Consider the following 284,900-nt stretch of genomic DNA (forward strand, 5'->3'; position numbering starts at 1 on the left):
ATTTTCTTTTGGGTATATACCCAGTAATCCAATTGCTGGGTCAAATGGTAGTTCTGTTTTAAGTCCTTTGACAGATCTGCAAACTGCTTTCCAGAGTGGCTGAACTAATGTACATATTCACATTCCCATTAATAGTGTATAAGTAAACGTTCCCTTTTCTCCACAGCCTTGCCACCATCTGTTGTTCTTTGACTTTTTAATAATAGCCATTCTGGCTAGTATGAGATGGTATCTCATTGTAGGTTATTTTATTTTTAGAAAGGGTCTTGCTGTCACCCAGGCTGGAGTGGAGTGGTGTGATCTTGGCTCACCGCAACTTCTGCCTCCTGGACTCCAGTGACCCTTTTGCCTCAGCCTCCTGAGTAACTAGGACTACAGAAGTGACATTGTGGTTTTGATTTGCATTTCTCTGATGATTAGTGATGACAAGCATTTTTCATGTGTTTGTGGGCTGCTTATATGTCTTTTTTTTTTTTTTTTTGTGACAGAGTCTCGCTCTGTCGCCCAGGCTGGAGTGCAGTGGCCGGATCTCAGCTCACTGCAAGCTCCGCCTCCCGGGTTCACGCCATACTCCTGCCTCAGCCTCCCGAGTCGCTGGGACTACAGGCGCCCGCCACCTCACCCGGCTAGTTTTTTTTTTGGTATTTTTTAGTAGAGACGGGATTTCACCATGTTAGCCAGGATGGTCTCGATCTCCTGACCTCGTGATCCGCCCATCTCGGCCTCCCAAAGTGCTGGGATTACAGGTGTGAGCCACCGCGCCCGGCCAATGTCTTCTTCTGAGAAGTGTTTGTTCATGTATTTTGCCCATTTTTCAATGGAATTTTTTTTTTCTTGTTAAGTTCCTGATAGATTCTGGATATTAGACCTTTGTTGGATGCCTAGTTTGCAAATATGTTCTCCCATTCTGTAGGCTGTCTGTTCATTCTGTTGATAGTTTCTTTGTTGTGCAGAAGCTCTTTCATTTAATTAGGTCCCACTTATCATTTTTGTGTTGGTTGCAATTGCTTTTGAGGACTTAGCCATAAATTATTTGCCCTGGCTGGTGTTGAGGAGGGTATTTCTTAGAGTTTCTCTAGGATTTTTGTAGTTGAGGGCTTACAGTTAAATCTTTAGTCTGTTCTAATTTTTGTATGTGGTGAAAGGCAAGGGTCCAGTTTCATTCTTCTGCATATGCCTAGCCAGTTATCCAAGCACCATTTATTGAATAGGAGCTTCTTTCCTCTCCTTGCTTGTTTTTGTTGATTTTGTTGAAGATTGGATGGTTATAAATGTATAGCTTTATTTCTGGTTCACTATCCTCTTTGAACCTGTGGGTGTAGCTACACGGGAGATGGGTCTCTTGAAGATAGCAAACAGCTGGGTCTTCTCTTTTTATCCAGTTTGCCATTCTATGCCTTTTTTTTTTTTTTTTTTTTTTTTTCTTAGAGTCTTGCTTTGTCATCCAGGCTGGAGTGCAGTGGTGCCCTCTTGGCTCACTGCAAGCTCCGCCTCCCGGGTTCATGCCATTCTCCTGCCTCAGCCTCCCAAGTAGCTGGGACTACAGATGCCCGCCACCATGCCCAGCTAATTTTTTGTATTTTTAGTAGAGATGGGGTTTCACCATGTTAGCCAGGATGGTCTCGATCTCCTGACCTCGTGATCCGCCCGCCTTGGCCTCCCAACAGGATTATAGGTGTGAGGCACCACGTCTGCCCCACTCTATGCCTTTTAAGTGGGGGTATGTAGCCTGTTTAAGGGAGGAGACCACCCCTCATATTGTCTTATGCCCAATTTCTGCCTCCAAAGAAAGAAAAAGTAAAAACTAAAAGGCAGAAATGAAATCCACAAGCAGACAGCCTGGCGCCACACCCTGCTGGTAGTTAAAGATCGACCCGACCTAATCGGTTCTGTTATCTATAGATTACAGACATTGTATAGAAAAGCACTGTGAAGGCCGGGCGCGGTGGCTCAAGCCTGTAATCCCAGCACTTTGGGAGGCCGAGACGGGCGGATCACGAGGTCAGGAGATCGAAACCATCCTGGCTAACACGGTGAAACCCTGTTTCTATTAAGAAATACAAAAAAACTAGCTGGGCGAGGTGGCTGGCGCCTGTAGTCCCAGCTACTCGGGAGGCTGAGGCCGGAGAATGGCGTGAACCCGGGAGGCGGAGCTTGCAGTGAGCTGAGATCCGGCCACTGCACTCCAGCCTGGGCGACAGAGTGAGACTCCGTCTCAAAAAAAAAAAAAAAAAAAAAAAAAAAAAAAAAAGCACTGTGAAAATCCCTATCCTGTTTTATTCTGATCTAATTACCAGATCAGAACGTAGCCCCCAGTCAGGTACCCCCTGCTTGCTCAATCAATCACGACCCTCTCACACACACCCCCTTAGAGTTGTGAGCCCTTAAAAGGGACAGGAATTGCTCACACGGGGAGTTCGGCTCTTGAGACAGCAGTCTTGTCGATGCCCCCGGCCGAATAAACCCCTTCCTTCTTTAACTTGGTGTCTGAGGAGTTTTGTCTGCGGTTCGTCCTGCTACATTTCTTGGTTCCCTGACTAGGAAGTAAGGTGATTGGCGGATGGTTGAGGCAGCTCCTTAGGCAGCTTAAGCCTGCCCTGTGGAACATCCCTGCAGGAGACTCCCACCAGCCAGAGCGATGCGGATCCTGAGAGAGCTCCTGGGTAGGCATTTGCCGCGGTAGGACACCTCGCAAGAGCAGTGTGTGGCAGGCCCCCGTGGAGGATCAACGCAGTGGCTGAACACCAGGAAGGAACAGGCACTTGGAGTCTGGACATCTAAAAGTTGGTAAGACTAGTCTTGGAAACTTACCCACTCCATTTGAGTGGAAGCGTGGCCTGATCACCCACAGTGTGCCTTTATTGGCACTTTGGTTTTGGCTTTGACTTGGTTTGAATTGCTTGACAGGACTGGTCTTAAGAACTTGCCCACTCCATTTGAGTGGAAGTGTGGCCTGATCACCCACGGTGTGCTTGTACCAGCACTTTGGTCTTTGTTTTTGACTTGACTTGGATTGCTTGATACTTTGGTTTTGGTTTTGGCCCGGCTTGGATTTCTGGATACTCTGATTTTGGTTTGGTGAAAACTGCATAAGTGTGTGTGTGCCCTTTTTATCCATTCTTTGTTTTGTGGTGTGCATGTGGTGTGAGCATCGTGTTTTGTCTTGAAGAAGCATAGGTCAGGCACAAATAAGCCCGCCCTACTAGGAACTACGTTGAAAATTTTCAAAAAAGAATTTAAGGGAGACTATGGAGTACTATGACACCAGGAAAACTTAAAACTTTGTGTAAGATAGACTGGCCAGCATTAGAGGTAGGCTGGCCATTAGAAAGAAGCCTGGACAGGTCCCTTGTTTCAAAGGTATGGCACAAGGTAACATGTAAGCCAGGGAACCCAGACCAATTCCTGTACATAGACACTTGGTTACAACCGGTTTTAGACCCCCCGCCCCCAACACACAGTGGTTGAGAGAACAGCAGCATAAGAGGCTGGCAGAGGCAAGGAAAGACCAGCAGAGAAAGAGAAAGGAAAGAGACAGAGAGGAAAAGAGGCAGAGAGAGAGAGAGAGGAGACAGAGGCAAAAGGAAAGTCAGAGAAAGACAAAGTTAAAGAGAGAAAGAAAGAGACATATAAGTAGTTATGAAAAAAAAAGTATACCCCATTTCTTTAAAAGCCAAGGTAAATTTAAAACTTATAATTGATAACTGAAGGTATTCTCCATAACCCGATAACACTCCAATACCACTTTGTTGTCAGTGTAAACGAGGGTGTATCCCAAAAGCACTGAGGCCTTCCTATAAAAAATCCTTAACCCAGTAACCCGCGGATGGCCCAAATGCATTCAATCTGTAGCGGCAATTGCTTTGCTAACAACAACAACAACAAAGTAAAAAAAAATAAGTTTTAGAGGAAACCTCATTGTGAGCACACCTCACCAGTTCAGAAGTATCCTAAGGAAAAAAAAAAAGGAAAAAAAAAAAAAGGAAAAAAAAAAGAGGGGGCGGAATTTATATAAAAAGAGTATTGCATGGTAAATTCTTGTCCTGAAATAAATTAACCGGTTGTTTAAAGAAAGAAATATTTGTAATAACTCAGAAACTTGAGGCATGTCGAAGAATTGTCTGCGAAAATCATGAAAAAGAAAAATGAAAAAAGAATTTATGCCAAAAATGTTGTATAATTTAAAAGTAACTAGGCCTCCTGAATGTAAAACTATAGAAAAAAAAAAAAACTTTATGTGCAAGGTGTATAAGAAAAGTAAAATATACCTTTGGTAAAGGATTATAAGGAGGCATAAGAATGTACATTTTTACCTACATTAGAAAGTTAAAAAATATATATTGTTTTGAAGGTTTAAGCAAGTTATTATTATTATTTTTTTTGAGACGGAGTCTTGCTCTGTCGCCCAGGCTGGGGTGCAGTGGCCGGATCTCAGCTCACTGCAAGCTCCGCCTCCTGGGTTCATGCCATTCTCCTGCCTCAGCCTCCCGAGTAGCTGGGACTACAGGCGCCCGCCACCTCGCCCGGCTAGTTTTTTGTATTTTTTAGTAGAGACGGGGTTTCACCATATTAGCCAGGATGGTCTGGATCTCCTGACCTCGTGATCCGCCCGTCTCAGCCTCCCAAAGTGCTGGGATTACAGGCTTGAGCCACGACGCCCGGCCTTAAGCAAGTTTTAAAACGTTAATTGTAAAGAAAATTCTGTGTGTAAACATATTAGCTAAAGTTAAAGAAGTATCATCCAGTTTTTCTGTGAACTGGACATTGAAGTAAAAGCATAACAGGTTTTTCTTAAAGCACCAACCTGTTCTTCAGCAAAATTACAGAAGGAGCTCACTGGGCCTGGTCAGACCGAAGGGCACCGGGGCAGGGGTATGTGGATCAAGGGCGGGGAGCAGAGGCTCAGGGCACAGGGGCATATGATGCATGGGTGACAGACCAAGGGGCATACCTGGCTCCCCTGAGAAGACGCCTGCTTGTCCTGCTCGTGCCCACTGCAGGGCAAGTGCTTTCCCAGCCCGGCTGACTTCCCAGCCCAACCAAAAGTGAAAGCTGAACGGGAATCCAGGAATCTGAAACCCTGGGGCGGAGGCATCTTTTGTTTTCCTGCTTGCAAGGAACTCAGAGAGCCCCTGAGAGACACTAGTGGGACTTTGATCGCTGCTGTTTACTTATTAATTCACTCAGCAAACACAGAATAAGCTTTCACTCAGAAGCCGCTGGAAAGTGCTGGAAGCGGCCCTCAGGGAGCCATGCTGGGCGGAGCAGGACCCGGACATGGGTGCGGGGTGCAGGGGTCCCACTGTGAGAGTAGGTGCATGGGCAAGGCTGCATCAGAACGTCTTCTGAGCTGGGGGGGCTTGGGGTGGAGAGTGAGGAAGGCTGCAGGGAGAGGAGACAGCCGGGGCAAGGGCTGTGGGGGAGGGTGGGAGGGGGGTGAGGTGAGAGCCTTGCTGTGGAGGGAACGTGGCACCGGGCTGGGCTCTGTACAGTCGTGTACCCCGTCCCATGCATGATGACGCGTGGATTAAGATTTCATCCTGAGGGGCATGGGGACTCTGTAGCTGGGCTTCTCCAGTCAGAAACCGATTTGGCAGGAGTAAAACATTGTCCCAGACTCCTAGTGATGACCAGGTTTTCGTTTCAATAATGAAACATCAATAGGCACAAATGTATAGCCAGATGTGGAATATAATATAAGCCGATGTGTCTAGCCCTTGGAAACTATAAATCGCCAATAAAATTGCAAATTAGGGAGAGAGAAGCCTAAAAAACTCGAATTTAGATTAATCACATATTTAACGTCAGGTATGATTATTATTTTTTCCTTTCTTTTCTTTTGTTTGCTTTTGAGACAGGGTCTTGCTCTGCTGCCCAGGCTTGTACAGCGGCGCAATGATGGCTCACTGTAGCCTCGAACTCCTGGGCTCAAGTGATCCTCCTGCCTCAGCCTCCCAGGTAGCTGGAACTACAGGAATATACCACTATGGCCAGCTAATTTATTTTATTTTATTATTTTTTATTTTATTTTGAGAAAGAGTTTTGTTCTGTTGCCCAGGCTGGAGTGCAGTGGCGTGATCTTGGCTCAGTGCAACCTCCCCCTGCCAGGTTCAAGCAGTTCTTCTGCCCCAACCTCCCAATTAGCTGGGTCTACGGCCATGTACCACCACACCCAGCTAGTTTTGTATTTTTAGTAGAGATGAGATTTCACCATGTTGGCCAGGCTGGTCTTGAACTAGTGACCTCACATGATCTGCATGCCTCGGCCTCCCAAAGTGCTCAGATTACAGGTATGAGCCACCACACCCGGCCTAATTTATTTATTATTATTATTTTTTAGATGTGGAGTCTTGCTTTGCAGCCCAGGCTTTTGAACTCTTGGCTTCAAGAGATCTCCCACCTCTGCCTCCCAAAGTGCTGGGATTCTAGGCGTGAACGACTGTGCCGGGCTCAGCATTTTTAATTCATTCCAAACAGAAGTGCATTCTGTTGAATTAAACAGGACGTATGATGCTGTTTTGCTGAAACAAAATTGTAGCTTCACGTCTACAGACTCATCAAGGAGGCGTGGGAGTTTGGAAGGCCTTGTGCTTGCCATGTGCCTGGGGTGACTCAAATGGCCTACGATATTCTTTTTCTATTTGAGCCACACCTTAAAAACTTAAATCATACGTCATTTGGCTTTCCATGAGGACCCCATTCATGCATTGAATTGGCCTCTGTTCCTTGGTGACCATTACTGGGGTTGGCATCCATGATTCTTGCCACGGGGTCTCAACTTAGTAAATGATTCAAGAAACTAAGGGCTTCTTTGATGGAAGTGTCTTTCAATTGCAAATTTCCCTGTAAAAGAGAAGTCTTGCCTTTATCTCAGCAGACACTGGGGGACGGGTCACTCTGGCATGAGCACATGGTACCCCACGTCGTTTGCCTGTCTGATTCCAAATGCAATTCACACAGGATTTGTGTGGCTCGCAAGCAGTCAGCAAGATGACTCAGATTAATTATCACAGAAAAAATTGTAAAATGAAAAAATGTGGCAGAGCTCACGGCTTCTAAGAAGAGTCAGGGGACTGTCATGACTCAGTTTATTTCTGGCTGCTGACGGGACACAGGCTGGATGAGTGGAGGGGGCGGGGGCAGCGGTAGAGGCGGGAGATGAATTGGGAGGTCACTCACTGTAGTTGTCCAGTGGAAAGCGCGGAGGCCCCACTAGGAGTGGGGGTGGCAGCACGGAGCAGAAGAGGTGGACAGCAGAGACACTTGTGAGTTACAAAGTGTAGGACCTGGTGCTCAGTTTTGTTTTTACTTTTTTTGAGAGAGGGTCTTGCTCTGTTACCCAGGCTGGATTGCAGTAGTGTGATCACGGCTCACTGCAGCCTCATCCTCCTGGGCTCAAGCAATCCTCCTGCCTCAGTCTCCCGAGTAGCTGGGAGCACAGGTGCACACGACCACATCCAGCTACATTTATTTTTACTTTTTTTTTTTTTTTAGAGATGAGGTTTCCCTATGTTGGCCAGGCTGGCCTTAAAACTCCTGGGTTCAAGTGATCCTCCCCCCTCAGTCTCCCAAAGGGCGGGGATTACAGATGAAAGCCACTGCACCTGGCCCAGGGCTCAGTTTTAATTGACGGAAGAGAGTGACAGTGGGGAGAGGAAGGAGGGTTTGTGGCTTGGGCAACTGACTAGACGGTGGTGTCAGGCATGGAACGCGGCTCAGACTGCAGGGAGGCTGAATGTGAGGTGTGGCTTGCACGCCTGGCAGTACCCATGTCCTAATCCCTGGGATCTGTGAATATGTTCCCTTACATGGCAAAGAAATTCTGCAGATGTGTTTAAATTAAGGATGCTGAGATGGCAAGAGGATCCTGGGTTATCCAGGTGGCCCAATGCAGTCACAAGAGTTTTTGTAAGAGAGAAGCAGGAGAATCAGTCAGAGAGATGGGAAGATGCTCGTCTGTGGACCTGAAGATGGAGGGAGGGGCCATGAGTTAAAGATTGCAGGCGGCCTCTAGAAGATGCAAAAGGCAAGACATGGATTCTCATCTAGGTCTTCCAGGAGGAGCCTGCTGACACCTGATCTGTAGACTAGGGAGAGCCACTTTGGACCTCTGGCCTCCAGAACCGTAAGAGAAATTTGTGCTGCTTAAGGCGGTAACTATGTGGTAGATTGCTGTAGCAGCCACTGTGAGGCTGCCCCTAGGCAGCTGGGGTCTGGGGCAAGAGAAAGATCTGGGCTACAGAGATACCTGGCAGGTACCAGGGACCCAGGATGGGTGAGGCTAAGAAACGGCTGTGCTCTCTCGAGGAGGGGTGAGGCTGGGGCTGGGGGAGAGCATGAGGAAGCCTGAGAGGAGTACAGCGGGGAGCGGAGAGAAGAGCTCCTGGAGAGAATGGTCACGGAAGGTGTCAGATGCCCTAGAGATTCTGACACAACAACAAAGCTGCAGCAGCCTGTGACTTGAGCAAGTACAGTTTGTGAGGGGTGTGGTCTCAGGAGCACCAGGGAGTGAGGCCTGGAGAGGGGCGGCCGTGAGAATCTGGCAGCGAGTGTGAGTGCGGCGTGGAGGGGGCGCTGTGTAACAGAAGGCAGAAGGGCAGGAAGCGGGGAGGCTGCTGGAACCTGAAGACCAGAGGGTCGACCCTTTGTTTTAGGAAACGCTTGATCAAATTCCCTTGAAGTCCCCCACAAAGCACAGACATTTGGACTTGTCTTCTCTCTTCTTTCTCAGGGGAAAAAGGAGTCAGAGAGCAAGAGGTGGCTGTTACCTCCAGCTTTCAAGTAAGCCCAAGATCTGTGTGTACCTTTTCCAGAAACACAAATTCTACCTGATAGTAAATGAAAAAAACAAACAAACAAAAAACCATGGAATTTGTTTTTCTTTTTTTTTTTTTTTTTGAGACGGAGTCTCGCTCTGTCACCCAGGCTGGAGTGCAGTGGCCGGATCTCAGCTCACTGCAAGCTCTGCCTCCCGGGTTCACGCCATTCTCCTGCCTCGGCCTCCCGAGTAGCTGGGACTACAGGCGCCCGCCACCTCGCCCGGCTAAGTTTTTGTATTTTTTAGTAGAGACGGGGTTTCACCGTGTTAGCCAGGATGGTCTCGATCTCCTGACCTCGTGATCCGCCCGCCTCGGCCTCCCAAAGTGCTGGGATTACAGGCTTGAGCCACCGCACCCGGCCCGGAATTTGTTTTTCAAGTTGCTTTAAGAAATCCATGTCCGAAAACTGCAGCAGCCTCCACTTAGGGTCGGGGGGTGGCGCTGTCCTGCCCCAGAGAGGTTCTGAAGATCCAGAACGCCTTCCCCTTGGAGCAGCCCTTCATGTCAGTGGCAGGCAAACGCTCTGCCTCTGCCTCTCCCATCTCAGCTGCAGAGACAGGGGGTGAGAGGCGACATCTCAGGACCAGAGGCAGAAGCTGGGCCCAAGGGCTCTGTGGGCCAGTGAGGCAACAGAATGACCTGGGGCCTGGCCTCTGGGGTTCTGGGCGAAATCTCACTGCTTATTTTTATTTTTTGAAATGGAGTCTTGCTCTGTCACCCAGGCTGGAGTGCAGACGTGCGATCGATCTCTGCTCACTGCAGCTTTTGCCTCCTGGGTGCAGGTGATTCTCCTGCCTCAGCCTCCCAGGTAGCTGGGATTACAGGCACGTGCCACCACGACCGGCTAATTTTTGTAGTAGAGACAGGGTTTCACCATGTTGGCCAGGCTGGTCTCAAACTCCTGACCTCAAGTGATCCACCCACCTTGGCCACCCAAAGTGTTGGGATTACAGTTGAGCCACTGCATCCAGCCTCACTGCTTATTTTTGAAGGCTGAGAAGCAAGTTGCCCCAGATTTTGGCAAGCAATTAAAATTTATCTAGTGGCCCCTTTCAGAGGGATGGCGGCCGAAGGGAGTGAGCCAGGACTGACACCCATGTTCTCCCCCGCTCTCCGGAAACACGCCCCATTAAATGGTTCAGGTTACACCTACTACTGTATCTGGCAGACAATTTTTTAAAAATGAAAAACACAGCGGGGCGTGGTGGCTCGTGCCTGCAATCCCAGCACTTTGGGAGGCAGAGGCGGGTGGATCATGAGGTCAGGAGATCGAGACCATCCTGGCTAACACAGTGAAACCCCGTCTCTACTAAAAATACAAAAAAATTAGCCGAGCATAATGGTGGGTGCCTGTAGTCCCAGTTACTCGGGAGGCTGAGGCAGGAGAATGGCGTGAACCCGGGAGGTGGAGCTTGCTGTGAGCCGAGATCACACCACTGCACTCCAGCCTGGGCGACAGACAGACTCCATCCCAAAAAAAAAAGAAAAAGAAAAAAAAAAAAAAAATCATAGAAAATGTGGAAAGTGGCCAGGCATGGTGGCTCACACCTGTAATCTCAGCACTTTGGGAGGCTGAGGCGGGTGGATCACCTGAGAGCAGGAGTTCGAGACCAGCCTGGCCAACATGGCGAAACTCTGTGTCTACTAAAAGTACAACAATTTGCCAGGCATAGTGGCAGCTGCCTATAATTCCAGCTACTCCAGGAGGCTGAGACAGGAGAAGCTTGAACCCGGGAGGCGGAGGTTGCACTGAGCCGAGATCGCGCCGTTGCACTCCAGCCTGGGCGACAAGAGCAAAACTCCATCTCATTAAACAAAAAAAGAAAGAAAAGGAAAAGAACATGTGGGAAGTACAAAAAGTATACACAGCTTATCATCCAGAAAATAACTGCCATGATCAAATACATGCCACCATCACCTGTCCTTCTGTAGTGCCCAGAGAAGTATTTGCGTTTTCTGTACCCTCAGATGTGTGTTCTACACTGCTCCCTTTTGTTTTACGAAGAACATTCTGTGTCCTGAGGACAGCTGCCCGTCTTGCTCTGCGGTAGCCTCAGTGCAGCGCCCAGCGCCGTTATGGCAGCCGCTTGGTGAATGGATTGATGGGTTGGCTGAACAAATGGGTGTTTCTACCTGGCTTTGAATCACGTCTTCTGGAGGCAGTTTCTTGACCATGCTGAGTTCTCCCCAGGGAGCAAGTCTGCTGCATGTCACCATGCTCTGTGGCTTTGCTGCCAGGGGCTGGTCCACCTCCCCTGTCCTAGACATGGACAGCGGTGGCCCAGAAGAGAGGACAGGCAGGACTACTAAGAATGGAAACCCAGGCCGGGTGCGATGGCTCACACCTGTAATCCCAGCACTTTGGGAGGCCGAGATGGGTGGATCGCCTAATGTCAGGGGATCGAGACTAGCCGGGCCAAGATGGTAAAACCTTGTCTCTACTAAAACTACAAAAAATTAGCCAGGCATGGTAGTGCATATCTATAATCCCAGCTACTCGGGAGGCTGAGGCAGGAGAATCCTTTGAATCTGGGAGGTGGAGGTTGCAGCGACCCATGATTGTGCCACCGTACTCCAGCCTGGGCAACAGAGTGAGACTCCATCTCAAAAAAAAAAAAAAAAAAAAAAGATTACTTTCCCACTCATCGCATGAAAATCTCTTCCCCAAAGCCAAGGTGCTCACACTTAGGGACAGTGAGGCGCGATGTGTCTGTTCTCTACAGAACTAGCCCTGACCTGCGCCTTGAGAGCGGGTGTGCGCCGGGTCGGGGGTGCACAGTGTGTAGGAGGTCAGGCCATGCCGTTTTCGGATGGCAACCGGCTCAGCTCCACGGCGGCACCCAAGCTAGTGATGAACGGGGTAAAGCTTGTTTCTGCTAGGTTTCCGAGGCAAACGGGGCGGGCCTCCACTTCTGTCCCATTCACTGCTGTGGCCTTTGCTCCTAGCAAGGTGTCTGGCATCTGGAAGTGTCAGGCGACGGTGTGGAGGGGCTCAAAGGCCGGGGTCCACAGCTTAGTGTGGACAGTGTCCTGAGGCCTTGGCTGAGATCCCACCTACAGCACGGCACACTGGACTTACCCACGTCACAGCTGGTGAGCTGGGACAGAGAACAGCCACTTGGCTTTGATTCTGATTCTCTTGGTGGGGCAGGGAAATTCTAAGAGTGGCAAAAGCTACCCTAGCAGATCACCGTTCGCTAAGGGCAGACCCTGCTCATGAGCAGCTAGCGAGCTGTCAGGAAATCCAGCCGCCCCATCCCAGGCTGGAGGCCTTGACAGGGATCCTGAAACCGGCGGTACTGGGACTAACCAGCATATCCGAAATGAAAGAATCACCAACAGGAATGGAAAATTCTTTGTAATATGGAAGTTGTAAAGTCAAGTGTTTTAACGGGATTACCTTAGAAACAAGAGGACTGCTTTTTAAAGACACAAGATCCCGCTGCCTTGACAATTCTGTTATCAGAAAGATAGTGGTTTTGATACAAAATAGTAAGAAACTGTAGAACTGCAGGACCCATAATCCTTACAAGGAAGATTTAGAGTGCTGTGTGTCCGTCACTCATGAGCACCAAACAGATATTATCTCAATTCGTCCTGGCAACCATCACTGTCCCTACTTAGCAGTCTCAGAGAGGAGACTCAACTCACGCAGGGGCCAAGAGCTGGACCACGGCCAACCAGGTCTCCCCACCCCGACCCCAGCAACGCCTCTCCCCGCCACGCCACCCCGCCTGACCCTAGTGTCCAGGTCTGCCGCGGTGGCCTCCAAGGAAACAGGACAAAACAGCCTCGCTGCCAACTGCGGGGGCAGCAGAACGACATAGTGGTTGAGCACGGGCTCTGGTGCCGGATGGCGGGGGTTCATATCCCAGTTCTCCCACACCTCCCTGCTTTGCTCCGGGTTCCTGGGCCTCTGAGCTGGTCTCCTCCGCTGTGGAGTAACAGTGAGACTGCTCATCTGCACAGATTCCTTCTGTGCTGGACACGGTTCCAACTTTCCAGCTACTCCCGTAGGAGTTCGTTTAGTGGAAACAACAGGATCTTGCTCAGACTGATAGTGAGGAAGAAATGGAAATACCTGTGCAGGGCCCAAGCCCGGCCTGGTGCGGGAGAGGTATCAATAAATGCAGCTTGAGTTCAGAAGCAGCTGGTCTGTGGCTCACTCAGCCTGGCTTCCTGCTGGGTCTTCACAGTGCTGGGCTACCTTCCCGGAGAGAACCGAACTCCAGGCTGCGCCGATGCCTGTGGTCCACCAGGGCAGAGCAGCGGCCCATCAGGATGCTTCGGAGGTGGATGCGTCCGAGTTCCATGACATCGGGGACATGGCCCCACTCCTGTTCTGGAGGTCCCGGGCCTGCTGCACCTCTTGTACCAGGTCGGCCACCAGGTTCATCTGGCAGGCCCTGAGAGCCGCCACCAGGCAGGCCACCGTGGCGTTCTCCTTCTCTGCGTTCTTCCAGGTTCTCAGTGACTCCCGCACGCGCTCTGTCAGGTTGCGGGGGTATCTGTCCTCGATGCTGTCGATCTTGGCGTCTGAGACTTTGAGCTGACGAGCCAGCCTTCTCCAGTCTTTCCCCACATTATCACATATGACGTTAAATGCTGCACACAGGTCTGAGAAGGAAAGAACAGAGCGGTTTACCGGGGGTTTGGAGACAAGCAACCCCACAACCCTCCCCAGGGCTTTTCAGCACTGACGCCGAGTGCTCAGGGGACAGAGGTACCTACACGAGCTCCTCCGTAGAGGCTAGAGTCACCTGGCAGCAGAGGGGCTGTCACCAAATGCCCAAGAGTGGCCTGATTCCACCTCAGGCAAACCCCCTGCTCTCCAATACTATCCTAGGAGGTGTGGCCCACTGAAGACTCAAGTGCCAAAGGAAGTTGCAGTAGAGCTACCTACTGAGGGCAGGAGACACTGAGGGACGGGCTGGGGAGTTGTCGGAGGGAAGAAAATAGGGTTGATCCCACATCCTGCCCTACAGCAGGTTGAATGATGTCACCTCAAGGGATGTTCATGTGAAACTGCTGAAACCATGAAGGTTAACTTCTTTGGAAAAAGGGTCTTTGCAAAGGAAAGCTGAGGGTCTTGAGAGATCATCCTGGATGACCTGGATGCACCAGTGACAGGCATCCTTGTAGGAGACACACAGGGAAGGCTGTGTGAGCCTGGAGTGAAGCGGCCACAAGTCAAAGAATGCCTGGAGCCACCACAAAGCGGAAGAGACGTGGAAGGACCCTCCCCAACAACATTTAGAGGGTGTGCGGGTCTGTGGCACCCTGCTTGTTCAGCTTTCTGGCCTCCAGACTGAGGGGATAGACTTCTATTGCTTTAGGCCACCAGATTTGTGATCATTTGTTATGGCAATCACAGGAAACTAGCAGGCACTCCAATTGTTATTTTGAAAGCTGCCCCGGCCGGGCGCGGTGGCTCAAGCCTGTAATCCCAGCACTTAGGGAGGCCGAGACAGGCGGATCATGAGGTCAGGAGATCGAGACCGTCCTGGCTAACACGGTGAAACCCCGTCTCTACTAAAAAATACAAAAAACTAGCCGGGCGAGGTGGCGGGCACCTGTAGTTCCAGCTACTCGGGAGGCTGAGGCAGGAGAATGGCGTAAACCCGGGAGGCAGAGCTTGCAGTGAGCTGAGATCCGGCCACTGCACTCCAGCCTGGGCGACAGAGCGAGACTCCGTCTCAAAAAAAAAAAAAAAAAAAAAAAAAAAAAAAAAAAGAAAGCTGCCCCGACTGACCACCAGTCTTCAGTCCCTGGCTACCATACTCCTCATCTGCTGACATCACCACTGAGATCAGGGAGCTGGTCACAAGACCATAAAAGGCCATTTCTGGAACATGAAGAGAGGAAAGGAGAGGCAGGACAGGGTGCTGCTTGGACCGCTCCTGGCAATTCTGAGACACCATTAGCAGGTGTACCAGCTCCTGCAGCTCTGACAGCCGTGTGGGCTGGGCACTGTGTTATGACTGTACAGATGAGGAAACTCAGGCACAGGGAAGCTGATGGACATTCCTGAGATTGTGTAGCTAACCCATGGCAGAGCCACGTTCTGAAACCCTGACAGTGCGGTGCCAAAGTCCACCCTTAACCACTATGCTGAACTTCTGGGAAGGAGGGAGGCAGATCACCTACTACCAACCTGCCTACACCCACTGTTCACGTTCTGGTGTACTTCTTCCAGCACACAGTTAACTACGTGACGACATAAACCAAGCACACATACATCTCAAATGTCAGCTATGTTTCGCGGACTGCCTGTAAAATGCAATTTATCAGTGTTTTTCCAGACATTAAATATCCATGAATCCCGTCCTGTTGTGCTTGTTCAGCACTTTTGTTTTTTTAAAATCTGGACTTGACTGTTTTCAGGCAGAGCTGTTCTGTCCATCCCGCCCTGAACAGGCACTAGTCCTTATAGAGTGAAACCCATGGTGTCACACTGATGCCCTGATTCGTGACTGAATGGTGGATTCCAGGCCACAGTTTGAAAGCCTCTGAGAGGCGTCCCCAGTGCACTCCCAAGCCTCTCCCGCCTCTGAGAACAAGGGGGTAGGGCTGAGAAACTGCTGTACTCAGGGTTTCTCATTTTTATCCTGGAAGCTGCCGCAAGCCACAGGCGAGGGTGGAGGGGGAGTGACCGAGAGCAGGACAGGAAGCCATTCCACAATGAACTTGACCAGAGTGGCAGTGCAGGGGCTACCACCACCCATCCGGATGCCGGACTGCTCGGTTCAAGCCTAGCTCTGTTAGTTATCGGCTGCGCATTTCCGCAAGCCACTTGACCTGTGAGCCACAGTCCTGTCCTCTGTAAAATGCGAACAGTGATAGGTAACAGTATCTCAGCCACAGGGCTACTGCGAAAATTATATTTGGCTGTTAGAGGGGTAAGCGGCACACTGTAAGCCCCTGGGTAAGAGTTACTGAATGACAGTATTACTCTCAGACAGCCGAGAAGGGCAGTCCCTGGATATATTCCGAGACAGAAGGGAAATGATGCGAGCAGGCTCACGCAACCTCTGCCCCTCCCCCGCACCTTCTCTGACTCCTCCTCACCTTTTCTTCAGTGAGTTTTCTAATTTACCCGGGCAGAATGGGGTGGAAGAAAAAGAACTGCGCGTGTCCAGGCCCTGCAACCTTGAGTAAGTGAACTTTTCTGCGTTTTTGGCTCTCCCATCTGCAAAGCCAGGGTGGTACGGAGAAAACCCACGCAAATCAAACCCGGCAAAGGGGAAGCGCCTGGAGGCCAACGGGAGGAGCCTCGCAGCACCTACATCCGGACGACCAGGCCCTGGATCCCTCGGCCCGACCCGGAGCCCACCTTCTTCCCCAGGCGCGGCCCCGGCCGCCACCCCCGCCTCGAAGTCGTCGAGGCGCCGCAGCAGGTCGTGGCGCCGCAGGGAGACGAGCAGCTCGCGCAGGAGGTCGGTGTGCCCGGGCTCCAGGTCGTTCTGCTCCAGCAGTACGGAGAAGAGGTCCAGGCCGCTCTGCACGCGCTCCAGCTTGCGCTTGCCCACGCGCCCGAGGCATAGGAACTTGAGCTCGGTCAGCTCGCTGCTCGACAGGCTGGACGACACCGAGTGCAGCAGCACCAGGAACGGGTCCATGGCGGGGCCTGCAGGCGGCCGGGGCTGTGGCCTGGCCGGTGGCGCGCCCGCTGTCTTCGGCTGTCTGGCCCTGGCCACGTATCGCCGCTTGCCCAGCAGCCCAAAGTTCCACCCTCAGCCGTGCACTTCGGTGCCGGATCCCCTACCGGAAGTCGACCAAGGCGCCTTTTGGACTGTTATCTCGCGAAAACTCCGGGAACCGCGCATGCGCCCCGAGCGAAGCCGTAGCCGTTTCCGCCCTGGCTGGCGGCGCAGCGGCCGGGAGTGGCGTCTGCGCCTGCGCCCGGCGGATCGTCTCTTTTCCGGGTGGGAGGTGGGGTCTTGGGTGTCCAGAGACTGTGCAGGCGGCTCAGCTCTCTGCGGTGAGGGCGGTCGCGCCTCTGCAGAGTCCACCTGATTGCAAAGCGCAGTGCGGCCCTACTGTGTGCAGGGCAGGGTCGGGCCGGGGAGGGCGCAGCCCGAACGTCACGTGACCTCACACCTGTTAGTGACAAGCGTTACTTATGCGTTAACGTTTAGGGACAAACGTGGAAAATGCGTTCTTTGGTGCCCCTGGGGACCTCTTGTGTGTGCAGAAAACACTACTCAGAAGTTTATTTGTGTTTAAAAATGTGATTTAAATAATACATGATTTCCAAAGTAACAATCTTTTATTAAATCAACATTATTGAGCGCCTACTGTGTCAGGTAGTAGGGGCTGGGGACAAATTAGCGAAGTTCGAGGGTCCCTGCGTGCCCGGAGTTTACATCATAAGTACAAAAGCAACACGCTCCAGAAGATAAGGTCGTGGTGGGCATGGTGGCTTAGCCTGCAATGCCTGCACTTTGGGAGGCTGAGGCAGGATTGATTGAGCCCAGGAGTTCGAGACCAGCCTGGGTAACATAGCAAGACCCCATCTCTATTAAAAAAATAAAAATAAGGAAATCATACAGTATGCCAGAAATTCAGAAGAGCCAGGGGAAAGGGAGTCTGTTCACGGGGTGGGCGTATGGAGGGTGGGGGGCCGGGTGGTCTGATGGGGTCTCTGTAAAGGTGCAGGTGAAGGCTGGGAGGAGCCAGGTACCTAGGTGTGGGGGGAAGAGTTGGGCACACGGAGAACAGAAGAGCAGAGCACAGGGGAGGGCTGGGGTTCCAGGAGCAGCGAGGCCGTGGGTCTGGAGGTGAGGAGGGGGTGCAGATTAGGACAGCCCTCACCAGCCAACAAGGACCCAGCTTTACTACAGGGTGGGGCAGGGGGTGATGCCAGTTGAGTTTGTTTTTTTAATTGAGATATAATTCACATACCATACAATTCACCCTTTTAAAGTTACACTTCAGTGGTTTTCAATGTGGTCACAAGGTTGTGCAACCCTTACTGCTGTCTAACTTTAGGACATTTTCATCACACCAAGAAGAAACCTGTTAGCATTTACTCCTCCCCTCCCCCACCAACCACGAATCTCCCTTTTTTTTTTTTTTTTTTAGACAGAGTCTCCATCTATGGCTCAGGCTGGAGTGCAGTGGCACCATCTGGGCCCACTGCAACCTCTACCTTCCGAGTTCAAACAATTCTCCTGCTTCAGCCTCCTGAGTAGCTGGGACTATAGGCGTGCACCACCACACCCAGCTAATTTTTGTATTTTTAGTAGAGACGGGGCTTCACCCTGTTGGCCAGGCAAGCTTTGAACTCCTAACCTCGTAATCTGCCTGCCTGAGCCTCCCAAAGTGCTGGGATTACAGGCTTGAGCCACCGTGCCTGGCCTTCCTTTTTCCTTATTGTGATAAAATGTACATAGAATAGCATTGACCATCTTAACCATTTTTAAGTGAACAAGTCAGTGGCGTTAAGTCCATTCACATGGTCGAAATCACCACTACCACCCATCTCCAGAGCCCTCTTCATCTTGCAAAGCGGAAACTGTACTCGTTAAGTAATGCCCTATTCCCCTCCCGTAGCCCCTGGACCCCCGTTCTACTTTTTGTCTCTATGAATTCGATGACTCTAGGGGCCTCATGTAAGTGGAATCCTGCAGTATTCTGTCTGTTTGTGACTGGCTTGTTATTATTTTATCTTTAAACATTTTTTTTTTTTTTTTTTGAGACGGAGTCTCCCTCTGTCGCCCAGGCTGGAGTGCAGCAGCACGATCTTGGCTCATTGCAACCCCTGGTCTCCCAGGTTTAAGCCATTCTTCTGCCTCAGCTTCCCCAGTAGCTGAGATTAAAAGCACTCACCACCATGCCTGGCTAATTTTTGTATTTTTAGTAGAGACAGAGTTTCACCATATTGGCCAGGCTGGTCTCGAACTCCTGACCTCAAGTGATCCACCCACCTTGGTCTCCCAAAGTGCTGGGATTACAGGCCTGAGCCACCATGCCCAGCCTATGTTATATTTTTTAGAGACAGGGTCTTGCTCTGTTGCCCAGGCTGGAGTGCAGTGGTGCAATCATCACTTACTGCAGCCTCAAACTCCTGGGCTCAAGTGAGCCTCCTGCTTCAGCCTCCTGAGTAGCTGGGACTACAAGTGTATGCTGGCTTATTTTACTGAGCATAAGGTCTTCAGAGGCTCATCCATACAGTAGCATGTGTCAGCATTTCCTGCCTTTTTAAGGCTGAATTATATTCCATTATATGGATAGAACACATTTTGTTGATCTGTTCATCCATGGAGAGACACTTGGATTGCTTCTGTGTTTTAGTTGTTTGAATGATGCAGCTATGAGCATGGGTGTGCAAATATCTGTTCTAGTCCCTGCTTTCACTTCTTCTGGGGATACATCCAGATGTGGAATTGCTGGATTATGTGCTAATTCCATGTTTAATATTTGTTTAGAAATCACCAAACTCTTTTCACAGTGGCTGTACCACTAGACATCTCTACCAGCAAGGATCCCAGTCAATTCTTTCAATTATTTCCCTTTCAATTCTTACTACTTTCTGTTTTTTTTTTTTTTTTTTTTTTTTTTTCTCCTCTTTGAGACAGGCTCTCACTGTTACCCAGGCTGGAGTGCAGTGGCATAATCATGGCTCACCACAGCCTCAACCTTCTGGGCTCAAGTGATCCTCGTGTATCAGCCTCTCAAGTAGCTGGGACTACAGGTGTGCACCACCACACCCAGATATTTCTTTTTTTTCTTTTTGAAAAAAGCCTTGCTCTGTCACCCAGGCTGGAGTACAGTGGCATGATCTCAGCTCACTGCAACCTCCGCCTCCCGGACTCAAGTGATTCTTGTGCCTCAGCCTCCTGAATAGCCGGGATTACACGCATGCGCCACCATACCTGGCTAATATCTGTATTTTTAGTAGAGATGGGGTTTCACCATGTTGCCTAGGCTGGTCTCGAACTCCTGACCTCATGTGATTCACCCACCTTGGCCTCCCAACATGCATGAGCTACCGCGTGAGCCACCATGCTTGGCCCACACCCAGCTCATTTTTACATTTTTTGTAGAGATGGGGAGGTGGTCTCACTATGTTGCCCAGGCTGGTCTCAAACTCCTGGGCTCAAGTGAACCGCCTACCTCAGCCTCCCAAAGTGCTGGCTCACAGGTACGAGCCACTGTGCCTGGCCCCGTTTTTTTTTGTGACGGTAGCCATCCTAACAGGTGTAAGATGGTGTCTCGCGGTTCTGATTTGCATTTACTGAAAGACTCATGATGTTGAGCATCTTTTCATGGGTCTATCAGCCATTTATATATTTTCTTTGGAGAAATGTCTTTCTAAGTCCTCTGTCCATTTTTAATCGGATTGTTTGTTTTTTTGGTTGTTGTTGAGTTATATGAGTTTTTATGTATTCCGGATATTAGTCCCTTATCACATATGTGATTTGTAAATATTTTCTCCCATTTTGAGAGCTGCCTTTTCAGTCCATTGATAGTAATCTGTGATGTGCAAAAATGCTTAGTTTAAAAAAATCCAGCTGAATTTGAATCGCAAAAATGCTTATTTTATTTTATTTTATTTTTTGGAGACAGTCGCTCTCTCACACAGATTGGAGTGCATGCAGTGGCGTGATCTTAGCTCACTGCAACCTGCACCTCCAAGCTTCAATTCTTGCGCCTCAGCCTCCCAAGTAGCTGGGAGTACAGGCGGGCACCACCATGCCTGGCTAATTTTTATATTTTTAGTAGAGACAGGATTTCATCATGTCGGCCAGGCTGGTCTTGAGCTTCTGACCTCAAGTGATCTTCCTGTCTTGGCCTCCCAAAGTGCTGGGATTAAAGTCGTCAGCCACCTTCCCTGGCCAAAAAAAAAAAAGTGCTTAATTTTGATGAAGTCCAGTTTATGTATTTTTTCTTTCACTAAGCGTTGTGCCTTAATACAATAAAGAAAGAGGCCGGGCGAGGTGGCTCATGCCTGTAATCCCAGCACTTTGGGAGGCCGAGGCGGGTGGATCATGAGGTCAGCAGTTCGAGACCAGCCTGGCCAACATGGTGAAACCCTGTCTCTACTAAAAATACAAAAATTAGCTGGGTGCAGTGGTGCATGTCTGTAGTTCCAGCTACTAGGGAGGCTAAGGCAGGAGAATCGTTTGAACTTGGGAGGCAGAGGTTGCAGTGAGCCGAGATCATGCCACTGCACTCCAGCCTGGGTGACAGAGTGAGACTCCATATCGGAAAAAAAAAAAAAAAAAATGGAAAGAAAGAGAAAGGAAGGAAGAAAGAGAGAAAGAGAGAAAGAAAGAAAGAAGAAAGAAAACAGTATCTTGTACTTGCTTTGTGGAAGCAAATTCATCTTTTATTTTTGAGGATGATGGTCAGAATCCTTTTGCTTTCTTTTTTTTTTTTTTTTTTTTTTTAAGTCTGGTCTTACTGTGTTTCCCAGGCTGGAATGCAGTGGCACGATCATGGCTCACTGCAGCCTTGACCTCCCAGGCTCAAGCAATCCTCCCACCTCAGTCTCCTGAATAGCTGGGACCACAGGCACAAAACACCATGCCCAGCTATTTTGTTGTTGTTGTTGTTTTTGTTTTTGAGGCAGAGTTTCGCTCTCTTCATCCAGGCTGAAGTGCAATGGCGTGATCTTGGCTCACTGCAACCTCCACCTCTGGAGTTCAGGTGATTCTCCTGCCTCAGCCTCCCGGGTAGCTGGGATTATAGGCACCCCCCACCACGCCTGGTTAATTTTTGTATTTTTAGTAAAGATGGGGTTTCACCATGTTAGCCAGGCTGGTCTCGAGCTCCTGACCTCAGGCAATCTGCCCACCTCGGCCTCCCAAAGTGCTGGGATTACAGGCATGAGTCACCGCACCTGGGGCTAATTTTAAAATTATTTGTAGAGATGAGGTCTCACTATGTCGCCCAGGCTGGTCTCAAACACCTGGGCTGAAGTGATATTCTCATCTCGGCCTCCCGAAGTGCTGGGGTTAGAGGAATGAGGCACCTCATCTAGCTAATTTATGTTTTACATCGTTTGTCGAGGCGGGTCTCCCAGTGTGGCCAGGCTGGTTTCGCACTCCTGGCCTTGAGATTTGCCCACCTTGGCCTTTCAAAGTGTTGGGATTACAGGCGTGAGCCCCCATGCAGGGTCCTGCTTCCTTTTCCTTTATGTTGTCTCAGTGTCTTTGGGTTTTTTCTGTCTTTCTTTTCCCGTTCATTTTGGTCTTTTTATTTTTTTTTTGAGATGGAGTCTTGTTCTGTCACCCAGGCTGGAGTGCAGTGGCTCTATGTCAGCTCACTGCAAGCTCCGCCTCCTGGGTTCATGCCATTCTCCTGCCTCAGCCTCCCAAGTAGCTGGGACCACAGGTGCCTGCCATCACGCCTGGCTTTTTTTTTTGTATTTTTTAGTAGAGACGGGGTCTCACCGTGTTAGCCAGAATGGTCTCGATCTTCTGACCTTGTGATCCGCCTGCTTCGGCCTCCCAAAGTGCTGAGATTACAGGCGTGAGCCAGCACACCCGGCCCATTTTGGTCTTTGTCATTAACACCCAAGGCTATTCTAAATATGTGGGCATCCTTGACTCTCCTTGGGGGTAGTATTTTTTTCCGAAAAAAGAGACTGTTTCCTGAGGGGGAGGGCTATGTGGTAGACAGAATACCCCCAGATGTCCACAGAATACCCCCAGATGTCCATATCCCCACTGGCCCTCACCGTGATCCCCAGATCTGCAGCTGTGTTCGTCTGCATGGCAAAAGAGACTTTAAGATGCCATGAAGAGATCGGGTGCAGTGGTTCACGCCTATAATCTCAGTAATTTGGAGGGCCGAGGTGGGCGAATGACCTGAGGTCAGGAGTTCAAGATCAGCCTGGTCAATGTGATGAAACCCCGTCTCTACTAAAATACAAAAATTAGCTGGACGTGGTGGCCCACGCCTATAATCCCAGCTACTTGGGAGGCTGAGGCAGGAGAATCCCTTGAACCTGAGAGGTAGGTAGAAGTTGCAGTGAGCCGAGACTGCTCCATTGTACTCCAGCCTGGGTGATGAGACTGAAACTCCATCTCAAAAAAACAAAAAACAAAACAAAACAAAAAAACCAAAAGCAAAAAAACCAAAACCAAAACAAAACAAAAAAACCACGCCATGAAGATTAAGAACTTTGAGATGGGGAGATTGTCTTGGTTTATCCCCGCAGACCCAGTCTACTCATGAATCCTCATAAAAGAAGAACCAGAGAAGAGGCAGCACGGAGACGTGGCCAGGAAGGGGTCACAGACAGGAAGACAACGGTTTCTGGACGCTGCAGAAGGCACAATGGCTTCTCCCCCGGAGCTTCCAGAGGGAGCCGGCCCTGTAGACACGTCGATTTTAGCCTGGTGAGGCCTGTGCCAGAAACCTGACCTACAGTAAGAGAATACGTTCATGTTGTTTTGGGCCGCAGAGTTGGTGGTGATTTGCCACCACAGCAAATATTTTAGGTTGGTGCAAACTCATTGTGGTTTTGCACCAACCTAATGGAAAACTAAGGTCGGGCACGGTGGCTCACACCTGTAATCCCAGCACTTTGGGAGGCCGAGGCGGGCTGATCACAAGGTCAGAAGTTCCAGATTGGCCGGGCGCGGTGGCTCAAGCCTGTAATCTCAGCACTTTGGGAGGCCGAGACGGGCGGATCACAAGGTCAGGAGATCGAGACCATCCTGGCTGACACGGTGAAACCCCGTCTCTACTAAAAAATACAAAAAACTAGCCGGGCGAGGTGGCGGGCGCCTGTAATCCCAGCTACTCGGGAGGCTGAGGCAGGAGAATGGCGTGAACCCGGGAGGCGGAGCTTGCAGTGAGCTGAGATCAGGCCACTGCACTCCAGCCTGGGCGGCAGAGCGAGACTCCGTCTCAAAAAAAAAAAAAAAAAAAAAAAAAAAAGAAGTTCCAGATCAGCCTGGCCAATATGGTGAAACCCTGTCTCTACTAAAAATACAAAAATTAGCCGGGTGTGGTGGCGGGCGCTTGTAGTCACAGCTACTCAGGAGGCTGAGGCAGGAGAATCACTGGAACCAGGGAGGCGGAGGTTGCAGTGAGCTGAGGTCACACCACTGCACTCCAGCCTGGGTGACAGAGCGAGACTCCATCTCAAAAAAGCACAACACAATACAACAAACACAACACAACACAATACAACAAACACAACACAACACAGCACAGCACAGCACAGCACAACACAACACAACAACGCCGGGTGCGGGGCCTTTCCCTTCCCTGAGTGCAGCTCCTGCAGGCAGCCAGCAGAGGGCGGCAGCCATCAACAAGCAAAAGCAGGAGAAAGAATTTCTGCTGCAGAAGTTGGAACTGGGTCCGGGTAGTGGCTACAGCCACTGGGAGAAAAGAGTTTGAGGGGATACTTAGGACATGCGTTGACATTCAGTGTCTGAGTCCTGGCTACAGAAGTGGGTTTTTGTTTTTGGAGACAAATTCTTTCTCTGTTGCCCAGGTTGGGGTACAGTGACATAATCACAGCTCACTGCAGCCTCGATCTCTCAGGCTCAAACCATCCTCCCACCTCAGCCTCCCAAGTAGCTGGGACTACAGGTGCAAGCCACCACACCTGACTAATATTTAGCTTTTTTTTAAAATTTATTTTTTGTAGAGACGGGGTCTTGCCATGTTGCCCAGGTTGGTCTCAAACTCTTGAACTCAAGGGATCCTCTCACCTCAGCCTCCCAAAGTGTGAGCCACTGTGCCCAGCCCCAAAAGTGTGTATTTTTTTGTGGAAGTTGATTGACTGTACACTTTGTGCAATTTTCTCTATGTTTTACTTCAATGAAAATTGTGTGGGGGAGACGGGGAGAAGGGAAGGGAAATAGACAGTAGTAAATACATGACTTGGCAGGGCTGAGGAAATCAGTGTCTGCTGAGCCTTTGCCCCATGGCTGCATTCTGGGCAGGCTCCGGCAGGGGCAGCAGACACCATCTCATCTGAGGAAGCCAGATGAAAATGCCTGGGCTGGTCCTATGTCTCCAGGCATAAGCTGTTTCTTTGCCATTTGCTCTTCTGCCAAGGCTGTGTGAGTGAGTGGGGGTGAACTGCTTGCTGTGAGCATGTCTTCAGGTCAGAAGGCATCAGGTTTACCTTCTACTACCCCCTTACCTCCTCCACCAACACCCCTGCTAACTTGATCCTGAGGCCCATTCAGCTCGAAGGCAAAAAGACTCAGTTGTCAGTCTATTTTCCATCCATCCACCCGTCCACCCATCTATTCATCCATCCACCTATCCATCCATCCATCTACTCACCCATCTACCCATCCATTCATCCATCCACTCGTCCATCCACACATCTATCCAACCATCCACCTATACATCCATCCACACATCCATCCATCCACCATCCATCCTTTCACCCATTCATCCATCCACACATCCGTCTGCCCATCCGCCATCCATTCATCCATTCATCCAGCATCCATCCCTCTGTCCATCCATCCACACATCCATCCATCCTTCTATCCATTCATCTATACATCCACCATCCATCTACCATCTATCCATCCATCCACCATCCATCCACACATCCATCCATCCATCCACCCAATCAATGCATTCACCCAATCCATCCATCCATTCACACATCCATCCACCCAGTCCATCTATCCACACATCCATCCACCCATCCACCATCCATCCATCCATCCAATCAATGCATCCATTCACCCACACATCCACTCACTCATCCACCATCCATCCATCCATTCACCCAATCCATCCATCCGTCCACCCAATCCATCCATCTATTTACACATCCATCCCGCCCAATCCATCCATACGTCCATCCACCCATCCACCATCCTTCCATCCATCCATCCAGACATCCATTCATTCACCCAATCCATCCATCCATCCATCCACTCATCCATCCATCCACCATCCAGCCATCTACATATTCATCTATCCATCCACACATTTATCCATTCGCCCATCCGCCATCCATCCATCCATCCACCCACCCACACATCCATCCATCAATTTATCCATCCATCCATCCTTCCATCCACCCATCCATCTATCCACCATCCAAACGTTCATCTATCTATCCCCCATCCATCCATCCATCCATCTATTCCTCACTTGCTTCTTCATTAATTCAGCACTTTCTGGTGCCTCCTCTGTGCCTGCCACTGTGCCAGTACTTTCTTCTGGCCAGTTTTCTGGCAAGTGTTAACATTTATCTTCTTTGCTGTGGCTCTTTCAAAACACGGGCAGGTACATGTTGCCTGACGTGTGAGGACACGTATCACCTGGGGGCAGGGGCACACAAATAACTACTGGGGGCCTGAAGATGAGTGTGTGTGTGGGACTTGGTGATGTGAGTGCTTTGGGCAGGGCTCTGAGTCCAGCTTTGGGGTGGAGACAGCCCTGCTTCAAGCACATACTTTGGCCAAGCTCTGAATCCCACTGCTGGTTCCAGATCCACAGATAGGGACCTTGGTCTGAGGCTTGTCTAGAAGGGTCCCAGCCTCAGCTGCCCCCATAGCCAGTGGGCAGGCATGTTTGGGAGGGTGGGGAGACTCGGGAAGGGCAGGCCCCGCCGGCTGCAGTCGAATGTGAGCATGAGACCTGGCGAACGTGGGACTGTGCAGTAGAGGTGTGATTTCTCAGGAGAACATGCAGACGTGGACTTTAAATGCCTGGTCTTTATGTATTAAATTAACTTCAAAAGTTAACATGCGCTGAGCCTACAAAACAGAGGATGTCTTGGGCTGGATGCTATTCATGGTCAGCCTCCACCCTCAGAGCGGAGCAGCAGAACCCGCATGGCTGGCAACCAGTGTGTCATTGCCAGGCTTGGTGGTGCAGCTGGTGCCCTCAGACCTCAGAGCCCACTGGTCTCGCCCCCAGCCCTGCCCCCAGCCACAGTACTCCAGGGACCAGTAGTAGAAGACTTTTCGTGCCAGGCTCCTGGGTCCAAGGATTGTGTGCTGCCAGCTTGCGGATGGCTGCAGTGGAGCCCTGGGCCTCTCCGAGCCTCCTGTGCCCATCTGCATGGTAGCGGCACTGGCTGCAGTTTCCACCCTACAGCGGCCATGACCTCAAACATAAGTCACATCCCATCACTGCCCTCATAGGCACCGCCCAGCCTTGCCCATGGCACCTATCACCAAGTTCAAAGTCTCCACTCAGCCGGAGCCCTGCATGAGTCAGCTCTAGCCACCTCTCCTGCGTCTCCTGTCACCTCCCCACCCCTCTGCTCCTGGAGCCCGTCCAGCAGCTGCTGCCTCGGCCTCTGCACCTGCTGGCCCCTCTGGTGTGTGTTTCTGGCTCCGCATTGCTCAGGTCCCAAGGGGCCTCCCTGCACAGCGTAGTCACCCTCAGTCAGTCACACTCCCTGCTGGATTTTCATCAGCAATCCCTTTTCTGAAGTTGTCTGGTTCCATGGTTGATTTTCGGGTTCAGCATTGGACTTCCTTCGTGAGGATGTCATGTGGGAGGGAAGGCGCTGTGTCCTTGTTCTTCACCTTTCTCGTCCTAAGGCCTGACACACACTGGGAGTTCATTTTTTATTTTTTTGTATATATGTATATTTTTAGTAGAGACTGGGTTTCACTCTGTTGGCCAGGCTGATCTTGAACTTCTGGCCTCAAGTGATCCACCCACCTCGGCCTCCCAAAGTGCTAGAATTACAGGTGTGAGCCACTGCAACTGGTCTAATTTTTATCTATTTTTTTGAGACAGGGTTTTTCTCTCTTGCCCAGGCTGGAGTGAGTGATGCAATCATAGCTCACTGCAGCCTCGACCTCCTGGGCTCAAGCAATGCTCCTACCTCAGTCTCTCGAGTAGCTGGGGCCACAGGTGCTTGCCACCATGCCCAGGTGGCATTTTTTTTTTTTTAATTTCTTGTAGAGACAGAGTCTTGCTATGTTGCCCAGGCTGGTCTCAAACTCCTGGGCTCAAGCAGTCCTCCTGCCTGGGTGTCTCAAAGTGCTGGGATTACAGGCATGAGCCATTGCACTCGGCCTACACTAGGAGTTCAATAAATGTTTCTTGAATGTTCCATACATGCTTATGAGGTCTGGCCTTCAGACTTGGCATTAAAGCACCCTGAGATCTTGGTCAAGAGCCTGTTTCCTCATCTATCAGGTGTGGCTGAAGGTCCCCACCTGTGCCCTCCCAGGCTCTGGGAGGACCCATGGAGACAATAGGGCAGAGGGAAGGGGCTCCCGCGGTGCCGATCCTGGGTACCATTCTCGCTGGGCCCTCCCTACAGGATCGAGAATGTGGGGCCCAAGCTTTAGGAGGATGCCCCTGACCAAGGTGGCAAGGCGCTGTGCTGAGGAGAGCCAGCACAAGGGGGCGCCCGAGCCCTGCTGCAGGTCAGAAGAGGCTCTGCCTTGTCCTGGCGGTGAAGGGAAGGTGGGCCACGCCGAGGGCCGCACAAGGACAATGTCCCCAGTCCCAAGCGCCGACTGCTTTGCTGATATTTTGGTGTTAAATACGTTCTTTTGTGAAGTGATAGTGATTATAGGTGGTGGTTCTAAAGACATGTCCCCACTTGCCCAGATGAAAACATTGGCAACCCAAGGTCAGTCTCAAAAGGTTTTGGAGAAATTTGGGGTCCATGAAATCCTAAATACTAGTCTGTTGGGTTGTGGGATCAGAGGTCGAGATATGGGGTTCTTGGAAGAGCCTGCTGAGAAAATGTGACCACAATCCCTCATCCCAACACACACACACACACACAGGAATATGTGGCACATGTGTGCATATACACAAGCACACGAAAACACGCCAGCACATATGCATACACACACCAGCAAATATGCACATACACACACCAGCACATATGCACACATGCCAGCACATATGCGCATACCAGCACATATGCACATACACACACCAGCACATATGCACACATGCCAGCACATATGCACATACCAGCACATATGCACATACACACACTAGCACATATGCACACACACCAACACATATGCACATACACACACCAGCACATATGCACACACACACCCCAGCACATATGCACACACACACACCAGTACATATGCACACACACCAGCATATGTGCACAAACACGAGCACATATGCACACACATCAGCACATATGCACACACACACCAGCACATATGCACACACACCAGCACATATGCACACACACCCCAGCACATATGCACACACACACACCAGCACATATGCACACACACCCCAGCACATATGCACACACACACACCAGCACATATGCACACACACCCCAGCACATATGCACACACACACACCAGCACATATGCACACACACCCCAGCACATATGCACACACACACCCCAGCACATACGCATATGCACACACACACACCAGCACATATGCACACACACCCCAGCACATATGCACACACACACACCAGCACATATGCACACACACCCCAGCACATATGCACACACACCAGCACATATGCACACACACCCCAGCACATATGCACACACACCAGCACATATGCACACACACCCCAGCACATATGCACACACACACACCAGCACATATGCACATACACACACCAGCACATATGCACACACACCCCAGCACATATGCACACACACACACCAGCACATATGCACACATACACCAGCACATATACATATACAGACACAGGCAAACAGGCGTGTGAACCCTGGGGTGATGCACACTGACATGGTTTGGCTCTGTGTCCCCACCCACATCTCATGTCAAATTGTAATCCCCATGTGTTGTGGGTGGGACCTGGTGGGAGGTGGTTGAATCATGGGGCGCATTTCCCCCATGCTATTCTCGTGATAGTGGGTGAGTTCTCAGGACATCTGATGGTTGGAAAGTGTGGCATGTGCCCCCTTTGCTCGCTCTCTCCTGCTCCAGCATTGTGAAGACGTGCTTGCGTCCCCTTTGCTCTCTGCTATGATCATTAAGTTTCCTGAGACCTCTCAGTCATGCCTCCTGTCAAGCATGCAAAAGTGTGAGTCAATTAAACCTCTTTTCTTCGTAAATTATTCAGTCTCAGGTAGTTCTCTTTATTTATATTTTTTTGAGGTGGAGTCTCACTCTGTCACCCAGATTGGAGTGTGATGGCACGATCTCGGTTCACTGCAGCCTTTGCCTCCCAGGTTCAAGTGATTCTCTGCCTCAGCCTCTCCAGTAGCTGAGATGACAGGTGTGCACCACCATGCCCAACTAATTTTTGTCTAACTTTTTTTTCAGTAGAGACGGGATTTCGCCATGTTGGCCAGGCTGGTCTTGAACTCCTCCAGAAATCCACCCCCCTTGTCCTCCCAAAGTGCTGGGATTATAGGTGTGAGCCACCACACCCGGCCTCAGGTAGTTCTTTATAGCAGTGTGAGAATGGATAATACATACACAAACCATGCAAACACATAAACACAAGCATTCACAAGCACGCACACACTGCATACACACGTGCATGCACACATAGACATACACACACATGCATATATGCACACGTGTCCACATGCACACACACCCGCACCCATATGCACATACAAGCAAATACAAATGCATACACACGTGATGCACACAAACATGTAAACACACAGGCACATGCACACAAGCAAATGTGAACAGGAGTGCACATGATACATGCAAAACAAATGCAAATGAATAGGCACACACGTGTGCATGCACAAATGCACACACGCACAGAGAGACAAAGTCCCAAGAACATTTAGAGCCATGCACAGGCGGGCACCAAAGGAAAGAGACGCCTGGCAGTCAGTGCTGAGTTTGCAGGGTCCACTGGACTTTGGGGACGGCCTGTGAGTTTCCCAGGCGGACTCAGGCAGACAGCATTCAAGTGGGAAAAGTGTCGTATATTCAAATTTATTTAGATGAATGTCCAGCCACAGTCTTCTGTGGATTTGTGTACATTCACTTTTTTAAAAAACGGTTTCCATAAAAGGATTTTTGGTAATCGCCTAATTTTTAATACAGTATTTATATACAAAACTCATTTCAAACTACTTACTGTACAAGAGAAAAGAGAAGCATCAGATTGCATGATTTTAGCAAATAATGGAAATCTATGACACCTATGAACTTTGATCACAGTTGGCAGATTAAAGGGAATGTCAACATCACATCAATGATGTGTTCGAGACAAATATATTTCTGTTTTTCCTCTTGGCCTTTGCTAAAATGATGTTTCTCTCGGTGCTCGAGAAATTTCAGAGAGTTGTTTAGTATCATTGCTGCAAATTTAGATCACTCATATCATTTATGAGACTTGGTTTATACACTTTTAAAATAATTGTCCAACAGTGACATTCCTATGAGTAAAAATATAGAGAAGTGTTACCAAAATAGAAGGCTTTATTAATAAAATTCTTTGGTAGTAACAGTATTTTAAATTCCTCTCAACGCTATTCGGTTAACTAATAAACTCCCTCCACCTTTGAGCTGCAGAAAAAAATATCCTCAATCTACCATATAATTGACACTTGAAAAAAAAAACCCATAAATATTCTAAAGCTTCCAGGGGATCCCTGGAAGCCCTAAGACTTCTTGAAACCCTGACACCATCTGTTTTAATGCTTCCGAGGTCCTCTCTCTCTGCCCATTTTCTGGTCAACTGGTTTTGTCCCATAAGGAAGACGACCAACTCTGAGGTCAGCTTGGTGTGAGGGGGCAGGTGTGTGGCTGACGGCGGGGAGCCTGCCAGGGATGCCAAGGGTGCTGGTTCCTGCTTAATCAGGGACACCTGTGCCCCCTTCTCGCTTTCCAGGAATAAATGGGATGCTCCCACGCCCCCTGTGTGGTTCAGGGATGGGGCACTTCTCTCTCAGCCGCTGAACTGACGGGAGGAAAAGGCAACGGAAAGTCTAACTTTTCTGAAACAGGCAGGTGACACCTTTTGGAACCAGAATCAATCGTTATTTTTGGTTGGGGTTTCCATTTTCCCTGAAGCATCGCACCAGCTTTGGCCCGATGCCTCGGCTTACCATTTTGCATCTATCTTAAGGAATTAGGAGGATTCAGAGGAGGGTTTCTAGGGGCCTCTGCTCACTTTTCACTGCTAGGGAGACTCAAGATTCCAAGCATTCTTTCTGCAAAGCATCTGCCTTTGTTACCTTATTGCCCTATTACCAGCCATCATTTTGATTCATCTTGAATACTACAGATTAAAAACAATCCCCTGCATAATGGCTTTGTGCAAAAACAAGGGAAAGAAAACAGAAAGAAGAAAGGAAAATGTCCTATCAGAAAGTGGTCCTCCATGTTTGCAGAAAACCCAGGACCCACCGGGCCCTGGCGGGAGCGGGAAGCCACCTGCCCCTGGGAGAGGGTGCCCGTCAGTCGGGATGCCCGGCTGGCCTGCCCAGCCCCGCTGGCATAGCTACAGGACGCCCCCGTGGTAGGCATGGCTGGGGGCTGGGCTGCTGAGGCTGTCTGGGCAGGCTTTGGGGTTGTGGTGGTTGCACGGCGGCTCGTCCTTCTGCCGCTCCTTCTCCATCCAGGTTTCCAGCAGCTGCTGCTTGTCTTGCTCCTCCCGCATGAACAGCTCCACCATGAGCACCTTCTCCTTGTGGATCTGCTGGCTGATGTCCTTGGGGATGTCTGGGATGACCCAGTCCACGAAGTCGCTCATGAACATGACCAGGTTCTGGAAGGAGGAGAGGCAGCGCGTGGCAGCGGGGAGGATGGTGCCTGGGGAAGTGCTCCCGACCTCTCTGCCTGGCCCCCACCTGGTGGAGCGCCGCCCCATGACCTCCTCGCCTATTGACCTCCCTGGGCCTCAGTTCCCAGAAGGTATAAAGGAGGCACAGAACCACCCGGCAGGTCTTTGGGAAATGTTGGCCGACTTTCTCGAACACATCTGAACTCAGTAATTGGGAAAATCACCTGAGTCATTCTGAATTCCTCGACCAGGAGACTCAGGAAGTGACCTGATGGGTCACGCATCGCCAAATCTAACAAGCATCGAGGCTTTGGGGAAAAGCATGAAACTGGAAATAGCCACAAATGGATCAAACTTTTAGTTTGCAAAGCCTCCCAGGGCCCCCCTGAACATCTACCACCTCCGTGGAGACATTTCTGGTGGATAGAAGGCAACACAAGTCAGTTTTTATGGAAAAACGGAATCTTGTCGTTTGCTGAACATCTGTCCAGCAAGCATGTGTGAGCATCCCGGGCTGAGCAGGTTCCCGCCGTGGGCGGTGCTGGTGCCCCCTGGATTGGTGTCTTCTCCTGGTTGGCGGTCCCAGTCCCCAGCTGTGGCTGGGACCGGCTGCTCATGCTCGCAGCTGCAGAACGTATGCCCCCTCCCATCTCCCTCTTCCCAGCCTGGTCAGCCCAAAGCAGTGGCCGGCCCATCTAGGGGTGGCCTTGCCTCCGGGTAAGGCCAGGTCTGGGGTGCCATGCATGCTCCGGGGCTCCCTTGGGGTAAGGCTGGGCTGTCTCTGGCCGAGACCCCTCTTGCTGGGCTCTCAGGCTCTGGCCTGCGGAACCCAGCCCCACACACCTTTTACACCGCTTGCTGTGAAAAGCTGATGGATGAGGCCGCTGAGCTTAGAGGAGTGGAAGGGCCTGCCCTGTGACAGAGCTGGGACTTGAACCCAGTCCTGGGGATTCCAGAATCAGAGCCCTCGGCCCACTGCCTTCCTAGCATCGACTTAATCAAGGCTAGAGGGACACCGGTGAGCAGAACCTTGGCAGTGCCCACAGCCCAGGGGCCCCCTCTCTGGGACCTCAGCTGCTGGTGCATAGCTGGCACCCTAGCAGGGGGTCCCGTTCCACTGGGAGTCCCTCTGGCATCAGAGAGTTGGCCCAGACCCCACCCCAGAGGCTGGGCCAGCTGGACCTGGGTCCCCTGGCTGTTGGCTGTGGCTGGGGTCATCTGAGAACCCACTGCCCTTCTGTCTGTCCTGGTTCTGGCTGCTACCACAGACACAGTATGAGAACAAGAGGGACAGAGGTAGAGTCCCCCTTCTCCATGTCTCTCTCTCTTTCTCTCTTTTTTCTTTCTCTTACTCTTTCTTTCTTTCTTTCTTCTTTCTTTCTTTCTTTCTTTTTTCTTTTTCTTTCTTTCTTTTCTTTTCTTTCTTTCTCTCTCTTTCTTTCTCTTTCTTTCTCTCTTTCTTTCTCTTTCTCTCTCTCTTTCTCTTGCTTGCTTTCTTGCTTTCTTTCCTCTTTCTCTCTCTCTCTTCCTTCCTTTCTTCTCTCTCTCTCTCTCTCTCTCTCTCCCCCCTTTCTTTTGAGACGGAGTTTCAGTCTCATTGCTCAGGCTGGAGTGCAATGGTATAATCTCAGCTCACGGCAACCTCTGCCTCCTGGGTTCAAGTGATTCTCCTGCCTCAGCCTCCCAAGTAGCTGAGATTACAGGCACCCACCATCATGCCTGGCTAATTTTTGTATTTTTAGTAGACACAGGGTTTTACCATGTTGGCCAGGCAGGTCTCAAACTCCTGACCTCAGGTGATCTGCCCAGCTCGGCCTCCCGAAATGTTGAGATTACAGGTGTGAGCCACAGTGCCTGGCCCCTGTCTCTTTCAGTAAAGACACTTCTACTGGATTAAACCCACCAGCCAGTCAGAACCCTTCTGCAGGCACTTATCCGGCCCCTCTCTTTGCCTTCCTCTCTCATGAGGTTGTCGTGGGCCCTGTTGGTGCAGGGGGTCTGGGGTCGGCCAGGTCCCCTCCTCGGGTGTCCCAGAGCAAGTTCTCCAGGCCTCTGGAAGAGTCTCTGAACCCCCGGCTTTAGCAGCTCGTGCCTTCCAGACTGTGGGCACGGGGTGGTCCCTTAGTGCCCCCATCCTCAAACCGGAAACAAAGAGGGACGCACCGTACCTGGAAGACGATGACGAACGCCAGCCGGGCTGCCAGGACGGCCCAGAAGTCCTTGGAGATGTCGTACTTGTTTTCCGACCACGGTGGCTCTCGGTAGTCTTTGTACCTACAAAAGATGGTGGTGGAGTCGAGGGTGGGACTTTGGCGGGGCTCAGGCTCTGGCTGGAGCCAGGCAGCTCGAGGGACGCCTGGGAGAGGCTCAGCTTGGTGTGCGGCTGCCTCCGGGAGGACAGCCCTCTCTTGGGTGAGCAGCCTGCGGCCCCGCACCCAGGGAGTGTCTCTCCACGGTGGAGGGGGGTGGTCAGGACCCCCCACGGGCCAGGCAGGACCTGAGGGGCTTCGTGTAAAACATATGTGGCAGGAAGTATCCCCCGGGCCCAGCCGTGGGCTCACAGAATCAAGGGCAGGGACCATGTGGTCCAGGAGATTCCAAACTTTTAAAAGCAGTGGAGCCTTTGTTCCCAAAAGAAATCTCACTGGATACTCCAATAGGGTCCCAAGAGTGCAGAGCCTACTTGGTTGAAGTCGGGCGGGGGCAGGGGGTTCCCAAAGCTTGAACTCCCTGAACCTCACCCCAACCCTCACGCTCCACAGAGCTCCAGGATGGGTTCCGTGAAACACAGCTTGAAAACCACCTCTGCAGTCTATCCCCTCTTTGAGGGAAACTACTGAAGAAAAGCCCTGAGCACCTTATCAGCCAGGAGGGGTGGCTCGTGCCTGTAACCTCAGCACTGTAATCTCAGGCTGAGGAGTCAGAGATCAGTCTGGGCAACACAGTAAAACCCTGTCTCTGCAAAAAAAATACAAAAATTAGCCGGGCATGGCAGCGCACACCGGCATTCCCAGCTACTCGGGAGGCTGAGGTGGGAGGATCACCTGAGCCCGGGAGGTTGTAGTGAGTTTTTGATCACGCCACTGCTCTTCAGCCTGGCCGCAAAGTGAGACCCTGTCTCTAAAAAAAGCCAACCAAACAACCACCAAAACACCCAGCAAACCAATACCCTGAACATTTTATCAAAGTCACTTAAACAGCTTCTCAAACATTTGCGAAAGAATGAAGCTAAGCATTCCATTGGTGCAGGCAGAGGCCTGTGAGGCAGCCGGCCCGGCCCGCCCTGCCCTGCCCGGGTCTGGGGCTGCTTTCCCTCCTCCAGGGTTGCTGCTTGGTCCTCACCGCCTTATCTCGAGAGAACGCGAGCTGCCCCCGGTTCTCGTTACCAGCTTTAGATGTAGCTGACTGATCTCCTGCTTGGAGAGTCAAGCTCACTCATACCCCCTTCCCCGCCAAGGTCCTGCCACTGACCATGGATATGCTTGGAGCCTTAGGAAGGAGACTCGCCCCATTCATGACCACTGCCCATGCTCCAGTTCTCCCCAGCCCCTTCCTCTTTCAGAGACCCCGAGACGCCCAGGGTCTGTGGGCTCAGGGTGAGGTCTCTGCCTAGGGCCTCCCTCCCTCCACGGCTCCCTGAATCTGGGGGGTGCCACACATCAGCTGGAACTTGGCTTGAATGGAGCTGACGTCCCCACCCTTCATTGGAAAAGCTTCCCAAAGCTGGACAGAAAACGCCCCCACGAGGGGCAGGGCTTCCAGGGGCTCAGCTGCAGTTTGTGCCCCTGCTGGTCACTAAAAGCTGAGGTCAGTCGGGGAGACCAGGAGAAGGTCCACCTGGATTTGCAGGCACAGCCCTGGCCTGGACCCACATCCCTGGTGCTCACCCACTCCAACTGCCACCTTGCTGTGTGTCCCCTAGGCAATCACTTGACCTCTCTGGGCCTCAGTCTGGGTATTCCCTCACTTACTTATGTCACAAGCATTTATTGACCAACTACTATGTGCCAGACCCCACTCCAGGGATGGAGAATTCAGGGGGGTGCACAACAGATAGGGCCCTTGCCCATGGAGCTTGATTTCTGGAGGGAGCTGGATGGGAGTCTCCGAGGGCCTATTTAGCACTGAGCTGCCAATCCCTGAGATAGGATTGGGCTGGGCCACGGCTGTGGTGCCAGCTGCTGGGCCAGGCAGAAGTTGCACAACCTGCTTTCCCATGGGAACGAGCAGCCCTGTCCTCCCAGTGTCAGAAGCCACACGCACCAGCTCGTTCCTCTTTATTCTGTGCTCAAGGCTTTGCCTGCTAGCATCTGTCTCCTCTTCTTCAAGTCATAGCACCCCAGTTTTCCTTAGGACCCCCCAATTCTCTGTGACCTCTCACCCTGGCACATGACCCAGGCCAAGCCAAGGAGAGCCCTCCTTCTCGTGGCAATAGTGGTTGGTTCGGGAATGGACATTTGACTCAAGATGGGGCAGTAAGACTCAGTCTCTGGATTTTCACTGACTATTGAGAAACAGAAGGTCTTCCCACAGGGACTGCAGAGCAGAGAGGATTTAAGCCAGGAGCTGCTGGGGATCCTTTCCACCAGCAAGAGAACAATGCTACACAGAGGAAATCAAAGTGGAGCCTGATGGCAAACTGTAGCTCCTGGATCCAGCCATGCCTGAAGCTATCCTGGGCTTCTTAGTTATAGGAACTGGTAAATCACCTCTAATTTCCTCCCCTCAAGCATTAATTAATTAATTAATTTAATTAATTAACTAATTATAGATAGGATCTCACTCTGTTGCCCAGGCTGGAGTGCAATGGTGCAATCATAGCTCACTGCAGCCTCAAATTCCTAGGCTCAATTGATCTCCCACCTCAGCCTCCCAAGTAGCTAGAACTACAGGTGCGTGCCACAAGGCCCAGCTATTTAATTTTTTTTTTTTTTTTTTTGTAGGGATGGGGTCTCACTATGTGGCTCAGGCTGGTCTCTGACTCCTCAGCTCAAGTGATCCTCCTGCCTGGCCCTCCCAAAGTGCTGGGATTACGGGTGTGAGCCACTGCACCAGCCTTTTTCTTTTTTCTTCTTTTTAAGCGAGTTTGCGTTGTTTCTTGACTTGCCCCTGATTTGAGCCCCGTCCAAACCCAGGCTCTCCCAGAAACCCCATAAACATGGCTTTTCAAAGAGGGGAGCAGAGAGCAGTACCTGCAGATCTGCACCTCGTAGCCCAGTTCCAGGGGGTCATTGGGGGCTGTGCCGTTCTGGAAGTCGCTGACGTTGAAGGAGGAGAGGGTATGGTTGACGAAGCCATGCATGGTCCCGTTCTTACTGTACATGTAGAGGTACACCAGGCGCGGGATGAAGTCAGACGTGAAGGAGATCACGAAGGCCTGCACAGGGGACGTGACAGTGAGGAGGACCCCCAGCCTGGGCGTGGAAGGGCTGGCCACAACTGGGGTGACCTGTCCACGGCCACACTGGGCCCTGGCCATGTGCCACTGCCCCTGGCGGGGACCATAGCCGCACAGCCTTGGCACGCTGAGTGAACGGATGCGGGGTCATGGGTGCTACTCTCAGCCCCCTGGCAGCTGAAGGAGAGTGCCTGGGGGCCAGAACAACGCACTCCTAGGAGAGAAGGCGCCAGGTAGACACTGGCTGACTCTTGCTGACTGTGTGGCCTTGGGCAAATCACCCAACCTCTCTGTGCCTCCATTTTCTTCTTGTCAAAACAGGGCCTGCTGATACCCACACCATGTATGCACTGTGCCTTTGGGCTTGTTGGAGAAGGGAATGAGGCAGGAAGGGAAAGTGCTTTGCAAGCTCTCAAGTCCTCACCCAGCTCATTCTATTATAGCACCAGCTCTGGCTGGTGCCCTTACAAGAGAGGAACCCAAGGCCCAACGGCTGCCTCTCACGTGGCTGTGTGGCCTTGGGCAAATCACCTAACCTGTCTATGCCTCTGGTGTCTTCCCTGTCAGATGGGGCCATGACAGTCCCCGCCTCCAAGGGCTGTGTGCAGACTAGTGGGCTTGTGTGTGGAAAGAGCTTAGAAGGGTCTAGAACATTCTAGGTGCCTGGTGAATGTACCTGCTACTATCTTTTTTTTTTTTAGAGAGAGATATGGTCTCACTATGTTTCATTATGCTGGCCAGGCTGGTCTTGAATTCCTGGCCTCAAGCGATCCTCCCGCCTCGGCCTCCCAAAGTGCTGGGATTACAGGTGTGAGCCACCGCACTCAGCCTGCTGTTATTGTTGTTGCTGCTGTTCTCCTCAGGAGATGCGCACCGTGCTCTGCAGCTGCTCACAGCGCCCACTCGTTGCAGACAGGACGTACCTCTGTTCCCAGCTCCCCCAGCTCCAGCACAGCGTGGGCTCTGTCTCGGGACCCTGTGTTCCCTTGTCTGGGAGGGATAAGGAGCCATCCCGGTGTGCACACTCTGCCCTCAGTCTCCCTGTAGTCTGGAGGGAGCGTGTGCCTGGCAGAAGGGGTTGCCCGCCGGGAAAGGGCTCTGTCAGAGGGCTCTGAGGGGCCCTTCTCCGGGGCTGAGTGTCACCCCCTGCCCTCTGTGGGGACTGAGCTCCAGGGCCTGCTGAGACCCTGACTTGGCATCACGGCCCTGCAGGGGCATTGATCGTCAGCTCTGGGGAGCCACCCCGTGTCCCCCGTGGGCACGGTGTCAGCTTTTGGTGGGGAGGATTTGGCTCAGCCAGAGGGTGGAAGGGACGAGAGCCATGGGGCCCTGGCACAGTGGACTCCCCGTGGCTGCCTGGGGTTCTCATGTCTGGGATGCAGCCTTGGGCTTGAAGTATATGCTGGAGACAGCTGGGCACAGCTAAACCCAGGGGGCATCCAGGCCATGGGCAGAGTCAGACAGATCCTGACGGGAAAGGCTGAGGGCCGGGCCATCCTAGCCTGTGGGTCTGGGGATGGGAGAGGCTAGAAGGGGCTGCCATGCTGGGGAGGAGGCTGAGGGGCCTGGAGCCCTGATTCTTAGCAGAGCCATGTGTGAGGCTGATGAGAGCGTCCTTCTCGCCCCGTTTCAGCATCTCCCAAACCTTCTCTATAGAGCAGCCATACGTTTCAGATTAAGGAGAAAAACCAACTTTTTTCCTTAAATAAGAGAACAGAAAGATTGTCAGCAAGGAATCTCTGTGTCTCTCCCTCTGTCTCTGTCTTCCCTCCTGTCTCTGTCTTCCCTCCTATCTCTGTCTCTGTCTTCCCTCCTGTCTCTGTCTCTGTCTTCCCTCCTATCTCTGTCTCTGTCTTCCCTCCTATCTCTGTCTCTGTCTTCCCTCCTGTCTCTGTCTTCCCTCCTGTCTCTGTCTCCGTCTTCCCTCCTGTCTCTGTCTCTGTCTTCCCTCCTGTCTCTGTCTCTGTCTTCCCTCCTGTCTCTGTCTCCGTCTTCCCTCCTGTCTCTGTCTCCGTCTTCCCTCCTGTCTCTGTCTCTGTCTTCCCTCCTATCTCTGTCTCTGTCTTCCCTCCTGTCTCTGTCTCCGTCTTCCCTCCTGTCTCTGTCTCCGTCTTCCCTCCTGTCTCTGTCTCCGTCTTCTTCCCTCCTGTCTCTGTCTCTGTCTTCCCTCCTGTCTCTGTCTCTGTCTTCCCTCCTGTCTCTGTCTCCGTCTTCCCTCCTGTCTCTGTCTTCCTCCTATCTCTGTCTCTGTCTTCCCTCCTGTCTCCGTCTTCCCTCCTGTCTCTGTCTTCCCTCCTGTCTCTGTCTTCCCTCCTGTCTCTGTCTCTGTCTTCCCTCCTGTCTCTGTCTTCCCTCCTGTCTCTGTCTCTGTCTTCCCTCCTGTCTCTGTCTTCCCTCCTGTCTCTGTCTCTGTCTTCCCTCCTGTCTCTGTCTTCCCTCCTGTCTCTGTCTCTGTCTTCCCTCCTGTCTCTGTCTTCCCTCCTGTCTCTGTCTCTGTCTTCCCTCCTGTCTCTGTCTTCCCTCCTGTCTCTGTCTCTGTCTTCCCTCCTGTCTCTGTCTTCCCTCCTGTCTCTGTCTCTGTCTTCCCTCCTGTCTCTGTCTCTGTCTTCCCTCCTGTCTCTGTCTTCCCTCCTGTCTCTGTCTCTGTCTTCCCTCCTGTCTCTGTCTTCCCTCCTGTCTCTGTCTCCGTCTTCCCTCCTGTCTCTGTCTCTGTCTTCCCTCCTGTCTCTGTCTCTGTCTTCCCTCCTGTCTCTGTCTCTGTCTTCCCTCCTGTCTCTGTCTCTGTCTTCCCTCCTGTCTCTGTCTCTGTCTTCCCTCCTGTCTCTGTCTTCCCTCCTGTCTCTGTCTCTGTCTTCCCTCCTGTCTCTGTCTTCCCTCCTGTCTCTGTCTCTGTCTTCCCTCCTGTCTCTGTCTCCGTCTTCCCTCCTGTCTCTGTCTCCGTCTTCCCTCCTGTCTCTGTCTTCCCTCCTGTCTCTGTCTCCGTCTTCCCTCCTGTCTCTGTCTCTGTCTTCCCTCCTGTCTCTGTCTTCCCTCCTATCTCTGTCTCTGTCTTCCCTCCTGTCTCCGTCTTCCCTCCTGTCTCTGTCTTCCCTCCTGTCTCTGTCTCTGTCTTCCCTCCTGTCTCTGTCTCTGTCTTCCCTCCTGTCTCTGTCTCTGTCTTCCCTCCTGTCTCTGTCTCTGTCTTCCCTCCTGTCTCTGTCTTCCCTCCTGTCTCTGTCTCTGTCTTCCCTCCTGTCTCTGTCTCCGTCTTCCCTCCTGTCTCCGTCTTCCCTCCTGTCTCTGTCTTCCCTCCTGTCTCTGTCTCTGTCTTCCCTCCTGTCTCTGTCTCTGTCTTCCCTCCTGTCTCTGTCTTCCCTCCTGTCTCTGTCTCCGTCTTCCCTCCTGTCTCTGTCTCCGTCTTCCCTCCTGTCTCTGTCTCCGTCTTCCCTCCTGTCTCTGTCTCCGTCTTCCCTCCTGTCTCCGTCTTCCCTCCTGTCTCTGTCTCCGTCTTCCCTCCTGTCTCTGTCTCCGTCTTCCCTCCTGTCTCTGTCTCTGTCTTCCCTCCTGTCTCTGTCTCTGTCTTCCCTCCTATCTCTGTCTCTGTCTTCCCTCCTGTCTCTGTCTCCGTCTTCCCTCCTGTCTCTGTCTCCGTCTTCCCTCCTGTCTCTGTCTCCGTCTTCCCTCCTGTCTCTGTCTCCGTCTTCCCTCCTGTCTCTGTCTCTGTCTTCCCTCCTGTCTCTGTCTTCCCTCCTATCTCTGTCTCTGTCTTCCCTCCTGTCTCCGTCTTCCCTCCTGTCTCTGTCTTCCCTCCTGTCTCTGTCTCTGTCTTCCCTCCTGTCTCTGTCTTCCCTCCTGTCTCTGTCTCTGTCTTCCCTCCTGTCTCTGTCTTCCCTCCTGTCTCTGTCTCTGTCTTCCCTCCTGTCTCTGTCTCTGTCTTCCCTCCTGTCTCTGTCTCTGTCTTCCCTCCTGTCTCCGTCTTCCCTCCTGTCTCTGTCTTCCCTCCTGTCTCTGTCTCTGTCTTCCCTCCTGTCTCTGTCTTCCCTCCTGTCTCTGTCTCTGTCTTCCCTCCTGTCTCTGTCTCTGTCTTCCCTCCTGTCTCTGTCTCCGTCTTCCCTCCTGTCTCTGTCTCCGTCTTCCCTCCTGTCTCTGTCTCCGTCTTCCCTCCTGTCTCTGTCTCCGTCTTCCCTCCTGTCTCTGTCTCCGTCTTCCCTCCTGTCTCTGTCTTCCCTCCTGTCTCTGTCTCCGTCTTCCCTCCTGTCTCTGTCTTCCCTCCTGTCTCTGTCTTCCCTCCTGTCTCTGTCTCTGTCTTCCCTCCTGTCTCTGTCTTCCCTCCTGTCTCTGTCTCCGTCTTCCCTCCTGTCTCTGTCTCTGTCTTCCCTCCTGTCTCTGTCTCCGTCTTCCCTCCTGTCTCTGTCTCTGTCTTCCCTCCTGTCTCTGTCTCTGTCTTCCCTCCTGTCTCTGTCTCTGTCTTCCCTCCTGTCTCTGTCTTCCCTCCTGTCTCTGTCTCTGTCTTCCCTCCTGTCTCTGTCTTCCCTCCTGTCTCTGTCTCCGTCTTCCCTCCTGTCTCTGTCTCCGTCTTCCCTCCTGTCTCTGTCTCCGTCTTCCCTCCTGTCTCTGTCTCTGTCTTCCCTCCTGTCTCTGTCTCTGTCTTCCCTCCTGTCTCTGTCTTCCCTCCTGTCTCTGTCTCTGTCTTCCCTCCTGTCTCTGTCTCCGTCTTCCCTCCTGTCTCTGTCTCCGTCTTCCCTCCTGTCTCTGTCTTCCCTCCTGTCTCTGTCTCCGTCTTCCCTCCTGTCTCTGTCTCTGTCTTCCCTCCTGTCTCTGTCTTCCCTCCTGTCTCTGTCTCTGTCTTCCCTCCTGTCTCTGTCTCTGTCTTCCCTCCTGTCTCTGTCTCTGTCTTCCCTCCTGTCTCTGTCTTCCCTCCTGTCTCTGTCTTCCCTCCTGTCTCTGTCTTCCCTCCTGTCTCCGTCTTCCCTCCTGTCTCTGTCTCTGTCTTCCCTCCTGTCTCTGTCTCTGTCTTCCCTCCTGTCTCTGTCTCTGTCTTCCCTCCTGTCTCTGTCTCTGTCTTCCCTCCTGTCTCTGTCTTCCCTCCTGTCTCTGTCTTCCCTCCTGTCTCTGTCTCTGTCTTCCCTCCTGTCTCTGTCTTCCCTCCTGTCTCTGTCTCCGTCTTCCCTCCTGTCTCTGTCTCTGTCTTCCCTCCTGTCTCTGTCTCCGTCTTCCCTCCTGTCTCTGTCTCCGTCTTCCCTCCTGTCTCTGTCTCTGTCTTCCCTCCTGTCTCTGTCTCTGTCTTCCCTCCTGTCTCTGTCTTCCCTCCTGTCTCTGTCTTCCCTCCTGTCTCTGTCTCTGTCTTCCCTCCTGTCTCTGTCTCTGTCTTCCCTCCTGTCTCTGTCTCTGTCTTCCCTCCTGTCTCTGTCTTCCCTCCTGTCTCTGTCTTCCCTCCTGTCTCTGTCTCTGTCTTCCCTCCTGTCTCTGTCTTCCCTCCTGTCTCTGTCTCCGTCTTCCCTCCTGTCTCTGTCTCCGTCTTCCCTCCTGTCTCTGTCTCCGTCTTCCCTCCTGTCTCTGTCTCCGTCTTCCCTCCTGTCTCTGTCTCCGTCTTCCCTCCTGTCTCTGTCTCTGTCTTCCCTCCTGTCTCTGTCTCTGTCTTCCCTCCTGTCTCTGTCTCTGTCTTCCCTCCTGTCTCTGTCTTCCCTCCTGTCTCTGTCTCTGTCTTCCCTCCTGTCTCTGTCTTCCCTCCTGTCTCTGTCTCCGTCTTCCCTCCTGTCTCTGTCTCCGTCTTCCCTCCTGTCTCTGTCTCCGTCTTCCCTCCTGTCTCTGTCTCCGTCTTCCCTCCTGTCTCTGTCTCTGTCTTCCCTCCTGTCTCTGTCTTCCCTCCTGTCTCTGTCTCTGTCTTCCCTCCTGTCTCTGTCTTCCCTCCTGTCTCTGTCTCTGTCTTCCCTCCTGTCTCTGTCTTCCCTCCTGTCTCTGTCTCCGTCTTCCCTCCTGTCTCTGTCTCCGTCTTCCCTCCTGTCTCTGTCTCCGTCTTCCCTCCTGTCTCTGTCTCCGTCTTCCCTCCTGTCTCTGTCTCCGTCTTCCCTCCTGTCTCTGTCTCTGTCTTCCCTCCTGTCTCTGTCTCTGTCTTCCCTCCTGTCTCTGTCTTCCCTCCTGTCTCTGTCTCTGTCTTCCCTCCTGTCTCTGTCTTCCCTCCTGTCTCTGTCTCTGTCTTCCCTCCTGTCTCTGTCTCTGTCTTCCCTCCTGTCTCTGTCTCTGTCTTCCCTCCTGTCTCTGTCTCTGTCTTCCCTCCTGTCTCTGTCTTCCCTCCTGTCTCTGTCTTCCCTCCTGTCTCTGTCTCCGTCTTCCCTCCTGTCTCTGTCTCCGTCTTCCCTCCTGTCTCTGTCTCCGTCTTCCCTCCTGTCTCTGTCTTCCCTCCTGTCTCTGTCTCTGTCTTCCCTCCTGTCTCTGTCTTCCCTCCTGTCTCTGTCTTCCCTCCTGTCTCTGTCTCCGTCTTCCCTCCTGTCTCTGTCTCCGTCTTCCCTCCTGTCTCTGTCTCCGTCTTCCCTCCTGTCTCTGTCTCCGTCTTCCCTCCTGTCTCTGTCTCTGTCTTCCCTCCTGTCTCTGTCTCCGTCTTCCCTCCTGTCTCTGTCTCCGTCTTCCCTCCTGTCTCTGTCTCTGTCTTCCCTCCTGTCTCTGTCTCTGTCTTCCCTCCTGTCTCTGTCTTCCCTCCTGTCTCTGTCTCCGTCTTCCCTCCTGTCTCTGTCTCTGTCTTCCCTCCTGTCTCTGTCTTCCCTCCTGTCTCTGTCTCTGTCTTCCCTCCTGTCTCTGTCTTCCCTCCTGTCTCTGTCTCCGTCTTCCCTCCTGTCTCTGTCTCCGTCTTCCCTCCTGTCTCTGTCTCCGTCTTCCCTCCTGTCTCTGTCTCCGTCTTCCCTCCTGTCTCTGTCTCCGTCTTCCCTCCTGTCTCTGTCTCCGTCTTCCCTCCTGTCTCTGTCTCCGTCTTCCCTCCTGTCTCTGTCTCTGTCTTCCCTCCTGTCTCTGTCTCCGTCTTCCCTCCTGTCTCCGTCTTCCCTCCTGTCTCTGTCTCTGTCTTCCCTCCTGTCTCTGTCTTCCCTCCTGTCTCTGTCTCTGTCTTCCCTCCTGTCTCTGTCTTCCCTCCTGTCTCTGTCTCTGTCTTCCCTCCTGTCTCTGTCTCTGTCTTCCCTCCTGTCTCTGTCTCTGTCTTCCCTCCTGTCTCTGTCTCTGTCTTCCCTCCTGTCTCTGTCTTCCCTCCTGTCTCTGTCTTCCCTCCTGTCTCTGTCTCTGTCTTCCCTCCTGTCTCTGTCTCTGTCTTCCCTCCTGTCTCCGTCTTCCCTCCTGTCTCTGTCTTCCCTCCTATCTCTGTCTCTGTCTTCCCTCCTGTCTCCGTCTTCCCTCCTGTCTCTGTCTCTGTCTTCCCTCCTGTCTCTGTCTCTGTCTTCCCTCCTGTCTCTGTCTCTGTCTTCCCTCCTGTCTCTGTCTTCCCTCCTGTCTCTGTCTCTGTCTTCCCTCCTGTCTCTGTCTCCGTCTTCCCTCCTGTCTCCGTCTTCCCTCCTGTCTCTGTCTCCGTCTTCCCTCCTGTCTCTGTCTCCGTCTTCCCTCCTGTCTCTGTCTCTGTCTTCCCTCCTGTCTCTGTCTCTGTCTTCCCTCCTGTCTCTGTCTTCCCTCCTGTCTCTGTCTCTGTCTTCCCTCCTGTCTCTGTCTTCCCTCCTGTCTCTGTCTTCCCTCCTGTCTCTGTCTCTGTCTTCCCTCCTGTCTCCGTCTTCCCTCCTGTCTCTGTCTCTGTCTTCCCTCCTGTCTCTGTCTCTGTCTTCCCTCCTGTCTCCGTCTTCCCTCCTGTCTCTGTCTTCCCTCCTATCTCTGTCTCTGTCTTCCCTCCTGTCTCCGTCTTCCCTCCTGTCTCTGTCTTCCCTCCTATCTCTGTCTCTGTCTTCCCTCCTGTCTCCGTCTTCCCTCCTGTCTCTGTCTTCCCTCCTGTCTCTGTCTCTGTCTTCCCTCCTGTCTCTGTCTCTGTCTTCCCTCCTGTCTCTGTCTTCCCTCCTGTCTCTGTCTCTGTCTTCCCTCCTGTCTCTGTCTCCGTCTTCCCTCCTGTCTCCGTCTTCCCTCCTGTCTCTGTCTTCCCTCCTGTCTCTGTCTCTGTCTTCCCTCCTGTCTCTGTCTTCCCTCCTGTCTCTGTCTCCGTCTTCCCTCCTGTCTCTGTCTCCGTCTTCCCTCCTGTCTCTGTCTCCGTCTTCCCTCCTGTCTCTGTCTCCGTCTTCCCTCCTGTCTCTGTCTCCGTCTTCCCTCCTGTCTCTGTCTCCGTCTTCCCTCCTGTCTCTGTCTCCGTCTTCCCTCCTGTCTCTGTCTCTGTCTTCCCTCCTGTCTCTGTCTTCCCTCCTATCTCTGTCTCTGTCTTCCCTCCTGTCTCCGTCTTCCCTCCTGTCTCTGTCTTCCCTCCTGTCTCTGTCTCTGTCTTCCCTCCTATCTCTGTCTCTGTCTTCCCTCCTGTCTCTGTCTTCCCTCCTGTCTCTGTCTCCGTCTTCCCTCCTGTCTCTGTCTCCGTCTTCCCTCCTGTCTCTGTCTCCGTCTTCCCTCCTGTCTCTGTCTCCGTCTTCCCTCCTGTCTCTGTCTTCCCTCCTGTCTCTGTCTCCGTCTTCCCTCCTGTCTCTGTCTCCGTCTTCCCTCCTGTCTCTGTCTCCGTCTTCCCTCCTGTCTCTGTCTCCGTCTTCCCTCCTGTCTCTGTCTCCGTCTTCCCTCCTGTCTCTGTCTCCGTCTTCCCTCCTGTCTCTGTCTCCGTCTTCCCTCCTGTCTCTGTCTTCCCTCCTGTCTCTGTCTCTGTCTTCCCTCCTGTCTCTGTCTCCGTCTTCCCTCCTGTCTCTGTCTCTGTCTTCCCTCCTGTCTCTGTCTTCCCTCCTATCTCTGTCTCTGTCTTCCCTCCTGTCTCCGTCTTCCCTCCTGTCTCTGTCTTCCCTCCTGTCTCTGTCTCTGTCTTCCCTCCTGTCTCTGTCTCTGTCTTCCCTCCTGTCTCTGTCTCTGTCTTCCCTCCTGTCTCTGTCTTCCCTCCTGTCTCTGTCTTCCCTCCTGTCTCTGTCTCCGTCTTCCCTCCTGTCTCTGTCTTCCCTCCTGTCTCTGTCTCTGTCTTCCCTCCTGTCTCTGTCTCTGTCTTCCCTCCTGTCTCTGTCTCCGTCTTCCCTCCTGTCTCCGTCTTCCCTCCTGTCTCCGTCTTCCCTCCTGTCTCTGTCTCTGTCTTCCCTCCTGTCTCTGTCTCTGTCTTCCCTCCTGTCTCTGTCTTCCCTCCTGTCTCTGTCTTCCCTCCTGTCTCTGTCTCTGTCTTCCCTCCTGTCTCTGTCTCTGTCTTCCCTCCTGTCTCTGTCTCTGTCTTCCCTCCTGTCTCTGTCTCTGTCTTCCCTCCTATCTCTGTCTCTGGCTTCCCTCCTGTCTCTGTCTCTGTCTTCCCTCCTGTCTCTGTCTCTGTCTTCCCTCCTATCTCTGTCTCTGTCTTCCCTCCTGTCTCTGTCTCCGTCTTCCCTCCTGTCTCTGTCTCCGTCTTCCCTCCTGTCTCTGTCTCTGTCTTCCCTCCTGTCTCTGTCTTCCCTCCTGTCTCTGTCTTCCCTCCTGTCTCTGTCTCTGTCTTCCCTCCTGTCTCTGTCTCTGTCTTCCCTCCTGTCTCTGTCTCTGTCTTCCCTCCTGTCTCTGTCTCTGTCTTCCCTCCTATCTCTGTCTCTGGCTTCCCTCCTGTCTCTGTCTCCGTCTTCCCTCCTGTCTCTGTCTCCGTCTTCCCTCCTGTCTCTGTCTCCGTCTTCCCTCCTGTCTCTGTCTCTGTCTTCCCTCCTGTCTCTGTCTTCCCTCCTGTCTCTGTCTCTGTCTTCCCTCTTATATCTGTCTGTTGTTTATTCTCAGTGGACTTAGGGGCCAAGGTGGGCATGGTGGAGAATTTTGCTCAAAGCTTGCAGAAAGGCTGGGCACAGTGGCTCATGAATGTAATCCCAGCACTTTGGGAGGCCAAGGAGGGCGGATCACCTGAGGTCAGGAGTTTGAGACCAGCCTGGTCAACATGTCAAAACCCTGTCTCTACTAAAAATACAAAAGTTAGTCGGGCGTGGTGGTGGGCGCCTGTAATCCCAGCTACTTGGGAGACCGAGGCACGAGAATTGCTTGCACCTGGGAGGCAGAGGTTGTAGTGAGCTGAGATAGTGCCACTGCACTGCAGCCTGGACCACAGAGTGAGACTCTGACTCAAAAAAAATTAAACAAAAAACTTGCAGGAAAAGTTTGAAGAGGATTTTTTATGCCTCCCCAGAATGCACCCTCCCCACCCCATGCGGTCAAGGGACATTTATAACTAGAGAATCCCGGCAGCCTGGGGCTGCACCGTGGCTGGGGTAGAAGACCCATGCCCAGCTCCTTCTCCAAGGGGCCCCCGGCCGCCTGGCAGTTCAGCCAGGACTTCCTTCCACCGAGGTCCCTGATGTCACTTACATTGATGATGACAGCAAGCTTCCCAATGCCTCTGAGGATATTGTACCAGATTCCTGGGGGAAGAAGAAGTCACGGTTTTAAAGAACCCTACACTCTCAGTCATTGCAGCCACCAGGCAACAGCCTGAGCGGGTACCATCCTTGCAGGGGCCAGGCTCTCTCACAGCAGTCAGAGGCTTACGGCAACCAAGAGTCATTTGCTCAGGTCCTGAGGAAGCCAGGTCAGTGCCAGGGCCTGGTGTGCACCAGCCCTTTCTGACAAGCTCACCAGCTTCTAAAAGAGGGGCTTAAAGACAGCTGCTCCCTCAGTGGTTCTGCACGATCTCCCCGTGCACCTGTGTAAATACTAGTTGGCTCAGATGAAACTTTTTTTATTCCTAAAGTGACTAAGATTCAATTGGGGTGCAGCTCCCAAAGCTCTGGCGGAGGATACCTGTATTCAGGGCTAGGCCAGACACAGGAGTGCAGGTCGAACCGTTCCCCATCTGCACACCCCCTTGCTCCCTTTACTCCAAGACCCAGGGTTGCACCAAATCACAGATGAACAAGAAGATCACAACACAACGCCCGGGGCCATGCTGGCCTCTCCATTGTCTTCCCAGCGGCCACGAGATCTAGCAGGGCCCAGGAAGGAGTCCCTCAATGGCCCAGGAAGCAGGGCCTCAGTGTTGCAATTCCTGGAAATGGTCCAGTGTCCCGGACTGACCCCTGGCTCACCCTAATTGCACCCTATCATGCCCAGCAGTGTCGTATGCAGCGGTTTGGCTGGGAGCCCAATCCTGAGGCCTGCTCTCCATGCCCTGAGCCGGCTCTGAGATGGGTGATAACCAGCACTCGTCAGAAAGGACCAAGACGGAGCAGATGGACTTCCTGCCTGTGCAGGAGGCTGCAGGGAGAGCTGTACATAGCGCTTCTGCCCTGGTAGCCAAGGGGAGCCTCTCAGTCCCCATTTCTGGGGTGCATGCTGGTGGTCTGCAAAGGCAGCAAGAGTTCAGGCCCCCTGTGTGGCCCAGAGCTAGAAACCACAGGCTCAGATGAAACCTCCGAGACCAGGATCTCTTGCTCCCTGCCCCCAGCCAGCTCCAATTCAATGACAGACCACAGTCACAATCATCATCAATCAAAAATGCCACTGTAGGCTGGGTGTGGAGGCTCACGACTATAATCCTAGCATTTTGGGAGGCTGAGGTGGACAGATGACTTGAAGCCAGGAGTTTGAGACCAGCCTTGCCAATATGGCAAAACACCATCTCTACTAAAAATACAAAAATTAGCTGGGCACGGTGGCACATGCCTGTAATCCCAGCTACTCGGAAGGCTGAGGCACAAGAATAGTTTGGGCCAGGGAGGCTGAGGTTATGGTGAGCCGAGTTCACGCCACTGCATTCCAGCATGGGCAACAGAGAAAGGTTCTGTCTCAAAAAAAGAGAGAAATACCCACTGCAACCCATTGCTGGTGGGCAGTTTGAGAAGTGACGATCACTATTCCCTGACCCCTCTCTCCAGTCCTCGGGCCACGGGAGCCATCACCTAATTGTAGCTCCATTGATCTTTTGCACGGGCGCAGCGATCCTCAGTTTATTTTTCTGCTGGAGCAGGTGGTGGGGCAGTCACATGGGCTCTGCACACTAGCAGCCCCAGGGCCACCCCATCCTGAATAAAGCACCTGGGAACGCAGGTGCGTGAGGGCTGGATGGCACAGCCCTACAAAGTCAGCACTGAAGTGCTCCCTCAGGAGTGGGAACACTTCCCGCTCTGCTTCTCCTGGCTGGGTGTCAGGGCTGAGGGCCCTCCGTGGACTCCAAGCTCCTGGGGCAGGCTGCTAATTGCACGTCCCTGTAGCTTCTGGGTCTAGCTTGGTGTCTGGCACATGAGGTGGGTGCTGCTGGATAAATGCCTGCTGAGTGACTGCACGAGCGTAGAAAGCCCTTTCCAACCGGATGCTGGCGCCGGAGCAGAGGCTGCAAAGCAGTGGCAGGCAGGCCGCATCCACGCTACATGGCCATTTTGTTACGCTTGCCTACTGCTTAAAAATGCAGACTGATGCTTAAAAACCGGGAAAATGTATTTAAAAAAATCAAGGCCGGGCGCATTGGCTCACGCCTGTAATTCTAGCACTTTGGGAGGCTGAGGCGGGTGGATCACCTGAGGTCGGGAGTTCGAGTCCAGTCTGGCCAACATGGCGAAGCCCCGCTCTATTAAAAATACAAAAATTAGCTGGGTGTGGTGGCAGGCGCCTGTAATCCCAGCTACTCAGGAGGCTGAGGCAGGAGAATTGCTAGAACCTGGGGGATAGAGGTTGCAGTGAGCCGATATTGTGCCACTTCACTCCAGCCCTGGCGAATGAGTGAGACTCCGTCTCAAAAAACAAAAAAAAAACAAACAAACCAAAAAAAAAATCGAGACTCCTCGGCTCTGGTCCTGGCTGGCTGCTGCGTCTCCTTGGCAACAGCTGGCTGTGATGCTGTGATGCCCGGGGCGCCCCCTGCAGGTCGGGCTGTGCACCACAGCTCTGCTGTCTGTGCCGGGGCCTCCAGGCGACCTCTGACCTCAGACTTCCATTATGGCCGCCTTAGCATCCAAACCCAGACCCGGACTAGAGAGTTGAATGTTTCAAGCAATGTGGGAACGGGCACACTGCTCTGTGGCCATGAAGAACACTCCTAGGACTTAGTCTCACTTGTGCGTGTGGCCCACCTGGCCCTTGGGGCTCTGAGTTTGAGACCTCTGAGGTGGGGTGGGCCTGGGGTGGGGGTTGAAGTCTTTGGCTGTGGGGCTCCCGAGGGACGCGGCTCCTGAGCTCAGGGCCTTGGAAGGGCAAGATTCAGGCAGGCGAGGGGGTCTGTCCAGGTGATTGCCCAGCGGGCCCAGAGAGACAACGGGAAGTGGGAGGGATGAGGAGGGGATGAGATGGAGCCGGGAGCGGGGTCTTCCTCGTTTCCAGGCCCGGATGGAGCCTGTCCTGACAGGTCTGCAGGATTTCTATGTCCAGGAGGATGACTCTCCGTGTGGCCCTGCACATCCGTGGGGTGTGTTAGAGAAATGCAGAACCGACAGCCCAGCCCCAGCCCCAGCCTACAGAATCCGCCTCTCCTGGGGTGGGGCTGGGAACCCCGAGTTATTCTGAGGCACACTCCAGGGAGACACTCACTGCTCTGAGGATCTCTGTAAACTAAAAATAAAATTCTAATCCCCTCCTCAACCATTTAAATGGGGTCCATTATCTCGGCTAGGGAACCCTCAAGTTAACCTGAAAAACTGGTTCAGGCCATGACAGGAAGCAGGGGGCATGGGGAGGGTCAGACAGGCCTCCTCATGCCCTCCTCCCTTTTGGAATTCAGCAAAAGCCGACCAGTGTGACCATCAACACAGACCTTAAGTCTGATAAACATTTACAGTCTATTCTCTCTGACCCTCTTTCCTGGAGGTTTCATCTGCATGATAAAACCTTGGTTTCCACAACCCCTTATCATAACCCAGACTTTTCTTTCTATTGATAATAACTCAACCAATTGACAATCAGAAATTTTAAAAATAGGCTGGGTGCGGTGGCTCACTGCTGGGGCACTTTGGGAGGCAGAGGTGGGCAGATCACCTGAGGTCACAAGTTGGAGAAACATGGTGAAGTCTTGTATCTACTAAAAATACAAAATTAGCCAAATCTGGTGGCACACACCTGCAATCCCAGCTACTCAGGAGGCTAAGGCAGGAGAATCGCTTGAACCCAGGAGGCGGAGGTTGCATCATGCCATTGCACTCCAGCCTGGGTGACAAGAGTGAAACTCTCTCTCTCAAACACACACACACACACACACACATATATATATATATACCTATAACCTGGAAGTCGTCCCACCCTGTCCCGCCTTTCTGGACCAAATCAATGTATATCTTAGATATATCTGATTGATGTTTCGTGTCTCCCTAAAATGTACAAAACCAAGCTGTACCGCGACCACCTTGGGCCCATGTTCTCAGCACCTCCTGAGGGCTGTGTCATGGGCCGTGGTCACTCATATTTGGCTCAGAATAAATGTCTTCAAATATTTGACAGAGTTTGACTCTTTTCATTGACATCTCTAAGTAAAAGGGGATGCTGTGCTTTTGGAATACTCTTTGGGTGGGCTTCTTTGATGACAGTCCTGTTGGGGAAAACTGCCTCATTTTTACTTCCCCAAGTAAATTCCTTGGTTTCTTTCCCAAGGAATTTTTCCCACTCTAGGGGATGCTAAGCCCCATTTCCCAGAACAGTACAGGGAGGTATTTGGACAAAGCCAGGTGCTTGGCGAGGCCACCACTGCTGCCCACAGGCAGTGCCTGGGAGCCGAATGGAGGCTGCGCTTTCCCACCAGCAGGCTGTGAAGCACCAGGAAGAGAACAGGAAGTCGAAGCCAGGGCTGGGGAGCTGGAGCAGATTCCCACGCATGGCTGGGTCCCTGCTGTGACCCGCTGGATGGCAGGGTGATCTAGGCACCTGTGCTTTGTGGCACAGCTTCCCCCAGCCACCCAGGGCCTCAGAGGTGCAGGTCACAGGGGCCACAGGGGCCCTCTGTCCCCTCGAGGAGCTCGCCTGGGGGCCCTGCACGGATCATAGAAGGAATACAAAAGCCTCTTCAAGGAAAGGCTATGGTTAAGGAATCCACAAACAAACGAGTGAAAGGAGGGCAGATTATGCCTTCAGCCAACCGGACAGGAACCAGGAAGTGAGTAGCTGATCCGTAAGAACTGAGCAAAAACAAGCCAGGTGCAAAGAGTCCAAAGAGGCATGCGGAAGGCCTGCTGCTGGTGGGGACGCCAATGCCTGCAGAGGGACTGCAGGAAGCCAAGGCCATTGAGCTGCTGCTCTCTTTCACCCTGGTGGGTTTGCAAGCTTCATTCAGCCACCGTCTGGGGACAGCCAGAGCTTCTCGAAGCAGAGGGCACCAGAGCAAACACATGCACACTGTGATGCGGCAGGTGGCGGGCAGGGGTAGGGCACTGTCAGGTGCCTGATCATCGGGCCTTTGTGAGGACTTAGCGTGGGCTGCATTCTTCTCTTTGTTTTCAGCTGTACCTGCTGGAATGGGATGGCACTCTTTTCTTTACTGCCGTGGGGCAGGGAGCTCCAGAATTTCCGAGGACTGCAGGGAGCACCTGGTGAGCGGGCCCGGAGCTCCCCCTTTGGGGTCTTTGGTACACAGGGTGAGGTTTGCAGAGGCAAACCCTCTATGCATGCAGGAGGCCTAGGGCTTGAGCTCTCTGCTTCCCGCTCAGCTGTTACCGTCTGGGCCTCGGTTTCCCATCTGGAAAGTGGCACCGAGGGAAGATTCACTCAGGCTTCCCCCCCGGGGTTCCCTGGAGGACACGACAGGCTGAGGTTCTGAGGAAAGTTCATGTTGGAGGCAGCTCTGTGGCGCGATCTTCAAAGCAGCGCTATGCGGAGGCACAGCCTGGGATGCAATCTCGCCTTGCTCCTGAGAGCGGGTGTGCAAAGATGGCCATGGTGGCCTGTTTTTCGATAGCCTCTTTTTCACTTGTCCCGCCAGCTAAAAATGACCTTTTTTTTTTTTTTTGAAACGGAGTCTTGCTGTTGCCCAAGCTGGAGTGCGGTGGCACGATCTCGGCTCACTGCAAGCTCCACCTCCCAAGTTCACGCCATTCTCCTGCCTCAGCCTCCCAAGTAGCTGGGATTACAGGCGCCTGCCACCATTAAAAATTAAAATGCCACCACAAAAATTAGCGCTCCCAGCTAATTTTTGTATTTTTAGTAGAGATGGGGTTTCACCATATTGGCCAGGCTGGTCTCAAACTCCTGACCTCAGGTGATCCACCTGCCTCGGCCTCCCAGAGTGCTGCGATTACAGGCATGAGCCACCACGCTAGGCCCTGACCTTTTCCACTTTTAAGTATGAAATGAAAAATGTATGAAAAATGTAGCCTTTGGGTGAGAACCACTGCCTAAGACTTGAGGACGTCGTTTCTGGGTCCAGGAAGCCTAAAACATTCACTCTGGCTCTTTACTGAAGACAAGTGCTGACCTCTGACCTAGAGCACCAGCAAATCAGCGCTTCAGCCTTGCGCCACCTCTGGCCATGTAGGGCTGTGGTATGAGGGGTGAGGGGCGAGGAGCTCACCCATGGCCTCAGCAGAGGCAGAACAGGGATGCTGGTGGTTAGCGGGGTCTTCGGAGGGTTAGTTAGCTCATGGCTTTTAAAGCCTTTGAAATTTGTAAACAAAATCTCACAGGGCAGTCTAATATAGAGTGTCTGTGTTCTGAGTCTTCATTACCTGGGTCACCCAGAGAAGAGATGACGTAGGGAAGCAAAAGTATCCAAACACAGTGCCATGACCTCTTACCCACGAGCCCTGGGATGTCCCTCCCTATAAGTCACCGAAGTTTCCAGGCCCCTTTCAAAGCCAGGGCCTTACGCAGGGCAAATGTGAAGCTGCAGGGTGAACTGCAGGGTGAATCGCTGCTATCTGATGGTCTTTGAGCTGTGAAAATGACAATTTCATCTGTTTTAGTCTACAAGACAGCCAAGTGTTAAGAGAAGCCAGAGTTGAAGTTATCTTGGAGCCAGACAGTGGAGGATTGGTGGATTTGGTCACCAGTGGATGCTGGGCTTGCCACAAGGGGCCAAGGTGTCGACCAAGGAGCTTCCAACCAGGACAGAGCCGCTAACAACTTAAGGAGAGAACACGGACTAGGGTGAGGTGATCCGAAGGGTGTTGCCAGCGAGAATGACACACGTACTAAGGACTGGAGAAGCCCTTGGAACAACTGAAAAGGCTTCCCACATTTCTTTTTTTTTTTTTTTTTGCGATGGAGTCTTGCTCTGTCGCCCAGGCTGGAGTGCAGTAGCACGATCTCGGCTCACTGCAACTTCTGCCTCCCGGAATCAAGGAATTCTCCTGCCTTAGCCTCCTGAGGAGCTGGGATTACAGGCTCCCACCACCATACCCGGCTAATTTTGTATTTTTAGTAGAGACGGGGTTTCACCATGTTAGTCAGGCTGGTCTCGAACTCCTGACCTCAGGTGATCCACCTGCTTTGGCCTCCCAAAGTGCTGGGATTACAGGCATGAGCCACTGCACCCGGTCAGTTTCCCACTTTTTGTAAGATTACGTTTGGCCTACAAAAGCCTAACCCAAAACTATCTTATCAAGCTGATATGGAATCTTTATTTCAGCAAGGTGATATCCCCAATACGTAATCCAACCTTTTGTTTATTCCAATAATTAGTACAAAGGTGCTATTCTCACTAAAATTTGTTAAATTTGAGATAAAATGAATGTATGTTTGTAATTTTGTTTTCACCCTGAAAATTGGGTCCTACCATAAGATAAGATGGGATCACCCTTCCTGTGAGGGCTGGCTCTGGTGGAGGCCTGTGTGGGGCTCCCATACCCCTCACCCTCCTGGACAGATTGTCGTCCTATCTCTGCTTAAATGCCTCTGGTAACAGGGAGCTCTCTAACCCACAAGGAAGTCTGCTCTGTTTTTGACCCCTCTGACTATTAAAGTTATTCTTTTTCTTTTTCTTTTTTTTTTGAGACAGGGTCTCTCTGTTGCCCAGGCTGGAGTGTAGTGGCATGATCACATCTCACTGCAGCCTTGACCTCCTGGGCTCACACGATCCTCCTGCCTCAGCCTCCCAAGTAGCTGGGACCACAGGTCTGCGCTACCATATCCAGCTAATTTTACTTATGTTTTTGAGACAGGATCTCACTCTGTTGCCCAGGCGTGGGCACAGCTCACTGCAGCCACAATCTGCGTGGGCTCACTGAACCTCCCACCTCAGCCTCCTGAGTAGCTGCGACTACAGGCATGCACCATCATGCCCAGCAAATTTTTCTATTTTTCATAGAGACAGGGTTTCGCCATGTTGCCTACGCTGGTCTTGAATTCCTGGGCTCAATGTGGAGACAGGGTTTCGCCATGTTGCCTAGGCTGGTCTTGAACTCCTGGGCTCAAGCTGTGCCTTCTCCTGGGCCTCCCAAAGCACTGGGATTACAGGAGTGAGCCACGGTGCTCAGCTCAAGTTATTCTTTATGCTGACCTGAAATATACATTCTCCCAACCTCACACCCTTTCTCCACGTGGTCAAGGTGCCTTAGTGACGGGGTTAAAAAGCTGGAGTTGAGTTGCATCTTGGCTTTGATTCCTGTAGGCAAGCCATGCAATGACTGGGACTGTTCTTCCCTGTCTACAGAGGGGGGCTCCTTCCTTCCTTTTCTCTTTTGTGAACATTAAATGATGCCATGACATGCAATGTAGGAAGGCACATGCTGAACAGCTAACACTCCTTTCCCGTTGGTCTTGCCCTGGCTCTGGGGTCACACACTTGCTACAGGTAGGTGTCGCCAGCCATCAGAGAGGCAATGTAGTCTCTTGTACCTCCTAAAGCAGCAGGTTGTTGAGACATTCAGATGTCTGGGACCCACACTTTCCAAACGTCGTCTGTGACCAATGCATCTTAGGAGGGAACGGGTGGGGACAGGGCTAAGCGAGCCTCCACGTCTTGTGTTACCTGCCCCCCAGGCTCCACCCGGCAAAGGCTGAGTGAAGAGCCCCAGGAGGGACACCTGGTCAGCTCTGGCTCTAGCTTCTGGAGCGTGGCAATCCCCTCCCCAAACCCAGCACGCATGTGGAACTGGTCCTGCCGGCCCATGGGGTCACTCACCGATGTCTTTGGCTCTGACAGCCACCGGCCTTCGGAGCTCAGTGACAAACTTTTTGGCGTCCAGGCGGATCTCAATGATGTTGTTCAGCAGCGCAAACAGCGGGGCCAGGGGGAAGGAGGCGACAAACAGGGTGACAAAGCCAAACTGGATGACTGCAGAGAGAGCCCAGTGCCAGTCAGCACCCCATGAGCCACAGCCCATAAGCGGGGACTCCACCACCCCATGTGCCGAGCTGCACAGGTCTGGCTGCTGCCCCACCTCCAACAAGCCCACCTGCATAGACCACCTGTTGGGATGGACCCTCCATGACCCTGGGTGACCTCCAGGAGTGGACTGAAGGCAGAATTCCAAATTTTGCTCTGAATCTGTGTTGGACTCTTGAATAAAGGGAGTGCTCACTTAGCTATGGCTAATCTTTTTTGAGATAGTCTCGATCGGTCACCAGGCTGCAGTACAGTGGCACAACCATGGCTCACTGCAGCCTCGACCTCCCAGGCTCAATGAATCCTCCCACTTCAGCCTCCCGAGTAGCTGGGACCAAGGCATGCACCACTATGACTACTTAATTTTTGTATTTTTTGTAGAGCTGGGATTTTGCTATGTTGCCCAGGGTGGTCTCAAACTCCTGAGCTCAAGTCATCCACCCAAAGTGCTGGGATTCCAGGCATAAGCCACCTCGCCAGCCTATGTCAAATTTAAAAAAATCATCACCAAAAGGAAAAGGACCATCGTGAGCTCAAAGGCCCAGCCTGTGGTCATTCCCCTGCCTGTGCTGGGAAGGGACGTGGCAGTGGCTCTGCTGCTTCCATCATGGGGGCTCCCTGGGACCTGGGGGACCTGCCTGCATGGCTGCATCTTCCAGAGCCCCCAATTTTCCCTTGCATCAGGCCTCCTGGATCTGGGTGGGACCCAGGACAGTCCCTCGCCTCTGCCCCTGCGGCCCTCCCCCTGGGGATCGTCCCGCCCAGGAGCTGGCTCTGGGGCTTCTTTGGCTTTGGATGCTGCATCCAGCACGGGGCTGGGCTCCTAGGAGAAGGTCAGGAAAAGGTTGCTGAGTGGAACTGAGCAGGAAAGCTGGTTCAGGAACTGCACAGCAGGACCCAGTCCAAGGGCGTTTGGTGCCAGGCGGTAAACAAGGAAGCCGGCAGAATGTCACTGTGTGCCTGGCGGGCTGAGTGTGGGCATTGTTAGCATGTGGGGTAGGCCGTGCGGGGTGCCCTGAGTGTGAGCACTGTTAGCATGCAGGATGGGCCATGGCGGGGAGTGCCCTGCAAGTTCTGTCCCTGGGCTGTCTTGCTCGCCCTGGCAAGGTGGGCTGAGTGGGAGTTCTCTGGTCCTGCCTGAGGTCCCTGGAGGGGATGAGGGATTGCTTGTGTAGGGTGGTGTGTGCTGTGCATGAGGGCGGGGGGCTGCTGAGGCCTGAGGCTGTGGGTCACTCACCAGGGTGGGCTTTCTCACTTCCGAGTGGTGCTGCCTACTCTGGCACTAAGGGTATGACCGGGGAGCTGGAGACACTGCCAGGGCTGGGGCCAGGGAGGGAGGGTACAGGGGGTGGGGAGGTGGGGCATTCCCAAATGGGCTTGTTCTCCCCATCTATCCACATCCGTGGCTTGAGCCTTCCTTGGAGGAACAGACTGGCAGCCCACGGGGTGGGGAGAAAGCCAGTGGGTGTGGAAATGTGCCTCGGTCAGTGGGGGCAGGGTGGGGCACGGGTGAACCACTCCCCGTGTATGTGGGCAGGAGGCGCCTGCTCCAGAAATCCCCTTTGTCCAAACCTATCAGGAACTCGGGACGTGACGTCCAGCCACTAGGAAAATAAATCCAGGGAAGGGGCTACCAGTCTCGTGGCCCACTGCAGGCTGTGCTGGTGTCTGGGGCTCTATTCTCCCTAGGGTTTCCTGTGGAAGGAGTGACCCTGCAGGCAGGGGAGGCCACCTCCCAGACCCCGTCCCTCCTGGACGAGTGGCCAATGCTGAATTTAAACAGCTGAGAGCTGTTTGCCCACCGGCCTGACCCTGGTTCAGCTTGGACTTTATTCCAGGAGAAAACAGAGAGGAGCCACAGAACGCCACACTTAAGATTCCTCTCCTCTGGTCAGCGGCAGGGTGCTCCTTGCACAATTGTCTGGGGAGCCAGGAGTGACATATGTGGACACTTCGGCCAACAGGAGGGGCACAGGGCAGCACTTGCGGTGAAATTAAACAGAAACGCTCCCCGCCCTCTAAGGGGCCCTTACTCCCAGGCCTTTGTTCAAAATGCAGCCTGCCAGGTCTCACCTGGAGCAGACCAGGGACAAGCCTGGGAACGGGCATTTTACAGAACTTGACCTTGGTGGCCGGGGCACTGCATGCTGGGAGCCCCGTCTACAGCAGTCTTCCTGACTACTTTTGCTCATCCATTTAGTCAGCAAACACCCATTGAGCACCCACTGTATACCTGGACCTGCTCTAGGAGCAGGGCTATGGGATGAGGAGTAAGAGAGGGCGAGGCTGCCATCCTACCAGGGGGAGACAGAAGAGGGATGACGGGGTGAGGCTGTCTGCTGGGAAGCAGAAACACCAAGCAGAGGAGGGGTGGGGGTTGTGGCCGTGTCAGGCAGGGGCTGCCCCTTTCAAACACGGTGGTCAGGGAAGGCTTCTCTGTTGGGGAACATTCCGAATAGAGCCCGGCAGGCAGGAGAGAGTGAGTCATGCAGGTATTTGGGGGAGGGCATTCCAGCAGGGCACATCTAGTGCAAAGGCCCTGGGGCGGCCCAAGCTCCGTGGGGCTGGGGAGCAGCAAGGAGGCCAGCATGTGCAGAGCACAGGAGCAGGAGGGAGAGGTAAGTGACCAGGTCAGGGAGAGTCCAGAGCCGTGCGGACCGCACCTGGCTTTTTCCCAGCTCTCCTTGGCCACCCCCTAAAGGTATGTGCCGCCTCTTGGCATCCTCCTGGCCAGCCACACGATTGAGGGGGGTAAGGCTCAATCCCTGGGTCTCCTTTGAGCACCTGCCCTGTGCTAGGGGCAGCTGTCGCCAGCCCACAGGTGAGCAAGTCCTGGCTCCTGCAACTCAGGAGCTCACCACCAGGAAGGGGAGATGAGTCATGGACCCAAAGCAGGAGGCCTGAAGGGCACTGGGGCTGAGACGAGGGACCTCGGATTGCGGGGGGTTTCAAGTGAGGAGGATCTTGTAGCTTAGCAGGGCTGAGCCCTCGGCTGCTGAGGGAGACTGAGGGAGGAGGAAGAGCTGCACAGCCGAGGCCGGGTTCGGGTTGCCCTGAAGGGAACTGTGCCTGGGGACCGTGCTTGGGGACCGTGCCTGGGGACCGTGCCTGGGGACCATGCCTGGGGACCGTGGCTGCTTGACCTGGGCCTCTGGAAGACAGGACAGCCATGCTCACCGACCCAAGGGAGCAGCAGCACCAGGATCCCAGGGTCTGCATCTCCCTCCTCCCCGCCCAATGCTTCCGGAGGGATGCTGGGCACCGCGGGGTCGGGGGCATCATGCCCCTGCAGCCCTTCCCCACTCCAGGTGGCATGCTGGCCTGATTTCTATCCTGACGTCACCTGCCTGTCCCGGCTGTCACTCACTCATTTCCATGTACTCTGGGGTGAGGCCCGCGAAGGGCTCCAGGTTGTAATCCACCTCATACCGCTGCTTCCTCTTCACACACTCCTCGTGGTCAGGGGGGCTCTGCCGCTTCAGCCTCAGGTAACGGATGAGCTTCTTCATCTTCCTGAGAGATGTGACACCACACAGTTAGGTTTGCAGAAAGGTGAATCTGGGGCTCGGGTCTGGCACCTCTGGTGATGTGTCTTTTTTTTTTTTTTTTTGAGACAGAGTTTCACTCTCTTTGCTCAGGCTGGAGTGCAGTGGCACTGTCTCAGCTCACTGCAACCTCTGCCTCCCGGGATCAAGCAATTCTCTTGCCTCAGCCTCCCGAGTAGCTGGGACTACAGGCACACGCTGCCACGCCCAGATAATTTTTTGTATTTTAAGTCGAGATGGGGTTTCATAGTACTGCCCAGGCTGGTCTTGAACTCCTGAGCTCAGGCAATCCGCCCGTCTCTGCCTCCCAAAGTACTAGGATTATAGGCATGAGCCACTGCGCCTAGCCTCTAGTGATATTTCTAAGTTTCTGCTTTAAATCTAAAATTCACTTGTTTGCAATCATTTCTTTATATGATCTCCTCTGCCGTTTCCCCAAAAGGCAAGGGGTAAGCGTCATGGCTTTGCTGGCTACAGAAGGAAATGGAGGTGCAGGGAGGGCAAACGGCCACTTGTGACCCACAGGAGGGCCCAGCAGGCATCAGGGACACAAGAACAGTGGAGGCTGGTCATGCCCAAGTGGACTCTTGGGGAAAGACACAGATCATGGAAAATGGCCCAACAAGTTCCTGACTCCAGAGACCTAGGAGCTGTTGGGGAGGCGGGAATGGGATATGGATTTCTGAAGGTACAAGGTAATAAGGAGGCTGAGTCCCCCAGCCTCCATCTGGAAACCCTGGGGAGCCAGCATTGGGCTTGGGGGCACCTGGTGGTACCCCACATCCCCAGCCAGCATGGAGTGGGGTGTCATTCTGACTTCCTCTCCCTCCTTTGTCCAAAATGGAGTGGCTTTATTTTTTAATGTTTTTATTATTTATTTATTTTTTGAGACAGAGTCTTAGTCTGTCGCCCAGGCTGGAGTGCAGTGATGCGATCTTGGCTGACTGCAACCTCCACCTCCTGGGTTCAAGGGGTTCTCCTGCCTCAGCCTCCCATGTAGCTGGGACTACAGGCATCCACCACCACGCCTGGCTAATTTTTGTATTTTTGGTAGAGACGGGTTTCACCGTGTTGGCCAGTCTGGTCTCGAATTCTTGACCTCAAGTGATCCGCCCACCTCAGCCTCCCAAAGTGCTGGGATTACAGTTATGAGCCACTGCGCTTGGCCCTGTTTTTGTTTTTTAAAACAGGGTCTCACTCTGTGGCCCAGGCTAGACAGAGTGCAGTGGTACAATCACAGCTCACTGCAGCCTGGAACTCCTGGGCTCCAGCGATCCTCCTGCCTCAGCCTCCTGAGTAGCTGGGACTACAGGCACGCACCACCACACCTGGCTAACTTTTTATTTTTTGTAGAGGTGCAGTCTTGCTTTGTGCCCAGGCTGGTCTTGATTTCCTAGGCTCAAATGGTCCTTCTGCCTCGGCTTCCCAAAGTGCTGGGATTGCAGGCGTCAGCCACCATGCCTGACCTGGGGTGGCTTTTGCCTCATCTTCCCTCTGTGTCCTCCTTCTCTCCCTGTTTCTGGTGCCCGCATCTTGGTTGAAGCCCTGCGTCCACCCAGACCACCGCAGGAGCCATCCACACACCCCTCCGCCCGTCTCGCCTCTGTCACTCTAACCCGCCACACTCACGGGATGCCAATCTCGAACAGGTTGTTCTGGATCAGCTGTTTCCCCAGCATGATGATGCTAAGCTGGATGCATAGCTCCATCAGGCAGCCTCCTGGCGCACACTGTGGACAGAGAGCAGCATCAGCCCCGCTACAGGGACACCGGGAGAGGGACCGCAGCCCTGCAAGGAGGCCCACCCTCATGCCATGGGTTGACCTGCATCCTCCAAAAAAAGACACTCAGGTTCTAATCCCCGCCACCTGGGAACGTGGCCTTATTTGCAAAAAGGGTCTTTGCAGATGTAGTCAGGTCAGGGGGTGTTCATGCTGGGGTAGGGTGGGCGCCCATCCGAGGACTGGTGTGCTCAGAAGAAGAGAAGACGCGGGCACAGAGGGAAGAGGCCGCGTGAAGATGGAGGCAGAGGGTGGAGTGGCGGAGTAAAGGAACCATGAGAACTTCTGTAGTCCCCAGAAGCTGGGAGAGGCAAGGCAGGTCCTCCCCTAGAACCCTTGAAGGGAACACAGCCTGGCTAACACCTGGATGCTGCACTTCCAACCTTCAGAACTGTGAGACTCCATCTCTGTTATTTGAAGCTGCCCAGTCTGTGGGATTGAGTTGCGGCAGCCCCGGGAAACTGGCACACCCCGCCTACAGGCTGCTGGGCTTGGGGGCTGCGGCTGGGAGCTGGGAGCACATTGGGAGGGAGTAGGCAGGGGTGGGGCAGGGCCTCAGGGCGCCTCCTTTTCCCCAGTGCCACTGGCTGGTCCCATGCACCAGTCACCATCCACTGCCTCTGCACCACCATGTCAGGCTGAGCGCATGCAGCAGGCAAGCTCCACAGGAGGCGAAAGTCACCCCTAAGGCCTAATGCCCCTGACGCAGTGGGCCTGTGCCACCTTAGGCCAGGGACCCCGCAAGCAGGCGACAGTCAGAAACCTATCTGCGCTGGAAGTTTAACTTGTCCAAGCAAAGGGAACACCAGGGATGCGTGATGACCCCTGAGGCACAGCAAATTTGTTCTGCATTCCAAATAAAACCTAGTAAATGCCCACATCTGTCTTGGAGAGCCATGCTTTCAGAAAAAGCAATTACACCATTTGCTTTATTATATGACTTCTCTGACCCGGGACGAGTGTGACAGGGGATGATGATACAAAAAGGAAAGAGCATTTCATAAGTTTGGCACAGATGCCCATTACTGTGGAGGAGGCCCATGTCTTGGGCTGCCCAGGGGCCTGCATTCAGGTAGTTGAACCTCTAGGCTGCGCTCCAGACAGCCAGATCACCCTGTACCTGATGTCCACCCTATCCTCGATACCTTGTTTCACAGGGTCTTTATCAAGAAGACCCACCCTCTTATTTTCTGATAAGCTGAATTACGCTGTGGATTGGAAATGTTGAGACCAGAACCACTCATAGGCCCTGAAGCCCCGGCTTGGTCTGATGGAGCCCCTGGTTGTGAAACAGACAGTGGAGCAAGTCCATGGGCCGTGACAGAGGCTGAACCAGGCTGGCACAACCAGACCTTCTGTGGCCAGGATCGCTGGGCAGAAGTGAAATGCCACGAGCGTGGTGTTTGAGGGTAAAGAGACAAGCATTTCAATGTCTAGCTAAAAAAACAAACAAACAAAGGTAGCCAAGTTCTGTTTTGTCCTCATTAATTCATCTTTTTTTTTTTTGAAATGGAGCCTTGCTCTGTCACCCAGGTTGGAGTGTAGTGGCGAAATCTCAGCTCACTGCAACCTCCACCTTCCAGGTTCAAGCGATTCTCATGCCTCAGCCTCTTGAGTAGCTGGGATTACAAGCACACACCAATGCGCCCAGCTAATTTTTTGTGTTTTTAGTAGAGATGGGGTTTCACCATGTTGGCCAGGCTGCTCTCGAACTCCTGACCTCAGGTGATCCAACAGTCTCGGCCTCCCAAAGTGCTGAGATTACAGGCATGAGCCACTGCGCCCAGCCTTCATTCATTCATCTTAACCAGAAGAGAAATATTCAGTCTCACAAAAAAAGAAATGAAAAGAAAAACCAGATGTCCTGCTTTTCTTTCATAAACTCTATAGCGAGTTTACCCTTCTAGGTGATTCTATATGAACACACCAAATAAGATCAAAGCCCGCCCCACCACGTCAGGGGAACAGAAAAGTTCCCAGCAGGAAGGAAAGAAACCACTGTTCTTTGCTGAACAAATATGCTGCGGCTGCTTCTCCCAAGTGCTTCTCCCAAGCACGGTGTAGACAAATCGTAAGCAAAACACAAGGGGCTACCAGAAACGAATAAAATTTCGGTTACCTCTTCCATTCGGAAGGAACGGAAAATGTACACGTAGTCGCCCGGGCGTCCGACAAACCTGAAACGATGGGGGAGGTCATTAGAAAGAAGATGAGCCCCTAGCTCAGCTCCGGGAGAGACCCCCAAGTGGGGACTGTGTGGCGTGTGAGTCCTGCAGGCCCAGCCTCAAGGGTATCTACAGGTGGCTCTCCCTGCCTGGTCACATCTGCTAAAAGATGACCACAGTGGTTTTCACTGGTCAAAGGTTGGATTCCCAAACCCAGAGATGGGTCAGAAAAAGGAACTTCTTCAGTGAGAGGTCATGAGACTGAGAGGCAGTGGGAAGGGGGCCCAGCGGGGCATTAAGGCAAAGACCACCGTGGTCTGAAGACTGCAAGCTGCTGCGCTAGCTTCCCCGGGACTCAGGACGTGCCGCTGGCACAGTGATGTCCGTGGACAGCTGGCACAGAAGCACTCTGGGGACCTCGGGCAGCTGGGGCAGGTGGTGGCCAAAGGCCACCTTGGGTGGGGATAGACAGCCTCTCAGCCTTCTAGGGGCTGGTGTGGGGTGTGGAGGCTTCCGAGAGCCTGCTCCATCCTGGATGCACTCGGCGAGGACTGGACCCCTTGGCAGGGCCCTGGGAACCTGGGCCAGGAGGGCGGGCATGGCACTGGTGAATCACATGATGTGGAGGAGGCGGCCTTTTGGGGGGCTCTGAGATGAGACCAGCCAGCCCCTTGCGGGAGTGGCGGTGGAGGTGGGGGCATCATTGTGGGTGGGCCGCAGGCCCCACCACAGCCTGGGATGGCTCCAGAGGGTCCAGGCGGGGCAGGTTTCACCCCACCAGGAGCTGTGAAGAGGGCTCAAGTGGCCAGCAGCCGCACTTCCACGCCCTCCTCTCTCCTTGTCCCCACTCTGTGGACTCCTCCCTACCCCTCACTTCCCGGGGTCCCCACTGCCCGGGGTCCTCACTGCCCAGGGTCCTCACTCCCGGGTCCTCACTGCCCCATCCTCACTGCCTGAGGTCCCGACTGCCTGGGCTCCCTGCTGCCCAGGGTCCGGCCGCTCTGGAGCCTTAGCAGGGCCCAGGCCTTCTCCCTGACCCTCATCGGCTGCAGGTGCCACAGTGTCTGCCCTGTCTTGGGCTCCAGGTGCCCCCCGCCTGTGGGGAGGGAGAGCCCTCCCCTGGACTTGGGAGAAGCGAGGTAGGGAAAATGCTGAAGATGTCCCTACCGGCCTTTGAAGAACGCCACGTAAAAGATGGGGGTGTAGGAGTTCACAAACTTCAGCAGGAAAGCCTTGAAGATCAGCCTCTCCTCGAAGCTTTTCTCCGTCTTCGGGACCTCTAGAGGGAGGGGTAGGATGATACTGAGGCTGTGGCTGGGATGGCCCCCAACAGCCTGGTCCAGTCTCTGGCTGGCCACTGACACCGTCACTCAGTTGGCTCTCATAGGCGCGCCAGGGCCTGTGATCAGGATCCCCGTTCAGAGCCAGGGAGCTGGGGCCCAGAGAAGTTAAGCAACAAACTCAAGGGTGCACAGCAAGAGGCAGGCGACTCCGGCTGCCTGAGTCCAGGCCATGGGTACCTGGAATGTGGGCACTCACCGATCTTGGTAAGCCACCGGGCTATGCAGCCGTACACCTCATCCAGGAGGATGATGACCACTAGGTTGATGATGACCGCAGTAGCTGTGACTGTGACCCGGATGTTGGACCGCACGGAGGGGGAGGAGTTCATGGCCAAGGCGGCGGCCATGGAGATTCTGTAGATGATGACGCCAAGGACGATGGCAAAAGTCACTGCAATCTGCAGGGGGGGGAAGGGGCACTCTTGGTTGGGGGCCCACCCAGGACCTTCCTGGGCCTGCCCCATCTACTCCCTCAGCCCAGCTGTCCCCCAACCTTCCTGCTCTTCTGCTTCAAAACAAGGACTGATATTTCTTGAGCACCTGCCAAATGCTAGGCACTTTCTGTGCATTAACTAGAGACAGATGGACGAGGGGCTAGTTTCTGTTCCAAGGAAGAGGACACTGAGGTTCAGAGAGATCACGTAGACAGGCCAGGTCACCCAGCTCAGGAGCTGGGATTTACCAGGCGGTCTACCCAAGCCTGCAGTTCACAAGATCTCTGCGCTACCATCTTCCTGGAGCCCAAGCACGGTCCCCAAGCAGAGCCCAGGACACAGTATGGCCACCAGGCCAGTGGCTGGTCCCAGAGCAGGCTGATTGAGCGGGAGGCTTCTCCCAGAGCAGGCTGACTGCTGGGAGGGGCTTCTCCCCCAACCCATGGTGAGCTCAGGGACATCCTCACATGGTGTGCAGGGCTGAGGTGTGCCTCCCTCACAGCCACCTCCTGGGGACTCCCCTGGTAAAGGAGGCGGGTGCTGCCTGGGATGGGGCAGGGCTTTGGGTCTGGCTGGAGTTGCTTTGGGTCCCTTCTCCCAGCCAGCAGCTCCCTTCCAGCTCCCCCACCAGAGCGAGGTCCTCCTCTTGCCAAACCTACCGTGGGACCAGAACATTCCATAAAACTTGGGTTGGCGGTTGCCTGAGAAACCGTGGTGGGAGCTGGCTACAATGACAAGATTGTTCCACACATTGCTGTCTGTCTGTCTGTCTGTCTGGGCTCCCTCACCCTGCCCTGCCCTGCCCTGCCCAGGGGTGTGGATGCCCCATTCTGAGCCCTCATTGAGGACGGATGGACCGAGGGCTGGGTAGGAGAAGCACAGAGCAAAGTCAGGCTCCTCCCCTAGGCGTGAAACCACCCACAGGACACAGGCTCTGTCTTGTCACCCTGTGTCCCCGCGTTCCAGGAAATCGCACATTTGCTCCCATGCAACGGTGCAGAGGGCAGGTCCCGTCCCTGCTAGCACGGTCACGGGTGGCTCCCAGGACAGACCCAGGAGGCCTGGGGCTGCCCTCTGTGTCTCCCAGTTGCAGCGTGGGATGGGTCTGTCTGCCCCAGAGGGAGTCCGCAGCTTTCAGAAACCTAGAAAAACTCTCATTTCACGTTCTGGGCCATTACCACCGGCTTCTGCAGGCATCTGCTAGTAACACATGGTGACCACACCCTGTCCAGGAAAACGCCTGCAGCCCTCACCACACCCTGACGAAGGAGTAGCCCTGCTGCGAGGCGTGGGGACCCCTCCCTGGCCAGTTCCGGGGAACGAGGGTTTTCCTTGGAAAAGCCCTCGGTCCTGCCAAGAGGCCTCCAGGACGTCTGTCCCCGTGCCAGCATGCGGAGGTGCAGGTGGAGCACCGGGCCTGTGGGAGACTCAGCGGGGGAGGCCCTCCACCCCAGCAGGCACGTCCCCTGCCCTGCCACGGGGCAGTCGGGCCCACAACAGGCACACCCTGCGGCAGGCTCCCTTCCAGTCTCCCTGGTCCATCTCCCCTGCATCTCCAGGACCAGGGGCATGAGGGGGCACATCCTAGGTGCTCAGCCAATGTTTGTTCACTGAATGAAACTCCCAAGTTGAAGACAAAGCCGTGTCCTCTTCAACCCTATGAAGCCCTTGACGGGTTTACCAGGATGTCAAGGCTGGGAAAAGAGCCGGCTACTTCCCTATCCAATGTCCTCTCTGTCTTTCCTCTACCATCCTGCCTTGCTGAGACGGCAGTGCGTGCTCATTCCTCAGCCTCCCTGCAGAGGCTGAACCAGTTCTGACCAATGAGATGCAAGCAGAGGTGTGGCAGGTCTTCTGCGAAAGCACCTTCAGACAGGGCCTGCCACCCCTGGCCCATCTCTCCCCCGCCCTTCCCCTTCTTCCAGCCTGGAGAGTGGAAGTGATGTTGGAGGTGCAGCAGCCATGTTGTGACCAAGAGGGGACCTACTCCTAGGACAGGTGAGTAGAAGGTCAGAGAAGCCAGTGACTCTGATGGCATCGTGAGGCCACCAGACCAGCCCTAGACGGCCACCTCCTTCCCGGCCCCTCACTGGCCCTTCTGTGACAATGCTGTTGCTTCTGCAGTGGGAGTGGCTGAACCTCAGGCTAGCCTCTGCTGGGTGAGGGATGGGGAGCCTCCGGCTATCTCCCAGCCCCCTCGCCTGGCGCCTGGCCAGAGGGGACACATCCCCTCAACACGAGGCCAGGTGCCCTCCCACCAAGTCACTGGAGAGCACAACAGCCCCCAGCTCCCACTGAGGGGCTCTCCTTCCCCAGGTAAGGGGGAGGAGCAGGCCCCGCCGCTGAGACCACCCTGCTCTGGACTTCTTTATGTCGGCCGGGGTCCCTCTTACTGTACCTGAGAGCGTGAGGGGACACTGGATCTTCCCGCTGCTTCCATGACTCGATCAGGGGGCCCTTGGCCCCTCACTCAACCCAGAAAACAAAAACAGCTCCCTGCCTCTGTCTCTCCAAGTTCCTACGGAATGGCATGGATCTTGGAGCAGGCAGTTCAACTGGCACCGGTTTCTGCAGGCATATGCCAGTGACTACATGGTGACCACGGCCACCGCCTCTGGCTGGCACCAGAGGAGAGGGTGCAGTCTTCCGGCTTTAGTTTCTGTGTCAGCAGGAGAGGGATGGTACCAGGACTGGCCAGTGGCAAGGACTGAATGAGACACTCCAGTGAGGGCCTCAGTGCACAGCTGCCAACCTGGGTCTCCGAGTACCAGGTCTCTGGGCTTGGTGGCCGCAGGAGGCGCTGCCTTCAAGCTGTCAGACTGGACAAGGGCAGGGTCATTTCTAACATGACCACAGCTGGCTCCGAGCCCTTGCTGGGTGATGGAAACACAGCTAGTATGCGGCCAAGGCCGAATCCACTGGGGGTTGAAATCCCTGGGATTGAAATCCCCTAAAAGCCACAAGATGTTTGCCCACGAGCCGCGTCACAGACTTGCGGTCCCCTGAGTAGCACTATCGTGTCCTGTCTGCGTGTTATTTATTTAATAGTTTTCTTTTTAAAAACTTTTTAAAATTTGGTTTTACTTAATTTAATGCTGATGCCTGTATCAGGGCTCAAATCATGTTTGGTCACAAAATAAACAGTTTTTTTTTGAGACAGGGTCCCGCTGTATTGCCCAGGCCGGAATGCAGTGATGCAACCACAGCTCACTGCAGCCTCGACTTCTCAGGCTCCAGCAATCCTCCCACCACAGCCTCCCGAATAGCTGGGACCACAGGCGTACACCACCACGCCAGCTACTTTTTGTATTTTTGGTTTTGCGATGTGGCCCAGGCTGGTCTCAAACTCCTAAGCTCAAGCAATCCTCCTGCTTCAGCCTCCCAAAGTGCTGGGAATACAGGTGTGAGCCACTGCACTCAGCCAATTTAATGGCTTTCTTTTTTTTTTTTTTTTTGAGACGGAGTCTCACACTGTTGCCCAGGCTGGAGTGCAGTGGCGCGATCTCGGCTCACTGCAAGCTCCGCCTCCTGGGTTCACGCCATTCTCCTGCCTCAGCCTCCTGAGTAGCTAGGACTACAGGCGCCCGCCACCGCGCCCCGGCTAATTTTTTTTTGTATTTTTAGTAGAGACGGGGTTTCACTGTGGTCTCGATCTCCTGACCTTGTGATCCGCCCGCCTCGGCCTCCCAAAGTGCTGGGAATACAGGTGTGAGCCACTGCACTCAGCCAATTTAATGGCTTTCTTAAAAAGTCTTCAGTTTCTTCTTAAATGGTATCTTTGAATCCCAGGCTTGAATTACTAGATACTTAAAAAATCATGTCTCTCAAAATGAAAGCTGTGTATCAGGGACCACTGAAATCATCTCATGTACCCGCTGGCATGTGAAGCCCCCACTGGGGGTCACTTTGGAACCCTGGTCTCTTCCCATTTCAGGGGTAGTGGTGAGTCTTCCCCACCTACCCACTGCCCTGAGGAGATGGGGCCGGTGCACCCTGGGACCAATGGTACTGCCATGTGAAAGGCTGAATCAGGTCTTGGAGGACACCAATCACTTCCTTTTTTTTTTTTTTTGAGACAGAGTCTTGCTCTGTCCCCCGGGCTGGAGTGCAATGGCGTGATCTCTACTCACTGCAACTTCTGCCTCCAAGGTTCAAGCGATTCTCCTGCCTCAGCCTCCTGAGTAGCTGGGACTACAGGCATGAACCACGACACCAGCTAATTTTTGTATTTTTAGCAGAGACGGAGTTTCACCATATTGGCCAGGCTGGTCTCGAACTCCTGACGTCAAGTGATCCGCCTGCCTCGGCCTCCCAAAGTGTTGGGATTACAGGTGTGAACCACCACGCCCAGCTGATGCCAATCACTTCCTTGCGGTTTCCCCTGACCTCCTCTGGCCTTAACCTTCTGGAACTTACCATGAAGATGATGGAGACCAAGTTGGTGAGGTAGGCTGGGAACCGATCTCTCCAGGTCAGCTTCACTTTGTCAGTCTACAACACAAAACGATGCCCGTCACTGGCTGGAACCATCACGATGAGACATGTCTGTGTGTCAGCGTGGGGGTGTGTGTGTGTGTGTGCGTGGGCCCAGGGACAACTTGAACAACAGAAATACTCAGAAAAGCCTTCAAAAATGCCCACAGGTGATGAGCCAGGGCAAACACATAGGGTTCCAAGAAGCATTTGGGGGTTTATCACCTATGTCACAGGATAACGGGACTAAGAGCCGTTAAATACTGTGATTCCTCTGTGTACAGGGCATTGTAATGCCAGCTGCCTTTCTAAAGACTGTTGGATCCACGTCTGGGAGAAACTTGGACCTGGAGTCCATGTCTTCAGCTAAAAGTCTCACTTCTAAGTCTAGAAGATGGAAGATGTTTTCCCAGTGCCACCCAGACCATAATAGTTATTTTTCCTTTGTGGAGCAAGTTGAAACAAGCAGCTAGCACTACAAGTTCAAACGTCGTCTGTGGTGACACATGGCCTGAAGGCACTCAGCACCCAAGGTTGGCTTGGTCTGGAGAAACCCTAGGTAGAAGCTCATCACTAACCCGGGACGTTTCAAATGGAGGTGGATTTCTTCCATGGGAAAATGCATGTATTAGGTCACGGAATGCGGACAGGGGCGCGACACCGGAGGCCACTCATTCCAGGGGTGGGTGGCATGCGTGTTAACGAGAAGACCAAGAATCGCTTGCAGGCAATTGTGACAAGCACGTTTCACGAGCTCCAAATCAAGCCAGAGCCCCCCGCCCCCGCCACCGCAGACCCACCACAGCCATGCAGTGCCATCGCAACACGCCGGGCTCGCTGGGTGCCGAAGGAAGACAGAGAAACATGGATGTGAATGTTAAAAAAAAAAAAACAAAAAAACAACAGTTTGTTGAAGAAAAACACAATCGACTTTGATTGCCTGCAAACAGTCAAGACGCGCGTTGCCCGCAAAATAGAAAAGTACCAATTTCACCCCCGCCATGGCTGTCTTAACCCTCTGCTTCCATTTGTTTGTTGACTCCTCTGGGATATGCCGGCGCTTCTGAGGGCGGGTGGGGGGAAAGAGAGCACCGTGCGGTGAAGCGGGAGGTGGGCCGCAGACCGCGGGGCCCAGGGAACCGTCCCCATCTCGGCAGCAGGCTGGCCCCTCCCGGTGCCAGCCGTAAGCTCACTGCCAAGGCTGACTTGGGTTCTGGGCATTTTAAACAGATAAGAGATGGCAGAGACCCACGTTGGGAAAGAACATCTGTAACCAAGTGGTGGACAGGAGGGACTCCAGTAGGCACCCTCCACTGGACCGCGTCACGCCCCACCTCGCAGAGGGCAGCTGGATTCCAGCGGGAGGTAGCGGCCAACACCAGCATCTTATGACAGCAGGAAGGAAGCCGCACCCAGAAGCCCAAGCTCATGTGCCAATTAGGTGGTGGGCCTCTTTTCACAAATGAATTCATAAATGAATTCAGTGCCATAGCTGGAGGGAAATCAAAACCAGAGGGCAGCCGCTGGGAGCCAAATGGAACGGAGGAGGAAATAAAGGGGACGGCCCATCAGAAGCAGACAGGGCCTGGGGGTACCTCTGAGCTCTGCAAAAATAAACCCCCATGCCTCTGTTGCTTTCATGTGATCAGAGAGCGTGGGCTGAAGGCAAGCCACGGGCCACAGAGGCAGACGGACCCTGTTCCAAGTGGTGGCTTCCTTTCGGCCCCCGTTGCCCAGATGCACTGTTGTGGCTTGGTTAGGTCCCTTGCCTTAAATGGACATAGTGTGTGCCACAAAGCCCTTTTCTCCCCCTCAGGAAGGAGTGGAATACCCACCCATGCTCACTCTAAGAGGTGCGACCACACAGCTACAGGGTGGGCTCTCTTGGGGGCCACACACTGACATTTCCACCCAGGCTTGGGGGCCGGGACGCTGCCCTGAAAACACGCCGGACGCCTGCAGGGCCCTAGAGATGGTGGCATCCAGGCCTTTTGCTTTCCCAGGAGGGAATGAGGGGCAGAGGGCCTGAAGGGCCAGTTCAGAGGGCAGCTGGCACCCGGCGTGCATGTCCGATGAGTTAAGTCAGACAGACAGTCTATTTTAGGGCGATAACTCCTGCTTTTATGGTTGTATTCTGCACACCTTTGAGTCCTGCTCAGATCCTCAGGGGTGTTTAAAAAGACGTCCTTCCTGGCTATAGGAGGACCGAGCTGTACCCCAAATTCTCATTGTGTTTGAAGAGCTGGGCCTTGGGAGGAGGCTTTCTAGAGCACCCACTTTACCCTCCAGATGGGATTTTGGCAACTGCAACCCCTGACCACTTTGAACCTGTGGAGCACTATCCCCTGACACATCGACAAGGAAAGACAAACCCAGGGGTTTGTCTTGATCGGTCCCCAAAGCTGAAAATGTAGATATGACACAAGGTCGGGACCTGTGAGAGCTCCCTCGACTGCCCTCATCCCTCAGTGCAGGCATCTCCAGCCTCCGTTAGAGGCTGACAAGGCCAGGAACTCCATGCCTGCTTGTCCCATATCATGTGAAAAACACCATTAAAAAAACTTGGCTGGGCACCGTGGCTCACGTCTGTAATCCCAGCACTTTGGGAGGCCAAGGCAAGCAGATCTCTTGGGGTCAGGAGTTCGAGACCAGCCTGGGCAACACAGTGAAACACAAAAAATTAGCTGGGCACGGTGGTGCACGCCTGTAGTCCCAGCTACCCGGGAGGTTGAGGCATGAGAATTACTTGAACCCGGGAGGCGGGGGGACCAGTGAGCCGAGATCACGCCATGCACTCCAGCCTGAGCGACAGAGAGAGACTCTGTCTTAACAAACAAACAAATGAACAAACAAACAAACAAACAAACAAAGCTGGCAAGCACCTCTGGAGGTCTTCGAGAATCCTGGCTGCACATACGACTTAATTTGAATGAGACGTTTGGGGAAAAAGAAGAGCAATTATTATAAAAAGATGATGACCTCAAAAACATTGCAAAACATGTCTCACCCTCATTCTCACAGTCTGAGTGAAACAAGGAACTGGCCATTTGCTCAGGGGTGCTGGTTTGGCAAAGGCTTCTGTTTCGTTGTTTGACATAGAACAGGAGGGGTGTACTGTGAAAAAACTTTGAAGCCTCAAAGCCACATGGTTCTTGTGGTTGAAATGCTTGCTGAAATTTGAGATCACCCTCAGGATACATCAAGACAGAGATCTAGAGGAGGTTTGATGAACTATAGCCCTTCGGCCAAATCTGGCCCCCTGTCTGTTTTTGCAAATAAAGTTTTATTGGAACACAGTTTGTGGAACACAGGCCCATGTGTTTACCTACTGTCTATGGCTCCTTTTGATGCTACCATGGCAGAATTGAGCAGCTGTAACACGGGGTTACACTGCCTACAATCTTTGTTATCTGGGCTGATCCCAGGTCTACATTGTTGATGAACACAGTGTTTTATTGCTGGGAAAGTTAACCCTCAGTGGCCACCATACCTCTTTGTTTTTGTACTCTTTCTTCAGAGACTTCTCCAAGACTCTGGCTTCATATTCAGCTCTGGGATGATCCTATGAATGAAACCAAGTCAAGACGGAGGCCTTGTTAATTGTGAGTCTGAGCTTCTCAGCGTCAGCATACTTGGCAAATCAGTCCATGGATTAGCCTCGGGCACCCTTTGGGTCCAGTTCATAGTTGGCTGCTGAGAATATTTCCAATGTAATCCCCCCGTCTGTCGTCTGGATAGTGACCCAGGATTATCCCGCTTGTGGGGAACCCCAGCCCATTGAGAGGGCCACCGAGTCTGGCCTCTGTGTCCTCCTAGAGGTGGAGAAACCTGTACCAGGCTGCAGTGAACACCCAGCCATGAACTGGCCCTTAGAACATTCTACGGAGGAGCTGTGGGGGTCGGAAGAGATGCAGTACGTGTCGGCAAGCGCGGGCAGCCCAGAGGTGCCAGGCCTTGGGGAGCTCAGAGCAGGTCAGCGAAGGGTGCTGGAAGGGAAGAATGGGTTAGGAGAGACCGGAGGTAGAGAGAAAGCAGAGACCCCGCCTGCGTGGAGAAACTGCGGGAACTGCATGGTAGAAATAGATTAGGTGCAAGAGAAGGTCCCTCTCCCAGGGAGACAGGCCGTGGGAAGATAGAGGAGCGACAAAAAATTCCAAACCTTGACAGCCTCCTTCAGGGAACCAGAAAAGTAAAAACAAAAACACAAAGATGTCATTATTTAGGTTGTTATTTTAGAAATAGGACCTGTCCACTAAAGACAACTTTCTTTTTTTTTGAGATGGAGTCTTGCTCTATTGCCCAGGCTGGAGTGCAATGGCATGATCTTGGCTCACTGCAAGCTCTGCCTCCTGGGTTCAAGTGATTCTCCTGCCTCAGCCTCCCGAGTAGCTGGAATGACAGGCGCCCACCACCACACCCAGCTAATTTTTTGTATTTTTAGTAGAGACGGGGTTTCACCATGTTAGCCAGGATGGTCTTGATCTCCTGACCTCGTGATCTGCCCTCCTCGGCCTCCCAAAGTGCTGGGGTTACAGGCGTGAGCCACCGCGCCCGGCCCTAAAGACAACTTTCTTCAGAACTAGGATGAAGGTAAAAGATGCAGGTGAGCTGGGATGGGTGGGTGATCCTGGGTTCCTTTAAGGTTCACTGCTGCTTGAGGGTGACTATGGGCTGTGGCCTTTGTAGCTGTGGCCTTTCCCATGGTTTTGGAAATTCCCCAAATTTCCAAATTTCAGTGCCGGACTGAAATGTCTCAGACTCAGCTAAGGCATACATGGGCCACATGATGGGACACAAGTGTCCTGCTTCAGTACCGAAGTCCGGGGTTCAGGCTATATGGAGGGGAGGCCCCGTTCGCCTGTAGTTATTACTCCCAAAGGAGGCCCTGACCAGCTGCTGGGGGGTGCGAGTGGCTCACTGTGGGAAATTCATTCAGGCCCCTTGGCACTGTGTGTGCCCAGTGACTTCGGTTGTCACCCCCAAAATCAAGATCCCAAACCATCGGGGTCAGGAGATCAGGGAATGGGACCCCAAGGGGTTGAGCAAAGGGGACTGGAGCTCACTGCCAACTGTCCCCAGCCACAGGGACATCACAGAAAGGACATTTGAAACTGACTCCTGAACAAGACAGCGACTGCTTTTTTTTTCTTCTATCTGAATCTTTCTAATTGAAACGGCAAGGAAGAGAACACCCAGAGAGCCCCCGCCACGGACAGGGCTCTGGCTGTGTCCCGGGTCTGCCCTGCAGAGCTGTGTGCCGTGAACAGGTTGCGTTGATCTCCGCCTAGTCATTTGTGGACAGGATAATGAGACCGGCTGAGGAAGAAGGTGGAGGCTGTTATCTGGGCAGGTAAAGGTGTGGCCCAGTGGCCACAAGCTGGGCAGCCATTTACGGGGCACTGTGTGCTGGGTCAGGTTCTAAGTGCTTTATATCTATTGACCCATTGAGACCCTACAAATGCCATCAAGTGAGGACACTGAGGTACAGAGATGTTAAGCAATCTGCCTGGGGTCACGCAGCAAGGCTGCTGCCGAATCTGCATGGAACTCTGGCAGCCTGGCCGCAGAGGCCTGTCTTGTACCCTCTGAGCTGCCGTGCCTCTCCCAGAAAACTCTGGTCCCCTTGTCTGTTGACAATATTGTCAGCCCGAAGCTGGCGCATTTGGCTGAAGAGTGGCCCATGGGTTCAGTGTGAGAGGGAGCAGATTGTGTGAGAAAATACAACAGAAAAGTTAAGAAAAAGTTTTTAAAGAAAAAAATCCTTTAAAAGAAAAATATCTTTTAAAAGAAATGTCCACATTACAATAAAAATGCATGAAAAGTTTCTCTTTTTAAAAGGAGCATGTGTAGCCTGGGCAACATAGCAAGACCCTGACTCTTACAAAAAATTAAACAATTTGCCAGGCGTGGTCGTGTGTGCCCGTGGCCCCAGCTACTTGGGAGGCTGAAATGGGAGGAGGGCTTGAGCCCGGGAGGTCAAGGCTGCAGTGAGCTATGATCATGCCATTGCACTGCAGCTTAGGTGACAGAGGGGGACCCTGTCTCCCAAAAAGTGGGGAGCATGTTTTATAACATTAAATAGTGGTCAGCGTGGTTGCACCTTACAGCGTGTGCATGAGGTCGCCTCTGTTGTGCACCAAGGCTAATTGTGGGGACTGTTACTCCTTTTCATTTCCACTTACCCTGAAGGGAATTCCTGCTGGACTTGGGATCCCTGTGAGTACAGTTCACCCGGCATCCCAGGGGCCACGTAATACTGAATGTCCCTCTCTCTGGAGCATGAAGATGCCAGACACTGGCTTTCCCTCTACGTTAGTCAAGGATCCGTTCCCTCTTGTCAGCCACGCCCGGCTGCAGGCACAGAGCTGGCCCCAGGGAATGCGGGCTTGGCACCCGGGGAGACAGATGCTCATGGCCACCTTGGGAGACCCATGGACAGTGTCCATTCCCTCTCCACCTCCATGGGTGGTGCTGACAGCCCGGGCAGCCCCCAGACGTGATGAGGTCAGTGTGGTGAGCCCTGGCATGCGCCTGAGACCACGTTGGTGGCTGGCGTGTCCACGTGAGCATGGGGATGAGAACACTTCAGCGGACAGGGAATGGTCACTCTGGCCACGGAGGGCGTTCGGAACGCCAGGGTGATGAGCGGCGAGGCGGGCGGGGGGCGGCGGGGGGGGGCGGCCTTGCCTCAGCTTGGACCAGGAGCGCTTTCTGACCTTGGGCCTCCGTGTAAGTCCCAAGGAGGTCCTGGGGCAGGGGGAATGTAGGGGAAGGGCGTGACGTGCAAGGCGCCAAACCCACTGACCTCCTCCTCCTCGAAGCCCGTGAGGTCCCAGCGGTAGTTGAGCCGCATCTGTTTCCGCTTCCAGTGCTCCATGAAGGTGGCAGCTGCGGGCAGGGGCAAAACCAGAATCTCCGATGAAATAAAGGCATTTTCTTTTTTTTTTGAGACAGAATTTTGCTCTTGTTGCCCAGGCTGGAGTGCAATGGCGTGATCTCGGCCCACTGCAATCTCGCCTCCCGGGTTTAAGCAATTCTCCTCCTGCCTGAGTCTCCTGAGTAGCTGGGATTATAGGCATGAGCCACCACACCCAGCTAATTTTTGTATTTTTAGTAGAGACAGGGTTTCACCATGTTGGCCAGGCTGGTCTCAAGCTCCTGACCTCAGGTGATCCACCTGCCTTGGCCTCCCAAAGTGCTGGGATTACAGGTGTGAACCACCGCGCCCAGCCAAGGCATTCTTTTCTTTTTTATTGGTGTTTGGTGAGCGAGCGTGATGTACTGGGCTGAGAACTTTATCTGAATTCATGTGTTCAGCCCTCCCACCAATCCTGTGGGGCAGGAACCGTCATTCTCCCTTTTTACAGATGAGGAAACTGAGGCAAGGGACACTCAAGTCCCAACCGAGGTTACCCAGCTAGTCAGTGAGGGGTGGGCAGCCTGGTCCCAGAGCCCGTGTCTCAACCATCCTGCCCCATTGCTCTTGGGGAACCCGCTTTGGAGGTCAGGAGGAACGAGGGGTGAGCCCAGGCCACTCACTTACTCGGGCTTCAAACCACCCCAGGAGTCTGCCTGCTGAACTGCACTGGCGGCTGCTGCATTCGGCTTCATATTCCCAACAGATAAAGCATGGTTCAAATGCCGCCTCCTCCAGGAAGCCACTGATCATCCCCCTCAGTGTGAGAAAAACCCAGCTCCTCTCGGGACCTTCCTCAGCCTGCGTCTGTCTTGCCTATGGTGTCAGTGCTGCCTTCCATCAGGATCCCCGTCCCATGACTTGTGTGTGGGGCAGGGATGGGGCCTCGTTCCCCTGGGTTCCCAGTTCCCAGAGGTGCCTGGGACAGACAGGTGCTTGAGTAGGCACTGAATGACTGACTTCTGTGAGCACACAGCTTGCAAAAGGAGATGCCCCTGGCCGAAGTGTTTATCCTGATCGCTTCTCCCTACAAAAGAAAATCTGCAGAGGCTGAGGGGCAGAGTAACAGGAAGGCCACAGAGTTCCTCAGAGCTCACGATTCTCGAGCTGTTCCACGCCAGGCACTGTTGGGAGCTGGTCGATCTACAGACCTCTCCAGGACAGGCCCCTTGCATTTGTCTGAAGATGCTTAGTACAAATTTTCAGGCGATACTACCGGAGTTCAATACCAGCCACTGAGCTCTGTGACCTTTGGCAAGTTATTTAGCCTCTCTGTGCCTCTGTTTCCTCATCTGTAAAATGGTGCCTTCTAATAATCAGACTTGGAGTATCAGTGAGGAAGCATCAGTGTTATTGAAGCCTCACAGTGATCATAGGAGGTAGGCACTATTCCCATCCTCTCCATTTTACAGAGGGGGAAACTGAGGCTCAGAGGGATCAAATGGCTTATCCGAGAAGCAGCAGCACTGATGTGCAAGTAAAATGGGCTGTGTGACGGTGAACGTGCAGAGTGAATTCACAAATGTGGCCCTTAACTGAAGGCGACGTGTGGCAGGAAAGAACGGAAGTCATGAGTGTGAACCTGTTTCAGAGGACGTGAGTCTATGCATAACACACCCCATTCCCATTAAGGCGAGGTGTGAATGGGGCTTCCGAGCATGCACCGGTTTGTCTAGGATGGCAACTCTATCAACTGGCCCAGCCTGGAAATAGGACCCCCCTACCCAGGTCTTTCACAGCAGGGTAATGTAATCCTGGGACTTGCTCGAACGGGCAATGGAAAAGCTGAGAAGCCACATGGGGGATGGTGGGACCACCCAGAGATGACCCACAGCAGGAGCTGGCATCCGTTTCAGGATGGCAGGACAGTAGGATGTGCTCAGCGCCCATGCTGGAGCCAGAAATTGGAGCTGCCCAGAAGAAGCTGGGATCACGGAGGAAGCGCTTCCCCGGAGGAAGTCAGAGCCTGGAGAAGACACAGTCATTGCTGGGGATGTCCCAGGAAGTGGAGGGAGATGGGGAGCAATATCTCGGCTGCTCCCTCCCTCCCGCCTTCTGATTTCCCAAAAGGACTTCCCACTGGCTGAACCTACTAGGAAGAGGGAGAGCTAGGGAGCCTGGGGAACGTGGCTTCCCAAGATGCAGAGCTGAGCAGGCGAGGGAACGGCTATCGCTGAAACACCTGCCGGAAACCCAGCCACTCAGCAGACACGCACTGAGTGCCATGGCTGCGGCAGGTGAGGGGGGCCACGGGGGCCCAGGAGGAGGCCCCCAACCCCCGGGGGCCCCTGACTCTCAGGAGGCAGACAGTGGGAGTGGCCTGTCTGCGGTGGGCACCCTCCCCAGGAGGCAATGCGGGGAGGTCTCTGCCTCTTTGAAGATGTCCTTTGGCCCCTGCAGCTGCTGTGGAGCGGTGGAGGAGGACAGCCGTTTCCCGGTCTCTGCCTGGTCTGCAAGGCCCCCAGCCGCTCCTCCACTGGGCTGTGAAAGCTGCCTCTCTCTGTCCTCCTCTGCCCACCCAGGGTAACAACGCCCTTTTACGACGCTTTTTTGGGGCTGAGCACTGCCCAGGAAGGCTGGCTCCACGCACACCTGCAGAGTTGGCCTGTTTACCTGCCACGATGGTTAGTACTGAGTGTCAACTTGATGGGATGGAAGGATGCAAAGTATTGTTTCTGGGTGTGTCTGTGAGGGTGTTGCTATAGGAGATTAACGTTTGAGTCAGTGTAGGGGGGAGAGGCAGACCCACCCTTAACCTGGGTGGGCACCATCCCCTCTGCTGCCAGCACGGCTAGAAAAAGCAGGCAGGAGAATGTGGAAGCGCAGACTCGCTCAGTCTTCCGGCCTTCATCTTTCTCCCGTGCTGGATGCTTCCTGCCCTGGAACATCAGACTCTGAGTTCTTCAGCTTTTGGACTCTTGGACTTACAACAGCGGTTTGTCAGGGGCTCTCAGGCCTTTGGCCACAGACCGAAGGCTGCACTGCCGGCTTTCCTACTTTCGAGGGTTTGGGACTCAGACTGATCCACTGCTGGCTTCCCTTCTCCTCTACTTGCAGACGGCCTATTGTGAGGCTTGACCTTGTGATCGTGTGAGTCGTCGATTCTCCTGAATCAACTCCCTTTCATGCGTACAATATCCTGTTAGTTCTGTCCTTCCAGAGAACCGTGACTCATGCACCTTCCCTGTCCCGGCCTCCCCAGCTCCTCCTCTTTCCCGGACTTGGCCTCCGTTATGACACTCACCCCACTGCCACCCCGGCTCGCCCTCTCTGCACTCGCCAGCTTGCAGCGTATCAACAGTCACCAGTTAATGAGGACGTATCCGTGCACTCACATTTTACAGACATCAGTTAATCTCATCTTCATAATGACCACAGGCAGGCAGGATGATTCCCATTCACAGACTGACAAAGTGGAAACCATTTACAAAACTGAGATTCAGAGTGCTGTGTCCAGGGTCAGCTGCAGGGGAGCAGCAGCCATTGCATTTGAACCTCATTCTCTCGGACTCGAGTCTTCGGAACCACGATACTGGAGCAACTCTCTGTGCAGATATTTAACTTTCCTTAAGGAAACAATAGCTGTAGTTGCCACAAGTCTGATTATTAAAGTGTACCATCTATGGATGAGGAAATGGGGGCACAGAGAGGTTAACCAACTTGCCTAAGGTCACAGAGCTTGGTAGATGGTATTGAACCCTGGTATTTTTTTTTTTTTTTTTGAGATGGAGTCTCTGTCTGTCGCTCAGGCTGGAGTGCAGTGGTGTGATCTCAGCTCACTGCAACTTCTGCCTCCTGAGTTCAAGTACTTTTCCTGCCTCAGCCTCCCAAGTAGCTGGGACTACAGGTGCATGCCACCACGCCTGGCTAATTTTTGTATTTTTAGTAGAGACAAGGTTTCACCATGTTGGCCAGGCTGATCTTGAACTCCTGGCCTCAAATGATCTGCCTGCCTTGGCCTCCCAAAGTGCTGGGATTACAGTTGTGAGCCACCGCACCTGGTATTGAACCATGGTATTCTTGCTCTAAAATTTGTACTGTGTCTTCAGACAGAAGCAGAGGCCCTGTCCTGGAGGTGTCTTGTCTGTAGATTGACCAGGACCCAGACTGGAGCCTAGAATGTAACCTGGTGGCTGGGGGTGGGGTGGAGGGTGGAGATGATACAAAGACGTGGCTTGTTTGGCTCAGACACGTTTAAAAAATATAGACATTTGACATAAAAATTATGCCTTTCCTGCTTCTCCTTTAAAAGCCAGAAGCATTGGCAGCAGAAGGCTGCGGCTGAGCAATGATCATTCCTTTGTCAAAACTTGGGTATGCGTTTCCACTTGGCCACAGACCCCACCATGCCCTATTGTCTGGCTTTTGTGGGCACTGAGTGTCGGGGTGGAGCTGTAGAGTCTAGGCTTCGCCCGCAGGAAAGGAGATGTGAAGACTCGTGCTGCACCTGGTGGCCGGTCCTCAAAGCTGGTATTGTGAGCAGTATGAAGAACCACCTTCTAGCGGGGTAAGCGAAGGCAGCAGGGACCCTGAGCACCCTCTTCTGCAAGCAATTCTCCTGCTCCCGAGTCCTCCCTCCTCACCCACACGAGTTCCGATTCCTGCCCTCTGAGGCCCCCAATCCTGGTCCTCCTTGCCAATGTGCCAACCACCTCATACAAATGTTGTATAATACCCAGCTGCCGCCAGGTGCTGGGCACGGTGCTTTCCCACGCCTGATCCCCTTGGATCCTGCCCCGGCCCCCTCCACGCAGGGATGACGCACTCCATTTTATAGACACATAGATGAGGTTCTGAGACGTCAGTGGACTCATCAAGTAAGGGCAGAAACCTGGACCCAGGCCTTCTGATGCCCAGATCAACTGGCATCAGGGACGGGGCTTCCCACCCATGAGTGTACAATGAAGAAACGGCCTTGAGTGCGGCAGCCTTACAAGGTGGTCAAAGGGACAAGCCCATCCCCCTGAAATCTGGAGCCCAGGAGTCACCACAGCACACAGCACAGAGGGTGGCAGCGAGCGAGAAGCCAGGCCGGACGGGAGCAGGTGGTTGGGCTATGGTACCTTCCCACATTGATTTTCACAGCACAGAGACACACAAACTCCTCACAGAGGCGTCCAAACTCCACCACAGAGGCAGCAGGTGAGCGAAAGACTCTAGGTCTACGTGGGATCTCATCGGGATGAACGTGGGCAGCTGACCACACTGCTGCCAACCTCAGTCTCTGAGAAATGGGCTTGTTACCAGTGCCTGCCTGAGAGGGTCTATCATAGTGTCCCTGACTTCATCCACAAGCGGTGCTCAGGGTGGGGCCCGCATCTCTGTAAGGGTTTGACAGAGGACCGCTCTTACAGCCCAGCTTGGTCGCGGGGATCTCCATGTGTCCCCTTTAGAGGCGCAGCACAGGACAGAAGCTACATTTTGTATCGCCCCATTTGTATAAAATAGAATATTTATAGGTAAATCCACAGAGACAGAAAGCAGATTGGTAGTTGCCAGGGGCTGGGGTTGGGGGAAAGGGGGACCGATTACTTCATGGGGACAGGGTTTCCCTTTGAGGTCATCAAAATGTTCTGGAATTAGATAGAGGTGTGGATGCATAACACATGCTAAATGCCACTGAACTGTGCACCTAAAATGGTTAATTTTATGTTGTGTGAATTTCAATGCAGTTTACAAAAAGCGAATGATAGAATGATGGGCGTAGATTCTCCTTATGTGTTAATGTGCGCCTGCCACATCTTGGAGGAACCACAGGAGAATGGGCTGGAGGGACACACACATGTGTGGTTACCTATGGCAGGGGGAAATCTGTTCATTTCCTCCAGGATTTCTCAGTGTGGGTCTGGGAATCTGGAGTGTTCCTGAATCTCCCCAGGGAGCTTGTTAAAATGCAGTTGTCTGACCTCAGAGTCACCCAGGGTCCCCGGAATCTGCATTCTGAACAAGCTCCATAGGCTGCGCTCAAGCCAGCAGGCATCTGGAAGTACCGACCCCTCCGTCTTTCTGCCATCCTTCTCCAACCGTCCCTCCATCCATTAGGTTAGCTGCCTCTCCTCCCAGGCTGCATCCCACCCCGCCTCGACCTATCCCAAGGTCTCTACTACGCAGGCCTCACTCCAATTTCCCTAATCCCATGGCCCCTCCTGGACCGGCTGGCGGACACCCTTCCTGAGCTCTCTCTCCCCTGAGATGCTGTTGCCCAAACCAGGGCACATCTCAGGCGCTTCATCTGATGCTCTCTTGGTTCCCCTGAGCGAGCTGCAACCTGCTCTGCAGCCGCCCGGTGGACAGCCCCATCTCCCCAGTGAGATCCATGCTCCTCACGGGCAGGGGTCATGTCTTCCAGGCCTCTGCCCTCCACCCCCGAGCCCACCAGCTCTGGGAGGCAGGCAGGGCACGGTCACACATGACCACGGAGCAGGGATGCATCCTGCCAAACTGTGCATGTGGGGTCCCTATCCAGTCCCCTCCTTGAAATGTGACCCCCTGCTCTGGCCTGACTTGCATCCCTCTAAATTCACATGGAAGCTCTAACCCACCAGGTGATGGTATTTGAAGATGGGGCCTTTGGGGGCTGATTGGGTTTGGCTGAGGTCATGAGGGTGGGACCCTTATGATGGGATTCCTGCCCTTGGAAGAAGAGACAGCAGAGAACAGGCTTCCTGTCTCTGCCTTTGCCACCTGAGAACACAGGGAGAAGGTGGCTGTCTGAAAGCCAAGGCATGGGCCGAATCAGCTGGCACTTTGATCTTGGACTTCTCCATACTCAGAACTGTGGGAAATACGAGCCGGTTTTTGCAGGCACCTGTCTGTGGTATTTGGTTATGGCAGCTGGAGTTGACTAAGACACCCACCCCCTGGGAATAGAAACCACCCTTCGCTAACCTCCAGTTCCCGAAAAGTGCAATGTTGCTTAGCGCAGACTCCATTTCCACGAACTGGTGGTCAGAGAGGGGTCTCCTGGGGAGTGGCGGGGCAGGGGCAGAGCTCTGGTCCTGCACGTGAGTGCAGAGATGGGCGGGGCACAAAGGCCTCCAGCCTTCCCTTTCGATCTGAGTCACCAGGCACCCTACCTATTTATCCCTGGAACAAGTTTAGTTCCCACAGACAGATGATCACAGTGCATCCCCTTCGTCCCCACCTAGCTGGGAGTGACTCAGCTGGGTGACTTGTCAACTCCATGTGAAATCTCAGGCCCAGGCCCTGGAAAGGATTACAGTTCCACCTCTGACATTTCATTAAAGTTGGGACCATTTTTCTCGGGCTTTTTGCAGCCAGGCTCAAATCAGATAAACTCCTTTGTTCTTCGTGGAACTGACAAGCAGTTAAAACCCCATTATTATGCTATAATTTCAGAAAATGGATCCAAGTGAATAGCTAAATAGGGCTCAACGTTACTTAATGAGACACCTTATTTGAGGCTTTCAAATGTCAGAAATCCCAGACAGCAGCAAGCTGAAGGCTCTGGGACCGACATGTCAGCTCCAGGAAAGCTGGACCCCACAGTGCAGTGGAAGCAAAGATTAAAACAGCAGGCTGGAGGTGATTCATCCGCCATGAATACAGAGCCCCACACCCCGGCAGGCGGGTGGCCACGACCAGGCTCCCGGCTGCCAGGCAGTCACAGGTTTACGTCTCTTTGCCATTGTAGGAGCAGAAATGTGAACAGCTGGAGGCAGGAAAAGAAAGGACACAAGGGGAGAAGAAACACCAGAGGGAAAATAATCCCTTAGAGGGTAAAGAACAAATAATTGAATAAGGGATTAAAAAACACACAAGGAGCCATCCCTGGTAATTGCCCTTGACAGCCAGTGTGAAAAGGGCCTGGGATGGGGGCTTTGTCCCTCCCCTCTCCACTCACACCTCTCAGCCGCAGTGGGTTCTTTCCTGTGGATTTAAAATAAGCTCCTTTTCTCTAAAGCAAGTGCTTCGTGGGAGTGGCCTGGCTTTTTTGTGAATTCCCCCCACCCCCGCTCAAAATGGGAGTGTGCAGACGGAACTTGTGCTTGACTCTATTTGACAGTCGGGGCCCATTTGTTATCTCCCAGGGCTGAAGTGGAGCTAGGGAGGGGTGAGACAAGCAGTGAAGCCTCCTGTGGGGTCAGCAGGCACAGAGTCCCCCTCTCCCAGCGTCAGGGGAGTGCAGCCATCTACTAGGAAGGGGCTGGCCCGCAGCTCTTGGGACACAAGGCGCTAGTTGCGGGGTGAAGAACTGTACAACAGGCAAGCTGGCTTCATGAAACAGGGCCACCGAATGAACAACCACAGCCCGTGGGGGCCGGCGCGCTCAGCAGTACTAGGCCTACATGCCCCCCACTACTGGCTCACAGTGCATTTCTGCTACCCCAAGAGGGCCCATGATGAGGGCCTGGGAAACGTTTGGACGGAGAGGTGGGACCAGGGCACGTGCTGAAACCTTGGAGGCAGATGGGCCAGGGTGCGCATCTGAGATGTCTGTTAGGGACCTGTTAGCTGTGTGATCTCAGGCAAATCTCTTACCCTCTCTGTGCTTCTATCAGAGGCATTCCAACCAGAGCGACTCCATCTTGAGTGAGGACTAGGAAAAATGAGGCTGGGGCTTGCTGCAACTCCATCTTGAGTGAGGACTAGGAAAAATGAGGCTGGGACTTGCTGCAACTCCATCTTGAGTGAGGACTAGGAAAAATGAGGCTGGGACTTGCTGCAACTCCATCTTGAGTGAGGACTAGGAAAAATGAGACTGGGACTTGCTGCAACTCCATCTTGAGTGAGGATTAGGAAAAATGAGGCTGGGGCTTGCCGGGCTGCATTCCCAGAAAGTGAGGCATTCCCAGCCCCTAGATGTTTACGTTAAGGGAACAGATTGATAATGTTTGCTAAACAGACCCAGACTCAGGAATGTCCTGATATCCCGATATGTTGAGAATAAAAGCATTCCTAATTTTACTTTAGAGATAATAATATTGATTCTCACAAAATATAGTAATTAAGACAATTAATCTTTTATCATAAACCCTTGTGACAGAGTACATCTCCCCATGATTTTCTTTGTTATCCTTTATATAAACAAGCACTGTACCTAGGGTGGGCACGTTCCTCCTCTTACTTTCGGAATGCTCTATTCTGTAGCCATTCTTTCACTCTACCTTCTTTCTTCTTCTCCTTCTCCTCCTTCTCCTTCTCCTTCTTTTTCTTCTTCTTCTCCTCCTCCTCCTCCTTCTCCTCCTTCTCCTCCTTCTCCTTCTTCTTTAGACAGAGTCTTGCTGTTGTCACCTAGGCTGGAGTGCAATGGCACGATCTCGGCTCACTGCAACCTCCGCCTCCTGGGTTCAAGCGATTCTTCTGCCTCAGCCTCCCAAGTAGTTGGGATTATAGGCACCCGCCACCATGCCCAGCTAACTTTTCATATTTTTAGTAGAGAGGGGGTTTCAACATGTTGGCCAGGCTGGTCTGGAATTCCTGACCTCAGGTGATCCACCCGCCTCAGCCTCCCAAAGTGCTGGGATTACAAGTGTGAGCCACCGTACTGGACCACTCCTTTACTTTCTTAATAAACTTGCTTTTGCTTTAGACTGTGAACTCACCCTGAATTCTTTCTTGTGTGAGATCCAAAGACCCTTTCCTGGGGTGTGGATCAAGACCCCTTTCTGGTAACACTTTAGCATCTTCAACAGAGAAAAGAACAGAGCCTCGGTCTGGGACTGTTGTGGAGTTACAGAGAGAGCCGGTGCAGAGCCCTTAGCCTGGACTGGCACAGAGGCAGTCCTCAGCGCAGCTCCCAAAGTGAAGGAGGTGTATTTTTGTGGAGACAGACGGGGAAACTCCTCTAGGCGAGAGAAAAACTTGGAGGTAATCCAGTGAGGAATAAGCCAGGCACACGTTCAGCACACACGCCAGCCGGAGCCAGTTAGTAATGCCCGTGGAGTAGGGCCTAGAGTCAGATATTTGGGGCTCAAGACGGAGATTTCTCAAATAACTTAAAACAGAAGTACCATTTAACTCAGCAATGCCATTACTGGATATATGCCCAAAGAAATATCAATTGTTCTACCATAAAGACACATGTATGCATATGTTTCCTGTAGCATTATTTATGAGAGCAAAGACATGGAGTCGACGAAGATGCCCATCAATGGTTAACTGGGTAGAGAATATTTGGTCCAGGCTGGGCATGGTGGCTCACACCTGTAATCCCAGCACTTTGGGAGGCTGAGGCGGGCAGATCACCTGAGGTTAGGAGTTTGAGACCAGCCTGGCCAACATGGTGAAATCCCGTCTCTTCTAAAAATACAAAAATTAGCTGGGTGTGGCGGTGGGCGGCTGTAATCCCAGCTATTAGGGATGCGGAAGCAGAAGAATTGATTGAACATGGGAGGCAAAGGTTGCAGTGAGCTGAGATTGTGCCACTGCGCTCCAGCCTGGACAACAAGAGCGAAACACTGTCTCTACTAAAAATAGAAAAAATAGCTGGACGTGGTGGTGGGTGCCTGTAATGTCAGCTTCTCGGGAGGCTGAGGCAGGAGAATCACTTGAACATGGGAGGCAGAGTTTGCAGTGAGCCAAGATCACGCCACTGTACTCCAGCCTGGGCAACAGGCACTCTGTCTCAAAAAAAAACTAAAAAAGGATATGTGGTCTGTATACATCATGGAACACTATACAGTCATAAAAGGAAGGCCTTTGCAGCAACAAGGATGGAGCTAGAGACCATTGTCCTAAGCGGACTAAACTAATGCAGGAACAGAAAACCAAATGCCATGTGTTCTCACCTTTAAGTAGGAGCTAAATGTTGAGTACACAGGGACACCAAGCAGGTGACAGGAGACACCGGGGCCTACTTGAGGGTGGAGGTTGGGAGGAAGGTGAAGATGGAAAAACTATCTGCAGGGTTCTGTGCTGATTATCTGGGTGACAAAATAACCTGTGCACCGAACCAATGGCACGCAATTTACCCATGTAACAGATCTGCGTATGTAACCTCCGAGCCTAAAATAAAAGTTGGAAAGGAAACAAACAAACAAAAAACTGTAACTAAAAAAAAGCTATGAAAAGTATTTGGGACTCAGAAATCAGAATTCGGGGGTTCAAGCCCTGCTTAAGAGCTGGTGTAAGCTTGGGAAAGTCGCCCTAGTTTATTCATCCGCCAAATGGGGTAATAGCAGGGTCAGCCAGCCCTGGACGCTCTATTCTCGGAGGGTCCACAGGCCCGGGGGCCACAGGGCTGCTAGCCAGCCCAATACATAAGGGACCAGACCCTTGTGGGTTTCTCCGCAAACAACCAGGGTGCTGAGCAATCTGCGCAGCCCACATCCTCTCAAAAGACGACCGTGCAGAAGGAACACCAAGAAGGAGGGAGGCCTGGGGGGAGGGGCTTGTTCTGTGGGTGCAGCACCCACGCCTGCCCAGTAGGCACTCCCACAGCTGACCTGGAAGGCGTGAGTGGGTGATGCCCTGGCACGCAGAAGAAGGAATTTGCAGTGACCAGAATGCCACGTAGTGCTTTGGGCTCCCAAAACAAGAACCGCAACAGGCGCTCATCACAGAGATCTCTTATCGCCCAGTGTGCTAAGCTCAAAATGGGATAATTACAGCCCAAGATGGCTTCTTTCTTTTTTATTATACTTTAAGTTCTAGGGTATATGTGCACAACGTGCAGGTTTGTTATATACGTATGCATGTGCCATGTTGGTGTGCTGCACCCATCAACTCGTCAGCACCCATCAACTCGTCATTTATATCAGGATAACTCCCAATGGCATCCCTCCCCCCTCCCCCCTCCCCATAATAGGCCCCTGTGTGTGATGCTCCCCTTCCTGAGTCCAAGTGATCTCATTGTTCAATTCCCACCTATGAGTGAGAACATGCGGTATTTGGTTTTCTGTCCTTGCAATAGTTTGCTGAGAATGATGGTTTCCAGCTGCATCCATGTCCCTACAAAGGACACGAACTCATCTTTTTTTATGGCTGCATAGTATTCCATGGTGTATATGTGCCACATTTTCTTAATCCAGTCTGTCACTGATGGACATTTGGGTTGATTCCAAGTCTTTGCTATTGTGAATAGTGCCTCAATAAACATACGTGTGCATGTGTCTTTATAGCAGCATGATTTATAATCCTTTGGGTATATACCCAGTAATGGGATGGCTGGGTCAAATGGTATTTCTAGTTCTAGATCCTTGAGGAATCACCATACTGTTTTCCACAATGGTTGAACCAGTTTACAATCCCATCAACAGTGTAAAAGTGTTCCTGTTTCTCCACATCCTCTTCTCCACATCCTCTCCAGCACCAGCTTTAAAGTTCATATGGAACCAAAAAAGACCCCGCATTGCCAAGACAATCCTAAGTCAAAAGAACAAACCTGGAGGCATCACGCTATCTGACTTCAAACTATACTACAAGGCTACAGTAACCAAAACAGCATGGTACTGGTACCAAAACAGAGATATAGACCAATGGAACAGAACAGAGCCTTCAGAAATAATACCACACATCTACAGCCATCTGATCTTTGACAAACCTGAGAAAAACAAGAAATGGGGAAAGGATTCCCTATTTAATAAATGGAGAAATAGGCTTCTTTCTTCATCTGGGCTCCTTCAGCCTCTCTGCTGCCTTCCCCTGGGAACCCACTCTTACTGGGCGTGTCCGTAACTGGAGAAGGAGAAAATGAAACACCACATCCTTCTTTGTCTGCAGAGGAGGGAGGCCCAGTTCCATGCACCCAGGAATTACTGGATGTGTGGAGAGTCCCACAAAAGTGAGTGCCTTTGGAGTCTGCTATAGAGAAGAACACCAGCCAGGGGCTCTCAGATGGCTGCACCCTCCCAGATCCTAAGGGGATGCTAGGGATGGGCAGAGCGTGGGGTGGAAGGACATGGTGGCCGCTCTCTCCAGGGCCCTTAAAATCCTATTATTCATGGTCAAGTGTGGGAGTTGTCTTGGTCAAGCCCGCCAGCGTCTCCTTAACTCATGGGAATAGCAGGAGAGCTGAAACAAAGTGTGGAGTCCTTTGGAATAATCGAAAGTCTCTCTTTTCCATCGGAGGCCCTTTCTTTGGAGAAGTGGCTATAGGGAGTCTAGGGGCTGGATTTCTCCCAGGGATTTCAGCAGGGAAAGAGGAAATAGATGGATGAAATCAGGGGCCCCCAGGGCCAGGCAGGGAGGGTGCCATGAGGCTCCCAATCGCTTCTCTCGCACCTTCCCATGGGTACCCTTCCTGGAGTTAGGCCCCCACTATGGCACCCCTCTCTTAATCACTGCACGAGTTCCCTGTTAGACTTGCGGTCTCCGACTCAAGCATAAGACAGGAAAGCGTCTTTGACACAGCAGCCAACGGCACTGGGTTCAGATTCCTCCGAGCAAGCGCACTAAGCTCTTCTCAGCGAGTCCTTGCTGACCTCTCCGGAAGCTCTGACGCCCCTCCCACCTGCTCCCTGCACCTGGAACTCCTGCCACAGCCCTGCACCCTTCCCATGGGGCCTTCTCTTGAAACAGATGCTGCAGCTTTTAGAGCAGCAGATACATCAGGTTTGCTTCCTGTGGTTCCCCTGGGGCCCGGCACAGTGTGGGACACACACTTCACTCAGTACACACCGGCTGATGAGTACCTCCCATACACCAGGCGCGTGCACACCCTCATGTAGGCGGGACACACGCCCTCAGTACACATGGGCCGGTGAGTAATACACCAGGCGCGTGCAAAACTCTCACGTAGGCGGGACACACGCCCTCAGTACACATGGGCCGGTGCGTAATACACCAGGCGCGTGCAAAACTCTCATGTAGGTGGGACACGCACCCTCAGTACACATAGGCCAAAGAGTACCTCCTACACACCAGGCATGCACACCCTCATGTAGGTGGGACATGCACCCTCAGTACACATAGGCTGAAGAGTACCTCCTACACACCAGGCATGCACACCCTCATGTAGGTGGGACACGCACCCTCAGTACACACGGGCCCATGAGTACCTCCCACACACCAGGCGTGCACACCTTCATGTAGGTGGGACACACGCCCTCAGTACACATAGGCCGAAGAGTACCTCCTACACACCAGGCATGCACACCCTCATGTAGGTGGGACACACGCCCTCAGTACACACGGGCCCATGAGTACCTCCCACACACCAGGGGTGCACACCCTCATGTAGGCGGGACACACGCCCTCAGTACACACGGACCGAAGAGTACCTCCTACACACCAGGTGCGTGCACACTCTCATGTAGGTTTTCTTTGGTTCTCACATGCTCCAACGTTGTAAGACGGCAGTGACCACCTATCTAGAGTGAGCTACGTGTGAAGCCTCGGCTGAGAGTTCATGTCCGCCGCCTCTAATCCTCATGCAGCCCCATTCTGCAGACGAGGAAGCTGAGGTTCAGAGCAGTGAGGTGGGGACTGGCAGAGGGGGAGTCTGAGCCCCGGGGGGCTGTAGAAATGCACACGGGGCAGCAGGGCTGACCACAGAAGGTGGCACTGAACAGTCTCCTAGCGGCTTGGGGGCTCAGTGCTACAGGGGCACACTTATTTGTGGGTCTTGCTATGGGCCACCCGAAGTACGGTCTCAGTGGCCGCACAGGCCCAGGGGACCGAAATGAGGAAACAGAGCTGCTGGCCACCACGTGGAGGAAGCCCTCACGGGAGCCGGGCCCTTCCAGCTGGGCACACAGAGGGTGGGGGCTGCAGGGAGGTGCCTCGGGGCCAAGGACTCTGTGGAGGGAACTCTGCTAAGGACACGGAGCTGCCCAATAAGATTCCAGGGTGAGGAGGGGCTTGAGGGAGGTGGCCGTCCACACAGCATCTAAGTGGAGAAGCTCCAACTCCCACTCTTGCCAGCACCCATGCTCAGAGCTGGCTGCCTCTGTCCTGGGTCTCCGGAATGTGATGGGTGAGCAGAGGCAAGAGGACCCAGCCCAGCTGCCCAGGCTGGAGCAGGAGCTGCAGAGGGTGGGCCAGACCTCCCCTCCCTCACCTCTCCTGATACATCCCTTGGCTCTGCTGTGCACACCCACCCCCAAATCACACAGGCTGAGTCAAACCGAGTCCCAGCTGCAGGACGTCTGCACCAAGTGTGAGGATAACCACAGCCCGTCGGCTTCCTTAGCCTCCTCAGCCTCGTGGGGAATTCTCTTATGCACTGTTGGAGGGAACACCAGCCCTGAATGCAGCCTCCGGAGCAGGGGAGGAGGCTGCCGAGCTGTGTAGGGACGGGGCTCAGGGCTGGAGAGAACCGAGGAGCCATAAAGAGGAAGAGGGGAGCAGCACGCTGGACTTGGAGCCGGGTGCCGGCACTTCAGTCCCTCTCTGCCCAACTTGCTGGGTGCTTCTGTGCAGACCAGAGACCCAGCTCTGCCTTCATCCTCCCAACCTCCCCTAGGTTTCCGGCCTCCCCCGAGCAGCTGTCCCTTGGTCAGGAGGCTGCTGAGCTGGAATCACAGGCCTGACTTCGCGGTGCTCTCCACGGAGGATGCTGGCACGGCTTTGACAATGTCAGCCAATGCCCTGCTTAGTGATGGGGCACAGTACTGAATCCTAGGTCTGATCTCCAGGATCAGCACGCTGGCGGGTGAGGGCCGCACAGAGCCCCGCACCTGGCTGGCCTCCGTCCTCACAATTGCCTTTTCAGTCTGCGTTTGCCCCTTGCCTACCCATGGAGCACACAGGGCAGTGCCAAGCATGTGGAGCTGCAGGTGAGGTGGCGCTATTCCGGCCCCGGGAGCCTGCCCCAAGCAGGGATGTGAGGTGGGACCAAGAGACCCCTCTGTTCTACACCTGGTCTCTCTGCCACAAATGCTCCCTCCCCCACACCCATGTCAAGTCAGCTGAAGGGCCTCATACCTCTTCCAGAATTCCCTCCTGAATTCCCTTCTGTGCCGTCTCTGCCCCATCTCCTACAAGGTGGGAGCTCACAGGTAAGGATGGGGGCTTAACTGCCCGGCCTGGGGCCAGGCTCAGCACAAGGCTGCCTACTGTGGGCATCCTGAAGCCCAGCTGGCACAGGCTGTGACATGGGGCTGCGGAGGACAGAACGGCCCTGCTCGCTCCCCCAAAACCTCTGTAGAAATGCATTCAGCCACCACTTCCCAACCTCCCGAGCCCCAAAAGCTGAAGATGGGTGTCGGGTAGGACTGGGGTTAGGGACCCCGAGTCCTCCCTCCTTACCTACACGAGTTCCGATTCCTGCCCTCTCGGGCTCCCAATCCTGGTCCTCCTTGCCAATGTGCCAACCACCTCATACAAATGTTGTATAATACCCAGCTGCCGCCAGGTGCTGGGCACGGTGCTTTCCCACGCCTGATCCCCTTGGATCCTGCCCCAGCCCCCTCCACGCAGGGATGACGCACTCCATTTTATAGACACATAGATGAGGTTCTGAGACATCAGAGGACTCATCAAGTAAGGGCACTGGGGTTAGGGAATCTTCCTGGAGGAGCCCAGTGCCTTAGATTTGGGTGGCAGTGCAGCCCAGTGGCAATCAGGAGCTGAGTGACCCCTGGCAATTCCCAACTCTTTTAGGCCTTTGCCTCCTTATCCGTAAATGGGTGCATGAAGCCTGCAGGGATGCTGCAGGCTCTAGTGAGAGATGGTGCCTCCGGGACCTGGCCCAGGTCAGCTTTCCTTCAGGGTGTGGTGCTCACCAGCAGCAGCAGGGATGGAGGCAGGACCCTCGGGCCTCCCTGCACTAAATCAGCTGCCCTTCCCAGGCCAACACACCTTGGTGTCAGGATTTCTCAGAGCAAAACGTCCCTGCTAGGCTTTTCCTAAGAGACTCTGGGCAGGGTCAGGAGAACCTGTGTGTCTCTCCCGATGCAGTGCGGACCCCAGTAACCTGAACATAAAACGGGGGTCATCTCCTATGTTTTTTCCTGACAACCCCTGCCTGAGGATGATTTCACCAAGACAGACAGAAGCAGCGTAGGTGCCACTCAGACTCACCACCGCCCAAAAACCCAGTGTGCTGGAGCTCTGCTTACCCCAGAGGGCCATGAAGACAGAGAAGAAGACGGTGGCGGGGTTGTCGAAGAGGTGGCTGGCGCGGGCTGTGGCGCAGGCTGAGCTCATCTTCCAGTAGCTGCAGGTCTTGTCGCAAAGCGGGCACATGGTGATATTTTGTCTCTGGTCACACATCTCCATGCTGCAAGAAAGAGGTAGCCCTGGAATCACCTGGCCAGGCTGCGTGGATGGAGAGCCTCCTGGGTGGCGAGCTGGCCGGGGAGAAAGCGCTGGGCTCGAGCTGGGGGTTGGCGAGGGTCCCCCAGGTCCCTGCCGTGGTGGACATAGACCGGGTACTTAGCCATGCCCTGTCCCTCCTTGTCATCCAGGGCAGCTTCACAGGCGTGTGACCCATGCTGTTGCACCGGCCCTGAGCTCAGCAGGGCCTCATGCTTGGTTTAACGCTCCCCTGTTGCTGTCTTAAAACACACAATGGGCCGGATGCTGTGGCTCACGCCTGTAATCCCAGTACTTTGGAAAGCCAAGACGGGCGGATCACCTGAGGTCAGGGGTTCAAGACCAGCCTGGCCAATATGGTGAAACCCCCGTCTCTACTAAAAATACAAAAATTAGCCGGGCATGGTGGCACGTGCCTGTAATCCCAGCTACTTGGGAGGCTGAGGCAGAAGAATCGCTTGAACCCTGGAGGCAGAGGTTGCAGTGAGCCGAGATCATGTCACTGCACTCCAGCCTGGGTAACAGAGCGAGACTCCATCTCAACACACACACACACACACACACACACACACACACACACACACACACACACACAGCATACACACACACACACACAAACACACATACACCATACACACACACACACACAGCATACACACATACACATACACATACACACACACACACACACACACAATGAATTTTGAACTAGGGACCTGTATTTTCCTCTTGTATGGGGCCCTGCAACCTCTGTTGCCAGCCCTGGAGGTGGACTCACCCAGGCCTGTTTTGTGGTAGATGGGCCCCGGAACATTCACCCCTGGGGTGACCCTGAGGCGGAAGCCTCTGCAGCCTGTCCTCCAGCCACTTCTAGGAGAGGCAGAGTCCCCAGCCTGCCCCCATCTAATCAGCAAGCCTTGTGCCAATAGCAAATGCTAGCCAGGTCTTTATGTTATAAGGTCCTGGAAAACAGTGAGATGACGAGGGTCCTTGCTCTATCTCCATCCGCCTGGTGGGGCGGCTGCCTTGGACGTGGCCTGGGTGCTCTGGACACATGAGGTAGAGAAACAGGGACCCCAGGACTCCTCTCTGGGAGACCGGGGGCTGGGCCGGGAGGAATAGGTCCCCAGCTGCCTGGCGCAGCAGAGGCCCAGCCTGTAGGCTCCCTCGGGAAGCAAGGGGGCCCTGGCAGGGACGATGGTCCTGCTCAGTGCAGGTTCTGCTTTGCTAAGCACAGGCAAGCCAGGGACCAGATCTCAACCACTGCGGCCAGGAGAAAGGACCTTCGTGATGCCCGAGACCCATCGCTGTGCACTGACTCACTCCCACTGATATTAGAAAATACCAATACTTCCAGCCTATCAGCGGTGCGAGCAGGAGCCTCATTATTGGCCGGCACAGATGTTCCACCTTGCCTGGACCAGCACTGGGGACCGTTGCAATCCCACAGCCCAGAGAGGGAAAGTAACTTGTTCAGGGCTACACGGCAGAGTGAGAATGGAATTCTGGTCTCTGTCTTCAAAGCCCGAGCACTGCACGGCTCTCCTCTACTGCTCAAGGGCCGTGGGGGGCTCCCTGCGGAAGATGGGTGGCCTGAACTGGGCCCTCAGTTGGCTACTCAAACCCTCTGTGACCCTGGCCAAGTCCTTCAGCCTCAGATTCAGTTTTTCTTTCTGGAAGATGAGGAGGGGTCAGAATAAGGTCCTTCCCGCTCTGGCCCGCTTTGAACTTTCTCCTTTCTGCTGCCTTGGACAAGGTTCTGGGCTCTAAACACACATCCTGGCTGGCTGGGCCAGAGGGTTATCTGGGAGGACGCTGAAGAGGGCGTTTGTTTTTTGACTTTCTGGATACACCGAACTTAGGCACAGAATCATGCCTGGTCCACAGCCGCTGGTACTTCATAAATGTCACCTGCAAGGCTCTGAGGGGCCTCCTCTGGGCCCAGCATCATGGGCATTCTGGTTCAATTCTCTTCCTTCGGGTACAGTCCCTAAACATTTATTAAAAAGTGGTGTAGGGTCAGGCACGGTGGCTCACACCTGTAATCCCAGCACTGGGAGGCCCAGGCGGGCAGATCACTCCAGGTCAGGAGTTTGAGATCAGCCTGGCCAACACGGTGAAACCCTGTCTCTACTAAAAATACAAGAAGTATCCGGGCGTGGTGGTGGGCGCCTGTAATCCCAGCTACTCGGGAGGCTGAGGCAGGAGAATCACTTGAACCTGGGAGGCGGAGGTTGCAGTGAGTTGAGATCGCACCACTGCACTCCAGCCTGGGTGACAGAGTGGTGTAGGTACTGCATGTTCCAGGCACAAAAGATGGGTACGTTAAGAATGATTCATTGAAGCCACGGCCGTGGCCTGGAGCAGGGAGGAAGTGTGTGTGTGTGTGTGTGTGTGTGTGTGTGTGTGTGTGTGCGCGCGCGCGCGCATGGCAGCAGGGGTTGGGTGGGGTGGGCAGGCGCACACAGGTGGTGGGAGAACCTGCACTCTGTGGTTAGCTAGCTCTGGGTTTGTATCTCAGCTCTTGCATTTTGTGGTCCGTGTGCCTTAGTTTTCCCGGCTGCAGAATGGGGTAGCTGATAGTGAAGAGAAGCTGTGTTAATAGGTTGTCAGGAGGATTAAACAACCAACAACCAGTACGAGTGTGGCCCTTGGAACAGTGCCTGGCACGCCTCAGCCATCATGTGGTCATCAATGCTGTTGTCATTGTCATGCAATAGCCAAGTGCCCTGCAGCAGCAGTGAATTCTAAACCTAAGCCAGGAGCCCGCCTTTCGGGGTTTATCTTGTGCCCCTCACTCAGCCTCCTCTCTTCTGAGGGCCTCTCGAGGGCAGAGGAAAGCAGAGTGTTGGGGGGTGGGGGCAGGACGTCCCCAGTTGGGCACAACATGAGCTCCTCTCCCAGAGAACAGGCATGTGGAAGGCCACCCCTGTCATCGCCAGCATGTGGCCTGAGGGTGGCCTGGAGTCGCTGGCGGTGGGATTGGGGACAGGGAGGCCAAGGTGTATACCAACGGCCTGCCCATGAGCCCTACGGCTCTCCTGGGCTCTCCTCCCTGCCCCCCTCAGCTTCTAGCACAAACACCATCAGCCCAACTAGAAGCCTTTTTCTGATGGTTTTAAATCCCCCTCCGCCTCTCACTTCACCGCCTTTAGCCAAAATACAAAGAGCAGGAAGCTCTCTTCTTCAGAGAGGACCGGAGGTGCAAGGGCGGCAGGCGGCTCCACGCTGAGCACCGGCTTCCCTGCAAGCTTGGTGGGGATGGGGTGGAAGCTGCAGGAAGCACGCACCTCCCGCTTCGCTCCAGGTCACCTACTGGGCAGAGGTCTTGGCTTTGGCCTCATCTCCGCCCACAGTGGTTGAATCCTGAGTAACTGCTGTTTGCATTTCTGACCATGTGGTGGAAGGGCCGAGCTCGCATGGCCAACCCCTGGGCTGGCAGAGCTTCCCTGCTGAGGCCACCCTCCAAAGGCAGGAAGAAAGGAAGATGGAGGTCCCCCAGGCTTCCTCCAGGAGGTCATGGGGAGAATCCCCACCTTGCACTCACCATTTCCCTCTGGCTTTGAGCTCTTAGCCTAAAGCCAGCCTTACACTCCCCACCAAATCTGGGCTACCTTGATCTTTACCACAACCAAACCCAAGTGCCCAGGACCTCATATCATATTCACAAAGGGACACCCTTTCTCCTGCCTAGGACCAAACAGCACCGAAGGGGAGAGAAGCCAGATTCCTCAGAGCTCAGGGTGGAATATTTTAGGTGTTAATCATGTGTCAAAACATCATTTAAACACAAATTGACCAGATATGGTCTTTTGGTGCTGCTAAGAGCCAGTTTCTTTCCTAGCTAAGACTGATGGCGTCTTTACAGACAGGCTCTGTTGATACATTTTCCAAACTATAGCTCTGCTTTAGAGATACTTGGCAGGAGTGGTTTGAAAAATAACCAGACTAACATTTTGGACTTTTCTGAGACTTTGAGCCCCTGCAGGGCAGGGCCAGCCCAAATTTCCCTTGACAGTCAATTTCTTGGTGGAGCAATTTGCACACTGAAGGCGCCGCCTGTCGACGTAGAGACCCTGCCAGAGGTTGGGAGCCTGGAATTATCCTTAGGTTCGTGTCAGGAGATCTAAGAAACAGCTACAAAAGCACCAGAGGGGCTCTGCGCAGTGAGGCTGAGCTTCTCAAAACTTGACTCTTGTTTTTTTTGTTTTTTTTTTTTGGCTATAGGGCCTCACTCTGTTTCCCCAGGCTGTAGTGCAGTGGTGAGACCATGGCTCACTGTGGCCTCGACCTCCCGGGCTCAAGGGATCCTCCAACCTTAGCCTCCCAACGTGTTGGGATTACAGGCATGTGCCACCGCACCAGGCAAAACTGGACTCTTGTTCTGGAGTCACCAGGGGGGAGCTGGGCCTCTAAGTGAGGCTCAGCTGTCTCAGGTCTGGGCCTTCTTTTCTGAGCTCCCTGACGTCTGACATACCCTGGGTGAACAGCAGAAGGCACATCGGATCTACATTCAGACGCCTGCCTGTGCTGTGGGATGCAATCCTCCCTGATGGAGCAGTTCCTGCAGGATTTCCCGGGGCTGCAGGTAGCCTTAGGAAGCTGGGCAGGTGGAACCTACTGTACAGCCCACAAGTGCCAGCCTGCACCGAGGCCTCTGGCATTCATGTCTCACCTCCTGCAAGCGCCAGCCTGCACCGAGGCCACTAGCATCCAAGTCTCACCTCCCAGAAGCGCCAGCCTGCACGGAGGCCACTAGTGTTCATGTCTCACCTCCTGGGAGCACCAGCCTGCACTGAGGCCTCTGGCATTCATGTCTCACCTCCCACGAGTGCCAGCCTGCACCAAGGCCTCTAGCATTCTTGTCTCACCTCCTGCAAGTGCCGGCCTGCACCGAGGCCACTAGCATCCAAGTTTCACCTCCCACGAGCGCCAGCCTGTACCGAGGCCTCTGGCATCCATGTCTCACCTCCCGGGCACACAAGGAAACAGAGAACTTTCTTGTCACATAATGACCAACAGTGAAAAGGAACGAGCAAACCATAACAACCTTCAAAGAATGAAAATGGTCAGATGTTTGTTTTATGCCTTTCTCTTAACAATAAAACATAGCCTAGCACAGATGGGCCTGAGAAGGGCACCCAGACTCCTAGACGGCTTCGAACCATGTCCTTTCCTCCTGACGGCTCGTGGCTTGGCGTGAGGTTTCATGTGTACAGGAATTGGAGTGACAGGCCAGTGTCCCAATGAATCGTGCAGCTGGGATGGCAGGAGAGGGCTCCCTGGTGTGTGCCGCGGGGTGGTGGGGGGGCTGCCGCCTACCTGGGGATGTTTTCGTCCACGGTGGCACATCCGTACAGGAAGACAATGATTCCCACGATGGAGGCAGGGATGAGCATCTGGGTGTACACGCCCAGCCAGGCGAAGTACAGGCCGATCTTCTCCCCAAAGTACTTCCTACACCAGGGGAGCAGAGCAGAGTCAAGCCCACTGTCATTCAATACTAGCAGGGAAACATGCCCCCGGCCCTCCCCAGCAAGGAGCAACTCAAACCGGGGGTACTGGTTCTCTCATCTGAGAAGCAGAAAGTGGGGTCCTGGGCCACCCCATCAGGTTGGGGGTGCTCTCTGCTTTTATGAAGCCCTCCCCTCTTCTCTTTTTTTTTTGAGATGGAGTTTTGCTCCTGTTGCCCAGGCTGGAGTGCAGTGGCACGATCTGGACTCACTGCAACCTCTGCCTCTTGGGTCCAAGAGATTCTCTTGCCTCAGCCTCCCGAGTAGCTGGGATTACAGGTGCCCGCCACCACACCCATTGCATTTATTTATTTATTTGTTTTTGAGATGGAGTCTTGCTCTGTCACCCAGGCTGAAGTGCAGTGGCGCGATCTCGGCTCACTGCAACCTCCGCCTCCCAGGTTCAAGCTATTCTCCTGTCTCAGCCTCCCTAGTAGCTGGGATTACAGGCATGCACCACCACTGCCAGCTAACTTTTGTATTTTGAATAGAGACAGGGTTTCACCATGTTGGCCAGGCTGGTCTCGAACTCCTGACCTCAAGTAATCCACTTGCCTCAGCCTCCCAAAGTGCCAGGATTACAGGTGTGAGCAACCACGCCTGGCCCCCCCTTCTCTGTGGTGCCCCAGGAAGGTGGGTGCATTTCTGTGTGTGATGGCCCACGCTGGTGGGTGTGGGTGTACTTCCCCTGGGGCTGTGGGCTCCATTCCAAGCCCTGTTCAGCGTAAGGACTGGAAAGCACCTCGGCCGGGAGGTTCCGAGAAACCCAGTTGCTCCTCATATTAAGTGTGGTTGGCACCTTGATGGCTTGAATGGATTTCTACCAGCCGAGCTCTGGTGGGCAGGTTACCTAACCTGGTCTGCCCCTCCTTCCTGCCCTGTGGGGACAGAGATCCTCTTGGGAGAGGAGAAATCCTTACACATCAGAGGCAGCTCTTTCCTTCCCCTCCACATCTCAAAGCGGGAAACCCCTCCAGCCGCCCCGTGAGGCCAGGCCAGGCAGTGAATTTAGGAGATGGTAAATGTGACAGAAAAGGGCCCAACCTCCAGGGAATTTGAATAAATTGCTTCAACTAATGCTGGCCCAGGCTCTCAGCCCTGCAGGGACATTTTGGGTCCTCCTACACAAGCTCTTCGAGTTCAAACACGTTCCCAGGTACTGAATATTCAGAGTGGTAGAAACCCACAGGGACGTTGGCGGACGTTATCCAACTGCCATCGGACTAGGCACTTGATTCCCGCAGGCTGTAGCACGTTCTTACCTGACCAGGTCGATGGGCTGGTACTTATAGAAGACCCCGTAACACGCCCACTCTTCGTACAGGAGCTGAGGGGGAGGAAGCAGTGGGGTTGGTGACCATGTGGAACTCTGAGGTTGCTCCTTGGAACGCAGCAGTGAGGACTGAGCCTCCGTGACATGATTCATTCATCCCACAAACACTTCCTGAGACTGGGCTGTGTGCGAGCAAGAGCGGGCCTCCCTTTGTAGGTGAACGTAGGGATGGAAAAGAAGCTTCTGGCAGGTTATGGAATGTGAACTCTTCGTGATTTGACCTGGAATTGACCTAAATGGGCCGGACGCTGTACGGCTTCTCACCTTTAGGGTTTTTGGTCGTCCCCGTCAGACACCAAACCATTCTTTATAAAGGGCACAAAACCACCAGGGTTTTGAGCAGAGAAATACCAGTGGCGAAATTTTAAAAACTCTCACGGGATGCAAAGATACTCGAGGTTTATCTCCTGAGATGGGCTGTCTGATTAACAGTGCTTCGTGAAATAAATGAAATTGACACACACACCCTGTTACCCCCCCAGGCTTTGGGCAGGGACGGTAATGAGTTTGGTGGATTGGAAGCCTTGTGTGAACATGCAGAGGATGTCCTGAGGAAGACGCCGGGTTAGGACTGCTGGTAAAAAAATAAAATAAAATAAACCCACGCGTGTGGGTGGTTAACGCTTTACAGACCTCAACTCAAAGCCCAGCGACAGGGCCACACTCAGGGAAGGCAGGATGCAAGTGCTGCGAGGGGCCCAGAGGCTGTCCCGGGACAGAGTAGCTGCCCACCAGCAGCCAGAGGCGGGGCAGCTGCCCTCCTCCTCAGTTCAGAGCCCATTCTGGGGTCAAGCTGCCTCCCAAACTCAGAGTCAAGATCACAGCTGGGGGACGAGGGAACCCCTTGGAGCCTCCGTAACTCCTCCCAGTGTCTGGAGGGCGGGAAGTAAATGTGAGCCGTCTCCACAGCTGACATAGCCTTGCGTGCCTGAACGTCTCGTCTGGGGTAACACTGGGGCTGTGCACTATAGAAACCCCCCCACTGACAAACAGGGAAGGGAAACAGCGCAGGCGTACCCACAGCTGCCCCCACCCAAAGTCACAGGTGGAGGGCGTGTTTCTGAAATCCACAGAGGGGCCGCCTGCTGCTGCACAGCCCCTCGAAGCCACCAGCATAACCTGCAGCTGAGCATGGCTATGGAGGGGCTTGTGACTTGTCTGCGGCCTGGGCAGGTTCCCCCACCCCCGAATCCAGAGTCCTGGGCAGACCCCTTCCCCCATCCCTGTCTCCTCCTTTACACTGAAGGATGGGATCTCTCCTCCCAGGGCACGGAGAGAAGGCAGATGGGCTCCTGTGAGTTCGTGATGTGCAGAAGGCACAGGGTGGTTCTGTATCAGTGTGTTTTCTTACGCAGATAACGATGAAAAGGCCACAGTTTCACTGTGTACATAGGGAGGCCTCGGCCAGCAAGCCTTGATGAAGCAGAGCTGCACCTCTGCAAAAGCAGAGCAGCCATCGCTGACCTGGGCAGCTTCCTCCCCTCACCTAGAGTCAAGCCGCTGATTTATGCCATAGATAGGTGGAAGATGCGGCAGAGAGGGAGGAGGAGGGAGGGAGGGGACAGAGAGACAGAAGGAGGAAGAGGGAGAGACAGAGACAGACGGAGAGACAGAGAGAGAAGGAGGGAGGCAGGGAAAGAGACAGAGAGAAGTAGGGGGGAGGGAGAGAGATACAGAGACAGATGGAGAGACAGAGAGAGGTGGGGGAGAGGGAGAGAGAGACAGAGACGGAGATGGATGGAGAGACAGAGAGAAGAAGAGAGGCAGGGAGAGAGACAGAGAGAGGTGGGGAGAGGGAGAGACAGACAGAGAGAGAAGGAAGGAGGCAGAGGGAGAGGCAGAGAGAGGTAGGGGAGAAGGAGAGAGAGACAGAGACAGATGCAGAGACAGAGACAGAGAGAGAGAGAAGGGGGAGGGAGGAAAAGAGGGAGAGAGACTGAGACAGAGACAAGAGAAAGGTGGGGGCGAGGGAGAGAGACAGGGACAGATGGAGAGACAGACAGAGAGAAGAAGGGATGCAGGGAGACAGAGAGAGAGAGCTGGAGAGAGAGGTGAGGGAGGGAGATGGGGACAGAAGGAGGGAGGGAGCGAGACAGGGACAGGGAGAAAGGACACAGTTCTGCACGGGGGGAGGAAGGACCCGCCCTCAGTGGTTCCCACCATCTTCTGACAGACGCGTGGAGGGGGCCCACCCCCAGCTTTCTACATAAACCACTTGACCTTGGTGGACTTTTCTTCCTGCCAAGAGGTGACATCAATCACTCTGCACCATCAAGGCAAAGAAATCCAACTAAAGACTCCACTGTTAGTGCTGGAAGGACTCCAAGGTGGCACCTTAGCCTCGGTGAGCAGGCAGGGGGGTGTCCAGGCATGGGGGCTGTGGACTGGAGAACCAGGCCAGCCAGGTGGCTTCAGTCACTGTGACCTGGGAGCCTTCCAGCATCCGGACCCTGGAGGGATCCCAAAAACCCTCAGGCGTCTCTTGTCGAAACCCCCTGCCAGGACTCACATGGCTGCCGCCAGCCCTTGGTGACATGGATGCAGTCTTTAATTGGTGTACATCCTTGCCCCTTGCCCCTTCCTTTCCCTCTAGAACAGAGGCACCAGAGGGACCAGGTTTGTCTGGTCCTTCTCACCCTCCATGCCTCCAACAGGGCCTGTGGGTTTTCAGTAAGTGACTGTTGAATGAATGGATAAATGGATGGATGAATACCATGTTGGGCTCTGTGGCTCCCAGTCCAGCCCAGGGATGCAGCAGACCTCAGTCCACACCTGGAGTCAATCCCCCACAACCCAAGCCACCCCGCTCCCCCACAGGGCCCAGGTGGTCCTACTCTTCCAGTGCCCTGGCAGGAGGAGGCAGCAGCTGTCCAGCAGAACACCTTCTGCACATCCAAAGACAACTCTGGGGGCATGTCTTGCTCACCCGGGGTTTAGTTCTGTTGGGTGTGAACTCGCTCAAGATCCTGGAGGAAGGCGCTCACTCTCAAGTACTCCTACGTGTTTGTGGTCCCATGATCAGACCAAGAGTGATGACTGCCCTGCTGTGGCCCAGACCTGCCTCCTGCTTAAACTTCCCTACACTCTTTTCTGCCCACCCTCCAGCTCAGCACAGGAAAATGTCCTTGGCTGCAATTTCCTTTCTGCCCTGTGAGGTACCCAGGGTCAGGCACACGGGGCTCCTGCCACTGATGGCAACAATAATGGAGAAGGCATGGGGTCTGTCACTGGAAAGGCAAAAACTCAGTGCCAGGCTGTGATGTGGAGCCATCGCGGCAGAATGCAGAGTTCCCCGCAGCTCTGAGTCAGGACCCAAACACCCATCTAATCCTCCCTCCTTTTCTTCTTTCCATCATCCATCTACCTACCCATCATCCATCATTCATTCCTCCAGCACCCGTCCATCCATCCATTCATCTATCCATCCATCCATCCTCCATCATTCATTCCTCCAGCACCCGTCCATCCATCTATCCATCCATCCATCCATCCATCCACCCATCAGCCATCATTTATTCCTCCAGCATCCATCATTCATCCTTCCATCAGCCACCATTAACCCATCATCCATCATTCATTCCTCCAGCACCCGTCCATCCATCTATCCATCCATCCATCCATCCACCCACCCACCCACCAGCCATCATTTATTCCTCCAGCATCCATCATTCATCCTTCCATCAGCCACCCATCCAAAAATCATTAATTATTCATCCCTCCAGCATCCATCCATTCACCTACCCACCCACCAACACATCATCTATCATTCATCCTTCCATCATCCACCCATCCACCCATCATCCATCATTAATTCCTCCAGGACTCATCCATCCATTCATTCATCCATCCATCCATCCATCCACCCACCCACCCACCCACCCATCACCCATCATTCATTCCTCCAGCATCCATCATTCATCCTTCCAATGGCCATCCATCCATCCATATTAATTATTCATCCCTCAGGCATCCATCCATTCACCTACCCACCCACCTATCATCCATCCAACCATCCATCCATCATTCATCCACCCACCCTTCATCCATCCTTCATCCTTCCATCATCCATCCACCCACCCATCATCCATCATTCATTCCTCCAGCATCCATACATCCACCCACCCACCCACCCACCCATCATCCATCATCCATCATCCATTCTTCCAGCATCCATCCACCCATCTACCCATTCACCCACCTACCTATCATCCATCCATCCATCATTGATTATTCATCCCTCCAGCATCCATCCATCCACCTATCTGCTCACCCACCTATCATCCATCATTCATCCTTCCATCAGCTGCCCATCCACCCACCCACTCATCATCTATCATTCATCCCTTCAGCATCCATCCATCCATCCACCCACACACCTACCCATCCATCAACCATCCATCTGTCCATCCACCCATTCACCCATCCACTCACCCACTTATCCATCAATCATCATTCATCTCTCCACCACCCATCCGTCCACCCACCTGCCCATCAATCATCTATTCATCCATCCACCCATTCGCTCATCTGTAATTTATCCATCCATCCATCCATCCATCCCTCCATCCCTCCATCCATTTATCCATTATACACTTATTCATCTCCATCTCTATCCATCCATTTATCATCCCTTAATCCACTCATCCACCAAACTGTCATTCATTACTCCCTGACTACCCCCATGGGCCAGGCATTGTATCCACTGCTAGGACCTAAAATTAAATGGGGAGTGGGAAGCATTCCAGGTAAACAGCTGGGCCTGGACAAACCCACATTGTGTTTGCTGGGCCTGGCACACAGTAGTGCACAGTAAGTATTTCTTGAATGAATAAGTAACTGAATGAGCTAGTCCTGGCACTGATGTGACCATCAGCCAAGCAATCCTGAGATTAGAAAAGCAGCCAGTGTGGCTTGAGAATGGAGGAGGGGGAGGAGGGGGTAGGGTTCAGGGGCCTGTGACCCAGAGAACTGAATTCAGCCAGAAAGGAACTGCTGGTGTCCATGGAAGAAGCATCTTTAGGGGGAGGATAGGCATCTGCTAAGCGCCAGAGGGGTGCGGAGGAATGAAGGGGGCTGGACTCTGAGGCTGGAATTGGTCAGGACAGGCCTGTGGAGGGGATGTTCCTTTTCCAACAGGATCGGGGTGGGGAGTTCTGCAAGTCATGGGGTCTCAGACGATGCCAGATGTTACACTAAAAATAACCAAATATGTAATTTTTGTGCTAAGTTAGATAGCATCTTCATCTGGACTCCCGGGCAGGCAAGCTGTATCAAGTACCAAAGATTTAAAAACATGTATGGGGGCCTGTGGGGGGAGGCTGAAAGGAGGAACGTTCCATACACAGAGGTCCTGGCCCCTGGGAATTGGGACAAGGCCACTATTGTGAGGTTGTCAGGGAAGCATCTCTACCCACCACCTCCGGAAGGACCAGCAGTTGAGGCAAGGTCTAGGAAGGACTGCTTCCCGGGACGGAAGGCTGGGCACGTTTGGGGAGCAGAGGCTGACGTGGAGACCTGGGGGGAAGGCTGGTATCGGGTGTGGGCCCATGGGGGAGAAGGGAAGAGCAAATGGTTGTGGTGGGGACATGTTCTTTTGGGGCGTATGGTAGAGGAGCAGAGCTTCCTGGGGAGCCTGGGTGGGAAGGGTGGAGTTCCCATGCTCAGAGCGAGGGGCAGAGGGTGGGGACTGACGCTTTGGGGAGTGAGGGATTAGCAACAGCCACTAAGGAATAAAGGGGCTGGCTGGGTGCGGTGACTCACGCTTGTAATTCCAGCACTTTGGGAGGCCGAGGCGGGTGGATCACTTGAGACCAGGAGTTCAAGACCAGCCTGGCCAACATGGCGAAAGCCCGTCTCTACAAAAAATACAAAAATTAGCAGGGTGTGCCGGCAGGCACCTGTAATCCCAGCTACTCTGGAGGCTGAGGCAGGAGAATCACTTGAACCAGGAGGCAGAGGCTGCAGAGAGCCGAGACTGCACCATTGTACTCCAGCCTGGATGACAGAGTGAGACTCCATCCCCCCACCAAAAAAAAGAATAAAGGGGTCACCCAGTGTTTCCCAAAGTGTGTTCCCTGGAACACTAACTCGACAACTTATCCATTTAAAAGGATTCCAGGTGAGGTAAATTTGATAAACGCTTCATTGACCACCATCAAACAGGTTTCCCCAATGCGCTGCTGGGGGCCATTGTTCTCTGTGCACCTGGTCTCAGTGGTTCCCAAGTTTATTTGCCTGGGAGCCCTGTGGGATTAGGCCACGTGCCAGCAAGGACTGCTGGAGGCCCAGGCACAGTTCAGATTGTCCTGAGAAGATAAGGGAAGGACAGCGTGTGAGGAGTGGGCTCTGGGAGGACGGCTTTCCCTTTCCCATGCTCACAGCCACCTGCCGAGGGCACTTTTGAGAATCAGAAAGAGGAAAACAAACCAGCCACACAAAGCTCAGGGACTTTTCTCCTGAAACGGCGAGAGGGGACACCCGCTGCTCAGCCCCCTGCAGCGAGCGCCCTGGGGAGGCCCTGGAGGCCAGCGAGTCCTCGGTCCAGCTGTAGACCCACCCCCGCCCCAGAATACCTGCAGCCTCGACAGAGCCACCTCCTGCTCCGCTCCATCAACTTACTTTTCTGTCGTTGAACTCCACGTTTTCACCCTCGTAGTCTCCCTGTTAAAAAAGAGGAAAGGGACTTTCTTATCATCGGGTGGAGCTTTGGAGGCACTCACATCCATAATGTTTCAAAACACAAACCCCAGCAGCCGTCGTTGACACAGATTAGATCATCCTGGGACAACATTTCACAGAGAGCAGGAGGGTTGCCCGGGTGTGCCCCCTGTTCCGATAGAAAGGCCATGCCAGTCCCTGTTGGCCTCCAGGATGGCCTGAGTGGCCTCTTCCCTCGACACGAGGGGACTCTAGGAGAGGATCCACGGTCGGGTCCTTGGAACCAGAAACACAAATGAAAGGGGGCTTTCGTGAGCCGAGATTGCGCCACTGCACTCCAGCCTGGGCAACAGAGCGAGACCGTCTCAAAAAAAAAAAAAGAAAGGGGTCTTTCGGAGGCAGGAAGAGTCCTATCATAGGGTGCGCATACGTCCCACTCTGCTGGGACAGTCCGTGTCTTGCTCCCTTTCGCTGTGGAGCATCCCAAGAGGGACAGTAAATGACATGGTCACTGTCGTCTAGATCAGTGAGTCCAACACTCCCATTTTACAGATGGAAACACTGAGGCTCCGAGAAGCAAACTGATATTTCTGAGGACACACAGCTAAGATTGGTCAGACCCTGACTTGGATCCAGACCTTCAAACCTAAAGGAAGAGAAAGGTGTAAGGGTTGAAAGCCCGTCTTGGGACATCATGGGTCTAGACTGCCTATGGCTGTGTGCACGTTACCCTCGCAGACACTCAAAATGATACTGAACTGTCATTCAGTGAGCCCCAAATAACTACAGTTAACATAAGTAACTGGGGAGGAGCAGCAAGGGAATGGCTCTGTCGAGGTTCAGGGCATGGCTGGCCTGGCCTGGCTAATGGTTTTTTTTTTTTTCGAGATTATAGGCATGAGCCACCGTGCCCAATCAACCAGATATTTTTGACAAATGAATGAATGAACGAATGGATGCAATAAGCACAGGACTGGAATGGGGTAGGATGCAGGACAGCTTCACGGTGAGGAAGATGGAAGTAAAAACGTAAAGCCGGAACTACATAGCATGCAGTGAGAGCCTCGTCATGGCCGCCGAGGCCAGCCTGAACTTCCCTTCAGTCTTATCACTCAGGCTGGAGTACAGTGGCGTGATCTCGGCTCACTGCAACCTTTGCTTCTGGGTTCAAGTGATTCTCCTGCCTCAGTCTCCCAAGTAGTTGGGACTAACACCACACCCAGCTAATTTTTGTATGTTTAGTAGAGACGGGGTTTCACCGTGTTGGCCAGGCTGGTCTCAAACTCCTGACCTCAAGTGATCCGCCCGCCTCGGCCTCCCAAAGTGCTGGGATTACAGGTGTGAGCCACGGCGCCTGGCCTGGCCAACGAGTTTTAAGAATATCCAGGCAGACAAAGCTATGGGACTCTTGGGGGTCTGTCCAGTGCCCTCTGCACTCACCGGCAACTTCCATGACTCCTGTAACCCCTGCCAGGTGGGGACAACTTGACCACACACTCAAGCAAGTGACCCAGTGCGGGTGGTCTTGGAACCAAGATGCTCTGAGAGCAGTTTAACCAATTTCCTCCTGAGTCTTCAGGGGGTCCTCACCCACCCAAGCCTGATTCCTTTGTGTTTCCCAGTCTCTTGACGTGGATGAGACAGCCACACGATCCCAGCAGCGTCTCATTTATATGGAGGTCCCTACGCTGGGGACCTCAGGCAGGGAGATGTTAGTCAGGAGGAAAGCCAAAAAGTCACCAAGTAGGCGACATAAATATCAAAGTCCTTTCAGTTCAGGTGATACACTCTGATTCCAGGAGACTTCCTCAGGGTCTCGCCTGGAGCACGTGACTCTTACCCACACACAGTTCTACCAGGTTGTTATCTGGTTGGCAATGGCATTTACCAGATACTCTTTTTTTTTTTTTTTTTTTCTGAGATGGAGTTTTGCTCTGTCTCCCAGAGTGCAGTGCAGCGGCACAATCTTGGCTCACTGCAACCTCTGCCTCCCGGGTTCAAGCAATTCTCCTGCCTCAGCCTCCTAAGTAGCTGGGATTACAGGCATGTGCCACCATGCCCAGCTAATTTTTGTATTTTTAGTAGAGATGAGGTTTTGCTATGCTGGCTAAGCTGGTTTCGACCTCCTGACCTCAAGTGATCCGCCCGTCTCAGCCTCCCGAAGTGCTGTGATTACAGGCATGAGTCACTGTCCCCAACCGACCAGATATTTTTGACAAATGAATGAATGAATGAATGAATGAATGAATGGATGGATGGATGGATGGATGCAATAAGCACAGGATTGGAATGGGGTAGGATGCAGGACAGCTTCATGGTGAGGAAGATGGAAGTAAAAATGTAAAGCCGGAACTACATAGCATGCAGTGAGAGCCTCACCATGGCTGCCGAGGCCAGCCTGAACTTCCCTTCAGTCAGTGTTCTGGGTAAGGACATGGGTTCACACAGCTCAGGCCAGAACCAGTCACCTCCCCAAATGCTTAAACATCAGTTGTGGTACTTAGCAGCATGGGTGCCCTTCAGTTGTATGGAAAATCCGTGGCTGTAAAATTCTAGATTCCCTAAGGATACCTGACACCCACAGCCCAGGGCTTCTGGGTCCCACTCCTTCTGGACTGTGCACCCCTGGGCAAGTGGCCGGAGCCCCTCCAGCCTGTTTCTCCATCTTTACAGTGGGAACAGACCCCACATGACTGCATAAGGCACGATGAAGATTTTGAAAGAGGAGATTCTCTGCAAGGATCTTGGAGATGCTTCTTGTGAGGCTGGCTCTCTGACAAGAAATAGATCCAGCTGATGAGGGAGGTTTGCACCAGTCAGTTTAAACTGTTGACAGTCAATCCCTAAGACAAATGCAGGAGTGGCCGCCAAGAAGAGGGATGCATTTGGCCTCCGTGACGGGATGAGGTGGGTACGCAGTGAGGCGCCAGAGTTGCAGAGTGTCACTAGGGACGGCTTTTGGCCCCGGCTCCTCCCCGGGGGCTGTTCGACCTCAGGCAAGTTACTAAACCTCTCTGAGTCTCTGCGTCTGAACAGGTTATATGAGGTACAGTTTCTTCTAAACAGAGGGCTCTGCACACAGTAGGAGATTAAATACGTTCATTTCTCCCCTTTCCCTTTTAAGACTTAAAGGGCTGACTCAAAACAGGCAGGAAGGGCCGGAAACATTTTGGCTTCGGTACCTCAACCTCTCAGCAGGGATTACCTGCTTAAAGGTCAATCGGGAGCATGGATGTAGCTCTAGGCTGCCTTCTTGGGATCATGGGCTGTGGCAGGCAGGGCTGTGTCTTCTTGGCACCCAGCCAGAGCCTGCACAGGGTGGAGCAGAACAGCCAGACCGGCTGGGTCCTCTGGAGGAAAGCCTGACAGAGGGGAGGAGTGGGCTCCTCCAGACTCAGGGCTTCAGGGCAGGAACCCGGAGCCACTGCCACGGTCTAGGGGCTTGAGCCCTGCCCTTGGAACCTCCCCAGACAGCAGGTCACTGGCCGAGGCAAACTGACTCAGTCCAATCCGAATCCACACCACGTTTACTGAGCACCTATTAAGTGCTGAGCGCTGGGGCTTCCTTGAGATGACACACATAACTAAAGTGGTCAGACGGCGGTGTCTTTGCAGGTCAGGGACCATCCGAGGCCCAGAGAAGGGAAGAAGAAGCCACTAGTCCTGGGGAGGAAGGCAACAGGAAGGCTTGGTGTGGGAGCATCTGTCCGCCTGGGGTGGGGTGGGGCAGGGAAGAGTACTGTAGAAGGAACAGCACGTGTGAACATACGAAGGGAGGAAATGGGGCTGCTCAAACACCCCAATCCCCGGACCTACAGGGAGGAGGAGGCCCTGACAGGGAGGCCACGAGGTGACGGGCGGCAGATCTGCCCAGACTCCTTCCCTTGGGGTCAACCCTCTGGAGAAGACGCCTCTGGATTGCCCTGCGGGATCCCTGCACCTTACGTTTGTCTAATCCAGTGTTTCTTCCTCAAGAAGAGAGGAATTAGGCTGGGCGCAGCGGCTCACGCCTGTAATCCCAGCACTTTGGGAGGCTGAGGTGGGCGGGTCACTTAAGGTCAGGAGTTTGAGACCAGCCTGGCCAACATGGTGAAACCGTGTCTTTACTAAAAATACAAAATATTAGCTGGGTGTAGTGGTGCGTGCCTGTAGTCCCAGCTAGTTGGGAGGCTGAGGCTGCAGAATTGCTTGAACCCAGGAGGTAGAGGTTGCAGTGAGCTGAGATCATGCCATTGAACTCCAGCCTGGGTGACAGAGAAAGACTCCGTCTCAAAAACAAAACAAAACGAAACAAAACAAAAAAAACCACACACACATAAAATAAATAAATAAATAAAAGAGGAGTTAGGACTAGTTCTGATTCCTGACCCACAGATGGGGACACTGAGGCTCAGTGAGACAAGGGGCCGACTCCACCACTCAAGGCAGAAGAGTGGGTAAGTGGCTGGGACTGGAATCTGGGTCTCCTTAGTCCCAGGCCTGTCCCTTCTCTTCTCTCCTGCTTCTTGGCTCCTGGCCTTTGCACATTTGCAAAGTTTCAGAGCTCCTCTGTCTGGTATTCCCACACTGCTCAGGCCCCGAGGCCCATTCCCAGTGCCCTTGTGAACTTAAGTCCCTGTTTCCATAGAGACAACAAGAGACAACCTTCTCTCTCTCTCCACCCCATGTCAGCTATATTTGTCAAAGGGATACTAGTGGGATCTGGAGCTTCAGCTCAGGAAGTTGGCCACTTGCTCTGCAGAAATAGACACGTACAGAGCCCTGGTCATTCTGCCAGAGACCCGGACCAGCCGGGGGTAGGGAGCCCGGGCCAGGGAAGACATTCTGTGGACCCACTGGCTGTGAGGTTCAGAGGACGTCAAGGCAGAGCACCTGCCACCCGTGCCCCCGTTTTGGTGGGATTGTTCTGCAAGAAAAGATGGCCCTGTGTGTAAATTCTTGGTCCCCACCCGGGGAACAGGGAAGGCCTATGTACAGTTGACATTTACAGCGGGAGCCAAGCAGGAAGCTGTGACCACAGGATAATTACAGCTCCCCGGGGGGTGTGGCCCGGAGGGATCTGGGGAGTCAAATGACGCAGAGATAAATCGTGTGTTCAGGTTACTTACATCGTGCAGTGGGTATGCAGCCGCGTACACGCCATTGGCCAGCAGGCTCGTGATGCCTTAAAAACAGAGGCAGAGAGAAGGTTACGGGACAGGCGGGTCTCCTGCTTCACATTGTAAAGTCACAGCGGTCACAGGGCTGTCTCAGCCACCAAGAGCTTCTCAAAATGAAACGAACCTGACTACACAGAGCCCGCCACCTCTGGGATTTCTTCCCCAGGAATGACAGGGCACAGCCGGGTTATTGATCTATCAACTAGGAGATGACGGAACACATGCTCGATTGGCAGAATTAGGAAGACACAGAGAAAACCCCAAGAGGCGACTCCATCTCAGAGGCAGGCGGTGTGAGCGGACCGTGGCTTCACTGTCACCCCAAGCCTCCGATTCACCAGCCCCCCCACCTGTCCGAGGCAAGCCTGCAGATGGGGAAGGTGGGATGTAAGCGGTTAGAGAAGCTGAATCATGAGGAAACATACGGATGGAAAAATTGATGGTGTCAGAAAACACACATACAATTCGGAATTAGATTTTAGATTGATTGGGAAAACCGGAGGAGGCCCACACTTACCATACTTCCCACATTTCCGCCTTTTACTTAGAAGGGCGGAGTCCTTCTTTCTTCCCTCGCCTTGCCCTGTTTATACATTGGCTATTAGTGATGTGGAAAGGCCTGACAGGACCAAAGCTACATTTGGGGCAGCAAGCGCAGGTGGCCAGCGATTCTGGCGGACTCACGGCCGGCCAGTGCTCCTGGAGGCAGTGGAATGCTGGTGGGGCCCCTTTTTATGTGGCCCCCAGGGCCACATAAAAAAACACCATGGGCACATTATAAAACACCACGCCTGTGTGTCCTAACACGTGTGCATGCAGGCACCCAGCCCCAGGAGACTGTGAGAGAGGACGGGAGAGCTAGGGCCATGTGTAGGAAAGGGTTTCCTGGAAATCTGATCTTGCTCCAAACACATCGTAGGGGTCCAGCCGGGTGGGGGCGTTTCCATGGGACCCTTTGCTGCTCATGGAACCGCCTGCTTGGCTGAAGAGGCTTCCTAGGCAGTAAGAGCGTTTTTCACAGCAGCCTGGGCGGCCCACCCTCTGAGACTCCACCTGATAGTGGTGGGAAAATGACCTCCTGGAGTCCCCTCAAAAATGGGCCATCTCTGTGGTCAGTGACCTGGAATGATCAGGGGACCTGAGGGATGCTTAGAAATCAAAACCAGAGGAAGGGGTTTAAGTCACATGTGTGAGTGAAAAGTTTGTCTGCAATAGAAAGTGGACATAGGACCTGATCCAGGCTCGCTGGCCTCCTTCCTGTTGCTGGAATGCTGCTAGCCTGGTGCTGCCTGCCGCAGGGCCTTTGCACGTGCCACTCCCTCTATCTGGAAGGCCTTTTCTCATCACAGTTCCTAAATCCCCCAGCCAGCCCCACCCTGCTCATCCTGCAAGACTATGGTACACAGCTTGGTGGGTGACATACTTGAGGATGAACTCAGAGGTGGGTCAACTCTCAGACAAGGTGCCGTGGTGAAGCAGGGCTGAAGAGGAGGACCCACGTCTATCCGCCCTGTCACCAGGTGCAGGGAACCAGCCCTGCCACAAAACCGGTGGGAGCACAGAGACCCCATGTCCCCAGGGACCAACCCGGGCAGAGAGCCAGCCCAGGCCATGCAGCCCGAAGCTGCTGGACTTCTACTGCAACCATACGCGTTTCTACTGGAAGGAACGCTGCAGAGACCCAGGGGGAAACTGAGGTCCAAGACCTAGCCCTGGGACCAGAACCACACCTCCTCCTTACCTCTAGTGACCTTTCCAAGGCTGTGCCCTGGCAGCAGCGACCTAGAGGAGCAATTTCAAAAACCCAAACTCCCGACGTCACCTTCTTTTCTGCCTGACCTCACTGCAGTCGTGTGGACTAGGGCTTGGCCATTCTAGAGGATCTCAGTCCTTTTGACCCTGGATGGGACTCCTCCACACTCCCCTTGACTTAGGACATGGACTTAGAGACTTCGGGCCTGCAAGGGTATCCCTGTGAGTGACCACAGGCCATATGGTCGGGGGTCAAGCAGCCACCCGAGCAGTCAAGGGTTCGTCTTCTTTCTGTCTCCCGGGACTGACCCCAGGAATTCAAGTTCTGAGCCGTTGACTCCCACTGCTCTCCATTTTTACTTCCCACGGCATTCCTGCCACCACAGGAAGCCAAGGCAGCAAGATGGTCCCTCCCGTATGCACAGACTCCAGCTCTCACCAGACCTGCTGTGTCCCCGGGGAGCCATGGTCTCGTCATTTCAGAGGCTTCTACAGAGTGATGGATGCTACCCTATGGCATGGCTCTCAGCAGGGCAAAAGACAGCTCAAGAAGGAGGGGAGGAGAGGCCGGAAAAGGCATTCCTTTGCTCTGCAATGTTTTGGCTTTCACAAACTGCCTGCAGCTGTGGGCAAGGGACCTACTGACGGGGGAGGTTCCCAGCTACACAATTTAATCAGGAAGATTTTGTATCTATGGCTTAAGGGGTTCTGGAAACTGGTACCCAGGGAGCCTGGTCAGGATGGTTTTGTGGCAGCTTCTGGAATCAGGCTGTCTGTACCTGGTGGTGCCTCGTCAGGGGCCCTGATTTCAGCAAGCCCTGGTGAGCTTTTAAGGGTCTGGAACACCACACGATGTCCCCTGGCTGGAACCCCGATTACTTCCCACGGGACCGTGAGGGTTAAGAGAGGGCCAGGAACCCCCAGTCACCCCTAACGCTGGTCTATTTCCAGCCTGGATTTACCGCCCCTGCAGGGAGAGTCTGTCCACACAGCTCACAAACCGCTCAGGCCAAAGTGAAGGATGCGTTTGTGTTTAAAAGTGCTGGGCCATAAAACCGCCCTGCACGCTCCCAACCCAGCCCTCCTGTCTGAAACTGTTACACAGGCTTAAATCAAAACCCTCTTAAACACCCCAAGCCGGCTGCCCGCCTCCCACAGAGATGACTCGGAGGCGAGATTCCCACTTGGAGACCAACGCTGATCTCAAGCCCCAAAAACATGCTTACCCATGCTGTACTTGGCCTTGGTACACGTCGTTCTCTTCAAGATCTCATAGACCTATTGCAGAGACAAGAAGGAGGGGTGAGTAGTTACTGAAGGCACCTCCCACCAGCAGAAACAGTCTGTTGTGGCTGGAGAGGACCTGGTCACACATTACCCATGAAGACCTCTTTGGTGCTATTTTCCAAGGAAAGACAATGGCCTTTATTCAGGGAGGGTTGACCCAGCTGAGGGCTCTCAACACTGTCAAAGGCTTGAGATTCTCAGGGAGAAACAGGTACCACCTGCAGTTCCCATCGTTCACTTCCCACTTTCATTTGGGAGTGATGGCAGCTGGTCCCAGCAAAGCACTGTTATGCTCTCCTGGGCCTAATGCTGGTGTCCTGTGTCACAGCTGTGCCACATACCCTGCCTGGTGGGTTTACAGCACCCTAGCGCTGAGAGCTGAGTTGGAACAGCACCACCCCGGGACACAACCTTGAATGTTCTAGGACTCTGGGGGATCGGGGGTGGTGGCGGTGAGGCGGGCCTTGGGATCCATTCCCCATGGTGGCAGGAGGTGGCCACCATCGGGCTCTGGGTTCCCGGTGCCTGGGCAGAGCCCTGCTGAAGGGATCCCACCCCAGCCGCCTGCCCCTTGACTAGTGAAATATTTTGTTTGGTGGCCTCGGCAGCTCCGGCTCGGGAGTCTGTCTGCCTGGACCCTGGTGCCAGCTCTGCCATTTGCAGCTGTGTGATTTTGGACCAATGACATCACCACCCCAGCCTCAGTTTTTCAATCTGTAAACTGGGGTGAGAAGAACTGGTCCTGCTATGCAGATGTGCATTTCAGAGCACACCAATTCTGCCTCTACTCTCTCAGGCAAGGCCAACGTCCTTCCAGTGTCCCCAGGCCCAGACCATCTGACCTCTTCTCCTCTGCCTCCACCGGACCCACCTGTCCCAACAATCCTGCCCCCTGGCTGCCTCTCTCACTTTCCGAAACCACTCCTGAAGCCACAGGGCCTCCGCCCTGGCTGTTCCTTCTCCTAGAAGCACTTGTCCCCTTCAGATCGGAATAGGTCCAGGGTCTCGTTAACAACCAGGCCCTAAAGCCACCACCTTCCCGGCGGCTCTGTCTTCCAGCTTGGCTTGCCTCTCCCCACCTGCCAGATTATAAATGTCCTCAGTGCCTCTTTTCTTCCACCAGGTTCGGGCACACAGCAGGTACCCAATACATCCCTGCTGAATGAAGGAAGGAATCACCCACTCAGCTGTTCTCCATGGCTCCCTCCCCATCATCCCTCAGATCTAATCGGTCCTGACCTTGCCGATTCTCTTGTAACCACCTCCTGCCTTCCACATGTAGTTGTGGCCCCCATTGATGACCACTGCCATGAGCCCTCATCTACCAGTCACCTGCCCTCCCACAGCTGGTCACTGGCAGTGATCCTTCTGGAACAGATCTCACCATATCCTCAACCTTGCTCCACAACCTTCTATGGCTCCCCAGTACCTACAGGCCAAAGGTCTAAAACCCAAGACCAGCACAGTGGGCCTCTCCCTATCGAGCACTGCTGTTCTCTGACTCCTATCCACTTGCACACTGGGCCACCCCAATGCCAGGAGAGAGTGAATGGTGTGGAGGAGAGGAGTGGGGAAGGGCTGTTACTCCTCCACGCCTTTGCCTAGAACCTCAGCCAACCCTACATGCTGTTGGATTTTGATGACTATTAGGCCCGACTAACCAAGGCCAAAGCCATGAATTCTCAGTTTCTTTGGAGCATGTTGGCCATGTAGAAACTGGCCTCCAGGGTCTCTAGGAGAGAGATCCCCTCCTCCCCGCCCCAGATCTGCCTGTCCCAGCAGTGGCTCAGAACCCCCGTGCTGCTGCGACCTGCACCACCCTCCCGCTGGCTGCCTGCCAGTCTCAGGTGGTGGTCATGAGGAGCAGTCGTCTGGACAAGGTCGAGCTGCCTCCTCCCAGCTCTCTGTCTCTGCCCAACCAGGCTGGGCTTTCTGGGCGGGGAAGAGAGAACAACAGCAACAGTTTGGCTGCCAGGTTAATTTCTTGTTTAGATTGAAGTTGGGTCCTGAGCCATGCACAGCCCTAGCTTGGCTGGTGGACAGGTAGGATAAACACGGAGCCAGTGCCTTGAGTAGGGCAGGGTGGCCTGTTCAGATTTCAAACCTCAGTTGGCTCCTCTGGCAATGGCCTGGAAAGAGATCTCAACCCACATGCCTTCGCCTCCATCACCCCCTCCCTCCTGCCCACACCTGCCTGCCCCGAAAGCCCCGCATCGTGGATTGATGGTCAGGCACGTACAACCCCACCACGAAGAGGCTCTGAGAGATGTGCTGGGAGCTGCACAGATCCAGAAACACCGACCTCTGAAATCATTCCAGGGGTCTGGCTTCCCTCCTGCTTTCCCGAGCTCTGTGCTTATTCCCTTCCTCTGAGCTGCCCCAGCCTGGGGCACGACTATCCCCTGGGCCCCTCGCTGCCCTCTCCCTTTCATTATTCTAATTATTTCTGTCACAGACAATTAGAGCCGGTTTCCACCGGGAGGAGTTTCACCAAAATGAAATTATCATCTGGATCCCCAGGGCCACCTTGCCAGGGAGCCGTTTCCAGGCGCGCGAGATACTTACAATCGTACTCCGGGTTTTACTGTCAAAAAACGAATCCTTATCAGACAGGTCAAACCTGTGGAAATACCAGGAAGGAAATAAGACACAGTTCACCAGAGCCCGTGGTTCTCCGGGTTTCAAGGCCCCGGGAAACCATATTGTCCCCATTAGCGGCGACTGCGAAATGGACGGAACTCTGTCCGCGCGCCAGGTATGACCCGTCCGCCCCTGGGCATTTGGAACAGTCTGTTTCACCGCCCCTGCACCCGGGCGCAGCCTGAGACCCACACAGGTGGGAAGTGACCTAAGAGGCAAGTATGGTCAGACCACCCCCCAGCCCCCCACCCCCCCACACAGCCCCCCCGGAAGATCCCTGCTTCCTTTTGGTGACATCCTCAGCGGGCAGTTTTGAAAGCCTCTGCTTCAACAAGGTGGGGGACAGGGGCAGTATCACCGCCACAGGCAGACAGTTCCAACCTTGAAAACAATCTCCCTTCCAATGGTTTGGGTCCTGATGGGCTGCATAGGGATGGCCCAAGGCTTCCTGAGGGTGGGCGGGCATCTTGGGAACACACTCCCTGCTCTCCCTGCGCTCCAAGGCTCTTGGGGGAGAGCTGGGGAGGGTGCCTGGGTTTCCACCTCCACGGAGCCTGGAGGTGATCCCAGCCCTGGCCAGGCAGTAGGGCTGACAGTCAACCCAGGGCAGAGACGAGGGAGGTTGGTGGGGGTCCTGGAAGGAGGGTGGTTTCCTCTAATGTCCCAAGTCCCTGTTCTGGAGCTGGAGGAAAGGGCTGGGCTTGGGGGTCGCTTCTTTCTCTCTGGTGGCATGTCCTGTCCCCTCTAGGAATGAGGACCTGGTTAAAGCATCCTGTGATGCTCATGGCTCCACCCCTACTACATTTATGAGCAAGGGCCCCTGTGAGCTCCCTGTCTGCTCTTCCATGCCCCCGACCCTGTGAGGCCGGCACTGTCCAGGAGCCCTCCTGCCCCTTAGAACTTCCATCCAAAGTCCGTCTGGGTTCCCACGGCTCAAGCTTTCTATTCCCACCTCTGCCCACGCTCCAGCTCTGCCCGGTGAGGCCCGCAGAGGCCTTGCAGTCACTGCTGACCCAGGTGGCTACGCCCCACTGCCCTCGGGAGCGGAGGAGGAGGGAAGGTTCCAGAATAGGCATGGCCCTGCCAGGCAAGCCAGCTGGCGGTGAGTCCCTGGGGCCTCAGGCCTCCTGCCTAGGGATGCTTTTCAATTTCTGCCACAAGGAGTGAGACTCACTTGGGCTCAAGGCTACCTGGACTGCAGGAGGCCTCGTTAGCCAGACCCTGGAGCGGGGTGGGGTGGCGGCGGCAGGGAGCGGGTGGGAAGGCATGTCCAGACCACTGCTTTGGGGTCCTCACACAGGCCAAAGAAGTTTTTCCTGTGTCGCCAAGCAGAACGAGATTCTGTGTCCTCCTAACTCCTCAGTTAACAGTGATCTTAGAAATCATTTCCACGACGTCTTCTGGGCTCAGCAACCACCAAGCTCTTACAAGAACACGCTCGGCCGGGCGCGGTGGCTCAAGCCTGTAATCCCAGCACTTTGGGAGGCCGAGACGGGCGGATCGCGAGGTCAGGAGATCGAGACCATCCTGGCTAACACGGTGAAACCCCGTCTCTACTGAAAAATACGAAAAACTAGCCGGGCGAGGTGGTGGGCGCCTGTAGTCCCAGCTACTTGGGAGGCTGAGGCAGGAGAATGGCGTGAACCCGGGAGGCGGAGCTTGCAGTGAGCTGAGATCCAGTCACTGCACTCCAGCCTGGGCGGCAGAGCGAGACTCCGTCTCAAAAAAAAAAAACAAAAAACAAAAAAACAAACAAACAAAAAACAAGAACACGCTCTTCTTTGGCGGGGGGGCAGATAATCAATCTGCATTTCTCATGCTAGAAGGTGAAATCCCCACGCACAGGACCCTTTGGGGAGCAGGTTGGGGGTCCTCACTTACAGATGCTGCTTCTCCCGGGAGAAGGGATAGGAGAGTCTCTTCATGGTCTGGGGCCTGTGCTCAGCCACTTTGGGCTGGATGGGGTCTGTGATTTTCTGGAGCACAGAGTTGATTTTTTTCAGAAGGCCACGCGTCTCATTAATGTGGTACATCTGCAGATAAGACAAGCAATTGGGGAGCCGCGTCACCCGGCTGGACCACGATCCATGGAATCTGTTCTCAGACGGCCAGAGAACCATCCCACCCCATGCAATGGCGCGTCCTGAGAGCAGAGCGCCTGGGTGGGCCGGAATGCACCGCCCCTCCCTGCCCATGCCGTGAAAGCCCAGAGTTTCAGGAGCGCCCAGCCAAAAGCACAATTACAATGCATTCCAGAGAATTTCCCCCCTAAACTTTACTTTTGCTTCGAAAGAGGGAATCCAAGTGGTCTCTGAGGGCGCGAGAAGCAGGAGGTTGATTTGCTATAGCTAGCTCAGCTTCACCCGTCCTCCTGCCAGAGTAAATACCGACTCCAAGCTAAGCTTCTGGGAACACACTGTCAAACTGCTTTTTAGATACAAGGTTTTCACAGATTAAAAAGAAAAATCCCAGTAAGCCAGAAAACGTAATTAAAGTGAATCTGATAAATTAGCTGAGATGCCACAAACACGAAAGCCCCAGGGCCCGAACTGTAACTGCATCTGCATGTACAGACGATTCCTTGGGAGCTGAGAGGTGGGCTCTTCTGCCTGCACCATCTCTTGGTGGGGTTTGGTCTGGGGTCTGTAAAGACCGCCCAGGGCTGGGTCATCAGGACTCCGGAGCCTGGGGGCCTTGTCACGTCGAGCCACATGGTCCTCCCAGGGGTAGCCGTGAAGCCCACTAGGCTTTTTATAAAACTCAGGGCCTCGAGGTATGCATGTTTCACCGCCGGGCATCCAAGTGACCTCTAGACTTGGCGATTCATTTCGGAGCAGAACCATCAATACCAACCTTCTTCGTCGGCATCTTCAGTTTCAGAAACTCGGCCTCTCTGCACAGCACGTTCCAGGGCGCGTGGATTTTCACAAACCCGACTCCATGGATTTTAGTCTGGAGAGAGAAGGAAGGTTCTGGGTCAGGGTGGGTGGATCTGTGTGGAAAACTACCTTGATCTTCAGATACCGCCACAATTTATTGAGCAGCTACTGTGTATGGCTGCTTTCACCGCGACCTCATTCCACGTTGACAACACTTTTGAGGTGCATCTAGAATCCCCTTTTAGCAGAAGGTGGGAGGAAGTACAGGGGGCTATGGGAGCTCCCCCAGGTCACACGGGAACCTTTAAGAGCCAGGAGGGTTTAGAGGAGGATCCCCAGGGGGTACAGACTCCAAAACAAGGGGGAAGTTTTCAGGAGGGTTTAGCAGAGGGCCCCCAGAGTGGCCCAGGCCACAAAAGAGGACCTTACAGGACGCAGAGCCCAGGCCCCTCGGCCTCCACCTGGGATCACTCAGGGACCTGTGGGTGCCTGAGAAGTGCCAAGGGGGGGATGGCTGAAGATGGTCCCTACTCTGGGCATCTTCCCCCTGTGGGTCAGGGCCACACCTCTGCCTGCTCCGGGTCCACTTCCCGGGTTCCCTTGTATCTGCACTGACTTTATCCTAAAGAGAATGGGCAGCCTGGTGCACGGGCTCGAAGGCAGGCCTGAGTTCAAGTCCAGCGCCCTCCCTAAACAGCTGCAAGCTTGGCCAAGTCACCTCTCTTTGGTCCTCAATGACAACAGTGAACAGCAGAGAGTCACCGAGCGCTGGCTGGCGAGGATGCGGCATGAGCTAGGGGCTTCATGAGAAATGACTCCATCAACCTCCATGGCCAGCTTGATGGGAAAGGCTGCCTTTACAGATGGGAACACTGAGGCTGGGGGAGATGAAGTCACCACAAACACAGGCTGCGCTCAAACACAGGCAGCCCTGCCCGGACTCCCCACTCTTAATCGGGGATCAGGTGCAAAGATGCCCCCAACGTCTCCAGCTTTCCCTCTCCCCTCTGGATTTCGCATTTAAGAGAGTCCCTTTACCAAAGGAGCAGCATGTATGCGGCCGCAACGTATTTCCCCATCAAAGACACATGTCACATCCATCGGCCTTCCCGTCACCCTGAGACCACCCAGCTGCCCGGGGTGCTGATGCAACAAGAAGCAAGACGGCGCCGAGTCCTCCTGAGCCAGAGCTGCCTAAGGGCAGTGGGGTCCTTGGTCCCCCGGGGCTTGGGGGTCAGACCGGGGCTTCCAGACTGAAGTCCCATCCACCTCTCCTTTCCACAATTCTGAGACTTAAAGGAAGGGATGGGAAGTCTCGGCAAAAAGGCAGACGGAAGGAAGAGCGAGTGCCGGCTGGGACCTCATCCATCCCCTCTGGGTGCAGAGCGACCAGGTGCAGGCTCAGGGCCTGACCTGGGTTCTGGACCCCTTGAGCGTTTGACACAAGTACATAGGTTCGTTGTAGCTTGTTGACAAAAAGCAATGAAGCCAGAGTCACTTGGGGATGAGTTTTTGTTTGTTTGTTTTGTTTTTAATCATTTTTTGTTTTTTTGAGACGGAGTCTCACTCTTGTTGCCCAGGCTGGAGTGTAGTGGTGCGATCTCAGCTCACTGCAACCTCCGCCTCCTGGGTTCAAGCGATTCTCCTACCTCAGTCTCCCAAGTAGCTGGGATTACAGGTGTGCACCACCATGCCTGGCTAATTTCTGTATTTTTAGTAGAGATGGGATTTCACCATGTTGGCCAGGCTGGTCTGGAACTCCTGACCTCAGGCGATCTGCCTGCCTCGGCCTCCCAAAGTGTACTTGGGGATGAGTTTTAAGAAAACAAAATCTGGCCGGGCACGGTGGCTCAAGCCTGTAATCCCAGCACTTTGGGAGGCCGAGACGGGTAGATCACGAAGTCAGGAGATTGAGACCATCCTGGCTAACATGGTGAAACCCCGTCTCTACTAAAAAATACAAAAAACTAGCCGGGCGAGGTGGCGGGCGCCTGTAGTCCCAGCTACTCGGGAGGCTGAGGCAGGAGAATGGTGTAAACCCGGGAGGCGGAGCTTGCAGTGAGCTGAGATCTGGACATTGCACTCCAGACTGGGCGACAGAGCCAGACTCCATCTCAAAAAAAAAAAAAAAAAAGAAAACAAAATCTGAAGTGGGTCAAGTCAATGTACTCAGTGAGAGCCTTGGTGGAAGCCTGTGAATGCGACGGTCCCGGGGACCTGGGCGAAGCTTCCAGGTCCAGCAGAGAGAGTTAAACGCAGGGCCCCGGCACCTCAGGTGACCCACTGAGGAAGGGAGACCCTCCTTGACGCCCCAGCTTCATCCCATGCTTCTTCCTGATCCGACAGAAAAGCAAATGGCCATGGGGTGAATCCTGTCCTGTCGCTCCTCCGGAAGCCCACCCACAGTGGTTTATGCTGATGGTGAGGCCTCCGGCTGCATCCACGAGGCCTGCCCTACGCCATCCTCTCCCCAGCACCGCCACTCAGGTCTCTTCCGTGCTGCCCTGCTGCCCACGGCAGGCTCAGAGCAGCCGCTTTGCACATATTTATGGAATGAATGAACGAAGGGCAATAATACAGTAATAGTAATAGTAATGTTGACAGAGGCTGACATCCACTCAATGTCAGTTATGCGCCGGTCCCTGCTGCATGCATTCCATGCATATTAACTCATTTCGTCCTCACCACAAGCCTGTGAGGCAGGTCCCATCGTCATCCTCATTTCACAGCTGGGAAAACTGAGGCCCTGAGGTGTGTGCCATGCTGATCATTGTGGGATCCTCCTGCAGCTGCTGTAACACGTGACCCCAAAGTGGGCAGCTTAAAACTACAGAGGTTCATTCTCCTTCAGCTCTGGAGGCCTGAAGTCCACAGTCAAAGTGTCTCCAGGGCCGCACTCTCTCCGAAGGCCCTAGGAGAGGATCCTTCCTGCCTCTCCCAGCTTCCGGGGGCTCCAGGTGTTCCCTGGCTGTGGCCACATCGCTCCAGCTGCTGGCTCCTCGGTGGCACGGTCTCCTCTCCTCACTAGGTCTCGAATCTCCCTCTGCCATTCTCTGCTATTGGATTTATGGCCCACCTTAAATCCAGGATGATCTCATCCAGAAATGTTTAACTTAATTCCTTCTGTGAAGACCCTTCTTCCAAACAAGGCCACGTTTGCATGCTCCAGGAGCATGTGGCTCGGGGGCCACTGCTCAGCCCCTGCTCCCACCCTGAAGCTGTAGGTTGGGGTCCTGCAGGGCTTTGTGCAGGGGCCTGTCCCAGTGGTTAGGGGAGCTGTGCAGAAGCGTGGACCCAGGAGTGGGGGCCTGAGGCTGCTTCAGGGAGACAGCGGCCTGGGGACTCTTGTGGGGAGCCCAGGGCTGAAGGACGTAAGGTGTGGGTTGAGAACTGATGATCTCAGAGTGAACTGGAGGAGGCAGCACCAGGGGCTCTGGCAAGATGAGCCCAGATCCTTCTGTGGCCCTCGAGGGGCAGATTGAGTGGGCACCATGCTTAGAGGCCTGGGACGGCGTGGCCTGGGCTGGAATCCTGCCCTGCCCCCGTGTGGTTTCCACAAAGTGACTTAACCTCTCTGAGCCTGCATTTCCTCATCGCCAACTGGGTATTACAAGGCCTGTTTCCCAGCAGGGGAGCCTCTGGTGCTCTCAGCAGCCCTGGTCCAGCTGAGCCCCAGCCTGCGTAAGCACGGACTCCTTCGGCCAAGAAGCTCAAAGCCACCTCCTCAGTGCTGGGGAGCCACGGAGGGCACTGAGGCTGGAGAGGTGGTGGTCTTCCAGCCTGGTGACCCACAGGAACAGCACTGACTCCACGGGGCACTTCTGAGTCAGGAGAAAAGGCAGCCCACGTGCGGGAGAGCCTGTCTTTTCCTGTTACAGACACAGATTTATTTCTGGGCTCCGCTCGCTCACACGCAAAGACCCAAAATATATTCCTCTGAGTCCGTGAAGATTTCTGCCTGGTGGTCAAGGAGCCGGTGCCTGCTGCTGGCCTCCCTGGGAAAACACGCACCCCTGTTTACGTGAGCAACGGGGTCTCTCCCAGGGAAACATCTGGTGAGATTCGGGAAAGGGGTCATGGGACCAGTTCGGCAAAAACACATGTGGGATGTTTTAAAGCATGGTGCCCGGACTGACCACAGCCTGTCCCCGGCAGGAAGACACTGGGAGTGACAGCCGTGTCCCCTTCGCCCCCAGCCAGCGCCCTGAGGAGTGCATTCTGCCCCGACTCTGGGCCCTCTAGCTGGAGTCTTTAAGGTTCATGAACCTACTTGGCCAAGAGCCACAGCTGTGGGGGTGGTGAGGCCCCATCTGGCCAGACCATGGGGCTCTGCAAGGGGACAGAGTCAACCCCCCAGATGGCCCCCAACCAGAGGGGACAGAAGAAGCTGACCTTAGCCCAGAGACTGACTCTGCAGGCGGAAACCTCCCGCTGAACCCAGCCCCAAAGAACTCTGACCTTCCTGGAATCGCTTCTGACATTTTCGTTTCAGAAGGAAGAAGAAAATCACAAACAGAAAGGACAAGCGAGTCCCCGTGGCGGATACACAGTGGGCAGGCATGCCCAGGGTTCCCCGTTACAGTCCCCGTGGCCCAAGGGCCTAGACCCTCAGTCCGCACGGTGGCCCTGCGTGTTTCTATCGTCCGATCATGGCCACGGACAGGACTCCCTGCAGGGGGAGCGTGGACTCGAAATTGCTAGAAGATTTGAAGGTTTGCACCCCTAAAGATCAGACCTGGTTGGTTTTCGGGTTGCCCTTGGCTTCCTAGGGGTTGAGCTTCCTTCCTCACCTACCGTGGTCCTCACAGGCTGCTCCACACCCTGGAGGGCACCACTCAGTATGGACGTCCAGCCCTCAGTCATGGGGTCGGGGTGCTGGAGGGCTGAAGCCTGAAGGTCAGAGGGCTACTGAGAGGGGCCTCCCCAGACAGCACCTCCCATGTCAGGCAGGAACCGTGGGGTGTGTGTGCCGTGCACAGCGGTCCAGGCACCTCCTGTATCGGGCAGGAACCACGGGTGTGTGCTGTGCATAGCAGTCCAGGCACCTCCTGTATCGGGCAGGAACCACGGGTGTGTGCTGTGCATAGCAGTCCAGGCACCTCCTGTATCGGGCAGGAACCACGGGTGTGTGCTGTGCATAGCAGTCCAGGCACCTCCTGTATCGGGCAGGAACCACGGGTGTGTGCTGTGCATAGCAGTCCAGGCACCTCCTGTATCGGGCAGGAACCACGGGTGTGTGCTGTGCATAGCGGTCCAGGCACCTCCTGTATCGAGCAGGAACCACAGGTGTGTGCTGTGCATAGCGGTCCAGGCACCTCCTGTATTGGGCAGGAATCACGGGTGTGTGCTGTGCATAGCAGTCCAGGCCGCTGGGTGCAGAGGAAAGCCCAGGAGCCTCATCACTGTTGGGGTTTGGGCCCTGAGGCCCTTGAGCACCCACAGAACACCTGGGCAAATCCCCATTTCCCTGTTCGCAGCTTCCTCAACTCCCAAAGAGGAGAACACCCAGCCCTGCGGGGAGCCGTGCGGCCCCATCAGGAAGGCACAGGCCTCTTCTGACCCTGTCTGTCCACGAGGACGCGGGGCTGCTGTGGTCTAATCCTTCTGCCGTCAGACTCGGGGGCAGACACCAGGATGCTTGGTGGCTGCCCCAAGGGGTTCACATTCTCTGCCATAAATAGGCTTTTGGGGCATGTGATGCCCAGCGCTGCATCCCTGGTCAGCCCTTCATGACCAGGCGAGTTTTCAGCAGCCCTGGCATCTGCCTGCCTCTCCCCATTGGCACCAGCTTCCAGCACGGATAGGAGCTGGAACACTGGGTCTGAAGCCAGACTTATCTGTTTAGCTGACGGATGTGTCTCTAGGACGGGGAACAGCAGTGGCCACAGAGCAGGGGCTCAACGACATCCACCGAGTGAGGGAGAAGGCAGAGGGAAGGTTCCCGTCTTTATAAAGCGCCTACTCTGCGCCAGCCGAGGACAGCCCCGGCTTTCAGACTCCCACCCGCCTCCTCTCTGACCTTTTGGTAGCTATCGGTTTGTCCACTTCAGTAAATATGGACGAGGGGGCGGGGAAGGCCCAGAGCCCCTCGTCCCAGGCCCACGAACAGTAGACGTGGAGGGATCTCAGCCCGACCTTGACCCTGCAATGCTCACTCCTACCCTCCACCCACACGGCTCCAGAGGGCACGTGGGCAGGACGGGAGATGCTCTCAGTCCCTGGGCAGGGGTCTGCCTGGAGCAGTCATTGTCCGTGCCTGGCATTTCTCACCCCACAGTTACTGCTGAGCACGTCCACGCTGCATAGGAAGACCTGGCTCCCCACGGCAGGGACACCGCCATGAAGCACAGTTGAGGGATTGTCTCTGGAGCAAGCACACATCCCCCATTATCCTGACATGGTCTCCAGACTTGAAGTGAGCCGAGGACCCAAGGAACATAGCTCTGTGGATGGATCAGGCGCCATTGCTCTTTCCCGAGCATGGGGCAGGGATTGGGCTGGGGACATCTTTAACCCCAGTCCTCACCACGGGGTCTGGTCCTAGGCCTGCTCAGTGATGTCTTGGTCAAGAAATAAATGATAGCTAAGTCAGCAGAAATAGCGTTTCACATTCTTGCTTCTGTTGAAGGTGGTAGATTACCCAGATCAACCCTTTACATAGTAAAGAATACACCACAAGAAAAGAAACAAGAAATTCAATGACCTAAAACAGCAGTCCCCCACCTTTTTGGCCCCGGGGAGGACTGGTATCATGGAAGGCAATTTTTCCACAGGACAGTGCTGGGGGTGGGGGATGGTTTCAAGATAAAACTGTTCTACTCCTCAATTTTTTTTTTTTAAGACAGAGTCTCGCTCTGTCACCCAGGTTGGAGTGCAGTGGCATAATGTTTATTCACTGCAACCTTCGCTTCCCAGGTTCCAGCAATTCTCCTGCCTCAACCTCCCGAGTAGCTGGGACTACAGGCGAGCGCCACCACACCCAGCTAATTTTTGTATTTTTAGTAGAGATGGGGTTTCACCATGTTGGTTAGGCTGGTCTCGAACTCCTGACCTCAGGTGATCCTCCCACCTCTGCCTCCCAAAGTGGTGGGATTACAGGCATGAGCCACCCCTCCCGGCCTAAACTGTTCCACCTCTGATCATCAGGCATTAGATTCTCACAAGGAGCACACAATCTAGATCTCTCACATGTGCTGTTCATAACAGGATTTGAGCTCCCATGAGAATGTAATGTCGTCACTGCTGATCCGACAGGAGGCGGAGCTCAGGAGGAATGCTCGCTTGCCCACCACTCACCTCCTGCTGTGGGGTCGGGCTCCTAAAAGGCCACGGACCTATATGGGTGCCCAGCAGAGCAGGAGGAGAGAAAGGGAAGGAAAAGGAGGACTGGAACCCACCCTGAGAAGCTCTGGTCCCTACAGCCATGGCACCTGTGAAGACCTGGGCACCTCAGACTGCGGCTTTGGTTCGAGGTGGCTCTCGTCTGTAACGCTGCAAACCTTTCTGGACAAGGTCACCTTTATCCCAGGCTTTGGGAAACCCCACAGATTATAAAAGGTCAATGACTAGCAGACAAGCGAACCAAATCCACCCCCACCAGGACAAGAGACAGCCCCAGGAGGAGAACCAGCTGAAGTGACCGAGATAGAAATCGGCCCACTCAGCTTGGGATTAGCAAAGGATGAGCTGGGTAATAAATCAGCTATGCTTACCTCGTTTAAAGACATAAATCTCAAGATAGAAAAGATCTGCAAAGGACAGGAAACTATTAAAACATGACATAGCTGACTTGGAAAGGAACCAAATAGAACTCCTAGAAATAAAAAAGATCATAAAAAGAATTACAAACTCAACAGACATGTTGGGAAATGCTCAACCCCTCCAAAGACAAGAAGGCACATGGGGCTGGTACAGGAAGATACTGGTGAGGGGCTCTGGCGGGGGCGAGGGGAGCCCTGATTTGCAGCATCTGCCAATTTCCATGGTGTAAATACCCCACCGTGGCCTATTTCAAGCCAGCAACGGGTAACAGCCAGCTTGCGGAATTCCAGAAGGACACGACTCCAGCACACCATGGACCTGGACACAGATGAGGAGCTCAGAACTGCAGCCAGAATGGCAAAGATTTCACCCCAGCAGCCTGGGATGCCTCCCGGCAGAGCTGTGCAACGATGGTCTTGGGGTCACTTTAAAAACATGAATTTAAAAAAATGTCCAGAATTCTCTCTCCTTCCTTCCTTCCTTCCTTCCTTCCTTCCTTCCTTCCTTCCTTCCTTCCTTCCTTCCTTCCTTCCTTCCTTCTTTCCTTCCTTCTTTTCTTTTCCTTCCTTTCTTCCTTCCTTCCTTTCCTTTCCTTCCTTCCTTCTTTTCTTTTCTTTCCTTCCTTCCTTCCTTCCTTCCTTCCTTCCTTCCTTCCATCCTTCCTTCTGTCCGTCCTTTATTCCTTCCTTCCTTCCTTCCTTCCTTCCTTCCTTCCTTCCTTCTCTCTCTCTCTCTCTCTCTCTCTCTCTCTCTCTCTTTCGACAGAGTCTCACTCTGTCACCCAGGCTGAAGTGCAGTGGCATGATCTCAACTCACTGCAACCTCCACCTCCTGGGTTCAAGCAATTCTCTTGCCTCAGCCTCCTGAGTAGCTGGGACTACAGGCACCGGCCACCACACTCGGCTAATTTTTGTATTTTTAATACAGATGGGGTTTTGCCATGTGGCCAGGCTGGTCTCGAACTCCTGACCTGAGGTAATCCACCCACCTTGGCCTCCCAAAGTGCTGGGATTACAGGCGTGAGCCATGGCGCCCAGCCCAGAATTCACTTTAAAAGAAATATGTTTCCATGAAACTAAGACAAGCCTAAAGAAAAACAGGCAGTGATAAAAGTCATCCAGTCTGTTTTGGGCCTCAGCTGAAGACTGGGAGGCATAAAATCTTTAGGGACCAAAGAAGTCTGTAGCGGTGGAATCAAGAGCAGAGCAATAGCTTCAGGAGTAGACTAGAGGTTCCTAACATCCCTTTGTGCAAGAGGCCCATTCTTCCTCCCCTGGGGGAGAACGGGGACTGCAAGTTTTAGTGCAAAGAGCCTCTGGGTGAGGTTAGGGGCCAGGTTCAAAGGCCACTCTCAGTTCAGGATGGAATTTCTGCCCCACCTACTCGTGGTTCTGGTAGGGGTGGGGAGCTGACAAGTCTCATGAGCATGTTTGTTGCTTTTATTTGTGCTGAGGAGCTGGGATTAGACCTGAGACTCCTCAAATTCCAGGCCCCCACCCCCGATTCTCAAATCTGTGAGGGCCTCTCCCCAGTCCCTGCCAGTGCCCAGGGCCCTGCGGACAATGAATGCAGCCCCAGGACTGCCTCCCACACCTGCCCACATCCACAAGGCCTCCATGGGAAATGGAAAGAAAAGGCTGCCCCTCCCTGTCCTGAGGCCATGGCAACCCTGCCACCACCTCCCTGCATATGGAGACCCTTCTCTTCCAAGGGGGACTTGTGGTTCCCCTCTGGCAGGAGCAGGGCCAGGCTCTGGGAGCGGTGAGGAGTGGGCTGTGCCCCAGGCCTGCGGGTAAGCGGAGTTCACAGCCAACGCCGGCCAGCTCTGTCCCTGTGTGGGCTCGAGGATTAACTCTCTTAACCCTCACCCACCACTCCACAAGGAAGGGCACACGACCACCTCCATTTTACAGATGGGGACGTTGAGACCCAGAGAGGTGAAACCACCTGCCCAGGGTTGCTCAGCCAGGAAGTGGTTGAGTTGGGTCCACATCCGCATACTGGGCTCTCAGAGGGGCTGGGTGGGGTCTGAACTCGCACTTGGAGCTCAGAGGCCGCGTCTCCACCACCCACGCATCCAGCCCTGGGCTTTGTCTGAAAGCAGCAGCCCTTCTCCCATGGAGTCTGCCCTCACTTGCTTTTCAAAAGCAGCATCCATGAAGATGGTGAACAGATTCTGCTGCGGGGACGGCCCCACCCGCTACGGGGACGCGTGCAGAGAACCAGCCGTGAGCCAGCGGGGTGCGGACTTGAGCCCTGGGCAGTGGCATGAAATCAAACAGCCTTTTATAGGGGTCCAGTGTCCACGGCCTTCTCAGGATCTACCAAAGCCTGGGTCAGGTTCAACATCAGGGCAGTGCAGGCCTCAGCCGCCCCCCAGCACACACAGCCAAGAGTTTAGTGTGTGGCGTTCTCTGCAATGACCCCATGGACATAAATAACGTCCAGCAGGCTTTGAGGCTGGACTTCAAAAAGGCTAATGGGTCTTAGTTGCAAGAAAACATGTTGGCCACAATCTTCTTTTGTCCTTTTAATGGGAAGCTAGGAACCCTGGAAGCTGACCCCATGGCTGTCAAAGAGGAGAGAGAGAAGGGGAGGGAGAGGGAAAGGGATGGAGAGAGAGGGAGGGAGAAGAAGAGAGACAGAGAGAGGGAGAGAGGAGAGAAAAAGTGAGAGGGGGTAGAGAAAAAGTGAAAAAGAGGGAAGTGGGGGGAGAGAGAGAGAGACAGAGACAGAGAGGGGAAGAAAGAGGAGAGAGAGAAGTGAGAGAAAGGGAATGAGAGAGAGGGAGAGGAGACAGACGGGAGAGAGAGACAGAGATAAGTGAGAGACAGAGAGGGAGGGAGGTAGAGATGACAAAGAGGTGAGGAGGAGAGAGACAGAAAGAGAGAGAGGGAGACCGAGAGGGAGAGAGAGAAGGAGGGAGAGATGGAGCAAGAGGGAGGGAGAGGGGAGAGACTCCTGAAGCCCTGGTCCCCTGCCTCAGGGCCCTTCTCTCTTCCTGCCTTTTCCTGCCCTGCAGTGCTGTCCTGGGGTCTCTGAGCCCCTCCTGGAAATCCACTTTGAAGGCCACCCTGTGGATCTAAGTGCCCTTGCCTTCTTGACCCACCCCCGGGTCTCTCTTTGGGACTTGGTTCCATCCTCCGCAGGCTCTTGGCTCTCTGGAGCCGGCGCTGGGGTCTGGGTCTGGGGTCACCCCGGGGTACCACACGGTGCTCCAGGGGCTCAGGTGGACGCTGGGGGTCTTGCTCTGGGGAGGCCTCTCCTGGCTTGTGCAAAAGATGCTTCCCACACTCCTCACACCTCAGAGCATGGTCTGGGCAGGACCAGAGCCTCGGCCACCCCAGGTGCTGGGTCCCCCAGACCGGCTGAGCCAGAGCCTGCATTTTGGCAAGACCCCCAGGGGTTCCTGTGCACATCCTGGGCCCTGCAGTGAGGCAGACCAGGTCAAGGCTGGAGCCTGTCACTCTCCCAGACCATCGGCCTGCCCTGGCCCTCAGTCATGACCCTGCCCCATGCTGCTACCTGGGTGCTCCAGCCTGCCCCGTCCAAGGCAGCCCACTCCAGGATTACCTGCCCAGTGCAGCATCTCAGCTACTGGAGTGGGCTGAATGGTGTCCCCTACAAAGATATGTTCAAGTCCTAACTCCTGGCACCTATCAGTGTGATCTTACTTGGAAACAGGGTCTTTGCAGATGTAACTGAGTAAAGATAAAGTCGTAGGGGTGGGCCCCAAATAGAATGACTGGTGTCCTGACAAGAAGAGGACACACAACAGAGACACACAACAGAGAGGGCCGAGTGACCACAGAGGCTGAGATTAGAGTGATGCGGCCACCAGCCAAGGAACACCTGGAGACCCAGGAGCTGGGAGAGGCAGGGAGGGTCCTCCCCTGGAGCCCTAGAGGGAGCACGGCCCTGCCGGTACCTTGAGTGTGGACTTCTCTCCTCCAAAGCTACGACAGCATCCATCTGTGTTGTTGTAAGCCCCCAACCTGTGGCCCTTAGTTATGGCAGGTGCAGGGCATGACACAGCTATTATCTGATCTCCAAGAACTGGCCCCGTTGTGCACTCAGCCAAGCCCGTCCTTCAGGTCATCATGAGATGTCTCGACACAATGAACCTCCCGACTCAGTGAGGAGGCACGGGCGGGGGCTAGGGGTTGCTCACACCTGTGGGGGGCTCGCAGCACACTTTGCCCGGGAGTGACGCAGTGTGTCACACCCACCGGCACCTTAGGAACAGAGGCCAGGTCACACCTGCACAGCTGGTGACCTCCGTAAGGCTGCCTGTCCTGGCCGCAGCAGACGGTCCCAGAGGTGGCTGGCACCCCCCCAGGGGACCCTCTTGCTCATCTGTCCTCCTTTCTCTCCCTCCAGGTCCTCTTCTCCCTCTGCCTGCTCATCCAGCCTTCAGTGCAGGGATTCGCAACTGGGGGCGGTTTTGTCCCCCACGTACACTGGCAATGTCGGGGGACACTTCTGGCTTGTTTTCACAACTCGGGGAGGGAGATGCTACTGGCCAGGTAGAGGCCAGGGCTGCTGTTAAATATCACCTGCTTCAAAGCAACCAGTCTTAATTTTGGGGGTGGAGGTCAAAGGGCCTGTGAGTATCTGATAGACTCTGTGGATTTTTCTCCCCAGGAAGGCTCACATAAGCTCTGAATTTTGCTTCCATTTGGGTAAGATTGTGCAACGGACTCTCTTGGAGCTGATCTTATTTCCCAAATTGCAAACCCTTTGCTCCTTGTCATCTGAGCACCCTCCGGGAAAGGTTCATTCCCAAGAGTCGCTCATCCCCCTGAAATGAATACGGCAGCAGCTCTGTCTGCTAACCACGCTGGCAGGGGCCCACACACACCTCAGATGCTGCGTGTGCCCAAGCGACCTTTTAATAGACTCTGGCTGTGCCCCTCTCCAGGAGAGCAGGGAAAGCAACAGGCCACCCAAACCATGGCTCCTTCCAACAGCTCTAGGGGCTGGTGCAGCTCAGATGAGAGCTGCAGGGTTACCAGGAGGCCCTCATGAAACAGTTTTTGATTTGAGAGGCCCCAGCAGGGATGCGGGAACATCTCAACTTCAGCCCTTTGCAAACCTGAACGGACGCGTCTACCCCACAATCACGGTTTCATCTTAAACACGGCCAGATCAACTGCTGAAAAGCCTCATGTAGCTCTCGAGCCAAATTACCAATGAAAAGCTGGGGTTGTTTCACTGGTTAAAAACTAGATCATTTTGGTGACAGTAACCAATGTTACTGTCCAAAGTCATGATAGAGAATATAAAACGTTTAAAAAGATACTTATGGGATAGTATTTAACGAGACTTGGAAAGGGTCTTTTCTCGCCCTTCTTGCTGCTTCAGTATGAACAACAACATGTGATACAATATCAGCCAAGCATCTGCCATACGCCAGACTCTGACTTAAGCACTTCACAAAAGTTACTTATGATAACTCAGTGATGCAAATACTCTTGCTATCTCCATTTTACAAATGGGGAAACTGAGGCCTAGCTTTTCCATCGGGATAAGTGGAAGGTCAGGGAGCTGGCAGAAGTCAGGCAGAATTACCAGGCCCCAGAAGTTCCCATTGAGTGTCAGATCTCAAAGTTGTAGTCAGGAAAGAATGACAGGGATGGAGGGTAAAATCCCCTAGGGAGGGGCCGGGCGCAGTGGCTCACGCCTGTAATCCCAGCACTTTGGGAGGCCGAGGCGGGCGGATCACAAGGTCAGGAGATCGAGACCATCCTGGCTAACAGGGTGAAACCCTGTCTCTGCTAAAAATACAAAAAATTAGCCGGGCGCGGTGGCGGGCGCCTGTAGTCCCAGCTACTTGGGAGGCTGAGGCAGGAGAATGGCACGAACCCGGGAGGCGGAGCTTGCAGTGAGCCGAGATCACGCCACGGCACTCTAGTTTGGGTGACACAGCGAGACTCTGCCTCAAAAAAAAGAGAAAGAAAGAAAAAGAAATCCTCTGGGGAACAGATGACACAAGAACCACGAAGCTCAAAATCCATGTATACACATGCAACAAACCCGCACGTTGTGCACATGTACCCTAGAGCATAAAGTATAATAATAATAATAATAATAATAAAAAGAAAATCCAGCTCTCTCAGCCTCAGCTCCCAGAGAGTGGCCCCGACCGCCACTTCCCTGGTCTCTCGTGCCCCTGATGGAGCCGATTCCTTCCTCCAGTTATAAGTTGACATGCTGAAACCAACCCTGTAGCTGAAACCAACCCTGTATAGTGGCCGCATTGTTCTGAAAGCCACAGGGCTGGAGGGCAGGACCATGAGAAAACCCAGCAGGAATCCACTGCTCACCTCTTCCAAGTGTCTAAGACAAAGTCAGGCAGGGAGGGAGAAAGTCTCTGAATCCTTGTCAGGATCAAATCTCGGCTTCCTGATCATCAAAACTTGTAAGGCTCCTCCCGTGCCCTCAAAACCCCAAAGAGACCCGCCTGGGTGGCCGAACTCACAGTCTCCAGACGGCTTGCCACACCTCGGGAAGGCGAAAGGAGACCTAGACAGATGCCCCAGGTTAAACAAGACCCTTTGACTCACTAGGCCAAGGTCTGGGCAGGCCCCACGGAACATGTTCGATTGTTTTTAAGGAAAGCGATATCTACTTGTCACAAAACAGAGACGGTTCCGCTCCAGGTTCCCTGATTAACTTGCTTTTTGGTCTAAATACTCCAAGGACATTCTTATCACTGGACCAAAAGCATTTGTGATTTCAAGGCACGGTGGTGCCTATGGATGGAACATCAAACCAATGCCAACATTCATTTTCAGCATTCGCAGGGACTCCATGGTTTCTAAGTTAACCTGCCGACTACTTTTTCTGTTTTCGATGTGCTTTAGAGACTTCGCTGATTCTTGGGTCATCCGCATAGTGATGGCTCTGCAGGCTGGGGCCCTTGCCCCAATATTCATGGAAGGAAGGGCTCCTGTGCACAGAGAGGTTAAGATGCCAGCCGGGGAGCACACAGCAGCCAGCAGAGCCGCTGAAGGAAGCACCACTGTGCCAGGGCTGCTAAAGTCATTCTCTCTGTACATAGCTGCACCCTTGGCACCGCGGCGGCCAGGCAGCCGGGCGCGCGAGGTGGCTCGACCTCTTCTTCTCTCTAGAAATCTTTCTCCTAGGAAGATTCGTAGGCTTTGCTAGGGAACAGGGCTTCAGAGCACAGCGTTACAGAGCCACGGACTTCAGAGCACCAGGGACTCCCAGGGCTCAGCCAGACCCACTCCTCACTCTACAGATAAGAAACTGAGGCCCAGAGAAGGGCCGACGCTATCCAGGAAGACTCCCAGGAGAGCTTTGTCCTCCCTCCCCCTGATCGGGCAAATCTTCCCAGGAAAGCAGCTGACCAGAAGCAGGCAACGCTCTACCCTGAAGGTCGTGGCTGTGAAGGGCAGACCCTCTCCCAGAGCAGATGTGGCCGGAGGAGCGGGTCGGGACTCCCCAAAGCTGTTCAAAAGCAGTTTTTACCCCAACTTAACAAGAGCGGCGTTTTTGTCTGCCCCATCTATCTTCTTTTTTTTTTTTTTTTTTTTTTTTTTTTTGAGACAGAGTCTCGCTCTGTTGCCAGGCTGGAGTGCAGTGGTGTGATCTCCGCTCACTGCAACCTCCGCCTCCCAGGTTCAAGCGATTCTCCTGCCTCAGCCTCCCAAGTAGGGGGGCCACAGACTCATGCTACCACGCCCGGCTAATTTTTGTATTTTTGGTAGAGACGGGGTTTCACCATGTTGGCCAGGATGGCCTCGATCTCTTGACTTCGTGATCCACCCGCCTCGGCCTCCCAAAGTACTGGGATTAAGGTGTGAGCCACCACGCCCAGCCCATCTGCCCCTTCTTTAAGAACAGATTAAAGCTAAAACAAGACACCGGCATCGCACCCTCTGACGATGAAAGCGGCCGCCGCCCGCTGCCCCCACGCAGCCCACCCCCACAAGCCAGCGCGCAGTGAGATAGTTACGTCCTCGTCCCGCTCCAGCTCCAGGCCCGCCTCCAGGAGGTTGCCCTCATACTCCTCCCTGCGGAAGCGCTTGTCATCCTCGTGGTAGTCCATCGGGGGCTCGGCCAAGCCCGTGTCCAGCGGTGCCCCCTTGCCCGGCAGGGGGTGGTCCTGCTTGATGCTGCGAGCCCCAGAGGTGGTGTCACTGTGCTGCACCCTCCTGACCAGGGTCCGGCTGCCCGAGGACCTCTTGTGATGGTACACCAGGATGTAGTCCACCTTGCGCCGGCCGTCTCTGAAGTACAGGCCATACTTGCACTCGGCATCAGGGTCCACGGATAAGGAGCTCAGCAGCTAAGGGTGGAAGAAAAGGCACCCATTCACCATCGAGCTGCTGCTGATGGGCCTTTGGAGCGTGCGCTGCTCCCTTCGTCCACTCATTCAACAAACACTCACTCATTCAACAAACACTCCCTGAGCGCCCTCCACGGGCCAGGCGCTGTCCTAGGGGCTGAGATACACCTGGGAACACAGCAGAAGACCCTGTGTTCAGGGAGCTGACCTTCGAGAAGGAGGTATTCCCTGCTAACCATTCATGAGGTCATGAGGGTGTCAAGCCACATATGGTCCCCCGGAAGCCCTCCTGGTCTATGGAACTAGACCAGGCTGGGTGTCAGGAACCTCCCTGACTGATTGCAAAAAGCTATGGTAGGGGATGGTTAATGGGCACAAAAAAATGAGAAAGAATAAGACCTAGTATTTGAGAGTACAACAGGGGACTATCATCAATAATAATTTAATTGTACATGGACAGGTAACTAAAGGAGCATAATTGGATTGCTTGTAACGCACAGGATAAATGCTTGCGGGGAGAGATACCCAATTTTCCATGAGGCGACTATTACGTATTGCATTACCTGTACCCAAATACCTCCTGTACCCCATAAATCTATACACCCACTATGTACCCACCCAAATTAAAAATTAAACGAACAAACAAAATATCCCCCAACAACAACAAAAGCTATGGCAAAAGCTACCAAGTGAATGAGGGCTCCCTACGTACATGGATGGGGCTGAGGCAGAGCTGAGCCCAGGTTCTGTGCGCACGAATCTCCATCTCTGATGGCCAGCGCCAGAGGCAGTGCCATTCAAGGTGGTCACAGGGCCACTGACGAGCTGTGTGTCCAGAGGTGAGGCTTTTGCCGTCTTAGTCAGGGCTGTTCCCCAAACGGAGCCTGAGCGGAGGCCAGGGGTGCAAGTGTTTCACTTGGGAGGTGATCTCAGGTGCCAGAGTAGGGTGAAGGGGAGAGAGGCTGACAGGGGTGGGTTAAGGAGCGGCCACTGCTATGTGCAGCTGGGCTCCGTCCTGCTGGGGACCCTCGGAGTGACCTTGAAGGGCACACCCCACAGCCGGTACCCAGAGGGGGAGGAAGTTGGGTGATCATGCACCCACTCTGGCCCTTTCTTGGCTGGGGGTCACTCCTGGGATGTTAACGCCCCTGCACTTGCGCCTTCCCCTCACGTGGCCTTCGGTAGCACCTGCACGGTCGGTCACCTTTGGGTGCAGAGGACAGCGAGCCGCTGGTATGGAATGGATGGGCACCGCTGGTGGGTGCCCTGGGGTGACCAAGGGGGCGGGGTTAGGGCTCCTACAGGGCCTGCCCCACCTCAGTTTCCTTATTTGATTGAAGGACTCTAGGGGGCCACAGGGGATCGCAGTGTGGAGCGGTTGGTTTAAAAACCAGATATTCCCACAGTGGCAATGTGACGGACCATGGCAAAAGCCAAGCCTGCATTGCTGGAATTCCCGAGGGGTTTGGCTGGTTATCAAGACAGACAGGTCCATCAGCAATCTGGGTTTCCGAAATAACAAAAAATAAATAAAGCCATGCTGGATAGAGCCTAACCGGCAACTCCAAGCTGCTAATGGTCCACAGAGCTGCGCCTCATCCTCGAGCTGGTTTCCACCTCAGGTTCCTGTGGCTATGTGAGGACGCTCCCTATGGTACTATCAGTCCCCGGGGGGCATCATCCGAGAAGAGGGCCTCCCCGATGGACTGCAGGGACAGCGTGCTGCACCAGGCAGGGCCTGAGCACCCGTAGTCTTTGGACAGAGCTGCGCTTGGGCCTCGCTGGCCTGGTGGGTCTCCCCACGTGGTCACCCGGAGCCCCTGGGCAGCTTCTGGCTGCACCATGGCTCTAAATGGCTGTGCACTGGTCGGGAAAAGGGGCAGGCAGAATCCCTTATTTGAGGCGGGTGGGCTGTATACAACCCAAACTGCATCAGGGAAGCCGGAGGGTGGAGCCCCTCACCAAATGGTCAGCGCTACAGCAGGGGATGGGGGAAGGAAGGCCTCGAGTGGAGGCTGTCCTTTTTAGTTGTAGGGGAAGGAGAGAGGAGGCTCTGGGCCAGGGCTGCTGGCTGGGGCCTGCCCCACCTTTCATAGGTGTTGATGTCAAGGGTCTAGACTCCTCCACCCCTGGTTAGGGGACAGGTGGGGCCATGTCCCTGGCACCTTGGCCTCTCTGGCCCTAGGATGCCTCTCCTGGAAACAGCATTGCTCACCGCCTGGGAGGGCCCGGTCAGCATCTGGTGCCGGCAGGAGGCTGAAACTAAGCAACTGACTTCTCTCTACAGTAACACAGGGCCCTGCTGTGCTGGTGGCCTTCAGGAGGACCTGGACTCAGTGTGCATGCCCCGCCCAGCTTGCCCTCTGTGACGAAGTCTGAGGGTGCTTAGGGGCTGGGGCCACGCCCATGTGGGTGGGTGGCTTGGGAGGGCTCAGGGGGCAGGGTGGGGGAGGGCTGGCTTTTGAGGGCAGTGGGTTCCCATGCCCAGCCCCGTGAAGGACGGGGTTCATAGAAGACCCCAGTATCGCAAGTCTGCAGCCAGCACGGAGGGGCCTGCATTCCTTCTGCAGGAGAAGCATGAAAGAGCTATTCTTCTCAATGTGCCAAGGAGGAAACAGGCCCAGCAGGGCAGGACAGCCCAGGTTACAGAGCAGGCGGGAGGCTGAGCTCAGCCTCAAGTCCCATCTGCACGCCCAAGGTGTGGGAGCCGCGACTCAGGGTGACGCTGTTTCTCAGCCCAGGTATGTCATCTCACTGAGTCCCCACAAACTGACCCTATGAAGGGGTTACTATAGTTAGGTTTATTTGACCTGGAGGGAACTAAGGCTCCCACGGGTGAGCTGCCCAGCTCAGTGGCCCTGAATACCAGACTCCTGCTGGCTGACCCCAGTGCAGGGCTCTGTCTCTGGTGCTGAGGGGCACGGGGAGAGTGCAGCCATTTAGCGGGCCTCAGTTCTGTCCTGGGGCCTGAGGCAGCGGTTAAGCAGGGCCAGTGCAGACCGCAGATAAGCACAGGCTAGTGGGGAGGTTTGGGCAACACCAGGCCACAGGTATGTCTGGGACAGTGTGGGGCAGCAGGTGAGGCCAGCCCGGGACAGGGCAGTGGCTTCATGGTAGACCCTGTGGTCAGCCAGACCTGGGTCTACATCTAGGCTTGGCCCCTCTCCAGCTGCAAGGCCTGGGGGAGGCTCTGGATACTCTGAGCCCCAGGGTCGGTTTCTGCTAAATGAGGAACGGCGGGAGGCTTCACCGAGGAGATGACGGTTTCTGCTAAGCTCAGCACACACTGGCCAGAACGTGCCGGGATGGACGCTCCATCTAATTCTGGGGCCAGGCGCCTGGGGCCATCCCTATCACCCCGACGGCCACCCAATGGCAGATATGCCTTCGCCTTAACATCTCAGGGAGGTCAGACAAGGGCAGGGTCACAAGGAGGTGGCGACTAAAGGTGCTTTTCTCTCCCCACAGCCGAGTGGGCAAAAGAGCCCAACCAGAAGCTGCTCTTGGAAGACGTAAGCCCATGCACAGGGAATGCGCCAGCGCCCAACAGGTGAATACGCGGTCTCGAGGGGTCGAAGGGCACACCTGCCTGAGTCCCAGGTGCACCTGAGAACTTCGGCTATTCCTCCTCATCTCCTCCCCATACTGCCTTACCCAACCTCCTCTCCCCCTCCCCCAGGCCTTCTCCAGTCCCTCCTCCTTGCCTTTGCAGACACTGTGTCCCTCCCTGCATGACCTTTCTGTCCTTCTCAACCCTTTGTAATTCAACCTGGTTTTCAGGGCACGGGGCAAATCCAGCATCCTCTGGGATCTGAAAGTGGCCAGCCCCTCTGGCCTCTGCAGGTCTCTCTGTGCTGGGACTGTCTCTGAGCCGTCTACCCGTAAGTTCTCAACTTGCAAATTAGTCCCAAACCTGGATGGCAGGACCCCAGAGGCCTGGCCAGGGACTGTCTAGAGATGTGTTAGAACACAGTTCCAACCTGACCTCAGTACACAGGGACTCAGAACCTAGTTGGGGCCCCATAAACCCCCCTGGTTGGCAGGGATAATGGTAATAGCGAACAAATCCTTAGAGAAAGGGAGGAAATTCACAGGGATCCCTTCAAGCCAGAAAGCATGGATTTATGCTAAGGAGTGGCCAAAAATCCTTTATCAGGGTGAAACAGGGAAGGTTACCAGGTTCAATACGAACCCCCATCATCTGTCCACTGGGGCCCTATCAAGGCGCACGCCTACCCTCAGGGGCCTGACAGTCTTTGGGGAGCAGAAACATCATCTAACTTCCCATGCACGGTGGAGGGACAGACAGCACCAGGGCCTGATCAAGAGTGGGCATCCTCCTACCTGTGTTCAAACACCAGCTCTGCCACTAACCACCTGTGTGACCCTAGGCACACAGTTTCGTGTTTTTGTCTCTCCATATCCCTAAGACCTCCCTCATGTTATATGATCTCCCTCATGGGGTTGCTGGAAGGATGAATCCTTTATATCTTATAAAGAGTCTACAGCAGGGCCTAGCATAGAGTGAACCTTCAACAGAAGTTTGCTCTAATTGGGAACTGAGACACACGCACAAATAAAGAACTAGGGGAGGACAGGGGGAAAAAATCTTGTGGCCAGAGTGGACCACAAGTGAAAGATGGTAGCAGTGCTAAATCCAGACTTTAAAAAGTTACAAAAGGAGCCGGATGTGATGCAGGGACCAGCAGGAGGCAGCACCAAACACAGGTGTGGGAGTCCCAGGGCCTGACTCTGTCACTGATTTGCTGTGTGGCCCTGGATAAGCTGCTTTGTCTGTTTAGGTATTAGTTTGTAAGGTGTGGGCTATCTCCCGTCTATACTCTAAAGGGCTGGGAGGCTCCCAGGGTCTGGAGAGCAATCCTGAGCTGGGCTTGGGGAGAGTCAGGAGGTGAATGTACAACAAGGACCAGTGCGGTCGCCATGGTGGCGTGTGACTCTATGGTGTCCTTCCACGGAGCAGTGGAGGGGGTGCCTTTCTTGTGTAGAACGGGAGAAAAAAGGCAAAGATGTAATTGCAGTGGGAGGGATGTGGGTGAGACTTTGTGCATAACTTCCAAATTCGAAGGCCTGGGAAAGTGTCAGAACATTTCTGTTTCTGTATTCTTAAGAAGGGGGCTAGCAACCCCTCGGTGCACTTTTGCTGAGGGCAAGGGGTTTCTCATTCATCTTTTCTTTTGAGACGAATTCTTGCTCTGTCGCCCAAGCTGGAGCGCAGTGGTGTGATCTCGGCTCACTACAACCTCCACCTTCTGGGTTCAAGCGATTCTTGTGCCTTAGCCTCCCAAGTAGCTGGGATTACACGTGCGTACCACCATGCCTGGTTAATTTCATAATTTCAATAGAGACGGGGGTTTCACCATGTTGGCCAGGCTGGTCTTGAACTCTAGACCTCAGGTGATCCGCCAGCCTTGGCCTCCCAAGGTGCTGGGATTAGAGGTGGGAGCCATGGCACCCAGCCCTCTTATTCGTCTTTTCGATGGTCGGCACTGAATATGCGGTTGCTGAATGAATGAATGCGGGAATGTGTGAACGAATAACAGAGGCTGGGTCTCGTATACTGTGGCTGGCTGTGGCCATCAGATCCAAGGATACAGAAGCTGAGACCCAGGCAGGCCAGCAACTTCAACACCACAACCCCCAACTGGGAGCCTCCATTTTCTCTCATCTGTGAGATGCCGACAAAGACATCCGGACTTAGGTCACAGGATTCTTGTGGGGATAAAATGTGCTGGATGATCTGAAGGTATTTTGAAGACTTCCTTCTGCATAACTGAGGGAGGTACTCCCGGAAGGTGCCTCCCTAAGGAAGATAGGAAAATGGTAGAAGAGAAATACTTCCCTGAGGCCACATGGGAAAATGTGAAGGACGAAGGTTCCTTTCGTGGCAGGAGTGTCCTGGAAGCCCTGTCCCAGGCACCATGAATGACAGCCTATACCTGGTCCACACCTGCCTCTATGAACCCCTTCCTCAAACTCCAAGAAAACGGCAGAAACGGGGAAGGAATCCTATGTCCTTTAACCTTTAACACTGTCCTGGGACTCTGGGCATTGGCTTCTTCCGCTTGTCTCTGGAGTTGGTGCTCCAGGAACTGAATTCATATCCGTATGAAATATCTTGATCACTCAAGGGAATCTACAATGTTCACTTTCTCTGAAAATGGGCTAAATGAAATCAGTGACCTGTAAAATTTCTTTTGGTTTTGAGACTTTTCAAATTATAGTTAAGAAGGGAACATCAGTTTTAAGCTTCCCTTGTCTTCTAAAAAATTTTTTAAAAATCAGATCACTACATATCAATGTATGATTATGGGACATGATGCATAATTTATGAGCAGATCATCTCCCACAGCAGATAAATCAGGAAATACTGGGCAGATACCAGCAAATCAGGTATCTCTGGAGTGTCTGGGCTTGTTAGGGGCACTCAGATCCCAGGCCACAGACAGCCACCAGTTTCAAGGAAGAAAGTAGAAACACTCAAAGATTAACAGAAGGAAATGGAAACAAATTGCGTCCAACCTGGCCTCTGGCTTTCAAGTCATTTCTTCTTATATCTCAATGCACAGAAACAATGCAGCGATTTCCACCCTTGAACTTGGGAATGAGGCGAGGCAAAAGCCATAGGCTGGGAACCGCAGCCTGAATCAGATGAACTTATCTTGTGGTTGACTTGTGCATGTATGAGTTGCACGCCTGAGAACGGGATAGGGACTTTTGAAATACAGCCCACACCCTCTGGCCCTGGTGTGTACAGAGCCGCCTTCGCTGGGTGACTCAGGGTAATGACTGAGCAACCACTGTTGGCTTGAGGAGTGCCAGGGATGCCCTGGGAGGCTCTCCCTGCCATGTGGTCTGCCCCGCACCAACAGGCCCCTGCTCCACGGCTGCAGCCTCCAGCCTGTCTGGCCATCTACTGGCAGATGCTGCTCCCAGGCTCTGCCCCCCGCAGCGAGCGCCTCTGATTCAGCCTTCCAAGCTCACAAAACAAAGTATGTGCAATGGAAGTATTGTGTGGAATCTAAGAGCTGATGGTCTCATCTGGGCCCAGCTGCCTGTTTGCAGACTTTGTGGCCTTCACCTGGGGTTACAGGAGGCTGATAGTTTCTGAGTCTGGATAAGCAACGGGTCCTAGAACAAAAACTGTGGAGACCGGGGGCTATTCATGGAAGGCTCCATTTCTTATTGAACATTCAATTCACCATCAGGTCTTGTCCGATCTACCCCCAGAACATCCATTTCTCCATTACCTTGGCCAGCACTACCATCCCCTGGCTCCTGGCTGGTATCCCCATGGCCCCACCTTGGGACATTGAATACGCAATGTTTTTGAAGGATGCAGTCCCCACCTGTTATTGGGTAGAATTAGCTTCTTCTCCAGAAGGTTTGTTCTTCAGGTAGACTTTCTGCAGCTACCTGGTCTGTGTCCTGGGCCCTTCCTAACTGTCCTCCCAGCTGGTGGGTGACTTGGAGCTGGTCACCTGCCTTCTGGGCCTCAGTTTCCTTGCCTGTAGTAATAGCACCTACCTCACACGTTGTGAGAGTTCCATGAGCTGAGGCACAGCACTGGCCTAGCACTATGGAATTGTCCCTGTCACTGCCGTGGATAACGGGTAACGTTCCATCACCATTTAAGTAAGCTCCAGATGGGTGGAGCCTTCTCTGTCTCATTCTTTAAGGGTGCCCAGGGGCCAGCATGGCCTGGCACATGGCTTTGATCAAATGGCAATCCCTGAGCTCCTCCGGCCAGTCCTGTGACTCACAGGTAGGCTCCCTCTCCATCTATACCTGTTCCCAGTGCTCTTGGCAGCTCTGTGCAATCTCAGTTCCCGAAGAGATGCCCCCAGGCCAACCCCCTTCACTGTGACCCAAAGGGTGCAAGGCCTGACCAAGGCCAGAGTCCCTGCTGTTGCTGGAACAGAGACCCAAAGCAGGAGCTTTGCCCCTGCTTCATTCCCTGCCTCTCTGTGTGCCCCAGAGACTAGAGGGATAAGCCAGGGCCGTCTCCATCCTGCTTGAAGCAGCCCTGCTGGGCCTGACACCCGGAGAGGGGCCTTGATGGGGTCTGCAGGGGAAGGAGGGAGAAAGGAGGTTCTGTCCTTAGTTCCCGCAAAGTGCTGCTGAGAGCTTCCCTCACCCCGAGAGGAGATAGCCAGTCCCAGCCCTGTCCTATCCTCTTCCAGCGAACTTTATCCTTCAAGCCAAACCCTTCCTGGGAGAATTCCGCCCCCCTCCCTAAAACGTAGGGTTCCCTAGACCTCTGGGTCTGACCCTGGGGAGGGCGGTGGGGATACTGGGGACCTCAGGATGGGGTCCCCAACTTACATGACTGGCTTCCTACCAGTGCCCCCACCTGAACCAGGCCTGGGCGCCCAGGGGAGACAGGGGCGAGGGTAGAAAGCAATCTCCAATGATTGACACCCTGGGCTTTGAGATTTTCGCTGCCAATGCCAGGGTACCACGCCCAGTGCCCTGGGCGCAATGTGCGTTTCTGGCAAGTGAGGACCCCGGGCTCTGACTCCAGAGGGTAGTGAAGCAGTGGGGCCTGGTAGCTACCATCGTCGTGGAGTGGCGACCAACTTGGCCTTCGCCCAAGACCCCCACCATCACCCTCCCTCTGGCTGCCCCAACGGGCACCCCTGGCCGCGAGCCAGGAAGGGAAGGTCCCATCCAGGGCGCCAGCTGTGAGCTCTTGGTTGGGCTCTGAGCTCCAGCCCCGGGCCAGGCAGCTTCGGAGCCGCAGAGCTCCCGGGCCAGGCCATGCCTGGGGGCCTGGTGCTGCGCTGGGCTGAGTGGGCGCTGCGCTCCGAACACTCAGAGCGCAGGCTGGGCGCACGCACTTGGCCGGGGCCGGCGCGCCCTTCCCGGCACGCACGTGCGCGGGTGGGCGCCGCAAACCCTGCGCAGAGGGTGCGGCACCCCCCCGGGGTCCCGGGAGGCCCCGCCGCCGTCCGGTTCCCGCCCTCGCCGCGGTGCAGGTGCGCGGCCCTCCCGCCCGGGTCGCGGCCGCCCGCACTCACCGTGCCCTCGGACGGCAGGTAACCGATGTCCTCGATGGCGCAGATGTTGATGATGTGGACGCTGCGGTCCTCGGCCGGGAGCGTCGAGTACTTCTCGTTGACCCTCATCGTGGCCGCCTGTGCGCTGGGACCGCCGGGCGGCGCGCCCTCCCCATCCACGGCCCTGGCGGCCTCTGCGGGCGGAGACCGCAGCGTTCGCGGCGCGCTCTCAGGGGGCCGGACCTCCCCGCGCCCAGGCCCGCCGGGGACGTGGCCGCCTCCCGCTCCGCCCGCCGCCCTGGCCCGCCTGGCCCGCGCGCTCGGTGCGGGGTGCGCCTGAGCCTCTCGGGGCCGATCGCGCCGCCACCCGGCTGCTGGTCCCGCGGGCCGGCCCGCGCCTGGTCAGGAACTTGGACGCCAGCCGGCCCGCCTTTGCCTTAAAGATATAAGCGCTCTCCGCCCGCCTATGGCAGGGGCGGTGGCCGCGCGGGTCAGATTTTCCGTAGAAATTTAAACACAGGAAGAAAAAGTATTCCATTCCTGCGGGCCCCTCCAAGTTTTATTTTTATCCGGGGAAAGTGCCCCTTTGGATGTTTTGAGGGTTTTCATACCGGGTATGAAAGGGGGGAACGTTCAGTATGGCCCCACCTGAAATAAAGTCCCTGCGTGGCAGGCGCTTCTGTGGCGGGTCACCTCCGCCTCCGGGGGAGCGAAGCTTCTGAGACTGGAGTCTGGATCTCTGCCCCTTTCCCTCCACCCTGGCAAACTCCTGCTGTCAGTCAGCGCTCACCTCCTCCGCGGAGCTTGCCTGATTCCTGCCGACCCGCCCCCTCCAGCTGCCCGCGCTCCTGGGGGAGTCTCTCCCGGGGCAGTCATCTCTCTGGAGCCCACTGATGTTCCGGTGTCCCCCCAGTTTATGGAGCGCTTACTGTTCTGTGCCCAGGCGCGTGCAGCGTCCCCGATGCAGGGCGTGAGTGTGTATCATCTCATTTAACCCTGCACCTGCAGGGTTGGAATGCGGGTCCTCATTTTGCAGAGGACACCCAGGCTCAGGAAGGCCAAGGACCAGTCCCCATCCTCTGAGGTGGGGCGGGGCTCCTGCAGAGCTTTCCCCACTGCTGGGCGAGGCTGTCCTGCTTTCTGGAGGGGCAGGGGAGTGGGGTGGGATGGTGGCTTTGATCTCTCTCACCCCCGGACCTAGCAGGGGTCTGGCACACTGCAGATCTTCAAGTCTTCTTCCCCTAAGGAGAATAAGGCAGGTCCCCAGGGGACAGCCACACTCAGGTGAAGCCCCAGGGGCCATGCTGGCAACCACATCCAGTGGAAATAAAGTGTCCCTCTGCCTCTGACATCCTATGAGTTCTTCATGGTGTGCATCAGAAAGCACCTCCTGCAGGAAGTCCTGCTGGATTCTCCCCCACTGTCCCCTTCCCACCCAAATATGCAGGCCTTCCTCTCTACCCAAAGAACCTGCCTGAACCTCAAGGAGCACTTCATTTATTCCGTCTCATTTTACAGTGGGTTGTCTACCAGGTTCACACAGCCAGTGCTCAATAATTGCTTGTTAAATGGTCACTTGGGAACATTCAAGGCCTACAGAAGTGATTAGAAAATTGTCTTTCAAGGCCACAATGTCGTCAGCATGCCATGGTTCCAAGCATGGAATCTGGAGTCAGCTAGGATGGGGTTGGGGTCTAGCTCCAGCTCTGGCACCTTCCAGCCTTGTGACCTTGTGACCTTGTGCCAGCCTCTTTGGCCTCAGAACCTCCTGGGCCTCAGAGCTTCCGCCTTCTCATGGGAGTCTTCAGCGTGCCTGATGCTGCCAGGCTCGGCAGTGGTGACTGCTGTCACCATTACTATCATCTTGTCATGACCTCCCCTTTCCTGGTGCCTCAGTGGGACTTCCCGCTTTAGGTACAAGTCTGTGACTTCCTTGAACTTGGGGCAGTGCAGGAAGGCTATTCGGTTCTCAGGCTGGTGGTGCCAATGGGCGCTGAGTGGCCCTAAAGGACCCTTTGTCTGCACCTTGGACAGTGAGAGAGGGTTTGGAGAAGTGCCCCAGGCTGGCCAAATCCATACCAGGAACAGTGCTCCACAGCCTCTGCCCCTAAAAGTTCAAGTGTCCAGGGCTGGGAGAATCCCACACGCACATACAGAGGATTATGTAATTCCATCCGCTTATCCTTGTTGGTAAACAACCAACATTGTGTAATACTAATGTACTGTCTTTTCACATTTATGTTCGAGTGGCAAAGGACCTTCCAGAGCTCTACGAGGCACAGTTTGCCGCAAAAAAAAAAAGTTAAAATATGCTTGGCCAAATCTGGACACACTGGTGTTCCCAAAGGTTTGGGAAGTGACACTTCTGGCCCCAGAGGGCTCTGGGGCTCGGGGGCTGCCTGCTGAGGGGCCATCTCCTAGGCGGGGTGGCCCCACCCTCTCCTCCACAGCACCACTTGTGGCTTTACTCAAGAAACAGTGCTTAACCTCTCTGGTTTCTGTGATTTAGACTGTAGCCAGGCTCAAGGCATCGGCTTGCCTGTAAGACTCCACTTTCTTTGCTATTGCCAGTATGTTTCTTTTTTTCTCTCCAGTATCCCCGCATTCTGTTTCCTCTCGCCCCTCCCCCAAGTCTTCCGAGGTGGACAGTGTGGACACGCCACAGACACGGGGAGAGAAAATGCAGTGTGGCCTCTGAGCAGCAAGGGCCAGAGAGGACCAGTTCTGCCTCCAGGCCTCTCGTGGCCTTTGCCGGGGGTTCGTGGGTCTAGGGACTTCAGAGACCGACACAAAGTAAAAACAATAGTCCCCAAAAATAGGAGTGGGAATATAATTCCTGTAAGTGGAGATATCTCCCAAGCCAGGACAAGTTTACAGGGTCCTTTTTGTTCCACAGATGGTTCCCTTGTCTAGTTCCCCGTCCCCGCCTGTGTCCCATGGGTCATTTTGTTGGGATTCTCTCTCCACTCCAGTCACTAGCTGCTTATACGTGGGGCCTCTCCATAAACTGCTGCACTCAGTTTTCTTTTTGTCTCAGTGATTTTCATCACTGAAACCCTGCAGGTACAGATTTCGCGGGCAGAGGATTAATTCCCTGCTCATGAATTAGTAAAACACCGCTGTAATTTGTCTAGATGGTGCATTTCGTTATGGGAAGCTCCAGGCTTCCCAGTTGGCCTGTTTGGCCACAGTGTTGCCCTTCAGTGTCATTTGATGGCATGCGCCAACTGATACAGGTGTCTTTGCTGACCATTTTTTTTTTTTAAATATGGAACGCTTCACGAATTTGCAGGTCATCCTTGCGTGGGGGCCATGCTAATCTTCTGTGTATCGTTCCAATTTTAGTGTATGTGCCGCCAAAGCGAGCACGTTGCTGACGTTTTAATAGTCACCGAGGATACAAGCATCAGGTGACGAGGAGCGCAGACCGACAAAGCTGTTAGGAGGGTGGCTTCCTGGTAGGAGGCAGCACAGGGAAGCCCTTTTCAATGGTATTTTATTTCCATCCCGTTGGCATTGCCCACAGGGAAGAATACCTCAGAGCACTGGCCAAGCTGTCTGCAACTCAGAGGGAAGTCCAACATACCAAACTTTACAAAGGGAGGCAGAGCGAGGTGCCCCAAATGATGGAGATGCAGGGACTGGTTACTGAGACCACAGGCCGGAACAGGAACCTCACTCCCCATTAACCAACCTCACGGCCTTGGTTTGCCTCGATTTCCTCTTTTGTAAAGTGAGGCATGAAGTGTCTCCCTCTGGATGGTGGGCGAGGACCAAGAGGCCCAGCGCCTGGCCATGGTGAGTCCAAGCCAGGGATGCAAACGCCTCTTCTAATAAACGAGCTCTAGAGTGGGACACAGTGGGTGTCTCAGCACGTGGATGTGTGGGGCCAGATCATCCGCTGCGGTGGGAGCTGTTTTGTGCAGTGTGGGACATTTTGCAGGCTCCCTGGTGGCCTCTACCCACCCACAAGATGCCAGCAGCACCCTCTGCCTCCAGCCCCAGTGTGACAACTAAAAATGTTTCTTGGTGTTGTCAAATATCCTCCAGGGGACAAAATCAGCCCCAGTTGAGCACCACTGCTGTCAGGTTTCTCAGCAGCCCTCACCTGCACTGTCACCTGGACCTGGGAGGACAGCGTTATCAGTCCCCATTTCACAGGTGCGCACACCTGGAGAGGTGATGTACTTGGCTTAAGGTCAGGCAAGAGAGCAAACTTGGCTTTCAATCTAGCTCTTCTGATCCCCACCCCTCAAACCAGAGCTCACTCCATGAATTCAACGCACACCTAGAATTAGAGAGGTGGCAGAAAGGAGATTGGGTTTCTTTTTACAAAACAGAAATACGCAGGTGCCCAGGGTTGCTCTCCGTTGGTAGTGGTGGTGGCACCTGCACAGCCCGGGTGCACTGAGCCTGCCCTGGCCCTCGATTGGCCCAGTACAAATCTCTGCATTCAGAGGGGTTTAATAAGTGCTGTTGACTCACGAGCAGCCCAGGGGAGGAAAAGGAGCATGGAAGGAGTGAGCAGTCATGACTCAGGGCCATTGTGAGCGCCAACGGCCACCCGTCCCACTCCCCACCAGCCCCATGCTGCTGGACAACCCACGTAGGACAGAAACAGAGGCCAAACAGGTAAATGATATCACCTCCTAAAAGCAACTTGGGCTGTAATTACCCCGGGGAAGACGTGCCTGGGGAATTTACAACTGAGATACGGTGGGCGGGAGACGGGTCACTGTCATTTCCTTCCCTTGCATGATGTCAGTGCCCAAGCAGAGGCCGGCCAACCGCAGCATGACGGCGGGACTCCACGGGCTCGGAAACTGCCGGCCGAAGCTCGGAAACGCAGCCAAAGCATGAAGTTCTGCCTGGGGCGGAGGGGAGGGTGCGGATTTTTTTTTTTTTTTTCTCCAACAGAATTCATGGACATCCAGTTTCCATAGGAGGGTTTTCAGATTCATAATGTGTTTTGTGAACCCAAGGCCTGCCTTCTGAGAATCCCAAGAGCTTTAAAACTCACCAGGGGTAGCTGAGAGCCTGGCCAGGCCACCTCCTCCTGGAAGCCTTTCTGGTCCAGCTCAGATGGCATCCCTCACCTCTGCTCCTTCCATCCTTGGCTTCAGCCACTCATGTTCCCTTCTGCCCACCATCCTCAGTTTTTCGGGCTTCATTTCTGCGCTTTTTACTCTCCTTCCCATCCTTGGCACACTATGGATTTTCCCCATTTATGTTTATTTATTTAACAAGCAGCTGCTCAGTGCTTACTACAGCCAGCCCTGTGCTAAGCTCTTTACAAATGTTAAGTCGCCCTGTTAGGGTGATTACAGTCATCTGCAAGTGCATTCACACAGACAACCTCCTCCTGTGTCCTTTCTCAGGAGGTGTGGGAAGAAGTGTAGACGAAATCTTAAACAGCTGCTTCCTCCCCAGGGACTCTGCAGGAGGCACAGCCTTCCTCCCCAAGATGATGGGTGCATTGCCATCAGAAACCCTGCCGTGGGGGACAGGGTGGGACTCCCTGCAGCAGGACAGCACCTGCCCACCCTGCCAAACAGAGCACCTAGCTGCCCGCCACTGGTTCAATTCTTCTTCCCAGGGCTTGAAAGAAGAAAAGTTCCAGATTGCCTGGCAATTTCCTTTCACCAGCATACTTTCCGAGAGTAAGGAACCTCCCCCTCACAGAGGTGGGCGGCCTCTGTCTGAGCTCGTGCCACTCCAGAGAGACGAGGCTGACCCTTATGGCTTCCTCTGAGCCCCTGCCCCGATTGTGTATTTTCTCCCTAGATACGATGCAGCTTCTGATAGAGAAGGACAAGTCCTGGTTCTCCTGTCCTCTGGCCTGAGGGGCTGAAGGTGACTTGAGGTTCCAAGGCCGTGAGCTGGGACATGGATTGGCACCCCTGCACTGTTGAGAGTACACGAACCCCATGAGAGCTGCTCTCAGCCACAGACTTATCCCTGCACCTTCCATGGGCTGTGTGCCGGGCGTGAGCGCACCAAACCTGCATCACTCCCCTGGTGTCAGTGACCCGCCCAAGGCCCTGATTTCCCTAATGTTGCAGGCACTGGCTGCAGCAAGCGTCTCACTCTGGAGCGAATCCTCTGGGGTCTCATCACACCCTCCCCTCCCCAAAGTCAAGGAAGCCACAGCTCCAGGGCCGACTGTGAGCCTCAGTTATCTTTATAGGAGATCCTGACGCCTTCCTGGGAAACCCTATGGTTGGAACAAAAGATGTTCCAGAATTTTGTTATGCCATGCATGGCCTTTTGTTTGAACCCTTGCTGTTCATTTCATTGTGCCTTCACGTATATATCATTTGGTGCCAAACTTCTGTTTTGTGTCAAGGCCTCTGCCAGGCTGGGGGTCTCTGTCCTGCAACTGAACTTCTGGGCTGCAGGTTTCTCTTGGGGGGAAACTGTGTGTGACAACCGCTGGCTGTACACCCTGGGCCCCAGGTTTGTGGGAGAAATGAATGGGAAAATGAGCCAGGAGCATCACCAGTTAGTGGAGGAATCTTCCCAACCCTGCACTGGGGAATCAGAACCTTGAAGGCCCTCTGGGTTTGGCGCGGGAGACCTCGTCCTCCTGATGCAATGTTTCTGTACAATAAAGGAGTGCGTTACTGGGCCCTGTGGAGCGTGTGTCATTGAGATATTCTACTACCCACGCTAACAAGAGTAAAAATAATCAGGGGAAATCAATAATCTATGGTATGTAACCTATTATACATAGAATATCATTTCAACATGTCCTCAATATAAAAGTTCCTGGCCAGGCATGGTGGCTCACACTCGTAATCCCAGCACTTTGAGAGGCTAAAGTGGAGGATCACTTGAGGCCAGGAGTCAGAGACCAGCCTAGGCAACACAGTCAGATACCATTTCTAAAAAAGAAAAAACAAAAATGAGCCAGGCATGGCGGTGCCTGCCTGTAATCCCAGCTACTTGGGAAATTGAGGTGGGAAGATTGCCTAAGCCCAGAAGTTTGAGGCTGCAGCGAGCTATGATTGCACCAATGCACTCCAGCCTGGGTGACAGAGTGAGACCCTGTCTCAAAAACAAAAAAAAAGTTATTAATCAGACCTTGGACATTCTCTCTTTTCCAACTACATATTTGAAATCTGGTATGTGACTGTTACTTTACGGCACATCTCAGTTCAGAAAAGCCACCGTTCCAGGGCTGAAAGCCACATGTGGAAAGGAACAATGAGCCTGGACTGCTTAGCTTTTCTTATTGTTTAAGGAACACTATATTGGATGGCTTTTATTTTCCGCCTTGTCATTTCCTGTTTTTTAAGATTTCTGCAGTGACATGGAATAGGTTGATAGGTAGGAAAAGGGTGACAATCATTTAAGGGACTGATACACTTTGTAACCTGTGGACTCATATTGGACCCTTTTACTATTCAGGGAAAAATAGTTGAACAGCTTTTTCTCTGTACAGCACACATGCAGAGAAACCGACCTTTGCCCCAAGGCCAATCACAGCACATTCCTGAAATATTATGACAGAGTAGCCTTTAATTACAAAACGTATCTGATGACAGAGCTGGTCACACAGGTGTTCAATTGAAGAAGCCGAGAGAGCTCCCTATTTCACACCAGAAAGAGACCCACGAGGACACCCAGGGGCACCCTCCCAGGGATCCTACCATGTAGTGCTCCCAGTACATGGGCCATCTACCTTGCCAGGTGGAAGCAATGAGGTTGGGTAAGAGATCTGAGGCAGGGGCTGACAGCGCTGGGGAGCAAGGGACTGACCCAGATGCCCTCCAGGAGAGGTCCTGGGCAGGGGTTCCAGGACTCCGCCTTGGCAGGTACCCCTGAAGGAGATGCTCGGGCCCCTTCCTCTGGCTTTTCCGCTAGAGCGAGGGGTTCATTCAGCCACATTCTCATTCATTCGCTCAACTGTTTGTCCACTCATCCACCTGCTCACTCGCTCATTGGCTCACCCCGTTCCCCACTTACTTACCCACTCACCATGCACTCACGATTCATTTATTCACTTGGAGTTTCACTCGGTTGCCCAGGCTGGAGTGCATTGGCATGATCTTGGCTCACTGCAACCTCTGCCTCCTGGGTTCAAGCCGTTCTCCCATCTCAGCCTTCCAAGTAGCTGGGATTACAGGCACCCGTCACGGCTAACTTTTGTATTATTAGTAGAGACGGAGATTTACCATGTTGGTCAGGCTGGTCTTGAACTCCTGACCTCAGGTGATCCGCCCACCTCGGTCTCCCACAGTGCTGGGATCACTGGCGTGAGCCACGGTGCCCTGCCTCGTTCACGCATTCTTTTATACCTCTACCTCCTCAAACCCCTTCCCGACTTTGTACTTCTCCATAGAATCTGCCACCCTTTATCTGCAGAGGAATTCGCTTCATCATCTTGCTTTCCTTCCACCTCCCCTCACCCTCCTTGGCTAGAATGGCGGCTCCAGGCGATTTAGTCATAATTTGATGGCTCATATTCATGCCTGAAAATGACATGAGCCATGGAGACCTAGAAAAATGCACAGAATCGAGCCAGCTGTCCAACAAAGTTGGGCCCCAAGGCATTGACTCTTAAAACGTAAGGAGGGGAGAGCGTGAGACAGAGTAGCCTTTGTGACAGACAGTGGCCGCCTGTCTTTGCAAAATGCATTAGTGGCCAACAGCAAATTAATCAAGTCGTTTCAATCCCTTTGCTTATGTAGACAAAATCCAAAGATCTGTGTCCTATAGAGTTGGTAAGTACATGCATGCACACACTTGCACACATACACATACGACAACTCATCCATGAAGCATTAAAAATGACCCAACATGGGACCTCCTTCCCAATGGCATGCATAATTAGTGGTTCCAGTGTCCATCCAGAAGCTCTTCCTGAATGCAGATATTTAAGATGTTTAAGCTCATCACAGCCCGGATCCTCCAAGACACATAGTCATACAGAGCCCAGGGGCCACAGGGCTGCCTGCCCTGCCCTCTAACGTAGATTACCATTTTCCAAAAGCTATTCCCAAGACTCAGCATCCCTGCTTCTTAAGCATGAATGATTACGTCTGAAATCAGGCTTTCTGAAAAATCAAGCGTCCCCCTCCCACTTTAAGCTCATCACAGCCCAGATCTTCCACGTTAAACAGATCTCAAATCTGTTCAGCTTGGGGACTAAACAGAGGGGGGCAGTTTTCCCTTAGATAACCACTGGGACAGCCCCTACCTGCCTTCCCACCACTTCAGAACAGTTGGAGGAGCGGGCTGGGGAAAGAGTGGGGGGTGTGCCAGGGATAGAGCCCCTTACCGTGGAGCAGACATAGGCTAACTGCATCCTCCTCCCAGGAGTTAACTGTATTCTCTGGGACTGGACTTCAAGTTTTCTGGGAGCTGTGACCCTCCCTCCCTCCTGGCTCGCTCATATTTCCGAGATTTCTGCTAAGAAACCACCTTTCCACGGTCTGCCCTGGCCCTGCTCCCAGCTCCTTCCTCTGCTTCCCCGCATCTGTTATCTGACAGCTTATTATTCTCCCTGCACCAGGAAAGCAGGGACCGTTGTTTTTTTCTCTATATATTATCAGGACCTAGCAGAGCCCGGCACACAGTAGGTATGCAAAGTATCCTTTGAAAGGATGAGCAAATGAGAGAATGTCCTTCGTCAGTGTCCACAGATTCTAGCATCCGCCTAGTGGAGGACAATGAAGAGTTTACCCACATGGCGATTTTTACCCGACTCAACCAACCCCAGCACGGACACTTGCTTCTTAAAGAGAGGCTGTGGAATCTTCACAAACAGGTTCTCCCTAGGGGCAAGGATGGAGTTGTTGTCTTAACATTTTCCGGCTGGTGGAGCTGCCGGGGAAAGCTGCTGAGGCCACTGCCACCCGCCACAAAAGCCCCATTGAGAGCCAGGCCTTCTCCAACGTGAGGACTCCTGTCCGGGGAGGAGGTGGGCTGGGTTTTCCTGGCAGGAGTGTGACCCCTCCACAGGGGAAATCAGTGTATTTATTAAGGTCCCCCTATGTGTTAAGCTGTGAGCCCTGGGCACAGACCCACAGGTGTGGGGCTGATAGTCGGCCAGGAAGTCAGAAATCTGACAGCCACAGAAAAATGCCGAAGGACCGGGGGGAGGAAAGGTCACGGTTGATTCCGGAAGGCTTTGCACAGGGAGTGGCTTCTCAGCTCAATCCTAAAGGGTCACTGGGAACTAGGAAGATGGAGAGGAGCGGTCAACTGCCCCAAGCCAGAGTCAGGGGTCGGGAGGCCTGGAGGGATAGGAAGGCTGGGAAGGGCCTTGGGGCTGCCTGTGCATCCACCGGGTGCCTGAGAGCATCTTCTTAAGGTTCCGAGGCACTGGGGAAGAAGCAGCCAGCAAAACACGCACAGGCCGGGTTCTGTGGTTCATGCCTGTAATCCCAACACTTTGGGAGGCCAAGGCGGATGGATCACTTGAGGTCAGGAGTTCAAGACCAGCCTGGCCAACACGGTGAAATCCTCTCTCTACTAAAAATACAAAAATTAGCCAGGCATGGTGGCAGGCACCTGTAATCCAAGCTATTCGGGAGACTGAGGCAGGAGAATTGCTTAAACCCAGGGTGCAGAAGTTGCAGTGAGCCGAGATTGCGCCACTGCACTCCAGCCTGGGCAACAGAGGGAGACTCCTTCTCAAAAATAAAACAAAATAAAATAAATAAATAAATAAATAAAAACATGCACGATTCCTTGTCCCCTTGGAGCTGCTGTCCAGCGAGGGAGGAGCAGGCAGACCATCGACAAGACAGAAGTGAGTGACACGCACGTGGGATGCTCAGAGGTGGTTAAGCCCCACGGCGTAGAGGGGTTTGGACGTGACTGGAGGGTGGGGACGGCGGCTTCTCATGGTGGCCAGTCGAGACCTTGCTCTGTGGGGGGCCCTTCACGGCTGCTTGGTATAAGGAAACTTTGGGAAGACTTAGACAACCAGGTTCCATTTTTATGCAAATGAAAGGACTTTTGGTCACGTGAGTTAGGAAAACAGCAGTGCCCATCATGGCCCCCGGACACCCCGGACAAACTGGCCTCCCCGTTGGGGGGTTGCTTTTTCAAGTTTATTTTGGACCCCTTTGCATGGCCCTGGGAGTGGGGACAGGCACTTCCTTGGCTGGACTTGTGGCATCCATGGGGCCGGCTGGCAGCATCCGGGCCGGGGCAGAGTGTCCCTCCCGGGGCTGACTGGTCTATGACTGCGGTGAGGTTGTGCCAGGACAGCCTCCGGGGTGCTTTACTCCACCGTGGAGTTCCAGTGCTGGGGCCGGCTGCATCCCTGCCGCTGACGGAGATCTAATCTCCACTGGAGACCAGATGTTTCTCTGTTGTGCCGTCATTCAGGGAAGCCAAAGTCAGGGCTGCCACCTCCCTACCCCCGCCACCAAATCACCAAGGAGAGGAGGACTCCATGTGCCCTCAACACACAGCAGGCGCTCGGCAAAAGTTTGTGTGGGGGATTGTCCCAGGAGACTGTTGGGCATGGCTGACTCATGTTTCAGAATGGAACTTTCTAGAGACTGATGATGGGTGCCAGGCATAGGCCTCTTCCCCCTCTGTCCCTGCAACCCTGCAAGGTGTCCTTGGACAAGTCACGTGGGCTCTGGGACCCCGCCCCCCATTTCCACCTCAGTCCCATTTAGAAGACAGGCTGTCAGGATGTCGAGAGTGGGCCCAAAACACCAAGCAAGTGGTCCCTTGGGAATGCAAGCTCAGGGCCTGGGACCATTAATGTCCACGAGGGCAGCTCGGCATCTGGCCCTCTGCTTGTAATTGCTGTTTATTGTCACAGCTGTCACAGATTCTGCCATCTGCTCCAGTGACCTCCAAACCTGTCACTCATTCATTCACACAGTGGATATTCATTCATTCATTCATTCAGTGACAATTCTATGTGCCAGACACAGAGCCGGGGCTGGGTCACGGAATAAACAGTGCAAACAAGTCCCTGCTCTACTCCCACAGAGCTACCTTCCGGGGGAAGGCAACCAAAACCAGAAGCCAGAAAGGCAAACAGATGCATGCACAGGAATATTAGATGGTGATGACCCCTGTGGAGGATGGGAGAAGGAAGAGGGGATGGTGGGCTAGCGAGTGTGGGGGCAGGTGTGGGGAGACACGACGTGGCTGGCTGTGGAAGGCCCTTCTGGGGAGGTGACATCTGAGCAGATATCTTATCCCCAGGAGCCAGCCCTGACAAGATTGGGAGGAACATCGCAGGCAGCGGCACAGCCAGGTGAAGGCCTTGAGGCTGGGAAGAGTTGTGTGTGCTGGGGACAAGAACTGACGTCAGCCAGGCTGGGGCACCCTCCAACTGGGGGAATGACGGGGGACAAGGGCAGAGAGGAAGTTGGGAGGGCCAGGCCTGCAGGGCCGTCAGGCCAGGAAGGCACTGGGATCCTCCGCTGGGAAGAGGGGCTGGAAAGGCGGCCCCCACGGGGGACTGATGCTGTCTGAGCTGTGAGATCACAATGATCCCAGGGCTGCTCCTGGGTTCAGTGAGCTGGGGGCAGGGCCCAAGAAACACATTTTAGTCAAGGCCCCCGTGTATCCGGTCTGGCACAACCCCGGCAATAGGCAAAGCCTCCTCTAATGATGGCTGAATCCAGGAGACCTCAACCCCTGTGATGGAAACCTCACCCCCTCTGGAGGCAGCCGACCACTCTCGGGGCAGGCCCACCCAGCTCAGACGCAACCTGCTCCACAGAGCCAGCCCCATCCCCAGGCTTGGAGCCAAACAGGATTCCTCCTTCACAAGAAAAAAAATCAGAGCTACAGTCAGCCGTCTTAAAAACTCCCTGCATTTTGGCCTTGCCCAGTCAAGCAGCCTCAGTTCCCCTTGCTCCCTGTACCTAGCTGGGCTCCAAGCCACTCTCAACCACATACTTTTAAACTCCTTTGTCTCAGACTATGAACGGCGTGGAAACCGATCGAGGACTGGGGGTGGCAGCTTGTGTGTGTGACTGCTTGGGCTCTGGGGGGGTCCTTCTACGGTCAGCGCCCCGCCCCCGCCACGCATCCCTCACCTCCATTCTCCTGTAATGGCCCCAAACGTCTGTAATGCAGCCCTCAACTTTTCATCTGCCAGTGAGACTCAGAGAGCAAATAGACCAAGGAAAAACAAACTATCGATCAAACTCATACTAAAGTATAAATGACTTTCTTCTCCCAAATAATTTTGATAGTGAACAGGATAATCAGCATCAGGCCCACAGACGGTGAGGGATGGAAGGAGTGGAGGAAGAGAAGAACTTCCCATGGCAAGGGGAAAGGGAAGAAGGAGGAGGCTTGGAGGAAGGGGGACAAGGAAAACCTTTATTTCCTGCTCATCTGGCCTGGACTGAGCCAGCTGTTCCCTACCTGCTGCCCTAAACAGGGAGGCCATCATAGCCAGAGAGGCGGCCAGCGTGTGTCTAATCCCAGGGGCAATTTTAAAGTTTGCCTCAGTCCAGGGCGCCCAGCTGAAAAATCAGGGCAAAAACAGGACTAAGAACAAAGGAGGAAAAGGTTAAGAGCAAGGGGCCACACAGGGACTGAGAAACGATTTCTTAGCTAAGCGTCTGGCCTTTGGAGACGCCTCCCTGCCCATCCGTGTTGCTGGGGTCAGAGAACCCCCACTGGGAGGGTGAGGGGGAGTGAAGAAGAGACCTGGGGCTCTTCCCGGAGAATGTGCACAGGAGCCAGGGGCTGGCTGAGAGGCCACTGGTTTCCAGATGTCCCAGCCTCCGTCAGGCCGGACCTACCCCTGCAGCCCAGGGCTGCATCCCCATCAGTGTGATATAGGGAGTCTGAGGGGAGCAGGACGAACTCTGCCTGATGTTCTATGAGCTTCCTTCCCTCCATCAGCCATCAATCCCCCAGTGCCGCGAGAGGGTCCTCTCAGCTGTGCCCAGCCACAGAAACAGCCTCTGTGCCTTGAGGAAAAATGATGTTGGCAGCCTGCACCCCGCTCACACTCATGAATCCACTCCAGAAGTCTGAAGACTTTTTCCGCAGGTAAAAAAGAAAGAGGAATTAAAGAAAAGAAGGGAAGGGCAGAAAAAAAAAGAAAGAAAAGTGAGAACAAGGGAAAGAGAGAGCAAGATTCAGAGGCAGGGAAGACCTGAGTCTGGGGAGAGGGCAGGAATGTGCCCTGTGGGGCTGAGGCGCGTCCCTTCATGTCACATCCTGGTGCTGGTGGTGACCTGATTTTGACTCATCCAAAAAATGATCAAAAGAGAGGGAAACAAAGACTAGATATGACCAGTTCTTATTTCTCCAGAACAAACAGCGTTCTGAAGAACTGGGTTCGCGGGATCGGGAACCCCCATCTTCAGAGGATCACAGTGGTCCTCTTAGTGCCATTTTTGCTACAATGTGTAATGAGGCACCAAGAAAATCATGGGTGAGGTACTTGGGGACTGCTCGGCTTCCCAGCAAAGGGCAACGTCCTCGTGGTAAGACTTGGATTCACATTAATTTAATCTTATCTTTAAGAAAGGCAAAAATTGCTCAGCTCAAATGCTCTTGTCGAAGGGCCACTGGTCTCCAGACCACTGTCAGGTGATTGGGATTGTTCTGATAAGATGACAGGTCTAGGCCTGAGGAGCTGGAATTCTCCCTGATCTTGCTCTTCTCTACCCCCATCCCATTCTTTCCTCCCCTCCCTGCCTTTATTCAACAAACACCAATTGATGCAGTAAAAATCATTGTTGGCCGGGTGCCGTGGCTCACGCCTGTAATCCCAGCCCTTTGGGAGGCCGAGGCGGACGGATCACGAGGTCAGGAGTTTGAGACCAGCCTAGCCAATATGGTGAAACCCCATCTCTACTAAAAAATACAAAAATTAGCCGGGCGTGGTGGCATGTGCCTGTAGTCCCAGCTACTCAGGAGGATGAGGGAGGAGAATCACTTGAACCTGGGAGGCGGAGGCTGCAGTAAGCCCAGATTGCGCCACTGTACTCCAGCCCGGGTGACAGAGTGAGACTCTGTCTCAAGTAACAACAACAACAACAACAACAACAAACAACATAACAGACACATTCTGATCTATGGCAGTTTCCTGCCCTGGGGAAGTCCAATGTCTTGCCCAATATTTACAGAGTGCTCATCTAGATAATCCCTGCTTTACCCAAAGAGCTTTCAAATATCCATATTCTAGGACTTCCCACTCAGGGATTTTCAACAGTCCCTAGTGGGCCCAGAGGGCAGGCAGGTCTCCATGAGACCTGCCCAGTCTCATGGAGGATAGACATGCACACAGGTGACCGTGATTCCAGAACCGCCTTGCTGAGACAGACATGGCGCCCATGGTAGTCCAGGTGAGGGGACCCTGGGCAAGGCTCCAGAGGAAAAGCAGCTCCTGAACACTCTGACCCCAGCATAGTCTGTTCAGAACATGCAGCCTCCGTGCACACGAGTTCTCAGTTGTTCTCCTTCATCTGTGCCTGTGGAGGGGTGTAGGAGACTCACACAGCAAATGGTTCTTGTCCTAAATGTGTCCCTATATTTGGAGTCCATTGCACGTTTGTCATTTAAAAAAATCACCTCCGCCGGGCGCGGTGGCTCACGCCTGTAATCCCAGCACTGTGGGAGGCCGAGGCAGGTGGATCACCTGAGGTCAGGAGTTCGAGACCAGCCTGGCCAACATGGTGAAACCCCATCTCTACTAGAAATACAAAGATAGCCAGGTGTGGTGGTACGCATCTGTAATTCCAGCTACTTGGGAGGCTGAGGCAGGAGAATCGCTTGAACCTGGGAGGCAGAGGTTGCAATGAACCAAGATTGCACCATTGCACTCCAGCCTGGGAAAAAGAGTAAAACCCCATCTCAAAAAAACAAAACAAAACAAACAAACAAACAAAAAACAAAGAAAAAGAAAAAAAGAAAGCAAACAAAAAAATCACCTCTTTATTTCCAAAGTACCATTGGTTGCATACCCTATTGTTCATCCTCACACAAAGTCTATGAAATACATGGCCTTTGTATTATTAGACCCATTTTGCAGATGAGGAAACTAAGGCCCAGACAATTCCTGTGGTTTACTCAAGATCTTGCAGTTGGAAGCAACAGAGGTAGAGACCCTCCCCTAATTGGTTGACCCTAACAGCAGACTTTTCCTCTGTTGTTAGTGTGAAGCTCTAGCGGTCTCAGCCACTCCTCTGTGTGTCCAACCATCTACGGCACAAGGTGCTCCAGTAGGCAACTGTTAACTTTATAGATGTCAAGAACATCTATAAAGGCCGGATTAAAAAACAGAGAAACTCAGCTGCTATAAGCAGCTGCTAGAAAGAATTGGAAGACAACCAAGGCAGACGGGACTTGAGGGCTAAGAGAAGGGAGCTGCAGAGAAATAAGCTCAACATTCTGGAGGAGGGGGGAGGGGGGAGAAAGAGAGAAAGGAGAGAGAGAAAGAGAGAGAGAGAGAGAGAGAGAGAAAGGGGAGGCAAAAATTGGAGTTCAGGCACTCACCAATCCTAACTCATCTGGACTATTCTGCCCCAACGTTTCAGGGACAGCTCACACTACTTTGGCCAGGCCCTTTCTCATGATCTGCTTTCTTTTCGCCCGTCTGCCTTCCACTTTATTCAATATTTTGATGATCTTCCTCTTTGCAGCCCTTCTTATCAATCTTCCCAGCAGGACACTATCCCGCTTCTTCAACATCTCTATCTACTCAAAGGGGTACCGAGTATCCCTCTCTAAGGCATAGACTTCTTCCCCTAGTGTTACCCATCTCGGTATAATCCTCCATCAGCACACACACGCCCTTCTTGCAGACTGTGTTCAGTTAATCTCCCAGACCCCAGTCTCCACCACCAGAAAACAACTCCTTTCGTTCTAAGGCGTTGTTGGATACTTCTGACTCTGGATACCAGGCTTTGCTATCCTAACCAAACCACTTTACAAGCTCACAAAGGGTAACTTAACTGATCCCATAGACCCTAAGTCTTTTCCCCATTCCTCCTTTTGCTCTCTCATGAAGGCCCTGGAGACAGCTCCCACACTAGCACTCCCCGACTCATCCCATCCCGTTTCCTTACACACAACTGAAATCCAAGGCTGTGCTGCTGGAGTCCTCACACAGGAGCCAGGCCCACAACCTGTTGCCTTTCTATCAGAACAACTTGACCTCACAGTTCTAGGCTGGCCCTTATGTCTGCATGCGGTGGCAGCCGCCGCTTTAATACTTCTAGAGACCTTCAAAATCACGGGCTGTGCTCCACTTACCCTTTACAGTTCTCACAACCTTCAAACATGAATATCCTCCTCACACCTTTCACATTTATCGTCTGCCCCTCGACTCCTCCAGCTCTATTCGCTCTTTGTTGAAACTCCAACAGTAACTATTACCCATGCGCCCGATTTCAGCCCAGTTTCTCACTTAACACCCAACACAAGTCCTGAACCACATACCTGTGTTTCCCCAATACACATAGCATCTTCCCCCTTTCCTCAGAGTTCTACTCTTCCAATTCCAAACCGAGACCACACTTGGTTTATCGACGGCAGTTCTAAACCCAACCAATTTTCAATAGCTAAGTCTGGATATGCTGTCATGTCCCACACCACTATTATCAAAGCTGCTGCACTTTTCCCCGCCACCACTTCCCGACAAGCCGAACTGATTGCTTTAACTTGTGCGCTCTCTTTCGATGAAGGAATGCACATTAACATTTATACTGACTTCAAATATGCTTTCCTCATCCTCCATAACCATGCGGTCATCTGGGCCTAAAGAGGCTGCCTTACCACACAAGGCTCTTCCATGATCAACGCCGCCCTAATAAAGGCCCTCATTAAGGCTGCTCTCCTGCCGGCCAAGGCTGGAGTCATTCATTATAAAGGACACCAGAAACCTACTGCTCTTATTGCAAAGGAAAATGCCTATGCTGACAGGACAACCAAAAAAATTAAAAAAATAAATAAATAAATAAATAAATAAAATAAAATTAAAAAAATAAATAAAATAAAAATAAAAATATATAAAATAACCAATGCCTCCATACCCACTAATATCCTAGCCCCCACTCCAGAAGGCCAGTATTTTTCTTTCTCCTTTATCACTCCCACCTACTCTTCTTCTGAAAACCTACTCTACCGGGCTTTTCCAATTCAGGGCAAGTGGTCCTTCGATCATGGAAAATTTATTCTTCCTGCCTCACAAGCTCAATCCATTCTTTCTTCCCTTCATGATCACCTCCATGTGGGATACAAGCCTCTGGCTTGCCTCCTGCAGCCCCTCATCTCCTTCCCTTCCTGGAAATCCATCCTTAAGACCATCACCTCTCAATGCTCTGTCTGCCATGCCACCAGCCCCCAAGGCTTTCTCAGGTCTCCTCCTTCTCCTGCGCATCAGGCTCATGGATTTACTCCAACACAAGATTGGCAGATTGACTTCACTCATATGCCCCGTGTCCATAAATTTGAGTATCTGCTAGTTTGGATTGACACCTTCACCAGATGGGTCGAGGCCTTTCCCACTAGCTCGAAAAGGCTACTGCAGTCATCCCTTCCCTTCTAACAGATATAATTCCCCTATTTGGCCTTCTTAATTCTGTTCAATCTGACAAGGGTACGGCTTTTTTTTTTTTTTTTTGAGATGGAGTCTCACTCTGTCGCCCAGGCTGGAGTGCAGTGGCGCGATCTTGGCTCACTGCAAGCTCCGCCTCCCAGGTTCACGTCGTTCTCCTGCCTCAGCCTCCTGAGAGAGCTGGGACTACAGGCACCTGCCATCACCCCTGGCTAGTTTTTTGTATTTTTGGTAGAGATGGGGTTTCACCATGTTAGCCAGGATGGTCTCGATCTCCTGATCTCATGATCTGCCCACCTCAGCCTCCTGAAGTGCTGAGATTACAGGCATCAGCCACCATGCCCGGCTGACATCGATCCGGCTTTTATCGGTCAAATCACCCAAGCCGTCTCTCAGGCTCTTAGTATTCAGTGGAACCTTCATACCCCTTACCGTCCTCAATCTTCAGGAAAGGTAGAATGGACTAATGGTCTTTTAAAAATACACCTCACCAAGCTCAGCCTCCAACTTAAAAAGGACTGGACAGTACTCCTACCTCTTGCCCTTCCCAGAATTAGAGCTTGCCCTTGAAATGCTACAGGGTACAGTCCATTTGAACTTTTATATGGACACACTTTCTTGCTCAGCCCCAACCTTGTTCCAGACACCAGCCCTCTGGGCAACTATCTTCCAGTCCTCTAGCAAGCTAGACAGGAAATTCACCAGGCTGCTAATCTTCTCACAATCTTCTGTAGCCTCTCTAATAACTTCTCTGCTAGCATCGCAGACATATGACAGACTTTATCAATCCTTCAGGCCCAGGTTGACTCTTTAGCTGCGGTTGTCCTCCAAGACCACCGAGGCCTTGACTTACTGCTGAAAAAGGAGGACTTTGTATATTTTTAAATGAAGAGTGTTGTTTTTACCTAAATCAATCTGGCCTAGTATATGACAACATAAAAAAATCAAGGATAGAGCCCAAAAACTCATCAACCAAGTAAATAATTATGCTGAACCCCCTTGGGCACTCTCTAACTGGATGTCCTGGGTCCTCCCAATTCTTAGTCCTTTAATACCTGTTTTTCTGCTTCTCTTATTTGTACCTTGTGTCTTCCGTTTAGTTTCTCAATTCATACAAAACCACATCGAAGCCATCACCAATCATTCTATACAACAAATGCTCCTTCTAACAACCCCACAATATCACCCCTTACCCCAAAATCTTTCTTCAGTTTAATCTTTCCCACTCTAGGTTCCCATGCCACCCCTAATCCCACTCAAAGCAGCCCTGAGAAAAACCGCCCATTATCTCTCCATACCATCCCCAAAATTTTTTGCCGCTCCAACACTTCACCACTGTTTTGTTTTTCTTATTAATATAAGAAGATGGTAATGTCAGACCTCTGAGCCCAACCTAAGCCATCATATCCCCTGTGACCTGCACGTATACATCCAGATGGCCTGAAGCAACTGAAGACCCACAAAAGAAGTGAGAATAGACAGTTCCTGCCTTAACTGATGACACTCCACCATGGTGATTTGTTCCTGCCCCACCCTAACTGATGAATTGACCTTGTGACATTCCTTCTCCTGGACAATGAGTATCAGAAGCTCCCCACCGAGCACTTTGTAACCCCTGCCCCTGCCCGCAAGAGAAAACCCCCTTTAATTGTAATTTTCCACTACACTACTCAAATCCTATAAAACTGCCCCACCCCATCTCCCTTTGCTGACTCCTTTTTCGGACTCAGTCTGCCTCGCCTGCACCCAGGTGATTAAAAAGCTTTATTGCTCACACGTCACACACACACACACACACACACACACACACACACACACACATAATTGGAGTTCAGGGTACTCTAAGGAGGTAAAGTCCTAGTAAACTCTCCAGGCTTTCAATCAAGAACCCAGAAAAAGACCTGCCTTCCATAAGTCCTTAAGTCTAATCTCAAATCATCTCCAACTCTGACAGAAACCAGCCAGCCTTTCTGCATTTTGCCTGCTAAAAAGACAAGAATCCTCTTGGAAGAAGAGAACATCATCTGGAGCCTCTGCATTGTCCACACGTGATATCCAAGATTCAATTAAAGATCACCACACATGCCAGGAAGCAGAGCTAAATAATCAAGAAGCACAGAAACAAAACAAAGTAAAACAAGCAAACAAAACCCAAAGGACAATAGAAACAGACCAACAGCAGATCCAGATATTGGGGTAATTAGACACATCTGTTAATATGATGAATACAGTAAATGCAAAGATGGAGAATTTCACTTGAGAATGAGAATGTACAGATAGAATCCAATGGGAATTCCAAAGCCAAAAATGATAACTCAAAAGGTAGGTAGAGCTGCAGATTAGATAGAATATAAGAGATTAGCTAAACTGAAAGATGGTTAATAGAAAGCATTAAAATTGAAGCACAGGAGAAAAAAAAGATATAAAACACAGAAAAGACCATGAAAGGCATCCACGTCTTGTAAACATACCTAACCTAAATGCAGCTGGAATTCTGAAAAAACAGAAGGGAGAAAATGGGGCAGAAGCAATATTTGAGGTGTCTGACCAAGAATTTTCCAAAACTGATGAGAGACATCAGGCCATGTTTAGTTAAGAATATGATGTGCTCTATGAACCCCAAACAGGTTATATTTGCATAATGTCAGTATTATTTTTTCCTTTTCTATCCATAGTTTTATTTATTTTTCTTGCCTTATTTTTTTCCTAGGATATCTAGCACAATGTTGAAAAGTATGGCCCAGACCCTATCAGAATAATCCCAGCCCATCATAGCAAAATTGGTGAAAACAAAAAAAAAAAGGGAAAAATGACAAAACAGCCAGAGAAAAAAGACATCTACTTTGAAAAGATTAATAATAAGGTGAATGGCTGACTTTTCAACAGAAGCAATAGAAACCAAAGACAATAGAGTGACATATTGAAATTGCTGAAAGAAAATTACTGCCAATCTAGGGTTCTATATCTAGATAAAATATCTTTCAAAAATGAAAATGAAATAAATATGTTTTTGGATGAACAAAAACTAAGAGAATTCATTGCCAGCAGACCTGCACTAAAAGAAATACTAAAAGGAATTTTTAGACAGAGGGAAAATAATCCCATATGAAAGTCTGATAAGGTAGAAAAGAATAAAGAACATTGGAAAGGAAAATATATATGTGAGTAAAGCTAATGAATATTGATGGTTTAAAATAGCAATAACAATGTCTTGTGGGGATTAAATATAAGTAGCATTAATACATGACAAAAATAAACAAAAGGTGAGGTGGGGGGGAAGGTAAATGAAGTTAAAAGCATTTTTAAAACCTTAAGTTAAGGTTTTCACATTGTCCAAAGGTGGTATAAATATTGTTTTAAGAAAGACTCTAAAAAGCCAGGAATGCAAGTGGCAATTTCTAGTGCAACCACTTGAAGAATGATAAAGACACACATAACTAACCAAATAATAGAGAGAAATGGCAATTTAAGAAAGAATTGATTAACCAAAAAGTAGGAGGTAAAAAAGTCCAAAAAACAAATGGTATAGCTATAAAACTTATAGTAATATAGTGGATGTAAACCCAGACATATATCAGTAATTATAATAAACATAAATGGCCTAAATATTCCAATTAAATGACAAAGTTATCAGACTGATTTTTTTTAAAAACTTCAACTATATATTATATACAGAAGACACACTTTAATATAAAGAACCAGAATGATTAAAAGTCAAAGGATGGAAAAAATATCAATATACCATGCAAACACTTGAAAGAAACTTGCTGCAGCTATAGAAATATCAAATAAATATATTTCAAAATAAGAAATTTTACTAGAGATAAAAAGGGATGCTTTATAGTCAACAGAAAGATATAACAATTTTAAATTATGTACATATCAAAATACATAAACCCAAAACTGACAGAACTAAAATAAGGAATAAACCATTAATTGTGATTGCATATTTTAACTTAAAATTTAGCACAACTCTTTCAGGAAATCATAGAATTTCATACACACACACACACAAAATCGACAAAAATTACCGAATATATATGTATTTTTAAGTGCACAAAAAATCATTTACCACAATAGCCCATGGTGAGCCATAAAGCCAGCCTCAACACAGTTCAAGGGACTGAAATTTTGTCCTCTGATAACAACAGAAACAAGTAAAGACCAATAACAAAAGGACAACTATAAAAAAACTCAGTCTTTGGAAATTAAGTGATACCCTTCTAAGTTATCTATAGAACAAGACTAAATCACAGTGAAAATTTAGAAACAGTTTGAACTGGATATCATGAAAATAAGATATCCCATATCATATTACAGTATCATCATATGTAGCTAAATCTGTGTTTGAAAATAATTGTACAGCCCTAAATGCATTTGAGCCCAAAAAGAAGGCTGAAAATTAATGATCTAAATTTATGACTCAGGAAGCTAAAAAAGGACTGTATATTAGACCCAAAGTAGAAGGACACAAATAATAAAGAACAGAAACCAACAATTTAGAAATCAAATTTATAATGGAGAAATCAACAAAACTAAAATTGCTTATTTAAAAGACTAATAAAATTGATAAAACTCAATCAAGACTCAGGCCTGCCTCTCACAAGAGTGGAGACCACATGCCACATGTCTAAATAGTTAAGTTATAAATCAAGCTAGCAAACAATGGAATGAAATGTTTTCTGTTTCTGCTTTAACAAATATACCTTCCTACAACAGAGAAGGCTAGGTTCAAATTTAGGAGTCTCGGACTCCTTGGAGATGTGTGCCAGCAGCTGAGGTGATGGGGAGCTGGTACCTGCCACACACTTTCGCCACCCTGGCACCATCCTGTGCTGTGAGGAGCCTGTACCTCCAAAGTCTGACCACAGCCCCACAACATCTGCCCCTTAGCTACCTGCTTGGCCTACACCATGTTCCCATGGCTTGTCTTTGAAAGGACAAAGCCAGTGGGGAGGACTTGCAGGCTCTGGGAGCAGGCTGGGGGCCGTTAGTTAGGGACATTTGGGGCCTGAATATCTAGGCATGGTCTCGGAAGGGGTGTGTGGGCCCTGGCTGTGCAGTTTCCTTAGCTCCATGAACTTTATACCTGTGGTGAGGGGTGCGGACCAGAGGAGGGATGTGGTAGCTCAGGGTCCTGAGCAGGGGCCCCTCTTTCCTGGGCCTGAGGGCTATATTGGAGACAGAGTACAAAATAGAGAAGACAGACACAAATGATGGGTAACAAGAACGAGAAAGCAGACATTACAACAGTTTCTACAGACAGGAAAAAGATAATGTGAGTACATTATTAATAACTATTCAAATACATGGGAAAATCTAGATGAAATGGACCATTTTCCAGAAAAGCACCACTTCCCAACACTTGCATTAGAGGAGGTAAACAATCACAATGTCTGTATCTATAAATAAATTTGATTTCTAATTAAAATTCTTTTTGTAAAGAGAACTCTAGGTACATAGAGCTCCATTGGTAAACATTTTCTAGACATTTCTGGAAGAAATAACACCAATCTTCCACAAACTTCCAGGAATAGGTAGAGAGACCATTTCCCAGTGAATTTGAACCTGAAAAGGATCTTACAATATGAGACAATGTATCTTATAAATATACATATCTCTTATAAATCCTAAACAAAAATACCGGCAAACCAATTCCATTAACAAGGTTAAAATATTATGACCAAATTGAACTTATTTCAGGGACGTAAGGTTGGTTTAATACTCAAAAATTAACAAAATAAAGGAGAAAAAAACCCCAAATGATCATCTTGGTAGGTGCTACAAAAAGCATTTGGTAAAATTTAACACCTGTTTGTAAACACCTGTTCTCTCTTAGCAAATTAAAGAGAAATGACTAAACCTACAACAAATAGCATGTTAAACAGTAAGCTATCGAAAGCTATACTCTGATGCTGGAATTGAAACACAGATGTCTGCCACCTCCACTCCTATTCAACATTGCATTGGATGTTCTACGGATGTAATAAGGCAAGAAAAAGAAATAAAAAGTTATGGATTGGAAAGGAAAAAATGAAACTGACATTATCCCCAAAAGCATGATTTTGAAAGGAGAAAATTCAGATGAACTATTGGAATTAAAAAGTAAATTTGGCAAACCAGATGAACTATTGGAATTAAAAAGTAAATTTGGCAAAGTCACTGAATACAAGATTAACACTCAAAAGTCAATTGTTCTTCTATATACTAGGAACAAATAAAATCCTAAAAACTCATGGCTTTTTAAACAATATTAAAAAAAATTAAATGTATAAGAACAAACAAAAAAGATGCATGCCCTCAACAAAGAAAAATCACCAAACATTACTAAGAGACATGAAAGAAAACCAGAATGAATGGCAGGATGGTCCATGTTCATGAATTGGAAGTCTCAATAAGTATAACCATCAATTCTCCCCAAACTGGGGCCAGGCACGATGGCTCACATCTGTAATCCCAGGACTTTGGGAGGCCGAGATGGGCAGATCATCTGAGGTCAGAAGTTCAAGACCAGCCTGGCCAACATGGTGAAATCCTGTCTCTACTAAAAATACAAAAAAATTGGCTGGGTGTGGTGGTGGGCGTCCATAATCCCAGCTGCTTGGGAGGCTGAGTTAGGAGAATCGCTTGAACCTGAGAGGCGGAGGTTGCAGTGAGCCAAGATCGTGCCATTGCACTCCAGCCTGGGTGATAAGAACAAAACTGAGTCTCAAAAAAAAAAAAAAAAAAAATTCTCCCCAAATTGGTCTTGACCTATAGATTCAATGTAATCCCAATCAAAATGTCAGAAGGCATGTGTGTATGTGCGTGTGTGTGTGTAAGAGAGGTTGACAAGCTGATACTGAAATTTATACGGAAATGCCAAAGGCCAACAAGAGTAAAGACTCCCTCAAGGGAAAAGTGAGAGGATGTATACTATCTGATATTCATATTGACCAACAATAGTTATAACAGTGTAATATTCAAGGATACATGGATCAAAGTGGAGATTCTAGAAACTGACCTGCATTATATTCCACAATTTGATTTACTACAAAGGTGCTGCTGTAGTGCAGTGTGGGAAAGGACTGTGTTTTCAATGAGTAGTGTGTAATCAATAAGTGGTGTGGAATCAGTAAGTGGTATGGAATCAATAAATGGTGTGGAGAGTCATAGGGAGAAAGCTGGACCTTGACCACCTACCTTATGTCATACACAAAGCCAATTCCAGATGCAAAAAGGCCAACCATAAAACTTCTAGAATATACCACAGAGGGCTACCTTCATGACCTTAGGATGCACAAATATCTCTTAAACAGAACACAGAAATCAGTAACCACAAAGGAAAAGATTGATAAATCTTCAATAAAATTAGAAACCCGTGTTGATCAAAAGACAACATTAAGTAAGTGAAAAGGTAAGACACAGAGCGGGAGAAGATATTTGAAATGCATATAAATCTCAAAGGACTTGTCTCCAAAATATGTAAACCACTCTTACAAAGGAATAGAAAAAGACAAATAACCCAATTAAAAAAAATTCTCGTATGAGCACTTCCTCAAAAGAGGCTCTTCAAATGATCCATATGCCTATGATACGGTGACCACGAGCATTAGTCCTCAAAAAGACACAACGTAAAACCACAATGAGATACCACAACACACACACCAGAATGGCTCAAAGCAAACCAAGACAAGACCCCAAGCCAAAACCTGACAATGTCAACAGGAAATCTGTGGTGTGTTTATACAACAGAATACTTTAGAGCAACAAGAATGAAGGACTTCTACATGTAACCACGTTGAAGAATCTAACATATGAAGTTAGAGCAAAAGCTGGATCCCACTGAATTCAACAACAGGCAAGTTGAATCCACAGTGATAGGTGGAGGGTAATGACTGGGGGTGGGTGGGCATCATGAAGGGGGCTTCAGGGGAGCTAGTAATGTTCTTTAGCTTGATCTGGGTGGTAATCATCGGATACATTCATGTTGTAAAAATTCTTCAAACTGTAAAATTATGATGTGTACACTTTTATGAACGTCTACTGCAATAAAAACTGTTTGCTTTCAAATAAAAAAAAAGTGTATATGGCAATGGTAGGTTCTTGAAGCACAAATAAGCCTGGGTAAATGCTGACACTGGTGGTCAACCATGCATCACGTTGCTTTCCGTCCTCATGAGAATTTCCAAGCATGTCCTCTCCCTTAGTTTTCCTATAACCCTGTTAATATCCCCATTTGACAGGTAAGGAAATTGAGGTCAGAGATATGAGTGAAGTTGCCCTAGGTCACACAGCTAGAGAATAGAAAAGTAGGATTTAAATCCAGGTCTTATCTTCAAATACCACGTCTTCTGCCTTTTAATTTAACTACTCCTGAGGTGAACTAGAACCACAAGCACTAAACATTTGTGAGGTGCCTACGGGGAGCACTGTTCTCGATGTTATAGAAGTTAGGAGGAAAAGCTTGAGGGCAGCACAGGAGAGATTAGTTATCCCCACCATTACCTTTGGGGCTCCCAACAGTGGTGCAGCAGTTACCTTGGGGGTGGTGGAGGTGGGACCAAGGTCAACAGAGAAAGGAAAAGCACAGGGAGCGGGAAGTCAGAGAAGCCTCCAGGGAGGAGGAGCCATAGGGCTGGGCTTAGGAGCTGCCTGGGGAACGAGGAAGGCGGCTCCGAGTGAGAGGCAGCAGGAGCAATGGTGTGATGTGGTGCTAAGTAAGTGGATCATGACCTGCACCTGCATTGTGGGGCGGAGGACCTGGCCCTCCAATCCTGCAGCCTGTTCCCAGCACTTCTGTGTCAATAGTCAATGAAATTCAAACCTCACCTGTAACAGGTACTAAACAGCTGTGTTATCACAGCTGCCATGGATTTCAGGGTTTGGCTAGTTTTGTCATTATGTATTTTGCACCCCGAATAGGATGCAGGGGTTTCCAGGTGAAGGGACCATGCCAGGAGGAAAAGCTCCAGGCAACATTCAGGTGATTTTTGCAGAATGCAGTCTGTCATCTCCAGGAATGGAAGAATCATTCCTAAAACAGCCCAGGGAGCCATCTCTATTGCTTAAAATGCAGACAGTGGTTGGGCGTGATGGTTCACACCTGTAATCCCAGCACTTCAGGAGGCTGAGCAGGTGGATCACCAGAGGTCAGGAGTTCGAGACCAGCCTGACCAACATGGTGAAACCCTGTCTCTACTACAAATACAAAAATTAGCTGGGCGTGGTGGCAGGCATCTGAAATCCCAGCTACTCAGGAGACTGAGGCAGGAGAATCACTTGAAGCCGGGAGGCAGAGATTGCACTGAGTTGAGATCGTGCCACTGTACTCCAGCTTGGGTGACAGAGTGAGGCTCCATCTCAAAAAAACAAAACAAAACAAAACAAATAAACAAACAAAAAAACACAGCATGCAGATTCATAGAAGATTAGGTAGCCATCTTGCTTGCTCATTCATTCGAATATTCACTCACTTCCTGGAATAGTTATCCCCACCATTACCTTTTAGCATTTATCCTCCATCCCCAGTGCCCATAACAGCTCCCGGAACACAGGAGGTGCTCAGAGCATGACCCGCTGAATAAATGAACCAACTGCCACTTATTCCATGCCAGCTATGTGGCAGGCATTGCACTTCAGGCTGGTTGTTCGGGTCATCTTCAAGATAACCTTTGAGTCAGGGACTATCATATCCCCATTTGACGGATGAGGAAACCAAGGCATAGAGAGGCGACGTCACTTGTCCAAGATCACCTGACTGTGAACAGTCAGGCTTTGAAACCTGATCTGTCAACTGCAAAGCCAGAGCGGTTGGCCATACCACCACGGGGCCTTCTGTTGTTTCCGGTGGGTGACTTGGGAGCATTGAGAAGCGCTGGTGGTGGGAGCTGAGCTTCCTGCTCCCACTTCACGTTGGGTCATGGTTTATCCTGCTGAGGTGGGCTTTTGGCATCTTTATGCGTCTTAGATTTCCACCTCCGAGATGTCACAGCCAGCTCCTCCCATAAGCCACCAGAAAGCAAGCAGGGGGCCAGCATCAGTGGCAATTGCTGTGAAAAAACAGTTGTGGTTCAGGAAGAAAACACATCCTGCTTGTCCGGGAAGCGTATGCCCAGCTGTTCACGGGACACACACACAGACCCAAAGAAACCAGGTGTGGCCCTCGGCATTCAAGAAGAACCTGTTTCCACTGGTAAACACACTGCCCAGGATCCTGTCTGTCCACTTTCTGCTGAGGCAGTGAGGCCCCCCCAAGGGATATAATTTCCTGAGGAGCAGAAACCACTCACCGATGTGGAGAGGTCTCCGGCACGCACAAAACAGCACCTAGTGGCCAGAAAAGGTAACTGTGCATCAGTAACCACGGTTGGGGGGTGGTCAGGGGTAGAGGGGGTGTGGAGAAGAGTGGGGAGAAGGGGAGGAGGAAGGGAAGTGAGGGGAGACACACAGAGAGAAACAGAGACAGAGAGACAGAGAGAGTGGAAAAGAGAGAGGGAGGTGGGGGAGAGAGAGGAAGAGAGACAGACAGAGACAGACATCCCAGGACAAAGTTTATTTCAAGGTTTGGATTTTCTGAACTTCAATCTTACGTCTAATCGATAAATCACACCCCACTCATTGCCTAATCTCAAAAACTTGATTCAGCACAAGCAGAGATGACTTCCATAACCATTTTGGAAACAAGATGGGGGGAAAAAAAGAATAGAAACTGATCTGTTAAAAAAAAAAAATCTATGTGAACCTTAAACTTTATTCAACCTTAAAAGAAGCTAAAACATCTGATAACTATCCGATAGAGTTTATAGAAACTAGATGGATTATTAAATAGGAAAATGTTTACTATGTTTCAAAAATTCAAATCCACCAGTTCAACCATTGGGTAAATGTTTATCTAAAAGTTCAGGGGCAAAGTTAAACAGTTGAAATAAAATGGAATTAAGCCTTAATATTTTGTTTTACTTTGAGTGCAGATGGAAGACAAAAACAATATCTCATAAAACGGAAAGTTTCTATTTTCACCAAAATATTTGGAAAAGCCATTTTATTTTAAATTTGGACACCTAGATTCAATATAACTTTTGCAAGGGAGGTTTCAGCAGAATCCAGGAAGCTGGAGCATTTGGAAGTGGGCTTTGATTATGATTTAAAACATTCTCATTCCACAATGATACAATTTATTTCAAAAAGTGTCCTACCAGCCAGAAACTGCCTGTTTAACTGCAGTACTTGTAAAACCCTAATGTCTCCAAAGAAAATACCATTCTTCCTTTCTGTCATTTGCCCCTGTCTCAGGTAAAAAAGGCAGAACCTATGGGGACTGTTTTAATTGATGCTGATGCCTCCATTTTTGAGATATTTCTGGGTCTTTTAAAAATGATTTTATTATGCAATCATCAAAATTATTTTAGAGTGTCATGAGAAGTCTGAATGGCAAAAAGAAGTCATTATGCGCCGGGCGCGGTGGCTCAAGCCTGTAATCCCAGCACTTTGGGAGGCCGAGACGGGCGGATCACGAGGTCAGGAGATCGAGACCATCCTGGCTAACACGGTGAAACCCCGTCTCTACTAAAAAAATACAAAAAAACTAGCCGGGCGCGGTGGCGGGCGCCTGTAGTCCCAGCTACTCGGGAGGCTGAGGCAGGAGAATGGCGTGAACCCGGGAGGCGGAGCTTGCAGTGAGCTGAGATCCGGCCACTGCACCCCAGCCTGGGCGGCAGAGCGAGACTCCGTCTCAAAAAAAAAAAAAAAAAAAAAAAAAAAAGAAGTCATTATGATTCAAACCATTGTACAGAAAATGTTGTCTCTGTTTTCAGTTAAGAAGAAAGTCTTCAGAGATCCAAAATATAAACAAAAGTTATTCTTGATCAAGAGTCTGTCTTTGGTCTTTTGTTCTCCACCCCCACTGAAGAGAAAGAGTTCTTTAGCCAATTTTTCCGTCTTCTTCACAGTTTATCTATCAAGCTTTGGCCTCTCTTGTTAGCTCGCTCTCTCATCATTCAAAGATTCTTATATCTCCAATGTGTTTCAATCTATTATAGCCATAGTTCTTATTTCTCCGTATAATTAAAATTATTTTTTAGAATACTTTTAGGTTTACAGAAAAATACGACGATAGTAGAGAGCTTCTGCATATCCAGCGCCCAATTTCCTTTATTGCCAACATCTTACATTAGGATGATACATTTGTTACAATTAATGGACCAATCCCAATGTATTATTATTAAAATCTCATACTCAATCACAATATAGTATTAAAGTCTCATACTTCATTCAGATTTTCTTAGTTTTTACTTAATGTCTTCTTTCTTTCTCTTTCTTTCTTTCTCTTGTCGTCTTCTTCTTCTTCTTCTTCTTCTTCTTCTTCTTCTTCTTCTTCTTCTCCTCCTCCTCCTTCTCCTCCTCCTCCTCCTCCTCCTCCTCCTCCTCCTCTTCCTCTTCCTCTTCTTCTTCTTCTTCCTCCTCCTCCTCCTCTTTCTTCTGCTTCTTCTTTCTTTCCTCTTTCTCTCTTTCTCTCTCCCTCCCTCCCTCCCTACCTTCCTTCCTTCCTTCCTTCCTTCCTTCCTTCCTTCCTTCCTTCCTTCCTTCCTTCCTTCCTTCCTTCCTTCCTTCCTTCCTTCCTTCCTTCCTTTTTGACAGACTCTTGCTCTTGTCACCCAGGCTGGAATGCAATGGTGTGATCTTGGCTCACTGCGACCTCCATCTTCTGGGCTCAAGTGATTCTCCTACCTCAGCCTCCTGAGTAGCTGCAATTACAGGTGCCTGCCACCAGGCACAGCTAATCTTTATTTTTTTGTATTTTTAGTACAGACAGGGTTCACCATGTTGACCAGGCTGGTCTTGAACTCCTGACCTCAGGTGATCCTCCCATCTCAGCCTCCCAAAGTTCTGGGATTACAGGTGTAAGCCACCACACCCAGCTTAATGTCCTTTTTCTTTCCAGGATCCCATCTTACATCATAATTCTTTTTGATACCCAAATTGCATCATTTTTGGCCAACAAGAACCCCTCCAGGAGCCCCTGTGTCTTTCTGACCTGACTCATTCAGCTTTGAGGAGTTCCTTGCCACCTGGAAGAGTGAGATCCTCCAGGCTCATTCAGCCCCTTTTCACCCTGGGACCTGGAATTGGCCACTTCTCTCAGTGTCCGGGTAGTCTCATGCATCTCAAATGGCCGTATTCTTAGAAAAGCTTGAAATAACAAGCTACGTTTAATTTATTTCTTCCAAACCGTGCTTTTGAGATATTCTTAGCCTCTTCTTTCGCACAGGTAGGTTTTGCTAAGCTGTCTCCCCAGTCCACTGTCCCTGGAATACGGGGGTCTCAGAGCTGCACTTACTGTTAACGGCCTCCCACCCCGAGACGTGAAGTCTTAGTTTGACAGCAGACGATGACCAGCTACGGTGTGTGCCATCGTGCCTTGGCATGCAAATGTTGAATAAATAAAAAGAGTCCTGCAAATCATTTTGCAGGGAACCATATATGCTTTTATTAAAAAGATCAGAAAATTGGCACAATGGCATAGACTAACACTGGGCATTTCTGCTGAACCCTGTGAGCTCAACCTTTATTTCATAATTATTCCTGCACCTTTGTCATGCATCCAGAGTCCTTTTTGCTCATGCCTCTTCAGCCCATGTTAACTTGAATCACAGCCAGACTCAAGGACAGAGTCCCAGTGATCTGGGGACTGAACTCCGCCATCCTCTCCCTCACCTGGTTTTTGAACAGTTGTCTAAGTTGACATGAGTTAGATGTCCAGAGCAAGAAAAGACTGGGTAGAGGGGTGAGGCACATTCCTTGTTCTCTAAAGTCCAGTTCCTAAATGAACAAAACCCTCACCATCTTACATTTGTATCTTTCTCAATTTTTCTAGCATTAGTCCATTCCATCTCACACAACACAGGAGTCCTCCTTTGGGTCTGAAGCCAGTATGGTTCTGGCTCTGCTGGGGAGAGCTTATCTTGAAACATGTTTTCATGTGGATGTTGTGGGAAGAGAGTCTTGGAAAGCGAAGATCTTCCCTTAAACACCCTTCCCATATGATACACAAAAAATCAGTTGCGTGAGTCGTGTCCAGCCTCACATCCAGACAAGCTAGAAGCTCCATCAATTAATAGATCAAGCATTTGCCCTGGTGGCCTGGCCTGGAATATTTTCTGATTTTGTTGCTGTTGTTCTTTAATGTCACCAATCATAGAATTTTAGGGTCGAGTGGAAGATTACTGATGATATTTTTTTCTCTCAAGAAAACGTATTCTTCGGATTTGTTTTCTTTCTACACAAGAGAGCTTCTTAACATCCTGGCAGTTACAGAGATTTCACTTCTACGGCATCATGGCAGTTTCAGAAATTTTGCTTCTAGAGTATTTGTGAGTTGGACTTCTACCAATGAAACAGGAAATATTGGATTTTTAAAAATGTATATGTCACATATTTTTTGGTAACTCTTTATATTGATATAATCCCAAATATATAAAAAAATTGCCAAGATTGCACAAGGAATGCCTGTTTAGCCTTCACGTGGATTCACTAGTTGTTTATGCTTTGCCACATTTTCTTTATCATTTTGTTCTACCTTATATTTCTTATTTGCCTTCTATCTTATCTTTCTATCCTCTCATATCCCCATTTCTAGTTCTATCTTTGTATTTGTACATATCTACGCATTTTCCTCTAAACCATGGGAGTGTAATTTAAAGAGTAAGTACTTTACTGAATATTTCTTTATGTTTGAAAACATTGTAATACTACAATCTAATCTATAGTCTTTATTCAAATTTCATGCACTGTTCCAATAATGTCCTTCAGAGCTTATTTTTCCAGGTCCAGGATTCAATCTAAGATCAGGTATTACAGGGAGTTGTCATGTCTTCTTAGACTCTGTTAATCTGGAACAGTTTCAGCCTTTGTCATGATAACGGCCTTTGTGATCATAATAGTTTCAAAGAATATATGCCAGCCACTATCTTGACCTTTGCAATTAATGAGAAATTGATGGGGAGATACTTCATGACTATGTAAATATCCTGTTCCTCATCAAACATTTACTATCAACACTAGCTTTAGAATCTATTGATGGTTTCCTTCTATATTTATAAGTTGGCATTCTATTGTAAAGAAGAATTTTCCTTCTTCATTGTTTATTATTTATTTATTTCCATTTGGACTAATGGATTCCTATTTTACTCAATTGGTTACAATCAAGTACTATCATTATTTATTTTGATGAATAAGTTGTTCTATACTTGACCCATGGGAGCACCTTCCAGCTGACTTCTCTGTCCCTTTAAGGGAAATAGCATACAATTGGGTTTTGCTTTTGATTCGAACTATAATTTCTGCCTTTTAATTGGAGTGTGTAGACCATTTACATTTAACATATTAATAAATGTGCATATAAATCTACCATCTTGATATATATATATATAATATATAGCAAATGTGTGCTTTTTGTATAAAATGTTTGTTATTCCATTTTATCTTTATTGTTGGATTCTTAGCACTTTTTGTTTTATTTTACTTTTATTTAGTGGTCGCTTTTGAGTTTACAACATAGTTTTAAACTTATGATGGTATATTTTCAAATATTATACCACTTCGCATATAGTTTAAAAATCTTTCAACAATATACTTCCATTTCTCTTTCCTTTGTGCTACTGTCCTATTACATTTTATTTCTATGTATGTAATAAGCCCTATAATACAGTTATTATTTTTGGTATACACAGTTAATTATCTTTTAAGGAGATTAAAACTGAGAAAATGTTTTTATATTAACCTACATATTTATTATTATATACTAATTCTGGTGCAATCCATCCTTTTGTGTGTGTCCCAATTTCATCTGTTACAATTTTCCTTTTGCCTGAATAACTTCCTTTATCATTTCTTGTGGTATAGGTCTGCTAGCAATGAATTTTCTCAGCTTTTGTTCTTCTGTGAAAGTCTTTATTTCACCTTTATTTTTGAAATATATTTTTGCTGAGTGTAGAATTCTAGGTTGGCATTTTGTTTCTTTCATACTTTAAAGATGTTGTTCCATTGTCTTCTGACTAGCATATACTTTGATGAGAAGTATGCCAAACTCTTGTTCCTCTACATAATATGTCCTTTTTCTCCAACTGCTTTTAAGATTTTTTTTCTTTATCACTTGTTTTCAGCAGTTTGATTATGATGTGCCTTGGTGTGTTTTCTTCGTGTTTCTTCTGATTGAAATTTATTAAGCTTTTTAGATCTGTGGGCTTATACTTCTCATTAACAATGGAAAAATTTTTTTATCATTTTTTTCTTCAAATACTTTTTCTGCACCCACTTCCATTTCTTGGACTTTTAGCACACATGTGTTGGACTATTTGGTATTGTTCCACAAATCTATGATGTTCTGTGTATTTTTCCCTGTGCTTTTTCTCTCTGTTTTATCCTGAAGAGTTTCTGTTGCTATGTCTTCAATTTTGTTGATCCTTTCTTCTGCAGTACCTTATCTGCCGTTAATCCCATTCTGTGTATTTTTCAACTATAGGAATTCCATTTGGATTGTTTCAAAAACATCTTTCATTCTTTTCTTCATCGTTTCATGATACATTCTTGAATAGATGCAGCACACTTTTAATCATTTTAATATTATTTTCTTCTAATTTTATCATTTGTCTCATTTCTGGGTCTGTTTCTATTGATTATTTTCTCTTCTAGTTATGGGTCATATTCTCTCACTTCTTTGCATGCCTGCTAATTTTTTATTAAATGCCAGACATTAAGATTTTATGTTGTTGAGTACTAGATTTTATTGCTTATTCTTTAATTCGTGTTAGAATCTGTATGAGCACACAGTTAAGTTGCTTAGAATCCATTGAATCTGTTCAGGGTTTGCTCCTACACTTTGATAGGGCAGATCCAGAGAAACCTTGAATCCCGATGATACCCTTCTGAGAACCCTGCTCAGTGATGCCCTGTGGATCTTTTCACCTCAGTTGGTGAGACCGTGAGCTATTCCCAGCCCTCTGTGAGCCCTCAGAAGTGTTGGATCTACTATCTTCTGGTGGTTCTTTCCCCAGCCCTGGGTAGTTTCCTCTTATGCTTATGCAGGTTAGTACTCAGCCACAGACTTAAGGGCACCTCTCTGTAGATTTCTGTCTCTCTCAATCTATGTGTGTGTGTGTGTGTGTGTGTGTGTGTGCACGCGCACGCACACATGCAGGAATGCAACATCCCCCTCTTGGGTATTCTGATTCACACATTTTAACTTCTTGGACTCCTTGAACTCTCATCTTTTTATCTTCAATACAGTGAGACTGCTTGACTGCCTGAGTTCCTCTCTCTGTGCTACAACCTTTGGACAATTATCATGCCTTCAACTTGTTTGCTTCACTTTTCTCAGGAATCAGCCCTGAGCTGCCTCAGGGCTGCTGTCCCACATTTCAAAGCCATTGCTTCCTATATTTTGCCTGTTTATTGCTTAAGGCTGGGGAAGGGGCAGGTTAAGTCTGATCCCTGTTACTACATCATGGTCAGAATTGCAAGCCTCCCATGCATGCTTCTGCTGTGTTCTCATGACCATTCAGCTCACCTCTGCTTTTTCACTTTCTCATGCACACTGATGCTCCAGCCTCTCCTGTGCTTTCCCACCTCAGCCCAGGTATCAGTCATTTCTCTGAGATGCCCTAGTTCCTTTTCATGGAGAATGATATTTAGAAGCCACAGTCCAAGTAAATAGGCTTATTGCTGATGGCTTGTTGGCCAGTTTTTAAAAATAGAAATTAAAGACATATGCATTTAACCTACAGCAGGGAAATAACCAGGAACTTGAGGAGAGGTCCCCTGTTCTTTCCGCCTGAAATGAAAACATTGCAGGTTACAGAAAATTTCCTTCAACATCCTCCACTAATAGGGAAGGAAAGACAGCAGAATTACTGTTTTTTCAACATATTTTCACCGAGAACCTCCTTCCCACCAGGGTTTGTTCTAGATGCTGGTGATTACAGCAGCTATCGAAAAGACAAAAATCTCTGCCCCTGTGGTGCTTACATGAATACCTACTGTTAGATGCTGGTGATTACAGCAGCTATCGAAAAGACAAAAATCTCTGCCCCTGTGGTGCTTACATGAATACCTACTGTTATTATTTTGCTGCTGCTGTTGTTATTTGAGCTCACGTCTTTTCATGAAAGTCAATTTAGTTCTTTCTACATAGTTCCGCCATCTGGACGAAATGTGGCCATTTAAACAATCACTTAAATGTGTGCGTGAGTCTGGAGGTCAGGTTTCCCCCAGCCTAAATAGTTGTGTGTGTGTGAATTTAAATCTTCAATCTCAATATTACATGTATAAATGTTCCCATGCAAAAAATCAATGACACAAACCCATATGTGAAATATTGAGTGAGAAGAGTAAATATTGGGATGAGGGGTAAACCCTTGCTTTGTGATACAGGGGTCAAGGTTCACAGAAAACATTAATTTACTTGCCGTCTCCTGTTTGCAACTGCCAAATAGCACTCACAAGACCCATTTTTTTTTTTTTTTTTTGCAGATAAATTGAAATGTGATGTGATTGCGAATGTTGCTTGTGATTTAGGGAAGCTGAGGTCGGCATCCCCTGCCCCTACTGTCATACATGGGGTGGGGTGGGTGTGACCCAAAGCATTACAGCCTCATGGAATCTCAGGGCTGGAGGGCAGTGGAGAGTCCCCCTTCTTTAATGCCTAATTCAGTGTCTGAACCCTGTCCACCAGGTCCCCACCAAGCTCCCAGAACCTCTCCACTGACAGGACCCTCAAGCTATGATGCTTAGAAAGTTCTTTGTTCAACTTGACATTTGCTGATGGCTTCTTTATGACTTACACTGTTTCCTCTAAGTTCTGTTTTCTGACAGCACATGGAATCTGTGCAGCTGTTCATTCATAGCCCTGGTCTTCAGATGGCTTCATAGTCTCCTTTCCAAGGCAGTTTGATCTACTTTGATTGACCTGTCTTCACAGATCGTGCTGCAGCAGCCAGTGTCCTTCGACTGAGCTCTGAACTGCCTCATCCAACAGTCACATTTTATTTTATTCTATTTGAGACAGAGTCTCACTCTGTCACCCAGGATGGAGTGCAGTGGCACAATCTCAGCTCACAGCAACCTCCGCCTCCCAGGCTCAAGTGATTCTTGTGTCTCAGCCTCCCAAGTGCTGAGATTGCAGGTGTGTGCCACCGTGCCCGACTAATTTTTGTATGTTTAGTAGTGACAGGTTTCACTATGTTGGCCAGGCTAGTCTCGAACTCCTCCATCTTTTGTAACTTTTTCGCAATATCTGGCCAACTATTTGTAACAAAATGTAATTTTAACATACCTTGCCCTGGAGTACTATCAGGATCTAAGTCAGCATACCTTCTCGTCTGTTCTCTCAACCTGTCTAAAAAGTGCATGGGCCCTTCATCTTTCTCTTGCTGCAAATCAAAAGCCTTAGTAAGGTTTTGCGGTCTGGGTGCAGACTCTTTAATCCCTCTTATGATTAGCTCATGCAAATCTTCCATATTTTCCTGGTGAGCTGCATTATTATTATCCCATTGCGGGTCTTGAGCAGGGAATTTGGTATCCGCTGCCGGATTATCTTGGCCGGCAGATGATCATGTTCCCAGGCTGCCATAGCAGCTCTGTGAATCATGTTTCACTCTTCCTTTGAGAAGAGAATACCTAGGATCAACATTAATTTTGTCCAGGTATATAGTTGGGGACCTAAGAACTGATTGATTTGCTCTGCTACTCCTTCTGGGTCATCTCGCAGAGGGTTGAGTTCTTTCTTTAGACCCTGAACTTCAGGAGCAGTTAAGGGGGATTTATGAATCCAATTGCACCCCCACCTTGTGGCACTTCCTTTTGAGGAAAGAGCTAAAAAGCTGACTCTTAGGAAGTGCAAAGAAAGGGAAGATTCTGAATATCCTTTCTGCATTGTTCTATTGCTCTTTGGAGTCCTCGTTTTGAAGAGAAATGACAGTGATCATGTTCCTCAGGGACTTCTGCTTCCAGAATCAGAATAGTCACCTGAGGTGGAAGGGGAGATGGGACTACCACCTGCGGAAGGGGAGGTGGGACTACCACCTGCGGAAGGGGAGGTGGGACTACCACCTGCGGAAGGGGAGGTGGAACATCTGCCTGCGGAAGGGGAGGTGGAACATCCGCCTGAGGAAGGGGAGGTGGGACTACCACCTGCAGAAGGGGAGGTGGGACTAGAAACAGAGGAAGATGGTTTAAAGGGTCCCATTGCATACTTTCTGACTTTTTGCCCGAATCTATTCTTGTTTTAAGTCCTTCAAGGGATAAAAAGAAACCGGCCCTTGCTGCCAGCATAGGGCATAATTGAGGATGCAGGATTTTGTTATTAACATACATTATTAAAAGTTGGCAGACCCAGTCTTCATGTGAGCCATATTTTGGCCAGAAAATGGCAGGTTTCAAGATAGGCTCTTGGGTCCAAAGAAAACAACAGTACTTAATCATTAGTTGCTTTTTCTTACATTTCTTACATTTGGTCCTTTCATTCTCTTTCCAGTGTTTAAGAATGAGTCCTAAAGGACTATCAGGAGGGATTTGCTCTTTCTCACCTCCTTTGTTACCTGCCTTACTTCCTGTTCCAGGCTTGCTAGAAGTATTCCCCATGTTGGGTGAAAATCTTTCCCAGCAGACTCAATCCCCCAGATCCTCCAGACCAGGGATGTCTCACCTGTCTTGTCCTTAATGGCTTTTTAAGGCTAAATTTCTTACCCCAGAAATATCTTGCCTGTATCCTTTTTCCCCAGGAGATAACCTTTCTGCCTTCTATTTTCTCTCCTGTATTGCTTTTTCCTTGGGAGATGATAATGTTTCTCCCTTCTATTTTCTCTCCTGAAGGTTATACACATTCCTCTCACATTCACTCTGTCTTAACTGAAACCATTCACTCATACACACATTCCCTTCAAGAACTGACCATCAAGGAAGTACTTTACTGCTCCCTTGTGGTTTTTCCTACCTTGGCTCACACATGAGGTCTTCTGGTCCTGCGGTTTTGAAAGTCTCTCCTTCTCCCCCGCGTTGCTGAGAATCCAAGTGTGTTTCCTGCACCAGGTAAGTCCCGGCTTTCTCCCTGGAGGCCACTGCAATAGGGTGGCAGGGCTCCCCACAAGAGAGGACCAAGGACTGTCCCAGAAGGGAAACAGACTCCCTTTATGGGCCACCAAATTGTTCGAAATGGGTGCTCATTGTTGCAAAATCAACATTGAGACAAAGGATCTCTCAGCAAGGCTCTTTTACTTTCTGCAGAAAGGGTGTCGCTCACTAGCAGTCTTGCCACAAGAGCACACCCAAACAAAGGAGATGGGGACATTTATAATCTTTGTAACCTGATACAATCGTCCTATGGCTGTGTCCCATTTCCATTGGTCAGAACGGGACCTCACATTCTAAGCTTGACCCGATTGGCTAATAGCTTGAAACTTTTCTAAATAGGCAAAGGGGAAAGAGGGCAAAGAAAAGAGGAAGCTAGTCATGAGAGGCTCAGGAGGGTTTCCAAACAAGGAATGGCATGCACTATGGTCCAGGGCTTGCTTAACCCTGTCCAGGCATGCCAGGGCAAGTCAGAGCAGCTGTACTGGAACATATATAGATATGCATAGAGCAAAGAAATGACAAGTTCTTTATGGTTTTAAGAAACTTTGAAGAAGAACTTCTCCATTCCTCACACAATCCTCCTGCCTCAGCCTCCCAAAGTGCTGGAATTACAGGCATGAGCCACTGCACCTGGCAACGACAGTCACATTTTAATCCTCATGCTCACTCACCTTTTCTTTGCAGCAGGAGTAGCAGTTCACTGCTTTCTCCTTGGGTTGTAATTCAAGACCCTGCCATGGAATAAGTTTTCTTTTCTACCTCAGTTTCCCCATCTGCAAATGGTAGTAATTGTGCTCATCCCAGGGGTTGATGTGAGAGTCAAATGACTACATGGTAAAGTACTTGCCCAGAGCCCAGCACCTAGTGAGTACTCAACAAGCAGAGAAAACCGGGCTTCCTGGCAGCTGTTCCACCAGGTGCTTCGTGTATAGAATTTCAAGCCTTCAAGCAACATTTTCAGAAGTCAAAGCTGAGGTTCAAGGAGCACCTCTCCCAGGGGCCCCCCAGCTGCCACACAGTAGAGGTGGGTTTGCATCCATGCTGGCTTGCCCTTGAAGGTTGTGCTTTTCCCACTAGGCCACCTGGGACCCTCCTCAGCATCTGTGACCTGCCTTCATGCTTGGGCCTTCCTCTGCCTTCCGATGGTCTCCTGCCTCTCCTTTCTTTGCTTGCTTTCTGCCTGTGGTGTCCTCAAGGGATGAGCTTGGTCCTCCATCACCACGTTTGTAATCGGATCTCGCCCATTGTTCCAACCACCCCTATACATTAATTATTCCCAAATCCAAATTCTTCTCTTTCTCCACAGCTCTCAACAGCTCCTGACCCCAATTCCAAACCCCCGTCCATCCTGCTTCACTGAGCACTGCCCAGGTCCCTCTCATACCTGTCCTTCCCTGCCTGCAAATCTCAATTAGGAGGAGCAAAACAGGCCCAGCCACCTGAGCTGGTTCTCAGGGTGGAGTTCTGAGAGGCACTTCCACCTGGGTGTACCTCTGAAGGCAGGGACTTCTGTGTTAGGGAAGATGGATGGCACTAACGGCCAACAGATGAGGGAGGAAGGAACCCTACAAGTCATTCATTTGCTCATTGCACAGATGTTTATTGAGTGACAGTCAAGCACAGCTGCTCCCTGAGATGCTGAGCACCTAGACATGCCTGAGATGTGGCCCCAGCCTTGACAGACAAAGGCAGGCATGTCAAAACCATACACAGGCCGGGCACGGTGGCTCACGCCTGTAATCCCAGCACTTTGGGAGGCTGAGGCGGGCAGATCACGAGGTCAGGAGATTGGGACCATCCTGGCTAACACGGTGAAACCCCGTCTCTACTAAAAATACAAAAAATTAGCTGGGCATGGTAGCGGGGGCCTGTAGTCCCAGCTACTCGGGAGGCTGAGGCAGGAGAATGGCGTGAACCCGGGAGGCGGAGCTTGCAGTGAGCCGAGATCGCACCACTGCACTCCAGCCTGGGTGACAGAGCAAGACTCTGTCTCAAACAAAACAAAACAAAAACAAAAACAAACCACACACAGTCAGACATCAGGGCCAGCATAGAAGAGAGAGGACTCTCAGCCCTTTCTGTCTTCATTGTCAAGGAGGAAGAGTCACTGACCAAGCCTTGCTTACCAGTGGGCTGAGCAGTACCCCTAGAAAGCTGTGCCTATGCCCTAACCTTGGAACCTGTGACTATGAACTTATTTGAAATGAGGGTTTTATAGAGTAATTAGGAATTTCAAGATGGGAGTACCCTGGATTATCCAAATGACCCCTAAATCCAGGGACAACTGCAAGGGACACACAGAGGAGAGACACAGGGAGAAGGGGAGAAGGCCGGGTAAAGACAGAGGTAGAGACTGGGGTGATGTGCCTCAGCTAAGGGACGCCTGGAGTCACCAGGGGCTGTACAGGGCAAGGAAGGATTCTACTCTAGATCCTTCTGAGGGAGCGTGGCCCGATCGGCACCTTGATTTTGGACTTCTGGCATCCTAATGGTGAGGGAATGAATTTCTGTTGCTGAAGGCCCCCTGTTGGTGGTGGTTTGTTACAACAGCCTCAGGAAACTCCTACAGCTGGGTATATACTCAAAGGATTATAAATCGTTCTGCTACAAAGACACATGCACACGTATGCTTATTGCAGCACTATTTACAATAGCAAAGACTTGGAACCAACCCAAATGCCCATCAATGATAGACTGGATAAAGAAAATGTGGCACATATACACCCTGGAATACTATGCAGCCATAAAAATGAATGAGTTCATGTCCTTTGCGGGTACATGAATGAAGCTGGAAACCATTATTCTCAGCAGACTAACACAAGAACAGAACACCAAACACCTCAGATTCTCACTCATAAGCAGGAATTGAACAATGAGAACACATGAGACAGGGAGGGGAACATCACACACTGGGGCTTGTCAGGGGGTGGGGAGCAAGGGGAAGGACAGCATTAGAACAAATATCTAATGCATGCAGGGCTTAAAACCTAGATGACGGGTTGATGGGTGCAGCAAACCACCAAGGCACATGTATACCTAAGTAACAAACCTGCACATTCTGCACATGTATCCCAGAACTTAAAGTTTAAAAAAAAAAAAAAAAAAAAGGCGACAGCTTACTGGGCTACCAGTTAAAATGGTTGAGGATTTGCAAGAATAGGACAAAGGTCAGCTAATATGTATAGAAAGAAGAAATAATCAACAAATTAATAAATCATTATTTTTGTTTTGCTTAAAGAAAAAAAAAAAACCAGGGTCATAATAAGTGAAAAGGTGGCCAGTGCGGGGCTTGGCCCCTTCCTCTTCTATCCACATGCTTAGCCGCTGAGTCTTCTCCCAATACACTCCTAGCTGGCCATCAGCAGCTGAAGTCTGCACGGGTGGACACAAGCCTCCTGGAGGGCTGGACCTGACACTAGCCCTGGTCCTGCTGCCAGGCAGCTCCACGGGTCACAGCTCTCAGCCGGCTAGAAAGCAGCACCTTGTTTCCCCTGTGCACAGCCCCAGGGGGATTTCCGGGAGAGAAAAGGAGGCTCGGCCAAGAGGGGCTCTGGTCCCACTGCACCCCGGTCTTTGTCATGTCTAACAGCACCAAGTCCCATGGAGGCCCCCAATGTGGGAGCCCGCTTGGCTACAGAGAGGAAGGTGTGGCCCACTAGATCCTGTTGTTCTGCCCCTTCCTGGTCTCGGATGCAGCAAGAACAATACATTTGTCAATACAGCAAATATTGACTGAGCAGAGTCCCTGCTAGGCTCTGTTTGGGCTTTCCTGGCTCTGGCTGCACCTGTGTGTTCAAATGTTCATTTTTGTCTTTGTCTTTTGCATTAAGTGCAAAAGCCCCAATATTTTAAACCATAACTTGTGCAGAACCTTGCGTTTCTTTATGTGGGGGGTTTGGGAAGGTGCCTCAGCTCTCTGCTCATCCTCACAGGGATTTTCTCCTGATGATGCCATTTGCCTATGTCCTCTGTATATGCAGTGCCTGCAGCCAGCCCCTCTCCTGCAGTGGAGGCCATCCCAGCTTGCGGCTGCAACAGCAAAGTAAATGCCAGGGTAGGTGGACAGAAATCAATGCTCCTCTTCTCTTCTAGATGAATAATTTATATCGGTTTTTTTTACATACTTTGCTTTGATCACAAAAGAAGAAAGTTTGACTCTCTCTCCTAGCACGGTGGTGTCTGAGCTGCCCTTGTGGTCTGTCCATATTTGTGTCCCCTACCCAACCTCCGGATGCCTCAAGGTCCCCAGGGCTGCTGCAGGCACCACATCTAGGAAGCTTCCTGAACCCCTTAGCTATGAGGGATTTCTCTGTCCTGCAGACTCCTGAGACACTGTGCCTGCCCCTCCCGACAGCATGTGACACTTTCTTTTCTTTTTTTTTTTTTGAGACGGAGTCTTGCTCTGTCACCCAGGCTGGAGTGCAGTGGCGCGATCTCGGCTCACTGCAAGCTCCGCCTCCCGGGTTCACGCCATTCTCCTGCCTCAGCCTCCTGAGTAGCTGGGACCACAGGCGCCCGCCACCGCGCCGGGCTAGTTTTTTGTATTTTTAGCAGAGACGGGGTTTCACCGTGGTCTCGATCTCCTGACCTTGTGATCCGCCCGCCTCGGCCTCCCAAAGTGCTGGGATTACAGGCGTGAGCCACCGCGAGCATGTGACACTTTCTAGCTTGAATTTGTCATAAGTTAGGTGCCTGTTTTATTTTCTAGACTAGGTATCAGCTGACTTTTTCTGTAAAAGGGCCAGATTTTTAGGCTTTGTGGTTCATACGCAGAGGACATGCTACATAATGGATGGGGCTCCGTGCAAAATGAAAATACAGGCTTTGCGTAGTAGGTGATTGGTAAAGCTCTGTTGAATGGATGGCTGCAGGAGCATGTGGATGGGGGATGCCTGCCTTCAAGGAACTCACAGATGTACGGAGCAGGGGTTGGCAAACTCCCACCTATAGGGCATTTGTATGAATTCTTACTAATTTCAAGATAGTGACAGCAGATGGTCAAGATGGTGACACGGACCCCTATGCAACTCTACGGGTCACATACCCATGAAGCGAACCTGTATTGGCCTCTTGGCAATGATTCAATTCTAATGCAAAAGCAGACAGACGATATGGAATGAATGAGCATGGCCGTGTTTCAATAAAGCCTGACTTATACAAATGGCCTATGGATGGGAGTTTGCCAACCCCTGCTCTATGCATCTGTGAGTTCCTTGAAGGCAGGCATTCCCCATCCGTGCACTCTTGCACCCATCCTTTCAACAAAGCTTTGTCGACCACCTACGATGCACCAGCCATGTGCTAACCATGAGGCGTCAGGCAGAAGAGAAAGCTGTTCTCTGTCCTCATAGACGTCTCAGGCTGGAGGGGACACAGAAGCACCATGGTGCAACATGATGTCAGGACCCAAGGCAGGAGCCCCGAAGGAACCGAGGTGGAATTCATCCTCACATTCCCACAGGCCCTCACAGGCAGGAGTGGAACAGATACGCACTCAGTGGCGAAGTGACTCATGAATGAAAGCGGGTTTTGCTGATGTAGACGCTTGATCTTGGAGGGTTTGTTGGAGCCACAAAGAAGAGCTGGGTCCATTCCCATCTGTGCCTTCTATGGCTTTGGGCAAATGACTTCATTTCCCCAAGTCTCAGCTTCCTTGTCAGGAACACGGGCGCGCTACTGTCCAGCGTGGGCACTCATCAGAAGCATCCAAGGAAACTGATTCCCGAAAGTCGGCTGGCGGCCTGGTCAGTGCTCAGGTGTGTCCTGGTGCCCGGTCAACACCTGTGGTGACAGTGGCAGTGATAGCCTCTGCGCCTCAGGGCACTGAAGGGGCCTTTGGAGACTATCCTGCTCATCTCCACACCCTCGAGCTTCTCTTGTCCCCCTGGCTTGGGCACAAGGTCCCTCCCTCCCACCAGTCTCTTGGGTCCCCACTCTGGCCCTCAACCATTCACCTCGGATGTGTGCAATCTAGTAAGTTGAACTCATAGCAGTAAAGAGTGGAACCAGGGGAACCAGAGGCTGGGGCATGGGAAGGAGGGAAGGAGAATTGCTGATCAAAGGATACAAGGTTTCAGAGAGGCAAGAGGAATGGGGTTTTCCATTTATAGCACACCAGAGTGACTGCAGTCAATAGTATGCTGTTCATTACCCATTTCCAAACAGCAGAGAATTTCAAATGTTTCAAATGTCTCACCCCAAACAATGAAAGGAGGATGAGGTGATAGATATGCTAATTAGCTTGATTTGACGGCACCATGTTGTATACATGTATCAAAATATCACACTGAGGCCGGATCAGTGGCTCACGCCTGCATTCCAGCACTTGGGGAGGCCAAAGTGGGAGGATCACTCAAGACCAGAAATTCGACACCAGCCTGGGCAACATGGTGAAACTCCATCTCTACTAAAAGTGCAAAAATTAGCTGGGTGTGGTGGCGCATGCCTGTAATCCCAGCTACTAAGGAGGCTGAGGCATAAGAATCACTTGAACCCAAGAGGCAGAGGTTGCAGTGAGCTGAGATCATGCCGCTGCACTCCAGCCTGGATGACAGAGTGAGACTCTGTCTCAAACCAAAAACAACAAAACGAAACCACCACATCACATTGAACCTCATAAATGCATATAGCCACGATTTGTCAATTAAAACGGGGGGTGTTTCTCCTCCTTCTGCCCCCGTGGGTTCCTTCCACCTGGTGCAGGGGTGGTCATTGACTGGATATTGGCCTCCAAAGATGTCCACGTCCCCATCCTCAGAACCTGTGACTGTGTGGCCTTATGTGGCAAAAGGGCCTTTGTATTAATATATGTGATGCCATTAAGGACTTTGAGATGGGGAGGTTATTCGGGTGGGTCCTAATGTCACCACAAGAGTCCTTGTAAGAGGAGAGGCAGAGGAGAGCTGATGACAGAGAGGACATGGCAGAGAGCCGGGTGATGCAGCCACCGGCCCAGCATCGCCGACGCCAGCAGAATCTGGAAGTGGCAGGGATGGAGCCTGTGAAGGGACCAGTCCTGCAGATGCCTTGATGTTAGCCCCAAAGATTCACTGTGGACTTCTGGCCTCCAGGGCTGAAAAGAATGAGTTTCTATTGTTTTCAGCCTCTAAGTGTGTGTTCATTGGTTACAGCAGCCCCAGGAAACCAACATAGCAGCTCCGAGCTACAGTCTGGGCTCGAGGAGTCGGGTTCATGGGCTGAGAAGGGAGAACCTGATACCACTGCCCCGTCCTCATCCCCGGGAGCCACATCAGCAGCCCTGGCTGGCTCTCAGCTCCAGATGCCAATTCCGCACAGCCGGTGACGTCCAAAGCAATAAGCCTAGACTGCAGCCCCCAAGGCGTCTTCAGTCATCTCAGGCCAAGTGTTTTTTGAGACTGAGCAACTTTCGCTTCCCTGAGAGGGCCAGGGCTTCCCATCAGGACTTGGTTTTTGCTTTTGTTTCCTTTTGCCCTGAGCAAAGGCGCCCTCCTCGCCCCTCCTGGTGGTACCACCTGGGAGCCATTTACTTCCCTCCAAAAAGCTGTGCCAGCCTGCCTCCCCCAGCCCTCCCCACCCACGCCTCCGATGGAGGGTTAATTGAAGGGCTGGTAAAATGACAAACAGGCCCCCAAACCCCAAAATGGTATGTCCTTAACCCCGGTATCTGTGAACGTGAGCGTATTTGGAAATAGGGTCTTTGCAGATATAATCAAGTTCAGATAACGAAGGTGAGCCCTAATCTAATGAGTGGAGTTTTTATAAGAAGAGGGAAATTTGGACACAGGACACAGACACACAGAGGAGAGAGAAGGCCCCGTGAAGACCGAGGAAGAGGCTGGAGTGATGCAGCTCAAGCCAAGGAACACCTGGAGCCCGGGAAGCTGGAAGAGGCAGGAAGGGCCCTGCCCCGGGGCCTCCAGAGGGAGCGTGGCCTGCTCACACTCTCCTTCCAGACTTCTCACCTCCAGAACCATGGGAGAACACATTTCTGCTGTCTTTTTGTTGTTGTTGTTGAGACGGAGTCTCGCTCTGTCGCCCAGGCTGGAGTGCAGTGGCGCCATCTCAGCTCACTGCAAGCTCCGCCTCCCGGGTTTATGCCATTCTCCTGCCTCAGCCTCCTGAGTAGCTGGGACTACAGGCGCTGCCACCACGCCTGGCTAGTTTTTTGTATTTTTTAGTAGAGACGGGGTTTCACCGTGTTAGCCAGGATGGTCTCGATCTCCTGACCTCGTGATCCGCCCGTCTCGGCCTCCCAAAGTGCTGGGATTACAGGCTTCAGCCATCGCGCCTGGCCACATTTCTGCTGTCTTAAGCCACCAGTTTGTGGAAATTTGTTACAGTCGCTGCAGGAAGCGGGACACACACTGTCCCTCCGGAGCACCTGGGCTCCCTCAGAGGCCTGTGCCATCGCCGTGACCTTCATGGCTTTGACCCTGATCAGGCTACAGACTGGTGGGTTGAAACAATTTGCTGGGAGAAAGGATTGAGGTCATCCAGAGTGGAGACTCATCCCTGTCACCAGCGAGCACCAGTCAATTCAGCTGACAGCAGTGCTTGACCCCAGGAACTCCCCTGACAAATGGCTCTTGGAGCAAATGAGTGGAGTGGGCTTTTGAGGGCTGTGAAGGAGTCAGCTCTCCCCTGGGCAGGGCAACTGCACAGCCCCAGCTCATGGAGGAGGCCTCATCTGTGAGCAGAGCAGGCCTGTGTGCAGAGGGAAGAGGGTGCCCCTTTGCCTGCAAAGGAGGGGAAGCACCACAGGACAACCCCTCCACCAGGCATGGCAGGCTCTGCTCGTGCCTCGTTTGCTCACCCATCACCCCAATCAAGCTTGTACCATCCATGCATCTAGCACCCACAGGGGCTGCCAGGGACCCAGCAGAGCCCTGCCTTCATGAAACGTAGGATCTGGGCTGGGCGTAGTGGCTCACGCCTGCAATCTCAGCACTTTTGGAGGCCGAGGCGGGTGGATCACCTGAGGTCAGGAGTTCGAGAGCAGCCTGGCCAACATGGCGAAATCCCGTCTCTACTAAAAATACAAAAATTAGCCAGGCACGGTGGCGGGTACCTGCTGTCCCAGCTACTTGGGAGGCTGAGGCAGGAGAATTGCTTGAACCCAGGAGGTGGAGGTTACAGTGAGCTGAGGTCGTGCCATGGCACTCCAGCCTGGGTGACAAAGCAAGATTTCATCTCAGAAACAAAACACCAGAAACTTAGGATCTGGCTCGACAGAGAGGCGGTCCCACCCCCACGATTTGTCAGAGCGCAGAGTGGATGACCTGAGTCTGCCCCTGCCATGCTCGTGCCCTTCAAGACCCAGACAGGGCGGAGGGAGGCCCTATTAGGAGAAGGAGGGGCAGCTTCAGCTCTGGGGTGTGGTGGGGGTCGGGGAGCCGGAAGACTCAGGAACCGGATTCTGGGGATTCAGGCATGATAGAACTGTGGGAGTGTCTTTCTAGGAGAGACCATCAATTGAGGCATTTTAAAGTCTCAGTGCTGGCCTGTCAGGGATCAGGCACTAGAACTGGGGCTGGGGAAGGGTAGAAGGAGCCAGTCGGGAGGGCAGTGAAGTCAGCACTTTGTCCCTGGGGTGGCAGAGTGTGGACTTCAGAACTGGACCTCTTGGCCTGACATCCGGACATGGACTGAGGTGCACAGGCACCTGCTCTTACCCTTAGCTCAGCATCAGAGAAAGGCGCCTGGTGGAGTGGGAAGGAGACTGAACCCAGCAGTCCCCCTTGAAATGAACATGAAATCCCCGGGCACTGCCTGCTCATTATCAACAGTTAGTAGGGCCTAAATGTGACAGACTCATCTTTAAAGACACTTCAGTTCACACCTGACAGATTTTAAAGTGTATTCATCTCCCTGTGGCAACCAGAATTGACGCTTCTTCGGATCTGTTTCTTCTGAGGGAAATCAGTGTACCTTAACTTTTATTGAAATTGATTTTCTAAGATCACAAAAAGAAAATGCTTTTTGAAAAACCCACGGGTGTACTTTAATTATTTTGAATACCAACGAAAAACCACAGAGACTCAAAACCCAGATGACTTAACACAAATATTAAAATGGCTTTCTACAGACGAGGCTCTTTATGATGTGCCTAAAGCTGTGCCCTGAGGATGCACCTCTGTGGTGGCAGCTAAACCCCGTCCAGCGCAGGCAAGCACCACCTCACTTTTCCCCACTAGCAAGAAGGGCGTGTTCCACGCCTAGGAAGCTCATCAGCATCCTTCACCTCCCTGGAATGACCCTTGCCCCGGCACGCGTGGCCACAACAGTGCCTCCTGCCCAGACCTGACTGTCATTATTTCCAGGTGACAGAAATGGCCACTGCTGTTGATTCAATCACAGACTGCGGACCTACTGTTTGTGAGGTCCCGTTCCACATGCTGGGGAAAACAGAGTCCCTACCTCCATGTGGTTTAAGAGTTCGTGGTCTGATGAATGAAAAGCCTCCCAACCCAGATGGGCCCTGGCTCGCGATAGTTCCGCTGAGGATTATTCGACTTTACAAATGTGTCAAAGCACAAAAGCAGGACACCTTCAGTAGAAACTGTACTTCGGATACCCACACAACCATTCTGTTTTTCACTTCCAGTATTCAATAAGTTATGTGAGCTAGTCAGCACTTTATTATAACCTAGGCTTTGTGTGAGATGATTCTGCCCGGCTGTAGGCTAATGTAAGCATTCTGAGCACGTGTAAGGTGGGCTGGGCTAAGCTAGGATGTATGGTGGGTTAGGCACACTCAATGTATTTTTGACTTAGCAATATTTTCAACTTACAATGAGCTTATCGAGCTGTAACCCCATCATAGGTTAAAAAGAATCTACATATGGTTTGTGAGTGATGAGTACTATGAAGAGAAACAAAGTAGGACAAGTGCATAGAAAGTGTCCAGTGGAGTGTGTTGCTGTCATCCTTAGGAAGACTTAGGACACACCTGACTGAGGAGGTGACATTTGAGCAGAGAGTCCTGAGGGAGGGGAGGCCATGAGTTCATGGATACAGGGGAAAATTGTCCCAGGAAGAAGCAGCAGCAAGTGCAAAGGCCTTGGGGTGGAAACACGGCTGGTGTTTGAGGACCTGCTGTTAAGGTGGCCAGTGTGGGTGGTGGTGAGTGAAAGGCAAAGGTCGTGGGCTGTGAGGTCAGCACAGTGGCAGTGCCAGACCAGGTAGGGCCTTTGGAGAGTTGAGAGCTGGGGAGGCGCAGGATCCGCAGCTCAGAAAGTCTCAGCACTTGGTAAGAAGCCTGGAGCAGAACTCTGATTCAAGGTCTGTGTGCTCACTGCAACCACCTGACTACAGTGCTTCATCAATTTGAGAAAATGACCCTGGTCTCTTGAATGATGGCAGCAGGGGTGATATCAGTCACCACTACCGCCACCACCACCACCACCATCATTACTGTTGTCATCATCATTATTGTCATTTTTATCATCATTATTGTCATCACCACCACCACCATCACTATCATCATCATCATTGTCACCAGCATCGCCACCTCCACCATCTTCACCATCATCACCATTGTCACCACCACCACCATCATCATCGTTATTGCTGTCATCATCATTATTGTTGTCATTTTTATCATCATCATTGTCATCACCATCACCACCATCACTGTCATCATCATCACCACCACCACCACTATCATAACACCATCATTACTACCACCACCGTCATCATCACTGTCACCACCACCACCATCATCATCATCACCATTATCACCACCACCACCTCCATCATCATCATCGTCATCACCACCACCATCATTACTGTCATCACAATCACCACCATCATCATCATCACCATCACTACCACCATCATCATCATCATCACTGTCATCACCACTACCACCAGCACCATCATCATCATCACCACCACTACCACCATCATCATAACACCATCATTACCACCACCACCACCATCATCATCCACTCTCATCACCACCGCCACCACCGTCATCATCATCATTGTCATCACCACCTCCATCATTCCTGTCATCATCACAATCACCAGCATCATCATCATCACCACCATCACCATCATCACCATCATCGTCATCATCACTGTCATCACCACTACCACCAGCACCATCATCATCATCACCACCACCACTATCGTTATTGTCATCATCACAATCACCACCACCACCATCAACACCATCATCACCACCACCATCATCATCACTGTTATCACTACCTCCATCATCATCATCATTGTCATCACCATCACCACCATCATTACTGTCATCATTGCAATCACCACCACCATCATTGCCATCATCATTGTCATCACCTCCATCACCACCATCACCACCACCATCTTCACTGTCATCACCATTACCACCAGCACCATCATCATCGTCACCACCACTACTATCATTATTCTCATCATCACAATCACTGCCACCACCATCATTATTATCATGATCATCATTGTAGCAGACACCAGTTCTTCCTTCATGACAGGCATAGTGCTAAGGTATTGGATGTTACTGTCTAACCCTCACTACCACCTTATAAGTTGTACATTCTGTCACAAGCCCTTATTTGGACGAGGAGCCTGAGAACCAGAGAGGTGAAGTAACTTGCCCAAGGTCATCCACCTGGCAAGGAGAAGAGCTGGGCATGGAATTCAGATCTGAGGTCAAAGCTGTGTTCTAAGGCACAGCTCCAGCCCATCTGGTTTCCTGAATAGCCATGGAAGGCTTTTATTTTCATTTTTTTGTCCATCTTTTTTCCTCCAACTGAGACCCTCAGATGCTCAGATGTCACTGGAGCCCAGCATTTCAATACCAAGTCCTTGCAGCTCTGTGTCCCACCCCACCAACTCCCTGACTCGGCAGAGCTTCCCTGCTGCCCTTGGAGTGTCCCTGTGTGGTTCACTGGGGGTCCCCAGTGATCCCTATCTCATAAGCTCATCGTCAATAGGAGAGGCAGACAAGTCTATCTATGTGCACCCCTGCTAGGGCCAGGTCCTCCTTTCAGGGGAGGCAGCTTGGGCTGTGGGACCCGCCTATGTCTGTCCAGGCTGTCAGTGGGGCTTTGTGCCTGGTGACCCTCCAGGCAGAGGCAGCTCTGCAAGCTGCTGAGAGTGGTAGCGAAGAACTTGGGAGCCCAAGTCAAAATCAAGGTCTCTGAGCCTGAGTTTCCCCATCTGTGAACTGGGGAGAGGGCCACAAACTCCAGCTTCCCAGGGTATTGCAAGGATGAAAGCAGATGATGCCCAGGGAGCCCTTGGCACTGTGCCACGCCCATCACTGGCATAAGAAACCTTAGCTGGGACCGCTCTTTGGGCCACTGTCTGAAGCCCCATTGAGAAGAGCTATTCTCTGCAGGGGGAGCAGGTCTAGTGGGTGAATGTCTTCTGCCCATCACTTACTCCCCGCCTTGTGCCGTTCTTGTCCTGGTTTTCCTTAAGGAAACACCACTGCCCGCTTTCAGGCCATGTGGTTTACGGGCTATGTGTCCCCCAGCTCCAGATGGTCTCGGGAGTCTGCTAGTGGGTACACACAGCTAAGCATTGCCCCCTTTGCGACTCATTTAGGGAGAGTCAAAGACCTCAGGCAGGATCATCAGAGCTAGCCTTGGGCTTCCTACTGGAGTGCCCAGGGGCAAGCTCTCTGTCCACTGGGGTTGCCCAAGGTGGAAGCCAGGAGCTGTGCCTGCCATCTGGACACTAAAAGAGTAGTCCTGAGGGTGGACCCAACCCAAAGAACAGCAGAGCCAAGAGGAGGAGAGAGATAGAGCTTTGGAAACATTAGACCCCTGGATTCAGCTATGCCTGAAGCTGGTCTTGGGTTTTCTTTCATTTACAGTCAAACACTCCTGGATAGTATTGGTACATTGCAGCAAACCACCTGCATTTTCTTGTCAAGACTTTGGTAAACTTGAAATCCCTGAAATGTAAAGCACAAAGCAACTACTGGCCATTCTTCTTCCCCATCCTCCTCTCGTCACTCTTTTCTTTCTTTGATTCTTGGCCCACAGATGACTGGGATAAAGACACACATTCCTATGCAGACACTGGGAAGGAAAGGTTCATTAACAGGGCCTTTTATTATTTTAAGCCATCTAGAGATGGTTTAAGTATTTGGCATTTCTTAAAAGAATCTGAGATCTTCCCCGATGGGCAGCCTCGCAGTGTGAGCATGAGACTACAACTCCTAAACCAGGACAGAACAAAAGCCAACTTCCCTAAGCCCTGATGTTGGCAACGATAAGACCAATTTCAGTACTGGGCTGAACCTCACCCCTAGAAGAAAAGAAAGTGCCCCCCACTCCCACCCAAAATGCCCCATGGTCACCTACATTTGGGGAAGGCTATATTCTCACTGTTGGACATTCATTGTGTCAGCATCTGAGAAGCCTCTGACAAGACGTGCCATGAACAAATCCACTTGACATGGTTTAATCTGGGCTCTCCCACATGGCGAGCTCTGGAGGGCAGGGACTGAGGCTGACTTATACACGGCCAGACTCCTGCTAAATGGAGTCAATGCTGAAAGGTGCAGGCTCTAACACATGCCGGTCCAACACTGATTAAGCCTCAGAGCCACGGCACGCGTTTCCCCTCACCTCCCAACACACGAGTTTCCCACTGTGCAGCGGCAGATCCACAAAGCTTAGTGGCTTAAAACAGCACATGATTATTATCTTAAATTCCAGAAGTCCGACATGGATCTCACTGGGCTAAAGCTAAGGTGTTAGCAGGGCTGTTCCTTTTGGAGGTTTCAGGGAGAGCTCGTTTCCTTGCCTTCTCCAGCTTCCAGAGGCCACCTGTGGTCTTTGGTTTGTGGCCCCCGCCTCCATCTCAAGCTGGCAGTGCATTCCTCTGACCTCTGCTTCTGTCCTCACGTCTTCCCCAACTCTACTTCCCCTGCCTCCTCTAACTTATAAGCACCCTGTGATGATGTTCGGCCCACCAGATAGTCTGGGGCCATCTCCCTGCCTCAAGGTCAACTGATTAGCAGCCCTCATTCCATCTACAGCCTTACCTCCTCCTTGAAGTGTAATAAAAGAGATTCACGGGTTCTGGGGGTCAGTACACAGGCATTTTTGGGGGTTGTGATTCTGCTTGCCACACCCACTAAGTGAACACACCCAAATTTGCAGGAAAGCAAGCTAGGTGAGGCTGACTCTACGGGGCCATCAGTGGCTTCACTCGCTCATGCATTCTTTTTTTTTTTTTTTTTTTTTTATGGAATCTCACTCTGTCACCAAGGCTGGAGTACAGTGGCGTGATCTCGGCTCACTGCAACCTCCGCCTCCCAGGCTCAAGTGATTCTCCTGCCTCAGCCTTCCGAGTAGCTGGGACTAGAGGTGCCCGCCACCATGCCCGGCTAATTTTTGTATTTTTAGTAGAGACAGGGTTTCACCATGTTGGCCAGGTTAGTCTCGAACTCCTAACCTCAGGTGATCCACTTGCCTCGGCCTCCCAAAGCACTGGGATGACAGGCGTGAGCCACTATGCCCGGCTGTGAATTCTTCCATTCAGTAAGTCCTTATTGAGCACCTACTGTGTGCCGGGCTCTTGATATGTGCTGAGGTCCACAGTTGTGAAGAGGCCAGACCAAGACTCTACCTTCATGGGGTCTTTTGGTTAAAATAGAGGCAAAAGCAGACAGATGAATCCAATGTGAATAAGTCCCAGAGAGCGAGCTGGGCCTTCCATGGGCCTGTCTTGGAAAGCCTTTTTTCCTCTGGGATTTCTGCCCAACGTGAGATGTCAAAGCAGCAGGAAGTGGAGCAAGGAGGGAAGGGGACCATCCCCAGGGAGAAGCAGGGCCTTCTCAGTTTGGGTCTGATCTGAGCACACCACAGCACACCTTATGCTTGATTTCGTCTGCTCCTTTTTTTGGACACTCTGGTCTTTGGGGGAAAAAGCCCTTGTGTGACAGCAGCTCGGTTTTAAAATACTCTGTGCGCTGCTTGGGATTCAGTTCGCACGCTCCTGCCTGTCAACGTCACAGGCAGTGGGACGCGAAGGGGCTCCTGGCAGGGTCTCCTGGACGCAGAGGGACGAGTTTACGGGGCTCTGGCTTCAGTCTCTGGAGCCTTCCTGGGCAAGAGCCTGGCTCCCGAGGCCTCGCCTAGCCTTGGGCCGATGTTTAACAAATGTCACCGCTGGGATTTCTCAGACGATCGACGTGGGAAAAACCGAGGAAGAGAGGGACCAGGAAGTGGATGCATTGAAAATAATAAGGCTGCTTTAAATGGACCAGGTTCTGAGGAAGAATGGGAACCATGTCCTTGGTTTATTTAAAAATGCACTTTATTTTCCATTCTGTCTCTGTTTAATTTCTTCTGCTAGAACAACAACAACAACAAAAAACAACAACAACAAACAAAAAAACCCCACTGTCCTTATTCTAAAAACTGAAGTTTGTATACAGCTTTACAAAGAAAAAGAAGGGGTGGGTGTTAAAAATATAGGTCACAACAGCCACCTGCGACCACCACGGTCCTTCGCATGCAGTGTGGCCTAACCAGTGTTTGTCAAGTCAGTGAGCACGTTGGCATTTGTAATTTAGGATGAAACAGAGCCTTAGTCTTAAGCAGGATGACAATGTTTGGCATATTAGGAAGTTCTGTCATTTTTCCTTCTTTTTTTGCTGATCAATATTTTTTCTCTAATAGATAATTCCATGGGGACAGGAGGATTATGGGCACGCATTTGGGAGTGAGAAAGATGGGGGTTCGAATCCCTCCTCCCCCTTGGCAGCTGAGTGAGTTTGGGTATCAGTCATTCTTCCCTGCAGAAGAAATACGAATTCCCACAGCAAGCCCATGTGCTCACTCACGGCCTGTCTGTAAAGGACGCACCCAGCACGATGCTTGCAGCAAAGCACCTCTCGGTAGGTAGCAGTTACAACCGCGAACGATGATTACGAGTGAGAGGATGAATGGTCACTGGGCCTGTTTTTCTAAAAGAGTTAGCTCTTTGTTTTTTTGAATAGTCCAGGCTTTTGATGCTTGGAGAATGAGAATGTGTTTCGTGCTTGTTTCTGGGTTAAGGTCTCTACTGAGACACCTCTGGGAGGCTTCCTCTAACTCTGCCCCGTGTGTCTAACCTGCCACCTACACCCAACACTCTATCCCCCTCTGGGGAATCTGTGTCATCCCAGGCTGTCAAGATGGACTCTGTGGGATTGGGTTAGGCTGAGACTTCACATCGCGGCAATAAAGAGGAGTGCGGAGCGTGTCCTTGGGCCTGGTGGGGAGGTGGGGACCAGTACCCGTCTGGTGACCCTTGGCCGGACTCACTGAGCTGGGAAGAGAGAGGGCCTTTCCAGCTGTCTGAGGGAGGTGCTGCTTTTCCTCCTCCCACCAAGGCTGGAGAGAGGCTCAAGGAGCCCCTGGGGCTGGGGGAGGGTGGACCAGTCTGACTCTTGTTTCAAAGGCCTCACTGGCAAGAGGGTGGTATGAGTGTCCTGTGAGGCGGGGTGGGGTTGTGCTGAGTGGGAACTGACCCCACCACCAGCAGAGATGATGAGGGTGGGAGGTGAGGAGGGAAGCAGGGTGTGGGGGATTTCCTGTGGATAGGAAGTGGGCTGTCGGGCGGGAACGGGCAGGAGTGAGGGGACCTAAGCTTTCAATATCAGATGCGTACGCTCAGGGCGTCTAATTCGGATGTTTTAATTACCCCAGGGTCTAAACAAGCCACAAGAGTACCCTCAAATGAGTCAGCTTTAAGCATCTGTCCCAGCTGGGGGGATAGAAGCCCACCAGATCCCCCGGCGCCCGCCCACCAAGCCCGACCTCCCTGCCCTGCTGGCCTCTGCCCAACCTTGGAGCGTCCAGGGGAAGCCTAGAGATTGGGGAGGGGAGAAGGAAGAGAAGCAGAAGCAGAGAAACCCGGAGCTGGGGGCCCCGGGTCCCTCCCCCCTCCGAGGCCTCAGCCTGGGGCTGGCTGGGCCGGCAAAGCCAGGACAATGACGATTTTCAGTGAAGATCTGCGTGGGACTGGACATTTCAGTGACCCACATGAGACCATGTTTTTGTGATTAAAAGTGGCTGGGAAAGCTTTCATTATGAGATGACCAGGAAGTCATGAGGCCTGCCCTAGAATTACCCAAGGGGCCGAGAAGAGCCAGCCCCAGACAGTGGTGGGTGGGTAAACTGGCCCTTGGAAAGAAAACACATGAAAGCTGACTTAGAGTGTTTGCCAGTTGCGGAGGTGTAAACCTTCCCATCATGGCCCATTTTCAGCTCCCAGTGTGACGTCACTGAATGCAGACTTGGGAAGATACACACAACTGGCTCGGGTGAGCCGAGTCCCCGTGAGCCTGTGTGAAACGGGTGAACCAGCTCCTGCACAGCCAGAGGGCAGGTCTGGAGGGGGCACTGTGGGAAAACCTGGACCATTTTCTGTGGCTCCCCCTGGAGTGATGTTCCTTAATGTGATGGCTTCCTTGCTTTCTTTCTCTTTGGAACATCCCTCTCCTCCTCACATTTTGTGTTTGCATGTGTGTGTGTATGTGCATGTGTATGTGTGTGTGCGTGTGTGTGTGTGTGCGTGTGTGTGCATGCATGTGTGTGCGTGTGTGTACACGTGCATGTGTGTGCACATGCATGTGCGTGTGTGTGCATATGTGTGTGTGCGTGCGTGTGCATGGCATGTGAGTAGCGTGGGGTTGTGAGTCCATAGATGGGAGAGTGAATGTGTGTGTGTACACGTGTGTGTGTGCGTGTGCGTGTGTGTGTGTGTGTGCGTGCGTGTGCATGGCATGTGAGTAGCGTGGGGTTGTGAGTCCATAGATGGGAGAGTGAATGTGTGTGTGTACACGTGTGTGTGTGCGTGTGCGTGTGTGTGTGTGTGCGCGTGCGTGTGCATGGCATGTGAGTAGCGTGGGGTTGTGAGTCCATAGATGGGAGAGTGAATGTGTGTGCAGGGGGGGTCTTCTTTCCTGCTCCTGCATCCCAAGGTGTAGGAGAGCAGCCCACTGTTTTGATCACTGCTAAACCCCTCCCACAGAAGCCTGCTGAGTTCTGGCTCAGAACAGACTCTCCACATTTGTTGAATGAATGAATGAGGCACCTCCTCCAAGAAGCCCTCCCTGGCACCCGGGTGAGGACAGGCCCTGCCACAGGCCTGCACAGTGCCATGGACTTTGCCTACTTATTGCAGCAGCATTTTCTCTGTTCTGTGGACTCTGTGTGAACCGCCAGGAGGAAGCTCCACTGCAGCTGAGACCGCAGCCGCCTATTTTTGGCCATGTCCCTGGTACTGAGCTCCATGCCCAGCACTTAGCAGACCCTCAGTAAATATTCTCACCAGATGAACACATGCATAATGAATGTGTGGTCTCTTGCTGGCACAGATGCAGGGATGGGCTTCAGCCTGAGACCAGGTTTGTTCTTCAGTCTTTCCATTGCCCTGGAGTATCTGTCTGATGGGCTACATCCTGCTGCAGTAACAGCCATGCCCTGGTCCTCAGAACTTCCAAAAACACTTTATTTTCTGCTTGTGCTTCCAATATCCAAGCCAGGTTGGGATGTGGTTCTGCTCAGTGTAGTCTGGCAGGATCTGGGCAGACGATGCAGCCACCATCCCAAACATTGCCAGGCACAGAGAGTGCAGTGGAGTCTAGAAGCAGCAGAGAATGGCTCCAGCTCAGAAGCGAGCCACGTCACCTCCACTCACGGCTTGAGAGCCAGGACCAGCTCACAGTGCACCTGCTCACACAGGGCCAGGAAGCACCATCCATCCATGATGCTGGCAGGATCTTGAAATTCTTTGGTTTTTTCTTAGAGACAAGGTCTCATTCTGCTGCTCAGGCTGGAGTGCAGTGGTGTGATCACAGCTCACTACAGCCTCGACCTCTTGGACTCAAGAGATCCTTCCATCTCAGCCTCCCGAGTAGCTGGGACTGCAGGTGTGTGCCCCTATGCACAGCTAATTTTTAACTTCTTTTGTAGATAAGGGGTCTTGCTCTGTTGCCCAGACAGGTCTCTTACTCCTGGACTCAAGAGACCTTCCTACCTCAGCCTCCCAAAGTGCTGGAACTACAGGCATGAGCCACCATGCCTGGCTTCTTCATAAGTTTCGAGCAAAGCCTGCATTTTTGTTTTGAACTGGGCCCCACAAACTCTGTAACTGGTTCTGATGGGATGGATGGCTGGGGGAGCTGATCTTTCTTGGAGGGGATTGAGGAAAACTCTCAGAGACCATCTGGGAAAGGGGCTGGAGCTGCTGGCAGCGGGGAGCTAGAAACTACCCATGCGTCACTGACGGTAGGCAGATGGGTTGTTTGTGTAAAAGGCTTCATTAAAAGTGGGAATATAGGCCAGGTACAGTGGCTCATGCCTGTAATTCCAGAGCTTTGGGTGGCTGAGGTGGGAGGATCTCTTAAGCCCAGGGGGTTCAAGACCAGCCTGGATAATATGGTGAGATCCTGTCTCCACACAAAAATAATTTGAAAATTAGCTGGGTGTGGTGGTGCACACCTGTAGTCCCAGCTACTCAGGAGGCTGAGGTGGGAGGATCCCTTGAGCTTGGGAGGTCAAGGCTGCAGTGAGACGGGATCATGCCACTGCTCTCCAGCCTGGGTGACAGAGTAAGACCACAAAAAAAAAGGAAAGAAAGAAGAACGAACGAATGAGAAAGAAAGAAAGAAGAAAGAAAGAAAGAAAGAAAAAAGAGAGAAAGAAGAAAGAAAGAAAAAAAAAAAGAAAGAGAAAGAAAGAAAGAGAGAGAGAGAGAGGGAGGGAGGGAGATAGAGAGGGAGGGAGGGAGAGAGGGAGGGAGGGAGGGAGGGAGGGAGGGAGGGAGGGAGGGAGGGAGGGAGGGAGGGAGAGAGGGAGGGAGGGAGGAAGAAAGGAAGAAAACTGTTGCCCAGGCTGGTCTTGAACTCCTGTCCTCAAGTGAAAAAAATAAACATGAAAATAAAAATGGGAAATGCGCTCTGGGCTGAAAAAGAATTTCATTTGATTCCCAAGGAGTTTCTTTTATGATTCATTGTGTGGATTTTGTGCAGTTCTGTTGGGGTAGGGGAGAAAGAAACTACAAAAACTGTTCTGAAAAGAACAGTTTTCAGAACTGTTAAAAGTTAAGAAAAGCATTATTAGGGCGTCTGGACCGCTAAGCCCCATCCTCCTCCGGATGGGGAGGAAGACACACCTTGGCCCGCGTGGGAGTTTGTTCATTCATCAAACAAGTATTTGGCTGAGCCCTGCTCTGTGCCAGGCATCTTTCTAAGGAAACGGGCAGTGAGCCCTGCAGACAGGAATCCTTGCCCACGGCAGCCTGGATTCTAGAGGGGAAGAAAGACTGGGAAAAGGAAGAAAGTAAACTAAGTAGAATCTCTAGTAGGAAGCACAGTGACACTTGGTAGAAGAGGTAAGCAGGGACGGGATGTCTGAAGGACAGAGGGCTGCAGCATGAGACGAGCAGCCGGGAAATGGCCTGGTTTGGTCACAGAACGTGGGAGAAGCCCTGTATCGACAGCAGATTCCCTTTCTCCTTTGCCCACAATGTCTAGGACGCAGCCAGATGAAGGGTGAGCCCCACGGCCCTGCTTTGGGGCCTGGCTTGAGCCGTGACCCCCAGCAACTCTTTTGCAGACTCTGAGATCCCTGGCGGGATTGTGCAGGAAGACAAATGAGGCTGCCACTGAAACACATGCCCGGCGCTCCCAGGAGCTCCCAAGCCTGACGGTGGCAGAGCGGAACCCCCTATGGCGTCCTAGTTTTAGCCCTCTCTGTGGAATTCCCCATCCACAGCATCCCAGGCTGGCCACTGTCCCGTGACCACAGTCACATGACCCCAGAGGGGCTGAGGAACGGGGCTTGGACCACCTCATCTTCTCTTCACCTCCAGATCCAGGTTCAACCACACAGACAAGCTGCCACCATATCTGATCGCTGGTTTTCACTCTCACCACGCGTTCTCAAGTTCCATTTCACTTTTGCCAAAATGCACATAGAAATTGCAAGGAAGTTAGGCCGGGCACGGTGGCTCACACCTTTAATCCCAGCACTCTGGGAGGCTGAGGCGGGTGGATCACGAGGTCAGGAGTTCGAGACCAGCCTGGCCAACGTGGTGAAACCCCGTCTCTACTAAAAATGCAAAAATTAGCCAGGCATGGTGGCGGGCACCTGTAGTCCCAGCTACTTGGGAGGCTGAGGCAGGAGAATCGCTTGAACCAAGGAGGCGGAGGTTGAGGGAGCTGAGATCGCACTACTGCCCTCCAGCCTGGGCAACAGAGTGAGACTCTGTCTCAAAAACAACAACAACAGCAGCAAAACAAATTGCAAGGAAGTCAAGCAGTTCATCACCTGCACCCCTGTTGCTGTGAGGTCTACCAGCGCAGATGGCAGGGAGGCAGGACAGTGTGTCCGGGAATGGAGTGCATTGCTCATGGCTGTGCGGCTGTGGACATGTCTCAGCATGTCTCCGTGTGGAGTCATGTGGACTCTGCCCAGCACCCTCTCCCAGGCCTTCTGGGTCCCTCATGGGGCTGCAGGATGACGTATCTGAGGACCTGGGGACCACAGCTGCTGGGGTCCCTGGGTGCTCCCATCTTTCCTGGTGATGAGCCAGGAGCTGAGGTGGTGAGCTCCGATCATTCGGCACAGTCCACCAGACAGAGGCGAGAAGACAGCTTGGGCAAAACCAGCTCTCTGGACGGCCCAGTGAGCCACGTGGAAGTGGTGACTCCAGCAGGAACCCAAATCAGAGCGAGCGCCGAGGGAGGGCCGAAGGAAAGCGTGGTCCCGCCACCCTCAGACACATCAAGAACAGGGTCTCCTCTGCCCCTCCTGCCCAGGGTCGGGCTGCCTCTGGGTCAGTGAGTGAGCATGCTGAGAGACCCTTCTTGCGATGAGGCTGAACCTGTGCTGGGCCATGTCCTGGTGCCATCTGGATCATATCCGCCTGAGGGCAGGGAGCGCCTGGATTGTTTTTTAAAAAATGCCCAGCACAGAGTAGGTCATCAATAGCTAAATATCTAGTTACTGGGCCCAAAGACGAGGGAAAACATTTCCCGAGAAATTAACTCACTCGTATTTAACGTGCCTTTCTCTGTGGCTTGGGATTTTTAGGTTTTTCAGCAGACAATCACAACAATGAAAATGCCCAAAATGGCTCTAAGAATGGAACGATAAAGACCAAAGAGACGGGCACTAGCACGTAAACTTACCAGCCGAAAGGGACAGCGGCCTGCTGAGCCCTGGGCACAATGCTTGAAAATTGTTATTGGTCCACGTGTCTCCATTCCCCCAGCCTCCACCCTAGACCTGGCCACCTCCACTCTCCCCTGGATTCCTGGAATCATCCTCAGTCTGGCCTCCACACTCCTGTTGCCCACTCTCCATGCCACACCCAAAGCGATCTTTTATAAAGGCACGATTATGTCACTGCACTCCAACCTGAGCGACAGTGAGACCCGGCCTTTAAAAAAAAAAAAAAAAAAAAAACCAGAAAAAAAAAGGACAAACAAGTACTGAGGATGTGGAGCATCTGGAACTCCCTTGCAGGGCTGTGGGAGCATCAGCTGGAACCGCTGCTTTGGAAAATGGCAAGGCATCATTTCTTAGAGCCAAAACTCTATGTACCCACAACCCAGCAATCCTGCTCCCAGCATGCTCTCAACAGGAGTGTTCCCAGACGTTCCCCAAGAGACCTTTGTAAGACCACTGGACAGAGCAGCACTGCTCCCAGTCACCCCCAAACACCCGCAGCCCAGCAGCAGCAGCCTGGGCAGGCCATGTGTGGTGGACTCCCAAGGGCAACAGGGCTCGGCAATGATGGTGAGCAAACTAGAACGGCACAGAACAGCACGGAGGAATTGCGGGAGCAGGGGGCTTGCGGGAAAGGAGCGGGACACACAAGGATATGCTCTGAGACGGCATTGACGTTGACGTCAAAACCAGGCAAAACTGCTCTGTGGTGTTGGAGGCAAAGGAGTGGCTCAGGGGTGGGGAGTGGGGTGCCCTGAAGAGCTCCTGTACATTGTCCTCGGTGGGAGTTGCATTCTTTTCCTTTATCTTAGTGCCAGTCACACGAATGTGTTCACATTGTGATAATCCATTGAGCTCCTAAGGAGTGAATTGTACCCAGTTGATATGTTAAAACTCTCACCCACAATGGAACTGTATTTGGAGAAAGGGCCTTTAAGGGGGAAATTGAGGTTAAACTACGGCCCCATGGGGCCCTGGTCAGATAGGACTGTGTTCTCATAAGAAGAGGAAGAAACACCAGAGATCTCTCTCTCTCTCTGTCCATGCACAGAGAAGAGGCCAAGTGAAGACCCAGGGAGGAGGTGGCCATCTAGAAGCCAGGGAGAGAGGCCTCAGCAGGAACCAGGCCTGGCAGCGCCCTGACCTCAGGCTTCCAGCCTTTAGAGCCGTAAGACAACACGCTCATGTTGTTGGAGCCCAGTCTGGGACACTTTTTCTTTTTTCTTTTCCTTTCCTTTTCTTTTCTTTTTTTAGATGGAGGCTCACTCTGTCACCCAGGCTGGAGTGCAGTGGCGCAACCTCTGCTTCCTGGGTTCAAATGATTCTCCTGCCTCAGCCTCCCGAGTAGCTGGGACTTCAGGCATATGTCACCATGCCTGGCTAATTTTTTTTTTTTGTATTTTTAGTAGAGACGGGGTTTCACCATGTTGGCCAGGCTGGTCTCAAACACCTGGCCTCAGGGGATCCCCCTGCCTTGGCCTCGGCCTCCCAAAGTGCTGGGATTACAAGTGTGAGCCACCACGCCCACCTGACACTTTGTTATGGCAGACCTCGCTGACCAATAATGTATGCCTGGGACATGTGTGCTTTTCTCTGTGTATGGTAGATTCAGTCAAAATCTCCTTTTAACAAAAAGGGCAAGCCTGGTGTGGCCCTGCTGTTTGCAATTTTCCCCTGGCTTCTTGTCTTCTCTTAAGATCAAGTCCAAATTTGCAGTGTGGTCTTGAAGGCCAGTATGATCTGGCTCCTGTTGCCCTCTCTAGCCTTGGCCACTGCTGTGGCTACGCTGACCTCATTTCAGGTGCTTGAACATGCCAGGCACTTCCTGCCTCAGGACCTTTACACTGCTGGCCTCTCTGCCTAAAATACTTTCTCCGTGTTTTTGCCCAGCAAGTTTCTACTCACCCTTCAGGTCCCAGATTAAATGTGGTTTTTCATTAGGAAGGTTTTCCTGATCCCACACTGTGTCAGATCCCTCTGGTGTAAATTCTCAAAGCACCTGCCCTTTTCCTTCATTGCACCCTCCTAGTTGGAAATAAATGAAATATCATTGCCTATTGTCTGCCTTCCCCACTAGACAGTGAACTTTCTGAGGGCATGGTTGGTCCTGTTTTCCAGTAGGACCACCCTGCTCACTGTGAATGAAAGGATGGATGGATGAATAAGCAAATGAATGGATGGACATGTGGATGAATAGATGAAATGATAATAATAGATACATGGATGGGTGAATAGATGGACAAAAGGATGGATGAATGTGTGGACCAATAGATAGATGAATGAATGGATAGATGGATGGAATAATGGATGGATGGATGGATGGTTGGATGGATGGATGAAGGAAAGGATGAATAGATGGAATAATGGATGGATAGATAGATGGAACATGGATGGACAAATGGATGAAAGGATGGATGGATGAATAGATGGACAAATGGATGAATGTGTGAATGAATAGATAGATTGCCAGGTGAATGAATGGATAGATAGATACAACAATAGATGGATAGATAGATGGAACAATGGATGGATGGATGGATGAAAGAATGGATGAGTGAATAGATGGACAAATGGATAGATGAATGTGTGGACGAATAGATAGATGAATTAATGGATAGATGGATGGAATAATGGATGGATGGATAGATGAAGGAAAGGATGGATAAATGGAATAATGGATGGGTAGATAGATGGAACAATGGATGGATGGATGGATGGATGAAAGGATGGATGGATGAATAGATGGACAAATGGATGGATGAATGTGTGAACGAATAGATTGCCAGATGGATGAATGGATAGATAGATGCAACAATGGATGGATAGATGGATGGAACGATGGATAGATGGATGGATGAAAGAATGGATGAGTGAATAGATGGACAAATGGATATGTGGATGTCTGAATGAATAGACAGATTGATAGATGAATGAATGGTTAGATAGATGCAACAATGGATGGATAGATAGATGGAAAAATGGATGGATGGATGGATGGATGGATGGATGGATGGATGGATGGATAAAGAACAGATGGATGAATAGATGGAAAAATGGATGGATGGAAAAATGAATGAATGATTGGTTGGATGAATGGATGGAGGAATAAACTTGTGAAAAAATGGTTGGATTGGTGTCTATCAATTCTCAGTAAATATATCTTCCACAAGTAACAATTCTTATTTACAAAGACTCTGCTGTTACGGCCATCTATTGATCCATTGAGGTGCGTTGCTGCAGGTGCCATGTGAGGTGGGCTGTGCCCCTCTCCAGAGGAGCATGTCCCAGGTGGGAGGGACAGCAAGGACCAGGACCCCTGGTGGGAGCGGGGGCTTTGAGTGTTGGAGGGACGGTGATGAGGGGACGATTCTTGAGCCACTGGTGGGAGCGGGGGCTTTGAGTCCATCTCTTCCATGAGGCTACCCTGCTTGAGCCACTGTCTGTCCATCTCTTCCATGATACCCCCAGGCTGACTTCTGATTCTATTGCTGCTTGAGCCACTGTCTGTCCATCTCTTCCATGATACCCCAGGCCTCTCTGCAGCCCCTGCCCTTGTGCAGCTTCCTGAACACCACTGACCCCCTCATCTGCCTAGGATGCAAGCCCTCAGGCCTTGCTATGGTTTGTCCCTCAAACCTACTCAGGAATGGAAAACCAAATGTTGTATGTTTTCACTTATAAGTGGGAGCTAAGCTATGAGGATGCAAAGGCATAAGAATGACATCATAGACTCTGGGAACTTGGGGGAACTTGGGAGGAGGGTGAGGGATGAAAGACTACACACTGGGTGCAGGGTACACTGCTCAGGTGACGGGTGCACCAAAATACCAGAAATCACCGCTAAAGAACTTATCCATGTAACCAAACACCACCTGTTCCCCAAAAACTATCGGAATAATAATTTTAAAAGAGCCCAACACCTCTCCTCTCTCTGCCTTTCTTTCTCATATGTGCTCTGCACAGGCCCATCCCCTTTGCCTTCCATGAAGTTTCCTGAGGTTTCACCAAATGCCCAATCTTGACCTTCCCAACCATTGAAACCATGAACCAAATAAACCTTTTCTCTGTGAATTACCCAGCCTCATGCATTCCTTTATAGCAATGCAAAATGTGCAAAGATGGGCCTTTTCAAAAAGCTTCTCAAATTCCTTTTTCCTCCCACTGCCCTGCAGTGTGGTTGGCCCCATGTGAGGATGGAGAACTCAGGCCCAGGGAAAGAAGAAGCCACTTGCTACAGTCAGACATGATCAGCAGCAGCTGTCAGAGACCCCAGGTGATGCCACCAGGGACTCCAGTCATGGAGCACTGCTCGCCTGCCTCCTCTGAGAGTTTCCAGGAACTACTCTGGCAGAGCTGTTATCCTCTCTCCTGAGAAAGAGATGCTTGACCTCACAGGACCACATTCGTAGACCCTCCCTGAGCTACAGGCTCCCAGCTTGTCTTGGTTCATGCTCGGTGACATAGGGAGAGACCACTCCACTGTGCCCCTTTGTCCTTTGGTTTCCAAATTGGCATAAATTCTGCTGGGTGTTAAGAGAAGGAAACAATAAAAACCTGCTAAGGACACCCCATTGTCTCCAGATGATGGAACGTGGGAAATGTCCATGGAGGTCCCAAAAGGACTGTCCAGAGGCCAGTGTTAAGCTTGTGTTGAACAGGCCTTAGTCTGGCTGGAGACTCTGCGACTGGGTCATGTTCATCCCACCAATTCCTCGACATTTCCCCGTTCAGATGTGTGGGACACAGGCCACATCCATGTGGATCTCCTTGATGGGTACCTGTGCTCTGGAGAGTCTATGAAGTCCCCCACTCAACAAGAGGGAAGGGAGACCATGTCTTCCCCATGGTCAGTGACCTGGACAGCACTCTGGATGGCACAATCAACCTTTGTAAGGTGTTCGTGGTCATCATGTGCCACAAAATCTAAAGAGCACTTATTTCATTAAAAGTGGGACAAAAATTGAAGCGGTTTAAGGTGTATGTTGTCAAAGATGAAGGCAAATATCACACCTTTTAAAAAAAAGAGCTAAAGGAGTAAAACAGTTAACACTGGCAGAAAGAAAGACACATAGGCCAATGGAACAGAACAGAGATCCCAGAAATAAAGCATTCTGGACATGGTCAAATGATCTTCCACAAATGTGCCAGGACCACTCAATAGGAAAAGGACAATCTCTTCACCAAAGGTTGCTGGGAAACTGGATATCCACATGCAAAAGAATGAAGCTGGATCCTTACCTCACGCCATATACAAAAATGAACTCAAAATGGATTAAAGACCTAAACGTAAGACCTGCAAATACAGAAATGCTAGAAGAAAACACAGGGCAAACGCTTATGACATGACTCGGCATTGTTTCTTGGATATGAGACCACAGGCACAGGCAACCAAAGCGAAATGAGACTGTACTGAGCTCAAAAACTTCTGCACAGCAAAGGAAATAGAGTGAAATGGCAATTTACAGAGTGGAAGAAATATTTGTAAGGCATATATTTGGTAAGGGATTAATATCTAAAATATATAAAGAGCTCCTGTAACTCAACAACGACAACAAAATCCAATACTCTGATTTTAAAATGAGCAAGAGAATTAATAGACATTTATCTAATGAAGACACAAATGGTCAACAAGCACATGGTAAGATACTCAACGTCGCTAGCCATCAGGGAAATGCAAATCCAAACCACAATGAGATACCATCTCATACCCACTGGGATGGCCACTATTAAAAAAGGCAATAATAATCTGAAGCATAAAATAATATGTTTGGATGAGGATGTGGAGAAACTGAAACCTTTGTGTACCACTGGTGGGAATGCAAAGTAATGTAACTGCAGTGGAAACAGCATGAAGGTTCCTAAAAAAAATTAAAAATAGATCCAGTAATTCCATTGCTGCGTGTCTCCCCAAAGGAATTTAAAGCAGGGATATTTGCACACCTAGGTTCATTGCAGTGTTATTTGAAATAGCCAAGCAAGCTGTGGAAGTAGCCTAACTATTCATCGGCCGATCAATAGAGAAGCAAAATGTGGTCTATCCATACAAAGAAATATCGTTAAGCCTTAAAAAGAAAGGAGGTTCTGCAACATGCTAACGATTGAATGAACTTTGAGGATATTATGCGAAGTGAAGTAAGCCAGATACAGAAAGGCAATTACTGTTGGATTCCACTCATATGGGGTATCTAAAACAACCAAATGCTCAGAAACAGAAAATAAAAGGGTGGTTGCCAGGGGCTCAGGGAGGGGAAGTTGCTGTTCAATGGGTACAGAGTTTCAGTTTTGCAAGATGAGGAAGTTCTAGAGTTCTGCCGCACAGCAATGTGCATACAGTTAATACTCGTGAACCGCACACTTAAAATGATTAAAACGGGCCGGGCGTGTGCCTCACCCCTGTAATCCTAGCACTTTGGGAGGCCGAGGCGGGCGGATCACCTGAAGTCAGGAGTCCGAGACCAGCATGGCCAACGTGGTGAAATCCCGTCCTTACTAAAAATAAAAAAATTAGCCAGACTTGGTAGTGGGCACCTGTAATCCCAGCTACTGGGGAGGTTGAGGCAGGAGAATTGCTTGAACCAGGGAGGTGAAGGTTGCAGTGAGTCAAGATCAAGCTACTGCACTCCAGTCTGGGTTACAGAGCAAGACTCTATCTCAAAAAAAAAAAAAAAAAAAAAAAAAAAAAAAAGTGAAATAAAGGCTGTTTGAGAGATCAGCATCTGTAGGTAAGGGGCTGTGTGTGGGGTTCAGGGCAGAGAGCAGAGGTAGGGGGAGGTGGGTTGGCAAGCTTCATGTGAGCCTGGGCGCGCCCACCCCAGGCAGTCCCTCAACTTGCAAGTTTGCTTACAGGGCTGGGGTCAAGTTCAGATAAGGAAGAGCTGTAGGCAGGAAGAAGCCATGATGGATGAAATGCCATGATGGGAGGGGGAAAACCAGGTTAACAATGGGAACACACGCTTGGGTGGAAGGATGTTTTAGCATCAAATTGGATGTGAAATCCTGGACTAGTTCCTGCTCACTGGACGCCATGCCCAGCAGGGAAACTGGCTTGCAGGTGGAGATGGGCATCCTCACCCCTGAGATGGTGCATGAGACTGCCAGGGAGGTGTGTTTAGGGACCAGAGCGTGTCTCCACGTAGGTAAGAGCTGAAGATAATCTCTTCCCACAAATGTGGTCGTTGGTTACCTAGCTGGTTGCACCTGCCATCCCAGAGTTTGCAAAACTTGTATGTGTTGGTATTTTATTTCCCCACACTGGTGCAAACTGTTTTACAGACTGAAAAGTGGAAATGGATTTGCCTCTTGGTCCACAACTGTTCTATTGCTGTCAGTTAAAAGAGAAACGGTCTTCACGTAATTACTACCAAAAATGATCAGAATCCATCCCCGGACAGGACGGATGTCTGCTCTTCACAAGGAGTCAAAAGCCACAACTTTGGTGGTCGAGATGGAGAAAGACTGGACTGTCCCTTCTCGGTCACTCCCAGGGATTTTTCCACTTTGGTTTCTTTGGAGCTGGTAAACTCATTGGATCGGTCAACTCACTTGTGAATCGTGCACAGGAAATAAAATGAGAGGGGGAGAAAGACATGGCTTTATTTATAGAAACCTCATTTTGCTATTCATCGAATAAATAAACACAACCCACCTCACACTAAAAATATGCCTCTCAAGATCAACAATGAGGCCATGTTTGGCTGACTCCACAGAGAAGCGGAGATTGCAGACCCTAGGAATTTCTCACAGATGTGTCCTAGAATAATTCAGGACAGTGTGCCAACAAGAACGTTTGATTTCCGTTGACATTTTAAGCAACATGCCATCTCCTCCTTGGTTCTGAAGCTGGCAAAGAAAAGCCTTATGCTCTGATATATCAGTTCGGGCTGTGTGACTTCTGTCATGTTACTTCACCTCTCTGAACCCCAGCTTCTTCACCTGTAAAATAATGATAATGACATCTATCTGTGAGGGGATTTGTGTGGAGTAAGTGAGAACACAAACACATAATAAAATTCTAAAGACTAAAGAGATGTTCAGTAACCAGTGGTGACACTTGTAATGCACCCACAATGAGAATTTTTCTGTCACCAATTCTTTTTTTTTTTTTTTTTTTTTGAGACGGAGTCTCTCTCTGTCGCCCAGGCTGGAGTGCAGTGGCTCGATCTCAGCTCACTGCAGCCTCTGCACCCCCAGGTTCTAGCAATTCTCCTGCCTCAGCCTCCTGAGTAGCTGGGATTGCAGGCACCTGCCACCACGCCCGGGTAATTTTTGTATTTTTAGCAGAGATGGGGTTTTGCCATGTTGGCCAGGCTGGTCTTGAATTCCTGACCTCAGATGATCTACCCACCTGGGCCACCCAAAGTGTTTGGATTACAGGCATGAGCCATGGTGTCCGGCCTCTGTCACCAATTTTAATTCCACAAGTCAAGGGCTGTTCAAAGATGTGCTGGTGTAAGTCAACCTCACTTGTGCCCACTGTGTTAAATCTCTCCCAGTAGCACTGAAAGCTTATTTGCCAAGTCTAGAAGAAACCAGGGCAGCCACACAAAAGATATCTCCATTGCTCCACGATATTTTTTGAGGGCAGTGTGATGGAGAAGCCCGTGGTTGCAAGCCCTGAGAGCCAGGAGATGCTGCGTAACTTCACGATATGCTTTATTCTCATAGCCCCCATCTGAGAGTGGCCTGGAAGCCTGGGTTCCCGCTGTGTGGATTTGAGCACAGTCTTCACCACATCACAGCCATGTGACCTTTGAGGCTGCCTCATCTTAAATTGGGGAAGGAGCAGTGCCTCCCTCAGAGGGCACAATGACAAGTCATAAGATGGTCCCTATAAAAGTGCACATATAAGCATCCGGCGTGTGGTCACACACAGCAAATATTAGCCCTTGTAAATTCTAAAAACCATATCATTTTGTAACCTGTTCTTTTTGCACACACTCTCTCTCTCATTTAACTGTGTTCTGGATCACATCTCACTACTCTAAAGCTCACGTCTAGCACAGACCAGATGCTTGAAAAACATCCGGCCAAAAAGATGGGAACACAGCCCTACCCTCATGAAGATAAAGTCAGGTGGGGTGCAGGGTGATAAGACCACTTTGTGAGGACCTGGGGTTTTGGAGGCTGCTGAAGGAGCCCCTGGTGGGTTCCTGGGGACTGGGAAGAGGTTATGAGGGAGATCCAAAGGGTCAGAGCAGGAGGAATAGTGCCTCAGGCTGAAGGAGGAGCTCATGGGGTGGTCTGGACAGGAACGTGTGCCTAGATTCTTCCAGAAGTGGGGAGAGGCTGTATGGTTGGCACATGGAGGCTGGGAGCACACCGCAGGAGCTGAGGGCCCGGGTATAGCAGCCTCACACTATTCCCTGTAGGGTGTCCACGGGTCGCCACCCAGCCCCTACTTAGGGTCCCTTCTCTTTCACTGTTCTAAGTGAAACGGTCTTTGCCCACCTGCTCAATCAATTCTGTAGGATATGTTTCTAGAATTGGAGTGATTTGATCAAGCGGTAAACATCTGTTTTATTGGTGCCATCCTCTCCATGAATACAATGACCTATCCATCCACCCATTCCATTCATCCACTCATTTATCCATCCATCCATCCATCCACCCACCCACCCATCCATCCATCCATCCACCCACCCATCCATCCACCAACAATTTACTAAGCCCCACCTCTGTGCTAAGCACTGGAGATAAAGGGCGATATGCCCTCCCAGCACAGAGTAAGCTTCCCACAGCCTGGAGAGGGCTATAGAAGGAAACGCTTTCCATACAAGAGCGTGCTGCATACAGAAGGTTCACAGTGAGTCTGTGGGAGAATTGGTGACGACATGCCGCCAAGCTGTCCTGAGACCAGTGGGACTATATCGGAGTCAGGAGACAGCTCGATTTCCACAGGCTGAACCATCGTAATATCGACTAATGTCGCCAATTTCATGAGCGTCTCAGATGTTATAATGTGCATCTCTCTGATGATGAGTAAAGCTGTCTTTTCTAAATAGCCATTTGGGGGGTAAGTTGCCTATTGCGGTCATGCCGATTTTCCCATTGGTGTGTTGGTCTTTTATTTTAAATCGGTCTGTAAATACGTGTATTTTAGAGCGATAAAAGCAACTCTTTATGGGATACTCAGCAAATGGTGACTCCTTGCTTGTTATTTTTCTTTCCGTTTTGTTCATGGTGTTGTTTCTTTTTTTTGAATCTGTGAAAGTTAAAAATTTTTCCTTGACAGTTTCCGGGTTTTGTAGTGTGCTCAGAAAATCTTTCCCGAAGATAATGTAAGTGTCCATCTTATTTTCTTCTAGAATATTTATAATTTTATTTTTACACTTAATGGTTTTTTTTTTTTTTTTTTTTTTTTTGAACTTAGAGCTTTACTTTGCCAGGAGCTCACTTTGGGGTATTAGGGGTATAGAATCAGACAGGAACCAGAGTTTGCTTTTCCCTCAATGGTTGTTGGTCCTTTCCAACAGATGAAGTACTCGATGGCACCCATGACTTCTTTGAAGCTGTTTCCTGACCTATATCTTCTAACTGAACTGGAAAATACAGTCACGCACCACTTAACCATGGGGATTCTGAGAAACGTGTCATTAGGCATTTTCATCGTAGTGTGAAGATAGAGTGCTCTTATACAAACCTAGATGACGTAGCCCACTGTACAGCCAGGCTGTATGGCGTGGCCCGTTGCATCTACGGTACAAACCTTCATGGAATGTTACTGCACTGAATACTGTAGGCAACATAATGGTAAGGCTTTTTTTTTTTTTTTTGAGATGGAGTCTTGCTTTGTTGCCCAGGCTGGAGTACAGTGGCGCCATCTCGGCTCACTGCAACCTTCGCCTCCCAGGTTCAAGCGATTCTCCTGCCTCAGCCTCCTGAGTAGCTGGGACTCCAGGCGCCTGCCACCATGCCTGGCTAGTTTTTGTATTTTTAATAGAGATGGGTTATCACTATATTGGGCAGGCTGGTCCCAAACTCCTGGCCTTGTGATCCACCTGCCTCGGCCTCCCGAAGTGCTGGGATTACAGGCGTGAGCCACTGCACTCAGCTGGTAAGTATTTTTATATCAACACATAGAAAAGGTACAGTAAAAACATGGTATTACAATCTTACGGGACCACCTGAGATTGTAGCACCACAGATTGAGGCCACCCAATCTTACGGGATGGTTTGGGACCACCATTGTTCTGTATGTGGTTCATCATTGACCAAAACATCATTTCAGCACATGGCTGTAATTTAAACACTCCTTCCAAAATAGTGTGGTGGCGGGCGCCTGTAATCCCAGCTACTGGAGAGGCTGAGGCAGGAGAATGGCGTAAACCAGGGAGGTGGAGCTTGCAGTGAGCTGAGATTGCACTACTGCACTCCAGCCTGGGCGACAAGAGTGAGAATCTGTCTCAAAAAAACAAAAACCAACACACACACACACACACACACACACGCAAACATCTTATTGAAGTGTCACAGATATACACAGAAAAGCACCTGCAATACGTGTGCAGCTCAACACGTTTTGCTAACACATGCCCATGCACCCAGCACCCGGCAGCACCTTCCTTTCCCTCAGGGCACTCTTCTGGTTTCTATCCCCATGGATTCATTTGCCTGCTTTTGTGTGTGGTAGAAACGGGATCAGGTACCCTTTTGTGCCCGGCCTTTCTTGTTCAACGTGAGATGTGTGAGATTCACTGCGGTTGCTGGGAGCAGTTGCAGGTGGTTCTTCCTGTTGCTGTGGAGGGCAGCACGGTGGGAAGGGACCGTGAGACAGTCATCCATCCTCCTGTCCGAGTGTGGACAGGCCCTGCAGGAGTTTCCAGTTGTGGGCCATCATGAACAGTGCTGCTGGGGACACTTTCACTCACGGCTTTGGATGTGTGTGTATTTCTGTTGAGTGACTACCCAGGGATGGTTTTGCTGGACCACAGACTACGTGTTTGTTCAATAGTAAATCTGCCTATCGGTCTTCCAGAGTATCAGTTTCCACACCCATGAGCAGTAGGCAAGGGTTCCAGTTCCTCCATGTTCTTGCCAAAGCTTGGTATCTCGTGGGCTTTGCATTTCACCACTCAGGTGTGTGTATGATGGTATCACCAGGTGGTTTTGCTTTGCATTTCCTGATGACTAATGAACTGAAATGCCTTTTCTTATGCTTATCAGGCCTTTTCCTTTAAAATGCTTTTTAATGACCTGACATGACTTTTAGATTGGTGGGGAGCGTGCGTCCCCCCCGCCCATCTCTATTTCTTACTAACAAACTTTCCCTTATAAAGCAGGTGACACATTCCATTTTATTCCTCTGTGAGTACCTCAAACACACAAATGAAACATCCAGCTAATTACTGGCAGAAAAAAAAACCTCCCTATTCATTTTTTTTTTCTCAAGGGCTCATTTTGGGTAGCTATGTCCCCACTTTATTGTCTCCATCCAACAAGTGATCTCACTTGGTTGCAGTTACAAAAGTTTTCTTATGGGAATTCCCCTGGGAGTCCTCTGTAAGTTCCTTCCTGAGGCTTTATCTTAGCAGCAGCGAGCATTTGGTTACACCTGGCTCAGAAACTCACAGTAAAGCAGTATGGGCCATGCTCTGAATAGAATTCTTTGGGGCCTCCCTTCCCTTTTGTCCCAGTGCTAGGGAAATCTCTAGTACTCTCATCGGACACTCCCCAGGGTGGCCATGTGATAGCCCTCCCTCCTGCCCCCAGTGCCTCCACATTCACAAAAGGATAGGAACCCCAGCCTGTTTGATCCTCAGTAAGGCACGTGAATCCCTGGCCAATTTGCAGCAGAAGGAAAAGCTGCCGTACAAATGCTTCATTCATTCAGCAAATGTTTATTGAGCATCTACTAAGTGCCAGTCCCTGTGCTAGGCATTGATTCACGATGAGCCCAAGAGACACGGCCCTTTTCCCCTGGTATTTATGTTAGCGGGTGAAGAGGGGCAGATAGTGCGTAAGGCCAACACATTAGAATCCCGTTATGTTCTCAAAGCTGCTGCTGAGCACGGAACCTGGCAAAGCACTCTGTGCTTCTTATTCACCTATTGTTTAATTGATAACTCCAATGAGTTAGGAATGAGGAAAGCTGATATGAACGTATTAGTTAAGGAGGATCCCAGTGTGATCAACTTCAGCAAATTCAGCTCAGGATGGTCTCATACGTTTCATAAATTGATGGTTCCCATCTAAATCCTTCTATAGCCCATTAAGAAATCTCCAGTACTTCATTTTTTGTTGGTTTCTTTGTTTTGAGACAAAGTCTTGCTGTCACCCAGGGAGGAGTGCAATGGCATGATATAGGCTCACTGCAACCTCTACCTCCTCCTGGGTTCAAGCGATTCTCCTGTCTCAGCCTCCCAAATAGCTGGGATTACAAGCACATGCCACCATGCCTGGCTAATTTTTTATTTTTAGTAGAGACAGGGTTTCACCATGGTAGCCAGCTGGTCTCAAACTCCTGACCTCAGGTGATCCACCCGCCTCCACTTCTGCCTTCCAAAGTGCTGGGATTACAGATGTGAGCCACTGCACCCGGCCTGAAATCTCCAGTACTTCAAATACCAATGCTAGTAGCTTGACAGTAGAGAAGCCCGACAGCCCCAGCAGCAGCCAGGTGATCAGGGTCCATACCAGCAGTGATAAGTCATGGTGACAGTATGTAATCTTGATATGATGCATGAGAATGGCTCTTTACCTTGGTGGTCTTCCTCCCTCAAACTAATAATCCCAGATGAATAATGAGAAGAAAGTTCCAGTTGAGGGACAGTCTACAAAAGACCTGACCAGCACTTCTCAAAACTATCAGGGTCAACAGAAAACAAGGAAAATCTGTGAAACTCTCACAGCCAAGAGGAGCCTAAAGAGTCATGAGGACTAAATGCACTGTGGTGCTCTGGAAGGGATCCTAGGACAGAAACGGGTGTTAGATAAAAGCCAAGGACATCTGCATACACTATGGGCTTTAGACAAAAATGTACCAGGGGCTGGGCGAGGTGGCTCATATCTGTAATCCTAGCACTTTGGGAGGCTGAGGTGGGTAGATCACAAGGTCAGGAGTTAGAGACCAGCCTGGCCAACATGGTGAAACCCCATCTCTGCTAAAAATACAAAAGTAGCTGGGTGTGATGGCACGTGCCTGTAGTCCCAGCTACTCAGGAGGCTGAGGCAGGAGAATTGCTTGAACTGGGGAGGTGGAGATGGCAGTGGGCCAAAATCACGCCATTGCACTCCAGCCTGGCTGACAGAGTGAGACTCCATCTTAAAAAAAAAAAGCCAGCGTTGGTGCATTAATGGTGATACACATACCACACTAACATAAAATGTTAAAAACAGGGGAAACGGTGTGCAGTATGTGGACATTTTCTGTACTATCTTTGCAATAATTCTGTAGAGCTAAAACTGTTCTAAAAGCAAAAGTTTACTTAAACAAAAACAAAGGAACGATGGTGATGACTATAATCTGATGTGAATATACATGGCTGGAAGCGAGCCCGTCTCATGCCTACTATGTGTGTCTGGTGGGGAAGAGTTGTGAAAAGCAGTCTGAACTCACACCTCTTGTGTCATTATGTAGAAACAAGTCATGAAATAGACAAAAGCCAGTTGGCTGACTTTGGAAATATAACATGTAAGCTGATGGAAGCAGTTTGGGGCTATTTTTGATGTGATAGCATCACCCCAAACCAGTCATAAAATGAACGTTCTTGTTTGCATTTGACAAATCATGCTTCCTCTTTACCAAGTATTGAAGAGTTGTTCTTGATAAATGAGTGAAAATTAAAAATTGCCATCATATATATAGATGTCTATAGAGATTATCTATATTATTCAAAATATATAGAAATCTCTCTCTTCCTCCCTCCTTTTATCTGCCTATCTCCATCCCTCCATTCTTCCATCTCTCCATTCATTCATTTTTTCATCCATCCATCCATCCATCCACCCATCCACCCATCCATCCACCCATCCATCCATTCATCCACCCATCCATCCATCCACCCATCCATCCATCCATTCATCCATCCATCCACCCATCCATCCACCCACCCATCCACCCATGCATCCATCCATCCATCCATCCATCCATCCACCCATCCATCCACCCATCCATCCATCCATCCATCCACCCATCCATCCACCCATCCATCCATCCATCCATCCATCCACCCATCCATCCATCCATCCATCCATCCACCCATCCACCCATCCATCCACCCATCCATCCATCCATCCATCCATCCACCCATCCATCCACCCACCCATCCACCCATGCATCCATCCATCCATCCATCCATCCATCCACCCATCCATCCACCCATCCATCCATCCATCCATCCATCCATCCATCCACCCATCCACCATCCACCCATCCACCCATCCATCCACCCACCCATCCATCCATTCATCCACCCATGCATCCAGGGAGAGGGGAATGAACACATAAATTCACACTTTTCAATAATAGATCAGCATCCAAAATGAAATATTTTTGCTTAAAATCACTTCTTTATCATATATGACAAAAATGAAATAAAATGGTGGATTTAATTCGCAGGAGTCTTCTGAGACCAAGAACACTGTGCAAGGGTTTCCTGAACCCCAGTGGTGACGCTCAGCTAGCCCAAGGACCACTTAGGTCTCTTCCAGTTGTGGCTGTGGGGGGTTTAATGACAAATTGGGGGAGTAAAATCAAATTGGCAAAAACAAGCCTGGACCTGCCTTTTGGAACTTGGTCAAGTACAGGGGGGAGTGATACTGACCGAGTCCTCATGAAAATGAATGTGGGGCAGCTGTGTGAGTGCCCAGGGAGAGGGGCCTGGTGTCGCATTGCAGAGGGAGCGATGGGGTTACAGGCCAAGGGGCTACAGGTACCAAGGCCCCAGGAGCAAGAAAGAGCGGATGAAGGGCTATAGGAAGGCCAGTGAGGCCAGACGGAGAGGGCAGCTGGGGGAGAGAAAGGAATCCAGAGAGGCAGGTGAGCCCCGTTTGCAGGCAGGCCATGAAGAGAGAAAGAGTGAAGTCATCTTGTTTGTCTGTAGACATGGAAAGCAGTGGACAGATTCCAGAAATGCACAGGAAGGGACACCAACTGTACCAGGCAGTGGACTGGAAGTGGGGACACAAACCAAGGGGCAGGGATACAGGGGTGCCCACAGTTTTGTGACTTGAAAAGGGATGCAGGCTGGGGAGATCTGAAGACGGAGCTGGGACGAGGAAGCAAACGCTACCTTTGGCCTAGTGCCCACTTTGATCAAGTTTGCAGGCAGGAACCAGAATATAACCCGAGGCCCTCTCCCTTTTCCCCCGAATTCCCAGTCTGTCCCAATGTCCAGCTGTTGACGGTCCAGGAAACACAATGCAATAAACATTATGCCAGATTATGCCTCCTTTCTCATTGCTCACATCAATAGCTCCATTTCCACCACGTTCAGACTTTTGTGTTGAAGTGCCATGTAAATGCATTAAAAAATCATTACACACCGGAGGCCATATGTGGGCAGAAATAATTCCGATTAAGTGTAAAAGGGAAAGAATTAAGTCTTGGGTATCAAGGGTAGTGTTTGCACACCACACCCAGGGGCAAACAAGGGTGCAGCTGAAGACAGGGCGCTGTCTCAGGAGGCGGCAACTGGCCCCATGGGGGTGGCGCTGACATTCCCAGGGTTGTGTGGGTTTGGCTGCATGTGGGCACCCAGAGCCCAGACGAATCATGGCAAAAGGCCCAGAGGAGGCAAAATGTCCCCATGAGCTGCCATGAGAAAGGAAGCTGAAATTACCAGGAAGGCATCTACTGTATGTGTGGGTCCCCTTCCAGGGCTAAATACATGAAACTAGTAATTTGTCTACCTAATGGCCATGTGACCATTGTCAAATGGATCTCCGAGGGCTGGGAAGGCTTTTAATGCTTCATTACGCAGTATGAAAACCCTGGCATGTATGCCCAGTGCTGAAGACTGAGGGCCATGATAGACATTGACGGGGGGAACAATGCCAGGCAGAGGCAGGCACAGGGAGAGACGAAGGCCTCACCAAACAGTCCAGCCTCTCCAGTGTGGCTCCTGCAGCAGCAAGGCAGTCACAGGGACATGTCTTCTCTCCAGAGAGCTGGGGAGGCAGCAGCTGAGTTGGTGAGGACCCAGGGTGGAGCCAGGAGACAGAGCGGCAGTCCCTATCCTGCCATGCCTAACTCTGGTAGGCCTTGTCTCTCAACATCTGAGTCTCAGGGGCCTCCCCTGCCCAGCCAGGTGTGGCTGGCCCATCCTGATGGATTCACAGAACACTCTTGGCTGTGGGAGCTTAGGCACATTCCTTGCTCTTTCATTTCCTCAGTTTTCTTGTCTGGAGTTCAAAGTTTCTCCTAATATAACTTAACATGTATTAAAGGGAATGACATGAGTAAAGAGCTTGCAATAGTGCCTAGAACAAAATGAGTTGACAAAATCTGTCAACTACCATCCATCCATCCATCCATCCATTCATCTATCCAGCTGTCCAGCTCTCCATTCATCCATTTATCCATCATCCATCCATCAATCCACCAATCCATCCATCTATCCATTCGTCCATCCATCCATTCATCTACGATCCATCCATCATCCATTCATCTACCCACCCATCACTCATCCATCCGTCCATCCATCCATCCATCCATCCATCCATCCATCCATCCATCTATCCATTCGTCCATCCATCCATTCATCTACAATCCATCCATCATCCATTCGTCTACCCACCCATCACTCATCCATCCATCTGTTTATCCATCTGACTTTTGCCAGGCCTGCCATGGCCAGGCCCTGGGCTAGGGCTAGAGAAATGAATGAGACATGGTTCTTGCCATCAAGTAGACCAAGTCCATCAAGGGAGACAGAAGTGGTGGACGAAATTAACTGAGACACGAGTTGCTGCATGCTCTAAGAGAAGTGGGAGCTGAGCTCGCATGGTATCAGCACAGAGGTAGGGGGCCTGGGATATTGGGGTGGACTCATTATTGGCACACAGAGCTTACTTAGCCAGAATTAGAAGCCTTTCACAACACAGATCATAGTATAAAGCTGCATAGACTGCACTCCATGAGAGCAAGGGCTATAGCTACACTGTATCCCCACCTTCTGGTCCTATGGCTGCATTATATCCCAGTTCCTGGAATTGTGGATACACTGTATCCCCCATTTCTGGTGCTGCAACTGTCCTAAAGAAGGAGATGCATCTATGACTGTTTAGTTTGATTTAAATGATGCATCCAACTGCAGAGGCAGAAGTTTCCTCAGCTATTTACATCACAATATGGAAGAGAAACTCACTGGGTGAACCATTTCCACAGAACATCGGGTTCTGTTCACAACTGGGACTTGCCCATCACTGCAGGTGGCATGGTGGTCTCCTGGGCAATGCCTCCTTCAGCCTCTGCATTTGGTCACAGAGGACAGGGGGCAGGCTCCTCTCTAGATGGGTCACTCCTACCCCTGCTGTCAATGGAGGAATCTGTCTCTGGTCTTGGGGTTAACATTGAGTCTGTCTCCTTGTAAATGTCCACAGGGCATCCCAAACCTACCCCAAGTTCAAATACACCAAGTGCTCTGAATGACAGCTGGTGTGCAGGAAGTGTGCCAAATGTCAGCTTTTGTGATTGTTGTAATTATTAACATGCTCAAAAGCAAACCCCTACAGAACAGTCTTTTCAACAAATTGTGCTGAAACAAATGGATATTCACATGCCGAAGAATGAAGTTGGCTCTCTACCATACTCCACATACAAAAATTAACTAAAAATGGACTGACCTAAATATAAAAACTAAAAGCATAAAACTCTTAGAGGAAAACATAGGGGTAAATCGTTGCGACCTTGAATTTGGCAATGAATTCTTAGAGATGACACCAAAAGCATGAGCATCAAAAGAAAATGTAGATAAGTTGGGCTTCATGAAAATTAAAAATTTTGTACATCAAAGGACATTATTGAGAAAGTGAAAAGACAACCTACAGAATGGGAGAAGATATCTGCAAATTATTCAACTGATAAAAGTTTAATATCCAGGCTCTATAAAAGCTCCTGCAATCCAACAACAAAAAGACAAGCAACTCAATTAGAAAATAGACAAAGGAATTGAGTAGATATTTCTCCAAAGAAGATAAACAAATGATCTATAAGCACAGGCTCAACATAGTAACATAGTGATTAGGCCAATGGAAATCAAAGCCACAATGATATACCACTTCACACTCACAGGATTGCTGTAATTAAACAATATATATATATCAAGTGCTGGTAAGGGTGTGGAGACTCTAGAACCCTTGTACACTAGTAGTGGGCCTGTAAAATGGTGTAGTCATTGTGTAAAACAGTTTGACAGTTCCTTAAAAAGTTAAAGATAAAACTATACGATCTAACAATTTTACTTCTAGGTATATACCTCAGAGATTTGGAAATAGGAACTTAACAGACACTCACATGCAAATGTTCATTGCAGCATTTTCAAAATAACCAAAAGATGGAAATAACCCCTGTCTGTCGATAGATGAATGGACGAACACAATGTGGTATATCCATTCAATGGAACATTATTCATCCATAAAACTGATTACTGATATATGCTACAACATGGATGCCTTGAAAACATGCCAAGTGAAAGAAGCCAGACACAAAAGGACAAATATTGTGTGATACCATTTATATGAAGTATCTAGAATAGACAAATTTATAGAGACAGATGTTAGAATAGATAGGGATTACCAGGGGTTAGGAGAGGCAGGGTGGGGTGGGGAATGGGGAGTGACTGTTTAATGGATACGGAATTCCTATTTGGGGTGACGAAAAAGTTTCGAAAATAGATAGTGATGATAGTTGTATGACATCGCGAATGTATTTAATGCCACTGAATTGTACACTGAAAAAGATTAAAATGTTATGGTATATATAATATCTACCACAATTTAAAACAAAACAAAACGGAACAACGAATAGTAAACCTCTCACTTATCCCCACTCAGACCTCTCCTTGTGGACTCCTCCTTTTTCAAGCCACTCAATCTGAAAATCTCAGAACCATTTTTGACGACTCTCTTGCTCTCAGCCTCTACATCCCATGTGCTGGCAATTCCTGTGGGCCCTACTTTCAAAATAGACCTGGGATCACCCTCCCCTACCTGCCTTGTGCACCCAGATTATTGCAAGAGCTTCTGAGCAAGCTTCCGCCCCTGGCCCATCAACCAGTTCTCTGCGGGACAGCCAGAGGATCTGTTAGAACCCAAGTCAGCCCAGGTCCCTTCCCTGCTCCAAACCCTACTGCTCCAAACCCTACTGCAGTGGCAGGTGGTGGGGAGGGGGTGGGAAGTGTTATTTAGCTCCCATGGTTACAGTGGCCCTGGCGACCCCCACACTGGCTCCACACTTTCCATACCTCTTGGGTTGCCCCTCCTGCTCCCTCTTTCCCTCCCCGTCCCAGCTGGTTCTGGAATCCACCCAGCATATTCAAGAACACTCGTGCCGGGGCTTCTGCACTGGCTGTTTCTTCTACCTGGAATGTTCTTCCCCCACCTCTTTCAGGTGTGTTCCCACACCACCCACTCAATGTGTCAGGCACAGAGTAGGTGCTCAATAACTCTGTGGGTGAAAGCTTCAGGACGGAAAACTCTTTCTATCCCCCCTGAATGGGTAAGATATCACTATGATTAAATGCACAGCTTGCTTGCCTGGAGTTCAAATCCTGCCTCTGTCACCAGCGATAGGACCTTGAGTAATCTCTCTGTGCCATAGTTTCCTCATCATAAATGGGGAGAAACAACGGGACCCACCTCATACAGTGAGTGAGGGTTGTACGTGATGATGCAGGTACCAGGGCTTCCATGGGTGACTGGCACGCGGTCACCTGCTCAACCAGCATTAGGGAGCATCATCTTCCCTCCCTCCCTTCCTTCGTCCCCCCCTCCCTCCCTCCCTCTCTCCCTCCTGACCTCTCTTTTTCCTTCCTTCCTTCCTTCTTTCCTTCCTTTCTCATTCCTTCCTTCCTTCCTTCCTCATTCCCTCCCTCCTTCACTTGGTGCCCAGGGTACCATTAGTGCAGAGAGGCATGTGGGTTGATTTCCAAGAGAAGGGGATATCCCAGTTGGGTTTTGAGGGTTGCACAGGAGTAAGTTGGGCAGACATGTCCCAGTGGAGGGATGCCGCAGACCTCACCCTAACTCCACCTGTCCTTGTGGGAGGTTCAGACCACAAGCATGTAAATAAATAGCTTATTAAAGAATAATGAAGGAGCTGCGAAGAAGTCAGAATGGGAGGGGGCATCTGTGCCATTCAATTGCTCCCTGGGAGCATGGGCTTATGGCTTTGCAGGGGAGTGAGAATGAGCAGGTTATAGGATCAGTTACAGAGCACTGGGTGTGACTTCACATCAGGGTCATACGGATGAAGCTTGCAGTGATGATGCTGATGACAATGACAACAATACTCACTCATGCACAGAACAGAGTCAGGCACCTTGGAAAGGCTATAGACTCATATCATTTTCACAGCCACCCTCTGGACTTCACAGATAAGGCACAGAGTGGTTAAGCAAGTTGGCCAAGGGCACAGGGCTGCAGACAGCAAAGCTAGGATTGAGACTTGGGAAGCTGGCTCTGGAATTGGGGCTCTCTGTACTTCACAAGTGCTTCCTCTCTCTGGGTCTGGGTGCCGGTGGCAGGAAAAAGGGGGAACCCAGACCTCTTTCTGTTGTCCAACTTTATGGCTTTTTAAATTTCCTATTTATGGGTGAAGTCACTGACAGCCTCCAGGTATAAATGGCATGGGCAGAGCGAGAGTGGCGCGGTGCTGTGAGGCTTTTCGCGGTATGTCTTCGTGCCTGCTGTGGTGGAATGATCCATCTGACAGCAAACCCGAGAACTGAGGCTGGGACACCCTTCCTGGAGTTTTACTCCTGACACTGCTGCTACCCAGGCAGGGGGAAAGGGACACAGTTCCACCCCTCACACAGCTGAGGTGCAGCGGGGGCGACAGGAAGGGCCTGCTCTCCGGGAGTGGAGGCTGAGGCCGTCATCCATCCATGATTACAGCTCAGATCCGATCAGCTGAATCCTCCAGTAAGGAACGCTCCAGGTCCTCACATCTGAGATATGACCCATGCCCAAATGTGAACCCTATAAAGGCCAAAGCACAGGCCTCCAGTACACCCTTGTGCACAGGGAACAGTTTCCTCAAGATGTCCTAGATGCTTGCTGGGTGATTCTGCCTGGGGTGGGGAAAGGGAGCGGCAGTGGCCTCACAGCAGCTGGACTCAGACATCCTGGGTTCTAGTCTTTTTTTTGTTTGTTTGTTTTTTTGTTTTTTTTGTGTTTTTTTTTGAGACATGGTCTTGCTCCGTTACCCAGGCTGGAGTGCAGTGGCATGATCTCGGCACACCGCAGGCTCAAGAGATCCTCCTGCCTCTGCCCCCCAAGTCCTGGGAACAATAGGCCTCAGTTCTAGTCTTGGTGCCATCAGTTACTGGCTGTGTGGCCTCAGTTTCTTTGTCTGCACAATGGGGATGATTGTGCTCCCCTTTACAGGGTAGCGCTGAGGGTAAATGTGTGAAGCATTTGAATCAGTGCCTGGAACTTGGTGGGATGGTGGTACACAGTGAGCTGGGGCTGTTTTCAGTGGATCACAGAACGGATCATTTCTACATATGAGCTTGAGGAAGCCTCTCAGGAAAGCGGGACAGCCGGGCTGCACACGAACAGGCCCTGGTGACCCACTTCAGCGCCCAGGTTTTTTTCCTGCTCTGGCTTTCTCTTTCTTGTGGGCCTTTAATTTGATGAGTGTCCAGTGTCACTTCTAGAAGGAAGCCAAACCCGCTGTTTGAAAGGCACGCATCAGAGTAAGTTTCTCCATGGGAATTCGAAAAGAAGGAAAGTCGGGGGAGGGAGGGAGAAAGAATAAAAGGAGGGCTTCCCATGCTATAGTTAGCAGTCCCGGGTTGGCGGTGGCATCCTGAATGCAGGGCACTGCCTCCTAACCAGGGCTTCAGAAGGGCAGAGCTCAGCGTGTAACTAAATAAAACCCACTGCACACTGCAGCCCCCTTGTCACTAGCCCACTCTTAGGTTTATTTAATAACCTCTGAACTGGGAGGGGAAAATCGTCCAGGAAACAGGGCTTGGGTCATTTATTTTAAAATTATTGGTACAAAAATATCCTGGGTGGTGATTTATGTGCAGCCAGGGGGGAGGAAATCAGGGACTCCCCCTCCGGCCTAGCGTCCAGGCCTCATTTGTCTCCGGCTAAGTTCCTCCCAGTTTCCATTATGATTTCGAGTCATAGTAGTGACTTTATATCGCAAATAAATCTCCAGAATAGCACGGAAATATTATGTGTATTAATAGCCTCTGTAAAAACATCCGAAAACCTCGCATCCGCTGCAAGACGCTCCCCTGGGATTGGGAACAGCCCAGCCGGCCTAGCAGATGTCTCCCCAGGGGCCGCGCAGGGGCCCCTGTCGGGCGGCGCCCCCAGCCCCAGCCCAGCCCCGGGGCTCTGTCGTCTGTTTGTCTGTCAGTGCCCCTGCGACCTGTGACCGACACAGCCCCTCCCCTCTCGCCTTTACCGGGAGCAGCGCAGGGAGGACTGTCCCCGCCACCAGAGGTGGGGGTCCCTGTCTCCTGCTCCTCGTGCGCCCCTGAGTCCTCCGCAAGCCACTGTCCCTGGGGCGTCCCAGATCCACTGCGGCCGCGCTGGCGGTCCCTCACCCCCCGTGCCGCCCTGGATACTCACGGGCTGTGGGGGCTTCCTTGAGGGGTAGCCCCTCCAGGCCGATGTCGCCCTCCTGCATGGCACGTTCACTGCGCGGCTCCGGTGCACCCGGGACCCAGCGAGTCCAGAATAGGGAGCGACGAAGTCACTCCTGGAGGTCTGCGGCGGCTCTGGGGGCCAAAGTCCGAGCCCAGCTCGGAAGGGGACAGTCCCCTCTCTCCTCCCCAGAGGCAGTAGCGAAGCCGCGCGTGCTGGAGCCAAACTTGGTTGCCCTCGCGCACAGCCGCGCCGCTCCTCCCCCTAGGCTTTTTGGTCTGGGGGTCCCGGCAAACCTCCCCGCCCCCCCGGGGGTTACCTGCGGACACCGCCCTCGCCCCGCCCCGCGCTCCCCGGACGCCCAGCGAGCGGCGCGGGACGCTGCAGAGGAGCAGCGGCTGGTCCCCAGGTCCCGGCCCGCCCCCGGCCTCCCGCTGCGCGGGGCGCGTCTCCACCGCTCCCAGACAGTCTTATCAGTTGGGGCGGGCAGTGGGGCCCCGAGCGGCCCTGCGAGGTGCGCCCCCACCCAGGGCCCCAGGGAAGGGGTGTTGACTACGGGAGGGAGCCTTGAGCCAATCCCCCAGAGACGGGCGCAGCCCCGGGAGCGGGGCGGTTCGGTGAGTGGCCCTGGTTCCCGCATCAGGAGAGCGCGCTGGCCCCCTGCCCCAGGGGGCAGGACCCCGACGAATCACTGTCAATTTGTCACACCAGGAGGCGGAAGCCCAGGGATGGAAAGGAGAGCTGGAGGTTACAGGGCACAAGGGGCCTGAACTTGAATCCAGAAATTCGCCTCTGCCCACCCCCCTCCCTGGGCTCCCTCCCGCAAGCCACAGCCTGTGCAGAATGTAGGAATCTGGATAAAGTGAGAGGGGTTTCAAAGTGGGGGAATGTCCCGTTATGTGAAGATTCCAATTAACTGAGGCTAAAAGGACTGGAACCGGGGGTGCATCCAGGGACCAGGCAGAGCCTCTGATGCACAGCCTGTCCCCGACCCTTCCTCTTCGCCGCCTTGTGGGTTCAGGGCAGGAAGTCGGGGTTGCCCCTCTCCAATCCCCTGTGGTTCAGAAACCAAGCTCTAGACAATTCAGCATCCTCAGAGACAGCAGCGATGTGGGCACCACGGAGGGCGTGGAGAACTGCAGTGCCGGCGCCTCCTTGTGTACCCACAAACCTCACACCCCTGACATCTCCAGATAAATACCATAAATTCTCAGGCAGAACTACCATAAACAGAACGGTAAGTGGCTCCGTGACCACAGGAGAGGCTGTGGGGGACAGGGCAGTCACCTCACCTTTTGAAATGTCATCTGACAATTTCTGCACCCCAAGGGAGGAGCTGGCTTGGTGCTGAGGACCAGCCCATGCCAGGGACCCGTGGATCACTTGCCAAGGTAACACTTCACCTGGTGCCCAGCTTTGGCTGGGCCCTGAGGGAAACAGACCCGGCTACCCCTGGAGGACAGATCACATCCCTGGAGGACAGATCACATCCCGGTGGAAGGGATCTGGATGGAGGAGGAGCAGTCCTCCTCCCCACCAGGCCTGCTGGGATTGGTACCCTAGGGCACTGCCCCAGGAGGAAAACACTTGCTCTGGAAGCAGCAAACCCACAAAGCAACGTTTCCTGCTGGGTCTCCTTCCCTGCCCCAACCTCAGTGCTGTACTGTATAAGAGGAGGAGAGACAAGGTTCCTTCCTCACAATGAGTCTGAAAGGAAGGTGACCTGCCATTCTCCTTAGCAATGATCTGGTTTCAGTCTGGACTCAGAAATTGGAAGACAGGCACTCAGTGGGATTTTATTCTCCGTGGGCGGCAGGCTCACCCCTAGGAGATCATGCCAAGAAGCCCTGGGATGTGTGCCCCAGGAGGGCAAAAGAGGATGGATGGAAATCAGAGCTGTCCTGGACCCTTGCGGAGGTTACATTCATTTCACAGAACTTTTCCATCTGACCATTGTGCAGAAGTCGAGATAAAAACTCATTTTTCTTGGAAGGGTCTGATAGCCAATGTGATACATAGCAATTGCTCAGTTATGTAAATACACAGAGAAAATTTTAGAATTCTTACCCTTGGAATGATGAACTATAAACCAAAAAGGCTCAGGGGGGAAAAAAAATGTAAATACGTACTGGGACTATTTTTAACTGTCATTGTTTACCTTTTTGGGGCAGGGATGGACTATTGTATATTTAGCCAGATTTAAAATGCACACATTATTTAATGCATGATTATTAGCAGAAATACGTTAAACAGCCATTAATAGATGTTGATTCATTCCGATTGAAGCCGCTTTTTCTTCTTTTCATTTTCTTGCCTCCAATTAAGTTGCGTTTGGATGAAACCCTTCAGCTGTGGCCAACATATGCAAAAATGCCAGTTGAAGACCCAGACGTTTAAAAATGATATTTTAGTAAATACCTGAACCAGCTCATTTTTAAAAAGATTGCTCTCAGCTGCTATTTTGGTAAGTGTCATCACGTGATAGTGATGCCAGGCTGGGGAAGGCTGGGCTGCCCATGTGGCCCGCAGGAGAGGGTGGCCCGGAATAGGATCACCCAGAGAGGAGCACCCAGAGCCCCCCGCTTATTTTCCAGGGAACCCCATGCTGCAGACCCTCTGAAGCTGAGGGCCTCCCCGACACTCTGGGCACGCCAGGAAGATATTTATGTCAACAGCAGAGTGGGGCCAGTGCACTGGCTCGGGGAGGTGGCGTGCCTGTCATTACAACATACAGCCGTCATTACGGAATACAGTAATCACACAGCACAATGCTTGTAATTACAGAAAAATGGTTTCCCTTTTTGGCGAGGCGGGGAGGGAGGGAGAGAAGGCAGCTCTTGGTGAGGCCAGCACTGGTACTCATCCCCTGAATTGGGCCGGGTTTAAAATAGGCTTCGTAGGGTGAGGGCTTGGAACTGGCTTGGGGGTAGGCACAGCCCTACCCCAAGCCGGGGCATGATCAGATGCTGGGGCCTTGCAGGGACTCTGATCTTGCTGTGGTTTCATCAAGGCCACCAGCACCAGCATCCAGGTCTCCTCTGCTCCCCAGTGCTGCTGGGTCTTAGCAGATGTCAGCTCAGAGCTGACTCGGCCCACAGGCACACCACCTGCAACCACACCCCTTCAGTGCATCCCTCTGTGAATTTCTCCTTTCCTCAGTGACCTTCTCTGGACCCTCAGATGACTCAGTACAGGCCAGACTGTCACCCACACCCTGCCCCCACTGTCACTCGTCATCAGAACACATACAAGGTCACAGGTCATTTAAATGCTGATTTCTCATAATCTCCGGAAGTCTGTTTTCAGTTCGGCTTGGCTTTGAATGCCTGCCACGGGCAGAGCCCTTTCTCAGGTTGGCAGGGAGATGGGAGGCGCAAAGGTGAGCAAAACAAAGCCCCAGCCCTTCAGGTCCAGCCTCCAGCCCGGAGGAGTGAGCAAGGTGGTGCAGCTGAGCCTACGGCCTCTGCAGCCTAACAGAGTCAGTCCCATCTCAAACAAGTTTCTTCTCAGCACCTGGGTTTGTGCATCTGTAAAATGGGTCTTGGCGACAGGTTGGAATTCTGTAGGGACAGGACAAGAATTCAGTTTCCAGTCCAAAACCTGATGCGCTGTAGGGTCTAGAGGGCATGTTTTCCACCATCTTCATCCCTGTCAGATCGGGCAACGTGGTAGACCGCTGAAATGCAGGTGGAGGCTGCTACCAGAAGAGCAGATTGGAGCCCTTGGTGGGCCCTGCCCTGGGGTGATCTGAGGGTGGGTGGGTTTTTCCAGGTGGAGGGTGACTTATAGGGGGTTCTGGCAAAAGACTGGGTGGAGGTACCGAGGTGGGCAAGTGGGCACCCAGACAGGAATGGGAGCAGCCCAGCGTAGCAGGTTCAGGTGGAGCATCTGGCGAGTAACGGGGGGCCCCTGGTGGCTACACTCAACAGGGTTAAGGGGGTCTTGTTTGTAATTAAAAATTTCACTGGGTTGAGATTCACGTAAGATAAAATTGATCATTTTTAAGTGTTCAACTTGGTGGCATTTAGTGCATTCGCAGTGTTGAGCAGCCACACTTCCATCCTGTTCCAGAATATTCCCATTCGCTCAGAGTACAGCTCGAACCCGCTAGCAGCAGTCACTCCCCATCTCCCCCTCCCCCAGTCCCTGGCAACCACTGGCCTGCCTTCTGTCTCTATGGATTTATCCTTTCTGGACATTTTGTATAAATGGAATCATACATTACATTGTCTTTCATGTCTGGCTTCTTTCAAAATGTTTGGCGTTTGCTCCACATTATAGCATGTATCAGAATCACATTTCTTTTTATGGCTGAATAATATTCCATGGTCTGGGTGTACCACAATTTGTTTATCCATTTCTTCATGGATAGCCATCTGGACTGTTGCCAGAGGGTCTTTGGAAGGGACTAGAAAGAGCCCACCAAGGCGCCTGCAGGGGCTGGGGTGGGGTTGGACAGAGAACTCAGTGGCTGTGCAGGGCTAGCGGGGGAGGAGGAGGGCTGGGGGCAGCTGCTGTGAGCCCAGCCTCCGAGGCAGCTGCTCACTGCTGATACCAGGGGCTCCCGGCAGCAAAGCGCTGTTGCAGGAGTGACAGTCCTGCGCTCTGATACAGAGGACCTGCAGCTGGAGCAGGCTTAACTTGCAGAGGGGCCCTTGGACAGATGAGGCAAGCTCTCCGGGCTTCTCCTTAGGCAAGTCTGTTTATTTAACAAACACTTAGAGAGCACTTATTGCGTGCCAGGCCCCGTTCCAAGCGCTCAATAAATATCGGCTCATCGAATCCATGCGGCAAGTCTGCGTAGCACATGCTCCTATCGTTCCTACTTTACAGATGAGGAATCCGAGGCTCAGAGAGGTGAAGTGACTTGCCCAAGGTCACACAGCAGTAAGTGGGAGAGTGGGACTTGCACACAAGCAGCCCGGCTCCAGAGTCTGTGCTCTGCTACTGAAAGGTAGAAACCCAACGTTTCCCAAAATACCAGTCTTCCAAGCTCCAGTCCCTGGTTTGAGCCAGATTCATGATCTTCCTATGTCATAACTTCCTTCATATTTTTCTTTAAACCCAGCTCACTATGTCACATTTTATTTATTTTTTATTTTTATTTTTTTGTAAAGGAGTCTTGCTCTGTCGCCAGGCTGGAGTGCGATGACGCAACCTCAGCTCACTGCAACCTCCGCCTCCCGGGTTCAAGCGATTCTCTTACCTCAGTCTCCCGAGTAGCTGGGATTACAGGCACCCGCCACCATGCCTGGCTAATTTTTGTATTTTCAGTAGAGACAGAGTTTCACCATGTTGGCCAGGATGGTCTCGATCTCTTGACCTTATGATCTGCCCGCCTTGGCCTCCCAAAGTGCTGGGATTATAGGCGTGAGCCACCACACCCAGCCCACACTTTATTTTTTAATTGTGATAAAATGTACATGAGAGAAGTTGATCATTTTCACCATTTTTAAATGTGCAGCTCAGTGGCATTAAGACCCTTTACATTGTTATGCAATCATCGCAGCCATCCATCTCTACAATTTTTTTTTTTTTTTTGAGATGGAGTCTCGCTCTGTCCCCCAGGCTGGAGTGCAGTGGCACGATCTCAGCTCACTGCAAGCTCCGCCTCCCGGGTTCACGCCATTCTCCTGCCTCAGCCTCCCAAGTAGCTGGGACTACAGGCGCCCACCACCACGCCCGGCTAATTTTTTGTGTTTTTTAGTAGAGACGAGGTTTCACCGTGTTAGCCAGGATGGTCTCGATCTCCTGACCTTGTGATCCACCCACCATGGCCTCCCAAAGTGCTAGGATTACAAGCGTGAGCCACTGCGCCCAGACTCTACAACTTTTTTATCTTCCAAAACCTAAGCTCTGCGCGCATGAAGCACTCACTCCCATTCACCACTTCCCTACCCGCAGCACCACCATTCCAGTTTCTGTCTCTGTGAATTTGGCTGCTCTGGGGACCTCAGATAAGTTGGACCATGTGGTGTTTATCTTTTTGGGACTGGTGTCTTTCCGTTGGTGTAATGTCCTTAAGGCTCACCCATGTTGTAGCCTGTGACAAAATTTCCTCCCTTTTTTTTTTTTTTTGAGACGGAGTCTTCTTCTATCACCCAGGCTGGAGTGCAGTGGCGTGATCTTGTCTTACTGCAAGCTCCACCTCCCAGGTTCACGCCATTCTCTCACATCAGCCTCCCGAGTAGCTGGGACTACAGGTGCTCGCCACCACGCCCAGCTAATTTTTTTGTATTTTTAGTAGAGACGGGGTTTCCCATGTTAGCCAGGATGGTCTCGATCTCCTGACCTCGAGATCCGCCTGCCTCGGCCTCCCAAAGTGCTGGGATTACAGGCGTGAGCCACCACGCCCGGCCAGTTTCCTCCCTTTTTAGGGCTTATAGAACTTTACTTTTAAAGAACCCAATATCACTACTGAAAGTGGAGAGGAAGAAGCACTGGCCATGAACAGAAGTTTCAGAAAGCACCATAAGAATGAGCTAATGTTATTCAATTCCCTGGGATACCCTGGGGAGGCCCTGAACCAGGGCACGGCACAGTTGGCCAGGAGACGGGTGTGCTATGGAGGCATGAAGGACCTCCCGGCACCAAGCTGAGACTTTCTCCATGACATCCCTGAAAGACAGCAAGAGATGTGCAAGTTGAACTACGTTCTCACCACGTGTGGCAATTCTCCTATTGGCCAAGTCCTTGTGCCACTTCACATTGGTTCGCTTTGCCCCTAAAAGTGTTTTGCAGGGCACTCGTGGCTGGGCTGCTGCATTTGGAGGAAAAGGAAGAATGAGGATCGCTTTTGTGTGTTACGCAGGTTTTGTGAGCTGACTCTGAGTCCCTCATACTTGATATCTTCCTTTTAAGATGTAGGGAGAAGTCCCCAGGCTCAGAGAGCTTGGGCAATGCCATGCAGCTAGAATTAAATAACCACTGGATTGTTTTTATCTCTGTTGTCTCATTCGTATGAAGTATGAATTATTGTTCCCGCTTACAGCTCAGGAAACTGACGCAGAGAGGAAGAATGGCTTGCTCAAGTCCACGCAGCCGGTAAGCGGCAGAATTTGGATTAAAATCCGGGTCCAACTGATTCTATAGATTTCTAGTCAACTCCCAAAGCTCTTTCCGGAGCACCATGCGAACGTTCTGCTTATCGTTCTGGAATCTGGAATTGGCCTGGGTGCACTCAACACACCAGTTGTAAAATGTTATTACCAGGGGTAATAAGAAGGGTATAGAAATAATAGGAAAAAGCCCATCTTTAGTGCCTGGTAATTTACTACATTCAAAATCCGTCTGCAGGCCCTTGGCCTCTCTTCAACCTTTCTCTGTTTGTTTGTAGGGCTGAGACAGGTGAAAGGCCTGAGGGAGGCCTCTCAGAATGGAATCTTCCAGGTATGACTAACACCTAGAGGCCTGTTTACCATTAGAGGTTGCCCTTATCGCTTGAGTTTTTGGAATTAAACTGACTCTAATTAATGGTGCAAATATTTATACTCAATATATGGTCAAATAAAACACAGCGTGGTTGTTTCGGCTTAAATAGCACCGATGCCAAGGCTCTTGGCAATAAGACAGAGGTGAGATTACGAACTCTAAATAGGTTTGTAAGTCATTATTCGAGGATGGTAGATTCATAGAGAAAGTGCTTTCTATAATTGAACACACTTGGGGGGTTTTCTCCTCACATGGTTATAGGAATAATTCAGTTCGTCCTGAATAGACAGATTAAGCTTCCATCCAGGAGTCCATGGGAGAATAACTCTCAAGAAAGGGACACCTCACATGAAGATTCATTTACAAATAGGACAATCAAGAAGGTGGCCTGGGCAGGATGCGGTGGCTTACGCCTATAATCCCAGCACTTTGGGAGGCCAGAGCAGGAGGATTGCTTAAGGTCAGGATTTGGAGACCAGCCTGGGCAACATGGCAAGACCCCACCTCTACAAAAAATGCAAAAATCAGCTAGGCGTGTTGGCGCACACCTGCAGTCCCAGCTACTTGGGAGGCTGAGGTAGGAGGATCACCTGAGCCCGGGAGGTCAAGGCTGTAGGGAGCCGAGATCATGCCACTGCGCTCCAGCCTGTGCAAGCGGGAGTCAGACCTGTCTCAAGAAAACCAAAAGCCAAAAAGGCAAGAAAAAACACAGAAGGTAGCCTGCAGGCACCCAGTCCATCCGCTTCTAGGGCTGGGCCCTCTCAGAGGTGCTCTGCCAACAAAAACACTTGCTGTTTTCATCAGACCCGAGGTGGCAGCCTGGTGAAGTGGCCCATGGAGTGGCTCCAAAAGCCGCCCCCTTCCAGAAACCAGGACAGCACAGCCCAGCACAGCACAGCACGGCGGGTTCTTTGCACAGGCATCAGCGTTTGTCCCCAGGGTCCCGCCCTCTGGTTTAATGTAGGTTTAGGGGATGCCAGTTCCCAGGGAAAGAAAACACCAGGCCGAGCTGCCCTGGGGACACTGCCCCGCCTCTGCTCTCAGAAACCCTCCTTTGGGAAGCTTTTCTTGACCCCCTCTCAACCACAGTATGCAAATGACAGCCCCTCAGGAGAGGACCATTCACAAAACCTTCGCTTTGGAGAGGGGAGATAATGCATTCCCAGACATCTGAAGGGAATCTGAGAAGGAGAAGCTAAACCCGACCTCAGATCTCTCCAAAGCCGCTCAGAGCAGCCACGGCCTCCGCCCCCGTCTTCAGGGCGCTGGGTCTGGCACACAAAGCCTTGGGGCTGCAGTTGTCTGGGGGACTGCCCTGGTGAGGAGCTGGCTGCACTGTCCTTGAAATCAGAGGGTAAGTCTGTGTCCCCAGGCCACCCTGGCAGGGATGGGCACTGTCCCCCTTATGACACATTTGATCTCTCACTCAGGGAAGGAGCCAGGCAATGCCCAGCCCTCAGACCTAAGGGCCGCACTTGCACCGTGCTGATGGCCTGCTCATTGTCAGCTCTGCAGGCTGGGAGGGCTGGGGGCCATCTCATTTTGAAAGGGTCACCCTGCCCCCCACCCACTCACACTGCTCTGTCGGCAGCATCCCCGGGTGCTCAGGTCCTTGCTGCAAGCAGGGAGCTTGGGGCTGTGGGTGAGACTTGTCCGTCCGTGACCACGTTTCATGGTTTGGAACATCTGACTGCTTACAGCGTGTGGACTGTTTCCGTGGTCTTTGAGTGTGGTGGCTGGGACCACCAGGGATGGACTGGAGCCTTCTGACTGTGACCGTGCATACAGAACGGGACTTGCTAGGGTCGCCCAAGCCAAGGTTGGTGTGACAAGTTGGGTGACACCTGGGGGGCTACACCTGGCCCCCCTCTTTTAACTTCACCCTCAAGGATTTCATACCATTTCTGGCGAGCTCGTTGGCCACCTCCCTGCTCTGCAAGATGAGCTCTCTCACGCTTAGAGGAGCAGAAAAGAGTGGGTGTGCATCAGACCGCCTGGGGCTGGCCTCGTCACTCACCAGGGGACCTCAGCAGAATCCTCGTTGTCTTCCAGGAATAACAGCAGCCCAGCCCCGGCAGCAGCCATCTCCCGGGGGCAGAAACATGAAGCCCACCCTCGCCAGGGAACCAGCAGACACCGGGCCTGACCCCTTTCGAGCCCCTGATATTCTTAGCCATCGTGTAATTGTCATGGCACGTGCCGGTCAGGGCCTGGCAGCCAAGGTGACTCTCTCTGCAGAGGCTCCGCATTCATCTTATCCAGCTGCCATAGCAGATGCCGCAGACGGGGTGGTTGAAACCACAGACACCGTCTTCGAGGCTGAAGGCTGGAGTTGAAGGTCAAGGCGTCGCAAGGCTGGTTCCTCCTGAGGCCTTTTCCTTGGCTTGCAGACGGCCACCTTCTCCCTGTGTCCCCATGTGGTCATTCGTCTGTGTGTGTCCTAGTCTCTTCTTCTTAGAAGGGGCCAGTCCGATTGAATTAGGGCCCACCTCACAGCCTCATTTTAACTTCACACAGTCGCATGCTGAGGTCCTGGAGGTCAGGCCCTTAACAGGAATGTAAGGGGACACATTTCAACCCATGACAGGAGTTATTAAAAGGACCATTTACAGAGACACGGCCCAGGTGAAGGGCAATCAGCAGTGCATCCATGGCCCAGAGCGTGATGGGGACAGGCGGGCACAGTCCCTAAAGGCCAGTGCTTCCCCCACCCCAGGGTGCAGAGGACAGCCAGGCCAAGGGCGGGGCTGGGGGCACCGAGGGTCTCAGCACAGCATGGTACACGAGTGTTTTGTCCTCACCTAAGTGTGCAACACCATCAACCAAAACAAAACCACGCCAAGTTCTACTGCCATGGTCCTGCCAGTCAATAGGATTCTGGACCAGCTGTGCTAAAATGTGGGTTATATCACCTGCCAGGTGGTGCCGGGTTTCGCTGGCTGGTGAGCTCTGGTTCCGAGACCGGGGGGCTGCTTTGTGGAGGTTGGTCCTGGAGAGTGGAGCCAGAGCCAGAGAGTCCCACAGCTGCCAGTGGAGGGAGGGGGGGCGAACCCCATCAGGATGGTTTGTACATTTCCTAGGACCAAGTGAGGGGGTGTCTCTCTGGCACCCCAACTGCCCACAAGCTTCTGTGCTAGAAAGAGCCAAAATCACCCCTGAAGGGGGCTCCAAGGGTGGCCCTCAGGGGCTCGCTCAGCTCCCTCAGGTTGGAATCCTCCTTCCTACAGAAAGGCGCCAGTTCCCTCATCCCCCGCTTCAAAGACAGAGCCTGTGGTTCTTAGTGGGTCCATGGGCGGCTCTCCTCTGGGGACTCCTCAGGGAGGGCGTAGAAGGCGTTTGTCATTTTGGGGAGAGGGCTGTCCAGCCCCAAACTCTCCTTCCATTTGGGGGATCCCCGCTGGAGTCAGATTGACGGATACAGAGCTCCCTGTGGGGAGCGGGGTAGGCAGACCACTGCCCCATCTCCCTGGCAGCTGGGCCAACTGGACAACGTGGGCATGGGACCCAGGTTTGACCAATCGGGTGTGCCTGTGAGAGTCTCAGCCTCTGGCCCGGAGAGAGCAGGTTCAGATTCCCTTGGTGCCCTCAGTGGTCATGGTAGCCACGCGCAGTGGTGGGGCTGTCCTGCAGCAGCGTGGGGTGGGACGCCGGCCCCTCCAGCTGCAGCCCCTCCCATAGCTGCCTCTCAGGGCTTTCCATCCTAGTCTTTTTCAGATGAGAACCAGACTCTGATCCTGTTGCTTGCAGCCAGGAATCCTGACCCATAGAGAGCAGAGCTCGCACTCCTGCCCAGAAGGCTGCTGGTCTCGGCATCTTCCTTCTGAGCCACAGGTGTGGCCCGATTTCACGGGCACCATAAATTGTAGAACGGCTCGTGTTTCTCTCCTAGAACTGGCTGCTGGGAGGCTCAGAGACAACCTGGAGAGGTGCGCTGAGCAGGTGCTTAGGGCTCCAGGTCACCCACAGGTAGGTCCCCCATCCCTGGGTCCAGGTGTCAGGGCCAAGAGCATGAGGTTCTGCTGGCCGAGAGACTATGCTGCACGCCTTGGACCAGCTCAGCCATCTTGGGCAGATGCCTTTTCCTTTTGTGCCTCAGTTTCCTCATCTGTAAAGTGGGCGTTCATGGTAGTACCTAACCCAAGGTTTGTCATGGAGAACACATGACCAAAACCAGGTGGAACAGCCCGTGTCTTGACCATAGTAACCATTTCTAAGTGTTAATTAAATATTGTTGTTGTTGTTGTTATTATTTTGAGACAGAGTCTGGCTCTGTCTCCCAGGCTGGACTGTAGTGGCGTGATCTCGGCTCACTGCAACCTCTGTTTCCTGGGTTCAAGCGATTCTCCTGCCTCAGCCTCCCGAGTAGTTGGGATTACAGGTACCCACCACCACACCCGGCTAATTTTTGTATTTTTAGTAGAGACAGAGTTTCGCCATGTTGGCCAGGCTGGTCTTGAACTCCTGACCTCAGGTGATCCACCCGCCTCGGGCTCTCAAAGTGCTGGGATTACAGGCGTGAGCCACTGTGCCTGGCCTTAAATATTATTTTTAATATCTGACTTTCTGAACCTTATCTTCCCTGTGCCTCATTTTTCCTTGTGAACTTCCAGATCATCTTATTTTTTGAGGAATTAAAAACATGTTGGTAAGCTACCTTACAACCTTTTTGGAACCAGAAGGAGCCTAAAGGCCTGCAAGAAAGTAGATGCTCTGTGATGCCTCGCACCGCCTGGCAAGGATAACTCACTAGATCCCGAGACAGGAGGAGCCAAAGCATTTTTCCTGTGTAATAGAGTCTCTCAGGGCCAGTGGAAAATATTTAGAAAAGTGGAAGATGTCAGCCAATCAGCATTTCCTGGAGCACCTCCGATCCCTCGGACACAGGTCTAAGTGCTGAGTGATTTTTTGAAAAAGTCTCTGCTTTTATGAAAATTATATTTTTATGGGGGAGAAAGAGAATAAGCAAATATATCATGCCAGACCATGAGGGAGTTTTGAAGAAAAAATGAAGCAGGGTGAAGGGACAGAGTGAGATGCCAGAGCCCGGCGCCATGGCTCACGCCTGTAATCCCAGCACTTTGGGAGGCTGAGGTGGGTGGATCACCTGAGGTCAGGAGTTCAAGACCAGCCTGACCAACATGGCAAAACCCCGTCTCTACTAAAAATACGAAAACTAGCTGGGTGTAGTGGCAGGTGCCTGTAATTCCGGATTCTCAGGAGGCTGAGGCAGGAGAATTGCTCGAACCCGGGAGGCGGAGGTTGCGGTAAGCTGAGATCGCGCCACTGCACTCCAGCCTGGGCAACAAGAGTGAAACTCTGTCTCAAAAAAAAAAAAAAAAAAACCCAGAGAGGGGCCGGGGAGGGTCCCACTGAGGATGCGTGTGTGTAGAGGCCTGAATGGAGGCTGCAGGCATCCGGGGAAGAACATCTCGACCACGCAGAGGCCCCGAGTGCGCTGGCTGTTACCTTACGACAAGCTGAACTCTCTGAGGCATGCCATCGGGGTAAGGACCTGAGTCCTCTTAGGTTTTGAACTGTGTCTCCAGGCAAATGTTGATACAGCGTCTTTATACAGGAACGTCTTATCAACATACAGTGAAATCACCACCAACAAAACCCAATGGGTCATGAATTGTTTCACAGCTCCAGGAAGATGACACATAGGATGTTAATGATAGCCCTTCACAGTTTTCAAAGGAAAAAAGTACACAGCAGGTGCATGCCCGTACACCCTCCCCAGGAAATGAGGCATGCCATTGTCCGCGAGGCGGTTGTCTCATCAGTGAGTCGGTGCCGGCTGCTTGTGCGTTTGCAGTGGCACTCATGGCTTGCAGGACTGAAAAGTGTGTTCTCAAGTGACTGGACACTCATTTCAAAGAGAGTCTAGCCACACATGGCTCATACTGTACATTTTAGGCTGAGATAACGCCGGCATTTTCAACTGTAGCGTATTGGTTAACGCCCTGGCACAGAGAAACGCCCTTTCTCTGATTTCACCTTCACTTTTTTTTTTTGAGACGGAGTCTCTCTCTGTCACCCAGGCTAGAGTGCAGTAGCATGACTTGGCTCACTGCAACCTCTGCCTACCGGGTTCAAGTGATTTCCAGCTAATTTTTTTTTTTTTTTTTTTTTTTTTAAGTAGAGACTGGGTTTCGCCGTATTGGCCAGGCTGGTCTCAAACTTTTGACCTCAAGTGATCCACCCACCTGGGCCTCTCGAAGTGCTAGGATTACATGTGAGAGCCACCAAGCCCGGCCTCGCTTTCACTTTTCTTTGCAATGGGAGACATTTCCTGAAGCAGCCAGTGTCCGGTTCTCTGCAAAGTAGGTAAGGGTGGAGTACAAGCCGCCTTTCTGGCAGTCATGAGAGGCGAGAGTTACACGCGCTCACGGGAGGCCATCCCTACTGGGCATCGAAGCTCATCCAGCATTACCCGCGGGCCTCCCCAGGCCTGGAGCTCTGCAGGTGAAGGTGGGCTTGATTCTCACGCTTGGCCTGCTCCGACAACCCCAGTCTATGGTCTGGGAAGCAAGACAGGGAGGCAGCCAGTGAGGAAAAGGCTGAGTATCTAAAAAATAAAAAAAGAGAACGAAGACAGGGAAGACGAGGAGTAAAAAGAAAAAGAAAAAATGAAGGTTTTTTTTTTTTTGAAACTTTTTTTAAAGTTTCTCTTTTTTAAGGAAAAGAGCAAAAGCAAGTCGCCTCTTTATACAAATTCAACCTGTTAAAACACCAGCCATCATTCAGCCGCTCAGCAAACACACAGACCACGTGCCAGGCACAGTTCGAGGAGACAGCAGAGAACAGAACACACAGAACTCCCCGTCCTAGCAGAGCTTTGAATCTAGAAAGCTCCGTGAGGCAAATCGTGTGGAACATAGAATCACGCGTGGTCTAAGCTGGAGAGGACCCAGAGACCATGGGGATCAACTCTCCCCTTTTACAGACGAGGGAACTGAGGCTCAGAGGGAAGAAGTGAAACCCCAGGTCTCTAGCTAGTTGGTGCCCCCCCAGCACAGGGAATAGGAATTCCGTCCTGAACCTGTGTCACTCCTGAACCTGTGTCACAGACCGGCATTTCTCCTCCCCACCCGCAGTATTTATTCTTGGTCTTTTTCTCAGTAAGAGATTGCCTAGTTTTTACCTGACATGTGACAACCCAGAACAAAATCTGCGGGTCCCATTCTCTGCAGCCAGGTGTGGCCATGGGCTAAGTTCAGGCCAGTGGGCAGCTTCCGAGAAGGAAGAGTGCCTCTTTTTGCCCTTTCTGTTTCCTGCTGGCTGGAATGCATATGTGATGACTGGAGCCCAAGCAGCCGTCTTGGGCCATAAAGTGGATGTCTGTCCTGAGCGTGGGAGGGCAGCCTGAGAGAACACAGGGTCTCAGATGACTGCACGAGGCCCCTACCCACCTTGGCATCCTGGAATGCCCACCTCTTGACAAGTTTTCTGTTAGAGAAATTAACTTCCACTCTTTTAAAGGTGGCGTTTCTGCCTCTCACTGCAGAATCAACAGAGGCCTTCCCTGGGTCCCCACCCCTGCGAGGCCACGTTTGAACCCCTCCCTCATCATGACAGACATGAGCAAACAACCCCAGAGAAGGCGAGTGACCTTCCTGAGGTCGCAGAGTTCCCCCTATGGAAACATTTCGCTTCAGACCTGTGTGAAGTCGTTGCTAAAGCAAACAGCCCCCACCTCCCGAGTGCCGGTCAGGAGCACGGTTCACCTTTCCCAACATGACGTTCCCAGGAGGACTGATCCATGGGGCTGGTGACACTTGGAAAGTGAACACCACAGTGCCGTCAGCCCAGCTGCCGGCCCCGGGGGCTGCTGTTCCCTGTGGCTCTGAGAAAACCCTTCCTTGAGGCCAAGGCTGGGGCTGGCATCGAAGCACAGTGCCTGGGCTCTCTACAGCCGCGCACACTGTGGCCGCAGGGTTCTACTCAGGTTTCTGATGTGGAGCCTCACCTCCTTGGGCTCTCCTTGGAAGAAAGAATTTCCCCCAGCCTTCCCTCCCTTGCCCTCCCCTTCCTCTCTTCCTATTTGTCTGCATTTCCTGTCAGCAGAGATTCTCTCTGAAGCTCTGAGAACGCGGCACCCTCATCCCTGCAATTGCATGGCAATTCCCCCCCACCATCTGGCGGGACCCCCTTTCTGATTGATGGGGAGGGACACAGTTCATCCTGGCCATGCTCCTGCATCCGGGTCTCTTTTTATTTATTTATTTTTTTGAGACGGGGTCTCACTCTATCACCCAGGCTGGAGTGCAGTGGCACGATCTTGGCTTACTGCAGCCTCTGCCCCCTAGGTTCAAGCGATTCTCCTGCCTCAGCCTCCCGAGTAGCTGGGACTACAGGTGCCCACCACCACGTCTGGCTAATTTTTGTATTTTTAGTAGAGATGGGGTTTTACCATATTGGCCAGGCTGGTCTCAAACTCCTGACCTTGTGATCTGCCAGCCTCGGCCTCCCAAAGTGCTGGGATTACAGGTGTGAACCACCGCGCCCGGCCACATCCAGGTCTCTTGAGGCTCCCAGACTGCCTCTTTCTCTTTACCCCGAGACCCCACAGCCGCATTTTACAACTTCTCTTGGCAGAAGGAGAGATACACTTTCCCAGGAGAGCTGGACACTCAGGTTCCTAGTCTAAAGAGAGACAGGGGCAGTAACCAGAGATAGAAGCCTCTTCCATCTCCAGCATCAGCTGGTGAACATGACCAGATAAAGCGCGGCCACCTGACTCCAGTCCTTCTAGGAGTCTCATTCCCATTTTTCTGGAAGATGGAGCTGAGAGCGGAGAGACTCCCCAGATTCGCCACAGGTCAGTCCCAGCACCAGGATCCAGCCACATCTCAGACCAGATCCTGTGGTTCTCCTACCACCCTTCTCAGCCTCTGCCCTAGGAGGAAGGCTACTACCCACGGTCTCGAAGTAGAGTCCCTGGGGCATTGGTGACAGCAGGAGAAGGGGCACAGCTTCCCACTGGCAGCCTTGCACCCCAGCCCCTTGTGAGGGACTCCCCCCGTGGCCCTGCAGCCCTTGCTGCCCCATGGCTGTCTGACATCCTGAAGGGGATCCCACTTCCATTCAGCAGCAGCCACCAAGAAAACCATGGCTGGCTTCATTTATACTAGAGTGTGACTGACTGCCACATATCTAACTGCTCCTCTCTGGAGAGGCTGGAGCTGTAATCTGGGCTGTGAGAACCTAGAGGTTAGTGACACAAGAGTGAAGACTGGAGGGTGCAGCTTCCAACAGTGCAACAAAGGGTCCTGCCAGGGCTCCCTCAAGGGACAGCCCTGTGTTGCCAGCACATACTGAAGGCTAGGTCCAAAGTCCGTGGGCTGTGTAGTTGGCATAGGAGTACCATTCCCTGCTGCGCCTGGACAGAAATCCTGTCTAAGAAGAAGAGGTAGAGGCTGGCCTCTGAGCCCCCTCTGCCCTTGGAGGTCCAAGTGCTCATGCCCTCTAAGTGTGAGTGGCTCAGACCACCTGGGAAGGGATCCTGCCTGAGGAATGACAGAGCGATGCCACCACATCCCCACATCCCAGCAGGGCCATCGGGGGCCACCGAAGAGGAAATGGGTCCTCGGACAATCTCAGTTCAGGGATCACAGAACTTTGGCAGCACTCTGGAGTCATTTGAGGGCTCCTTGGTAAACATTTTATTGCTTAATTCACATTCCTCCTCCCTCTGTGTTGACTCTCTGACACGTTGAGAACAAACCAAAACTAAAAATCAGTTCTTTTCCAGCGAATTTGCTCATTTTTGCAAATGCTCACCCCGTCTGCCTCTGCCTTTGGAACTTGCTTCCAAAGGAAGCCAGAGGGCCCCAGAGGCAGAGGGTCATTCCTGGGGGCCGTTCCTGCTTTGGCCCAAGGGGTCTCTAGGAAGGCAGCTCCCCACCCACCACCGCCCCTGGCTCAGGCCTCCCTCAGGGAGGCACCAAGAATGGCCTCCTCCTCCTGCTTTGTATTACGGGAGACGACGTTCCAGCCAGTGTTCCCGAGTTCCCGCAGGGCCAGGGGAAGGCGGCCAGCTTCCTCATTTGCTCATCCGTTCATTCATTCACTCAATAAACCTTGGGATGAAGGATGGGGCTGGTCGGATAGATATAGTGTACCCCAAAGCCCCCCGCTCACCTCCCTGATGCCAGGACGGCCCTCAGACACCCCACCTCCGCTGAGCAGGAGTCCCTCTAAGACAACATCAATGCGAGACACAGCAGGTCCAGCAGTCACTCCATGAGTGCTGCCGAAAATGGAATCTCTCATCCAACAGGGACCCAGGCCCAGAGAGGTCAGTGAACTGCCCAAGGCCACACAGGTAGAACAGGGCAGGCCTCGGGATAGGACTGTGAATTCTCAGCCCCTCTTTTCAGCGTCTCCTTTCTCTGCACAGAAGACTCTGCAGAGGGACATCTAGGGTTACTCATAGCCCTCACCGGACAACTTGTGTGGCCCTCAGGCAAGTGACTGGATTTCTCTGGGCCTCAGCTTTACTCTTGTGTAAACTGGGGCTGTGACAGCATTTAGCAGGTGCCAGGCCCTGTGCTTAGAGCCCTTGGCATGTTTTAATTTATGCACTTTCCCTACTCCAAAGTCCTCTGGGGTGGATGCCATTATTAGCTCCACTTACTGATGGGTAAACGAAGGCAGAGAGAGAGGCGAGGCAACTTGCTTTGGGTGGCCCAGCTGGTGAACAAGAAGTCTGAGATGGAATGTAAGGCCTGGCCCCAAAGCTTTGAGCCATCACCGGCATCGGGCCAACCTCCTAGGACCTGATGAGGCTCAGGTGCATCATGGCTGAAGGCTACGCTTGGAGCCTGATGCTAGCGAATGTGCGATACAGATAGCACGTGGTTCTCCAGGGAGCGCGTGGACTGTGCCCTCAGGGGACATTGGGAAATGTTTGGAGACATGTTTAGGTTGTCACAACAGAGGGTAGGGGTGCACTGGCCTCTACTGCATGGAGGCCAGGGATGCTGTAAACATTCCCCAGTGCCCAGAACACCCCCAAGATGAAGAATTGTCCCCCTGCAGGGTCGCCATACCGAGGCTGAGCAGCTGTGAAGTTATTATTGTTCTTAGCAGGTGTTGTTTGCCACCCAAGAAGGTGCCCGCATCAACTCGCCCGCTGTCAGGCCCTGCCCACCCTGGGGCACCTCTCTTGCCCTCAATCAACTGGGCGGGGTGGGGCACTGCTTTGAAATCGGCTCTCTGGGTCCTCCCCATGATCTCTGTAGGGTCTCAGAGGGACAGGCTGGGTGTCCTGCTTGGGTAGGGTTGACAGCAAGTGACGCTCCCCTTGTCCCCCGCCTCTCACCCCCGAGGCTCCCGCCCCATCCTTACCAGCCAGCAGAGGGTCCAGCGCTGTCTCCTCCATCGCTGTTTCCTCCATCCCACTCGCCTCCCACGTGCTGGCCTTGGGCTTCCCAGTGGCAGGTCCGAATGCCAGGACCACCCCACTCGGCAATGCAGCACCTCCGCTGCTGGAATCTCAGGTGAGGTGGTGGGGGCTGCTCCCAGGCCGCTCCCAAATTTTGCAAGTGGAATTTGCAAAATGAGTCAGCAGGGCAAGAAGGCTGAAAGTCAGGTGGTGCGTGTGGGTTAATCATTACCCCGTAGACACTTCCCCTGGATGCCAACAGACCCCTGAGGGCAGGGCCTCCTCCAGCCACGCCCACGGTCATGGGTATCCCATGACCGCTTAGCTGTGGACAGCCGGCGTCAGTGCCCAAGGACCCTCTCTCCCTCCAGGGTATGGCTTCAGTTTGGAAAAGCCAGGGTTGCAGGTGGCCCTGTTTCACAGCCTGCCTTAACCTCCTGAGCAGTGACTTCCATTGCGGGGCCTCCCTGCTGCCCTTCCCTGAGCGCCTCCTCTGCTTCCCGCCCAGTGTTAGGCGCTTAAGCTCCTTTTTTTTTTTGGATATTCTTGCCAACCCTGCCCTGAGGAGCTGTATATCTCCATCTCACGAAGCAGCATGGCAGGGCCTGGGGAGGGCCTTCGGGAGGGGTTGTGTGGAGCAGCAGAGCCCGTTAGGAGCGAGGAAGAAAACATGTCATAGCAGGTTCTTTCTTTCCTTGGGGTCTCTGTTTCCTCAACGGATACACGGGGTCACAGCTGCACCTGCTTCGCGGGGCTATCCTGAGGATTAAATGAGGTAACGAGGGTAGAAGGCTGAGTATGGGATCCCAGCACACAGTAGGTGCTCAAAAAATGTTGGCTGATGTTCGTGTCATGGGGTTGTGTCCAGCAGGCCAGGAATCCTGGCCTGGTTTGCTTGCCGATGCATCAGCACGTGGCCGGTGCTGGATGAATTTCTGCTGGATGAATGATGATGCCAAGTGACTTGGCCAAGGTCCGTGCAGGCCAGAGGCTTCCCCCGGGTGGGTCTCACGTCCAGTGATGTGCTCCTTTATGATGTCACAGTGGAGGCTGGGCGCGGTGGCTCACACCTGTAATCACAGCACTTTGAGAGGCTGAGGAAGGGGGATCACCTGAGGTTCGAGATCAGCCTGGCCAACATGGTGAAATCCCGTCTCTACTAAAAATACAAAATTAACCTGGTGTGGTGGCGGGCACCTGTAATCCCAGCTACTCAAGAGGCTGAGGCCGGGATCACTTGAACCCGGGAGGTGGAGGTTGCAGTGAGTGGAGATAGTGCCACTGCACTCCAGCCTGGGCAACAAGAGTGAAACTATGTCTCAAAAAAAAAAAAAAAAAAAAAAAAAGAGTGACACTTGGTCCCTGGTGTTATTGGTCGCCGGGAAAGGTACATTGCACTTCTTTCAGGCAGTAAGTTTAAGGCAGCAGTAGCTGGGTGTGGTCAAGGGGCTCTGCCCCACATTGCCCCCATGGCCACCTGCCATGCTTGACAGTCCACCATCATCAGAGACTCAGGGATGGCAGAGCCCTAGCAGCAGTGACAGTGGTGACAGCATAGTCACCCTGCACACATGCTGCTCACCTGGTGGGGAAGGTGTGCACATCGGGTGGGGCCATGAGAGAGGAGGTGGGAGACCCCTCCGGGGGCTGGGGGCAGCTCTGAGCTGGCAGGGTGACTGCCAGGGGGTAGCAGGCAGGACAGCTGAGGACACATTTGCTGCTGGCCTCCCCAGAGGTTCACTCTGGGCTCAAGAATTTTATTCTGCTTGGCTATTCGGCCGCTGGGGATCCATCCTATATAACCTCAGAGATTCGAGGAAGGTAAACTAGAAGCTGTCATTGGCAAAAGATGCAATAATACATTTCACTCCTTCCCTCTTTCATCCATTCTCGCTTTCAGAGAGAACCTCTCCCAAGCACCCAAAGGTTCTGGAAAGGGTGTCCGGGTACAGAGAGAAGAGATCAAAGTAGACGCAGTTCCCACCCTCATGCAGTGCCTGGGGAAGTGCCCAGGGTCTCATGGGACAGGTAAAAATCCTATTTTGAAGGTGAGATTGATGCTGTTCCACTGTATAAATCTATGCCCTCATCGCGGCTCCGTAAACGTGGTCTATGCAGGCAGTACTGAGTTTTGCTGAAGCTGCTAGAATTCCCCTTGGAATTTTCTTAGCTGGAGGTTAGGCTAGACCCCATCCAGGGTGCAAATGCCAGCAAGTTGAAGCTTTGTTTAGCATTTAAAGCCTCCTAATGGGTTTTAAACATTTACACTTGTCTTATTATTAATCCCAATTACTGAAACTCCACCCTGCCAACTGTGTCTCTCGTTTTATAAATACTGTCGGGACAGAAAGGTTGCCCAAGGCTATTAGCGGCAGCAGCAACACGTCTTATTTGCAAAAGAAAGTTTGCAATAAATTCTCAGGGGAGAAAAAGGCACCTCACAAATGAAGCTCTGAAATTTGCCCTTTAAGAAATGCCTCTGCTTTCGCTCAAGCCCTAAAATAAATTTTCAGGGGCTCTCCCCACCTTTAAATCATGAATGTGGAAGTTCAAAACCAGGTTCTCCCACTCAAGGGAACCGACGGCCTGGGGTTGAGACTGGGCCACCTCTCGGGTTTTAGTGTGTATTTAAAAAGTGACACATGGTTGTTTCTGTAAGGAAATTATAACTGGCCTTGGACAGAGTTATTGGACGTTGGGAATGGAGCTGCAGCGAGAACTGCATTTCTTCCCAGTGCCTTCCAAGCTGCCCGGTCCAGGGTCTGCTATAAACAGTGAAATGTAATATTGCCTTATTTGGTCACAGAGCCAACCTATCACTTGCAGAGGCCTCTTTGCCTTTGACTTTGTGAGAAACGATTAATCCTGTGTCATTGTTGGCCAGGCAGAGGGAGTGTACATGCCGCCCAGGCTTCAAGCCCCCCGTTTGGATGGAGCTCCCAGAGTTTGATAGGTTTTTCGTGCATTTTTCATGCACGCAGCGGGGGGTGCTGCCTGCACTGGGGAAGCAAAGGACCTGGATCCCAGGACCTGGAGGATTTTGCAGAAGCAGATTAGGTGTCAGAAGAGCCTTGTGGGTTTCTTTTCTTTTCTTTTTCTTTTTTTTTTTGGTGCAATGTATAGGTAACTTACACAGATTTTTCCCCTCCCCCTCCCCTTCCCCTCCCTCCTCCTCCCCCTCCTCCTCCTTCTTCTTCTTCGTCTTTGTCTTCTTCCTCCTCTTCCTCTTCTTCTTTTGAGACAGGGTCTTGCTCTGTCTCCCAGCCTGGAGGGCAGTGGTGCCATCATAACTCACTGCAGCCTCAATCTCCTGAGCTCAAGGGGTCTTCCCACCTCAGCCTCCCCAGTAGCTGGGACTATAGGAGTGTGCCATGACACTTGGTTAATTTTTAAAATTCTTTATAGAGAGGGGGTCTCACTACGCTGCTCAGGCTAGTCTGGAACTCCTAGGCTCAAGCGATCCTCCTGCCTTGGTCTTCCAAAGTGCTGGGATTACAGGCATGAGCCACCATGCCTGGCCAGTTTACACAGATTTTATAAAGCAAAGTTGAGTGTCTCAGAGCAGAGCGGGGCTCAGGGATGGCAGGTGTACCTGGGGTTTTGTAGTGTTTAGGGAACGCACAGCCCGGGCAGGGCAAGCGAGAGTAAGACCGTCAGGCTCAGGGCTTGCCACCTGCCACGCACCCTGGACAGAGCGCATTGTGTAGAGGAGGGGATGGTGGGTTTCCATGGGAGGGGCTTGAACCTGGGGCCTGTTGGTAGCCAGAGGACTCTGCTTCCCCACCAGGAGCAGCTATCTGCTGAGGAGGCTGCCCAGAGAGGGCCCCGTGCAAGTTCCCCGTGGGGCCAGCTGCCTGATCCCCTTGGTGCAGGCACAGCAGAGTCCCTTGTGCCTCTCTGTGAGAGGCCAACCCCCATGGAAAAGCGGCCACCCCTGGTGGCCATCTCTTGGGGGGTGGTCTATTGCTAAGGGCCCTCCTCCTCAGGTCAAAGCCATCATGGGGGTCTCTGTAGGCTTAGTTACCGCTCCCCATCCCTGGATGTTTCCTCTGAGGGACAATCTGGGATGGTTTGGCCACTGACCCGGGGCAGGGGACAGTGTGAATCATAGGAAGGGAAGAGGAAGTACGAAGGGGCAGTGACTCACTGGGTGGCCTGGATGGAGGAGGAGATCACAAAGCATCGCACGTATGAAGCAGTGGGCAGGGTGGAGCTGGAGACTGCATCCGCCAGCGTGGGCTCAGCCTTCAGTCTGGCCATGTCCCCCGGTGGGGGCCACGGGCAAGTCAGCTCTCCTTTAGCCTCTGTTTCCTCATCTGTAGAGTAGGCTTCCTGGGACCTGCCTGGGAGGGCTGCAGTGAGAAATTCCTCAGATGAATCGGTATTGCAGAGAGGCCAGTGGTGCTAAATTGATGGTGGGATTAATTAAAACCTTAAATGAGAAAAGGCCACCTACATTTTCCAAAATTCCCTATTATTTCACTTATAGTTCATTATAATGGCACGTGAGAGTGCAGCTTCCAAGAAGTATCCTAAAGAGAGGGGTGTTCTCTTCCCCTTTCCTCTCCCACTGCCTTCTGGCTGAGGCAGGGCTGTGATGGCCGGAGCAACAGTAGCGATTTTGGATCATGAAGCCGTGAAGTGGCTTTGAGCATGGGGGCCTTGCAACACAGAGCATTAAAATGCAAGAAGCCTGTGTCTGAAACCGGGTACACCCATCCTCATCTGCGTACCCTGGGATTTTTTTTTTTTTTTTTTTTTGAGACAGAGTCTCGCTCTGTCACCCAAGCTGGAGTGCAGTGGTGCAGTGGTGCAACCTCAGCTCACTGCAACCTCTGCCTGCTGAGTTCAAGCGATTCTCCTGTTGAGCCTCTGGACTAGCTGGGATTACAGGTGTGTGCCACCACACCCGGCTGATTTTTGTATTGTTAGTATAGACGGGGTTTCACCACACTGGCCAGGCTGATCTTGAACTCCTGACCTCAGGTGATCCGCCTGCCTCAGCCTCCCAAAGTGCTGGGATTGCAGGCGTGAGCCACTGGGCCGGGCCTACCCTGAGATTTTTACATGGAAAATGAACAAGCTTCCTTTGCCTAGGACAGTGCATAAAAGTACTTTGGGAACTATGAAGAGTTCTGCAAAAGTGAGGTAAGGACCCCAGATCCAATTTCCAGGGTAAAGGACAAGTGAGTTTACCCTCTGCTGCTGGTTTTTCAGCTTCACAGTGAGTCCGGTGTGAACTATTATTCAGCTTCCCATCTTTGGCCCCTCCCACCAGTAATGCCATTGAACTCACTGTCATCATTCGGCATCCTCGCTCTGTCCCCTCCGGCTGCCCAGCCCTTCCGGTACCCCCCTGCACTGTACTCCCTGTCTCAAGCCAATTGTCCTCCCCTGTTTTCAGCGTTCAGAGTGGGACTCTTACAGAATCCTGGGATCTGAGAGGACTTTAGAGGGCATTGATTGTAGCTCTCCCCAGCATGGGCTGTGCCGTGTGACATCCCCCAGCCTGTACTAAAATGCTTTCAGGGACACAGCGCTCACTACCTCCATCACAGCCTGGTCATCATTGGCCAGCTCCCCATACCGTGAAGCATTTCCCACAGCTGAGCACCAACTGTATGCCTTGGGGCATCCTCCTCCACCCTGGGTCTGCCCCCTGGCATCCAGGAGATCCGGTCTCCTCATTAATTCATTCCAGTAAAGCTTCCCAGAGCACCTGAGCTCTGCAGTGCTATAATAGGCAGTGGGGGGACAGGAACAGGCAAGGGCCTTGCTTTGAGTAGCTCACTTTCTAGTGAGGACCACTACGGTGTGAATAATTATGAAAGCAATGAGCTAATGAACTGTAATGACCACAAGCATCACAAAGACGCCCACGGAGCTGTGGGTGTGTGAAATGCGGGCTATCATAAATTTGGTGGCCAGAAAGGAATGGTAAGGGCAGGCTTTGGGCACCAACCATCCCGCTCTGCCTGGGACCATCCCGGTTTTAGCCCTGAGAGTTCCACATCTCAGAGAACCTCCTTCATCCTGGAAAACCGGGTGATTGGTCACCGTAGGGCAGTCTCCAAGCGCGTGCATGTCTTGCGGCTGCCGTGACAAATCACAACAAACTGGGAGGTTTAAACAGCTCTGAAGACTAGAAGCTCAAAATCAAGGTGCTGTCAGGGTGAGTTCCTTCTAGGAGCTCTGCTCCAGGCCACACTCCAGCTTCTGGGGGCAGCCGGCAATCCCCGGACGTCCAGGTTTGCAGACATGTGGGTCTGATCTGCCTCCAACATCGCACCGCCTTCCCTGCATGTCCCTCCAAGTCTTATTCTTTTCTGTCTCTTATAAGGGCAGTCATTATGGGACATAGGGACATGTCCCTCCATCTATTCTTTTCTGTCTCTTATAAGGGCAGTCATTATGGGACATAGGGACCACCCTAATCCTAGATGATCTCATTTCGTAGTCCTTACCTTAGTGACATCTGCAAAGACCTTATTTCCAAATAAGGTGATATTCACAGTGACAAGCAGCTAGGACTTGAACGTGTCTTTTGGGGGGTCACTATTTGACTTGCTATACCAGAGAAGGGTGTTGTTGTTGCAACTGGAAGGACACAATGACTTAGCGAGGCAAAGAGGTGATGGAAATTCCAGGCAGAAGAAATAGCAGGTGCAAAGGCCCTGTGGCTGGAAGGAGACTGACCCATTAGAGAGCTGAAGGAAGCCTCCCAATGTGGCTGCAGTAAGAGGGAGAGGAAGCGGGCATGGGGGCACCCATGCAGAACCCTATAGGCCACAGGGAGGAGTTTGGCATTTTCCCTGGGAGAAAAGGGAGCCCCCAGTGAAAGACAAGCTGGCAGGGCCTGGAGCTGCCCTCCAGGTGCCACCCTGGCTGCTCCAGTACCGAAGCCTAGCCCACTTCCCCAGAACCCCATCTGCTGGACCACAGTTGGCCCGGTAAGCCGACAGAGCTACCTGCACTGCCTGCTCTGGGACGGGTGAAATGTGAGCTGAGGAGGCTCACCCGGAAGCAGCCTCGCTGCTGGGGAAGAAGCCTGCTGGGGCCTCACCTCCGGGCCAGGAATGCCTCCTGGAGGCTTGGCTGCTGGCTCCAGCCCCCGGTGAGGCCAGCCCTGGCTCTTTCTCCTCTCTGGTTGGAGCTGGGCTGACCTACGTGTGTCAAGGGCAGGGAGGTGAAATGCCCAGCTCCCATCCTTGCCCTGTCCCTTGTGAGCCGTGTGATTCTGGAGAGGTTGTTTACTTCCTTACTCTGGTTTCCTCGTCTGCGGAATAAGGTGATGCTCGGGTCCATATTCCGGGGTATGTTGTCATGACAAAACAAGTGAAAACCCTGGGGCAGAGTTGAGGCCAGGTGAGCAGTGTGGGAGAGCAGAGGGTTCCAGAAGCAGCCCCGCCCTGGCATGGAGAGCTGCCTCATCTCCACCCTGGCCTGAAATGTTGCCTGAGCCATCACCGGCTGCTGAGCCTGTGCTCCAACAATGTAAAATGAAGGAGGTGATCTTGGTGATGATAAAGATGCTGGACTGTGGACACGTCCTAAAGCTTCAGAGGATACCTGGCCCTTTTACAAACCTCGATTTCTTGTTTGACATTTAAACCCACTTACACCCATTTAGCTGGTAAGAAAACTGACACCTGAAGAAATTAAGCAACTGACCAAAATCACCTCTTGGTGAAGGGGTGGCACTAGGACCTGGATTTGGATCTTCTAGTCTGGTCTCAGTGTTGAGAGGCTGTGGGGTATCTGAGCCTGGGGAGGCCGGAGACCCCCACCCACACCAGTCCCAACACCCCTGCCTTCCTGAGGAGAGTGGAGCTTGCACCTGGCTGGGCTGGGCTCATTCTTGGTTGGGATGGGGTTGTTGGTGCATTCTAAACTTCTCTTTAGAATCTTAAAAAAAATCCTGGTCATTAAATGATTAAGTAGAGAGGCTCTCATGGTACAAACATCTGATCTGAGAGTTGTTCCTTTTCCAAAAACCCTTCCCATAACTAAGAATAGTGGATTTCATTCTGCCCATTTAACTTGAACCCTGCTTATCATTTTCCTACGCATTATGTGGTTATTTTGAATTGTCTGCAAGAATGCCTGAAGCTAGCAGGGTTTGGCAGGCATCCCATTAGATGCTTTTGTTTGGAACTAGAGATACCATCATAGCTGTCTTATGCTGAGAGACTTGAGAAAAATTGAAGTGCAGTGTTTTTCCCCTTCTAAGACCATCCCAAGTTCTGCCTTCTGGGCTGGGATCCTGGGGGAATGCATAGGAGACCTTATTTGGGATTATTGAGTTCCTTGAATTTTATGGGCATTAAACACTCGCTCTAAGGCCACGTCGGAGCTCCGGTTTCTGCTGCGGTGATGGCTCAAGAGATGAACTCGGAAGGGAAAGGAGGTAGCAGCGGATCTCGTCACAGTTTGGGGCTGCAGTGTGGCCTGGGCAAGCCGCATGACCTCTCTGAACTGTCTCCTTCTCTGCAAGGTGCTGGTGCTGGTCACCAGAGGTGCAGGACAACATAAGAGGCTGTGAAAGAGAGAGAGGAAGTCCCTGGTGCTGGGCATCCTGGGAAGAATACAGAGAGCCAAGGCTTGGGGAGCAGTGACCGTGGGCCAGAGCTGATGCAAGCACTGTGCATGCTCATTCAGCCCTGACAACAGCCCTGTTGAACAGACAAGGAAACCGAGGCTCAGAGAGGCTGGGCAACTTGCTTGAGGGCACACAGCCTGGGAGTGCTGGAGCTAGAGCCTGAGCATAGGTGGACACCTGCACAGCTGGTCCTACCACCCCCCAGTCACTCTCCACCATTTGTTAGATGCAAAGTGCAGAGGCTTTGACCTGTTGCTAATAGTCTCCCCAGCAGCTCTGTAAGGGAGGCTTTTCAGATACCTTTTTTGAGGGGGATGGGGGAAATATAAGACCATCCACTGTAGAAGACAGATTGGTGCTTCCTCAATAAGTTAAACATAGAGTTACCTTATGACCCAGAAATTCCACTCCTAGGTGTATACCCCAAAGAATCAAAGACAGGTAGGCATCCTGTTAGATGCCTTGTTAGACATTCAAACCAAAGCTGCTACTTGAATGTTTGTGGCGGCACCACTCACAGCAAGCAAAAGGTGGAAGCAACTCAAGTGTGCCTTGATGGATGGATGGAGAAACAAAGTGCAGCCCATCCACACGGCCGGGTGTTATTCAGCCGCAAAAAGGAATGATGCACTGACACGGGGCCCAGCATGGATGAACCTACAAGACACTGCAAGTCAAAGAAGCAAAAGACCATCCAATGCATGACTCCATTTATATGCCATGCCCGGAATAGGCAAATCCATAGACACAGAAGGTAGGTTTGTGTTTGTCAGAGGCAGGGGGAGGGAAATCTGAGCTGCTCCTGCAGGCTGGGGTGGGAGCCATTAGAAACCAGCAGCAGCTGAAGGGCCAGGACACCCTCCCACTGCCATGCGGGGCTGGGTGCAGGAAGGCAGGGAAGCTTGGGGCCTGGCTTGCTGGGAAAAAGTGGAGGGGAGTGTGCGGTCACCCCTTCCTTTCTGTGATCTTAGGGGCCATGCCTCCTTGGCCATCTGGTTTGGGGGAAGGGGTCCTGACTTTGGCATCAGACAGAGCCGAGTGTGGCTCCTCTCCAACCACTGCCAGCTGTGCGCCCCTGGGCCTGTAAGTGGGGGACTGAGAGGTCCAACACCAGGAGGGGAGTGACTGCTAATGGGTATGGGGTATTTATGGGGGTGATGGAATGATCTGGAATGGTGGTGATGGTTGCACAATGTTGTCGATGCACCAAGTGCCACTGAACTGTGCACTTCAAAATGGGTAACATGAGAATTCTATGTTGTGGGAATTTTACCACAATTTTAAAAATCCCTTTTAGATTTGGGGAAACCGAGGTATCATCCTACAGCCTGCAGCAATTTAAGGGAAGGGTGGGAAAGGTTGGCAAAGGAGACCTGGGGTCGTCTGCAGAGAAGCAAGCGAAGAGGAGAAGCACTGTTGTCCACTTGGGGTCTCACAGGAGACACTACTGGTTTGCAGCGTGGGCGCTCCCTAGGTTTTGCCCAGGAAATCTTCCGGAAAAGGTTTTCCTTACAGATTTTCTGATTCCAGTGGATGGTGAAGGGTGAGACGTGCTGAGTCTCGAACTCAAGGCAGGCTCGGAGGGAAAGCAGACGTTGGCTGTCTCCAAGGCAGCTGGCAATGAGCTCGCTGACCATGGACACTGGGGGTGCACGTGCATGCCGTGCCCCCTCCCAGCCCCTCCTGTGTCTGCAGTGGGCAGCAGACAGTGCGCTCAGGCCCCATGATTGTGCCGCCTCTGCCTCCTGGCCCTGGGTTCCCTGAGGCCACCCTCTCTCCTCCCTCCCGTGAGGCCCAGAATGTGCCGACCTCTCTCTCCAGTGGCAGGGTAGGCCCGTGACCCAGGCCAGGCCTGGAGCCCTGGAAGTCTTGGGCCACAGTGCTAGGTCCAGGGGTGGCTGCATGACCCAGGCTGGCCCAGTGAGCGTCGGCCCTGGGCGTTTGGCTGGACCCTGGTGACACAACCCGGAACTGCCGGTGGCATCTCAGCCACCCCTTGGGGACAGCACAGGCGGAGCCAAGCCAAGCGCTGGAGCGAGGCAGATTCCTCCTGGTTCAGCTGGGCCTGGGTCAGCGGTGATCGGGAACTTCTCGGCAACTGCCCTAATTGTTCCCTTTCTTGAGCTCTAGTGAGGTTTCTGTCTCCTGCATTCAGAAGCACTCTGAGGAAGCCAGGAATCCTGGAAATCTGAGCTGCCCCTGCAGGCTGGGGTGAGAGTCATTGGAACCAGCAGCGGCTGAAGGGCCAGGGAACTCTCCCTGAGCGCACCGACTTTGGCACCCGACAGACCCAGGTGTGGCTCCTCCCCAGCCACAGCCAGCTGTGGGGGGGCCCCTGGGCCCGTAAGTGGGGAATCGAGAGGCCCAAAACCAGAAGGAGGTTGCTGCTCCCACTGCCATCAGGGAACCCAGGGCCAGGAGGCAGAGGCGGCACAGCCGTGGGGCCTGGGTGCACTGTCTGCTGCCCACTGCAGACACAGGAGGGGCTGGGAGGGGGCACAGCATGCTGGGCTGGATGCAGGAAGGAAGGGGAGCTTGGGGCCTGGCCTGCTGGGAAAAAGTGGAGGAGAGTGTGCAGTCACCCGTCACCCCTTCCTCACTGTGATCTTAGGGGCGACGCCTCCTTGGCCTTCTGGTTTGGGGGAAGGGGTCCTGACTTTGGCACCAGACAGACCCAGGTGTGGCTCCTCCCCAGCCACTGCCAGCTGTGTGCCCCGGGGCCTGTAAGTGGGGGACTGAGAAGCCCAACACCAGGAGGAGGCTGCTGCTCCCACCGCCTGGGCCAGCAGCCTGGCTCTCATCCTGCTTTCCTCACCGACTAGCCTCGGTTTCCCCATCTGTAAAATAGGGGCAATAAGGGCGCCTCCTTCCCAGGACTGCTGTGCAGCAGAGAGGAGTTTGTGAGCGTAAATGTGCCAAAAGGTGGTCGGGCATCCCTCGGTGAACGCCAGCGGTCCCCGGTCCCTCCTAGGGCCACGGTGAAAACAAAGGAGATAGTCTGGGAAGCGCCTGGGGAGGAAGACTAAGGAGGCCGTGCAGCTGGTCACAGAGGTGCTTCTGCATTCGGGTCTTCCCTTTGCACCCTGCTCCACCCCTGAGCCATTCCAGGAGTCAGAGGTGGCAGAGCTGGCTCCCTCCAGAGTAGACCGATTTGTCTCCTGGTGACAGCTGTGCCTGCAACCCTCGCCTGGTCCTCAACTCTGATGCCAGCGTCCAGGAATGCACCGTCCCACAGCCTTCAGTCTCTTCTCAGGAAGCTCATGCATTAAGGCTGAAAGGATAAATAAATGCCGTAAGCCATGCTCAGGCTGCTTGCCCCTCCGATGCAGGCATCTGCAAACGCCAGGGTGCACGAGCCACACGCTGGTGCTGTGCAACAGCTTTGACTTCTCCCTGTTAAAAATGGGGTGCGAAGGAGGCCCTGCAGAGGACCTGGCAGCTCCCTCCTTCATCCTGGTAGGCATGGGCTGGCCTCACCCGGCCTGACCTTGGACCATGTGTGTCTGGGCTTCTGCAGAACCTCCCCCTCTGCCAGGACCTCCTTCCCCGCACAGACCAGCCTGTGCCTGCCCCTGCTCTCTCTCTTACCAAGTGACTGCCTCTGCCTACGGGTTATTTGGTGTGTCCTTCTCTTTCTTTCTTTCTTTCTTTCTTTCTTTCTTTCTTTCTTTCTTTCTTTCTTTCTTTCTTTCTTTCTTTCTTTCTTTTTTCTTTCTTTCTTTCTTTCTTTCTTTCTTTCTTTCTTTCTTTCTTTCTTTCTTTCTTTTTCTTTCTTTCTTTCTTTCTTTCTTTTTCTTTCTCTCTTTCTTTCTTCTTTCTTTCTCTCTTTCTTTCTTTCTTCTCTTTCTTTCTCTTTTCTTTCTTTCTTCTTTCTTTCTTTCTTTTTTTTTTTTTTTTTTTGGAGACAGAGTCTTGCTCTGTTGCCCAGACTAGAGTGCAGTTGTGTAATCTTGGCTCATTGCAACTTCTGCCTCCCGGGTTCAAGTGATTCTCCTGGCTTAACCTGGGTAGCTGGGATTACAGGCACCTGACACTATGCCAGGCTAATTTTTGTATTTTTAGTAGAGATGGGGCTTCATCATGTTGGCCAGGCTGGTCTCAATCTCCTGACCTCAGGTGATCCACCGGCCTCAGCCTCGTAAGTGCTGGGATTACAGGCGGGAGCCACCGTGCCCGGCCCCCGCTTTCTCTTTTCTTCCTCTCTCTCTCTCGCCTCTCTCCACCCTCCACCCCATACCAAAGCTTGCTGGAGATATGGGCCGGCTCTCCTCCTGGTCTTCAGGGATTTGGATAAAAGCAGATTGAAATTAAAATAAGAACCTACCAGGTCTAGAAACCTTGATGTTAAAAAAAAAAAAAAAAAGATGTTAAATTAAATCTGTGCCTCTAATTTTACCCAATGGGAAGTAACTGTACTCATTAACAGGGGAATGTATCGTTTATAGGATTTTTGACCTAGATAGGATCCAAAGGCACACGGATCTCAGGTAGGCCCACTGGCTTTGCACACAGACCAGGGGGTCCCAAGAGGTAAGGAGAAGAACGCCTCATTTCAGAGCTGGCCTCACAGACACGAGACCCCTGCAGTCCCAGGCAGCCCCCCGCAGACAGGCCCTGCGCTTGGTTCCATGCTCTGCTAGTTCTTAATTACTTTGCCGTTGACCTTGTGTTTTTGAGTGAGATCTGATGGAGGGTGCCCAAGAACAGAGGCTACAGGTGTGCAAACATGTTCACCCTTCACCGCCACCCATTTGCAGACAGCATCCCTGGTACAAATACTTATAAAGCACAGAGTCCGAGGCACCCATGATGCCTGGGCGTTCAGTGGAGCCCAAAGTGAGGACAAGGTCAGTGTGCGAAGGCTGAGTGCACGGGAACCTAACAGTCCCTCGGGCCACGTATTCCACTCAAGCCAGAATTCACAGAAGAAGACAAGAGAGTTCTAAGAAACACAGACGACCAAGCAGGCCGTCCTGTCATTTCTTACTGCTAGCCAGCCCCTGACACTGGAAGTGGTGACTTAGAGGGAACGGGAAAGAAGTGAAATAAAAACAGCCAAGATGATTTTCTGCTGTGTTTCCACTACTCTTGCAGAATCTAAAATACATAAGTAGGCCGGGCGTGGTGGCTTGCACCTGTAATACCAGCACTTTGGGAGGCTGAGGTGGGTGGATCACTTGAGGTCAGGAGTTTGAGACCAGCCTGGCCAACATGGTGGGACCCTGTCTCTACTAAAAATACAAAATAAGTAGGCTGGGCTTGGTGGTGGGCACTGTAGTCCCAGCTACTTGGGAGGCTGAAGCAGGAGAATTGTTTGAATCCCGGAGGTGGAGGTTACAGTGAGCCGAGATCACGCCACTGCGCTCCAGCCTGGGAGACAGAGTGAGACCCTCTCTAAAACAACAACAACAAACAAACAAAAAAAGGACTGGGCATGGTGGCTCACGCCTGTAATCCCAGCACTTTGGGAGGCCAAGGCAGGCCGATCACCTGAGGTCGGGAGTTCGAGACCAGCCTGACCAACATGGAGAAACCCCATCTCTACTAAAAATACAAAATTAGCCGGGTGTGGTGGCGCATGCCTGTAATCCCAGCTACTCGGGAGGCTGAGGCAGGAGAATCACTTGAACCCAGGAGGCGGAGGTTGCGGTGAGCCAAGATTATGCCGCTGCACTCCAGCCTGGATGATGAGAGTGAAACTCGGTCTCAAAATAAATAAATAAATAAAATATATAAGTATATATGAGCTATGATACCCGAATGGTGTAATTTCCATGATTCTACACACGTGTTAAATGCTCTTCTAGTTGCATCTTGCAAGGTAAACATGAGCATGCTAAGATGCATGCCAATCATTTAACATTTTAACTTTGCTCTGTGACAACAGAAAAGGCAAATAAAAAAACATCATAAGAAGCCAAGAAAGGGGCTTCAGATGGGAGGAAAAAGCTGTCTACTTTTGTGCCTTGAGTCATGTTTCTTTTCTCCGTTTTGTGAACAAGGGTATTTTCATTTTACACTGGGCCCTGCAAACTATGTAGCCAGCCGGGCCCGATTTTCATCTGCCTTCTTACAGGGTTCTTTGCTTATGAACGTGTCTCCGGTAAACGCATCCATTCATTCGCACCACAACACAGGAGACGACTTTGCTACCTGGGTGCCCTGTGACAGGTGGGGGACCGAGGTGTCTGCTCCCTCCTGCCTCTCCTCTGCCCCAGAGAGTGGAGAAGCCTGGGCCTTCCCTCCACCAGGATTCAGGTCCCTCAGCACCGCGTTCGTTCGTTCCCGCACCACCTGCTTTGCCCGGCTGTGCTGTGATTGCGGACTTCGCTCAGCCTCCATCCCTCCTCCAGTCTTGCCAGCAAAGCTCCAGTTTCGAACTGGATTGTTCCATCCAAAGGTGCTGCTGGCTCATGGTTTCAGGGACTCCTCATCGCCACAGGATAAAATCCATTCTGCTCCTGCATGGGCTCCAGCCCATCCCCATTTCCCTCCCCACCCTAACCATGACACTCTTTTGCCGGGGAACCCCTGGCCACCAAGACAGACCAACTGGGCTTCAACATGCCTCTCCCACAGTCCAGAAGGCCCCACTTCCTCTGCAAGCCGGTCTTTTCCAGCGCCAAATTCTCCCTGAAGATGACGCCGTCCCTCTCCCCCTTCCCCATCTGGGAGATGCTGCTTGTAAGGGTTCTGTGCTTCCCTGGCTACCTTGCTTTGTCCCTGTCTCTTTCTCGATCTCAGTCTCCGTCTCTCACCTGTCTCTCCTTTTCTCTGTCCCTGTCTCTCTATGCCTGTATTTCTCTGTTTCTCTCTCTCTCTCTCTCGCTATCTCTCCGTCTCTGTTTCTTTTTCTGTCTCTGTCTTCCTCTGTGTGTGTCTCTCTCTGTTTCTGTTTCTGTCTCTCTTCTCTCATCTTTCCTTGTTTTTTAGAGCTGCCTGTTCATCTGCCTGCTCCACAAAAGGGAAACCATAATGACCACACTCATCGTCTTCTTATCATAAACTGTGTGTATGATACACGGGCCCAGTGCTTGGCTGTGCTCACGGCCCACCAGCAATTCTCACCCCATAAACTGTGTATGGCACATGAGCTCGGTGCTTGGCTATGCTCACGGCGCACGGGGTCTCGCCCCGTCTGCCTGCTGGGCTGCAGACCTCACTCACTCTCCCTTGCTCCTGTGAGTCCTTTTGGCTACTGGGTTCCGGCATGGATCCTCAGAGCGGTGCTTTCATTCTCCCTGTTCTCCAGATGAGGCACCTGGGGCTCTGAGAATCTGAGTGACTGGTTCAGTGAGCCTGGCTCTGCCCACCCCTGCCCTGGCCCAGGCAGACCAGGTACTTCTTAAACATCTGTGGGGCCTTCACTTGCCTGATCTGACCCTGAGTCAGGAAAGGCCAGGACACTGGGCTTAGCTGACGGAGGGCCCCTCTGCTCACCTCCCAACTGACAAGAGACAGGGGTGCTGAGTAGGGGGAGCTGGTGGTGGTGCCCCTGACCCCTGAAGTCAAGGTCCTGTGAGAAGGAGCCCACGTTGGTCAAGGAACCCTTCACGGAGGCCACCACGGTGAGTCATGGGCTTCTATAAGCAAGGCTGTCCCTGTGTCATTCGAGTGACTCCCATGTCTCTGAAACTGTGTGTGTCCAAGGGAGGCTGAGAAGGGCTTGAGCTTCTGGGGCCCTGGAAGGTGCGAGCCCTGTGGGTTTTCCCTACGGGTAAAGGCAGGCTCTGTCCACTTTGGATCCGCCACTGAGGATGGGTAGGGCGTTGGAAATTCAAATTGGTCCCCAGATGCTAGTCCTTGGCAGCTTAACTCTGGCCAAGGTCACGTCGGTGAAACCAGAGGGTCTTCTGGGGGCAGCGAGGATCTCACGACGGTGCTGGGGAGTTCAGGGTCCACAGAAGGCAGTCCTGTTAGGGTCTGCAGCTTGGGGGCCAGCATCCCCCTTGACCTGCCCAGAGCTCAGTCCTGCGAGGCCTCGGTCCAGAGCCACCTGCCTACCATCCCACTTGGGCCCCCTATCCTCATGGGGTACCAGGACAGAAGCATTCAGTGTAGAGGCGAGAGGAGGAAGGAACGCAGAAAGAGCAGGAGTGATGTCGAGGCTGTGGCTCCAGGGGTGACCTGCTCCACCCCCCGGCTCCAGGTATCCTCCCGATATTGCCCACGTTTCCTTTGACTTGGGTGTGAAGCTCCCCAATTAGTGAATAATTAAGCTCTGAAACCACTTTTATAGAGAATGCTCCTAGCTCTTGGGGAGGTCACTGTCTATCAGCCACTCTCACTTTAGTGTGAATTTGTGCAGTGTGCTTTCCTGCTAACACCCAAATGAAGATGCCCTGCACTGCTGGGACAGGCCCTCTTGGGGTGTGTCTGGGATCCCAGGACACAGAGGAAGGTGAGTGCTACCCTCGGGAGCTTGAGCAAGTGGCACTGGGACAAATAAAGCTGCCAAAGAAAGGAAGAAGGAGGACAAAGTCCTCTGTCTTCTGTTTCAAAACTGTTCCTAATAGTGCGGTCCTGAGTTGAGGAAAGGAGAACTTGTTCTTCCTCCTGTTTCTCTTCCCTTCTCCTGGTGCCTCTCCCTGCCCAGCTTCCCCTACTCTTCCTCCACCTCCAACCCAGGGTCTTACTACCAGAACTCAGGATCCAGGCCATTATCATCAGCCTCAGACTTCAGTTCCAACTGGTGGGGTGTCAGGCCGGGTGAAATGTCACACTTTTATTGTGGTGAAGGCTGGGAAGGTGCCATCTGCTTTTCTGACTGGGGGGATAAAGAGAGTGGTGGCATGGAGAAAGGCTAGGTCTATGGGGTCTGGAGAGGAGGGAGAACAGAACCTTCTGTGCCTGACAATCTCCTTCTCTCCAGGACCGCTGTTGAGCTGGTTGCTGGGAAGGACGTGGCCAGATCTGTCCAGGGAGCAAGGAGCCTCCTGGAGGGACAGGAGTAGGAGCCCTGGCCCCCTTAAGAGACTCTTGGATGGACTGGAATCATTCCAACTGAGGATCATGAACACTGGAAGGCCCCGAGAACCCACAGTGCTCAAGCGGACCCCACCCCCTGGCTTCCCAGCTGAGCACAAGGTTGCAGGGAGCTGGTCCTGCCTACGTAGCTATGGGGGCTCCTGATGGGGAACAGTGACAAGCCTTGAATCCACAGCCCTTTAGAGCCAAGCATGGGGCACCAGGAGGACCTGAGCAGGTCTCCCCATGGCAGGGAGCCTGGCTGCACAACCCAGTGTTCAACAGCGACACCCTGTGGTGGCAACAGAAACAACCTCGGTCAAACCAGGGACCCTGTGGATTGATGGTCTAGTCCCCTCTGTCTTTGGCTTGGAAATCAGAGTGAATCCTATGGGCTGTGTAAGTCCTAATGTCCTTGGACAGTCTACATCGGTGGGTGAGTCTTCAGGAGGAAAAGCCTAGGCTTCCAGCTAAGATGGACAATGATGGTACAATGAATTGGAAAATTTAATTGATGGTTTAGGAAGAGACTGCTCCTTTATCTAGGTGGGTCCTAGTCATTCTGCTGGTAGTATCCTCATGGGCTGCACGTGTGTGGGTGCTGGACCCTGCACTTTGTTTTCCTGGGACGCATTTTCCTGCTGAAGTAAACAGCTCTCTCCCTCTCCCCCCATGACCTGTGGAACTTGGTCAGCCCATCCAGTTCTTGTGACTTTCCAAAGTATTCAACAAGGCCCCTCGGCCACTTTCAGGGTCGCCTGGCTCCATGGGCTGAATGGTGATCCAATAAACCAGCCTCCCTGCCTCCATCCAGCCCTCCTGGGGGACAGTGTGGGCACCTGCCACACTGCAGCACCCAGAGGCAGAGTCTGGTCATGGGTGAGGCAAGCACAGGGCAGCCTCGCACTTGGAAGGGAAATCCCTTCATTCTCAAGAATGCAGGCCCACACTGTCTCATTGTTCCTGCCCCGTTTGACATCCAAAGAGCTGCCTCGCCACTCTGAAAGAGGGCTGGCCTGTGTGAGTCACCTAGAAGTCCCCAGTGGGAGCCTGAGCCTTAGCACTGGGGGTGACATCACCTAGCAAGTCCAACTCAACCCATAAGCCCTGATGGCCAATTCGAGAGCAGCGCATGTGCCCGTGAAGCTGGCCACATCCGTGAGCTTCTGCTCAGCATCCTGATCCTGCTAGGAGCCAGGGCCTGGCTTGCCCCAAATTATTCCCAGCAGTGGACTTAATGGGCCACCCAAGGTCCCTAAGAGCCACCCTCCACCCTCCTCCCAGCCCTGTGCCCTGGGTGCCAACCTGCAGGGCTGTGCGTGCCCCTGCATCCTCCTTGCCCTGTGTCCTCTGTTTAGTTTGGCCGATGGGAGAATAATTTTCAGGGGAGAGAGGAGTTGAGGAATGTGTCCCTGGCTCCCTGTCTGCCATGGCCTGTTTCCTCTGCTAAAGGGGGCAGCTTCTCCTGGGTAGTCCTTCCTCCAGCCTGGCTCCAGCCTGGCTCCAGCCCCCTTTGGGATGAGGGACACCACAGCTCCCCGCTGCTGCTGCCAGTGTGGGGGCTCTGGGCATGCCCCCTCCTTTGAGTTTCCCCTTTCTCTGCTCACATCTTTTATAATAGTCCCTTCATTACACTCCCTCGGATCCCCCTCCCGGGTGGGTCACCGTCACCCCTCCTCAATGGTGCACTTCTAGGGACAGGGGCTCATTCCTCCGGGAGGCCGGGCAGCACAGCCTGCCAGAGGGCTCTTTCTCTAATCCTTTAAAATCTGTCGCTTATCACGGCCACTCCTGCTCCTGAGGACAGCACAGCCGGCTGCTCCCTCCGCCGTGAGTCAGCCCCACAGATATCAGGAGGCCTCTAGCCCAGTGCTCCTGGAAGTTTGAGCCACCCTGTCCTGTCCTGCCCCTCCCCTGTCTGGTCTTTGTTCTCTGGACACACCCTGGTGACTCAGGGTCCCCTTGATGAAGTGAGCCCCGTGTGAAGTTGTGCCCCCCTCGCTGGTGTCAGGCAATGGAGGGGCTCAGATAGGCAGGGAAGACCCAGGACCTGGAGGCCGGTGGGGAGTAGGGCTGGGGAAGCTCCTCTTCACTCGTGGGCACGTCTAGGAGAGCGGCAGGGTGGGGGCTCACTGAGGCTGTCTGTGGACTCGGCATTCCCCACCCAGCACGGGCTCTGGGATGCCAAACGCACGCCCACTGTGAGGGGCAAAGGCTGCCCTGGCAACCAGGAGGAACTGCAGCTCCACCTGGCTGTGAGTCAAAAATACCAGGGAGTTTTTAAAAAGCACCAGTGCCCAGGGCCTTTCACAGACCCACAGAACCAGACTTTCCAGGGATTTCAAGAAAGTTCTCAAAGGATCCTGAAGTACAGGAGGTTGGGTTGTGTGGCCTGGGTATGGCCATCTCCGGCTGCAGGGCCAAGCCAGTCAGCTCAGGTGGGTGCCACGGGACGGGGCGAGGCCGGGCGTTTTCCCTGTGCCAAGGAACACCCAGGTGAACTGGGATTGGTGTCACTCAGAGCTGAGGCCCTTGGGGGATTTCCATGAGCTGTAATGCTCAGAGCTGCAGGGCCTGGGGTTGCCCCAATGTTTCAGAGTATTAAATGGGCCTGAACAGGACCACTGACCTCTCCGGGTTTTCATCTCTTTGTTTCACAATGTAGAATATTTGGGAAGGATGGAATCTGGACCCGTGGGTTTCGCTGCCTCTAGGCTGCTGAATTCTGCCTTGAGCTCACACAAAAAGTGTCCTTACTTTTAGATTGCTTCTAGAATTGTGGCAACTTTATGCAAGTCAGATCAAAGTGCTCCTTCTGCAAGACTTACCGTTTCCACCCAGCAGAAAACCATGCAAAGATGCAGATGTACAGTGCCTGTGTTGAGAACAGTGCTCCTAAGGTGCCACACTCTCCTTCGAGGCAAAATGCACACCGATGTGGGGGCGCGGCTTCCACTGAAATCCAGGCAAACTCTGAACTTGGAGGTTTTATATTTAGGTTGTATCAGTAATTTCATAAAGGAACAGAGGGGTGGAATTGCTATGGACTGAATGTTCGTGTCCCCCCAAAATTCATATACGGAAACCCTAATCTCCAATGAGATGGGTTTGGGAGGTGGGGCCTTTGGGAGGTGATGAGGTCATGAGCTTGTGGTCCTCATGATGGGGTTAGAGTCCTTACCAGAAGAGATGCAAAGAAATGCTTTCTCTGTGTGTCTCTGTCTCTATGTGTCTCTGTGTCTCTCTATGTCTCCGTCTCTGTGTCTCTCTGTGTGTCTCTGTGTGTCTCTGTGTCTCTCTGTGTGTCTCTGTCTCTCTTCCCATCGTGTGGGCACACAGTGAGAAAACAGCTGTAGTAGTCATGCTGCTAATAAAGACATACCCAAGACTGGGCAATTTACAAAAGAAAGAGGTATAATTGGGCTTAAGTTCCATATGGCTGGGGAAGCCTCACAATCCTGGCAGAAGACAAGGAGGACCAAGTCCCATCTTACATGGATGGCAGCAGACAAAGAGAGAATGAGGAAGACACCAAAGCCAAAACCCCTGATAAAACCCTCACATCTCATGAGATGTATGTCCACTGCCACGAGAACAGTATGGGGGAAACTGCCTCATGATTCAATTATCTGCCAGCGAGTCCCTCCCACCACATGTGGGAATTATGGGAGTAAAATTCAAGATGAGATTTGGGTGGGGATAGAGCCAATCCATATCAAAGGCTATCTGCAAACTAGGAATCAAGAAAGTGAGCCCTCACCAGACACTGTGTCTGCTAGAACCTTGGTGCTGGACTTCCAGCTTCCAGAAATGTGAGCAATAAATGCCTGCTGTTGCCAAGCCCTTCAGCAACAAGACATCGAGCTAGAAAGACAGACGAGCATGTAGCACTCCATGGCAAATGGTCTCAAATATCCCCATAAACACATCTTTTCTCTACCACAGGTGTCTGTTTTTGTTCGTTTCCCTCTTTGTGGCCATCAGAGCTCCACCTTCTCTGCCCACCTCCTGCCAAGGGCCTCTTCTCTAAGTCCTCAGCTCCCCCACATGATGTCAAATCCCCTTCAGCAAAGATAAGCCTGCTTCCTCGAGAGCCTTCTCTGTTAGCAGAGCAGCAGTACCACCATGTTAAAGCTTAAGCCTCAGCGTGTCCCTCCCACCTGTGCCCCAGTGGCTTATCATAGTATGCCTTCTAATTACCTCTGCACTCCCCGGCAGGCATTCTGGTAAGTAGTTTCCCCACTTTGTTTCATACAGAAGAATACAAAGGAGAAAATTAAAACCATAAGCAATCTTGCTGCCAGAAGGGCATCTTTTATTAGTCTTTTGTCCACTGTGAAACACCTTTCTGTGATATTGGGGTTCCCTACTATGGAGTATCCCTGAGACATAGAACTCACTCACTCACCTACCCAGCCATTCACCTACCCACCTACCCACATAACTATGCATGCATGCATCCATCCATCCATCCATCCATTCATCCACCCATCTATCCATCCAACCAACCATATATTTGTCCTTCAATCCATCCATCCATCCATCCAGTTACCCACATATCCACCCATCCATTTATCCACCATTCATTCACAAATCAACCCATTCACCCATCTATCCATTCATCGTCTGTTCATCCATCCACTCACATATCTATCCATTAATCCATCCATCCAGTCATTGATCATTCATCCACATATCCATCCACCCATTCATCCATCCATCATTCTCGTTTCCTTCCTGTTTTCCTTCCTTCCTCCCTTCCTCCCTCCTTCCCTCCCTCCCTTTTTCCCTTCCTTCCCTTCCCTTCTCTTCCCTTCCCTTCCTTCATTCCTTCTTCCCTCCCTCCCTCCCTCCCTCCCTCCCTCCCCTCCCCTCCCCTTCCCTTCCCTTCCCTCTGTCCTTTCTTCCTTCCTTCTACCCATCCAGCAAATACTTGCTAGGCACCTGTCATCTCTACTGTTCCTGCTTATTGTTGACTGTAAAATGAGTCTTTCTTTATTGAGGTCCCTCAATAAAGATGGGAGCCAGGGAAGGGCCCTCTGGTTTCTTCCAGCTCAGCAAAGGGTGGGGTGACAGCAAAGAAACGTGGCGTTCTTTTTGCTTGACCAGGTGGAAGATTAAAATTTCCCCTGCTAGAAAGGAATCTAGTCTTGCCGGTGTTGCAGATTCTCGGTAAGATCACTTCAAATGCTTAACGTGATACATGGTTCCACCAAGTGACAGAAACATGAAAGCAGGTGAGGCAGTGGAGCCAGCCCTGTCCTGGGTAGGAGATGATGAGGCTTGGAGGAAGGAGGGAGGCAGGGATTCAGTGGAAGGTGCAGAGGGCACTGAAAAAGACTTCCCACTGCGGCTACCATTTTTCTCCAGGGAGTCCTGACATCTGACCAGAGAGAAGGAAGGCCCACAGACAGCAGGCGATGGGTCCTGAAAGTGCTTTCCTCCATGGTGTGGGGGATAAGGTCTTCTCCCAGCCCCAGCCTTCTCTGACCCAGAGCCGGAGCCCAGAGCCCCTGGCTCTGGCAGGTGGTAGATCGGCTGGTGCTGGCAAGGGTGGGTCTAGTGAAGACCTTGGCCTCCGGAGTCCTAGAGAACAGCAGCCTTTGTGAACTCCCTTGTGTGTGCTCATTCTGCTCACGGAGCTTCTGTCTCAGTTTCTCTAGTGTTCCAGCCCCTTCTGCACCCCGGGTGGGAGCCTCTTCCAAAACCCTGTGCAGCTTGACTGGGGTCTGGGGGTGGGCCTGACTCTTTGCCAGCCCTTTCCATTCCCCAGACACTAAGCATGTGGCACCACCATGGGTTGGGAGGAGACCCTCCTGCCCTGTCCACACCCCGCAGGCCCTGAGCAGGCCCAGTTCCAGAGTGAATGAAAAGGAGGGACTCTGCTGTCATGTGAGGTGCTGATGGCTTTATCAGTGGGAGTCAGCATTTCCAGGGAGATGCGTGTTTGTCGGGAGACTTGGTGGTGGAAGCATTTGAAGTGATCTTATCGAGAATCTGCAGCCCAGGCAAGACTAGGTTCCTTTCTACCAGGGACGATTTTAATCTTCCACCTGGTCATGCAAAAAGAACGCCACGTTTCTACGCGGTCATCCCCCCCTTTGCTGAGCTGGAAGAACCCGGAGGGGCCTCCCCTGGTTCCCACCTTCAAACAACGCCCCCAGCATCCCAGCACCGCCAGCACACCCATGGGGAACGGGCTTCTCTTTCAATGCCTGGAGCCCAAGGGTTGAAGTTAGGAAGGGCTTTCCAGGGTCCTGGGACCAAGACCTGGAGCCAGCCTGGGGGGCCAGCCCAGGACAGGGCCTTGTTCTGCGGTCAGTGCCTGGCAGGAACAGAGTGGGCACTGAGGAGGTCCCTTAAGCTTCTCGGCGGGGAGTCTTCACGGCTGTTCTCACAGGGCTGGTCCTCGGAGACTCCCAGCACTGGCTTCCGGGTTTGCTTGGGTCAAGCCCTGTAATAGCCTCCCTCCTGGGACGTGGTCTCTCCATTGCAGCTGAGGAGGAGGCGTGGGAAACAGCAGCAGGCTGAGGCGGCCTCAGGGCCCCTTGGACGTGGCCCCCACCTCGCTCAGGTCAGCTTCCCCAGGGGGCAGGAGGGACCCTGGGCAGAGCAAGCTTCCTGTCCTCTGTGTCTCCTCCCTGTGCAGTGGGAACATCCACTCCCCCCACGCCACTTCCCATTTTCACATGGGCCACTGGGAGACTCCTCAGGCCTCAGGCTCTGAAGGAGTTCCACTCACAAAGCTCTACTTTCGTGGATCCCCTTGTGTTCCCTGCTTCCTGCCCGCTAGACTAGCTTCACCCAGCCCCTGCCAGGTCTCAACAGTGGACTGAATTCATGGCAGTAGTCTTGGTGACCCCTAGTGGCCTTCCCTTCTCTGGAGTAGACCTGATCTAGCCTCAGGGCCTGGCTCAGCCTCTACACCTAACCCAGACCTCAGGCTCCCCACCGTCTCACAGATGGTCCCCCAGTGCCATCGCCGGCCTTTAAAGGTTTCCACCATCTAGAGGAGAAGCCGCTTGGGGCACCGGTGGCTGGGCTGGATAGCACCCTCAAGAGCTGACTGCAGTCTGGAATCTTGCCCTCTGCAGCCAGAAGGAGAGACAGCCTTTGTCCACGCCTATTTCATCCATTTATTTACCCACCCACAGGCTGTGGAGCCCAGCCTATGGTACAGTTTCTGTTTGGTGCTGGAGATAGACAGTTTAGCAAACCACAGCCCAGCCTACCTTCCTGGAGATTAAAATCCAATGGGAAATCAGACATTGATCAAAAATTTACACAAACATGGAAAACAACATCTGGAATTGATGGAGACAGCGTGGTCTCCAAGGCCCGCATGCGTTCGTCCTTGCTGGGGAGGGCAGGGCACGCTTGAGTTGAGATCTGAAGGCTGCAGAGGACAGGAGGTGGGCCTCCAAAAGGCAGAGCAGGGTTTGCTTTTGGGGTGGGGCATGTATCAGAGGGGGCAGGATGGAGGTGGGGCAGGCAGCTAGGGAGCCAGGGGAGGTGTCAGGTGGGAAGTGACGGTGCCAGGGCAATGTGGCGCAGGTGGGGAAAGCAGACACATTTGCCATCTCTGCAGAGCCGCTTTCCCTCCTGAGATGAGCCAGGTGGCAGCAGGCTCTGGTCCTGACCTCCAGCATGAATGCGGCCTGAGCTCTGCCATGGCTCCCCCTCGCCGGCTGTCCCTGGCCTTTGCTCTGCTGATATTTCCAGGGTCACCGCCTGTGCCTGAGCTCTGCCTTGGCTCCCCCTCGCCGGCTGTCCCTGGCCTTTGCTCTGCTGATATTTTCAGGGTCACCGCCTGTGCCTGAGCTCTGCCATGGCTCCCCCTTGCCGGCTGTCACTGGCCTTTGCTCTGCTGATATTTCCAGGGTCACCACCTGTGGACGGAGGGACCCTGAGGTGATGATGCTGCCCATGCGGTGGTCCTGGACCATGAGGCCCCACAGTGGCTTCCCCCGAGTCCAGCCCTCCTTTGGCTGACTCCTGTGCACCCCTTTGCAGTAAAGGCCTTTTGCTTTCCTGCCCTGCTCCTGACAGGCACTGTGCACTCAGCCCTGCCGTACCCACTCAATCCTGCCCACTTGGCCCAAGAAGGAGCCTCCCCTCCTGTGTTGAGTGGGGTGGGGAGGGAGCAGCCCAGCCCGGGCCTCAGGAGGCAAAGCTTGATATCAGGATGGGACCCTTGCTCTCTCCCTCCCTCCTTCCTGCCATCTGGGGTCTGCAGAGCCTCCCAGGGAATGGGTGGGCTGGTCAGAGCAGGGGTTCTTAATCAGGAAGAAGTTGCCCTTTGGGGACTTTGGCTATGTCTGGAGATACTTTTGGTTGTCAAAACTTGGGTGGTACCATTGGATCTAGTGGGGAGTGGTCAGGACAGCCCCCCACAACTGAGATGGTTCCAGTCCCAAGTGTTAGTGGGGCCAAGGGTGAGAAGCCCCGCCCCCAAGGAGCCCAGCCCAGCCTTGGGGGGCTTGGTCTTGGGGTTCCTGTGATTCCTTTGCACTCACATTGACCCCTCTGGGACTGAGAGCAGGAGTCCACTATTTTTCCATCTTTTGTAAAAATTTGCTGTGGAAACTAGTGTGGAGATTCCTTAAAGAACTAAAAGTAGAACGACCATTTGATCCAGCAGTTCCACTGCTGGGTATCTACTCAGAGGAAAAGAAGTCATTATACGAAAGAGATACTTGCACATGCATGTTTATAGAAGCACAATTCACAATCGCAAAACTGTGCAACCAGCCCAAATGCCCATCAATCAATGAGTGGATACAGAAATTGTGGCATAGATAGATAGATAGATAGATAGATAGATAGATAGATAGAGATGGAATACTACTGAGCCATAAAAAGGAATGAATTAATGGCATTTGTAGCAACCTGGATGAAACTGGAGACTATTATTCTAAATGAAGTAACTCAGGAATGGAAAACCAAACATCGTATGTTCTCCGTCATGAGTGGGAGCTAAGCTATGAGGATGCAAAAGCATAAGAATGACACAATGGACTTTGGGGACTCAGGAGGAATGGGTAGGAAGGGGGTGAGGGATAAAGGACTACAAGTTGGATACATTGTGTACTGCTCGGCTGATGGGCACACCAAAATCTCACAAATCATCACTGAGGAACTTATTCATGTAAGCAAACACCACCTGTTTCCCAATAACCTATGGAAATAAAAAAAAAATTAAAAACAAAACAAAACAATACAAAGATGTATTGTTTTTACCGATCACACAACCAGGAAATTAAAAACTAAAAAAACTAAAAATATCAGCATCACCCAGGACCTGTGGGAGTATAAGGAAACAGATACTGCTCAATGTTGCTTGGGCTATATAATCCTTGGAATCCAATTTGGCCACACCTAATAAAAATAAGCATTTTTTTTTTAAATCTCAAATCCCACTTTGGAGAAATGCATATTGAAGCATTTTATGTAGTGACAAAAAACAACCTCAACATTCACAAACAGGAGAAGTGATTGAATAGATTCTGGACATCCATAAACAAAAAATGTGTGGTGGGCAGTGGCTGTGCTTTAGGAATACTAAAGAGAATAGGAATTGAGGTGTGCAGGAAGAACTCATGTCAGTGGGACAGAGCCAAGACCAGGGGCAGCTGCAGCCTAATGTGGTCCCTGCTGTCGTGGGGGGTGACAGGGGGCAGCTTCCCCCGACTTTGGGCAGACTCCTAACCAGGAGATGCACCTGCCCAGTGGACACAGGCTTTGGGGGGGATGGAAGACAACCCAGGGAGAAGGGCTCGATGAAGCGCCTGCGAAGAGTGGGATAGGTTTGCCCTGGAGCCCCTCGCAGCAGGCCCAGCCGGGGAAGGGGTAGGCAGTGACCGCCCATCTAGGTTCCTTTGCCCTTCCCTGGGTGCCCTGGGTCCCCAGCTCACATTCATCCGGCCTTTGCACTTCACGATCTCTGGGGGAAGACTGTTGGTGGCAGCCAGACCATCAACGCGAGCTTTAAACATAAGAAACGGCAAATCCTGGGGTCACTGCCCTGGCGGCACCGAGAGGAGACATGAAAGAGAACATTTCCCACTCCCGCACTGTGGCCGGAAATACGCCCGGGATGGCCGCGCTAACGAGCCTGGGAGTCTGCCCAGCGCCCAGGCCTCAGCTATCCACGGGCTCTCCAGAACCGAGTGACCCCTTCTCACAGCACACAGGCCGGGAAGTGGGTGGTGCCAGGGGAGGTGGGGAGCCACGCCCTGCCTCGGCCCCTGGGCACCCAAGGGTCCAGCGAGTCCACGGAGGGCCTGGCTGGAGGACGGGCGCTTTGCAGCTGTGTCCCCTCGCTCTGCTGTGCAGCCTCTCACACCAGCGCCTGCATTTCCCAAAGCGATAATATCCTAGCAACCTCTCCAAGTGGCTGAGTGCAGAGTTGTTTACGCTGGGTCGCAGGGCGTTGGGGAATGCAGCGAAGCTGGAGTTGTTCAGAACTTCCCAAAGTCCAGCCTGGGGCGGCGGGGCCTGGAAACAGACAGGCTGACGTTTTAGGAACGTGACATCTAAACTTTCAGCACACCCTGGGTGCTTGGGCCTGGGAGTCTGACTGTCTCTGCGGAGCCTGAAAATTCCCTGAGTCCATGAACACGGCTCCAAGGTTCCGCCTCCCCCAGCTCCAGGCCCTGGGCACCTCTCTGGCTTTGAGCTGTGAGCCGCTGCTGCCTCCCTGGGAAAAGTGTGTGTTGAGGGATGCTTAAGGTAGCTCAGAAAAAGAAGCAAAAGCTCAAGAATATCTTTAAGTGCAGCCTCTAAATCGGGGCCTGGCACATAGGAGGCGTCCCTATTGGTTGAAGGAAAAGGAATATGTGCGTTTAATAGTGAGGGTGATCAGGATTCTGACATGGCTCTTTTCTGTTGTTTTACTGTCTTTACTATTTTGAAAAGATCCGGGGATAACGCCAAAAAAGAAAAAAAAAAAAAAAGGAGCAAAAAAATCTGAAACCATCAGTCATCTGAAAGTCACATCCGTCCTTGAAAGTTAAAATAAAACAGAGATAGGACAGAGGTCGGGGGAGACTAGGTCCCCGGGGAGCGCCACGGCATGATGACATCACCCACCCCACCCCACGGGGAACTCTAAACGTCCAATTAGCTCCATAATACAGTGTTTTACATTTGTTTTTGAATAGGTGGTGCCCATGCTTGAAATTCAAAAGATATAAAAAAGCAATTTAAGGCCGGGCGCGGTGGCTCACGCCTGTAATCCCAGCACTTTGGGAGGCTGAGGTGGGCAGATCACGAGGTCAGGAGTTTGAGACCAGCTTGACCAACATGGTGAAACCCTGTCTCTACTAAAAATACAAAAATTAGCCGGGCGTGGTGGCATGTGCCTGTAATCCCAGCTACTCGGGAGGCTGAGGCAGGAGAATCACTTGAACCTGTGAGGCGAAGGTTGCCATGAGCTGAGTTCATGCCACTGCACTCCAGCCTGGGCAACAGAGTGAGACTCCGTCTCAGAAAAAGAAGAAAAAGAAAAGCAATTTAATAGAAAAGGGGAACAGAAAAAGGTGATCAGGGATCTCTGAGAAGGGTACACCTGCGTGGCTGGCCAGCAGGTGAAGTCCTCATTAGTAATTAGGTGAGGCCAATTCACACAACAAGGACATTTCATTTTGCACCAAAAAGACGGCTAAAAGGTCACGAGTCTGCCCTTATCAATGCCTGACCATAGTGCTGGGAAGCACCTGGAGCTCCTATCTGCGGAGTGTGGTGGAGGGATCAGGGTCCATTGGAATCATACTTCAGAAGACAAATAGGTACCACTGGGCTGTAAGTAGCCACGTGGCCTGCGACCCAGTGATTCCCCGGAGCACCGTGTCGTGGCAAGGCTGTTCTCCGCGGCTCTGCTTGTAATAGCAAAATCTTGGGATCAACCAAGCGGGAGAAGGCTGGATACACAGTCGTGGTCATGCTGTCGGGGGCGCTATGCAGCCAGGATCATGAGTGAATGACTGGCACAGCCACGACTTGCATGCATGTCCGTAACAGGGGGTTAGGTTAAACAAAGCAAAACAAACAAAAAACTGAACAATGGAAAAAAACACATGGTAGGCCAGGCACGGTGGCTCACGCTTATAATCCCAGCACTTTGGGGGCCCAAGGCGGGTGGATCGCCTGAGGTCAGGAGTTCGAGACCAGCCTGGCCAACATGGCGAAACCCCATCTCTACTAAAAATACAAAAATTAGCTAGGCGTGGTGGCAGGCACCTGTAATCCCAGCTACTCGGGAGGCTGAGGCAGGAGAATCACTTGAATCCAGGAGGTGGAGGTTGCAGTGAGCTAAGATCATACCACTGCACTCCAGTCTGGGTGACAGAGTGAAGTTCTATCTCAAAAAATAAATCATCTTGGCAATTTCTGCAACAACAAAAAACTCAGCTTGGATTTTGATAGAGATTGCTTTGAATCTGAAGATCAATTTAAGGAGCATTGCCTTTTCAACAATGCTATTTTCTGATGCAGGAACAAGGAATATCTTTTCATTCATTGTAATCTTTGACATTTCTTTCATTTCATTTCTGTTTTGCAGTTTTTAATGTACAACTACTGTATTTCTTTGTTAAGTTTATTCTTGAGTGTTTTATTCTTTTTGCAAATGGGGTTGTTTTCTTTTTTTTTTACACTGGATTTTTTTATTATTGTATAAATTGACAAAATTGTGTATATTTATGGTACACAACATGATGTTTTGAAATATGGATACATTGTGGAATGGCTAAATCAAGCTAATTCGCCTATGCCTTGCCTCACATGCTGGAATTTTTTTAAATGTTATTTTTAGATAGATAGTTCATTGCTAGTGTGTAGAAATACAATTAATTTTGTACATTGATCTTGCTTCCAGTTACATCGACGGACTCGTTTATTAGTTTGAAGAGTTTTTTCAGTGGGTTTCTTAGGATTTTCTGCATAAAAGATCACGTCATCTGCAAATACAGACAGTTTTTACTTCCTTTCCAATCTGCATGCCTTTTATTTCATTGTCCTGCCTAATCACCGTGGCTAGAACTTCCAGTACAATGTTGAATGGAAGGGTGAGAGCAGATACCCTTGTCTGGTTCCTGATCTTAGGAGGAAGGCACTTGTTCTTTTTCCATTAAGTACGATGTTAGATATGAATTTCTAGATGGCCCTTATCAGGTTGAGGAAGTTCTCTTCTACTCCTGGTTTATTGATTCTGAGTGTTTTATCATGAAAGCATGTTGGATTATGTTCAATGCTTTTCTATATCTATCAATCACTCTGTAGTATTAAGTAATATTTTATTTTAGGAATTTGTCATTTTCTTAAGAGATTGGTCGGTCCTTTTTAAACTTTTTGTACTCTTTTTATTGAATTTGGTATCAGTGTTACACTAGACTTTTCTAAAGACTTTTGAAATTCTTCTACTTTTTCCATGCCTTGAAACAGCTTACATGGTATTAAAATCTTCTGCTCCCTCCAATGACGATGGAATTCCCATGTGAAATTACTAGCCTGGTGATGTTTCGGCCTGGGATAGGGGGATGGGGGATTAAGAATTTTTTATTTATGTATTTATTTATTTTTTTTAATGGTGATGGAGTTGTTCTTTTTTCTGTCTCTTCTAGAGTTAAGTTTTATGACTGACTTCTTTTTTTTTCCTGGAAGAATTGGTTTCATCTGAGTTTATAAACTTATTTGCATAGAGCCAATCAAAGCATTCTCTTGTGATTCTCTTATCTCTCTGTGTCTGTTGCTATCTATCTGTATTCTCTTATTCTGTGTATGCCTGCGTATGCATTCATCCCCTTTTCCTCTTGATTACTTTAGCCAGTTTAGCTGCTTTGTTTTTTCCCTTGAAAGAGTCTGCAGGGCTGAACCTGAGTGGAACAGCACTGCAGGTTGAGACTCCTCCTGTCCACTTCTGTTTCCTTCCTTCTCTCCTTCCACATGGGTCACCTCTGTGTTGTGGCCTGAAGCCTCTTCCACGCTCTCCTGTTTCTTCCCTGAAAAACCTCTTCACTGTCAGAGCCTGTCTTTGCATCCGGCCCTTGGCAGGCCCAAACGAGGCCCTAACGCTTCCAGCTGCAGGTGGAGAATGGACTGGAAGGGGTGGGAATGCAGGTGAAGGGCACCAGCCTGGCTGCAGTGGCCTCGGAGGTAGAGAAGCTGGGGCTGGGAGGGGCGTGTCATGGAGGAATGGGTTGAAGAGCGGCTTAGAGTCAGCAGGGCTTTGGGATCAAATTGCATGGCTTGCATTTTGCCATTTATTGCCTTCAACATCCCTTCCCAGGATCATAGGAATCAGGCGAAGTTACAAAACTGAAGACAGAGTTGAAATGTTGATTCACAGTCTCTCAACTCTGCTCAAAAACCCCGGTCAGACCTCAACAAGATCTTGCATGAGAGAGAAAGGAATGGAGTGCTAAGAGCTGCAGGCAAATATTACTGAAAGAGCCTGGAAGGGCCAGGACCCCCTCTGGACGTGCTGGCGGAGGCTAGGGGGCAGCGGTCTGCTGCTGGGAAAGCCACTGGAGGGTCTGGCCGGCTCTGATGTGGCCTGGACAAGGTGCCTGGACCCAGGGTGCTGACCTGGGAAGACTGGTGACCAGTAGCCCTCCTTCCCCTGAAATTCTAAGAGAAGAAAAAACCCAGCAGAAACAACACATTTCTGATTTTGTGGTCATTTGTCTTCTTT

At 51.8% G+C, this 284,900-nt stretch overlaps 3 protein-coding genes, 2 long non-coding RNA genes and 1 other non-coding gene across 7 annotated transcripts in view; 1 reads left to right on the forward strand and 5 right to left on the reverse strand.

The window, feature by feature from the left end:
• Nucleotides 1-12,174: 12,174 nt before the first annotated feature.
• Nucleotides 12,175-16,734, reverse strand: FADD (Fas associated via death domain). Its single transcript, XM_050758233.1, has 2 exons — nucleotides 16,153-16,734; nucleotides 12,175-13,436 (listed from the first exon to the last, which is right to left on the reverse strand). The coding sequence occupies exons 1-2, from the start codon at nucleotides 16,436-16,438 to the stop codon at nucleotides 13,096-13,098; spliced, it is 627 nt and encodes a 208-aa protein (XP_050614190.1). The 5' UTR covers nucleotides 16,439-16,734; the 3' UTR covers nucleotides 12,175-13,095.
• A 13,909-nt stretch (nucleotides 16,735-30,643) lies between these two features.
• ANO1 (anoctamin 1) lies at nucleotides 30,644-234,058 on the reverse strand. Of its 2 annotated transcripts, XM_050758122.1 has the most exons (27): nucleotides 233,808-234,058; nucleotides 147,288-147,460; nucleotides 137,917-138,249; nucleotides 122,149-122,247; nucleotides 121,177-121,328; nucleotides 119,221-119,275; nucleotides 116,595-116,646; nucleotides 114,134-114,199; nucleotides 113,566-113,621; nucleotides 108,419-108,460; nucleotides 101,730-101,794; nucleotides 100,277-100,411; nucleotides 94,759-94,919; nucleotides 77,684-77,766; nucleotides 74,369-74,440; nucleotides 71,864-71,941; nucleotides 70,822-70,896; nucleotides 66,168-66,369; nucleotides 65,796-65,907; nucleotides 64,583-64,640; nucleotides 62,312-62,412; nucleotides 60,505-60,650; nucleotides 56,934-57,086; nucleotides 48,272-48,324; nucleotides 37,647-37,831; nucleotides 34,623-34,728; nucleotides 30,644-32,439 (listed from the first exon to the last, which is right to left on the reverse strand). In XM_050758122.1, the coding sequence occupies exons 1-27, from the start codon at nucleotides 233,863-233,865 to the stop codon at nucleotides 32,173-32,175; spliced, it is 3,138 nt and encodes a 1,045-aa protein (XP_050614079.1). In that variant the 5' UTR covers nucleotides 233,866-234,058; the 3' UTR covers nucleotides 30,644-32,172. The 2 variants fall into 2 exon arrangements, with proteins under 2 accessions (XP_050614079.1, XP_050614080.1); XM_050758123.1 differs by lacking the exons at nucleotides 71,864-71,941; nucleotides 114,134-114,199 and having other exon boundaries at nucleotides 233,808-234,057.
• On the reverse strand, nucleotides 150,529-150,635 carry LOC126936645 (U6 spliceosomal RNA). Its single transcript, XR_007719477.1, has one exon. It is a non-coding gene; the product is annotated as a U6 spliceosomal RNA (small nuclear RNA).
• LOC126935982 (uncharacterized) lies at nucleotides 169,696-177,202 on the reverse strand. Its single transcript, XR_007719361.1, has 2 exons — nucleotides 176,049-177,202; nucleotides 169,696-175,808 (listed from the first exon to the last, which is right to left on the reverse strand). It is a non-coding gene; the product is annotated as an uncharacterized LOC126935982 (long non-coding RNA).
• On the reverse strand, nucleotides 184,795-188,698 carry LOC126935981 (uncharacterized). The gene is made up of 2 exons (XR_007719360.1): nucleotides 185,863-188,698; nucleotides 184,795-185,808 (listed from the first exon to the last, which is right to left on the reverse strand). It is a non-coding gene; the product is annotated as an uncharacterized LOC126935981 (long non-coding RNA).
• A 50,646-nt stretch (nucleotides 234,059-284,704) lies between the features above and the next one.
• Nucleotides 284,705-284,900, forward strand: part of MRPL21 (mitochondrial ribosomal protein L21) — a 1,021,966-nt gene continuing 1,021,770 nt past the window's right edge. The window contains exon 1 of the mRNA XM_050758219.1: nucleotides 284,705-284,708. The gene's annotated coding sequence lies outside the window, so the exon portion shown is untranslated. The remainder of the gene's footprint in view (nucleotides 284,709-284,900) is intronic.

Source organism: Macaca thibetana, chromosome 14 (assembly GCF_024542745.1).
Source record: "Macaca thibetana thibetana isolate TM-01 chromosome 14, ASM2454274v1, whole genome shotgun sequence".
Lineage (NCBI taxonomy): Eukaryota > Metazoa > Chordata > Mammalia > Primates > Cercopithecidae > Macaca > Macaca thibetana.

What these genes read in the sequence shown, in the direction of transcription:
- ANO1 (XM_050758122.1), bottom strand. Translation starts at nt 233,865, where the DNA reads ATGCAGGAGGGCGACATCGGCCTGGAGGGGCTACCCCTCAAGGAAGCC. An exon ending in GTGGACGAAAACATCCCCAG is followed by an intron (nt 94,920 to 100,276) that starts GTAGGCGGCAGC and finishes TCTTTCTTGCAG; the next exon opens with CATGGAGATGTGTGACCAGA. An exon ending in CCCAGAGTACATGGAAATGA is followed by an intron (nt 57,087 to 60,504) that starts GTGAGTGACAGC and finishes CTCTCTCTGCAG; the next exon opens with TCATCCAGTTTGGCTTTGTC.
- FADD (XM_050758233.1), bottom strand. Translation starts at nt 16,438, where the DNA reads ATGGACCCGTTCCTGGTGCTGCTGCACTCGGTGTCGTCCAGCCTGTCG. An exon ending in GGCCGCGCCTGGGGAAGAAG is followed by an intron (nt 13,437 to 16,152) that starts GTGGGCTCCGGG and finishes TTTCCTTCTCAG; the next exon opens with ACCTGTGTGCAGCATTTAAC.